The sequence below is a fragment of the Dermacentor variabilis genome, chromosome 7 (genome assembly GCF_050947875.1).
Source record: "Dermacentor variabilis isolate Ectoservices chromosome 7, ASM5094787v1, whole genome shotgun sequence".
NCBI lineage: Eukaryota > Metazoa > Arthropoda > Arachnida > Ixodida > Ixodidae > Dermacentor > Dermacentor variabilis.
In genome coordinates, this window is record NC_134574.1 from 68,030,247 (window position 1) to 68,301,642 (window position 271,396).

A 271,396-nucleotide genomic window follows, 5' to 3' on the forward strand; every position below is an offset into this window, starting at 1 on the left:
TCGAGTGCGAAAGCATTGTGACTTCTCTGAGTTACTCTGAGTTATCACCATTACCTACTTTTTTAAGTAGTACAACGTGTTTGCGTTCCGTTGTTCGATGTGTTTTCCGTACGTTCCTTAATCACCAGACCAGAACCATTCCGTACTCATCGCTAAGTGGCTACTTGTTGGTATTGGGATTGCTTCATTATATGCTGCATGACGTGACACGTTAAGTCATACATGAGCGTCTTGGAGCCAATTTCACTCCCACGTATCACGTGGCCGTGATGCGTGACGTTATTCATCGTCACGCGTCCTTAGCATTTCTACCTTAATCCACCTTAACCAACTTTAATCCACCCTGCTCTAATTTTTGCCAACCTTATTCAACCCTAATCGACTTTGATCAACTTTATTTCACCTTTATTCACTTCACCTTTATTCACTTTACCTTAAATCACCTTGCATTAACCTAAGTCACCTTCCTCTAATGTTGCATCCAAACGGCTGTGACGTGACATGCGCTGTGACGCACTCACTAGGCACGTCTTTATGGCAGGTCCACACTAGGGAATCCGGCGTCCACAGCGAAGGGAATTCTCCTGCCGCCGACATTCGCGCCTTGCAACTTCTGGCCCAGCGCGCCGCCGGATAGAGATACAGAGCCATCTGCCATGTAGGATTCTCACCCCCAAGCAAGTGCGGGATATTCCGGATGTTCTCGCGACACGAAACCATAGTCGGATGCAACTTCAGAAGAGAGGGTAGGCCCCGCCCAGATGACTGAAGTGCGACGTCCGATTGCCTCCGCGACCGAAATAATCCCGCTAAAAAAATCGTGCTTCTGAAACGCGCAATTCTCGGTATAAATAAAGACTTTTGTATTTTGATTACTGGTTTTGTAGAGCTGTCATGTGCAACAGCACATGACGGATATAACCCTGTGCCTTCCACAACGCTGCCGTCGTCTGCTCTTTGGTTGCAAGTGACAAAAGTAGAAGCTCTGCAGGCTTTTGCAAGTGACAAAAGCCTGAAGCCTTTTGTCATTGCAAGTTGCAAGTGACAAAAGCCATACAGCTCTGCATGGCTTTTGCGCTTGTTTACATGTACACGGCACATTTACTACTCCTGTTCCGAGCTTGAAGTAAATCAGTTGCTATTGAACAAGTATTTATATAAAACAATGCATTTATCGCAACCGTTACAAACTCAAGATGCTCGGTGTCAGCGAAAGCACAGTGTCCAAGGTGAGGAGGGAGGTCAAAGCTTCGCATATTTTGGGTGGCAAACTGTCGACGCCCTCGCGAAAGCGCCCACGAAATGCGGAGAAAAGAAGACGCAGCACGAAGGATTACACGTTGTGCGCGCCGAGGTCGTGTGCACGAGTTCTTTCGCCGCAACGAGATACCGATGGTCGAGAACATCACTAATGCGTTCTCCAAGCGTATATGGTGTTATGTTTGTGCCGTGGGATTTGCCTGAAGGAAGGCCAGTGCTATGGTGTGTCGACCGTGGAGGCAGCATTCATCCCCGCATGGTGCCTGCTTCGGGCACATGACTACGTGCACGGCTCGGGTTTCCTCGCGGCAGCGCGGCGTCCACGATGGAAGCGGTCACCGAATTACGGACTGCTATTCGGCCCCTCCCCGTGCCGGCACCAGTGCAACACCCCCTGCTTTGTCCGGCGCCCACCCACCCCCCCCACGAACGGCTCCTGTTGTGTTTGGGACGGTTTCCAAAGGAGGGCTGTGTTTCAACCCCGTGCCTTGCAGTTGGTTCCCTTTATCCTATGCGGGCCATAAAATTGCCCCGGCGCGCCATTCTGACCGACCGCCAGATCGGCCCGGTGGTCGGGCCGATCTGGCGGTAATTCCAGATCCAATTCCAGATCCCACCAGATCCGGTAATTCGGTCAGTCGAGATACGACCCCCGATCTCACCTTCCTCCGAGGTATCGAAGGCACGTGGGACAACCTCCAGGAGGGGCTAGGCAGTGACCATTACATACTTGAAATTCAGTTGCGTGTCAAACCCAGACCACCCGCGAGATATGAGTACGTGGACTGGGACCTTTTTCGAAAAATTAGAAATGAAACAGTCCCGCCAGACGAGACGTATGCAGATCTGCTAGAGAATCTGAACTCGACAGTTAAAGGAGCAACCAAAGAAATCATTACGGATCTTGAAGTTCCTAAAATGCACTCGAGACTCGCTCACCTTCTGGAGGCCAAACACGCCCTCTCAGTCAGGTGGAAGACCCAAAAGCTTAATCGTAGACTAAGATCCAAAATCGCGCTTCTTAACAAGGAGATTGAAACCTATTCGGCCCAGCTCGCCTGGCAGCAGTGGGATGAGACGTGTACCGAAACGGACGGGCGTATGCGAAGAGGTAGGAAATGGAGCTTATTGAAAAAGTCTCCTGAACGATAAACAGTCTAAGGACAGCCTTAACTTTGCAACGGATAGGCTCATTAAGAAGCAAACTGCAATCGGTCTCACCGACATGGAATTAGCCAACAACTTAGCTCATACTTATCTCCCCCTCGCTAAAGACACGGATCGCCCGGTAGAGCGTGTGAACTACATGGGATTCTCGGCACCTGATCAAGACGAATCTTTCACCGTGTCAGAGATCAGACACGTTGTCTTCAATCTAAACGGCAGGTCAGCCCCGAGACCTGATGGAATCACGAACAAACTCCTCAGGAACCTAGATGATAGGGCCATCGAGATAGTCACGGCCAAAATAAATGAGGTATGGAAAAGTGGACAGGTCCCGATAGAATGGCGTACCGCAAAAGTGGTACTCATACCCAAACCAGGAAAACCCCCACATATAATCTGCGGCCTATTTTCCTTACATCATGCGTGGCCAAATTTGCGGACTACGCGATACATAACAGGATAACTGAACATATTGAAAACAAGGAGCTCTTTAGACACAACCTGATTGGCTTTAGACAGGCGTTGTCCACACAGCACGCTATGCTTTTGCTTAAGAAAGCAATCTTTGATAGCCCTACTCGCGACGTGAGAGGGATCCTCGCACTGGACCTCTCCAAGGCCTTCGATAGGGTCGCGCATAAACACATACTGACGGAGATTTAGTCTCTCAACCTGGGCCAGCGGTTTCATGATTACACCAGGTCTTTCCTCGCGGATCGCAAGGCACACCTCCGATTAGGCACGGTCGCAGGAGGACCCTACGAACTAGGCACCCCGCAGGGCTCGGTCCTGTCCCCACTCTTATTTAATATAGCCATGCACAAGCTCTCCACTCGCCTCGCTGCAATCCCAAACGTTGGTCACGCCATTTATGCGGATGATATCAGGATCTGGGCACCGGGCGGATCGCTAGCCATGCTCGAACACTCGTTACAAAGTGCGTTGGAGGCTACTGAAGACTTTCTTTCAAACACGGGCCTTGAACTCTCCCCCGCTAAATCAGAGCTATTGTTATACCGCCAGTCCAGACGGGGGTCAGAAACCTTGCGCCTCTGGAAACTCTGCCGATAGAAATTCGAGCTACAAATGGGCATCCTATACCGAGGATGGACTCGGTCAAAATTCTAGGTCTCCTCATTGATGCCAAGGGCTGTAACTCGACGGCCCTCAACAGGCTCACTGGACAGGCTAGTAATGTCCTAAGACTTGTAGCCCGCGTCTCAAATCGAAGAGGCGGTCTCAAAGAGGACAATTTGCTCAGAGCTTATCAAGCATTTTTCCTGAGTCATGTTATCTACATCGCGCCGTACCCTAATTGGGGTTAAGCGGAAAAGGCCAAGCTCGACTCCCTAATCAGAACCGGCCTCAAGCGCGTGCTCGGCCATCCACAGTCCACAAGCATTGAGAAGCTGCTGGAACTAGGACTCCATAACACCATCGATGAGCTAATAGAAGCTCACACAGCGGGTCAAATAATGAGACTTTCATCCACTAAGCCCGGGATCAAGATTTTAGAAGAAGCGGGAATCCAACCAAGACATGAACCGGCGACCAAAGTTAGCTTGACCCGGGAAACCGGAACTCGCATCATGGTTGAGCCCGTTCGGCGTTACCCAGTGCATAACGAGGGTAGGAGATTAGCGAGAGCCAAGTCCACCCTTAAAAAGATAAATCAGCAGAAACTAGATGGCCACGTGATAGAATCCCGTTCACTACGGACGAACTTGGATGGGGGCGAAATTCGAATGTGTACTTAGATTTAGGTGCAGGTTAAGAAAGCCCAGGTAGTCAAAATTTCTGGAGTCCTCCACTGCGGCACGCCTGAAACTCAGATCGTGGTATGGGCTCGTAAAACCCCACAATTTTAAACAAATTTTCGTTCAATATCACGTCTTCTTCTTCTAAACTCCTTCGGCACATTGTTGCCACTTCTATAACCACCTTTCCAAACGACAGAGACATTCTATCTTCATTTCAACACGGATTTAGAAATGGACTTTCAACAGTCATACAACTAACATCTGTAGTTCATAGCTTCGCTGATAGCCTAAACAGATCCGGGCAGATTGACGTTATTTTTCTAGATTTTAAGAAAGCGTTTAACCTTGATCCATACGCAAAACCAATATGTAAGCTTGAATCTACTGGGCTTCCTTTCTTCATATTTAACTGGGCATCTGCTTACCTTTCTAAAAGCGCACAGTCCGTCAGTATTGATTCTCATTGTTCCAGCTACCTCCCAGTCACTTCTGGCGTACCGCATGGAAGTGTGCTAGGACCGTTAATTTTTTTATAAACATCAACGACATTGTTGATATGAGTAGTGAACCAGTGCCGATTAGGCTTCTTGTGGACGATTCTGCATTGTTTAATGAGATCAGCTTTTCTTCAGATCAAGTCATTCATAATTCTAACCTTCAGAACATTTATTCCCGGTGCAATCGATGGGACATGAAGATTAACAAACACAAAACAGTCTTCGTAAAATTTACCAAAAAAAAAGAGTAACCTATCATTTTCATATAAACTTGCATTTCATCCGCTCGAGGAAGTTAATGAATACAAATACCTAGATCTTACTATAACCAATAATCTTAGGCAGAATAAACCTACATTAAACATATGCACGACAGCGTTCAAGAAAGTTTGCTTCTTCATGCACAAATTAAAAGCTGCCCCTACTAGCGAAAAGCTCTTAGCCTACACCTCAATCATCAGACCTAAACTCGAGTGCGCATGCACTATCTGGGACCCTTAAAAAACATAGCATGGAAGGGTTTGAAATGGTCCAGCGAAAATCTGTTCAATATATCTTTAACCGATACCGCTCTACTAATTTCCCACCACCCTCATGGAGAATATAACATACAGACACTGGAAATACGAAGAAAAATTCAAAGATTGAAGTTACTTTTCTTAATTAAAAACTACTAACTCTCCGTGGGAACTGATGCATTCATTAAGTCCACCATAACACGCATAAGAAAATATCAAACGGAATCCCTAACACCGTTCAACGCTAGAATAAATGTTTTGAAATACTCTTTCTCTCTAGCACAGTAACTCAATGACATTTATTTGTGACTGAGCTACCAACAAGTATTGTGCCTCTCACAAAATTGCTTATTGACTATTGCAGAGTTATTTCCAGTTCCCGCTATATGTCATTATCCACATATTCTGTTTACTGCAACGTAATTTGCTGTGCTTTTTGTTGTTGCTACTGTTGTTGTCTTTCTGTTTTGCCCCTCCGGCCAGGACCCTTTAGGGTCTGCAGTATGCTGTAGATAGATAGATAGATAGATAGATAGACAGACAGACAGACAGATGAAAAATAAATAAATAAATAAATAAATAAATAAATAAATGCACTGCTGGCAATTACCGTTGTTGGCAGTCGCCCTTATTTATCTGGCATGTGAGAATGACTCGTTAAAATGACCAGTGGTCGGCTAGCCCGCATGCTTTGTGTCGTGGATAAAGTGGATGCGTGTCCGGAAATTAGAGAAAGGTTCGCGAAACTGAAAAGTGTCACGAAAAGCTTACCAAAGGGAACTGCACATGCTAGAAAAGCCCATCCGGACCCTATGTGTGGTGATGCCTCTGCCACCTTAGCTAACCATCGCCAAAGCGCAGCCGAATTAATCGGTAAATTCAAGCACTGTGACAAATGATATGACAAGCATTAAAAGTTCGGGCTTCCGCGGAACTGACTTACAGAACGCGAAAGATTCCAGGTAATATAGTTAAGAACTAGATTTAGTCAACACAAATCGGACGCCGCAACTGCGGCATTTTGAATAGTCCTGTCATAGCTTTGCGATGTGGAATACATTCCATTGTGTTTGGTCATATAACGGCAAGCAACGCTAGCGAGGAATAGGAGACATGAGCGTTCAAGATCAGTGGCATTGAGAGCTTCAAGCTCGAGAAACAATTTGTTGAAGATCATATACTCATTGGTGTCTATAGCCATACTAATCATAAAGAGCCATATTTATGTTGAATTTGTGACCCTAGTGGCCCGTGTGGAAGCACGTCTCTTGGGATGCTAGAAAAAATCTAACACTAGGTAGTAAAAGTGGGGAGCAAAGGCAATCACAGTAACAAAACATAATTGAGGGAGAGGCCCTTTAATTTGCCCGATAAGCTGTCGCCACACAACAGTGATTGTACGGAAGTGTTCGCTTCCGTACAATCACCACTCTTCAATCGACCAAGGCCACTTGCCCGCAAGGGGGGCCCATCTGTGGCTAACTTTTCTTCTTATGGCGCGTCGCTGGTTTTAGACCTTAGCGAGTTGTGGGGCACGACTGAAGGGAGGAAAAAGAGGAGTTAGAAACGACGGAGTAGATCAAATGACGCGACGTACAAATAAACACCTGTGATCTTAAGTGTGCCTGGTGGTTCCACAGCAGTACGAAATTTTAGCAACGCCGAAGGCAATAGCGTTCTTTATCACTAAGAACAAGATTCAGGCAATCTCTGCCAGAAACTTGCATGGTTAATGGTCTGTTAGGCGTCAGTGAGTTGCCGCTTCACTGCAGTACTGAAGTCCATGAATGCATAAAACAAGAACGAACGAGAAAGCGCGAAAAGATGTAGCAGCTGAGGGATCGCTGTAGAAATTCAGCAGTTATTGTGATGTTAAAAATTGAAGGTGTGCTTAGTTATCCCTACGTGGATGAATGCGAAAGCACCTGCCGTGGTTGCTTAGTGGCTATGGTATTTGGCTGTTAAACACGAGGTCGGCGGTCACGGCGGCTGCGGCGGCCGCGGTCACGGCGGCCGCAGGTCGTTGGGGGCGAAATGCGAAAACATCCGTGTACTTAGATTTAGGCGCAGGTTAACAGCCCCATGTGGTCGAAATTTCCGGAGTACTCCACGACGACGTGACTCATATTCAGAAAGCGGTTCTGGTACGTAAAACAAGATCATTTAATTTAATTAATGAGCAAGCATGCGACCACCGTGCAATGATTATGCCACAACGCAATTTCACGGGTTCGACTACTGCCAGAGGTCGCGGCTTGGAGAGCCTTAACTAACTCGATCTTACTTAACTGTGCCTTCATTAAGTTCGCCTTGAATATAGCACCAAAAGTTGAGGTTTCATCTCCCACTAATGGCAGCGTGCTTCAGGGCCCCAGTGAATTCTATCTATTAACTCCGCCATAATTCATAAAAAGGTTCATGGGTTTGACTCCCACCAATGGTTCAAGGTTCATAGCCTTTTTACAGCATCGTGTGGTCACGCCGCCATCGCACGATTTTCCCCATCATGAGGCATTAATGCTTTAGCGTTAATAAGGACTGTCATTTAATCAGGTAGGCGATTCGGTCCTAATGACACTTTGAGCAAATCTTGAAGCGCTAATTGTTAAGCTAACTTCTTTGTTGTTAGCGTGCACAACTTCTTCAAGAATAACCCTAGAAAGTTTGCACGTATATAATAGGCTGGAACGACCCTGTCAACGACATACAGTTGAATGATGCCAAAGTTATCGAACGACAAAGTATCGCGGCAGCGGCTAACACGTTTTCTTTGTTGTTTGGTGGAGACACTGAATTTCATCCTATTGTTTACGTCATATCCACTCCTTTGTTATCAGATGAAGGCATTTTGGCTTTAGTGCTAAATGTGGAATAAAAAATATCCGGGTCCTCACGACATCTCAATAGCCGTCTTTTAAAAAAAATTAAATGGTGCTTGAACTATGTGTTCATTGTATTTAGGCAAAGTATGGAAAACGGGGTTTACCTCATGAGTGGAATGCAGCCGAAGTATTTCTTATCCATGGAGACGAAGGAGGAGGAGAAGTATCGATCTAGCAATGGGCGCTCCTAGAGAGAGAGAGAGAGAGAGAGAGAAAACATTTATTCGAACCATCGAGGTGGTTGCTCTTGAGGTCGAGTGGGTGGTGTCCTCATTCCAGGACTCCACTGGCCATGGCTGCTCGACGTACTTGCTGAACGAGAGCTTCTTGTCCCGCTAGGGTATCGCCGGTCAGCTGTACCTCCCACCGCTCAAATGACGTACTAGGCCTCTTTAAGTGTTGAGGTTTGCCTCCGCAGCCCCACGAGATGAGAAAGAGTGTAGGGCGTGTGTCGCGGAACCAGGGGCAGATGCCGCGATATGTATGTAGGAACATTTTACTGTATCTCTGTAGGTTTGGAAATGTGTTGGTCTGAATAAGTCGGAGAGCTACGGCATCTTCAGTGCTGAGCTTTCTGTGAGGCGGAGGATAAATCCTGCGGTTGAGTCACTGGATCTCGAGTCGGTCGCAGTAATTGGATGGCAGGGGCATGAAGGTAAAGAGGGTGGATTGATGAGACGATTCGCCTTGCCCCGCCCGGTTGATTAGCGCTCGCGCTAAGGCGTTCGCCCTTTCGTTCCCTTCCAGACGTGCATGCCCCAGCGTCCACGTGATTTGATGGTATTCTTGCAGCCTCGGGCTCAGAAGCTGAGCCGCCAGCAGCGGTGTTCGTCCGTTGGTAAAGTTACGGCAGGCCTGTTGCGAGTCGGTAACACTCCTAGAATTGCATGTATGCATGTATGAATTGCAGAAGGCATGTATGCATGGATGAATGAATACTATGAGCGTACCCTTTGAAACCGGACAATTGGTAACGCTACCAAACTATTCGTTTTTATTTTGTCTGCTGTCTCATTTATATATTATTTTTAGAGAGACAAAAAGTTTTCAGCAGAAAATAGCGCTTATTCCTCTTCACAACCACTCTCTCTCTCTCTCTCTCTCTCTCTCTCTCGAAGTTTCGGAACTACCACTGAGACCTTCGGCTTCCGCTGTTTGTGGACTCCCAACATTTCTGCCATCAAACCGCCAATCGCCTTTATTAATGTCTTCTGCGGGCATGTTTATTTTCCTCCTGCTATCCCTTAGACCGAGGACAATAAGGAGGCCACCGGCGCCTAAAGAGGCAGCTCAGCAGATATCTTCGCATTTTGGTACAACAGGTTCCTTCACTGACCTAGCTTTATCACAGCAAGGGAATTGCTCCGCCCGAGCGCCAGCTATCGAATGCGGTAGGTTCTGAAACACGGTGCAACTCACATGCTAACTTAACCCGCAGTAAAGCCAAGGACTTAACACGGAACGCATCAGCATGTACTTCAACCAATGGAAGTTTATCCGGCTCACCATACATACTACAACCTCGTGTCACGCAAATGAAACTTTTGGAGGAGCCGAATCACATCTCCTCACACTATCCAGTGTTTACGCTGGAAACAAAAAATTCCGAGCCGGAATCACGATGTGAGGCATGCTGTCGTGTGAGACGGCGGATTAATTGTGCCCACCTGGAATTTCTTTAACGTGCTTCCAATGCACGGTACGTAGGCGTTGGCCCGTTTTGCGCAATCGAAATGCAGCCGCTGCGACCACGAGTTGATCCCGCGGCCTGGGGCTTAGGAACAGAATCTAAGAACGTAACTAAGGACAGGTCTGTCTAAGGAGAGAGCAGTTGAGTTCCGTTTTATAAAACAATCATTTTTTTTAAAGATAGAGCCAGCACAGCTTTACATCTGGTCTATCGACCATTACACAGCTACTCATCAATTAATGAAAATTTGACAACCTTGGAGTTATGTGGGCAAGTCAATGTAAATTTTCTGGACTTCGATAAAGCCTTGGATCGGGAGCACAAAAAAAAAATGCTTATGAATCTCAATAGCATTTACTCAAGGACAAAATCTGGAGTTGCCTCAACTCATACCTGTCGCATCGGAAACAGTTCATGTGCATATGTACTTTGAATTCTTGATCCGTTCCAGTGTTTTCTGGGGTTCCACAAGGCTGCCTGCTTGGGCCACTTCTTTTTCATAATTACATTGCGAAATGTCTTGTAGCTCATACGTACAGTGTCGCTTTCGCGCTCATGACCGTATTGTGTATTCGAACGTCCAGATCATGGATAGCAAATCAATTTTATGCCAGTGTTTCGTAGAAATCATCTGCTAGTGCCGCTCGTGACAAGTGACTATAAACATTGCCATACGTGAGCACATGGTAATTACGGATTCGATAATTACGTAAAGTCTGGTGAGACTGCGCGCTGTTGCGATTTTGAGGTGGTCCCGCAGCGCTCGTCAACCGTTTCGTGACAGAGCGTTGCCAGCTCTCTGGTTGGTAGCGAAGTCTCCGAGTTAGGCGTCGGTGAGAATAACCAAAGGGGGTTTACATACTATATACAGGTCATTATACAGGACAAGATCGGATCGGCACGCGGGCCTAGAGCTAACAGCAAACGCGACTGTTCCTACACGGCGACGTCCGGCGAGACTCCAACGCGTAATACATCTCACTCCACTCGAGAGCGGCACTTGGCTGACGGTGGTTCGGTGCATCCGCTTCTCCAGGCGGCGGCGCTGGGCCTTATAAAGCCCCGAGAAACGATTGTCACTCAAACGGCCCAGTACAAAGCCAGCAGTCGACGGTCGTCCGACAGGTACAACCAGCGACAGCGCGGGCCACCCGTTGCAAGTTTGCCGCGCGCGATAACCTCCAGGGGAAAGGAAATGCGGCGCCAGGAGGAGCCTGCACGTTTGGACATGTCGCCCGCCGATACTCGTCCACAGGACGCCTCTGCCTGGCGATGCAGCCTTGACATGTCAAGGGAGCGTTAGGGCGTTCGCAGGTTAAATCCTGCATCTTGTAGATTCGCAATCCGGGCTGGTTGTACGGGGACAACAGAGCTCACGAGACATTCATTACATTACTTGACATTTTTAATCGAACGCGCGATTACTTCCTATTACGGTCGAACACCTCTACAACGCACGCTTCTATAACGAAATGACCTGCATAACGAAGGAATAATTCTGTCCCGATTCTATTGTGAGTGGTGCGGTGGGCGACCTTTATAACGAGTGACCCGTATAAAGAAGGATTTAGAACGCCCCAAGAACTTCGTTATAAAGGCGTTTGACTTTACTTTTTTTCTGCCACCAAAGGTCCTGGGTTTAACACTATCGACCTTCACGATGTCAAGTGGAATCCAGGGGCGCTATAAAGTAAAGCAACTCCAAACTTTTCTGTTCCAATTCCGCAATGAGCTCTCGACGATTGCTCAAAAAATTCTCGGGCCACCCCCATTTCGCCTGTATGTCACGTGACGTCACGAAAACCGCAATAGCTACCTGTCTGATATGGTGCGAACACCATGATTGCGCATGATTACAGCAAAAAAAGAGAATAATGATCATTTCTGATTTTACGCCTTTTCGCCATTAGCCTTCTGCTATTGATCAAATGATCTCGCGCTGCTCCGACTTCGCCTGTCTGTCACGCGACGTCACAAAATCTCTGAAGATGCATTAATATGCCGAACAAAATTGATTTTTTTTACTAAATAGCCGGAGAATTCCCCGTACTGAAAGGAATAGAAGATGCCTGCCTATCGCTTAGATACTGGTTACTCGCAGCCGCCGGCGAGCGTGGATTTATTTGCGTATAATAAAATATTTTGCCTTCCAATATAATATTATCCAGACCTTTCGGCACGTATGTGACATCGCTCTGGAAACTCTACTTTGCCGAGGATCCGCTTTAGACGCATTTTTAGTCTTCCTTTGCATGTCGCCGCGATTTTCGACCAGGCATCGAAAGCTAAGCAAGGGGAAGCTGACAAATCGCAGGCGCCGGCACCACCTTCTTCATCCGGTTAGCTATATTCAGTGTGCTAACTCTGTCCCATCGAAACCCTCTCCACTTGGCCATGCTCCTCGCCTCCTGGCAGCCAACTATACAAGAAGACCTGCGCATTGTAGGTGATGCTATTGGCTTTGAAATCAAAAGAAAGGGACATTCTATGAACGAGAAGCGCGTTTAGTTGGCTTTTCAAACAGAACCGCGAGTTGCATGCGTCGGCAGTTGCGTAAGCTTGACGTCAAAAGATTGGAATAAATATAGATTGGAATAGCTTTACTTTATAGGGCACCAGCTTGAAGACGTGGCCGGTTCGCCTACATCTACACTTTGGTTCGCCTGAATTTTTCGGCCATGACGCCGGATAAGAGAATTTTCGACCTATGAGCCATCTGAGGCTTTCGCAAGAACTTATGTGCTAGGGAACTCAAGACATGTAAATATCCAGTATTAACTCTTGACTCCAAAAAGTGAGATATTTCACATAACGATTACGTTTCCTGAGCGGCAATGGAGAATTTTAGTTACTAAATCGGCGCTTCAGCCTCTGCAGAAAGGGCTGCGGAGTTATAGGCGCACTAGAAGGTTTCATCAATTGCCACAGTACGCGGACTCTGTCTGTCACCTTAATATAGATTTAAATGTTCTACAATGCGTACAAAGCAAAGCAGGTAGGTTTAGTTATGTCGAATGCGGTAGGCGCTTCTCAGTCGGGTATCATTAAATTACGGTCTGAGCTCGAGGCAGCAGAAGCTCAATATAAATAACGGCAGTCACAGGTGTCGTTTGGCGTCGCTAGCGACTACACTAGAATGAGATTTGACATTTACGCGTAAGTAATTTTATTGCGACAGACAAGAGGTATTCAGAAGAAAACAAAAATTAAGCCACAGACAACAATAAAGGCATAGGGCTTATTGGCCTTTCCTAAACGAATGAACGAATGGAGCACTCTCCAGTGAAACGTTCTCACGTCATCATCATCATCATCATCAGCATCATCATCAGCCTTGTTATGCCTACTGCAGGGCAAAGGCCTCTCCAATACTTCTCAAGTCAACCACTCTTGAGTGCGGTTTATCTGCATTGCCGCCGGACTTGCAATGTCATGAGTTGGTGTTGTATTTCTGTTTATGTTTAGGGGTTATGTATAGACCATTATTTTTGACAGAAAATGCAGCCGTATAAACGTAATCCTATGAACTGCAGTTGAGAATATGGGTGCTCGAAAATGTTTCCTTTCTTTATGCATTTTTCTCACAATACTTAAGGCTGGCACATCATGAGGGGAGGTGGGTGGACTTTGGCCGTCCCTGAGAATGCGCGCTTTTCAGTGCTAACAGCACTAAGCGTGCACAATGTCCCCCGCCTTCTTTACTGCATATATAAGAACTCCTGCGTGGGTTTCCAAAAGGCGGCCGGCAGTAGTGTCGAACAAAAAAAAAACAGTAAGAGTTGCGAAGCAATATAAAAAGGAAATTTGAATACGAGGTGAAACAGACACAGAAGTAGAACTACATTCTGAAGTGATAATCGCAAGGCTCTGATCTTATTGCGACTTAGAATACTGCTGCGCATGTTGGCTATTTGCAAACGTAGTGAAGAGGAGGACGAAGAAGACCGCTCTTGTGCTGCTGTGCGCGCGATCAGCGTTCTTGTGCTGCCGGTGCAACTAGACTGTGCCTAGTGTCCGCGAATAAATCCACATATTACATTTGGTGGAAGGTGCTGCACTCCCCGACCTCATCCTGGAACTTCGCAGCCGAACTTTGACAACTGCTCCAACCACTACCATGAACGCGGCTCCCAACAATCGGCTTGGAGCATCCGCCGCTCCTATCATGTGCGGCGCCGTCCAGCGGCAGCGGGGCCCTCCTGTTTTTAGCGGATCAGGTGAGACTGACGTCGAAGATTGGCTCTCTACCTACGAGCGCGTCAGTGACCACACGTAGGATGACCCGATTAAGCTACGTACCCTCATCTTCTATCTTGCTGACGTAGTGAACCTCTGGTTCCACAATCATGAAAGGGAACTTCAAACCTGGTCCGCTTTCAGAACAGCATTCGCGGAAGTCTTCGGCCACCCAGCCTTGCGAAAACTACGGGCTGAACAGCGTCTACGCCAGCGCGCTCAACAGCCCGGTGAGACTTACACCAGCTACGCAGAGGATGTCGCGGATATTTGCGCCCGCGTTGATTCCACCATGAGGGAAGAAGACATGGTGAAGCACATCCTCAAGGGCATCGAGGACGACGCATTTCAAATGCTCTTTGCGCGAAACCCTACTTCTGTCGCTATTGTAGTCACTCTTTGCCAGAGCTTCGATGAGCTGCGTCGACAAAGGGTCCTTGCGCACAGCGCTGTTACACCTGGCTACTCTGTCTCGGGCCTCGCGCTTGGCTCCAACTCCACGCCAGCAGCATCGCTCTCTGTTGATATTAAAGATTTCGTTCGTGAGGAGGTGGCGCGCCAACTGTCTATGCTGCCTCTCAACGATCGACCTCCCCAACCTGACACATCTCTGGCTGCTCCCATTAGGCGGGCCATTCCCGAGGAACTTGCTGGGTCTTTACCTTTAGTTCAACCCTGGCCGCCCTTGGCTGCACCTCTGACCTATGCCGAAGTCACCGCGCGACCTGCGCCGCCGGCGTTCACGTTTCCTGCGCCAATGCGACAGCAAGCTGCACCTCCTCCCGCGTCGCCCTCAATTCCGTCTCGACGCCCAGTTCAGACGCCTTGGCGTACACGCGACAACCGGCCCATATGCTTCGCGTGCGGTATCGCCGGCCATATCGCGCGCTTCTGCCATCGTCGTATGCCGCCTGCTAACGCGGCTGTCGCAACGCCTGGATATGGCTATTCCGACGATACTACCGGGCATGTGATGCTTCTCAACCCAGAGTTCTCGCCGCCTCCACGACGCCCTGTTAGCACCCATCGGTCACCACCACCGCGTCGTCGCTCGCTTTCCCCCTTACGTCGCCGCGAGTCACCTAGCGAGGGAAACTAGTTGCTGGAGTTCCGCGGGCATGAACTGCAAGCTTCGCGACTTCTACAAGGCCTGCACAGTCACCACGCAATTTATTGGACGTCTTGGCCGAAGGAACCGCCGCAATTGCGCTTATTGATATGGGGGCTGCAGTTTCTGTTATCGACGAAAAGCTTTGTCGTAACCTCCACAAGGTCACAACGCCGTTGTCTGGTATGTTTCTACGCACCGCGTCTGCGCAGCATATAGGCCCGCTTGCTCAATGTACCGCAAGGGTGGCCATAGAGGGCATTGTCTAATTTGTAGAATTTTTCGTGCTGTCTTCATGTTCACCTGACATAATTCTCGGCTGGGACTTCTTGTCTCACCATCGTGCCATCATCGACTGTGCCCGGGCCGAAGTGGCGGTTTTCCCGCTTGCCGATTCCCCGCTGCCTGACCATTCTGAAGACAAAGCCTCCAAGCTCACCATTGTATCCGATACGGACATACCACTCGAAGTGTTTGTGCTTGTGCCCGTCTCTTGCTCTACCACACCAAACGCTACGGTACTTTTTACACCATCGCCTATTTTTCTACGTCGCAAGGCCCTACCTCTCCCGTTTGCTGTCCTCACCACTGTATCTGGAATAACCTCTATGCTGGTGTGTAACCCGCCTCACTACCCTGTGACCTTACTGCGCGGCGAATCACTAGGTCGTGTTCAGCCCTTTGAACCGCTTCACATTCTCGACGCTTCCGACGACACGGCCTGTTATGAGCTCGACGCCCTCACTTCTCCCGTGCTGTGCATGTCATCATCATCATTGTCGTCGTCGTCGGCAGACGTTCTTGAATCTGTCGTAGACGCCGATCTGCCACCTCCGTATCGTCAGCAAGTCCTCACGCTTCTTCAGAATTTTCGCTCGTCGTTTGATTGTGAAAAACCATCTCTGGGGCGTACGGCAACCGACACTCACAGTGTCCACACTGGTTCCCATCCTCCTTTACACCAGCGACCATACCACGTGTCGGTAGCCGAGCGACAGATAATTAACAGGCAAGTCGACGATATGCTGCACCGTGACGTCATTCGCCCTTCCCACAGTCCTTGGGCCTCTCCTGTAGTATTAGTGCGCAAGAAGGACGGGTCAATACGCTTCTTTGTGGATTACCGTCGACTCAATAAGATCACTCGTAAACATGTCTATCTGCTGCCTTGAATAGATGACGCCCTCGACTCCTTACAAGGTGTGGAGTACTTCTCATGTTTGGATCTTCGCTCTGGCTATTGGCAAGTGCCGATGGCAGAAGATGACTGTGAGAAGACAGCTTTCATCACGCCCGATGGCTTGTACGAATTTACCGTAATGCCATTCGGGCTCTGCAACGCGCCCGCTACTTTCGAGCGTATGATGGACGCCATCCTTCGTAACTACAACCGGAAAACATGTCTGTGCTACCTTGACGATATCGTGCTGATTTCGCCAGGTTTCCCGACGCACCTCGTTCGCTTGCGTAAGACTACTCTTAAGGCACTCCGCAGCTTTATAGGGCTCTGCTCTTACTTTCGGCGTTTGTGCGCAATTTTGCAACTATCATCGCACCACTGACCAATGTGCTTACCGCTACCAACGGCATCTCCGCGTGGTCAACTTCCTGGGACGACGCCTTCAAGCAACTACTTCGACTACTCACTTCACCACCGATTCTTCGACACTACGATCCCACAGCGCCTACGGAGGTACACACGGACGCCAGCGGCATCGGACTTGGCGCAGTCCTCGCACAACGGAAAGACGGCTATGACGAGTACGTCGTGGCGTATGCGAGCCGCACTTTAAAGAAGGCAGAAGCCAACTACACTGTAACAGAAAAGGAGTGCTTGGCCATTATTTGGGCACTCGTCAAATTTCGTCCATACCTATATGGTCGCCCTTTTGACATTGTCACCGACCACCATTCCCTTTGCTGGCTGTCCTCATTCAAGGATCAGTCAGGTTGCCGAGGCCGATGGGCACTTCGCTTACAAGACTATGACATCCGCGTTGTCTACCGATCGGGCACAAAGCACTCTAACGCCAATGCGCTTTCCCGATAACCGCTACCTTCTGATGTGGCTTCAGTGTCTCACCTCTTCACATCCATGTCAGCCTTCAACGTCGCCGATATGCCGGACGAGCAGCGTAAGGATCAGCTGCTTTCAACTATGCTGAATTTCCTCGACGATCCATCTGCCACACCCTCTTCTCGAACACTTCGTCGCCAAGCCGCTCACTTTGGGGTACGCGAGAACGTCTTTTACCGCAGAAATTATTTGCCTGATGGTCGCAAATGGCTCCTTGTGATACCACGACACATGTGTTCTGACATATGCGCTAATTTTCACGCTGCTTCTCATAGTGGTCACGCCGGCGTTCTGAAAACGTATACTCGGCTAAGGCAGCGTTTCTACTGGCACGGCATGTGTCACTTCGTCCGCCAGTACGTACGCGCTTGCACGCCTTCGACAGTGCCCTCCTGGTGAGCTACAGCCGCTGCCCTGCACGTCTCGGCCCTTCGACCGCGTCGGCATAGCCCTATAAGAGCCACTTCACTGCAGCTCTTCGGGTAACCTTTGGATAATTGTAGATGTTGAGCACTTGACGCGCTACGCCGAGACTGCCGTACTCCCGGCAGCCTCTGCGCGCGAATTCGCGTTCTTCATCTTGCGGAACTTCGTTCTGCGACATGGCGCGCCACGCGAATTGCTCAGCGACAGGGGACGTGTCTTCTTGTCCGAAGTAATCCAAGCCCTTCTCGCTGCATGCAGCATCGTTCACCGCAAGTCTACAGCCTACCACCCGCAAACGAACGGCTTGACAGAGAGATTCGACCGCACACTCGGTGACGTGTTGACTATGTACGTCGCCTCGGACCACAGTAACTCGGACACTGTTTTGCCGTTCGTCACGTATGCCTATAATACGGCCACACAAGCTACCACTGGCATTTCGCCCTTTTTTCTGCTGTATGAACGAGAGCCCTCGTGTACTATGGACACACTGCTACCATACCGACCCCATGCTTCCGAATACACGCCTGTGTCTGAAGCCACCAAATACGCCGAGGACTGTAGGCAGCCCGCGCGTACCCTTACGACCGCTGCTCAAGGTCATCAAAAGCAGCGGCATGACAGTGGCGCGCTTACACCACTTTTTCTGACTGGTTCCCATGTTTGGTTGTGGGTTTCACCTCATAGCCCTGGCCTTTCAACTAAACTCCTTGCATGCTATGAAGGCCCCTACCGCGTCATAGACCGTGCCTCCGCTTTCACCTACGTTGTAGAACCTGTGACACCATCACCCGGCCTCAAACATCGCGGGCGTGACACGGTTCATGTCAACCGACTTAAGCCGTACTATGACCCCCTCATCCTACCTACGCGGTAAGTCGCCAGGATGGCTCCTCTTCCCTCCTGGGGGCCATTGTAGCGAAGAGGAGGACGAAGGAGACGGCTCTTATGCTGCTGTGAGCGCGATCAGCGTTCGTGTGCTGCCGGTGCAACTAGACTGTGCCTAGTGTCTCGTAATAAATCCACATTTTACAGCAAACAATGAAGGCAGAAATAAACATGATGAATAACGCTTTCTGCTTGCGCACTGCGCTGTTGTGCAGCATGCAAAAGATCGCTTACGAAAAGCACATTTGTACCGACAGAAACAGGAGATACTTGCAGAAAGCAGCATTCCGATGGTCGGATTCCTAATCCTTAAGGACATATTAGGCAAGATTGACGAATTTTACAGCATTAATGAGAGGGTAGCAGCAGTCGTAATCAAACTTAATAAGAGGCACAGATTATAGGTAGTACAAGACTACGCTCCAACAACTAGTCATGATGATGATGAAGTAGATCAGTTTTATGAAGATGTTGAATTATCGATGAGAAAAGTGCAAACTCAGTAAACTTTAGTAATGGGGGACAACAATGCAAAAGTGGGGAAAAAGAAGGCTGGTGAACAATCAATTGTCAAGCAAAGCCTGTCTGTGTAAGAGACTTTTCGCGTGCCAGGGACGAAAGCGTGCTTGATTACCTTGATCTGTGCCTGAGCGATTTATAAGGAAATGATGTGCATATACTATGGCATAAGTTAAAAAAAATCTGCGCGTGCTGCATAAAACATTTTATTCCCAATAGAATAAAGAAAACGCACAAAAGAAATATCTGGATCACGCGTAGGGTCTTGCATGTAAAACTAAAACTAAAGCGATTAAAGCGTACACGTGTCTGCCGAAACGCTATGGCAACTGCACGACTTGCACTGCGTCAAGCTGTGAGCCAATCAAAACGTCATTACTTTGAACACACGCTGCCGAGGTTTATTCAAAACGCTCCGCACAAGTTTTAGAGACACTTGTCCAAAAAAAACAAGCCTATAGACCAAACTATGCACAATGACATTCTTGTCATCAATAAAGCAAGCATTGCTGAACATTTTAATACATATTTTTACAGTATTCTTTTTCAAAATCCAACTCCCAAATACAACAAACAGCTCCATCATGTCCTCCCGAACCAAGCATCGTATCTTCTGCAGGCGTGTTATCCATGTTGTTAAATTTGAAAACAAAAGTGTCTCCTAGTCCTGAAGGGATCCCAAATATGTTCTTGCAGCCTTATAGCAAATTTATTGTCATAATTTTCCGTGCAAGCCTATTAACTAGCAGCGTTCGTTCGAATTGGAGAGTTGCGCGGATTGGTGCCAATACTTAAGAAAGGTACCGCACAATCAGTTACAAATTTTCGCCCGATATTGCTTACATCTTTTTCTTGTAAACTTCTTGAGCACATTGTAGCCACTTATATAACTACCTTTCTAAGTGACAGAGACATTCTATCTTCATTTCAACACGGATTTAGAAAGGGACTTTCAACAGTCACCCAACTGACATATGTAGTTTATAGCTTTGCTGATACACTAAACGGGTCCGGGCAGATTGACGCTATTTTTCTAGATTTTAAGAAAGCGTTTGACCTTGTTCCACATGACAAACTAATATGTAAGCTTGAATCTACGGGGATTCCTTCTTTCATAATTAACTTGGTGTCTGCTTACCTTTCTAACCGCACACAGTTCGTCAGTATTGATTCTCATTTTTCCCACCACCTCCCAGTCACTTCTGGCGTACCGCAGGGAAGTGTGCTGGGACCGTTAATTTTTTTATAAACATCAACGACATTGTTGATATGAGTAGTGAACCAGGGCCGATTAGGCTTTTTCTGGACGATTCTGCATTGTTTAATGAGATCAGCTCTTCTTCAGATCAAGTCATTCATAATTCTAACCTTCAGAACATTTATTCCCGGTGCAATCGATGGGACATGAAGATTACCAGACACAAAACAGTCTTCATGAAAGTTAGCCATAAAAAGAGTAGGCTATCATTTTCATATAACCTTCCATCTCACCTGCTCGAGGAAGTTAACGAATACACTTACCTAGGTGTTACTATAACCAATTCTCTTAATTGGAATAAACATATATGAAACATATGCACGTCAGCTTTTAAGAAACTTCGCCTCCTCAGGCACAAATTAAAAGCTGCCCCTACTAACGCAAAACTCTTAGCCTACACCTCAATCATCAGACCTAAACTCGAGTACGCATGCACCGTCTGGGACCCTTACACAAAACGTAACATTAAGGCGTTGGAAATGATCCATAGAAAATCTGTTCGATTTATCTTTAACAAATACCGCTCTACTGACTCTCCTACCACTCTCATGGCACAACAAAACATACAGACACTGGAAATACGAAGAAAAATTCAAAGATTGAAGTTACTTTTCTTAATCAGGAATAACAAACTCTCCATGAGTCCTGGTCCATTTATTAAATCCACCACAACACGCCCAACAAGAAATCATCACGCGGAATCCCTAACACCGTACAACGCTAGAGTCAATTTCTTTAAATACTCTTTCTTTCCGCGCACAATAACTCTATGGAATTTATTCCCAACTGATCTACTAACCACTATTGATACCTTTGACAAAATTACTTATTGACAGTGGCAGAGATACTGTTTTCTGTTCCTGCTATGTGCCATTGTTTATATATTCTTTACTGCAATGATTTTGCTGTGCTTTTTACAGTTGTTACTTTCATTGTCTTTATATTTTGCCCCTGCTTCTAGGACCCATTTAGGGTCTGCAGTATGCTGTAAATATACAAAAATAAATAAACAATAACAAGAAGGCTGGTCAACAAGCAATTGGCAACTACGGCGTCGATTCTACGAAAGACAGAGGAGAGATGTTGATAGAATTCGCAGAAATAAATAAGCTTTAATAGTGACTACCTTTTTCAGGAAAGGTAGCAACCGCAAGTGGACCTGGAAAAGCTCTAATGGTGAAACAAGAAATGAAATTTATTTCATAGTTTCTGACAATCCCAGCTTAGTGCAGGGTGTAGAAGTGATAGGTAGGGTAAAGTGCAGCGATTATAGATTAGTGAGGGCTAGGATTCACCTCAATTTGAAGAGAGAAAGAGCAAAATTGGTTAAGAAGAAACAGGTCAACCTAGAGGCAGTAAGGTTAAATGCAGACAAATTCAGGCCTTGCCAACAAATATGCATCTTTTAACCAGAGAGATGATGATGACATAGAGTTAATGAATGGAACCATAATTAGGTTGGCTTCTGGGGCAGCAATTGAAGTGGGTGGCAAGGCAGCCAGCAGGCAAGCTCTCCAATGTATCAACGGACCTAATAAAGATACGACAAAGAATTAAAATGTCCAACTCACGCGATAAAATAGAATTCGCGGAACTGTCAAAACTGATCAACAATGCGAAAATGAGTGATATTCGAAACTGTAACGTGAGAAAGACTGAAGAAGCCGTGAAATATGGACGCAGCCTGAAATGAGTGAGAAGGAAACTTGGAGTAGGACAAACAAAGTAATATCATCAGCAATGTCGCAGGTACAGTAAAAGCAGCGGAAGAATTCTATACTGACCTGTACAGTACCCAGAGGAGCCACGATTGCTCCATTCGAAGCAGTAATGAACATGTTCCAGATGCTCCTCCTATAACTAGCGATGAGGTCAGAAGGGCCTTAGAAAACATGAAACGGGGAAAATTGGCAGGAGAACTTGGAATAGCAGTAGATTTAATCAAAGATGCAGGAGACATAATGCTTGGAAAACTGGCAGCTCTCTATACGATGTGTCTATCGACTGCAATGGTTCCAGAAAACTTCAAGAATGCTAGCAATTTATTAATCCACAAAAAGGGAGGCGTTAAAGAATTGAAAAACTTTCGGTGCATTAACTTACTCCCAGTATTGTATAAAATATTTACCAAAATAATGTCTAATTAAATAAGGGCAACATTGCACTTTAGTCAACCAAGGGAAGAAGAAGTCCCTCCGAGCGGCCGCTGCTTCTTCGGTGAGATATTGTTTTCTGTTTTCTTCAAGAATCAGTGCTGTGTTGAGACTTCGCTGTTGTCCAGAGAGAACGGACATACCGTGGGATACCTGTGTGCTGTAGATCGTGCACAGTATCGCGTGGTTTTGCTGCGCTCCGCAGCGCATCTACGCCTGCCACGGCGGTGGGAAGGAATGAAAACCGGCACGAGCCATATATCCGACAGCGCGTTCCTAGGCTCATGAGGGCCGCAGAATCGTCGCCGCACTCGGAATTGCCACAACATGCGCCTAATGTCATCAAGCCGGCGACGCTAGTTTTCAACGCTGCCTTCCAGCGCACCTTCAGTGAATATGGTTGAGACAAGCGAAAGTGAAGCCAAGAAACCACGGGTTGACGACGACAGGACATCTACCTATGAGCTAAGTGAAGTTGAAGACATAGACTGCGCTGAAACGCCGTTCTCCTTGGTAACGTATAAAAAGAAGCGGCCTGAGGGAATTCCAATTGTTTTTCTACCCTCACAGGAAGGATGTAGCTTCTGGCAAGTGAATCCAAACCGCGCTGCGTTGGAAATTGTCTTCGCGGCAAAGGAAAAAGTACAGCCATTCCGCGTGAATACAGGTGGAAGTTTCTCCGTCAACGTTACTTCAGTCTCATCTGCAAGACATCTCTGTCGATGAGCGAAGTGGCTGGTTTGGGAGTCAAACCATTCATTCCGGCATCTCATACCAAGAATGTTGGCAAGATACGCCATGTGCCAGTTGAGTATACATAAGAACAACTGGTTGACTTCCTGACGGACTTTGGCGTGACATCTGCCCGTCGTCAGGCACGCTACCATCGAAGAGAAGACGGAGCGGTAGAGTCACGCCCTCTGAGAACTGTCATTCTCCATTTCAGAGAAGACAAACCAATGCCGCAACGAGTGCATTTAGGTTTAACGAGTCATACCGTAGAAGACTATCACGGCCCTGCTCTGAGATGCTACAACTGTCAGAGATTTGGACATTTATCGAAGAACTGCCGCAGTCCACGTCGCTGTAAGATATGCTCAGAAGACCACAACCATTCAGAGTGCAAGTCTGTGTGTCAGCCAAAGTGTGCCAACTGTGGCGGAAACCATACAGTTTTCTTCTCCGGGTGCCCTCAGAGCAGAGCTGCCTCAAGGTTGCGCAGACATGAGTTGAAATACGGAAGGCTGCCTCCTCGTAATGCACCCCCACCCAACCTTCATGCTGTAAGATGTGCGCCTCCAACTGCCAACAAAGAAAAAGAGCAAGTGGTCAATATGAACTATCTTGCAGCTCTAAAGCACTCAGGTCGACAACGTTCTGACAGCGAGCGACACGATCCACCTCTAGAGAACACTACTCATCTTTCCCAGGCTTCGAGTGAACTTCGCCGACCTTCTAAACAACGCCCTCTGCCATTGACACAGCAACCTCACCTAACATCTGAGCGACTACCTCAACATTCGCCTCAACCACACCAGTCATCCCAGCGACCATGTCAGTCAGCTTTTCAGTGACCTGCTTCGAGCACACATGGAGCTTCAGCGTCGTTTGGTGATTACGCGTCTTTACCCGTGGCACAGATGATCCTGCCCATGCTATTCACAGCTCTGCATGCAATTTCGAGTGCCATTCCACATGCAAACAACCTTCCAGGGGTAAAAGAATTGCTTTCTATGGAATCGTTGGTGCTTCAACAACCACCAACAGCTCCACTGCAGGCTTACAATGAATAATCGTTATAACAATGTTTTCATATTTCAGTGGAATGCTAATAGCCTTCGAAATAAGTCAGCTGATTTTCGCAAACTACTAGCTCAACATAACTTTCCTGTGTTATGTATACAGGAGGCAGGCGTAAGAGATGACTTTCGTCTTTCAAACTATGTTATATAAAAATCATTGCGCATTGCTGGAAATAGCAGAGCGATATTGTGCATGAGAAAAGACCTGCCGTTCCATTTAATACAGTGGATCGATTTAAGTATACCGGAGTTCGTTGCATGCAAGATATCTTTTAGAAATGCAAGCGTCACAGTGATCAGTCTTTATCTACAATGTTATAGCAAAATATCAATAGACAGCTTGGTGAATGTGTTTGGTATCGCAAACTCACATGTGCTGGTTTGTGGGGACTTCAACGTACATAACATCCATCTGGGGTAGTGACTATAATGATTCCCGTGGAAGCATTATAGAGACTGCCGCAGAAAAATTAATCTGATCGCGTTAAATGACAGCTCTCCAACGTTCTTGCAGTGGTTCTGTTACTCAAGCTGTATAGATGTTACGCTCTGCTCACAAGACCTTCTTGATGGCGTTGATAGGTCAACGGACATAGAAACGCACAGTAGTGTTCATTTTCCGATCCTGGTAAAGCATCGCCTCATACGGAGTGAGGGGACCCGACGCTAGTCAAAATATACTAATTGGCAAAGTTTTCGGCACCATTTAAGTAACTCATTGGGCGAAAATCCTAACTTTCAAAGTTTGGAAATATATTGTGTGAGTCTTACGAGATCTGCACAAAGCGAGTCATTATTCCAAATGAATACGCTGCAGTCGACGGCGAATATGAATGCCTAAGAGCAATTAGAAGACGCGCAGAACGAGCTTACCGCCGCAGTGGAAAGCTCGGTGACTACAAGATGGCACAGAAAGTTCAGCCAACTTCGCGCAATTACAAAAATTAGGTACGAGAAGATGGCGATAATACTGCGCGTCGTTGTGTCTATTTACTCCAGTTCCCAGAATACGGTCCGTTGTCCGATCTTTTAGTGGTCCAGTTAGCCAGAGCCATCCCTTCCGAGCCCTTGCCGTAGCTCGAAGCACTCCGGAAACATCTCTTGCTGACGAATTCTGTCAACTTATATCTAGACCAGGAATTCCGTTTACTTGCGTGCAATTTGCAAGTTCCACAACACTAGCAGAACAGAAGGTTCGTGCGTGCTTTATGTCACAACACTCTCAGCTTGACTGTGAGTTTACTTTAAATGAATTGAAAAGTGCTCTTTCATTATGCCGTACAAAGAGAACCGCAGGCCCAGATGGTATTATGTATGTGATGTTAAAGAACCTAGGTCCAGTAGGAAAAATGACTCTTTGGGAGATATTTAATGATATCTGGATAAGAGAGACTCTTCCGGATTCGTGGAAATTAGCTCGGGTATTTCCAGTGCTAAAACCAGGAAAGACTCCACTTTGTCTTGACTCCTATGGACCCGTCAGTCTCACAAGCTGTTTTTCCAAACTTATGGAGAAGATGATAGACAGTCGACTGCAATGGTGGTGTGAACACACAAATGTGTTTTCCGACCACATGACCGGTTTTCGAGAAAATCGGTGTACAATGGATGCAGTATTAGACATTGCCACATGCGTCGAACATGAACGAATTGGCGGGAATATGACAGTAGTAGTATTCTTAGACATTTAAAGAGCATTCGACACTGTAAATCACATACACGTCCTTGCCAGTATGTTAGAGCTTGGCCTATAGGGTCGAACGCTGCGATGGGTATCAAATTTCTTGAAAGATACAAAAATATTTATGGAAACAATCGAAGCAGAAAGTAATTATCACAACATCACGCAGGGCGTTCCGAAGGGCACTGTTCTCGGTCCGTTTTTATTCAACTGTGTCATGGCAGCCTTGCCACAAGAACTCCCGTCTGGTCTAGAGTATTCTCTGTACGCAGATGACATCTGCATATGGGCCTCTGGATCTCATATACAAGACATTCAAACAACGCTGCAAGAAGGGGTTGATAGTATCGACACCTGCTTAAAAGAGACAGGTATGAGTCTTTCACACGCAAAGACAGCCGTACTTCCTTTGACTAGATGACAGTTGATTAATTTCCAGCTTAGGCTTAACGGGTAAACTTTGATGTTTTTGAAAGGGCATAAATTTCTTGATGTTATTCTTGACCGCCTGCTAACATGGGCTTCACACATCCGCGCAATTGAAAAGTAGACCAATGCAGTAATAAACGTGCTTTGGCGACTCGCAGGCACAACGTGGGGGGGGGGGGATCAGTCTCTTCGCTACTACAAGTTCATAACGCACTCATAGAACAAAAAATTGCTTCCTCGGCACCCATTCTCCATGGTTTATCGCAAACTTCTGAGGAACGGCTTCAACGTTTACTAGCAAGGGGGCTACGAGTGTGTCTTGAGGTTCCGCAACCTGACTCGAGTTCTTTAGTAAGTGCAGAAGGTCGTCACCCACCGTTTCCAGTCATACGAATGGTTGAAACATGCCGACATATTTATCACATCTTAACCCAACACAAGTAGCATCCATTAAACCTCGCGCGCACCGAAAGAAACAAAAACAGAATTTACGATGTTGTTCGAGAACATAAAGCATTATTACCAAGATTTGAATTATGCAAAGTGGAAGTTAGCTACCCTCCCTGGATGTTAGCAAGCCCTAAAATAGAATTATCGGTTGACGGGATTATATCTAAGAGAGACATGTTCATAGTAGCCGCACAGCAGCTGGCATTCTTCCATATTTACTCATTATATCCCAAGTACATCCACGTTTATACAGATGGTCCGTGTCATAAAAATTCCACGACTTAAGCATTCGTCATTCTACATTTAGCGCTAGAGCAAACATTTAAATTATCCCGGGAGACATCTTCCACCATAGCAGAACTATTTGCAATCCTGTGTGCTGTGCGTTTCATAACATCATAAAAACATTTGCAAAAATGGGTTATCTTTAGCGATTCGCAAGCCGCTCTCACATTACTTCACAGCAATAAGAAAAATTCTTTGAACACTTCGCTATTGTACGAGCAAAACCAAGCGCAATGAACCACGTAACTGCCTTTCAGTGGATACCTGGGCACTGCAATATTCCTGGTAATACTGCAGCGTACGCAGCTGTGAACGGAGCGCACAATAACGCCGAGACAACCAATCTTCCCCTATTGCGTAGTGAGGTCCTTCTGATCCTGAGACAGATTTCTTGTCGCCTCAGCAAAACTACCTGGTTTGACCAGCAAACTAAAATCTCGGAGTGATACTCTATAGACCCACGTATAAACTTATCAATGCCGGAAACTCTAAGAGACAACAGAAAACTTGAAACATTGATACACCGGCTGCGTCTTGGTACAGCATTTACGAAACACTTCTTGTACAGGATAAAACGTGTCTCTATTCCGCAGTGTTCCTGTAGCCATTCAGACGAAGATGTGCATCATCTTCTTTTCGAGTGCACGAAATACGATACACAAAAGACGGTACTGCAAGCTAATTTGTTTATATTAGACACAAGACCATTCACTCTAAAAAAGATACTTGGCCCATGGCCAACTGCGGGCCTTCAAAAAAGAGCACTTCTTGCTCTGAGAAAGTTTTTAGAGGACACCAACATTTTGAGAAAATATTAAGTATCGGATGATCCGAATACGCTAAATGAGTTACATAAACGTTGTTCGTGGTTCATAATTGGTTTATGTGGTGATCGCAACTTTTACGCAATATGTATAGTTCTGTTGTGTACTTGCAGTGTATTAAATGTGTTGGGTGTTTTGGGTGTTCAAAACATCTGACTTAATATATGCGTACATGGACTGAACTAATGCACGGAACGTTGCGGCTCATGTACTGTTGGACTGTATATTTTTTTATTGATCCGGTGTTCTACTGAGTGTTATATTTTGTGTCGCTATTCTCCCTTTTCAAGCAAATTTGTTTCGCTTGCCAAGTGACAAGGCGTATCCGGTGCCACCATAAAGGCGAAAACCTCTCCTAACATAAACTTCCATAAAAAAAGGAATACTCTACAATGGATCACATCCATATCATTAATCAGGTAATCTAGAAATCCGCAGAATATAATAAGCCTCTGTATATAGCTTTCAGAGAATACGAAAAGGCATTTGATTTAGTAGAGATACCAGCAGTCATAGAGGCATTACGTAATCAAGGATTACAGGCCTCTTACATAAATACCTTGGTAAATATCTACGGAGATGCCACAGCCACCTTAATTCTACACAAGAAAAGTAGGAAGATACCTATAAAGAAAGGGGTAGGACAGGGAGAGACAATCTCTCGAATGCTATTCACTGCGTGCCTGGAAGAGGTATTCAAGCTAATAAACTGGGAAGGCTTAGGAGTAAGGATCGACGGCGAATGGCAACCGTCGATTGGCTGATGACATTGTTCTATTCGGCAACACTGCAGACAAGTTGATACAAAGGATAGAATACCTTAACAGAGACAGCGTTAGAGTGGGGTTGAAGATTAATATGCAGAATACAGAGGTAAAGATGAATAGCCGGGCAAGAGAACAAGAATTAAGGATCGCCAGTCAGCCTCTAGAGTCGGTCAAGGAGTACGTTTACCTAGGTCAATTAATCACAGGAAACCATGATCACGAGAAGTAAATTCATCGAAGCGTAAAAATGGGTTGAATCGCATGCGGCAGACCTTGTTAGCTCCTGACTGGAAGCTTGTCATTATCATTGAAAAGGAGGGTATACAATCAGTGCCTTTTACCAGTTCTGACATATGGGGCAGAGAGTTTTAGACTGACAAAGAAGCCTGAGAACAAGTTAGGGACCGCGCAAAGAGTGATGGAACGAAGAATGATAGACATAGCGTTAAGAGACAGAAAGAGAGCGGCTTGGGTCAGAGAGAATACGGGTATAGCCGATATTCTAATTGGCATCAAGAGAAAAAAAATGAAGCTGCGCAGGTAATGTGCAGGCTAGACAAACGTTTCACCATTAGGGTTACAGAATAGGCACCAAGAGAAGGGAAACGCAGTCGTGGACAGCAGCAGACTTGGTGGAGTGATGAAATTAGGAACTTCGCGGGTGCTTGTTCGAATCGGTTGGAGCAAAAGAGGGCTAATTGTAGATCGCAGGGAGAGGCCTTCATTCTGCAATGAACATAATATAGGCGGGTGATGATGATGATGACTCTGCTGCCGTCAGTGAGTAAAACGTTACCCAACAGACGGCGGCACCGAGCGAAGACTGAGTGGTGGATTCGCCGCTGCAGCTGCTATTTGGTCAAGTGGCGTAGATCGTTTACGCATCCCGCGAAATGACATGGAAGGGGAATTTTCTGCTACTTGCAGTTTGTGCTAGCTTGGCGAGCCAGCAAAACTGGCGCAGCACTATGCGATAACGAAACTGCTGAAACCCGACAGCATGGGTGGCGCAGAGTCGAGCGAAAACCTTTTGACCGCCCGCGTCATTGTGAAGGGTAATTTCAATTAGTCCTTTTTTCTAAAGATAAAAGAGAACTGCATAGGTAGTAGCATTTCATTTCGTCTTATAATACACTATAACGGCGTTTTTTTGCAATAACTGGTTGAGTACTAGGGAGATAATTTAATTGAGGAGTGCTTTCGTCATCGGCCAAGTGCTTGAGAGTCCCGGGGGAGTCTCTAATCATGTCCTGCGCTTACCTCAGTTTCTCTATTATTAAGGCCTGTTAGCGATGCGTCTCTAGTCTACGTCTCTAACCACATTGAACTTTAGCTGGTGCACGCCACTTATCCTAGGCGTCATGACTCTAGACCACATTTCTTATATCGATGAGTGTGCCGTTTCTCTATTCGTCACCGACGCTTCTATGTCCCCGGCCCCTTCCCATTCCTCGCACAATCTCGTCGACGGTGACATTGACATGATGGTAGCGTCTTACCTCCTTTCTGCTCAGACAGCCGATGTGCGGAGCATATTGAAGTCCTAGCGTGACATCTCTCACTTCAATGACCGTCCTTTGGGACATGCATCTGTGGTGACTCATAGGATCAATACTGGGGACGCCAGCCCAATCAGACGACGTCCTTATCGCGTGTCCTATGCCGAGCGAGAAGTGATACAGCGTGAAGTCGACAAGATGCTCGCCAAGGACGTCATTGAGCCTTCATGTAGTCCATGGTCATCACCGGTAGTCCTAAACAAATTAACGCAGAAGTACGTCTATCCTTTGCCGCGGGTCGATGAAACTCTCGACTGTCTACATGAGTCTGCCTACTTGTCTTCTATAGACGTGAGGTCAGGATACTGGCAGATATCCGCCGTTGATCAAGACTGTGAAGAGACCGCATTTGTTACGCCCGATGGACTATACCATTTTAAAGTAATGCTCTTTGGACTGTGTAATGCCCCAGCCAGATTTGAAAGGATGATGGACTCCCTCCTTCGTGGATACAAATTGTCAGCATGCCTCTGTTACCTTGACGATGACACCGTCTTTTCGCCAACATTTGAAACTCACCTTCGCCGCTTGTCGGCGGTTCTTGAACTTTTCCGGCAAGCATGCCTTCAGCTGAACTCTGCCAAATGCAGTTTTGGCCGCCGCGAAATCACTGTGCTTGGCCACCTTGTGAGTACTGAAGGCGTGCAACCTGACCCAGAAAAAATTAGCGTTATGAAAGACTTCCCAATGCCATGTCCCAATAAAGACGTACGGAGCTTTGTCGCCTTGTGCTCCTATTTTCAACGTTTTGTCAAGAACTTCGCCGACGTTGCCCGTCCAGTCATGCAACTCTTGAAGAAGGACACGTTCTTCTCTTGGGTCCCTGAACAGGCCACTGCTCATGATTCTGCTCAACAACACACGCTCATGATTTTACTTACTTCGCCACCCATCTTGGCCCATTCTAACCCGTCAGCCCCCACTGACCTTTGAACCGACGCCAGTTGAGATGATATAGGCGCTGTTCTCGCCCAACACTAACAAGGGCGAGAGCGCGTCATCGCCCATGCCAGTCACCCTTGCCAGTCGCCTTCTTTTCTCTTCAGAGTGGAAATTTTCAATCACCGAGCGCGCGCGTGCCTCGCACTAGTTTGGGCTGTCAGCAAATTTCGACCCTACTTGTTCGGCCGCACCTTTTCGGTCACCACAGACAACCATGCGCTTTGCTGTTTGTCTTGCCTCAAAGATCCGACTGGACGACTTGGTCGCTGGGCACTGAAACTGCAAGAACAAAACTTTGACGCCACTTACAAGTCTGGCAGACTGCAGCAGGATGCGCACTGCCTATCCCGTCATCCAGTGGATCCTCTAGACCTGTCGGCGCACGATGCGGACGCCTGTGCCTTCGCGATATTCGCGTGCCTTCGCGATATTCGATCTAACTGACATACGCTGCGAACAGGTCCTCGATGCGAATCAGTGATCAATTATCCATCGTCTACGACATCATCACTCTGCCCCGTCCCTACAATTATTCGTGCTTCATGACGGAACCTTATACCGACGCAACACCAGCTCCGATGGCGCAGTGCTTCTCCTGATTGTTCCCGAAACACTCCGTTCCACTGTTCTCGAACAGTTTCCTGACGCCCCAACCGCCGGACATCTCGGAGCAACTCGCACGTACGATTGCGTTCGGCGCCGGTTCTTCTGGCCAGGGCTTTACCACTCTGTGCGCCGGTACGTTGATGCTTGTGAGTCCTCCCAGCGCCACAAGTATCCGTCCTTGTCGCCAGTCGGCCTTCTTCAGCCCATAGACATTCCCTGTCTCCCGTTTTACCGCGTGGAGCTTGATTTCATCGGGCCATTCATAACATCTCTGACTGGGAACAAGCGACACCATACGCTATCACGCGGGCGCTACAGACAAGCTGTGCCACTAAAGTTTTCTCCTTTACGACGTTATTCTTCACCGCGGCGCTCCTCGACAGCCGCTGACCAAACGTAGTTGCTCGTTTCTGTCGCAAGTCTTCGACGACATCCTTCGTTAGTGTTCCATACGTCACAAGCTAACCACTGCCTACCATCTGCAAACCAATGGGCTTACCGAGCGCCTCAACCGCACGCTGACCACAACGTTCTCCATGTACGTTTTCTCAGACAACCGTGATTGAGACAGCACCTTGCCTTGTGTGACATTTAGCTACAACTCGTCATGCGATGACACCGCTGGCTTTTCCCGCTTTTATCTCTTGTTTGGCCGCCATCCCACATTGCCGTTCGAGACTCTTTTACCATCATCTGTGCACCCTGTTACAGACTACGCCAGCGATGCAGCTTGTCGGGCTGCAACGGCTCGCCACATGGCAAGGGATCGTCTTTATGCCTGCCAGCTAGCCCAGAAGGCCCGCTACGATCGCCATCACAGATTCGTTAAATACTCTCAGGGCTCTTTGGCCCTTCTCTGCACGAATTTACGCTACGTTGGCTTTTCATTCAACCTTCTTTCCCGCTACTCCGGGCCTTACAAGGTCCTACACCAGATCAGTGACGTCACGTACAAGATCGCTCCCTTAGATAGGCGATCATCTTCCGCGTCCGCCGCTAATATCGTGCACGTCTCGCGGCGGAGGCCTTATGTTGCCGGACACGATCCTACTGATTCTTAAGCGCAGAAACAGCGCCCTCGCCGGCGCGGCTTCACTGCATCAAGCATCCTGCCGAGCGTGGGAGAATGCGTCAGAAAGACGGTGAAGACGACGATCAGAGATGCGCTCGTGTTGTTGTCCAGCCATCTAGCCTGCAGCCGTCTCTCTCTGTTCATATTTTGTAAATACAATTTCCTATCCCATTTGGCTACTTTCATCCCCGTGGCAATATTGACGCCTTAGAGCTTATCAAGCACTAATATATCACTTAAGCTTCACTTAATATTTGCCTTTAGTGTCCCTTTAAAAACTTTGAGCTTGGCGCAAAGGCTGACTCTGCATATGTTATCAACTGCAGCGATGCAGCTGCATCCGGCCACAGCTTCCCACGCATCCGCAGGATGTCCTTCCTTTTAACTTCTCAGCGTTGATAACAACGTTGCCACTCTCCTTGTTGTCTCAACCGAATGGGCATTCGCGTTAAGGGCTGTTTATTGGGCGGACGCTGCTGTGTCTCTTTAGTGCCCAGCAAGAAAAAGCCTGCGACGTCCTCGAAGATTTCACTCGTAGTATGTGATTGGGAGCTCGGCATGTTGGAAAGAACGAAGTGCCACGTCTGTGTGCTTCTGAAGCCACCGAATAGCTCAGTTCCTTATGGCGAGGTGCATTTTCTGCGCTTTTCGGGAAATGTAAAAGAAGAATTGCGCCACGCCCGTGACACTGAAGACTTCAGCAAGGGGCATTAGTGCCGTAACACGAAGGCTTCATCTAAAGGACCAGGTGACGTTAGTAAATTGATGAGGTTTATTTTCGTACAAGTACCGAAAATGGGGCAGGTTTATTTTGGTAGGCTGGCGGCGTCATTAGTGATGCTGTTTTCCAAGAAATATAATCGCTGTGTACAACTGGTGCTCTGTTCGGCGCTGTGCAGGAATTAGCTGTGCCGAAACCATATCCACCTACTATGCCACGAACAAGCGGTGATTCCTATTCATTATCATGTGAAGCGTATTCTGCGATTAGTTGAACGGAAAGTGTTATGGAAATGTATCCGGGGTCCGCAACAGACTCATGCAATGAGCGAAAGCTGTGCTTAGTATTTATATTGGCATTCGCAATATATTTATCAGAGGCCTTTAGTCAAAAGGAAGCTAACACCCCATGCCCTGCCCTAACCCGCTGTTCGTGCTCGGTGTTTAAACGCGGTCCCAAAGTCAAATGTAAGGCCAGATTCGTAGGGAACGAATTAAATGACGACATGCAAAAGCTACAGGGCGTCTACATCAACAAGCTCTCCTTGGAGAACTTCAATATCACTGAGTTGCAAGCCTCGTGGTTTGCCACCAGCGTGATTTTGTCGCTACGCGTAATTAATTGCAGTTTACGCGACATCGGGGAAGCAGCCGCACGTGCTATGACGACCTTGTCATCTATGCGGCTGATTAAAAGTGAACTGCAAAGTGTTCCCCTTGGTTTGACTGCTGCAAAGCTTCTTCAAAAGCTCATCATATAGAGGAACCCCATCAAGCATCTTCAAGGAATGCTTACTTTTTCAAAACTGTGGTTACTGGATCTCAGCTTCAACGAAATACAGACAATCGACGAGGAATATCTGTACGGCTTACCCGAACTCCGCTATGTGACGTTGTCGTACAATAATATACACAAGCTACCGCCAAACCTTTTCATGAAAACAAGATTGCTGAAGAAAGTGGAACTTCAAGTTAACCGCATTTCTTCTATGGAAGGAGTGTTCAATGACCTGCCCCAATTAGAGGTGAGCCACTAGTCTCATATAAGGTTTTTTAGTTCATAAATGATTCGTGCTCTAGCAACATGCAGGTTTTAAAATATTATTGTAGCTGAACAATAAGAAATTCGTGTACAGTGGACAAAAAGATTTTAGAAAGCACAGGATGCGATAAAAAGCTTAATATGTCCCGAGCTACACAATGCCGCACCGTATTCGCACTTCCTGATTCTCCTAGTAAATGCAGTTCTGTGGGATTCCATACAATGCTGCTCCGACATTCTACTTTTTATTGGATCCCGTGGGCTGGAAGCTTTTGTTGTTAACCACGTCAAGCATTCGTGCATGAGTGCGGCCACACGCACGACGTTATAGACGAGTTTCAAAATTTTTCTTCATAACCTAGGCCTCACTGTTTGTACCACAAAATTTCGCATGAATATTTCCCTGGGACACACGCTAAGTCCATGCCGCGTGTCGATTAACATACTTCATGCATGACACGTAAAATGATAAGGCGAAAACCGTTTCAAAACTTGTGCCTGCAGAAAGCTAACAGTATGAGCTAATTCATGTCAAGAATATATATTAGTGGCCTGTAATCTTAAGGCGAACGAAGAAAGTGTTCAAATGCAGAAAATCATGGGTGGAATAGAAAAAATATCACGGCAGAATCCATCTCACTATGACTCTCGATGGTAATGCAATTAGCATTCAAGCAATGTAGTCATGCGCAATGCTGCTTAGGCCACATTTATTTAATTTCTGTATTATTTATTCTGAGACTTTCCTTGCTTCTGATATACACAGTCACATTACAATATATATGACTAAAGCTATTAAGTTTTGATACCGTAACTGAGAGTGCGTCTTGGTCATCGTAGACCTCACCTTCTGCAGAAGCGGCAAACTCACTACACAGCCAAATGTTACGGTGTTGTCATTACCCCTTTCCAGAAAGCATTGTCTCGATGATTCACGTGCGAAACAGAGGAAAAAAAAGAACAAAGCACTTACACGGCAACACTCATAAAGTTTGTGGAGAGGAAACTGTCACACAAGCGGGATGAAAGCGAGTGGAAGTGAGAATGGCTTCGCCAGCGTGAGTGATACGGTTTCTATCATGGAAACATGGATAATATCCATAGGTTGCGCGCGACGGAATCTCCACCTCGTGCCTTCAGGGAGAACTTCGTTCTCGCTGAGGTGACGGAGGACACTGTAGCGGCCGAAGTAGCGGCGCAGTAGCATTACCGACCGGCCGGATTAGTGAATAAGGGTCCATATCCAAATTTGATCACAGGGTTCGTAGAGTACTTAGCGACGGCAAGCGTTGTACCTCTGGGAGTCTATGGGTTGCCGATTGTGGATTCGCTCGCGTGCAAGCTTGCGAGCTTGCTCTGCGAGCCGGGTAAATTCCTCCGGGTAAATGGTAATGTCGTATTGTTCGCGGAAGACCATTATTTCCACCATGGTTGTTGACTCGCGGTCGTGGAGCAAACGGGAAGGAGTTAACCCAGTAGTTTCTTGAGCAGCAGTGTTGTATGCGAGTGTAACGCAAGGCAAAACATCGTCCCAGTCGTTGTATTCTCTGTCGACATACATGGAAACATGCCAGCGATTGTCTTATTTACCGTCTCTGTAAGGCCGTTGGTCTCAGGACGGTACGCAGTGCCGCGGCGATGAGCTGTACCACTAAGCTTCATGACATATTGCATCATCTGAGTTGTGAAATCTGTGCCACGATTTGTAATGACTACATCTGAAGCACCATACGAGAGGACTATATTGTAGATGGAAAAATGCGGAACGTCACTGGTAGTGGCTCACTGGAAGGCTCCAGTTTCGCAGTATCGCGTCAGGTAATCAGTAGCAACCACGATACGGCGGTTGCCAGCAAAAGACTTAAGGAATGACCCGAGCAAGACCATGCCGATTTGTACAAATTTGCGTGTGCGGTGAAACAGGCTTTAGAAAACCTACTGGGCACTGAACTGCAGTATTTCAGCGCAGGCAGTCGCGGCAAGTTTTCACGTAATGCTTGGCTCCCTCAGGAAGCTTAGGCCGTAGTAGCGTTGTCGAACTCGGTCCAAGGTACGTGCGAATCCCAAATAACCTGAAGAGGGCTCATCGTGGCAGGCGGACAGAATATCGGCAACCAGCACGGATGTAACGACAAGGAGATGTCCCATTCTTATTATACAAGACATTGTTGGGGGAAGAGAAGGAAGATGGTGAACGTGTAAATGTCCGTGGAGGATGCGAACTTTGGCCTTCAACATAGTCGATAAGTTGCCCGAGTTCTAAATCACGCCGCTGTGGCCAAGCAAAGTCAGGTATATTAACAGTGCAAAGGAAACGACCGTCATCATCAGTATCACTTGACACCGTTGCAAGTGGAGCATATGAAAGACAGTCAGCGTAAGTGTGCCTCTGGCCACACTTGTAGACGATTGTTGCATCAAATTTTTGAGGACAAAGGCTCCACCTGGCAAGACGTCCTGAAGGGTCTTTGAAATTCACTAGCCAACAAAGCGCATTATGGTCGGTAACCACTCTGAACGGACGAGGATATAAATATGGCCGAAACTTAGCTATCACACAGACAGCTAAGCATTCCTTTTCAGTGGTAGAGTAGTTAGTTTCTGCACAGATGAAAGTGCGGCTAGCGTAAGTGATACCACGTTCAACGCCATCTTGTTGCAGCATGAGGACTGCACCGAGGCCGATGTTGCAAGCATCAGTGTGCGGTTTAGTGTCGGCATCTGCATCAAAGTGTGCAAGTAAGGGCGTTGTCTGGGGGCACCGCTGAAGCACGGAGAAGGCCGCTCTCTGTTCCGGGCCGCAACCAAACGGGATTTCCTCCATTGCAAAAAGTGTGACGGGTTCTGTGATCTTGGAAATATTCTCCACAAAGCGTCTGTAGTATGAGCAGCGGCCCAAGAAGCGACGCACGTCACTTTTTTTGGCTGGTGGTGTAAATTCGGCAACACACATACTCTTTTCTGGGTCTGGCCAAACACCTTCATTAGTAACAACGTGGCCGAGGAACTTCAGTTCTGAATAACCAAAATCGCATTTCTGAGGCTGTAATGACAGGTCTGCAGATCTAATTGCAAAGAACACGAACTGAAATCACTGCAAGTGTTGTTCAAACTTCTGGGAAAAAACAATGACGTCGTCTTAGTGGGCGAGATGATTTCCACTTGAGACCTGAAAGCACGGTGTCCATCATCCTTTGAAAGATCGCGCGGGAGCTGATCATAATTCGAAAGGCAGCACCTTAAATTCGTACAGGCCATCAGGAGTTACGAAAGCAGTCTTTTCGCGATCTCGTCCATCAACTTCTAGCTGCCACTATCTGCTGCGTCAATCCATTGTGGACAAGTATCGGGCATGTCGAAGACGGTCTGGGGAGTCATCTATGCGAGGAAGACGGTATCCACCTTTTTTGTCACCCTGTTCAGTTCACGGTAATCCACACAAAACCGAAGAGTGCTGTCCTTCTTGAGAAGTACAACGAGAGACACCCATGGGCTGGTTGAGGGCTGAATTATGTCATCGTCTACCATTTGCTTCATTTGACAACGAATCGCGTCTTGCTCCTTTTGTGACTCGCAGTAGGCCTGCTTACGTACGGGACGTTCGGTCTGGTCTGTATAGGGTGCTTCGCGATGGGGGTCTGTGTTACTTTTGACGTGGATACGAAACAATCGTTTAACACGCATAAAATACTTTGTATTCGCTTTTTCTGTGGGGTTGAGAGCTCAGGATTTACATTGACTGCACTGACAGCCGCGGTGTCACTCTTGGCGGGTGCAGAAAGCTCGGTAAGCGCAAAACCTATTGCATCTGTAATATCTTCAAAGGGAGCAATGGCCGTTCGCTTTGCCACGTGTTGGTACGCGCCCCTGAAGTTCCTCACTAAAAGCTCAAACATTCGGCGGTTCTGTTGAATAATGCCGCGGGCGACACAGAATTGCCGAGCCAAGAACACCGACAGGTTTGCTTCAGCTATGCTGCTGTTATGGCCGTAGTCGCTTTCAATAGTTACGAACATACTAATTCACGACGGGAGTGTCACAGTGTCATAAACAACACGCAGTTCTGTCTTGCGCGAGTTACTATTTTGCAGCACCGCGGCACATTTATGGTAATCGTTATAATCAGCTCCATAAGATAACAGCATCGTGCTCGCGAAGGAAATATGTCCCAAGGGTCACTTTCAGCAATCACTCGCACAACACGGTAAACTAAGCAACTTACGTTGACTCGCGGATTTTGAGCCTGTCGGTGCATTTCGAAATCAGCGTCAAGAGATGACCACCTGCTGTCCGAAGGCTTGGTCCGTGCCATGGCATTGTGACCTTTCTCAGTTCAGCAGCTAGTTCGGCACTCAAAACCGAATAATCGGTGTCGGGGTCCATGAGAGCAGTGACCGGGTAAATGTAGACTTGAATGGAGATGTCTGCCAAAACATTTTTGTGGTCGACGGCATGCGGCGGTGAAAGAGAATCGTTGGTGGTCGGCTCCCGTATCGGGGTAGGAGGATGTTTTATTGATCCATCAAAAGCGGCCCCACCCCCCGAAGTTGCTGCTCCTAGTTTCCTCAGCGCGGGCTTGGAGACCTAACGAATCTGCGCCCAGTGCCATGAGCAACGCCAAATGTTGCCTAGGTAACGTAGAACGTCTAGGAGATGGAGAGCGGGACTCACGACGCGGAAGAGGTGGGGACTGGTGGCTCGCGAAGTACACTACAATAGCTCGGGGACACTCACCGTCACGGTGTCGACGAGCGTCTGGCGAAACCCAGGAAGGCCCACCTGGCGGTATGTGCTTCGCGGTATTCTCGATTGTAGTGGTCCTGCCAATCCTCAACATCCTCGAACGCGTCACCGCGAAAATCCACGGAGCAGACGGAGTGGTGGTCTCTCCACTCTGGCTGCTCGTTGAGCTGGTTGTCACGGTAGTACACTTTACTGAGAGAGGGTCCAATTCTGGTGGTAGCCCTAGCTTTCGCTGTCTGCGCCGAAGGTCAGCGTCGAAGGTGTTGCGACCTAAGTTGGGAGCTTCCTATCGGTCACAGTGCATGGAAGAGCTTATCCAGCGTCTCCAACAGTCTCGTTAGTATATATACGACAAGAACTATGAAGTTTATTCTGATGGAAAGAGACACTTCCTGTTCCCGTACCTTTGCTGAGAGTGCGTCGTCGTCGTTGTCGGCCTCAGCTTCCGCAGAAGCGGCAAACCCACTACACAAACAACTGTTATGCTCGTGGTAATATGATATACTTTGTTTCCGATATCAGTGAACCTTGCTATAGTACTCTCTTGCCAAAGTCGCCAATGGGCATGACGGCGTGACACTCGGACGATGCTCCGCCGACGGGGAAGAGATGAAGACCGCTTAGTTAAGATGGCGAGACGGCCATGGTGTAACAAGGACGGAATGACGATGCCGGAGTGAATACAATGGGATGAAGACGTATGTGGCGACGCTGCCGTGAGAGCGACGGTATGATGACAACCGGATCGCAAAACTGCAATGAAGGCAATGGCACAAGCACGACGGAGTGACGTCAACGCTACGACAACCGGTGCTTAAGGGCGATGGTCTTATGACGGTGCAATGACTACGATGGCGTGGAAACAGCGGCATATTGACGAATAAAGGACGACAACATGAATATTGTTACGCGCGCGTAACAATATTGAAGAAGCACGTAGACGGAACGATGACAGCGGGAGCACTTTAATGACGACGGCATTTCTGAATTCATGAGGTTCATAAAACGAAAGTGTGACGACGACTGCACGATGATAACGGTATGACGACGACTGTGTGACGAAGATGGAGTTATGACGACGGCATGCCGAGAGTCGGATGACGAAGTTAGAATGAGGATGACAGAACGACCACGACAGCATGACGACGACGGTGACTGCGAATCGTGACGATAACTGTTTGACGACGACACATTGAGAAATGGCTCGAGAAATGTATAACGACAACTGCGTGACGAGGTCCGTAGAAGGAAGCTCGTTTATGACGATGGCGTGATGACGAAGGCCGAACGGGAGGTTGATGGCGAAGCTGGAAGGATGAGGATGGTACGACCACGACGCCATGACGATGACGCTATAGTAACGGATGCACAGTAGCACCTGTCTGACGAAGACGCATTGCCCACGATGGCATGACAAGGGCGGTATATTCAGATCGAATTAGGGCAGGTTGATTACGATACAATGATAAAAAAATGATTGTCGTGGATTGAAAATCGAAGGCGGTGTGACGAAGACGGCAAGATGATAATGCTATCACGACGACAGCGAGAGAAGGATCGCATGGCGAGGATGAATTGAAAAAAGGCGGACGATGCTTTTGCAATGACGGCGACGGAACGACTGTGACAGCATCACGACGATTGGGTGACAACAAATGCAAGACGAATGCGTGCGACGACGGCGGCATGACAAGAATCAGTTCACAAAGCTGCGTTGACGATGATGCAGCTACCACGATAGTATCACGCCCATGAGCACCTAACTAGTGGGCCGTGCTAATACACAGATTGGAACACATGGTCGCCGTAAGAGCGTAACGACGACGGCACGATGACAGTCAGATCACAAAGATAGAGTGATCAATAAATATTAATGTGCACTAAAATATTGTCTGTCCCTATTCGCTGTCTAAATCACACCGTTCTCTGCCTGTCTCTGAACGTTACGCCAAAGATATTTAGTTCCACTGTCGTTTCGCGGTTCTCAGCTTCTTGTGAGGCTTCTTTGTTAACCTCGAAGTCCCTGCTCCGTTGTTAGTACGATTGGATAAATTGACTGCAAATAATTATTAGGTGCCTGTTGCGTTGGGCTGGTTAGTACTATACTGAACTTGAAAGCTAAAACTGAGATAAAAGGCACGGTGATGACGAGAGCAGACTAATCAGGTGCTGACTTACCAATTTTTGTTGCGTATCAATGTCAACGTATAGTAAATGTACAATGAGTACAAGGAGACAGCTCCCAGAAACTCCTCTGACAGTTGGCTAAATATGCGTCAGCATTGTTCTACTTGCTCACATCCATGGAGCCCGGTGTCATTATTAATGTTGCGAAACTTGATCCGACTAATACAAACGACAGCGCTGCGGCGACACCAAGGGCTGGCGACGGCGGCGCAAGGTGAATTGATGACTCAAGGAAACTGCTATAGGTGGTGGCGCCAGGCGCGCTATTGACGTTCCGATCATTGTAAGGCGTTATCACTCTTTAGCGCCTTATCCATCCGCGTTGAACCATTATGAACAGTGATCAACCGCACTCCGACAGTGGCTGCGTCTGGCACGGCTGCGAGAGCCGTATCTTGAGTATTGTCTGCGATGGCGACAGAGCGCGCCGACTTCTGACAGCCTCGTGTGCGGTGTGTTCCAGCCATTGAGTCCGTGTTTAAGGGAGACGTGCGGGCGCAAATCGTGAAAGCGATCTGCGAGGGGGGCTCATTGCAGCGAGTGCTGACAACTTCGTGCGCTCTGTGTTCTCGCCGCGTAGCTTGCGTTGAAGCGATAGGCAGCCCGAAGTCGAATTTATTCGATGCTTTGGGCGCTATCTTGAAAGCGATCGTCTTATGGCACGGACTCGTGTCTTTTTTTCGTTGGGTAAGCATAAAAGTCGTTACGCATTTAAAGCTAACAAACAGGTACATAGCATGACACCGTCAGCAGTGCTATGGCACGCACTATAGATGTCGTTGCGGTGTAGCGGTTTCGAAGGCATGCTCGCACATATTTCGTCACATTTATGGACGCTGAAGGCTTCAAAAGATTTGCGGTATGGTATTTGCCTAAAACTGCGAAATGAAAAAAAAACACACATTTACAGCTATATTTCTTGCTGAGTGAACAGTATGTTAAATGTAGGTTTACTAACTGCCCCACGTAAATAAAACATTATTCTAACGCATCCTTCTTTTCTAACTCGCCCGCACGAGGTGTAGGCCATGTGGCCATTGCCATATATTTGAAAATTTTTGTTGCCCTTGAGCAGTCCATGAAGGCTAAGAAAAAAGACCATCCGTCCAGTCACTGCACCCCCCCCCCCCCCAAACCTACCACTTTCGGGGCGCACCCATCATGTAAATTGATTCTTGGCAGTTTTGATGTAGTATGAATAAATAATTTTACAATCGGTTTCAGCTTGGAAGATCTCCGTCACACAAAGCATAGTGACCCAACCCGAAAGTAACCACCACCGAATGCAGCCGAGCGTGCATCTGGGATTCCGCGCAAAGCATTCACGAAAGACGGCATGCGGGTGAATTCAGAGAAAAAGCAAATCTATAAACCTGACAATATTTTCCAACGATATTTCATTCTTGTGACTGCACTTAGAAAACCCTGCTTGGGTTGGTCGAATGCTTACCGGGCTTTTGATGATCTGATAAATTGCAATGTCTGCCTCGGCAGAAATATAATCGAGACCTGCTTATATACGTATTGTGAGTGGCGGTACGGCAAGTAAACATTCAAATGCTGCTGGGACAGCTGTATTTGAATACTGATGGCTGAATACTGAATACTGATGGCCGGGACATATGAATGCTCCAAGCACGTGCACACGCAGACACACACATACGCACTCAAGCGCGGGCACACGCACACACTTTCAAAGACTGCGTATCGCAGAGAATTTTCCCAGTTTAATGCGATTAACATACGTTGCCTAGTTCAGGCGTTTTGAACCTATCTATCTATCTATCTATCTATCTATCTATCTATCTATCTATCTATCTATCTATCTATCTATCTATCTATCTATCTATCTATCTATCTATCTATCTATCTATCTATCTATCTATCTATCTATCTATCTATCTATCTATCTATCTATCTATCCTGACACACCTACCCCGAAGCCAAGTTGTCTACCAGCTTGCACCATTATAGTTATGTCCACGAGGTCGTGAGGCTGTCGTGGCCGTTCGATCTTCGTCATTCTTGCTTCGTATCCTCTCTCTCGTCACTATGTTGTCGTCACGCCTTCTACGACGACCTAGTGACCCAAGTTTTGCAATAGATTGGGCCACTAGGCATGTGACCGGGGTCCTGATGCCATCGTGGTCGCGCATTCTCGCTTTACAGTTTTTTCGCGCGACTCTCGTTATGTCCCCATCGTTGCAACAATTCTCGACGCCAGACATTCGCTGCCATACCGTCGTCGTGATACTGTTGTGTCCATTCTGTCCATCACTGCAGCTTCGTCATCCTAATCTCTTGAAGCGATTGTCGTTAGAGTCGTCATGATACAATAGTCGTAATGCCATCGTGGTCGTACGCTCGTTGTCATCCCATTATCCGCAAATCTCTGTCATTTCATCGTCAACTTTGTGTCGCCACCATACAGTCGTCGTGCTATATGCGTTGTTATGTTGTTGTCATGACGTGGTCCTGGTCGTTCCATGTTCGTCATTCTAGCGTCGTCATGTGACTCTTGTCACGCTATCGTCATCACACGGTCATCGTCATGCAATGCTTTCCTTGTGAAACTGCGTTTTTACCATCATGATTACTTCAGAAATGTAATCTCATTGTTGTCATGTAGTCGTCATGATAACGCCTTCGTAATTTTCTTGACGTCATTCTAGCGTATTCAAGCTTTCGTTATTCAATCATTATTATGTCGCCGTTGTTATGCCGACGTCTTGCTGCATCGTCGTCATGCAATTGTCTTCATGGCTGTGATCGTCACGCTGTCGTTTCGTCATCGTAATCACTGGAGAAACGTCATTGTATTGTTCTCGCGCCGTCGTCGTCCCACGGCCTTCGTCGTTTCATCGTCGTCATTCTTTTCATTCTGTTAATCACGAGGTCGGGGAATGGAATCCCGGCCACGGCGGCCGCATTTCTATGCGGGCGATTGGCGAAAACACCGGTGTACTTAGTTTAAGGTGAACGTCAAAGAAACCTAGGTGGTCCAAATTTCCGGAGTGCGCCACTACGGCGCACCTCACAATCAGATCGTGGCTTTGGAACATGAAACCCCATAGTTAATTTTAATTGTAATTCTAATTATTCTGGCGTATTCATGCTATCGTCATTCAGTTGTGGTTGTGCCTTGCTTCTAATGCCTTCGTCGTAAGACAGTCGCTGTGAGGCATTCGTCGTGCCGTTGCCGTCGTGGTCTCGCCCTCATTGGCATTGCAGCTTCGTCACCTCGTTGTCGCCATACTCTCGTCGCCATCCTATTTACCTCCTGCCGTCGTTGTCATGCTGTAGCCGTGAAATTATCGTCATCATTTCAGGATCGCTATCCCATGGACATCGCGATGCTGTCATCGCGTCGCTCTTTCTCTTTCCATTGACGTTATTCCGTTTTCGTTATTCAACAGTTGTCACTGCTTGGTCGTCGTACAGTCATATTTATGCCTTCATTCTCATGAGCTACCTTAGCAAGTCAGTTCTATGCCAAAGGCCGGTACTGAGGACAGTGTATGTCTCATATAGACGATACAACGGCAGCCTCAGAATGAACAATGCAGATTTTATATAAACATGACTTCCGCAATAAAGTTGTTGCTACATTGCATGAATGCTAGCCGCTTTACCGTTGACATTCATCATTAAATGGGATCTACCTTGATTTTTACGTTCACAAACCTATATTCTCTATTTACAGGTCCTTCTCCTCAACGAGAATAACATCAGTAATACGGAGAGCATAGCACGATCCATGTTGCCATATTTGAAAGAACTCATGCTTGGACAGAATTGTATAAATGTCATTACCAAGTTTTCATTCCGTATCTCTAAAATTCAACGTGTCGTCTTGAGCAATAACGTCGTGGCCGACATAATGCCTGGAGCTTTCAAGCTTCTCGACATGCTGACAAAGCTAGACCTAAAAAATAATAGTATTTCTTTCTTAAACGAATCCTATTTTCCACATGATTCGATTCTAGAACACATAGACTTCTCTATGAATAGGCTAACGACGCTTTCGAACGCATTCAATAGGACGCGAATGATTCAGGTAATGAAACTATCGTTCAACCAGATTCCAGACATCAGCTTTGCCTTCAGCGGTCTGAAAGAGCTCCGTGAGCTCTACCTGAGGGGCAATTTAATTTCTAGCATTCAGCACCGCACGTTTCAAGACAACATTCGCCTAATACACATAGACTTGGATTCAAACAATATCAGGTGGATTGCAAAGAACGCATTTGAAGGCCTTTTGTCTTTAAGAAGAGTGTACCTGAACAGAAACCTACTGCTTTCTCTCAACGGTTCAGTAAGAAATCTGCCGCAATTGCAATATCTGGGTGCTTCTTTCAACAAGATATCGAGCTTGGAAAAATGGGAGTTTGGCAATACCAGCGCTTTGACTGCCATTTATCTCGAGGCGAACAACATCACCAACGTGGAACGGGCTTTCATCGGTGTGACCGGCCTGCTTTCCTTGAACCTAGGCGATAATCAAGTGCAGCTCCTCCGAAGAAGTGACTTTGCGCTGGAAATTTCGGGCCCAGTGGCGGTGACTATTTACAGTTACGTACCTCCTTTGATTTCTTGGATCCTTTCCCTGAATATAGCCCACATTGTTCCACTAAATGATGCTTAGCTCTGATGATGCCGTCAAATCATTCCGGTACTGTTCCTCATAGCATTTATTCTGTGGTCCGAGCGCTGCTGCGCCTTCATTATCACACGGATCTGTACGCCTCGAGTAAATCGCGCATGGTGAAAACGTTATCAAACCTAGCGATTGCAATCCGTGCATTTAAGTGTGCACGCTGATACAGAGAGGTTGCAACTTCACGACAGACTACTACAGCCCGCCTAGTTCTTCGCGAAACTATTTTACAAGAAATGCGAAGCACTTTGTTTACCTATTTCTGCTGATAAGTTTGTAACCGCGGAGCCGTCGCTTACGAAGCGACGTTTGAAAGTTAGAACTCCTCACTTGTTTCTGATTCTTTCCTGATTTCTCTTTTCTAGACAACCCTTTGATCTGCGACTGTAGGTTGGCTTGGCTTATGAAAGCGGACAGTGAGATTTGGGCAAGAAGAACGGCAACCTGCGTGCAACCATGGTGGCTAAAAGGAAAGCAACTGCGCGAATTAGCGCAGGAAGATTTCATCAGGTGGGAGGATGGATGCGAGCCTGGATGTCATTGCAAATGCAATGGTGAATCTCTGGATAGGCGAGAAATTGATGTGAACTGCTCGTCGGCGACTATCGGCAGGATTCCGAAAGTGTTGCCGGAAGGCACGACACGACTGGACCTAAGCGGAAACCAACTGCGACACTTGGACGGCGCTGTCAAAAAAGCAGCTCCTCATCTCGAAGTGCTATTGCTGAACAACAATGCCTTGTCTGGTCTAAATGTGACCTCCATTCCAGAGAAAGTGCATTCCCTCGACTTACGCGGCAATAAGCTGAAACGTTTACCGTACTCGCTGGTGACACAACTGAACTTCACTTCCATCTGGCTGTCTGGGAACCGCTATGCCTGCGAGTGCGTGGACTACAGCTTCAGACAGTGGATTCAAGCTCATGGCGACGTGGTGAGAACTTTGACTTAGTGACTACTGCTACTTGGCATCAGCCATATGAGGTTTTTACTAGGTTTCTGAAAAGTCTCTCCAGTGGCATAATTATTATTCTATAAAGTGGGGATCCGGCTTTGGGTTTGATTTGTAGAACAAATTGTTCTACTTGTACACCTCTTTCTGCAGGCTGTGCTCATCATTTCCGCTATTTCTTGGAGTTTGAGCAGTTCTTCGTGCAAATTCATCGAATATTCTTAAGTAAGGATATGAGAGAAAATAGGTTTTGCAATATGCCACGTCACATATTGAGCAATATATTTTTTTTCGAAGCGATGCAGTGGATTCTGATGCGGTTGTAATATTGCGCTCATATTCGATAGGTTCGGGATGCGAGAAACATCGTTTGCGCAAGAAACTCCAACCTTCTCGTGTCTCAAAAAAAATTCGTTACATTGGGACAGAAAGACCTCTGCCCGGTCGCGATACCAAGAGGAGTGGTGTACCTCCTGCTGGTTTTCGGTAAGTGAGCTATGAGCTCCCAGAATGTTTCGACCTTTGTGTAGTCGCGTTGTGTGGTGAGCGAAGTGATCTTAAAAATCCCAGAAACATGGTGAAACAGAGGTAGTTCAATCATTGCGTTTGTTTTGTAATAGCTAGGTTGGAAACTGAACGTGAGTATTTCAATGCCCGATTGTGGCCGTACGACGTTAGCGCGTATTGCACCCTTGCGGGAGCAGTTGTTCGTAGGGGGCTTGAAAACGCGGCAGGATTTTCATAGTGTACCGGAACACGAAAGTGGATTGATTCAAAGAAGGGGGTTCGTCGGTTGGGCACATACTTTTCTGGGCCAAAGGCGCTGAGCGCGGGCTCTCTACAGAACAGTGAAAATGTAGTTCGTTGACTTAAAATGAACGTCAATTTATTATCTAAGGTAAAATTATAGAATATGCTGTCAAAGCACCAGAGCTAGAATTCAGCAGGCAAAAACGTAAACTTCCAGGAGGCATCGACTGGATATTGGGTAAACAAGAGGATGCACGGGCCAAAGCGCTTACTGGAGAGGCCGCTCAAATCTGTAGACTGCTCTGCGGTGAATACGTGAATGCCGAGGGTTGACAGCAAATGCGAAATAAGACACTAGAATCAACTCGGTTTCGCAAGTACGTGGCGGGAACTTGCGGATGCATTCTGAGGACGAAATTTACATTCTCTGATCAACGATTTCCGGTGATCGTTTGTTTAGCTGAGCTCTCATTACATGTGAGTTGCCTGCGACTGGATGAGGGTTGTCTACACCTTGGTTAAAGCAGCTTCACATTGCCACTCACGGGAGTCGAGAAGTGACGCGTCAACGTAGGTGCTCGGCGTATAACATGCACCAGGGAAAGGCCGTGTATAGGGTAGCGCTGTGGGTGAACTGGAAGAGAGCAACGGCGTCGTTGTCGCAATGAGGCAAAATGAGCGAAAAACTTTCATCAAGTAATGTCATTTTATCTTTCAATCGCAGAAATATTCAGACAGGCGTCGATGTTTGTTGACATAAGGACAGGACATCTCCATTCATGGCCCTGAACTGATACGCGGCATTGGCTGGTGCACAGGTCTCCTGGCGATCATATTGGCGCTGTTGGCCGGTTATCTACGCTACAAGCGGGCGCTGAAGATGTGGCTACATGGTCGTGGCATGTGTGGTTTGGCGTGGGCCTTCGCGGAGGACGAGCTGGACACGGATAAGCTGTTTGATGTGTTCGTGTCGTTCAGCAGCAAAGACGCGGACTGGATACACGAAGAAATCATTCCGGGACTGGAGGCCAATGGCTTCTCCTGCTGCACTTACGAGCGCAATTTCAAGGGCGGCTTCCTTCTGCAGGACATCATTCACGATGCTGTGGCGTGCTCACGGCGGACACTTCTTGTTCTCACCCAGTAAGTGGTTACTCGTTCACGTGCTTCTGACAACAGAGGATGTTAAAGTAAACCTGTGCTGATTGTCTGGGACGGAAGTTTTTTTTTGGTTGTGATAGAAGTGAATGTACTTGGTAGACACACTTGTGCTCTAAAGCTCGTGTACACGAGCTTTAGCGTACGACGAAGCATGTGTGCTGTCAGTGTGGACACGGTTTTTGTATAATTTAGCAAACACTTATTTTAATAGAAATAATTCAAGATAGCTGGCCATCCGTATTTTCGTGCCCGATTGTTCGCTTATCGCACACACGATAATGTGGGAGCTTGAGCGTTAAACTATGTACCACGATTAAGCATCGTATGCCTAAATTTTAGCATTTGCTGTCGTTCTGCCTTTGCTACCGGGGGTAACTTGACATACACCAGCACTACGCTACCTCGCGCAATTTGAAATATCATTTCAAATTCCTATATCTGATCGACTGTCTTGTTTATTCAGTATATAATTGCATAACAGACAAAACTGCGCCAGGTAGCAGGCCTTAGCCAGTGTAGCGGCCAAAAGAGCAAGTGACAGCAATGAGATGATATCCAGACTCTAAAACTACCTTGACTAGATACGTGTAGACGCGTAGCGTAGCTGTACACTTGCCATCTGCGCCAGCTAACATGCACCATGCTAAAGAAGTATAGTTTGATCGGCCTTCTGTTCTGATTAAACTAAATACATTGTTACCGACGTCCTGAAGAGGGCAAGAATAGTGTTTGCGTCGTTGTTAATATACAGGTAGTAATGGCTATTTCCGAAAGTCTTCCTAATTTATTCACAGTCGCAATGTCGATGCAAGGTTATGCTTAACACACATGTAGACTTGAGTTTCCGTAGTACTCGACGCGTAACCATTTGCGTAGGACTTTTTTCTCCTGCTAATGCAAAGCCTCAGAGAAAGGGCAAGCAGGTCCCCTGGACTTTGTTCATTGGTACCGTACATGTTGGAAGCAGATGTAACATTTAAACACAGGGAGAGAGTAAAGACAGGAGCGTAGGTCAATCGCACGCACTATGCAAGGTCGGGCACTCATGTCTGTTACCTTCAAGTACTGTGAAAGGGCTCATATGGCTTTCTGGGCTTAAGAACCGTAGGGGCCAGGTTTCCAGGACCTTCGCTTAGAGTAACGATGAAGAAGTTGTCGCAGTCAATTGTTTTCGTTCCACGGCGGCTTTCCTTTAGCCCTGAAAACAGAGCTGTGCTAAAGGAGTAGCCAGTCGTAAACAACTGATAGCGATCATTTCAAACGCGCTGCACAAACCTTCCATTGACATAGTAGCCACGAAGTTAACAGTCACAACGCGCCTTATTATTCATTACTTACTACTTTATTAATTAGACCAAGACATATAGGAAGTCCTTAAAGTCGTAGAGATGGTTTCATCGTCACAGAAGGCTTTATCTTCACAGAGCCCAGCAATGGACGTCAGCGTTCATAGGCAAACACAGATAGCGGAAAGTGACGACAAGCTGTGTGGCACGTACTCCAGGATGCGATAAGGAGTGTAGTGAGTCAAAAACTTGCTGCCGAAATTACTGTGAAATGTACGGTCTAGTACGACCCGTGGAAATGTCGCGTATCACTGGGACATTGCAGCCGGCCAGTAAGATATGTTCTAAGCGCAGAGAATCGTTTGCAATCCGGAGTATTTAAAGTTCACGGTCTGTGGCGTTGAGCGGTAGCGTGGTGGTCGAAGTCAATCCCGGGATGATTTCCTTGGCTTGCATTTACATGGATCCATGACAGAGCGTAAGCAAGAGATTATCGGCAACATTGATATGCCGAATATTGGTAGGGAAATCAGAGGTATATGCAAGCTAGCGAATTTCGCGGGGAGTGTGCGAGGAACTGTTAGAGGTAATAGTACAAACAAGTGGTTTGGGGTCAATGAGAATAAAGAACTGACGTCTTTGGATATCGTGACGAAAGCGGCAGACTACGAGGTACAGTGCTAGCAATTCGTGGTCTAATGGGCTGTAGCGGGTTTCTTGCCACGTCAGCTTCTTTGAATAGAATGACATAGGCTGCTATGTCTTGCCAACCAGCCGTCCAAACGTGGCGCCAACGGCTATGTCAGAGACGTCTACCAAAGCGGACATTGGAGCATGTGGTTGCCAGTGTGCCAGTAGAGTAGTAGTATCAAGGGCGTTCTCAGCAGAGATAAAATGAGATTCAGCAGCATTAGTTCATGATGTAGGCGTGCTGGCACGTGGTGTGCCAGAGAGTAGACTATGCAAAGGCTGGAAAATTGAAGCACAACCAGGAGTGAAACGGCGATAGTAACTGATGAGGCCGTGAAATGCCCGTAAGTGCTTGGCGGAAGATGGACGTGGAGAATCTTTAATGGCTCGAACACAGGATGGGACGGGCTGGATGCCATGCTCGTCTACTCGATGGCCCGCGATATCGATAAAAGCAACGCCAAACTCACTGTTCGAGATGTTTACGACCAGGCCATATTGATGGAGGTGTTCAAACAACTTACGTAGGTCAGATTCGTGTTCCGCAGCAGAGCGACTGAATACAAGAATGTCGTCTAAGCAGACGAATCAAGAAGTCAGGCCACGGAGTACATGATCGACGAATCGCTGAAATGTTTGAGAGACATTACGGAGGCCGATTGGCATGTGCAGGAATACGAACATGTCAAAAGGGGTAATCATTGTGGTTTTAGGAATGTCGGAAGGCTCGACAGGAATCTGGTGGTAGGCGTTTACTTGAGCCACCTATACTAAAGAAGTAGCAACCATGAAGCGATGTGGTGAAATCGTAGATTTGGGCTATAAAGTGCCTTCAAGGATCGTCACATTATTTGGGCTGCGTTGATCGCCACATGGCCGCCAACCACCCGTCTTCTCGGGCACCATATGTAAAGCAGATGACCAAAGGCTAGCCAAAGGACGAGTGAAAGCCAACTCGAGCATGTACTCGAATTCTTGCTTTGTAATTTTCAGACGGTCTGGTGAGGTCGGGCGTACACTGGTGGTACATTAGTCAGAATGTGGTGCGTGACGTTGTGCACTATTAGATAATCTGGCGAGAGTGGTTCGAACAGCCCTAGAAATTCCATAAGCATGGTGGACCACGGTTTCGGTACGCGGGTGTGTGCTTGTACGAGACGCAAAGGTGGTGCAGACTAGTGATACCTTGCACGCACAAGTTTGTTAAAGAGTCAAGAAGGCAGCAGTTGGGAAGGTCGACGAGAAGGTTGAACTTGCGCAGAAAGTGAGCACCGATCATCGGCCGGCAGATGTCGGCGATGGTTTATAGCCATCGAAAAGGGCGTCACAGAAAAAGCTTAAGAGTAATAGATTTCTGGCCACAAAATTTATTGGTGGAACAGTTTACGGCAGTGAGAAAAGACGTGTCATGGCGATGTCTCCTGCAGTCTTGAAAAGTAGAAGGAATGACACAAATTTCCGCACCAGTATCTACAAGCCAGCGAACTTTCGTGAAACGCTCAGTGACGTAGAAAAACGGCTTGATGTGGGGCCAGTAGCGCTAGTCGTCATCTGTGACTGGCCCGACCGTTTCCCTGAAAGCTACAAGGCTGACGGCGTTGCTGTGCGCGAGCGCCATATCTGTCTTGATTCCAACAAATAAAGAGAAACGGAGGGCGTTCATGTTTTTGTGATGCGAGCGATACCACTGCTGATGTTATTTGCAGGAAAGCGTAAGGCAGCCAACTGGTTAGTTAGTTCCTCTACTTGCGCAACAAGGTGCGTGCTTTAACTTTCGGGCTCGTCAAAGTGCTACTGTAACTAGGGTTGTGTCGCAACTGGTGCATTACAACTGTCAACAGCGGATATCACAGGATTGAAAGCATTCATAATCTGGTTTACCATCGTCGCTAAGGCCTCGCCAGACGTGGTAGTAGGTGAGGCACATCAAATCATGAGTACATGGTTCGGTAGACGCTGCAAGAAGAGCGCCTGAAGGATTTTCGAGTTTGCTGGTGTCGGGCTGGTTCCTAGGAGCTGTGTCATGCGGTCAAGCAGCTCAGTCAGTTTTCTGTCACCAAGTTCCTCCGAGGAGAGGAGCTGTTGAATCCGTCGCTATTCAGAGTCGGTCGTGCGCCATAGTAACTCCCGCTTAAGGGTGGCGTAGTGATCATCGGGCGGAGGAGCTTGCGAAATGTCACGGACTGCCGTGGTCGGATTAAGCGCGCTCACGAAGTTGTCCTACTTGGCCGACTGAGATGTGACTCGGTGACGGCGAAACTGCGCCTCGATGTGGACGAACCAGCGTTCACAGTCCGAGGGCCAGAAATCGGGAAGTTTCAGTGTGGCGACGGAAGACATTCCATTTTCTTCGAGACGTCATTGCTCGGATAGTGGTTCCATCGCGTCGAGAAGAATCTTGGTAGACGTATACAGTGTGATGTGGTATCACGTCCGGGTCACCAACTTGTAAGAACAAGAGGCCCACAAGGAATCTCCCTTTATATATCAGGTGACTTCGTTGATCTGCGGCTACCACCTTCGAGCCTATGTGCCTTATGACGCTAGTTCAGTCTCTTGCTTCTTCCATCGCGGGTATCTATGAGTACTGTCCACAACACTTTATCAACATGGCTCATTTTAGCTGGGACACCATGTATGACAGACGGCGAGCGAGGATAATAGGGTAAGGCAAGGATCTCGATTCTCAGCTGACACCACGCGATGCAAAATGACAATGAATATAAGGAAAGGCCAGGAGAAATGAACGGTTTCCGAAAATTAAAATGTAGAAATGATGAGATAAAAGGAAATAGCATGTGAAAAGGCAACTTGACGCATGTGGGACGCAAACTCACATTGCTTGCATTATGTATTTGATCCTCGAGCAACCACGGCGGCCATCTTGCTATCCTGAATTCAGGGGCGTCTGTTTGTACATACTAGACTTATCCAGGAAATCTGAGCGGCATAGTTACGGCGAGGGTAGCGTATGCGGAAGGTCCTCTGAACAGCAGGCGCCCCGTAATACTTGTCCTGAAGCGCAGGCGACTGGCCAATATAACTTCTTATGCTATTTTTGGCATAAATGCTGCCGAAACCAAGAACCTCGCCTTTCAATGAACCATAAGAATAGGAGATATCGAGAGGTGCAATGTTTTAGTTAGTATCAATCACAAGAATTGCGCAAGATATCAAGGGAAGGAAAACACCGGCATACAGTGCGATTCTTCAGGTGCACTGGCCTGAGTGACAGTTTCTGCTTCTAGTGTGCAGCAAGGTTCATTCACTCTTTCCCTTTTGGTGGGTAGCAACAGGAAGGCTTGTCTTTCTGACCCGAAAGCCTTTCCTCCAATTTCTTTCTCTTTTCCTTAACTCATTTAGGCAAAGTTACTTGCGCTTATCAGGTTGACTGGAATTCTGCCAAATGAAATACATAATAAATTCCATCAGACTCCATTCCACTGGTTTTATTCCAATGCACAGGGAATCATTGCTCCATTATCGCTGTTTGCCAGTGGTCTCATAACAAAGCCACAGCCCATAAATATCAGTTCCTGTTTCCACAGATATTCCTTCGCCTTACTCAATGGCCGATATTAGGGTTTTGGTGACTTGCGATAGAGATTGCGTTACGTATTTTTGCTCATCTGCCATTTGGACTTGTATAAAGATGTACATGTGACATCGTGTCGTCCAGATGAGCGACGCTTTCTAGATGTGTTTGCGCCTGCTTGCTGCTGGTCAGTTTAACGCTAGAGTGCAATAAATAGTGAAAACGAATTTGAGAAACTAATGGTTTGCGTCCGGTGTCGCAGGAACTTCTTGGCGAGTGACTGGTGCCGCTTGGAGTTGCGGTTGGCACACCAGCGTGCTCTGCAGGACAACGTCAATCGGCTTGTCATTGTCCTTGTGGACGCGCTGGTGCCTGGTGCACTTGATGAAGACCTGCGGCTGTACGTGCGTGCAGCGAACTACCTGCGTTGGGGTGAGCCGAACTTCTGGGACAGGCTGCTGCACTCGCTTCCAACGAAAGAAGCTGAAAGAAAGCTCATCATCGAGGGAGTGCCATCGCAGCTTCCCGCAAACGGCACTGGCGACATCGAGCTTGAATAGCTTTTTAGATGCAACCATAGAATTAAGAAAGAGAATAGAAGGAAACCCCACACAGTACAAATTAATGCAGCATCACTTTTACCATCGCGAATACTCATGAGCCAAAATCATCAGGGCCGCGCATCTGCATGTCACGCTATCCATGACGCACGCGCTCTCGTTCTGGATTCGGCTTGCCGCAGCCGCCGCTAAGTATTCAGCCTTAGCCCTTTTTCATATACAAATTTAGGGATTATGGTACATTGCTTGAGCCGCCGTAACGAATTCCTACTATGGTGCTCAAGTATACGGCGCCGTTCGCCGAGGAGGCCGCTGCCATGAATCCTCGGCAGTTCCACCCGCCGCTTCCATTGTTTCCGCATAGAGGGCTGCTCGAACAGCTCTGCATCATCGTGGAGCTAAGTGGGGTGAGTGCATAAACGGTGAAACACGCCATCCTTGTGAACACACGCGCGTGCAAAATTCATCTAGTTTTCGTCGTCCCATCCGGGCCCTACGACGATCTGTGCCTTGTGGTGCTGGACTATTACGGATCCCGGTACCTCCCACTTCCAGAGATCGACCATAGGGTACCACATCTGCCGCCACCAACTCCTTCGCCGTCCATCGCCTCAGGTCTAGAACCGACCGCCTCTCGTCTTGAGCCGTGGCGCTACGTTGAGCCGCAGTGGTTTCCTTTGGCTAATGCCGTATTGATGGAGGCATGCGCTACTCCGCAGGCCTTCGCCCCTGCCTCTCGCGCACCGAGTGTGTAGTAAAAGCCCGCGCACCCTTTTTACGTCCGGGGTGCTCCTAATCACAGGTGCTTTCCATGTATACTGCTTTCTAGCCACCACCGATAGTCAGCGACAGCAGTGAGACCGCAGACCCAGAGTGAGCTCCTGCGCCGCCGTTGCTTATGCCTACTGCCGTGCTTATGCCTGCACACCACCCGAGATCCAAAGCTACTGGAAGTTGTGGCTCGGACTAAGGTAGTGCTGGTGCCACCAATGCGACCCTCGCGTCAACCTTCTATCCATTCCATGGTCTGGCACCACTCCATCAAAAAGAAAGCTTTGCGCTACTGTATAGTAGTGTCTTGCGTGCAACCGCAGGCACGCATAGATTGTGCCTGTGCTTGTGTCGCCTTACTTCTGCTGTCCGTATATGTACGGCTCGGTCCGTTTCAGAACAACATGTCGGCTTCGCCAGATCGCGCACAGAGTCGTCATAGTCGCTCGCATGCTGTGTCTTTAAACTTTGAAACCCACGTACAAGCTCAATTGAATGTGAAAGGAACAAAAACAAGAAGCAAAGCTTTCAGTTTATTTTCCTTATAATTAATTACCACAAGAAAGAATAGTACAAGCAATCACACATTTGCCTGAAACCACCCCAAAAATTGCGTTTTTCTATGAGATTTCCTTGGGATCTTCCGTACGAGAATTTCCCTAGTTGCTTGGTAACTTCCAATATGTCGTGGTAATTCACTTTTCTAATTTGCAACGCTCACATCACTATCAGTTATATACGAAATAAATAAATGCCCGCTTTGCCAGTAGAAGCTGTCAGCCTAAAGCTATTTATCTCCATAGAAGATTCCGATTGTCACGTGATTTGTGGGACGTGTTGATAGCTTTATCTTATTTGATGCCTTTTAATGAGTACTCGTGCACATGTCTCATGCTGCTGTTTGGTGTGGCTGTTCTCGTGCTTCGAACAATTTCAAGTCGCTTTTCGTGGCTTTTCGGTCGGATGCCCCTGTGCAAGTATTGTCACGAGAATAAATAAACTTCATTCCTGCACCTCCTATGTGACTGGTGTTGTTACTTGTCATAGATACAATCTCTGGAGGGTGCACTGCACTTGCAGCCTGATTCGAGTTTACAGCTGGGGAGCATCGTTGGCTCGTGGACGCGCTTGACCCATATTGCATGGTGCCAAAATGCTGCGGATATTTAAGGTAAGTTTGCAAGTCGGCGTGCACAGTAAGCGCTGGCGACCAGTGCACGGGCATAATGCCAGTTAATGCCATGGTGAATAAAAGCGTATTGCCGGGAGCGTCGGTTCTAGACGATAACTCTGGTGGAACGGGGAATAGCCAGCAGCTTCAAGACGGGAAGCGCAGTAAATAAAATAATGCAATATAGACAAAACTCATATTGATGGTGGTTGGTTGAAAACGTACTTTGATAGCATGCCTGTAAGGCTTCTGCTCAAGCGATCACTAAAGTCGTTCGTTCGTAGATAGTAGGAAGTGTTAAGTGTATGCTGTGTAGAGCGGACATGCATGATGCCATCAATGAATTTTGACAAAAAGCGTACGCCCATGCTCTGCGAGTGTTTGACATTAACAGATACCAATGTGGGAGAAGTCCGCTAAATCAGTTGTGCAACTGGTAGGAATGGCGCGTGCTATAGCGTTGTGAGCCTCAAAATCTGCAGTGACAGCACCGGACTAGTTCTCCGATGAATATTATGTATGTGTAGTACGATGTGTATTATGTATTATATGTTCTCCGAGGTCTAAGCCGACATAACAAAGGTTTCGCCGTGATGCTGACTGGCTGCAGGCAACCATCCTGGAGCCGGGATGGCTTCTTGCGAAGTTAATTAACGTAGCTCGCAAGCAGTGATACGAAGTGGTATAACGCGTATGACACGAGTAGAAAAGCAGTGCCGTACTATAAGTTCGAAAGACGCCGAGGTGTCCCGGTCCCGCAGCTGGTGTGTTCGTTAGTTCTCTTGGAACGGCTTTAATAAAGCAGATCGCTCTCTTATTTAATAAAGCAAATAGCTCTCCAGAAGCGTTTCGCTATTATGTAACACGACAATAATAGTAGATGGTTTCTACACAAATTTTAATGCTACTAGCATTCTTAGGATACTTCAGGTACCCTTCGGTGTCTGTCTGTCTGTCTGTCTGTCTGTCTGTCTGTCTGTCTGTCTGTCTGTCTGTCTGTCTGTCTGTCTGTCTGTCTGTCTGTCTGTCTGTCTGTCTGTCTGTCTGTCTGTCTGTCTGTCTGTCTGTCTGTCTGTCTGTCTGTCTGTCTGTCTGTCTGTCTGTCTGTCTGTCTGTCTGTCTGTCTGTCTGTCTGTCTGTCTGTCTGTCTGTCTGTCTGTCTGTCTGTCTGTCTGTCTGTCTGTCTGTCTGTCTGTCTGTCTGTCTGTCTGTCTGTCTGTCTGTCTGTCTGTCTGTCTGTCTGTCTGTCTGTCTGTCTGTCTGTCTGTCTGTCTGTCTGTCTGTCTGTCTGTCTGTCTGTCTGTCTGTCTGTCTGTCTGTCTGTCTGTCTGTCTGTCTGTCTGTCTGTCTGTCTGTCTGTCTGTCTGTCTGTCTGTCTGTCTGTCTGTCTGTCTGTCTGTCTGTCTGTCTGTCTGTCTGTCTGTCTGTCTGTCTGTCTGTCTGTCTGTCTGTCTGTCTGTCTGTCTGTCTGTCTGTCTGTCTGTCTGTCTGTCTGTCTGTCTGTCTGTCTGTCTGTCTGTCTGTCTGTCTGTCTGTCTGTCTGTCTGTCTGTCTGTCTGTCTGTCTGTCTGTCTGTCTGTCTGTCTGTCTGTCTGTCTGTCTGTCTGTCTGTCTGTCTGTCTGTCTGTCTGTCTGTCTGTCTGTCTGTCTGTCTGTCTGTCTGTCTGTCTGTCTGTCTGTCTGTCTGTCTGTCTGTCTGTCTGTCTGTCTGTCTGTCTGTCTGTCTGTCTGTCTGTCTGTCTGTCTGTCTGTCTGTCTGTCTGTCTGTCTGTCTGTCTGTCTGTCTGTCTGTCTGTCTGTCTGTCGGTCTGTGCATCTTAACATTTCCCACCAAATTCGAACACTGGGTAGGCTACGGTCGACTAAGCAAAGCACTGAGTTGCTGTGCTCAAGGCACCTGGTTCGATAGGAACCACCGAAACAAGTTACGTCGCTTGGGGATACAGGACACGTTCTGCTGTTCAATGAAGCTCTTTTATACCAACTTGCGTCACTTTGTATATGCCACTGCGTATGTGCCACACTTCAATGAACCTCTTTCGAGTCAACTTGAATGACTGGATGTATGCCCCCTGGGTAAGTGCGTTTGTTCTCTGACAAAAAATAATTTAGAATGGCTTTGGTGCTGGATGTAATTGAACCCACGCCATATATACTCAATCTCGTCTCAACATATAATCACACGCGCGCCACGCATGGGTTTCGCGGTGGCGACACTAGATGGGGCAGCGTGTCCAGAGGAAAATTCGAAAGGCGAGCCTGGCTGCATGCATGACTCGTTCATGACGTCTCCCTGGGATGGCAATACGACGTGTCGCTACGTTACTTGAATGCTTATCGTGTTAACGTCGTTATTCACCAGGAAGCTGATTATGCCATAATTATTTGAAAGGGGTCTTCCTTTGCCCACTTCCCATGCATATGGCACATCGTCGTCATATTACTCTCACCGAATACTGCAAGTCAATCCTAAGTATAATTTAATAGTAAAACGTCCTGATCCCACAATCAGACATGACAAATTGGAGGGCCAATTCTGACCCCAGTACACGATGTCTACGTTTGCAAGAAGTTTACTAAGGTGACTGTTTGAGCATGTTGATAGGACATGAATGGCAGCTTTTTTGCGCGTGGGACGTACATGTGTCTGTCAGCCTCTTCTTTGTCCTTGTCTTGTGCGCAAAAAGCTGCGTTATTTGCAAGAACTTTAATGTGGTTTGTAATGCAGGCGAATTCTGGGAGCAGTGAATAAAACATGCACGTGGGTCGAACGATCGTGGATATGGGGCGCGATGGGAGCTCATCGGTCCGAACGCGTGTTCGGTTACGCCGCGCTCGCTATTGACTTAGTGCGCACCGAACTCTCAGCCACGGGGCGCGCTACGTTTCTGGTGACGTCAAAGAGGCGACATGCTCCTGTCACACTTTTGGTGACGACACTCGGCCACGTTTTCGGTGACGTCAAAAATAAGACATGCTCCTGTGAATCACTTTCAAATCGAGCACGTCGTCTGCTAGGAGCTGAACGCGACGAGAGCTGTGAAGTTCGAGTGCTCATGCGCTCGTTAGAGACCGGCTTTGCATGGCACGTCTGGTGGATTGGATTAGACCCAAACGGCGACTGCGGCTACTGACTGGCATGTCGGATCCAATCCATAGTCTAATTCATGAAAATGGCGCTTGCAAGGGCAGCTTCGGTTTTTGCGTTGGCGTCGCTCGAGAACGAAGCAGAGCGCTTGCATACCCAAAATGCATTTAAAGAGAGAGTAGAAAGCGAATTCCAGCGCCACTTTTGTTGCTAGAAACAAACAGTGCGTTGGCTTTGCGGCGAACTCGCCCCCATCATTGGGTGCCAATGAGCCAGTGGAATGTTGTTGCCTCTTGAAAATTATGCCACTTTTCTCGTCGCTTCTTTTTTTTAACGCGATGGCATTAAGGGCCCCGCGTTGCAGAAAATCCGGCTTCGGCGTCCTGAATCCAGCCTCGACCATAGTTCTGTCAAAAATCAGTGCAAACCATGCAAAGCCACCCACGCACTCTCAAACACATTCCACGCATTCAGGACCACGCATTCAAGCACACCATCAGGCTCCTGAAGTTAACGTAAATCGGTGGATACCTTTAGGCAAGATGGGCCAGCATTTTTGCGACTTTTATTCCCTCTTTTCTTTGCATCGCGCGTGGATGCCCCACTGGGACTAACGCCACGTAGGTCTAGCGAGCCCGCCAAGCCAGTATGGCTGATACACGTATGGACGACGAACTCTCCTCGGAGGCGGAAGACGGCGAGGAAAAAATGGGTTCCCAGGTGGTCTCCAACCGAAAATCGGGATCTGCAAAAAAAGACTTGAAGAGCTGGTGGAACCGCCAGTTTGACCCAAGAATCACAAGGAAATGAGATCGCCAGCAAATGTGCCGCCATGGCCGACAAGTTGTAGTGCCGGAATGTGAAGGCGTCGAGGATGCCGCAACTACCGGAGGAGCACAGGAAAACCATTGTTAGGCCTCGGGGGGACCTCAACCTAAACAAAGTCAGCACTACAGCTATTGGAGAAGCGATCATCGAGGCGGCCGGACTTATAGGAGACCAAGCGAAGGGAAACATCGTCTGCCCCAAATTCACACAGAATATCGTGGTGGTTGGTACATCGGATTCTGATCATTGCGAAAGGTATGTGGAAATCAAGAGTATTATGGTCATGGAAACGAAATATGAAGTGAGCGCTTATGACACGTCCCCCACACTACGTCCTAGGTTTATTAGAAGAGTACTTTTAATGGGGACGATAGTTGCATGATCAAGACATTTTAATCCAGCTGACAAATTTTTTCCAGGTAAGAGAATTAAGGTACATGATTGAGCATTGGTTCCTTGCTGGCAGATCGCGTTTACTAAGCTGGTGTGCAGCTAAAGCACTAAATTATGTTGTTTTGAATGGTTGCCTCCATCACTGCGGTTATAAATATGCATCAATTTACCTTTCAACAGGGCGGTGGCGGTGGCGTAGAGGTAGAACACCCGCCTCGCGTGCAAGAGGTCCGTGGTTCGAATCCCGGTGCCGGCAATTTTCCACCGGATTAAAAAAAAATCCGCGTGTTGATAAAATTGCACAAACAGGCCTGGAGTGTGGCCTGATCCCGGTGACCAGAACCGGTAACGCATTCCCTCACCAGAGCAGGATTGGCCACCCTGGTGCAGTACTTGGCCACAACCTCCTATATGAACACAACAACCAAACCCCGGCCCTCAGTTCCCAGCAGCTGCGAAGCAACTGACCACGGCGGCGGTCAGACCTGCGACGCAGCAGAGGGTGCTAAGAATCACTGCCTCCGGACAGGCCGTCATTGGAATATGAACCTGGCAACGTTTAACGCTAGAGCGTTACCTAGTAAGGCGAGTGTAGCAGTGCTATTGGAGGAATTAGAGGGCAGTGAATGGGATATAATAGGGCTCAGTGAAGTTAGGAGGCCAAAAGAAGCCTCTACAGTGCTAAAAAGCGGGCACGTCCTGCGCTACCGGGGCTTAGCGGAGAGGAGAAAACTAGGAGTCCGATTCCTGATTAATAAGAATATAGCTGGTAACATACAGGAATTCTATAGCATTAACGAGAGGGTGGCAGGTCTTGTTGTGAAACTTAATAAGAAGTACAAAATTAAGATTGTACAGGTCTACGCCCCTACATCCAGTCCTGATGACCAGGAAGTCGAAAGCATCTATGAAGACTTGGAATCGGCGATGGGTAGAGTGAAAACCAAATACACTATACTACTGGGCGACTTTAATGCCAAGGTAGGCAAGAAGCAGGCTGGAGACAAGGCAGTGGGGGAATATGGCATAGGCACTAGGAATAGCAGGGGAGAGTTATTAGTAGAGTTTGCGGAACAGAATAATATGAGGATAATGAATACCTTCTTCCGCAAGCGGGATAGCCGAAAGTGGACCTGGAGGAGCCCGAACGGCGAGACTAGAAATTAAATAGACCTCATACTCTGCGCGAACCCTGGCATCATACAAGATGTGGACGTGCTCGGCAAGGTGCGCTGCAGTGACCACAGGATGGTAAGAACTCGGATTAGCCTAGACCTGAGGAAGGAACGAAAGAGACTGGCACATAAGAAGCCGATTAATGAGTTAGCGGTAAGAGGGAAAATAGACGAATTCCAGATCAAGCTACAGAACAGGTATTCGGAACTCCGGAAGAGGACCTTAGTGTTGAAGCAATGAACGACAATCTTGTGGGCATCATTAAGGAGTGTCCAATAGAAGCCGGTGGTAACTCCGTTAGGCAGGATACCAGCAAACTATCGCAGGAGACGAAAGATCTGATCAAGAAACACCAATGTATGAAAGCATCTAACCCTACAGCTAGAATAGAACTGGCAGAACTTTCGAAGTTAATCAACAAGCGTAAGACAGCTCACATAAGGAACTATAATATGGATAGAATTGAACATGCTCTCAGGAACGGAGGAAGCCTAAAAACAGTGAAGAAGAAACTAGGAATTGGCAATAATCAGACGTATGCGTTAAGAGACAAAGCCGGCAATATCATTACTAATATGGATGAGATAGTTCAAGTGGCTGAGGAGTTCTATAGAGATTTATACAGTACCAGTGGCACCCACGACGATAATGGAAGAGAAAATATTCCAGAGGAATTCGAAATCCCAAAGGTAACGCCGGAAGAAGTAAGGAAAGCCTTGGGAGATATGCAAAGGGGGAAGGCAGCTGAGGAGCATCAGGTAACAACAGATTTGTTGAAGGATGGTGGACAGATTGTTCTAGAGAAACTGGCCACCCTGTATACGCAATGCCTCATGACCTCGAGCGTACCGGAATCTTGGAAGAACGCTAACATAATCCTAATCCATAAGAAAGGGGAAGCCAAAGATTTGAAAAATTATAGACCGATCAGCTTACTGTCCGTTGCCTACAAGCTATTTACTAAGGTAATCGCAAATAGAATCAGGAACAACTTAGACTTCTGTCAACCAAAGGACCAAGCAGGATTCCGTAAAGGCTACTAAACAATAGACCATATTCACACTATCAATCAGGTGATAGAGAAATGTGGGGAATATAACCAACCCTTATATATAGCTTTCATTGATTACGAGAAAGCATTTGATTCTGTCGAAACCTCAGCAGTCATGGAGGCATTACGGAATCAGGGTGTAGATGAGCCATATGTAAATATACTGAAAGATATCTATAGCGGCTCCACAGCCACCGTAGTCCTCCATAAAGAAACCAAAATCCCAATAAAGAAAGGCGTCAGGCAGGGAGATACCATCTCTCCTATGCTATTCACAGCGTGTTTACAGGAGGTATTCAGAGACCTGGATTGGGAAGAATTGGGGATAAAAGTTAATGGAGAATACCTTAGTAACTTGCGATTCGCTGATGATATTGCCTTGCTTAGTAACTCAGGGGACCAATTGCAATGCATGCTCACTGACCTGGAGAGGCAAAGCAGAAGAGTGGGTCTAAAAATTAATCTGCAGAAAACTAAAGTAATGCTTAACAGTCTCGGAAGAGAACAGCAATTTACAATAGGCAGCGAGGCACTGGAAGTCGTAAGGGAATACATCTACTTAGGGCAGGTAGTGACGTCGGATCCGGATCATGAGACGGAAATAATCAGAAGAATAAGAGTGGGCTGGGGTGCGTTTGGCAGGCATTCTCAGATCATGAACAGCAGGTTGCCATTATCCCTCAAGAGAAAAGTATATAATAGCTGTGTCTTACCAGTACTCACCTACGGGGCAGAAACCTGGAGGCTTACGAAAAGGGGTCTACTCAAATTGAGGACGACGCAACGAGCTATGGAAAGAAGAATGATAGGTGTAACGTTAAGGGATAAGAAAAGAGCAGATTGGGCGAGGGAACAAACGCGAGTTAATGACATCTTAGTTGAAATCAAGGAAAAGAAATGGGCATGGGCAGGACATGTAATGAGGAGGGAAGATAACCGATGGTCATTAAGGGTTACGGACTGGATCCCAAGGGAATGGAAGCGTAGGAGGGGGCGGTAGAAAGTTAGGTGGGCGGATGAGATTAAGAAGTTTGCAGGCATGGCATGGCCACAATTAGTGCATGACCGGGGTTGTTGGAGAAGTATGGGAGAGGCCTTTGCCCTGCAGTGGGCGTAACCAAGCTGATGATGATGATGATGGATCACTAGCAGATATGGTTTGGGCTACCTATGCTCTCGTAGTGCTATGATATGCAAGTTATAATGGTATCAGCCGTGGCGTTCAGCATTTGACTGACTCAGATGATCCGGGTCATATTGAATAGCCGATGTTCACAATGCTTCGTGCCATTGTGTGCAAATGAACTCACCTCATTCAACCTCAAAGGCAGAAATGATGCAACGATCGTGGAACTGAATTGTTTCCTTGGCGCTTTCCTTCTCTGCGATGCAACCGACAGTGCGAGAATTATTTAGGAAAACTCAAGACATCCTCATTCCCAAAGTGTGCTTATCAGGGCTGTCTAATACATGGCACTCTGTGTATGAGATTTCCAAACGCGGATGTTTGGAAATGGTTCTGCGATCACAAATCCTCGATTATATGAGAGCGTTACACGAATGTATACCATGCTTCCTTAAACATTCGTCAGTTTGTTTTTCACGTTCTTGGTCACAATGAAGGCGAACCTCGCTAACTGCATGCATCTTGTCGACGATCGCATACACAGAGTGCCATGTATTAGACAGCCCTGATAAGCACACTTTGGGAATGAGGATGTCTTGAGTTTTCCTAAATAATTCTCGCACTGTCGGTTGCATCGCAGAGAAGGAAAGCGCCAAGGAAACAATTCAGTTCCACGATCGTTGCATCATTTCTGCCTTTGAGGTTGAATGAGGTGAGTTCATTTGCACACAATGGCACGAAGCATTGTGAACATCGGCTATTCAATATGACCCGACAACATATTTAAGCTGTCAAGAAACCATAAAGTAACATACATAATTACTCGTTTCGCACTTGCAGCCTAGGACATGAAGAATCACCGGCAGCGGGATCGTAGCAGCTGTCGATAGAAAGTACCCATGTATTAGCAGACGGCCGTTCGGCGCTTTCTGTAAGCACGTATATGTCTGATCTTCGTAACAAGAGCTCCAAGACAATACATTGCAAGCAATCACTGTTTTTGTATTGTTAGCGCGTGTAATGCACCGCTCGTGTAGATTTGTGGTCATTGTGGTGAGTAGTATCAGTTAACTATTTCCTGTATTTCCGAGAAATGAGAAATTTAAGCATTTATATCTTGCTGCAGTATATCGCGTACCTGTGACTTGTTTGAATTGCTCTATTTTTCCACTGTGCAGGGACGTTCAGGGTCACTCGCACTTATTTCACTACACACATCACGGAAATTCACCGAGACCGTGTGCACTTGCACGGCAGATTTTTCAGGAATAAGCCGACGACTTCCATGACCTCGTCTTGTTTTTATGCTACGAAACACAATTTGCTTAGCCAGCACAACATATTAGCCTTAAACTGAAGACCGCTGTAGAATATCCTATTCGAGGAAGCACGTGATAGCGCTGAAGCTGAGCATTAATAAAGTCACGGTTGCAGCCGCCATCTTTGCTCAACCGTGGCGCCCCCTCTATATCGTGAAAGCCCTTAAGAGGACATTCACCAATGCGTCGACTGCGGTCCTAAGTTGGTCGTGTCTTTGGAAGGGCTGTCGACGCGTTTAGCGTCAAACGTTATGTTCAGTGATTCCCAGTACATACAACCGTATCGGTATATACCACCTACCCAGGAAGACGAAGAGCATATCGGTTTTAAGAGGGCGACGGAAGGATACGATAAACTTCACGTTCATCGATTCCGACAATTCGTGGGACCTGCATAATTTTTTTCACGATGACGGTACGTGGTGGCGTTGCCACGTGTCAACCTGTTACGGTTTCTCATCGGCGTATGGCCTGATGCTGTAATTCGCTTGTAAGCGACGCCACCCGCCGAGGCCACTGGTTGTGTTTTCCTTGCAGGGGCTGTGGGACCGCCTGCTCCGAATAGCCGCGGGGTGGGAACGACGATGGGAGAAAAACACTGGGAGGCCGGCTATGGCGCATAAAAAGGTCCGCTGATACGCTTTCTGTCTACTGAAGAAGCGACGAGATTTAACGGGATTCACTTCACCGAGGACGTGGGGCGTTAATTAGGTTACAATTTGGCAGTGGTAGCAAAGCTGCGCACAACAGAATACTGTCTGCTAGGAATAAATAATTTTATTTCTTTGGTGCATTCGATCGTTCGCCCGCGAGACAACTCATGACGACCGGGCTTTATCTTCGACTACCTTGGTCGCTGTGTATCTCAGCGCTACGCTTGCGCATTGCTTCACATTTTGGCAGCAGCAGTAGGCCAGCGCGAAACATACTTAGCTACTTTTCCAGCATTTTATTCGTTCAGGGAAATTTGAATGAATGTTTGGTTTTTATTGGCGCAAGGGCCAGGTATGGCCAAAGAGCGCCAAGCCAGTGTTGATGAATTCGCAATGTAGTTATGAGTTCAATGAGGTAGATGTGACGGGGCTGTAAAGGGGCCTTAAAATAGTCGCTCTAGAGTGCGTAAAATCTATCTGTTATAAGATTATGTTGATGATAATGGCATGTTCTATGAGCAATAAAATCCATCGTGAGAGAATGATGCATTATAAAAGGTATGTGAGATGGTAAAATTACCTGGAGCACTACTGCCTCACCAGAGCCCTTGAAACACAAGGGCCTGGAGGCATGTGCTATACAGTATGACTGTCACAGCGGCATCCTCTCAAGAGAGGAAGTGCTACGAATGTATCGGACTAATAACGTGTAGGACAAAATCTCTGAGGAAACCTAGGACAGTCTTTGTGTTAAAAAGCGGTTCTGGACCGAGAAACATTACAGGATGAAGAGGAATGTGTTGACGGTATGCTAAGGAAAAATGTCTCCTTCTCTCAGATTCGGCTTTCCGACACTCCAGGAGGACGTGGAGCACGGTCAGCCTCTTCCCGCATCTGCCACAGGTTGGAGGGTGATTTCCGGTGAGTAAAAAGTTATGGGTGCCAAATGTGTGTCCTATTCTAAGACGACAGAATAGGACATCTGTCCGGCGTGATTTTATTGCAGAAGGCCAGAACCCTAATTGTGGCTTTAGTACGTGCAGCTTATTATTTGTTTCCCTGTCCTACAAGCGTTGCCAGTAGTTTCGCAGTTTCCTGCGCAAGAAGGGCCTCAGATCTGTAACAGGGACTGCTGCGGTAGGATGAACAGAATACGATGCAATTGATGTGGCCATCTGGTCCGCCAGAACGTTACCTTCGATGCCCCTATGACCCGGCACCCAGCATATGATGACATGCTGGCTACATATATACGCTTTACATAGGACGGAATATAGTTCATTGATTACTGGATTTTTGTGCTTACAAAATGACATCAAAGCCTTCACAGCGCTTAGGGAGTCTGTATATATAACAGATTTCTTTAGTTTTGTTTTCCTTATATGCTTTACAGCCGACAGTAGTGCGTAGGCCTCAGCCGTAAAGATGCTTGTTTCCGGATGCACTACATCGGATTCCGAGAAGGATGGGCCGACGGCTGCATTTGACACCCCCTCGCGTGACTTCAATGCGTCTGCGTAGAACTCCATGCAGGAGTGTTTGTATTGAAGTTCCCGGAAATGCATTTGCATTTCAATCTCTGGAGCGTGTTTTGTAACTTGCATGAAAGATATATCGCATTGTATCATCTTCCACTCCCAAGGAGGTAGCAGCTTAGCTGGAGGCATTAGGCAGTGTTTGAGGATTGGGACATCCATTTCAACACTAAGCTCCCTCACACGAAGTGAGAAGGGCTGTCTTACAAAGGTACGATTACGAAAGAGTGTATCATATGCCATATTGTTAAGGGTATTAAAACACGGATGTTCAGGATTAGAATGGACTTTCAGGAAATATGTTTGGCTGATGTATGTTCTCTGGAGATCGAGTGACCACTCATTTGATTCGACATACAAACTTTCAATGGGACTTGTTGTGAAAGCGCCAGTGGCCAGTCGAATTCCTAAATGGTGAACCGGATCTAGCATCTTCAGCGCGCTCGGGGCTGCAGAATGATAAATCACGGCACCATAGTCCAATCGTGATCGAATGAGGCTTTTGTGAAGATTCATCAAACATTTTCTGTCGCTGCCCCATGTTGTATGGGATAAAATTTTGAGTAAGTTCATTGTTTTAAGCATTTCACCTTGAGATACTTTATGTGTGGCATAAATGTTAGTTTAGAGTCAAGTATGATACCTAAGAACTTGTGCTCTTTGTTCACAGGGATTTTCTGGCCATACATTTCGATATTGGGATCTGCAACGAGGCCTTTCTTTCTTGTGAAAAGCACACAAGAACTATTGTTCGGGTTCACTTTAAATCCGTTTTCGTCTGCCCATTTAGATACTTTGTTCAAGCACTGTTGTACTTGCCTCTCACACACTGCAAGGTTGCAGGATTTGAAGCCTATTTGTATATCATCTACGTAAACAGAATAAAAAATGGCTGGCGGTAATGAAGCATTAAGGGTGTTCATTTTCACGATAAAGAGTGTGCAGCTAAGCACACGTCCTTGAGGTACACCATTTTCTTGTATAAAAGATAAAAGGTCGCGACAATGCGTTGCCTATTTTCACGCGGAAAGTACGTTTGGACAGGTAGCTTTCTATTATGTTTAGCATATTTCCACGGATGCCCATCCCCGACAAGTCTCGCAAGATCCCGTATCGCCACGTTGTGTCGTACGCCTTCTCCATATCGAGGAATATCGATAAGAAGAACTGTTTACGTAAAAATGCATCGCGGATATTTGCTTCAATGCGTACAAGATGATCAGTTGTGGACCGCCCTTCTCTGAAGCCACACTGATAGGGCTCAAGCATATTGTTCAGTTTAAGGAAATGTATCAGTCTACGATTATTCATTTTTTCGAATAGCTTACAAACACAACTTGTAAGAGCTATCGGGCGATAACTTGCTGCCAAGGAAGGGTCTTTACCCAGCCTCAAGACGGGAATAGCAATAGCTTCCTTCCATGTGGATGGGAGGTATCCGGCAGCCCAGATAGAGTTGAAAAGTGCCAGAAGTGTCATTTGTGTGTCTTCGTGTAAGTTCTTAATCATGTCATAGATGATTCTATCAGCCCCTGGTGCAGAGCTCCTACATGTGCTGAATGCAGCTTTAAGCTCGGCAATGTTAAAAGGACGGTTATATGGTTCATCCGGACGGCATTTTCGATCAAGTGTCTTAAGTTCAGCTAAGTGTTTGTATTTGAGGAATGATTTTGTGTAATGTGTGCAGCTTATTACATGTTCGAAGTGTTCGCCCAGAGCATTTGCCTGGTCCTCCAAGGTAGTCCCTTGGTCGTCCACTAAGGGCAGAGGGTGAATTTGTTGCCCCTTTATCTTTCTTACACCATTCCAAACTTTAGATTCTTGAGTGTAGGATGTGATGCCCGAGAGAACCCTCTCCCAGCTAGCTCTCCTTGCCTGTCTCCGCGTGCGCCTCCCTTGTTACTTTGTCAGTTTAAATTCTTTGAGGTTTTCTGCAGTCGGGGAGCGACGCAGCAAACCCCATGCTTTGTTTTGTTTCTTTCGTGCCAGTCTGCACTGTTCATTCCGCCAGGGTACCCGTCTTTTACAAGAGAGACCTTGTGTTTGGGGAATGAACTTTTCAGCTGCGTCGATTGTAAAACCAGCAAAATATGCTACTGCATTGTCTATGTTAAAATCAGTGATAAGATCTCGTGATAAGTAAGTTGCTTCCTTAAAATCATTCCATTCGGTGGAGGCTAGCTTCCACCGGGGTGTATGTAGGGGGCATTCATGTTGAGGCATTGAATTTAACATTACAGGAAGTGGTCACTTCCATAGGGATTTTTTAATACATGCCATTGCACGTCCGGGAAAATTGAAGCCGAGCCAATAGACAGGTCTGTTGATGAATATGAATTATTATGGGTATTGTAATAAGTTGGCTCCTTCTTGTTGAAGAGGCATACACCGGAGTTCACAAGAAAGTTTTGAATGAAACGGCCTCTAGCGTCACATCGCGAGTCCCCTCACATGGTGTGGTGGGCATTAAAATCACCTGCGAGTATGTAAGGGTCCGGAAGCTGGTCAATTAGGTTATAAAAATCACTTTTTTCCAGATGAAAATTAGGGGGTATCTATAAGCAACATACAGTGATCAATTTATTGAAAAGAATTGCCCGAATTGACACTGCCTCAAGGGGCGTTTGAAGCGCGACCTGGTGACAAGCTACGGACTTGTCTACAACTATTGCTACAGCGCCAGACGAGGTATTCGCCTCGTTGCGGTCTTTACGGTAGATGGCGTACTGACAAAGAAAGTTTGTTTGTGTGCATTTAATATGTGTCTCCTGAACACACAGCACCTTTGGGCTATGTTTGTGTAAGAGTTCTTTAATGTCATAGAGGTTGTGGATAAGACCTCTAACGTTCCAGTGCATTATTTGTGTAGCCATATTGTTCGTGTTTTTATGCTGTGTGTCAAGAGGAGTCAAGTCAGAGGAATGACTTACGGAGACATTTCAGGCCCCGTGATTATGGTGCGAGTTTTGTCTTTTTTAGAGCGGTCACGAGACTCGCGCCGCTCCCGAGGCGCTAGATGCGCCTTCTGGCTCGGGGTTGTGTCCATCGACTCTTGGGAGCCGCTGGACTTCCGCTCACACGAGCGGGGTGTTTTCACCTTAGGCCTTGCCTCGAAAAGTAGGGCCTTGGAGGCCACCAACCCAGAGGTCGATGGGCCCTCCTTCGGGGACGGCGCAGCAACGCTGGCTGCTGACGCCAGGGGGGCTGGTGGCAGGGCCGCAACCACGCGCGTTGTGGGCTGGGCTGGAACCGGAGTCTGCTGCGACGCTGCCCCCTTGCGCGCCGCACCAGCATACCCTGAGGTATGGAAAAAGGAAACACGTTTCCGCGCTTCTTGAAAAGGGATGTTTTCTTTGATTTTCATTGTTATTATGTCTTTTTCTTTTTTCCATGTGGGGCAGGTTCGAGAGTATGCTGCGTGTCCACCGTCACAGTTGGGACAGTGGGGTGTGCCATTACAGTCGTTGGATTCGTGTTCGTGTTCGCCACACTTTGCACAGGTCAGTCGGCCACGGCAGCTTTGCGAACCATGGTCATATCTCTGACACTTGAAGCATCTTCGGGGGTTTGGGATGTAAGGCCGGACTCGAAGTTTGGTATATCCTGTTTCTAAGGTTTCTGGTAGAACGCTGGACGCAAAGGTGAGGATGAGAGGTTTAGTTGGGATATCTTGGTTGTCTCGCGTGATATTTATTCTTTGCACCTGAATCACATTGTGTTCTTTCCAGCCCTCCAGGAGCTCTTCCTCGCTTAGGCTCAACAGATCTTCATAAGAGATGTCTCCTTTAGACGTGTTTAGTGATCGGTGGGGGTAACAGTGATTTTCACATTACGGAACGTTAAGAGACTGGAGAGTTTGCCATGCTGTAGAGTCTCGCGGACCTCAAGAAGAAGGTCGCCACTGCTCAGTTTCGTTACTTTGTAGCCAGCACCTAGTGTTTCGGTAAGGCATTTAGCTACGATGAAAGGTGAGATAGTTCTGACGGTCTTGTCAGGATCTTGGCTGTGTAATACATGGTAGCGGGGGAAAGTTTCTTTGTGCTGGCTGAATAGTTGAAAAGTTTCTTCGGTGCGCCCTCTTGTTCAAAGAGGACGATCGGAAAGGGGGGGGGGAGAATGACGTGTTAGCCATGCAGAATTCATTTATTTCGGTAGCTACGCCAGCCGCCCACCACCGAGCCCAACAAAGGGACGACACGAGTCCGGGAGGAAACGCAGACGCCAGCTGTACGTAGCCACTATAACCTAATATAACATACCCCAGGTTGGATACATACACCAGGTTAACCCTTGCCGCCTAGAAATTCGGAAGTGAGAAGAACTGATAAGAAGACAGGAAAGAAGAGATAGCGAGAGGGAAAGCAAAAGATTGAATAGAGGGACAGAAAAAGGCGACTGCCGATTTCCTCCAGGTGGGTCAGCCTGGAGGTGCCGTCTATGTGAAGCAGAGGCCAAAGAGGTGTGTTGCCTCCGCCGGGGGGCCTTAAAGGTCCAGACACCTAGCATCGGCTCAACCTCCAGGATTTATGGATATTTTAATACAAGTGCAACTGTAGGTCACATTTGTGTGGTTTGGACTATGTCTGCATTTGTTGTGCCCTACTTTTCTTCACATACATATGGACAACAGAGCGCGATACAAGAAGTTCTGATCTTCCTTGTATTTCTTTTTTCTGGGGTGGGGGGTGAGAGGGGGGAGTCTGCCAATGCTACGGCGAAGATGAGAGTAATGTTCTCTGAATCCTGCAAGACTTAGCATCAGCCTACTATCTGAACACGGAAATCTAGGGCCAAACTTTCAAGGAAACTCCACACAGAAAACTTGATCGAGTTTGCGTTTTCTACCGGACTACATCATAAACCTCGAGAACGCTGCCTGCTAGCTATGGCTTGCACGTCGAATACATCGTTTGTGTGCCCCTTCCTTTTTATACGGTTGCGTCTTCCTTCAGAGCAGAGAAGGCAACCAGAACTACGTCTCTTTAACTTTTTTGCTTTTCTCTATATATGGGATGATTTGGCTCGGGGAGCCTTAACGCTTTATGTCACAAATACTACTGAAAGTAACAATGAAAAACGGTGGCTTCGCACAGAAACATTATAATGACGTAATAAAATCCAACCAGATTAAACTCCACTTTGCAGTTACACAAGTGTTCTTTGTTGCTGTGATACCCATTGAACCAGGTTGCCGTGGAAGAGGTTCATTAAAGAGCGACGGATACCTAGCAGCAGGTACCTAGCGGCCCGTGTGGCACATGTTTTCTGACTTCGATATTTTCGGCATTCGCCCGCGAGAACAGCCAGATTCATAACAAAAATCTGCGGATTCCACTCACCATGGGAATCGACGTAAGCGGAGCTTTGTATGCTGTTTGCTTTGTTTGGCGATAATTAGCGGTGATGTTCGCGGCGAATGTGGAATTTTTTTCCGCGTTTATTCCGATACGAGAGTGGTGAGTTGATGTTTAACGTTACCTTGCGTGCACCACTGCTCTTTGTCTGCGTGGTCCACAGAACACACATGAAAAGGTGTTTGCTGGAGACGTTGTTGTGCGCCTTTGTTCATTATTCCTGAGAGGGCTGACAATTATCATTGCTTCCCATGGCACATCACATTGTGGCAGCCGCGGTCTGCACCACGTTTCGTTGTGTATATAGTGAAGACGCTCGCGTTCCGCGCGATGCTTCTTTCGGGCCTGGCTGTCCTCGACGCTGAGTGCACGCTTCGGAGCCATTTTACTGGCATGTGTTTACGTGATCCTTCTGCATACGTGCCCAGCTCGCTGTTGAGACGCCAACTCCAAGCGGTCTCTTCAGGCTATGGACGATTCTAGTGTTTCAAAGGGCACGCAACCTCCACAGCTCACCACGTGTATTTTTCTCGGATTGCGATGCACGCACAGAAAGTGCCATACGCAAAAACTGTGAAACGCTTCCATCGCGGCACCGGCCGGGAGGGATGGATGGATGTTATGAGCGGCCCCTTTGGAACTGGGCGGTTGGTTGCGCCACCAAGCTCTTGCTATTATACTGCCTAATGTCCTACCTAGGTTAAACAGTGAAAAAAAAACCCTATGAACTACCACGCCCAAATTTTTTGATCCGCTATTGCGATCTGTGCTTTTGTACGCCTCCGTCTTATGTCGTTTCCCTACTTTCCTTCCAACAATCCTCCAATCGCCTCTTACTAATGCCTATTACGGACATGTTTGCTTTACCACTGCTCCCGCTGAACCCAAGGGCTTCAAGGAGGCCAGTGGTGCCTAAATCGACCGCTGGGTAGACGTCTTCACATTCTATTAAAATATGCTCCGTCGTTTCCCTAGCTTTACCGCAGCAAGCACATGCTTCTTCTTCCTTCTTATATCTCGCTTTATAGGTGCGTTTGCTAAGGCATCCCGATCTCGCTTCGAAAAGTAATGAGCTTCCCTTTGAGTTATCATAAATGGTTTCTTTCCTGATTTCGTTTTTTCCTCTTAAGTAGTTACTCATGGCAGGTTTCTTTTTCATTGCCGCCACCCATGAGATTATTTCAACCTCTCTGACTTTCCGCTTGACCTTCTTTGTTGCTGTGTTGCCCACCATGCAGGCAGCACACTTGCTGGTAAGCTTCCTAGTTCTTTTCCTCCACTGTGAATCAATGTTTTTCCTGTACAGATACCTGAACACCATCCCAATCCATTTACTTTGTTCCAAATTTCTCAGCCGTTCTTCATGCTCAATTTTACTGCTAGCTTCCCTCACTTCAAAACTAGTCCAGCCCATATCACCCTGCACAGCTTGATTTGTAGTCTTCCCGTGAGCGCCCAATGCGAGGCGACCCACTGACCTTTGATTCACGTCGAGTCCTGATTGTACCCCTGATTTAAAGCAAACAACTGCATTTCCAAAAGTAAGCCCTGGAACCATTACACCTTTCCACATACCTCGGAGGACCTCGTACCTGTTGTATCCCCATAGCGCTCTGTGCTTCATTATGGCTGCATTTCTTTTCCCCTTTACTGTTAGGGTTTTTTGCTGTGTTTCCATAAATCTACTGCCCTCGTTTATCCATATACCAAGATATCTATATTCTGTCACCGGCGGTATTTCTAGGCCCTGCATCTCCACAGTCTGTTCACTGTTTTCATTGAATACCATAACACCTGATTTTCAAACACTAAATTTCAAACCTAAATTGTTGCCTTCCTTGCCACAGATATTAGCCAGACGTCGCAAATCACTTTGCTTATTAGCTAGCAACACAATGTCGCCCGCATAAAATAAACCTGGGAGTTGCTACTGTACTACTGTACCCGCCTGTTTGTATGAGACATTAAACCCGATATTACTCACCACGAACATCATAAACAGCAGCGGGGATAAAGTGCACCCCTGCCTCAGTCCCTTATTGATATGAACTTTCTCCTCGCTCCTCATCCCTTCCCATTCAACGCAAACGGTATTTTCTAGGTAAATCTCTCTAAAAAGCTGTAGACAATCGTTACCTAAACCTTCCCCTTCCAGAATATCCTACAAAATGTTGCGGTCTACGTTGTCGTAGGCTCCTGTAATGTCTGAAAAAACCACATACAATGGTCTGCTTTCTGCTTTTTATATTTCAATACACCGAGTAAAAACAAATAAGTTATCATCCAAACGCCTAACTATTCTGAAGCCATTCTGAAGCTCTCCCAAAATGCCATTATTCTCTGTCCATGCTTGAAGCTTTAATTTGATTGCCTGCATTGCTAGCCTGTATATTGCCGATCGTATCACCAATCGTAGTCAACGATCTATACGAGCGAATTCTGTCTTTCTCCCTCTTACCTTTATAAATTAAATTCATTCTACTTTGTCGCCAACTCTCTGGTATTCGTCCATCTTTTAGAGTTTGTTCCACTGCTTTCACTAGAGCTTCCTTACTTTTTGGTCCTAGTTCATTTATCAGCCTAACGGGAACCTCGTCTAGCCCTGTGGCTGTGCGCTAAGGAAATTTCTTTTCCGCTTTCTTCCAGTTTAAATTTGTCATCACCAGCTCCTTTTCCACTTGGGTCTCTTTCATGCTCTTTTTTCTTCAAATGCGACCTCGTCATTGCCTTGGAAAGAGTCGGCTGTTACTTTTCGGATGCAACTTATTGCCGCTTCTCCTTCCAGTCTGTTTTCATCTTCGTCTAGGATATGTTGTTGTATTGTTGTCGACTTCCTGCCTAATAATTTTATGTGGTTCCAAAATATTCTAGGTGCGGCCTTCTTTTTCTCACGTATTTCTGACAACGAACGTTCCCTTTCACCTTTTAATTTTGCTTGCACCAGTATTTGAACCATAGACTTTTTCTCTCGGTATATTTCCCATTTACTGGTTACTTCATCTTGCGGCAATTGCGCCTTCATTGCCTGCCTGTGTTCTCGAGATGCTTTCAGTCGTTCGGCGATCGTTTCTCGTATCTCCTTCTTCCACAAGCTTTTCGGTTTCTTTTTTTTCCTTTCCAACGAACATGTCGTTTCTCTTTCCGTATTTCTGTCGTTATTACACTTGGAACCTCACCATATTCCCACTCTTTGCATGGCCATTTGCGAAGTTCTTCCTCAACTCTAGTGACTATATTTGCTGTTTGTTCAGCGTTCAAATTTGGACTGGTCATTTTGCTCTCCTTGCTCTCTTTCCCAACTACATATCCCATTTTTAAATTGAGGCATTTATGGCCACTCCCTATGCTGCTATGCCCTTCCTCATCAATAACCATTTCTCTCAACTTCTCATGAATTCCTTCTGTCATCAGACAGTAATCAATGGTTGATTGCCGGTTTCCCACTTCCCACGTGATCTTCCCTGCACACTTGAGCCCTGTGTTCACGATAACGAGGTTATGTTGCTCACAAAGGTCTAGCATTGACTTCCCTTTATTGCCGGTATAGCCATCTAAATCCTGTATGTGGGCATTCATGTCATCTAATAGGATAATTTCAGCACCATTCCCGAAACCCTTAATATCAGCGCTTATGCATTCCACTAACTCTTTATTCTTCTCTGTGCAATTTTTTACGGTCCACAAATACGTAACGCCCAGCCAAGTTTCTTTCCCACTCATTGTACCTGATAACCAAAGATGCTCTTGACATTGTGAATTTACTCTTTTCCATTTGGCTCCCTGATGGATGAGCATTGCAACTCCCCCTCCCTTTCTTTCCGACTTAGTTCTGTTGGACCCCCCCCCCCCCCTTCCCAAACATAATTCTGAATAACTGGCGGCTGTTCTGAGTCTCTAAGGTGCGTTTCTGTAACCGCATAGACCCCTATTTGTTCTCTATATAACTGCTCCTCAATCTCTGCGCACTTTTCCTTTCTTCTGTCGCCCTGCATGTTTATGCAGCCTATTGAATGGCGAGTTCTTTTTCTTGCTTTCCTCCTTTTTCTGTTTTCGTCGGCTATGCTCTTCTGATGTTTCCCTAGGGGACCTTTTTCATTACGATCTACTCTGATCCCCTGAGCGCCCGCGGGCCCTATAAAAAAGCATTAACGCGACCACTAAGTCGCCAGCCCACTTCTTTTACCAGCCTGTAATTGAAGTGGATCCCGTCTCGTTTAAAACCTCCGCACCTTCTCGCTTCCCTGTATACTTCGGCAATCTCGAAGCCTTTCTCTCAGCTCATTTTTGATATCGCCTCATTAGCAGCCACTACGGCTCTTTGTGCGTGACTGTCACGTACAGGCACCTCCGGCACCGTGCACACCACGATCTCCACCTGAGGGGATAGCTCGCGCAAGTCGGCCACCCCCTTCGCCAAGCGCTGAGCTAGCCCTGGCCCTCTCCGGTTTAGGACGTCATTTAGCCCACCTGCTACTACGATAAGGTTGCGCACGTGGGCATTTTCCGCGAACTTTTCTTTTGCTCGCTCCATGACAGAACCCAGTGTCCGCCCTGGAAATGTCCCAACCGCCACTCTTTTGTCGCCTTTCACCCTCTTCACGATTGCTTTAGAGCACCCAGCCAGGTTTGAGTCGCCAGCGATCATCACCATTTCACTCTCTCTTACCTCGCCCTGCTTCCCTTTGTACTTTTCCTCGCGACTCGGAATCGACAAGGGCATTGTCCCCTGGGCTACTGGTTTTTCCACGTGGCGGCCTCAAGGTAGAAGCCGCTCTTTCCAGCGAACCCTTCATCACCCTGCATGCGTTCCACGTATTTCGCGGCCCCTCCCCCTCGCCTGTCGCGTCGGGGTCTGCGTTCCATTGCCACGCACATTTTCGTTCACAATGGCGGCCCTGTTCAGCTTTTCCTCCGCTGCTTCAAGACTCTTTTCGACTACCTTCCGTGCATCACGCTCCCTGTTTAGCTCATTTTTGAGCTCTTACACCTGTTTGAGAAGCTCTTTCTGGAAAACCTCCATTTTCTGCAGCCTAGTGCCGAGATCACATTGTGTGCCGGTTGATTCGATGCCCTCTCCAATCTTATCCGTCTCCTCATCTGCTTTGAGGGACCCCCCGCGCACTGCTTGCTTTAGCGTCTTTCTCGCCATGTATTGCACGGCTTTTTGCAAGTACTACAGTACTATAATAATGCGACTACTGATGCAAATACTATAACACTATAGCAATGCAGAGCGCGTGCCTTTTAGCAAAGACCGATACGCACAGGATCCAAATCCTCAAAACGTCGCAAAGCAACTCTCAGCACTGTCTGCAAAACAATCAATGCCGCGGAGACCGAAGGTATGACATGCTTTCGCACGCGCTCAACCACGCCGCCACGCTCTCACTTTCCTACGAAAACACGCACAGTAAAGCCACTAATAGCTATTTGTCTTGCCCCTTCCAAGCTACCATTTAAAGAGTAAAAACTCTCAACGTCCCACCCGGCTGCACGTGTTGGAGCACGTGGCACGAAAGGACTCTCTAACCATCCTGCAAAAACAAATGTACACGAAGCACAACCGCGCACCCGAAATACGAGACAAGTAAAGAAAAAGAAAACCACCCAATTACTACTTAAAGGCAAAAAATCAGCAAATAAAAACAGAAGCAAGCTCAAAGCATGCAGCAAAACTTATGATTTCGTCGCCGCCACGGAGCCCCGAAAAGGACGTCCATTCGCCACAATATCCAAACAAGACCGCTGCCGGGATGCGCGGATACGAGTGCCATCTGGTGGTGTCGCAAGAAACCCAGCGACGTGCGCAAGCAGGACCACAGCAGCAGTATCCGGGAGGTCGGGAGAATAGGCAAAGAAAGCATCGCTTTAAAGACTCGGTTGACTGGAACAAGAATGCCTGACATTCCAACTGAAAGTGCTACAATAACACACGGCATGTGTGCAATAACACAGCGCTGCCGTGTGCCACAATAACACACTGCAACAGGAGAGTAACTGGAACACCCGTCTATTTGCTCCCACAATTTGGGAAATAATGTCTGGAGACTGGTGCCCTCCTCAAGATTCATTTGAATTGGATACGTCTCACAAACGCATCGGCTACAATTAGTAATTTGCAATATGTGCCGTAAAGTAGTTATTTAAGAAAATAATTACTGAGTTTTTGTTTCAGTGGTCGTGCATGTGTTTCTATTTCTCGTGACGGTTATGACCGCCTTTTGGAATAGTCTATCCGAAGGACAAGTTTTTACACTCCGCGGCAGATAACATTTAAAAATGTTTTGGATGGGAAACTGATCGCACCGAAAAGCAGGCAAATCACTGAGGAGCATGGGTTGGGTCTAGCAGAACATATAGAAGTTTGGAATATACCGAATAGCTTGCCTAAATGTGGTGAAGAAGCTCGGATGTAGTGAATACTTTAAAACGAGCAGGGTACAGCGAAAAGGTTGTGCCGATGCGTTTGCAAAGTCCTTCGTGGATTACCTGCAGTGGCGAAGCAGATGGCTAGGATTTTGAAACGCTGTTAGAAACTCCCTTATACGGCAACTCGGCGTTTTCAGATTACGAGTTGCTCAGGTCTTTAAACACTTGCGAAATCATTTTTTTCTCTTTACTTTTTGCGAGGGAGGAGGGGTGAGAGAAGTACAATAGTGGTTTCTTCTTTAAAATAATACAGACAAGATTAAAGATTCAAGAGTGCCAGAGAGGATTACGATAGAGAACGAAGTAATATGGTATGATTTCATCTCGCGGCGCGTGCAGCGCTCTGGCAGAAATCGAAAAAACTAACGAAGCGCACACGACAAGTCTGAAAGTGGATTTCGCTCGCTGCGTGCGTAGCTGAAGAAATAAATATGTAGGTACCATCGGCCGACAGTTCGGCGCGACATCCATAGAGTACATCCTTCGGCGTTGATTTCCTGCGCCCCTCGCTAGCCTTGACAGAGGGTTGGTCTTCCGCCAATTTCGTCATGGCTAGAAATAACAAAGCGGTCGACTGTTTCCGGCCATGCCGGACGTAAACGAATCCAATAAGAATAAAATAAAGAAAAACACATTCAGAGGAACTCGTTGGTGGCGCCGATGTACCGTTTCATTTTCTCCTCACGTTCAGTTGTGGAGAGTACGTAGAACGCGCGAATTTGCTTCATCCATGTCCCGAATTCTTGAAAACATGTCGGGCTCAGGAGATTAGACGACGAAGTGGTGGTTGTGCTTAGCGCTTGCAGCTCTCGCCAAATTAGCAAGGTAGGGAAGTACGGCTCACAGACCGTGTGCTTGTTGACGTTCTCATAGAAAGTACACCGAGAGTGCCTATGGACAGCGTGTTGCGAAGGACAACTCAGCCAAACTTTCGTGTGAACAATCTCCGTACTACCCCTAATCTGCTCTTCGAAGAACAGTTTACATGGACGAGAAAGTGCCGGTCCATCGAATTAGCTGTCTCCGAGACCCTTTGCTCTGTGCTGCTGTGAACAGATGCAAAGTCCAAATAAACAACGTAGTGCTGGAGGTTCAGTCTAGGGGGCAGCCTGCGCTGTGGCGGAAGAAAGTGGATTCGAACGTGGCCCAGTCAACACCAATGTATCGTCGTCGTGTTGCTAAGATCTTATTAGTGCTCATGTTGACATGTACGGTGTGCTTATGCTCCAATGATAAATGGCCCAGACCAAAGACAAAATGTCCGCTGCTTGCACGCTGTTCCTGCAAGTTTAAGAGGCAAGGTGCCGTCACTTGGTGCACAAATATCTCCAACGCGAGCGAAGTCGATTCTGACATGGCAAAGCTGCAGGGCGTCATGTTGAGAAGACTGTCGTTATTGAACATCGACATAGCCGATCTTCCAGTCACCTGGTTTCAAAACCACTCGATGATGTTTCTGGATATCCTCCACTGCGGTCTGCGCGACATCAAGGAAACAGCGATTAGTGGCATAACATACCTACTACACTTACGACTGGACAAGAACCTGCTAGAGAGTGTTCCCACTAGCTTGACCACCGCAAAGCGTTTACTTTGGCTCAAGGTCAGATGGAACCGGATTAAGCACCTCGAAGGCACACTGAGACTGCGGGAATTGAAGGAGCTTGACCTTAGCTACAACGAAATTGAGACGATCAGCGAAGATTACCTCCGGGGTTTACCAAGCCTCGAGCGCTTTCTCTTGACCTCCAACAAGATCAAGCACCTGCCGCGGAATCTTTTCAGAAACACAACGCGGTTGAAAACGGTGAAGCTTAGTAATAACCAACTTTCCTCGATAGACGGCTTGTTTGATCGACTGCCCCACTTGGAGGTAAGACTATCTTTCTAAGTAATCAGGGAATCTGACGTCACATTTTATAATCTCAGTGACTGTGTTGTGATACCGGCTTTACACGAGACGCACAATTAAACAATTTGTGGGGTTCAGACGAAAGGGTACCCGCCGTGGTGGCTTAGCGGCTATGGTGCTGCGGTATAAAGCGCGAGGTCGCGCGATCGAATCCCAGCAGTGGCGGCCGCACTTCGATGGGGGCGAAATGCAAAAACACCCGTGTCTGGTGCATTGGGGGCACGTAAAAGATTTCCAGGGGCCCAAAAATTATGCGTAGTCCTTTACTACCGCGTCTTTCAAAATGAAATTGTGGTTTTGGCCCGTAAAACCCCAGGTAGAACAAACGATATACATAACGTTTCTATAGCGTTTGTCTGAGACGATAAAAACAGTTTAAAGAACAGACAACTTCAATGGTAAAACGTCGTATGTTTGCAAACGCCCAGTTTAATTCTTTTTCTGAGTCGATATAGAACGAGTCTTCGAAGCGTACTCGAAAAGCTGTTCTGGAAATAGGATTGGGAAAGACACAAATGACACGTTTGCCAGAGCTACTTATAAATGATTTCTAACCGCTTTTAGGACCTTATCAAGAAGTTAGTGTGGAAGTCGTCTTCAATGGTTTACGGCAACCTGAAGCTCGTTTTCGTTGGTTCCAGATGAGTCAAAGTGCAGCAGAGCTCCTGGTGCTGTGCCAAGCACTGTTGCCTGTAGAGGCCGACGCATTTTTATTTTTATTTAATTGATTTATTTGGTTAACAATACATGATTGTCACAATGCCTGGGGCAAAAGGTGTCGCTACATAGTTACCTAACTAGTCTTCTAGGACCATATTAGCATTCATTCTGCAATATACTCCCGTACAAGAGTGAAATTAACGAATCAAGTCAATGTTAATGAACACGCCCACAAAAATGAATTCCGGATACCACTTTTGGTATGGAGCAACGATGCTAAGAATCAAATTGGGAATGAAATCCCGCAAATAAGGAATGCGAGCGCCTTCACAAGCGGCGAGGACAGGGCATTTGTGCGAAGAGCGCGCGAAACGAGAAGGTGATGCCAAAGCAACGCTTCATTGAAAAAGAAATGCCTATGCAAGGTTTGAGCAAAATGTATGACAAATGCAAAGTAACTCGAAATAAAGCCACATGAACAATTGCTAAAATTCTCAAAAACAATCATTAATAGAGTAGCAACTGTTGAACAGTGACTAGTACTTACGTAAACAAAATTCGTAAACACATATAAAATGACGAACAGCATAAACACGGAGTGCGCTAGAGTTTCTTATGTAGCGCAGTAAAGACCAGATGCTTCCAGACGAAGAGAGTAATGGGATATTTAGAAATTCATATCACAGCAGCTGCAGGAAGTCGACTGAAGACTGCGAGATTGAATCGTATGGTAGCTGCCTCCAAGGAATGTTATCAATTATCTAGAAGCTTGAAAACAACACACAAACGAATAACGCCGCATATAATCAAATAGCTATCCTGTGCGTGACTAAAGTAAAACAAAAGAAACATGTCAGAACTGAAAATATTGCATTTAGGATACATGGACCTATACAATGGTGTGAGAATGAAAACAACCATGAAATCGAAAGGCAATAGTCATGCGAATATTGTATAGAATAATCAAACGGCGAAATCAGTGTAACAAGTGAGTACAACTGTAATGTGGTGTACGATGAGACTGAGTAAAGCTAGATAAATACAATAATCTTAGCACTCTAGTGCACGAAAAATTATTGTGTGGGCCCCATATTAGAAACTTACACAAATCTATATATGAACTAGAATGTACTGGCAGCTGCACTTGTAAATCAAGGAGGCAATGTATGAATTTTGTGGGAGTTTATTGTGGACTTGATTATGCTTTATGGACTTTATTGTGGTCCTTTAGGGCGCGTGTGGGCACAGAGAGGCCTAGCCTCGCTTACAATAAATACGAATTGGGTTATCTGAAACACAATGTGAAAGGGGCACATACGCACCACTCTGACAAAAAAAGGCATAAGGTAGCAACGAATCATTTGCAAGCCAGTGCATACATACGGCAATATCATTACTAATATGGATGAGATAGTTCAAGTGGCTGAGGAGTTCTAAAGAGATTTATGCAGTACCAGTAACACACACGACGATAATGTGAGTGAGAATAGTCTAGAGGGATTTGAAATCGCACAAGTAACGCCGGAAGAAGTAAAGAACGCCTCTGGAGCTATGCAAAGGGGGAAGGCAGCGGGGAAGGATCAGGTAACAGCAGATTTGTTGAAGGATGGTGGGCACATTGTTCTACAAAAACTGCCCACCCTGCATACACAATGCCTCATGACCTCGAGCGTACCAGAATCTTGGAAGAACGCTAACAAAATCCTAATCCATAAGAAAGGGGACGCCAAAGACTTGAAAAATTATAGACCGATCAGCTTACTGTCCGTTGCCTACAAAGTATTTACTAAGGTAATCGCAAATAGAATCAGAACACCTTAGACTTCTGTCAACCAAAGGACCAAGCAGGATTCTGTAAAGGCTACTAAACAATAGACCATATTCACACTATCAATCAGGTGATAGAGAAATGTGCTGAATATAAACAACCCTTATATATAGCTTTCATTGATTACGAAAAAGCGTTTGATTCGGCAGAAACCTCAGCAGTCATGGAGGCACTACGGAATCAAGGTGTAGATGAGCCATATGTAAACATACTGAAAGATATCTATAGCGGCTCCACAACCACCGTAGTCCTCCATAAAGAAAGCAAAAAAAAATCCCAATGAAGAAAGGCGTCATGCAGGGAGATACGATCTCTCTAATGCTATTCACAGCGTGTTTACGGAGGTATTCAGAGACCTGGAGTGGGAAGAACTGGGGATAAGAGTTAATGGAGAATAGCTTTGTAACTTGAGATTCGCTGATGTGATTACCTTGCTTAGTAACTCAGGGGACCAATTGCAATGCATGCTCACTGACCTGGAGAGGCAAAGCAAAAGGGTGGATCTAAAAATTAATCTGCAGAAAACAAAAGTAACGTTTAACAGTCTCGGAAGATAACAGCAGTTTATGATAGGTAGCGAGGCACTGGAAGTGGTAAGGGAATACATCTACTTAGGGCAGGTAGTGACCATGGATCCGGATCATGAGACTGAAATAATCAAAAGAATAAGAATTGGCTGGTGTGCGTTTGGCAGCCATTTTCAAATCATGAACAGCAGGTTGCCACTATCCCTCAGGAGAAAAGTACATAACAGTTGTGTCTTACCAGTACTCACGTATGGGGCAAAAACCTGGAGGCTTACGAAAAGGGTTCTGTTTAAATTGAGGCCCATGCAACAAGCTTTGGAAAGAAGAATGATGGGTGCAACTTTAAGGGATAGGAAAAGAGCAGATTGGATGAGGGAACAAACGCGAGTTAATGACATCTTAGTTGAAATCAAAAAAAAGAAATGGGCAAGTTCAGGACATGTAATGAGGAGGGAAGATAACCGATGCGCATTAAGGGTTACGGACTGGATTACAAGGGAAGGGAAGTGTAGCAGGGGGCGGAAGAAAGTTAGGGGGGGATGAGATTAAGAAGTTTACAGCGACAACATGGCCACAATTAATGCATGACTGAGGTAGTTGGAGAAGTATGGGAGAGGCCTTTGCCCTGCAGTGGGTGTAACCAGGCTGATGATGACGATGATGATAATGACATACGTTAGTACACTGTTATGTCACACTATGCACACATCTCTAGTCTCCTAATGTCAACAAAAAAACTGAACGTCAAAATTCATCAGACATGTAGGCCTGAGCAAGTACATTACCAGTTCACCCCCACTTATACATCTAAAAATATTTCGCACACAGTTTAGCCGCAGGTCCAATGATCAACAGTTGGAAGCACACCCTTTAACATTCTGCAGCCCCGCTGGCAATGACACTGCCCTACATGCTAGTACTTGAAATCTTTTCAACGTAGACACACTGGCGGCCCTGGACCCTGGACAGGGATGCCGAGATACTTTCACTGGCGCTCCATTTCGTGGAAGTTGGCACGTATTGTGCACCACTCTGGTAGCTGAAATGTTTCGAATAAAGATGTAGTGGCTTCACCAAAAAGATTTGGCCACATAACAACATAAGGAATATATATATATATATATATATATAATATGATGTTACGGTGAAGGGAACGAAGAAGTTGGATTGGACTAGACGAAGACGAAGTCTGGCAGTTGCCTGAACGCCATATACGCCAGTTGTAAATATACGTTATTTTAGACTCGTGTGCCAGGTAATCGTACTTTCTCGCCCTATGCGCCGACTAGGAACATCAATGCCGACAGTGCTCCGCCAAGATCCAGCCGCTCCCCGTCTCCGCAAGGTCGTAGGTCCCGTTCGCCTCTCGTTCACCGCTCTTCGTCCCCTTCTGCAACCGGTCGCTTCGCTTCGGGAAACTATGCGGTGCAGCTCCCGGCAGTGTCGTCCCGTCACGACACTGCCGGATTTTCACCATTTTACCTGTTGTATGGCCGCGACCCCACCTTGTCCTTTGACACGTTGCTACCTTCCGCAGTACAATCACCCAGCACTGGTTACCCTCGCGATGATATTGACTTAGCCGCCCAGGCCCGAGATGTCGCCCGTCATCGCCTCACCGTCTCGCAAGCTTCTCAAAAGCGACGCTACGACCTTCGGCATCGAGACTACCATTTTTCACCTGGTTCCCTTGTCCTTCTCTGGACGGCTTCACGTCGCGTCGGCTTGTCGGAAAAACTACTTTCCCGGTATTATGGTCTGCACCAGATCTCACGCCAACTGTCCGACCTGACATACGAGATCGCCCCAGTCGGCCAGCTTTCAGTGCATCGCAACGTCACCAGCGATGTTGCTCACGTCGCTGGGCTTAAGCCCTATGTCCTCCCATTAAGTCAGGCTCTATAATTTGCACCGGGACGGAGCTACTCCACCGGGAGGGTGATGTTACGGGGAAGGGCACGAAGAAGTTGAATTGGACTAGACGAAGACGAAGTCTGGCAGTTGTCTGAACGCCATATACGCCATTTGTAAATATACGTTATTTTACACTCGTGGGCCTGCTTTCTTCTTGCAATAATATATATATATATATATATGCACTTGCTCTTCACTTGGTGTGTGTGTGAAAAAGTTTTCGTAATGAGGTCCGGAGGCTCGACTTCGTAAGCCTTGCTTCCTTCTTCACTTGGTACCACTGAACATTAAGCGCTTGTTAGATAAGTCGGCAGGCCTACACATTCTTTCAAAATTTTGCAGTATGTAATGAAACACATAGCACCACAATTAAGCGACAATGTGAAAGACAACAAATTTTATTATGGCTTATGAAAGTGGTACGTGCACAAGATATGCAACTACAACACTGTATCAAGATCATAAAAATAAGATTAAGCAATACTGACTATAAAATATTATTTCGGATTTTGTTTTGAATAGGCTGTCCAATGAAATGAGCATATCATATGTAGATTCTACGTTAAGTATAGCAAGAATTGAAGTGAAATTAGTGACAGATTATGTAATGACAAAGTACATTGTGTTCACTTGCCCTTCTTGTGCTAGCAATTTGGGTTCTTGCATTTCTCAAACGATTTGAAGAACGTCCTTTAAAGCAGATGAGGGAATATGCCTCAATTTCACCAGGGGCCACTATGTTGATGCCAGTGGACTGAATGAGAAGGATCAGTTGGAACTTTGAAGGCAGCACGAATATTTAAAGGTACTATGCACTTAAGACATTGCCACGTTTTAAGTCACCTGTCAACCGCTGGCTACTATTCAAGACACCATGCTAAGTTACCATGCATTAGTCCGATATTGCTGCATTTATTGGCACACTGTCGTCTTGTGATCAAATTTTTTAGTTAGAACCTCCAGTAACGAACCCATCTATGCAGTTAAATATGCACGAATAATTTCCGCACTACCTTGGCTAAAATTGTTGTGTATATAAACCATATGCTACGTATGCTATGCTATGCATAGCATATTGTGTATGCACTGTGCTATGCATATCATACTTTGTATGCTATGTATTTTACCCGTCCACTTACGTAGTGCACTGGCATGCCTAAATAGATGTTCCCCTGTCTGATGTATGCCAGAAAATTTTAGACAGACAGACAGACAGACAGACAGACAGACAGACAGACAGACAGACAGACAGACAGACAGACAGACAGACAGACAGACAGACAGACAGACAGACAGACAGACAGACAGACAGACAGACAGACAGACAGACAGACAGACAGACAGACAGACAGACAGACAGACAGACAGACAGACAGACAGACAGACAGACAGACAGACAGACAGACAGACAGACAGACAGACAGACAGACAGACAGACAGACAGACAGACAGACAGACAGACAGACAGACAGACAGACAGACAGACAGACAGACAGACAGACAGACAGACAGACAGACAGACAGACAGACAGACAGACAGACAGACAGACAGACAGACAGACAGACAGACAGACAGACAGACAGACAGACAGACAGACAGACAGACAGACAGACAGACAGACAGACAGACAGACAGACAGACAGACAGACAGACAGACAGACAGACAGACAGACAGACAGACAGACAGACAGACAGACAGACAGACAGACAGACAGACAGACAGACAGACAGACAGACAGACAGACAGACAGACAGACAGACAGACAGACAGACAGACAGACAGACAGACAGACAGACAGACAGACAGACAGACAGACAGACAGACAGACAGACAGACAGACAGACAGACAGACAGACAGACAGACAGACAGACAGACAGACAGACAGACAGACAGACAGACAGACAGACAGACAGACAGACAGACAGACAGACAGACAGACAGACAGACAGACAGACAGACAGACAGACAGACAGACAGACAGACAGACAGACAGACAGACAGACAGACAGACAGACAGACAGACAGACAGACAGACAGACAGACAGACAGACAGACAGACAGACAGACAGACAGACAGACAGACAGACAGACAGACAGACAGACAGACAGACAGACAGACAGACAGACAGACAGACAGACAGACAGACAGACAGACAGACAGACAGACAGACAGACAGACAGACAGACAGACAGACAGACAGACAGACAGACAGACAGACAGACAGACAGACAGACAGACAGACAGACAGACAGACAGACAGACAGACAGACAGACAGACAGACAGACAGACAGACAGACAGACAGACAGACAGACAGACAGACAGACAGACAGACAGATGTTTTATATTGAGTTTGCCTCAACAACCATTGGCCTAAACGAGCCCAGACTAGGTCAGATACAAACAGAATGACAGGAACCACACGCATTATAGAAAAAAGAAGAGAGAGAGAGACAAACTGGAAGGAAAGACAAGGAAGTTAGCCAGTGTAAATACCGGCTGGCTAGCCTGTGCTGGGGAAAGGGGTAAAAGGAATAAAACGAGAAGGAAGAGAGAAAAAAAACAAGACAAATGCACAGAGTAACGCGATGTTACGCGCAACAATAGTCGAAGGCGGTCGCACAATTCACATGTCCTTAAGAACTTGAGGAAAACCCTTTTGGCCTTGAGTGCCGAAACACATCTGGACCAGTGTCCTAGAACCTTCTCTTCCGTGAAGGGGGACTGCCAAGTTTTTCGAGCGCGGTCACGGGCACTTTTCTTTCCATATTGTGACGTTGACAGTCACAGAGGAGGTGCGCGATCGTCTCTTCGCAGCCGCAGCTGTCGCTAGCGGGGCTGTCGGCCATTCTGATGCGGAAGGAAAAGGAGTTCGTGAATGCCACGCTGAGCCATAGGCGGCCGAGAAGTGTTGCTTCCATTCGTGGCAACCCTGGTGGAAATCGGAATTGCAAACTTGGATCCAGTCTGTGAAGACGTGTGTTCACGTATTCACTGGTTTTCCACAGATTTAGCGTAAGCTCCCGTGCGAGGGAGCGAAGACTTGTGGCTGCATCTGTTCTTGACCGCGGTATGGGTATAATCTGGGCACCATCATGGGCCGACCGGGCAGCGTCATCCGCACTGTCATTTTCAGAAATTCCGCAGTGACCTGGTATCCAATGGTAGATGATGTTGTGACCCTTGTCGATTGCGTAATGGTGGAGTAGTCGGATGCTTGCGACTAATTGCACATTTGGTCCGTGGTTGAAAGGGGACAGCACACACTGGAGAGCTGCCTTTGAATCACAAAAGATGGACCATGAATGGGGTGATTTGGGACCAATAAACTCCAGAGTAGCATGGATAGCTACGAGTTCTGCAGCCATCGATGATGTAACGTGAGACGTCTTGAATTTGATAGTGACAGACTGAGCGGGAAGAACCACTGCTCCAGCTGAACTTTTGGAGGCGGCAGAACCGTCCGTGTAAACGTGGGTGCGTTCGTTGTGTTTCTCATGTAGGAATGAAACAACGGTTTGTTTGAGGGCGAAAGATGACATCTCGGTTTTCTTTTTGATGCCGGGTATAACAAGAAGGGCCTGGAGTGGATGCAGGCACCACAGCGGTAGAGATGGTCGTGCTGCAGGTGAGAAGTTTGACTGTAAACTTCCGTGGTTGGCGGCAATAATTCTGCTAAACGCTGAACGAGGTCGAGCGGCAGGAAGGGAGGCGAGATGATGCGATGGAAGTCGGGCGAAGTGCCTGATGTGCACGCTTAAGGAGTCGACATGAATACACGTTTTTACAGGGTGGTCACGATAGGGCTTCAGCTTGTACAGACTGGAGGGCTCGGAGGTTGGTCTTACCGGTTCCACCTTGTACAGGTAAGCTGTAGCGTAGGAGACCCAGGAACAGTGCGTTATAGAGTTGGAGCATTACACTCACAGACGCACCCCATGATTTTCCCGCAAGAAATCTGAGCACGTCTGCTATCATCACTAGTTTCCTTTTTAGGTAAGAGGCGTGAGGACTCCAGGAGAGGTCTCGATCTATTATCACTGCTTGAAAACGGTGCGTCTTCTCGTAGGCAATAGGTTGTCCATTAATTCTAACAACGTATTGTCTCATTGCTTTGCGCGTGAAAGCGACCATAGAGCACTTCCGGGAAGACACGTACAGACCTCGTCCTCCAAGATAGCTGGCTGTTAGTGTGGCCGCTTTTTGCAGTCTGTCGCACAGCTGTGGACGCGTCGCTCCTGATGACCAAATGCATATATCGTCTGCATATATCAACACATGGACGGATTGTAGAAGTGTGTGAACCAGGTCGATGAGCACGAGGTTTAATAGAATGAGGCTCAGGACTCCGCCTTGTGGTACTCCACGGTAGGTGTTGTGTTGTGATGATGCACCATCCTCTGTTTGCACAAAGAATTACCTGTCCGTCAAGTAACTGAATATCCATGAGAACACAAGTCCACCTAGGCCGACATCGCCCAAGGTGTCCAGGATGGCGCGATGTGTTACGTTGTCGTAAGCGTCTCTAACGTCCAGGAACATCGCCGCTGACAGTCTCCTTAGGCTTTTTTTCGTGTTGAACAGACGAGACAAGATCTATGACGTTGTCTACTGAAGAACGTCTGCGTCGGAAGCCTGTCATAGCGTCAGGATAATCTTGTAGTGTTCTAGATACCACTCTAGACGTGTGAGCACCATCCTCTCCATGCGTTTTCCTAGACAACTGGCCAGAGCAATGGGACGATGAGACGCCACATGTAGGAGTGATTTACCTGGTTTGAGCAGAGGCACAAGGCGGCTAGACTTCCATGCAGCTAGAACCACTCCTTCCCGCCATGAATTGTTGTACACCTCTAGAAGAGCATGCCACGCTGTTTGACCGAGGTTGCCAAGAGCTCCGTAAGTCACCCCGTCAGGTCCAGGCGATGAGGAATGTCTACACGCTGCCAACGCCGCTTGTAACTCCTCGATGGAAAACAGATCGTCCATACGAGAATCCCGCGAGATTGGAACGTCAAGGGGGTCATGTATGGGGAACGAAGATGGTAGACCAGCAATCCTTAAACAGAAATCCTCCGCTACGTCGATCTCTCGGTGACCTTGACAGAGAGCCAGGCATTGAAGGGGTGGCGTTGTTCTGGTAATGTTCGAAGACCGCGCACCGTTCTCCATATATGTGATAGGGGTTTATGTGGATCAAGGGAATCACAAAAAGTGCTCCATCTTAGAAACTGCAGGGAGTTGATCCGACGCTGCATCTTCTTCTGTATGCGGCTCGCCTCCCTTAGGTCGTAGATGGAATTGGTGTGCCTGTACCTTCGTTCCGCGCGAGGACGAATTGCTCGAAGCCGCTCTAATTCTGCTTCGAATTCAGAAAACTTAGGAATAAGCCTAATAACTCTTGTGGCTTCTCGAGCAGCGTCGTTAATGAGCTCCTCGATGTTGCCAGGTGGACATTGTTGTATCCTTTCGCCATTCTTCTGCATGAGCAAACGTGTATTTAGGCCAGTCGACGCCTTCAAGAACTGTGGTAGAGTGTGACTTGCGTATTTCCTCGATTTAACGTACGTTGGAACGTGGTTACTACCATGTGTTTCGTTGTCCTGAAACCATTTCACAATGGCACTGAGGCCTCTTGAAACAAAAGTTAAGTCCAGGCAGCTGCTGTATGTCAGTTTCCTGAGAAAAGTGAAACTGTCATCATTTAGGCAGCAGAGTTCATGGTCCGACGCGAAGGATAGTACATGTCTTCATCTACAATCCATCTTCAAACTTCCCAATAGCAGGTGATGCACATTGAAATCGCCGGTAAAAATACATGGTCCAAGTGTCGCTGTAAAAATTGTACTTAGTCTTGTGTTGTCAAATCGACTTGAAGGTGAGATGTAGGCTCCTACCAGCGTGAGTGAAAGGTTCTTGCATTTTATGGTCAAACATACGTACTGATTGTCGTCAATCAGGTGCCACTGGGTGTAAAAAATAAGTGAAATCGCATCTGAAGTCGACGATGACTTTGCTGCGGTCGGTACAGGTGGCAGACATGAAAGGTTCATATCCTGATAGGCGGATGGCGCTCTCAATCTTTGGCTCACAAATAACAATGATTGGAAATTTGTGCTTGAAAACAAACGAACGAAAGTCCGAAATGCGGGATTTAAGGCCTCTGGCATTCCACTGGAAGATAAGCGCTTGCTTGACTTCTTTAAAGAAGGAGTGCTGAGGAGCAGCCATGGTGCTTCTCAAGACCGGACATATTCAAGTGCACCTCGAACCGCTGGAGTATGTATAGCAGTCAGTAATACTCGTAGCGTGTTCATAAGGGCCCGTATCATGGTGACGACTTGTTTGTCGTCACCAATAAAAGGATAATCCAAAAAGAGCGAAGAAAAACAACAGTTCAGGGAAATATGTCTGTGCTATGAAAGGATGAATTATAGGTGATCTGCAAACGAGCCATCGGACAAACGGCACGCATCGCAGGATAAGGTATAGCACAACATTGGGCGGCATTTGCTTAGGGCACGCAAAATTGCCGTGACGTCAATACCTGGTCACTCTCAATGGAGAAACGCACAATTTTATAAAGGACGTCCATGTCACGCACAAGTCGCCCTTCATGAAGAGTAGACATACTAAAGTCGGGTAGGAGAGAATCAAATTTATAAAAACCACGGCGACCAATATATCTGTGATACAGTATGCGTACAAAGTTACGCTGAACATTGTTGTTTCGAATGGAATAGCTAACGGAGACGACATTCCAGGCTACTGACGCGAACTCAATGCGTAGTGTCACGAGAGAACAGTAAAGAGTGTGCCGACACTCTTATCGATGACGTTTTCTTGTCCCCCTAGAAATAATACCAATATGTATCAATGCGCAGAAAACAATTGAAGATACATGCAATCGGAAATCAAGCTTTCAGTCAACAATAACACCAAGGTCTCGCACATGGGCACCACGAGATACTTTTCCGCCAAGAACAGTAAAATTAAACAAAATTGTCGCGGGTTTTCTAGTAAGAGACAAAACATGTTTTCTTAATGTTCAATTTCAGCCTATTCTTCACGCACCATTTCTCGACGTTGCCAATGTCACCTTGCAAACTAGGGCAGTCATCTAAATTCTCAATCTTAAAGATATATCATAAGAAGCCAACAAACACTGACACCGAGGACAACATAGGGGAAATTACTTGTGCTTAATAAATTAAATAAAAAAACGGTAGATTAAGGGAAATGAAAGTGGATGAAAAAACAACTTGCCGCAGGGGGGGAACGATCCCACAAACTTCACAGATCGCATGCGATGCTCTACCAATTGAGCTACCGCGGCGCGGTTTCCCCATCCAATTTCTTGGGTATTTATGTTTCCTATAGGAGTACCCTGGGAGGGTTAGCCAGCGCCACCACTCACATGCCTTGGCGGAGGATGGGGAACATCCTTTCTGCCGCAGGCGTCACGAGAACGCGATCTTTTTGGGTGAAGGCAACCGGTCAATAAACCCACACATGCTACCTGAAGGCATCAATGTTGACGGATTCGAGACCCTCGTTATGTAATAAACGAGAAGTAAGGAGGTTAACAGAGGGACCCGAATTTTATTAGTCGTATCAGAAGAAGCCAACCAGCGCTGACACCAAGGACAACATAGGGGAAATTACTTGTGCTTAATAAATGTAATAAAGAAACGATAAATTAAGGGAAATGAAAGAGGATGAAAAATGAACTTGCCGCAGGTGGGGAACGATCCCGCAATCTTCGCATTACAGAATAAGTTTAAATAATTTGCAAGGAAAAACCCTCGAGTTTGTAACATGTAGCGGCAAATGATTGATAAAAACTAGAAAGAACAACGATCAAAGATTGGAGCCTTCAGGCACTCCCGATGATGATACAACTTTGTCGGACTCACAGGCAGAAAATATGACCTGATTTAGGCGGATGGCATGGCAGCTTTTAAACCATTTGCAATGCATGGGGCAAAGCCCGCATTTCTTATCCTTCATTAGAAGTACCTTATGTGAAATCGTGTCGAAAGCCTTAGGCATGTCAAAGTAAATTGTGTCTACCTGACCGCGAAGAAAATGTGAGACTCACAGTATCCAAAAAAGGCGCTGATGTTTGATTCAACGGATCGTTCCTTTAAAAAACCGTGTTGGAAAGACGAGACTTTTTGTTTGAAATATGAACTCATGCGTTGGTACATTACCATTTCAAAAACTTTTGCAAAAAAATGAATAAGTGACACTGGTTTACTCACATCACAAGTATTGCCGGATTTAAATACAGGAATAACTACTGACAGCTTCCAACTGCAAGGAAAAACACAAGTGCGCAAATCTAAGTTGAACAAATACGTCAAAGCAGGACTAAGAATGTCATCGCCACCTTTGATTATGAAACTGGGCATTTCATCGACACCTGTTGAAAGTTTTGGCTTAAGGTTCTGAATAGCCGACAATACCTCATGCTCATCGACACTTTCATACGCTAAACAGTTAGTGCTGTCATCAAGGGTGATAACGGCGGTTGCGCTGTCAGGGCGCTCAAAGCAACAACTGAAGCTTGGCCTACATTTTGCTGTTTGAAAAAAATGCTGTCACGCATCCTCAGAAGAATAGCACTGATCTTATGTTTACTTTTCTTTCACACGAAAGCTCAAAGAGAGTTAGGTTCTTTCATGAAATTCTCTTCAACAAATTTGTGGCAATCAGCTCCATCGCGTACCATAAGCTTTTTCCCCATTAGTCTACATGATGAATATCTTTGGTGCCAATATTCACTTTCAGATTCTACGTACAGTTTGTAATACCCCAGTTTTTTCTTCAAATAGTGTTTGAAATCGCAAGAAAACCAGCAAGGGAGTCTACCTCCTCGAATGACATCGCGGTATATATTGTTTCATTAATTATTGTACAACTTATATTAGTACCTCAACGCACGAGTCAACATTCCCGATGTCAAAGAATCGAGACCAAGCATAGTTGTGAAGCCCAGTGTACAGCCGAAAGTAATCACCGTAAGCGTACATAGATTTGTCTGGTTTGAGTTCGGGCATTGCACGAAACGACAACGAAGGCAATGAAACTTATCTGCAAAAACAAGAGGATCGCGCACCACTTGAGCCTCAAAAGCAGGCACGTTAAATATAATTACATTTAGAAGTTACCAGCGCAGTTTTTATCTCGTTATATGGACGTAACCCACGAAAGTTAATAAAATCAAATAGACATCCAGCTTTTTCTCCTACGGCTGCGCAGTCACTCCTTACCAAAACAGGCGCCCATTCGACTTTAGGAAGATTAAAGTCCCCGTGAATGCTAACCTTGTACTTTGTAGAGTCAATTATATCCTAAATTAAAAAAAATGATTCGTGCAAATGAGACAGTGTGATTTGTCACGTGGTTCGTCCCACGCGTTTCAATTTCTAACCACAGACATTCATCGTACGTCTCCAGGTATTGCCTTCTAAATGCAGCTAATATACAACAGCACGCTATCAGAACTCTGCCACCGTGCTTAACCTGTGCAGAATAAACTCTGTCGGCCCTGAAAACGGCATACGTAGGTGTGAAATAAGAGGCACTTGTGCACAATGAGTTTCGCCACGTTTCTGTCAGGCATATAATATAATGCCCACACTGGTGTGCATTCGCGAAGAACGCCTCACTTTTGTTTCGAAGCCCCTCTTGCGTATAGATAATACAACTTCCTGTGCCATTTTCGGACGAGGTTGGAGCCCTGTTAGAATAACCAAAATGTCGCGAGGACCACAGGCTTCCACATAAGGGGCGAAATGAGCAATAATCAGGCCACACTTCAGCTTTGTTGACAAATTCTAACAAATTCTTATCCAGAAAAACATGAAAGGAACAATACGTATCGCATTTTGTTTTCAGTCTTCCACACATAAGGACCTTCACCCTCTGTATCCGCCGAAAGCTTCTGTATGTCCAACGCTGTTGTAGTGGGGTCGAGGCAATAAACGAATAGGCCTATCCTCGTCGGTAGTTTGGATGCTACATTAGGCATCGACTGCTTAGCCTAATTAGCCTGCTGTGCCTAATGTCGCTCGAGGCCGTGGTAGCTGGCTCATCGCTTTAGATGAGCGTTGGAAAAGAGTACGCTGGTGCTGAGCAGGAGGCTTCAGTGGGGCGCCAGAATTCATCGCAATCGAGGTTTTTCGCCAGAGCAGACGCATAGTTGCGACATTCCGAAGAGTCAGAGAGCGAGCGCTCATCCTGGTGGGTGAGTCGCACCTGAACAGATGCACTCAAGGCACTGACAGTCTCACGCAGGAGAACATTTTCCTCTCGAAGCTATAGCACCTCAGCAGCCAACGCATTCATTCGATTAGGAATTGTTTGCATCATCTGAACAACACAAGATGAAGGGCTGATGGAAGCCGTGTCTTGAAGATCGAGAGAAAACAGGTTCCTCGTGTGGCTTGTCTATGCAGCCGGTTTTGCACATAATTTCTCTCGACAAAGGATCGGGCCGCGTCACACACTGAACACATTTGCGCCTGCTGGTCCCAGATTCTATGAGGATATTGTATTCCTGGGCCCGTATGTTGAGGCATTTGCAATGAAAACGCTGCTGGCAAGACGCGCATGGCAAGAATTGCTGTCTGTCACGAATTGGCTGGGAGCACTGCGCAAATCCATCTGCCTTGGGCCCCATCATCCGGATTAAAGACCAAGAACCATGGCAGGCCCTATGCGCTAAGTGCGAGAACAGCGCACCAATCGAAAAAACCACACGAGCACTTCTCAAACTGCGCGCGTACACAAGCATATGCACGAATCGACAGGCGGCAGGCTAAGTGCTGCAAAGGCTACGCAGCGTAGATTTGTACACCAGTCACAAACGGCAAGCAAAGAATCGTGACTACCTGAGGTAACAGGATATTTTACGCCAAGGGGATTCACGAATGGCGTATGCAGTATCCACTAACGAGTTACGACGCGTATATGTGGTGTCCATTCGCGAACTAGAAAAACTATAACAAGAACAAAGCTACAAGCAGCGCAATATATTGCTACCACTCCAAGCACCAACAAATATAAAATTTGGCCTTCTCATAATTGGACGTGAAGTTCCTCTTAAAACCATCAAATACCTAGCACGTGACACAACTGAGAACCTTAAATCAAATGATAACAGCACGGTGTGCTGCACGCAATAATTTAGGAGTGCGCTGCAGCACAAGGCATGGAAATAGGACGAACACTTGATTTCATATCTTTCGCTACCGTACTCGTAATGAATCATTAACAAAGAGCAGTATATCAGTTCACCTGTATTCAACATCCTCGCTAAATGGGAGATTGAAACACCATGATGACGGTTGTTTTAAGGGATATAGGTAAATTGCGCAAGGACAGCAATTGTCGCATTTTTTCGCAGCATCCAAAGCTTGCTTATTTCAGGCATGACAGGCGATGCCAGGCACACAAAAGCAACATTTCGTCCCTCTAACATTCTTCCTAATTCTGATCTTTACGTCTTAATTACAACCTCACTGAAATGATGCCTCAGATAGCGAAATGACAATGAGTTTGAGGAAATTAGTGCTATCCACTCGGCGCTCTGCAAGTAAAAACTTCGCGGCTTTCCAAATAAAAGGCAAACAAATCGCTTCACACGCAGCGCCAAGTAAAACAACAAAATACTGCAATACTTGCATGACAAAGGACAGCACAACCGAAAACAGGCGCAAACACACGACAGCCCACAGCGAGCGCAGTTACCGAACTATGCGCAGTCAGCTTTCACGTGGCAGCCTCGACAACATGCATGGTCATGTCACCAATGTGACAACGGTGTCGCTGCCTTATGTAAGATTGGAGTGTATTGATCAGTCGTTGAAGCATACTATAGGTGTTCTATGTTTAAGCGCCGCCGTATGCACGTCGCGCGTTTCCGTTTATCGACTATGACTCATGTTGTGCAGAGCCTGACGCCACCCTATCTTTCGCACGCTGGGTCGCTTGCTCGATGCCAGTCCGTCTCAAGCAAGAGCAGTGAGCTGGGAGTTGCGACTGCCTTTCGCAGGTCTTTAATCTCCGCCCGCTCATTCCGGACGCAGCCAGCGCCGCATCATTGTAGTTACAGCGCGTTAACAGGCGATCGGCACTTATGAGCAGGCGCGATCACACCACGCTATGCGCCCAAGCGTGGCGTGCCCATACCATTGAGTTCCAGGAATATTAAAGCGAATAGCTTTCTGTTTCCGGCTGTATTTATGGTTGATTAGGGGGCGGTGGTCAGACGCTTGACTGTTCATCTTCAAGAACATTTGATGGCTCATTCGCACTCTGTCTTGGTGCTTCGCTCGCTCTTTAATTTTCTCTCGCGCTCTTGCTCGATCGCCCGCTCGGTCTATTCGCTTGTACTCGCAATCATCGCCGAGGACTTCTGGACATTTTTAAGCATGAAATGCGTTTAGCTCCGGTTGTCGGCGACCTTCTAGTTGCCTTGAGCCAAATGCCAGAGCCGTTATCCGGGCGCTCGGACGATTGCGAGAGCAAAACGAGATAATGAGGGCAACAAATCAAAGCATTAAAGAACGCATATGATGAACCGACAGTGGCCGAATCGGTTAGCGTGGTGGTCTCGCGACCAGACTAGTAATTTTTATTTTCATGCAGGATGGGTTTTTTTGTACGTCAACACCGACAGGAGCGAGGCAACACGAGCTTAGATTGAAACGCGTAAAAGGGTAACACAAATTATAAGGTCATGCAGTCTGATCAGACAGCGTGTTTAGTGTGTAGCCGCCTCTAGACGTTTTCTCCGTTTCCTTTAGCAGCGGTGAGCGATAGTAATGGCTCCATTCGACGATAGTGAGTGGTATGAACGACTTTGCAGAACGATGACAATGACATATTGGTCGTTTAACTTTGGTCTGATGATCGCAGCGTGAAAAAATGAATGCGCAAGACTGAGACATATCGTGAGAAAGAAATTAGTCATGATGAAGGTTATGAAAAAGCAAAAGCTATTGATGTAGCCTATGCGTTGTCAGAATCAGTACTAATGCCAGTACGGTCTACTGACTGGCAGCGTTCCTTCTATTTCCATTGGAACTGGCCGTTGTCCGTGACACAAAGAGTGACTTCAATGTTACTGCATGGGCGCTCCATTTTTTTCGTCGCCTCACCGTTGCGGTGTCAACTTCATTTGTTATCCTTCGTCTTTTCTGACGTGAGGTCAACACTACAAAAGGCTTCTTTTTCTTGGTCGAACTCATGCTAATGCAGAGTGATTACAGCAGCAAACTGACGCGAGGAGTGCCGCTTGACAAATGAAGGCTTCTCCTGCCAAGAATGGCGTCGTCGAAAACCCGCTTCCCTAGGTGATTGAACAGGTACGGCTAGTCTTATGAAAACGTTTTCAAAACGTATTCACCGCTGGTTTTGAAACTGTCCTGCTTTCGACGTTTTTAATTTGTCGAGTTTGGTCAAAAATCTGTTTTAGACGTTGAATCCATTATTACGACGTTTTGAACACTTTGTGCACTACGTGGGACTCCAGAATTCAGTTCAGACGAAACTGTGCCTTCCGCATAGGTGCATTCAATATTATCTGATAAGCTAATCAACTGCCTTTAATTGAAGTTGCCGAACTATATTGTGCTGATGGATGTATTCATGGGGCAAAGCAACCATCCAAAAAACGCGCAGCTTACTAACACCTCTCCTTCCTGCTCTATTTGTTCTCATCTCACGCTATGACTGAACTAATCTCACAATCACTGTAGGCGGTAATGCAAATATCAATAAAGAATTGTAGCGACAGCCGATATCACAAAGTCACGTTTATTTACCACGTGTGGTGGTAATCTTCATACCTTCTTTTGGCTTTATGCCACATACTTACATACTGTCCCGCTTTGCTATGGCGCTCACTTGCCAATGTCTCCGATACAGGCGTCGTGACGACGTGATGACGAAGGAAAAATTATAGCGATCGAACGACAAAGGCGTATAACGTCGATGGCATGACGAGAATGAGATGTCGATGGCAGATGATGACTATGTTATAACGAACACAACATGAAGGCGTTGACACGAAGGCAATGGGATGGCGACAGTGATGTGACGATGGCGGTATGACGACAACCGGAAGAAGGGGAAATGATAGCATGACTAGACTGCATGATAACATATGATAGTGTCTGATTGATAGTGATAGAATGACGACAGCGGCATAGCCGCGAATGAACGATGACAGCGTGAATACGATAGAATGACGAACAAGGAATGACGTAGATGGAATGAAGAAGGTGGTAGGACGGCACGACGGCACAACGACGATGGAATGATGATACTAAAGTGATGACAATGGTGAAACAACAACGTGATAACAATGGCATCAAGACAAAGGTAGGACGACCATGGCATGCGAGATTCGGGTGTCCAAGTTACAACGATGATGATGAAACGACCTTGATGACATCCCGATGATGGTATGACAATGCATGCATGATGAAGACTGTATGACGATGGTGCAGTGCGATGATGGCATGACAACGGCAAGACAACGGGGTGGCGAGTGTATGATGACAATGGCGTGACGATAACTCCATTACGAAATGTGTATGATGACACTGGCGTCACTATAATGGCATGACGATAATCGAATCACAATGCTAGAGTGACGATGACGGTACGACCACGATGGCGTTACGACCACGGGCTGACAGCGAAGGCCCGAAAGCGGCTGTCTTACGATGATGGCATGTCAAGATCTATTCACGATTGAATGATGACATTGTGGTCACAGCGATGCAGAAACATTGACGTCGATCGAACGACAAATGCGTTATGACAACGATGGCGCGATAAGCGTTGGTTGGCGTTACTTGGAGCGATGACAATCATAAAAGGACCGTGTTACGACGACGGCATGATGAGAGTGAGATGCCAAAGGTGGAATGACGACAATGTAATGACCACAATGGCAACACGACCCGCAACCCCTAATTAGCGGCCCGAGAAATTAGACAACTTGAATAATGGAGTAGAAGACGTCACGACGGCAGCACGACGAAGCTGGAACCACGACGAAGGCTTGGGTATGCCTCTCTTTTTCTGCCCTAATCAATGCACGCTATTTCTGGACCTTTTCTGACGAACATGTGGGCGCCATCAACGAGCGACCGTCGGGAAACTTCTGCGAAAAAAAAATGCAAACTGGTATGCCTTATACGTCGCCGCGAGCACAGGTTTGAGTTTGATGTATTATACCTGTAATAGCTGAATGAGCTCTCTCAAACGCGGCCACTCCAACTTGTATAGGCAAGAGAGAGATAAAGAGATAAAGAGAGATTGTCTTGCTACACCAGCCGCTACCGTGCCTCTCTGGGAGACCGGAGCTTTGTCAAGCCGAAGGATTTTCGGCTTTTTTTCCGGCTCTCCCTTTTTCACCTTGTATCGAGTGGTGAAAATAAAAATCATGATGATGATCATGATGATGATGAAAGGAAATAGACAAAAGGCACTGAGGTCTACCGTGCAACCGTCCAATCTTACGCTCTACACTAGGCGTCAGGATAAGGAAGAACGAGAGTACTGCCGAGCTATGCGTCATCCGCGTCATCATATGCGTCATCTGTGCACGTGACAAATTCATGATCGAGTAATGGCATTTTTTTATTGCGATAGCAATTATATGGACAATCCAGGCGGATTTTTGCCGTTCCAAATAAAGTCGAAGGGCGCTAGCGCCGTCGCCTCGCGCTGTATGCTGTATGCGCGGGCCAAAGCGCGCTGGGCGAGCCAGCGGTCGCGGCTCAATCTGGCGCACGAGCGCTTAAAGCTGAGACGAAGCGTGGAATTTTCAGTCGCGTGAAGGACCTGTGGGTGAACGGGGGGAGGGGGCGGCGTTGTTCGCCGACAGCAATTGCGTATTTCGCGACTGCGCGCAAGGGTGACCGGCAATTGCGGCTCAATCTCTCACGCGAGGTAGGAAAGAGGGGAGGCAGCGCGAGTAGGAGGCGGGGGACGGTGGCGTTCTACTCCGGCAGACTGCGTAGTTTGCAGGGTCGGGCATGCCCTGTATTGAAAGCGATCTGCACGTGGCTGATAGCTTTGTGCGTGCTGTCTTCTCTCAGATACAAGATTTCTCACGTCGCAACATCGACCGGTTCGGAGCTTCTTGCGCTCGGAGGTCGCGTTCATTACATTAACCAAACAGCTAATCGATTGGCGATATTCTGCTACTCGAAAGCGGCCCTAAAATGTCTTTTGTCAGCTCTTCGTCGCGGGTCGTGTGAACAGCTCGTTTCGGAGATACGAGAAACACTCCTTCGTATGATCGCACGACACGACGTCGTGTTTCAGTGGCGGCCGGGACATTGCGGTATCTTCGCCAATGACCTCGCCGACGAAGCTGCTAGGATAGCACAGGAGGAAACTTTGTTTCTGTACTTTTATCGAGGACCGCAGCAGCGCAACACTTAAGCACGATAGTGCACCATATGACATTGGAGAAGTGGCACACACCTGAATTCACCCAGCATCGATTGCATTTCCTCGACCCATCTATACAACTGCAGCGGTTACCTGGGCTTGCGCGAATTTAGGAAACAATGCCGTTCAGCTTACGCTCGGGCGTCGCATTCACCAATGCATATACGTGTTTGATTGGAATGCTTTATAGCGCCCAGTGCGATGCCTGCGGTGTCGAGGAGACTATCGAACATCTACTGTGCTGCTGCCCATCTTTGGATAATGAAAGACATGACCTCTGCACAGCTCTAAATCAGTTAGATACAAAACCGTTCACCTAGAACAAGATCTCGGCACCATGGCCTCGCATATCGCAGCTACAAGAGGCCAGAAAAGCGCTGTTGCGGTATTTGAAATCTACCTGATTGAGCAACCGTCTGTGATCCGGACTGAGTGAACGTCAGTGGATATAGAGCAGAAGAATGTTACCACGTCGACTATATGCACAGTGAACTTTCTGTTCCTTCAATCTTTCCTTTCCATGTCCCCTTTCCCCAAAGTAGGGTAGCCAACCGGGCTCAGTCCTGGCTAACCTCCCTGCCTTTCATTCATGGTTTTTCTTCTCTCTCTCTCCCTCTGCTATCGTAATCAATGCATTGCCTTTCTCTTGAAACTGCGACTTTTTTCTGTACAAGATACCATACAAAGATGCGTGGGTAGTATTGTTGCAATGGGATAAGCGATAGTATTATAACATGTTTTTGTTATAGCAATAGACTCCTTCCAACCAATTTTAATGACGTTTGATTAAGAAAATACAGTGAACGCTGGTCGTCTACCATTTCTATATTTGGAAACATTTTGAGTGACAGCTTGCTTTGGATATTTCTGACAAGACCCCTAAATAATCGTATGGTCACATGACTAATCTTAAATGGACCCTTACTAAATTATTACTACAGATTGGCTATCAGAATATTCGTAAGAAATGACCTGGTAACCCTTCACACTCCTCACAAAACCTAAAAATGAAGTTTTGTGTTAAATATGGCTAATAAACTACTGCTTATACCCGCATGATTTTTAGACATTATGGACATTATTATTTTTAATTTAGGATCATAGTATTAATTTCGCGGAATTGTAAGCGGCAAATGGTTTTTTGATGAAGAACCAATAAATTTAATATGACCTTGCGTAACCTTCCTGAAACCACCCTATACACGTTATGCTTCGCATCAAGGGTGGGCGCACACATCACCTAGCTGACGTTAAAGAAAGAATTTACGGGACACGTTCATCCCCCAAAATTTGCTGCACGTCTCTTATCGTACTGAAACGGCGTGGCGCATGATAACCATAAAAGATTTTTGCAAGCTTTGAAGAAAGGCCACAAAACACGGAAAAGTATCGTACGGCTACAGGCGCGCCACTTATCGTGGGCTTTTCCGGGCTGCTTATCAAGCCTGGAAAAGCGTTATCTATCTAGCACGTATAGAGCGAGAGAAAGATGTACCGGGTGTTTTTCAAAAGCGCCTACAATTTCTGGATTGACAGTTTGACATGTTTAGTTTCACGTACGTAGAAGCGATACGTGCGTGAATATCTTGCGGGATCTATATGCGTATGCGCCGAACGCAGGGAGACCCTTCGCGTCTCACGTACGCACGTGAAATCTGTACCCCTGCGTCACGCGTCCCACGTGTATGCGACGGGCTTAGCGAGCTAACAGGCAGAGAACGCAGCACAAGCTATCACGGTCGCGCAGTTCACGAAGGGCGAGAAACACGTGATTGCTCCGATTACGGCTCGTCTTGAAAGAGCTTGGCGGGGGTAGCTTTCCCGCATGCCGGCTTGAAGGCGCCAGCAGACTCTTGCGTACGCGAACCGATGGATGCGACGCGCAGCGCACGTAGCACTCTCGCGTTTACGTGCGCAAAGCTTTCGCGTACGTGAAACTAAAACTGTCTAATATTGCTCTGATTACAGTATTTGTGAAGTTAAATAATACCTACTGTCATTCACTTAAGTATGCTACGCGATTTGAGTGTGAAAGCATTGTGACTTCTCTAGGTTGTCGCCATTAGCTACTTCCTAAGTATTACGACGTGTATGCGGGCTTCGTTCTTCGCTTTGCTTTCTCTGCGTTCGTTAATCACCGAACCGCAACCATTCAGTACTCATCGCCAAGTAGCTACGCGTTCATATTAGGATTGTTTCATTACATGCTTCATGACGTGGCACCTGACGCGACGTCATAGATTAGTATCTCGGAGCCAATCTCAATCCAAATCATCACGTGACCCTGATACCTGACATCTTTTATCGTGACGCGTCCTTAGCATCTCTACCTTATTCAACCCTGAGCCACTTTACCTCACTTTCATTCACTGTACTTCACCTTTATTCACTTTACCTTAAGTCACCTTGCACTAACATTAGCCGCCTTTCTCTAAAGTCCCAGCCAAACGGCTCCGACGTGACTAGTGCAGGGACGCGTTCGAGCGGGCACCCATGTGGCTGTAGGTTCATCTTTCAACGGCAGGAAAGGCTAAAGATTAAAACAGGGCACTGTTACCTAATCGAAACTCTGGTTTGTATTGCACATCACAAGCATGCTCTTCCTCGCTATCCGATGTCAAAATATTGTGGGTCCGTTGAAGGTGTGCTGTGTGGTGTGCAGGTTGATTTATACTGTTGTTGACGGTTCTTGAATTTAGCCCATAAGAATCAAAGTTGTGGTTACTTGTTGACACGTTCTTATTTCCATTTCAGGTTCTTCACCTCATGCGCAATTTGATACGTGACGCCGACAGCCTTGTCAAATCAAAATTGCCCAACTTGAAGAAAGTTCGTCTCGACGAGAACAACTTAATTGTCATTACCAAATTCGCACCATCAAACTTTCGAATGAGAGAGCTCATTTTGCACCACAACTCTGTCACAGTGATAGAGTCCAGAGCTTTTATGCCCCTTACAGACTTAGTCATTCTAAATCTAGCTCACAACAGCCTTTCATTTGTGAACGAATCGATTTTCTCATTCAGATCAAAGCTGGAATTTCTAAACATGTCTAGAAACAAGCTAACTACTCTAACGGGAGCGTTCAATCGTGTGCGTCAAATCAGGGGCTTACAAGTATCGTTCAACCTTATAGATAACATCACTGGTGTCTTGAATGGGCTTAGTTGGCTGCGAAAGCTCTCATTTAGAAACAACCTGCTCAGTTGCGTTCCGGATGGAACGTTCAGCGACAACGGCCTCTTGCTGACCATTGATTTGGCTTCAAACAACATCCGGTGGCTGGGAAGGGATGCGTTCAAGGGGCTCTTAACACTGCGCAACCTCCGCCTGCAGAGTAACCAAATACTTTCTCTGAACGGGTCAGTGAGAGGTTTGCCTAAACTGGAATACCTGGGCCTGTCTCTCAACGAGCTACAGGTGGTGGAAAGTGGGGAGTTTGAAAATGACGCCGCTTTGACCACCATCTCTTTCGCAAAGAACAACATCAGCAATGTCGAAGGCGCATTCACCGGTGCCACGGTCTTGCGGTCCTTGAGCCTCGCCGACAACCGAGTGGAACGACTGCTAAGAAGAGACTTCTCGCCCGAAATGTCAAGCGAGATGATCGTCACACTCGACAGTAACGTACTGCTTTGCGATTGCTTTTCTCCAATTCATGCTTGTTGCTTATACTCGTTGTGTAAAAACACTGCTTCTTGAGCTGTGTTTTGAATAATTGTATCGCCTTCTTTTTTTTTTCATAACTGTATATCCACGGAGTTGTTGGTGCTTCTTAGACAGCGCCGGCTACTCCTTTTCTGTTGATTCATTACGTGGTAGAATAAAGTAATCAACAAAGTATGAAGAAAAAAAATCTTCAGAGACAGCAGCTGTGAATTACACATACACTCAACAAAAAAATATTGTTTCGAGGAGCGCTGCATAAGAGCTGGCACTGTCGCTCTCTCTCTCTCTCTCTCTCTCTCTCTCTCTCTCTCTCTCTCTATATATATATATATATATATATATATATATATATATATATATATATATATATATATATATATATATACGGCGGGAAAGTAGGAAAGCAGTGCTTGTTTTTAAGGTGGCTTCTTTTTCCATCATGAATTATTCTTTAGGCTCAACTGACCCTTCCAAAACCAGTAAGGTCGTGTGCGGTGAGATAATGGGTCAAAAAAGTTAGGTGCACGTTCAGTCCTTTCAATGTTAATTTATCTTAAGGTCACAAAAAATAATTTAAATAAATAATGTCTAAATCCCGGTACGACTGCTGCATCTCAATAATTGTTGTAGTTGAGCATTTTAGAACATGCGCAGCGTCTGACATAAAGTAGAAAAAAAATATATACGCATTCAGAGAAGGGGCGGTCAAGTGCTCTAACTTTTGAATGTGTCATTGCTGACAGCAGTGGAAAACGATTTTCTCATTACACTACGTTTCTAATTCATTTTTGTTAAATAGTAGTGGGGAACCGAGGCCTTTAGAATCCGAGCAAGGTTCGCAAGTGGCATGAGCAAGGGCACAACGCCTTTCTTGCTTGCATAGACCAAGTGGAACAGGACGGGGACGCGATCAAAGGGAGGCAGAAACCAGTACAGTGGACAGAGGAGAGAGGAATAGACCCTTTGTATAAACGCTGTGGGTTCCAGCCACCATCGCGAAGGGTAGATATCGCCAGAGAGCGTATAGGGCACGCGAAGGAGGTATGTGGGTGGCGCAGGCTCTATACAGGGCGCGTTGAACGTTCGCGCGTGTTTTGCACTGTTAGTAAGAGTGAAGGGCCGCTTAAAGGACTTCATACAGCGCACACATGGTTGTAGTTAATCGTTTTTCACACTCGTGAGCTACAGCGCCGCCACCACCTGTAGGCCACTCGCCTAAGGCTGTGTCGGCGGCCACGGTGACATTTTATTATTGACTCAAGGTTGATACGCCGCGTGGTCGCGACGTGCTCACTTGATCACATGGTCGAATGCGCTACGCCGTTTGTGAAGCCTCTTCGGCAGTGCTAGAACCGTCATCGCTCAGGGTTGCTGCATCAGCACGCAAGATATCGCACCGTGATGCGCTTCCCGATTTGCTTTCCTACTCTTCGCGTAGTTTGGTCCGATGAAATCTGGAATGACGCAAGACTCGGCGTGTCTATGAATCAAGACATATTCTACCTTTCCCGTTGTGCGGAGCCAAGCTTGCGTCGGCGGAGCAATATTGCGCAGCGAATACTTTACCTTCGTGGCAGAACACTGTATCAAACTCAGTGAGGACAGTAGCTGAACCGACGATATTTAAATTCAATATTGAAAAGATCCAATAGCGATATACAGTAAACTCTCAGTTGTACGAACGTCGGTTTATCGAATATTTCAGGATAACGAACTTTTTAAATATACCCGGCAATTTTCTTATAGATTCTATGCAAAAATGTTTCACTTAAACGAATTTCGGGACTGTGAATGTTTCAGTTTAACGAAGTCAGAGGACCAAGGCTTGCACTGCACTGCAGGCGCAACCGATGCCCGCACTCATCAAACCGCCGCTCCAGCGGCAATGCAACGTCGCTGGAGCTAAAGCGCCCCTCGGGCAAAGCGGCTGCGCGGAAAACGAACGGCAACGAGAAATAGCCTCCAAGATTGCTCGCACAAAATGAGCAAGCATGCGATCTCGGAGGCCATGAACAAAGTAACATCGCTGGCGCTTACAACGCCGCCAGAGCCACACACCGTACTTGAGAACCGTACCAGAGAACCATACCAACCGATGCCCGCCCATTGATTATGCTACACTATGTGGATTATGTGGATTATGCAACCTGTAGTGCATCCAGAGAAGCGGGAAGTTTTGCACGAAACAACAGAAAATGCCACGCACGCTACGCTGCCACTAAAGTTACATCAGTATTATGTTCCTTAACGAGTTAGTCAAATAACGGAGCGCAATTTGAACATGCAGATTGAGAGAGACATATGATTGCTTGCGACATTGCTACCTGCTTTTACATGACGACTTTTGGCTGACGTAATTGTGATGTAACCGTACGGCCCCTCGCGCGCTTTGCAAAAAAAAAAAAAGAAAAGAAAGGAAACAGACAGCTTCACACTTTTTGCCCCCTTGATGCGATCTTTCCTCTCTGCTTTCTCCTGCAGACAATCCCTTGATATGCGACTGCAGACTGGCGTGGCTCTTGCCCGAGAGCAGCGAAGTTCGAGTGGTCGAGTATCCTATCTGCGACGGACCATGGTGGCTTAGAGGAGAGCCACTCCTGAAGCTAACACAACAAGATTTGCTCAGGCGGGAAGAAGGCTGCGACTCGGGCTGTCGCTGCGAGTGCCACAAGGATTCGCTCGGACAAGGATCGATTGGTGTCAACTGCTCGTCGCTGACAATGGGCCGCATTCCCAAGGCGTTTCCCCGAGGCACGACTGAATTGGATTTGAGCGGAAACCAGCTCAAACACCTCGAAGACTTCGGCAAAAAGGCAGCGCTACATTTGCGAGTCCTGTCGATGAAAAACAATCTGCTTGAGAGCATCAACGTGACAGACATTCCCGAAGGCGTGATCTCTCTCGACTTGAGTGGCAACATCCTGCGCCACCTACCGTACGACCTCGTAACACGGAGCAGGCTCACTTCCTTATGGCTGTCTGGAAATCATTTTACTTGTGACTGTGCTGACTACAAGTTGAAGAGGTGGATTCAAGCTCACCAAAACGTGGTAAGCTCCCCAATAAGAACATTGGGGTACTGGTTCGTATGTGCGTATTCAATATATTGTGGGGGGAAGGGTCACTTCTGGCTCGATGTCCTGCATTTGCTACTTCGCGGTAACAGGCCCTTGTTTCATTGCATACGCGAAGCATAACGAGAAAGCAGGCCACTGTTGAAAGGTTTCTGAGAGGGTACTTGTCAATGTTTGGCATATCGCCAAATGCGGTACCAATACGGAACTACAGTGGCTGAAATTGAAAGAACATTGAAAGAGCAATGCACTTGGCTTGTCTAATTGTGCCTGCTTCATACCGACGCTCCTTTAAATCAGTTTCTCCGGATGAAGTTTCTTCAGGCGGAGTTCATTCTGTCATACCAAGATTATTTGAATATGCAATGCGGGAACTTTTCAACTGAAAATTGATGCCACTTTTCGGCCACAAGACGCAGCGAGCATCAATATGTAATATTTTGAGTCCAACCAATAAATTTCCTTTCAGCCTCAAACACAAGGCAGGAACGTCGACGCGTCTAATCGCATCGGGATTTAACCCGGACGCCAAGAAGGAAGTTTTTCTTGCTGCTACTGCCGGTAGCCGACAGATCAACGCTGCTGTCTCCTTTGCTTTTTTGTTGGTTGTCCGCTGGGCGCAATTTTTGTACACAACGAGACTATCCGGCTTTTCCTAATGACCCGGCCCCGCATTCACAAAAAGTTCTTACCATAGAAGTGATCGTAAGGGAGAATTCCATTCGATCGCGATGCTGGACATAGGATTAGTGATGATGTCTGTAAGTGGGAAATAACAATTGCGGAATACTGTTTATAGAATTCGGCCCTAGTATATTGTATACTATTCGCCGCAAGTCAGAGCTGTAGATGGAAGCACCGTCGCCACTTCAACGTGCACATGCGGCCACCATTGAAGTGTACACTGCAGTCACGTGCCTCACTGCTGACAATTTATGTCGTCTGTGTGCAAATAAAACACGCTCACTGCATGCACATAGGAGCGAAGTCCCACATTTTTGCCTCAAACGCGCCGAGTATTTTTAAAAATGTATTATGGGGGTTTACGTGCCAAAACTCCGTTCAAATTATGAGGCACACCATAGCGGGGGACTCGGGAAATTTGGACCACCTGAGGTTGTTTATCGAGCACCTAAAACAAAGCATACGGGTGTTTTCGCATCGCGCCACCACCGAAAAGCGGCCTCCGAGGACGGGATTCCAGCACAGTATCTCTATTTTGCAGCTACTGATCTTCCGTAGCGCAAAGACCACAGCGCAAGCCCAAATATTTATTTACATCGTCGAGAAAACTGAAACCATCGTTTACCACTTCAGTTCAATGAGACAAAGAGTCTTTAGAGAATACGCATTGCGAACGAGTACATGTAAACACGCAGTGGCCAGCAGACAATCCGATGCGCCATACACAGTATGGTTCAGTATTTGTCCACCAGGCGGCGACTCCGCTCGATGTTGTGCCAGGACTTACTTTTGGAAATGTGGTTGTTTGCTTTAAATCAGGGGTACAATCAGGACTCGACGGGAACCAAAGGTCAGTGGGTCGCCTAGCATTGGGCGTTCACAGGAAGAGTACAAATTAAGCTGTGCAGGATGATATGGGCTGGACTAGTTTTGAAGTGAGGGAAGCTGCCAGCAAGTACGCAGCCTGTAGGGTGGGCAACACAGCAGCAAAGAAGGTCAAGCGGAAAGTCAGAGAGGCTGAAATAATCTCTTGGGTGGCAGCAATGGAAAAGAAACCTGCCATGAGTAACTACTTAAGAGGAAAAAACGAAATGAGGAAAGAAACAATTTATGATAACTCAAAGGGAAGCTCATTATTTTTCGAAGCCAGATCGGTATGCCTTAGAACACGCACCTATAAAGCGAGATGCAAGACGGACGAAGAAACATGTGCTTGCTGCGGTAAAGCTAGGGAGACTATGGAGAATGTTTTATCAGAATGTGAAGACGTCTACCCAGCGGTCGATTTAGGCGCCACTGGCCTCCTTGAAGCACTTGGGTTCAGCGGGAGCAGTGGAAAAGTAAATACTTCCGCAATATGCATTAGTAAGAGGCGATTAGAAGATTGGTGGAAGAAAAGTAGGGAAACTACAAAAAACGGAGACGTCCAAAAGCACAGTTCGAAAAGGGGATCAGGAAATTTGGGTGGGGCAGTTCATAGGGTTTTTTTTTCATTGTTTAACCTAGGTAGGACATTAGGCAGTATAATTGCAAGAGCTTGGTGGCGCCACCCACCACCCCTTTCCAAAGGGGACGCTCATAACATCCATCCATCCGTCCGTGACAAATGGCCACCGCCGCACTTGCCAAGAGCGCACCGACGGCGCAGAGCTGTGCGCTCAGACGTGCGTTGGCGCCATCCAGCGCCCGCCGCTGCTGTTGCTTTCAGAATGTTCAGACCTGTTGCTCTCAGGATGCGCAGCCATAGGAAGTGGCCACCCCTTTTCACGCTTGTCGCTGTGAAATGGCCTTTGAAGCTCCCTTTTTGACAACAGTGTTAACTTGTCCAACAGCATAACTTGTCCCCCACAAGTTATGCTGCAGACGTTCAGGAGATGCAAGGCGTAGACGTGCCTTATCGTCTCGCCAAGCTTTTCACTCGCCATGGTTTCTAACTAAATTCACTAAAGAGAACTCCAGCGCTCGAGCCAACGGGTGCTCCTGGTATGCCGGTTCGATCAGCCGGTACGAGAATGATGGGTAATGCATAGATTTGCGTGGACTTCGTCTTTCTGACTTCAAATGCTAATAGGTCTTTGCAATTTCACCATATTCAAGAAAACTTTGGGTTGTAAATACGCCAATTCACAGTTAATACGCTTGCGCGTTAATATTTTTTCCGCTCAAGCGTTCCGAATAATGTGATTAGTTCTAAATTAGAAAGAGAAAGCGTAATAAATACCACAACCTGATCGTCTCAGGCCACAATCACGACTACACAAGTCCTTCTGGCGCCGATCTTTTCCGTCATATGTGAACTTTCCCGGCTCCGGGGTTCCCGCTAGTAACTATAGCAGCGAATATAATTCGTGGCTATGTCACAGCAGTTTTCTTTCCGGCTTTCTAGCTAAATACCTAGAAAAATTTGTTGTTTTTACTTGCGATCGGTAAGATTTGTAGGAAGGGGACCACGCATAAATTATCGGCTAATTGTAAGAGATGCCTTCGACGTCATGAACTGCTAAGCAGATCCAAAACTACTTTCAAAAAAGAATATAAGAACCTGTGGCTCTCAAATCAAAGCGGCCGATCGTCCTTTGCTAACAGTGATGTTGCGCACCGGCTACTTGAGCCGTCATTACTTCGCATGTATTTCAGCTTGCCGGCGAGCATTCCTCAATATTTGGAAATGTTACCAGTCTCCGGCATTTCACCGAAGTTGATGACGCCGACGTCGCAACGCAGCCTTAGCAACCATGACAGGTGGTGGTTTTGACCTTTCGGGACTGCGACAACTCATGGCAGCAATAATCATGGTGATCGTCATTAGGCCTCCGAACTTATTTGTGCCGTTCTTTAAGAAATTATCACAGTATTCCCCGCCAACGCTCCGCAGTTCGTTTATTTTCTCTTCTCCGTCTAGTGAGTATTGGCTTTAAGGGGTACACTGACTTCAATAACACGCAGTGCTTACTGGGACGTAATAAAATATGCGTCATGCGTGTCGTTGAGTTATCGACACGAATATTCAAGGTGTTACGATAGTATTTGGATTTATATTTCTTTTTCAAAAATAAGGCGTAAGAACGCAATAGCATAAAATTGGGCCCCTTTATAGCCACGATGCCGTTTATCATCGAGCATCAGTAGCACTCGTACTACATCGAAGTATTGAAACACATTCCCACATAACTGACGTTCGTTTCCTTGAAAAGAATCTTGAAAGGAATTCTTTTTTTAAAGAGAATAACAAAACGCATAAGTGCGCGTACTAGATCAACAGCGGCATTATAATAAAGCGGGTCATAATATTTCAGTTTTGGACGCTGTTGTAATAGAGGACTTGCATAAGGCCGACAACTCTGTGCTGCCGTCAGGCGACGCTGGTGTTTGGCCGGCATTGTGAAAGATGGACACGGGAGGCTCTAGTAGACAGTACGTTATCGGCACCGGCGCATGCATGCATGTATTGCGCTTTTTCACTGAAATCCGACTTGCCCAGATTCAGCAGGCTATCGCTATGCAAACACTGTTTCTATGTGTACAGTTGCGGCCAGGTACGCACGTAATTGCGGAAAATTCAATACGTCATTCAGTACGCCGATTTCAGCTATGACCTCGACCGCTTCGTGGCCGTGCCGATAGTTCGTCCGTACTTCGCACTAGTTGCAATAGTTATGTGCAGCGTAAAGAAATATGCACAGCGCACACATGGCTCGGTATCAGTTTTTTTACCCTCGTAAGCTGCTTTTCACTCGTCTAAAGCCATGCGGGCGGTCACGTTTGTTGAGCCAAGGATGATGACCGGACGTTGTGGCCGAATTGTACATGCGAGGACACTTCGGCCGTGCTAGAGTGCCACGTCAGTACGTAAGATATCGCAGGATACCGCGCTTCGTTGTTTGCTCCCATCGTTTTCGTTTAATCTTCTCTGATTGAATCGAAAATGGTTCAAGACTGCACAAAAGTTGTAGCACCTGCAGTCGAGGCCTCTTATCGTCGCCTCTTTCGCTTTGTACGAGCCAACGAAGAAAACGCGGTGACATGCTAAGTAATTCTACTCATCCCGTTGTGGGCTATCAAGCTGGAATTCGCAAGCCCATGTTATGTGGCGTGTTATGTGGCCATGTGTATGTCAGGACGCCTCAGTGAGACCTGTAGCACAGCAGAGCCCGCACGTCTATCCTTATAGATGGCGCTTGGAAACTAATGTGCGCACAGGTCTAATATGATGGCGAAGGAACAGCACTCTATATTACCGTTTCTGCATCGTGGCATCGACTTTCCAAGCTGGTGATTATGAAAGCACAAGTGGTGTTCGAAACGTGGGATTTATGACGGTTTCACGGTTGCTGCAGTAGGTGGTGTCTAGAGCCCAGCTAGTGGGTAACAAAAGCGGGGCTAGAAGGCAGGAAATTTGTGAGTAAAATGTGCCGGAAGAAACTGCAGAGCCGGCCACTTGTCGCAGCCGCCATATTATGGACACTACTTACTGTTTTCGGCGTTTACAGCCCGAAAAAATTTAACCTTCGAGATTGGTGTTTCTTACACAGTGGGTTGGATTTAGACACAACCCATAAGTGTAAGGGTCAACCTGGACTACCTCAGCAATCAGTGGTTTTACTGTGCTACTATTCTATTGAGAAAAGTCGTAAATGACCTAAACCGAATATTAGGGATTTGAACCGGAAAAACTGGATGGTTAATTTTAGGATTATTAGGTTGAACATTAATGTTCAAGACTCTGGCAAGAGAACAACAGTTCGTCGTTGGTTTTGAGTCTTTCCTAGACTCACAAGGCTTACTTTTATCCAGGCAAAGTAGTCGCAGCAGATTTCATATATGAGAAGGAAATTTACGACTGAATGAACACACTCTCGCGCGCGCGCGCGCGCGCACACACACACACACACACACACACACACACACACACACACACACACACACACACACACACACACACACACACACACACACACACACACACACACACACACACACACACACACACACACACACACGCACACGCACACGCACACGCACACGCACACGCACACGCACACGCACACGCACACACACACACACACACACACACACACACACACACACACACACACACACACACACACACACACACACACACACACACACACGTGTGTGTTTGTGTCTGTCGACAGGCTGCCATTGGAATCTGAACCTGGCAACGTTTAACGTTAGAACGTTATCGATTGAGGCGAGTCTAGCAGTATTGTTGGAGGAATTAGAGGGTAGTAAATGGGATATAATAGGGCTCAGTGAGGTTAGGAGGACAAACGAAGCATTTACAGTACTAAAAAGCGGGCACGTACTCAGCTACCGGGGTTTAGCAGGGCGACGAGAACTAGGAGTCGGATTCCTGATTAATAAGGATATAGCTGGTAACATACAGGAATTCTATAGCATTAACGAAAGGGTGGCAAGTCTTGTTGTGAAACTTATTAAGAGGTGCAAATTGAAGGTAGTACAGATGTACGCCCCTGCATGTAGTCACGATGACCAGGAAGACGAAAGCTTTTATGAAGACGTGGAATCGTCGAAGGGTAAAGTCAAAACAATATACATTATACTTATGGGCGACATCAATGCCAACGTAGGCAACAGGCAGGCTGGAGACAAGTCAGTGGGGGAATATGGCATAGGTTCCAGGAATAGCAGGGGAGAGTTATTAGTAGAGTTTGCAGAACAGAATAATATGTGGATAATGAATACCGTTTTCCGCAAGCGGGTTAGCCGAAAGTGGACGTGGAGGAGCCCGAATGGCGAGGCTAGAAATGAAATCGACTTCATACTGTGCGCGAACCCTGGCATCCTACAAGATGTGGGCGTGCTCGGCAAGGTGCGCTGCAGTGACCATAGAATGGTAAGAAGTCGAATTATCCTAGACTTGAGGAGGGAACGGAAGAAACTGGTACATAAGAAACCAATCAATGAGTTAGCGGTAAGAGGGAAACTAGAGGAATTCCGGATCAAGCTACAAAACAGGTATTCGGCTTTAACTCAGGAAGAGGACCTTAGTGTTGAGGCACTCAACGACAATCTTATGGGCATCATTAGGGAGCGTGCAATATAAGTCGGCGGTAACTTCTCTAGACAGGAAACCAGTAAGCAATCGCAGGAGAAGAAAGATCTGCACAAGAAACGTCAATGTATAAAAACCTCTAACCCTACAGCTAGAATAGAACTGGCAGAACTTTCGAAGTTAATCAAGAAGCGTAAGACAGCTGACATAAGGAACTATAATATGGATAGAATTGAACATGCTCTCAGGAACGGAGGAAGGCTAAAAGCAGTCAAGAAGAAACTAGGAATAGGCAAGAATCAGATGTATGCGTTAAGAGACAAAGGCGGCAATATCGTTACTAATATAGATGAGATAGTTCAAGTGGCTGAGGAGTTCTATGGAGACTTATACAGTACCAGTAGCACCCACGACGATAATCTGAGAGAGAATAGTATAGATGAATTTGAAATCCCACAAGTAACGCCGGAAGAAGTAGAGAACGCCTTGGGAGTTATGCAAAGGGGGAATGCAACTGGGGAGGATCACGTAACAGCAGATTTGAAGAAGGATGGTGAGCAGATTGTTCTAGAAAAACTGGCCACCCTGTATGCGCAATGCCTCATGACCTCGAGCGTACCGGAATCTTGGAAGAACGCTACAATAATCCAAATCAATAAGAAACGGGACGCCAAAAACTTGAAAAATTATAGGCCGATCAACGTACTGTCCGTTGCCTGCAAAGTATTCACTAAGGTATTCGCAAATAGAATCAGGAGCACCTAAGACTTCTGTCAACCAAACGACCAGGCAGGATTCTGTAAAGGCTACTCAACAATAGACCATATTCACACTATCAATCAGGTGATAGAGAAATGTGCGGAATTTAACCAACCCTTTTATAAAGCTTGCATTGATTACGAGAAAGCGTTTGATTCAGTCGAAACCTCAGCAGTCATGGAGGCATTACAGAATCAGGGTGTAGATGAGTCATATGTAAATATACTGAAAGATATCTATAGCGGCTCCGCAGCCACCGTAGTCCTCCATAAAGAAAGCAACAAAATCCCAATGAAAGGAAGGCGTCAGACAGGGAGATACGATCTCTCCAATGCTATTCACAGCGTGCTTATAGGAGGTATTCAGAGACCTGGAGTGGGAATAATTGTGGATAAAAGTTAATGGAGAATACCTTAGCAACTTGCGATTCGCCGATGATATTGCCTTGCTTAGTAACTCAGGAGACCAATTGCAATGCATGCTCACTGACCTGGAGAGGCAAAGTAGAACGGTGGGTCTCAAAATTAATCTGCAGAAAACTAAAGTCATGTTTAACAGTCTCGGAATTGAACAGCAGTTTACGATAGGTAGCGAGGCACTGGAAGTGGTAAGGGAATACATCTACTTAGGGCAGGTAGTGACCCCGGATCCGGATCATGAGACTGAACTAACTAGAAGAATAAGAATGGGCTGGGGTGCGTTTGGCAGGCATTCCCAAATCATGAACAGCAGGTTGCTACTATCCCTCAAGAGATAAGTCTATAACAGCTGTGTCTTACCAGTACTCACGTATGGGGCAGAAACCTGGAGGCTTACGAAAAGGGTTCTGCTTAAATTGAGGACGACGCAACGAGCTATGGAAAGAAGAATTATGGGTGTAACGTTAAGGGATAAGAAAAGAGCAGATTGGGTGTGGGAACAAACGCGGGTTAATTACATCTTAGTTGAAATCAAGAAAAAGAAATGGGGTGCATGGGCAGGACATGTAATGAGGAGGGAGATAACCGATGATCATTAACGGTTACGGACTGGATTCCAAGGGAAGGGAAGCGTAGCGGGAGGCGGCAGAAAGTTAGGTGGGTGGATGACATTAAGAAGTTTGCAGGGACAACATGGCCATAATTAGTGCATGACCGGCGTAGTTGGAGAAGTATGGTAGAGGCCTTGGTCCTGCAGTGGGCGTAACCAGGCTGATGATATATATATATATATATATATATATATATATATATATATATATATATATATATATATATATAGGTCACTCAAAGAAAATTTATGTGACCTCGAAGAATTGTTCGCTTAAGTGATGGCCTAATTTATTTATTTATTTATTTATTTCAAAATACTGCTGGCAGCAATGCTGCCCTAGCAGGAGAGGGTTACATCAAGTGCAATGAGAAAGATTTCACAAAGGAATCTACATTTGCACAATCAACAACAGGCGCTCGCAGACAATTCCACTCTTCAATTGTGAGCGGAAAAAAAGACTTCTGAAACATTTTCGTCCTCGCAAAGTACGGGAGGATAACATTCGAGTGAATAATTCTAGAAGACCTGTGTTGTGAACGGGAAAGATAAGTTTCGCGCGGGAGACCGATATTGTTTTGATATATCAAATAAAGCATTTTTAGTCTCGCAATCTTTCGGCGTACACGGAGGGGTTCCAGATTCAGTCGCTGCAACATCTCAGTAACAGATGAAGAAGATCGATAGTCAGATGCAATAAATCGGGCAGTGAGGCGCTGAATTCGTTCTACTTGTGCGATATCTTTAACGTAGTATGGGTCCCATACTGCGGAAGCGTACTCAAGGACTGGTCGAACCAAAGTGCGGTATGCCTCAAGTTTAACACTTGACGGCGAGTCTTTTAGTTTCCTGCGCAAAAAGCAAAGTTTATTGAACGCTGCTGTACAAACGTTCGTCATATGTTTGTCCCATTTTAAGTTGCTTGTGATAGTTAGTCCTAGGTATTTGACAGACGTTACCGATTGAATAGCTTTATTAGCAATGTGGTACGTACGAGGCAGTGGCTTTTTCTTTGTGGTTATTGTCATGGCAACTGTTTTATCAAAATTTATTTGCATACCGTTTCGTTCGCACCAGTCTGCGAGTGTACAGAGGCTATTGTTCAGTAGTGTTTGGCAAGAGGATCTATTGACAACACTATACATCACGCAGTCATCAGCGAACAATCTTATTGTAACAGAATTATCGATGTTAGAAGCAATGCCGTTTATATGAATTAAAAACAACAGAGGACCAAGCACTGAACCTTGTGGAACCCCAGACAATACCGGCAGATCAGCAGACCTAGCACCCGCACACTCCACAAACTGTGAGCGATTACTCAGATAAGCCTGCAACCATAATATCAATCTCTCAGGAAGCCCGGCATCCCTTAATCTGTCAATGAGTAAAGTGTGTGGCACACGATCGAAAGCTTTTGACATGTCAAGAAAAACCGCATCTATCTGCCTACAATTATCTAGAGCTGAAGCAAAATCATGTATAACCGAAATTAATTGTGTTGTTGTTGAGACAGTTCTCCGGAAACCATGCTGATACTCAGCGAAGAATATTTTTGATTCAAGGTACTGAGATATATGGTGAGCTATTACATGCTCCAGCAATTTACAGCATGTGCTTATTAGAGAAATTGGTCTGTAGTTACGAGCTTCTTGCCTGTTTCCCGATTTAAATATGGGAGCTACTCTTGCCGTGTGCCAATCTGCGGGTAAGGAGCATTGGTTCAGTGATGCGTTAAACAGAACATAAAGGTAATGGGACACAATCCTGAGTATCGTACAGGGAAGGCATTCGGTATGCTGTCAGCGCCACTTGACTTTTTCATTTTTATATTTAAAAGAAGAGAAAGTATTCCTTCGCGACCAAGAACTAGGTCAGGCATTGAGTTTGGAACGGGCGGTGGTTCAGAGTATTGCGTTCGTAAATATTGAACATTTGGTCTCGTAAACGCTTGGTGAAAAGTGGTGTTAAATTCATTTACAACAAGAGTAAGGTTTTTACACATGTTACCATTAATCTTTAGATAATTCACGCACGGTTGGGAACCTGACAAGTAGCGCCAGAATTTCTCAGGAGATTCCTTCAAGAAAGCTGTAAGAGTTTGGCCATAAAATTTACTACGCGCAAGCTTCAATTTAGTAACCAGCTGTTCTTGAAGGGCGGTTATGGCTGACGTAGTTTTACCCTTCCTTTTTCGTTTATAACGCCGCTTTAGATGGTTTATGTCCCGACTAATCCATGGGTTCCGACGCTTTGTAATCTTTCTACGCAAGGGAACAAACCTGTCAATGCATGATGACACTAATTTCTTGAACTCGTTCCAAAGATGAGAAACATCGCCACCATGCTCAAAATCAAAAAGTGAGAAATTCATTGCATCTAGAACAGATTCATCATCTGCAGCAGAAAAGTCATGAAAAGTTGCTACCGAGGGAGGTGCTTTTGTGCTATTGATTTTTAGAGTAACGTGAACAATCTTGTGGTCCGAGATGCCATCAGAAGTAATAACTGAGTGGTCTTAAGGAAAATTTTTCAGAAAAACAAGGTCGACAATCGATTGCACAGTTGCAGTGGTGCGAGTCGGAATAGTGACTACACAATGCTCGCAAACCTATATCAAGCTTCGGTAGAAACACTTCTTAAATTTTTCAACAGGATATGGGAATCTGGAGTAATGCCTACAGACTAGAAAAATGCAGTAGTAGTGCCTTTTTTGAAATCAGGTAAACCCGCAACATGCCCAAGCAGCTACAGACCCATTGAATTAACACGTTGTCTAGCCAAATCCTACGAGAGTATCACAAACATAAGGCTCACATTCATCCTTGAATCACGGAGCCTAATAGACATGCACCAGTGCGAATACAGAAAGGGCTGCTCGACAACTAACCACCTCGTACGACTAGAACACGATATACGTGAAACACGTGAACATGAAATACACAAACAACACTGCCTCGCAGTTTTCTTCGACGTAGAAGAAGCGTATGATACCACGTGGTGGTATGGAATTTGAAGAGGCTGACTGGGGAGTGCGTGGCAGAATGCTAAACAGTCTATATGATTTCATGGCAAAGCGAACTTTCCAGGTGCGTCTCGGCACAATACTTTCACGCGCATTTCCTAAGGAATATGGCGTTCCATAGCGTTGCATTCTGAGCACGACACTTTTGATAGTCAAAATGAACTCTGTTAATAGGATCATCCCACCATCTGTTATGCACTCAGTATATGTCGACGATTTGCAAGTGGCTCGCCGCCCCTCAAATATACATACTTGTGAAAGACAACGCAAGTAACGATAAATAATCTCACACAATGGGCCGACAAAAATGGATTCCGTTTTTCAACAAACAAAACTCTTACAATTCTCTTCTCCCAGAAGAGAGGGTTACACTGCAATCCAGTTCTCACATTGGATGGTACAACGTTGCCGGTCAAAGACCACCACAAATTTTTAGGCGTAACAATTGACACAAAGCTGAACTCCCTGGCGCACATTAACACAACTAAAGTTAAAGCGAATAAAGCATTAAATATCCTCAAGGTGTTATCGCACAAGCACTGGGTATCCGACCGAACTTGTCTACTACGTATATACCGGTCCCTTGTACGTACTATCTTCGACAACAGTAGCGTAGCTTATGGTGCTGCTAGGCAGTCATACATCAAGCGACTTGATCCAGTTCATAGTCTCGGCCTACAACTGGCGAGCGGTGCCTACAGAACATCACCTGTAAAAAGTTTATATGTTGACTGCAATGAGCCTTCCTTACAGCACCGTAGAGCTCTACTTACACTTTCCTACGTACAGAAAATTCGGTCATCACCACAACATATATACTACGTACAGCAACCTAACACAGTGCAAATCACGGGTACACTACACAAACAAACTGAACATGATTCGGCCACTTATCGCACGACATGAAGAATACTGTCAGACTTACGATGTTCCTCATGTGGCCCTGCAGGTTGCTGAAAGGCCACCAACATTGCCCCTATGGTGCAACTTTTGACAGATTTTTCACTGGACACTAACACATATTAAAAAAAAAAGATATTCTACAAGAACAAATAATACAAGAGTTCCGAGATATTCAAGAAAACTATAAAATCTACACGGACTTTTACACTGACCGCTCTAAAACGCCAGAATACGTAGGTATCCGGATCATAACGAAAAACTGGGAACATAGCTTTCGGATAAATATTTTTTCTTCAGTCTTTACCGCCAAAGTCTATGCGATATGGACGCAGTAAAGAAATGCTACCGACGAACAGATGAATTCTATCATATATACCTATTCGTAGAGCGCACTAAGAGCTCTAATCCGTAACGCCGCGTCTGAACCCCTGCTTGGCGATATCATAAACATGATGGCTTTTAATAAATACGGAAGAACCATACGATTATGCTGGGTCCCAAGCCATGGTGGTATAGCAGGGAGTGACGCAGCAGATAGATGCGCGTTCATGGCAGCGCACGAAGGCATAACGCAAACAACACTTCCATACAGAGACAGCATCCGAGTGATTCGTAAGGGTCTGGCACCAAAGTGGCAGCTAGAATGGGACTCTTGCATAAAGAATGTGTTACACACAATACAACCCCTGCTTAGCGAGTGGAAGTCGTGCAGTCACCAACAACGCTTTTATGAGGTTATCTTATATTTACTACGAATGGGGCATACACACCTTACACACAATTTTCTACCTCGAAACGATAACCCGCCAACTTGCGAGAGGTGTCATGAACCACTGACAGTAATGCACATTATTGCGACATGTCCACATATTGAAACACAGAGACGGAAGCTTTTACAGAATTTCCACAGCTTACACATAACTTTACACCCCGCCTCAATCCTCGGAGATGAACCGCTAGTGCCGTTCACTGGATTGTTGAGCTTATTAGAAGAAACTGGTTTTTTCCACAGACTATAAAGTAACGCAGCGTTCGGTGCTTTAACATTTGATTTCTTAATATGTTGTGGCTGGCGCAGGATGACATTAGTCGCTTTTGCGCCATTACACCCGACTGAACTAACTTCTCAAGCATGTGTAAGGCCATTGCTTTCAGTCATTTCCGGCGGCCGAATAGAGGATTACAGGGTAATAGATTATCAGGCGGATAAATAAATAAATAAATAAATAAATAAATAAATAAATAAATAAATAAATAAATAACACACAGCGATATCTCAAAAGCGCGAAAGGACACGAGAGGAAGCAGAAACAGTGTCGATTTCTTTATTGAGCAGCCTAAACAGCATATGACGAAGAAAAGATTAGCACGCAAAATGTATAGCACAGACTAGACAGTTTTACGACTAGCGCAACCAGGCGTCTTTGCGTACCCAAAAGTCCTTAACCCTGCTCGCGCTGTTATGGACTCCATTTTCCTTCCCTTGAATAACTTTTTTTTTCTAAGCCAGGTGGCTTTCTTTGACTTGTAAGAGGGCGCCTTTTTCTTTCGTATTGGAGACACCAGTTCGTTGACTGATGCGATTGTTTCCCGATCAGCGAAAAAGTGTTCCTTCCGGCACGTGATCTGGTAATGAACTCGTCGGCAATCTTATTGAAATTGACTTTGCGGGAGAGTTCTTTGAGAGCGCGCAAAATTGCCAGATGGCTCAAACTGGTTGGTCTAGTCGTCGACCGCAAGTACGTTTTCAGCCACCGAAGACAACAAGAAAAATATCTCTCGGATGTGTGCTTGTGTGCCCCGTCACCACTGCCTACTGGAAAGAGAAGCAATCCTAGGAAGTAGTAAGGTGGCGTTATCACGTGACAACCCCGGCAAATTTCGCCGCCTCCCTTTCGAATAAATGTACAAACATGTTGCAAGCAGCTTTCAAACAGCAAACTTGATCAAAAGCATCTTGCAAAACTGTACCACATAAATGTCTAATACAAACCAACGCTAGAAATTGAGATACCTGCGCTAATTATCCTTAATTATGCAGAAGGGAGGGCCGCTTTAAATGTCCTCTTTATTTTAACCGGTTCGTTTTGAAGACAGGCTAAACTTCTGTAACAAAGCCCCAACATTCTAACTTCATCTTTAACTCACATATAATCTTTCTTTTTATTCCTGCGGATTTTTTCCCCACATTTCTTCCACAGATACGGGATGCAAAAGATATCATATGTGCTGAAAGCCCCAGCCCAGGCGTGTCTGGAAAGGCGCTTCTTACGTTAGGAGAGAAGGACCTTTGCCCAACCGTGGTGCCAAGAGGGACAACGTACCTCCTCCTGTCCATGGGTGAGTAATTGGTGCGCACTGTTCTACTAATAATTAAGTGCAGTTCTGGCTCACTAAAAGTGAGCCTAGTGCGTGTCTGATTGCACGCGTCACGTGGTCGCGGAGACGCGTTTGTGCCACTGCTCGCGCGTTCGTCGTCGTGTTCTTCCACAGGCTCTATCTTGAGAGTGATCTTACGCGAAGGAGGGACGGACGCTCGGACAGCGTTTTCATTGGGTAAACATAGAAATGTTTACGCGTTTAAAAATCCGAGCACACCAAAACGCTTCCTATAAGTTGTGTGTGCGAAATCATTAAAGTCCGACTTAAGACCACTGGGCGGTCCTTCGCGTAATGAACTCCTTTCGTGCAAGCGAGCGCGTTGAGACGCTTGGCGCGTTTTTATCTTGCGTAACTTAGGTGCAATGAATGCGTGCTCTCGCGCAACCGGGTTGCGGAGCGCGAAATTAGCTGAGCGCCTACTATTATGCTTCTTTGAGAGGCAGTGCTGTAGTGAGATAGTTCTGGGTCAGCTGAAGGTTTGCTCCTGGCGACAACTTTCTGTGGTAGCAAGACTAAGGGTACGGAGCCGAAGACCACTTGTTAACTGCGCCCCCACATGTGGTCCCCTAATGAAAACATCTATGGACTATTGAGACTAAATTAAAATATACCATTGACTGTTCTTTTATCGAGATTAATAAATAAACAGTCAATAAATATGCTGCGGAGTAGTAGCAGCAGTAGTAGAAAACTTAATTTGTTATTTTGTCATGAAGTCCCAGAGGACAGCCGGCGTCCGATCGTAAACAAACTTGACCCCACTCCGCAATGCCGGCACGCCGAGGAACAAACGCATACAAGCATACAACGCATGCGCAAACGCATACAACGTGCGCTAAGAAGCCCCCTCCTTAGTGCCTAGGTAGAGTCATATATTCGAAAAGTAAAACTCCCCAGATTTTCTCTCTCGTCCCCACTCTTACTCGCGCCTGCGCACAAAGTCGGGCGATCGCTCAAATGAACCACTCGTCCTATTTACCATAGAGTTTCCTACAAAAATCTATGTTCTTTACCTGCCTTCCCTCTCCTCCAGTGGCAGCTGCAGGAGAGGATAGCCGCCGCCTGCCGTGCTGATGTTCTCTTCGCCGCAGACAACACGTATTACGAATGCGCGTATCAATAAACCCACCTGTACTACGGTACAGACGTAATGGTTAACTGCTGTCTTCAGTACGGAATCGCTCGATTAAACTAACAAACGCTACCTGAATATATCATTGCATCCAAAATACGCCTGTAATACGTGAAGTGCCGTGACAAATTTCAATAGAACTTTTTTTCGACTGCTGGATTTTGCTAAACCTGCATATTTTACGCCACAGTTTCCTAAACAAACATGACACCAGTTTAAGCTATTGCATTTTGCTGGTGTCGTAGAAAAAAGAAACATTGCAAAGGTAATTGTGTACTGCTTGTTGGTGAACAGTACAAGAAACTTTCCATATACACATGTGCAAAAGGTGCGGAAGGTTCGCGACTAGTCAACTCGTCATCGGCACCAGTATGCGCTCGTTGTGATGATTGTTGTCTCGTCATTTGCAACTAACGGGTTAAGCGAATAATTTCTTTGATAACGGTAATTAAGCCTTCTACAGGCGTAGCACTGTTCGTCTCCTTACTTCGAATGGAATGTGACACGACGATTACCTGAAAATCACACGCTTGGCAATAAGAGATACCTCGCTCACGATCTAAGGCGACGATTGCAATATGATGTAGTTGGCACGACGGTGCAACAGTTAGGTACCATTTTTTAGATTATATATTAGGCTTTTGTTTGTGCCCTTGGTGCTCGGCGACAAATAACTGCATCGCGAATTTTCCCTTCAGGGATTTGAACATCACAGTAGTGCTATATGTTTTGGTAGGCAACCTGAACCGCCAATTGAACGCTTCCTTCTAATGCATACTGTACCTCGGTGGATTGTTGCTTATTCTAATGTAAGAACTTTATCACCAGTAACTTAATCAAAACAACACAGCCGTCGAGTCACGCCAGTGAGGAGTGTCGCTACCGCACACGCACTACGTATTTATTTATTTACTTTTTTACCCTTTGGCTTTGCACGTTACTGAGGCGAAGGGCATATTACAGAACATAATTGAAGAAAGAACAATTGGTACAACAACAATATGGAGCAGGATCAATCTACAAAAAATTACAAAATATGTTCAGTTGCAACTAAGAAAGAGTAGAGTAACTTCAACATCTAAATATAAAAAAGAAAACAGGCTAAACAGAAAGAACAAACTGGGTGCAAATAGTTACCCAATGTTAGGCACGTTATTAAAGAAAGTCTTAAAGCGTCGTGTATCCGTAATAGCAGTAGCTGCTTCTGGCAGGTTATTCCATTCAGAGGTGGTCCGAGGTAAAAATGCATTTCGATTCTCCACACACACAGAGATGCATGACCCAGACGACACTTTTCGGTTGAGTTGGCGCGTGGTCATTCGGTTTTCTGAGCCAGTAGTTTTTTTGCGTGGTTAAGTCGCAGGCAAGCTCAGGCATCTTTACCTTCTCCAAGCGGGCTGTCTGAACCCAGAGGGCGCATTCATGCCTATTAAAAGTGTACTTCTTTAAAAGAATACAGAAAAAAAGCGTTATAGGGTGTTTGCTGCTTAACCGAAATAGAAAATGTGTTTAATGTAAGCGCTGCTGGATGACGTTGTTGAACAACCGACGCAGTGGCTTAGCAGCTATGGTGTGGTGCTACTAAGCACGAGGTGGCGCGATGGAATCGCGGCTATGGCGGCCGCATATCGATGGGAGCGAAATGCGAGAACACCCGCGTTCTGTGCATTGGAGGCACGTTAAAGATCCCCTGGTGATAAAAATTAATCCGGAGTCCACCAGTACGACGTTCCTCGTAATCAAATCGCGGGTTTTGCACGCAGAACGCCAGAATTCATGGTATTGAATACCTGTCCTCTGAAAGTGTTCCAGATTAAAATCTTGTCAAATTCGGTTTCACTGTGTTGTGAATTGCCATTGCTGCTGACTGTGGAATGCTACGCCTTTGTGTTGGGGGATGAACTTTGCCCTTTGTCCTGCTTGTGAAAGGTAGCTGTGTTCATACAGTTTGAATAAACTTCACTACACGGTATACTGTTGTAACATAGAATATGGATAGTCACGAAAACTTCAAGTTTCCACCAGTCGGTTTTCCGTTGGCTTTTGTGAACAGGGCTCCTGGCGATCCTTCTGGCTCTAGCGGCAACCTACCTGCACAAGAAGCGGAAGCTCAACGCTTGGCTTCGCGACTGCAGCTTCTGCGGATTGTCACGGTGCATCTCCGAGGACACGGACAAGCTTTTCGATGTGTTCGTCTCCTTCAGCAGCAGGGACTTCGGCTTGGTGCATGACCAGATCCTTCCGCTACTGGCAGCTCACGGGTTCACGTACTGCACGTACGAGCGGAACTTCAAGGGCGGCTTTCTCCTGCAAGACATCATTCGCGATGCCGTCGCCTGCTCCAGGAGGACACTGCTCGTCTTGACCAAGTGAGAACAAACCCTTTTTTGTGCGTACCTCCAGGATAAGTGTTGGTAACTAAGCGAGACCATTACTGTGGCGCCTCCGGTTGGAGGCGGCTCTCCCGAAAGCCTACTCATTCCTTATCGGAACGAGAGACACACCCATCCGTGACTCATGTAACATTGAAGAGACGATCGAGCAAGTGCTGTGCTTGGTGGTGGTGGTGGGGCAGCAGGGGTGGTTAATCTGGCATACATAAGCGGCAATTGTTTCACTAGAGTCTCCTGTGAGTTAAGACCAGGGGTGCATCACCAAGTGTCGAAGAGCCCCGTGTCGCGCATGAAGGCAATGAGCAGTCGTTTCCCTTTGGACTGTGTTCAGCATAGATATCGCTATGCCGGCTAGATCATGCACCATTTTTGCACGCAAAGATTCTTGGACAATGACGCCACGCGTTTGCACTGCGCGCGTTTGCATATGCAATTGCGCCCACGTGTTTGCACTACTGATGTCAACCTCTGTCTCTGGTTCTTCTTTTAATCTTTTATCCCCAACCTCCCTGCTTAAGGCACCAAACTTTACGTGCCATCTACTTTGTCTCCCTACAGTTCATTCCCCTGCATCCTCTTCTCCGATAGGGAATGTTGTTAATTTTAGTCATATCATAACAATAGCTTTTCTGTTTTTTGTTTGAAAAGATTATCCGCAGCGCCTTTGTTGGCTATATTGCGGGGGCATTAAAAAAAAGATTTCATAGTGTTGCAGCCAGCCAAATGTGCTGATAACAAGTTCCATGCAAAACTCGTGTTTGGGAAATACGAGTGCTTAAATAGATTGGTCCTGGAGTCGTATGGTCGAACTGGAGGAGTGATACTGCACTGGTTGAATACAATCTGAAGCATTAATTGTCGTTTTCATTATTTTAAATTATTTAAAGATGCTTGGACCTTAGAATAATCTTTCGATCCCCTAAAGAATCGTTTGGGTCCTTAGCGACCATATGGTTACTTTAACTTGACGGAAATAGCAAGACACCTGTCCCGCTGAAATAATCAAGGGATTTCAACGAGCTTCGATGCTTCACGTCCATTCTATTCCAAAGGGGAGATATGCTTCTACAGTTATCACTACGATTGAAGACGCACGAAAGCATTAAATGTTTAGCCAACTAGGTGAATTAAAGTTGATTTTGTAGGAGAGACGCAATCTGAAGGCCTGATGCCGTTTACCGGTGAGTTAATTTTTCGTTTTTTACCTGCAGTTTTTCTCATACGAACGCTGACTCGTCACTGTGGGAAACAATTTGAAGCTATGACTCATAAAATTGTGTAAGGTACAGTGACAATTAAATCATAATTAGACAAAACCTTGAAAAATTCAGTATCTTCATCATCATAATCAAATAGTGACTTTTCTTTACCGATTAAGTGGTTCTGGCTTGATTGCCGAAACAAAGGCAAGTTACCAGCACTGGTCTAAGTTCCGGCTCAGCAACTGCACTCTGCTGATAAGGCCACTGAGCACCACCACTGATCGGCTATTCTTATATGCACTCTTTGCATGATTTACGGATAATGTAATGTTGAGCTGTTGCCATCAGTGAGCGTTCAGCTGTACACTCAGTGCAGGCGCACTTCTGTATCCTGCTTGCTGGCTGCGGAAGCTATTATAAGGGCATTGCCCTCAGAACTCATAGGGCAGCGATGACACAGCAGAAAATCCCACACAGTGTAAGTTTACCGAAGAATTGGGGAATGAGCGACGGAGTCCTTTTACAGCGATCGAAGATTACCCAACTGGGGTCAAGCTTGAGTGCATCTGCTATGTGCTTTTACTTAAGGTTCTGGGAATGTCACTCTTCAGTCAGAATTTCACAGCGTTTCTGCATATTGTTCTACTTGGCTCATGAAACAATGCCAACAAAAGTAAATTAAGGAGAATCTCGCGGCATTTTAGAGTAATCTTTCACCACGTAACTACTTTCTTATTAACCATCCATTGTCTCAATTCCCTCGTCCTAGGCGTCCACATTACCAAGGACTTGTTCATGGCACGTACACAAAGAAGACGTCATTATTCAACAATCACTTTGTTAATGGAGGCGTAATTTCTCCCTCCCACCTAGCAGTATGACCCTCTTATTCACAAAACATTAGTGCTTCCTAAATTTGAATGTGCGTCTTCTATTTCGAATCGTCTTGTTAATTCCATCGTCCTTTGTATCGAAGTTATCCAAATAGCTCTTATGTCCAATAGTCGATCGTTCTATTCACGCACAGCTAGAGTCAGCAAAAGAAGTCACCTCCAAGTTCGCCCGTTCCTTGTCAATTCTTTCCACGAAGTCGCCCTGCTCTTTGAAATTAGCTGCATGACGCGCCTTTTTGTAGCAACAAATAAAATCTAGCCCACGAGTCTGTGGTTTGAATGAAGCGACGTGTTCTAAAAAATTAACCATGAAATACAACCATGAAAAATAAGGCGAACGCAGATATGAAACAAGAAAACTATGAAGCGTTTAGAAATAATTGTAAAGGTTCGTGCCAGTCCTAAGCACCAACATGCGATTGTGGTTTGAAAGGGGCGCTTTCTTTGCATACCATCCCGGTTTTGACACGGCTGCTAAGTCGGTCAGCGTTATGGCTGATATATTTATAGCTCTGTATGCGAAAGTGGTGTAGGCATGGAATTGTAAACCATTGATCTTACCGACTCAACAAGCTTCGCTTCCCGTGTGTTCCATCATTTACATATTGATCTGCACATATATTTAACCCATCTTTACTTGGAGAAGCAGAACTATTGCTTCCTGCCATGACATTCAATCCGCCTATTCGCATGTGTGTTTTGAAATTTCTTTTTCAATGTCACGGCAAACGAAAATCTCATCTGGCGGCATGTTTCGCAGAGACTGCGCATGTCGTGTGTGTTGCCCGTAGTTGTCGGCATACTTAGTTATTTGTTGTTAAATTACGATATTGCTAGTAAATCCACGTCGGCTGCATTTAGATATAATATGTCACGTTGTAAGGAATGTTGTATAGTGTAAATAAAATGAAAGTCAACGTACTAATGTTTATATCTGACTTGTGAAGCAGCAATTATCGTCGGCGTTTTCACAGAATGATACAGAGAGAAAATAGCGATGGTTACTTTTACTTGTTGCAGATTTTTCATGAGGAACAAGTGAAGAAATCATTCTTTGCTTGCAAACCCATAGCAATGATGGGGAAATATTTTTTCTACTCGGCTCGCCATGACGTCACCCTGCTCTTTGGAATTAACTGTATCCCAAGGCTTTTTGAAGCAAGAAATGAAATCCGGTCTTCAAGTAGGCGGTGTGCATGAGCTGACGAGTTCTAGAAAACTTAACCACGAAATCTCTAAGCCCCCTCTTCCACTCTTCCCTCTCTCCCTAGAAATAAATAAACAACAATGAATACAACTTTCCAGGAAGAGTTTGGAAGTCCACAGAGTTGGGAAGAACAACGTCTAAAACGACTGCATTCTGGGTATAGCCACAAAGGATATGTGTTCGAATTTCGTGGTCCCTATGAACGCATCTTGTGTATTAGATGTGCTCAAGCAGTGCAATATCCGTAGTTACCTTGGCTAGGTTTTTGTTTCCGCTGCGGGCACCACAGTTTAGAGATATTAAGCAAGTTGCGTAGGAGCAACGATTGGTGTTGTGACCGCTGACGTCATGCTTGGACGTAATAGTGTGAGCCAGTCGGCGCGTGTATCTTTTGATGCCATAATATGCAACTCAATATCGCATTCAATGCTCAAGCACCGTTTTCAGAATCCCTTAGCGCGTCTGCGTGATTGTAATGGCGCTTGAGGTGTTCGTGTCGTAGTGTGCAGGAAACGCCAAGAAGTGAACTGTCTAATGGCACAGCTTTTGATTGCGCTTAAGCGTAGGCAATATTCACGTTGCCATCGGCCTCTGAAAGTAGCAGTCCCGCAAGGGTCGCCTGCTTTTAGACGCATGCAAATCAAACCTGTTCTAGAGCAGCAACATGAGGGAGGTGTTGCTAACGAACTGTTGAAAAGGATGAGAACCGCGTTGTTGTAAAATTTTGGAAATGCGTTTTCGGGTCGCATATATTCACTTTTGACGCCATGTTCCCCTTTATAATAGGAAGCTTTAGCTCAAGGCGAACTGCACTTTCCCTACTCGAACGCATTTCAAACAAAGAAGTGCTCTTATTAAAGAACGGTTGGGCTAACATGAATCGAGTGGGTTGCATTCAACAGAAACAATAGAAGCAGTACGTAGAGGCTATAGAAAGTCATAATTTACTTTTTGTGATTATTGTTGCAAATTTCTGCAATCTTTGTAAAATTAAACGGTAATCTAAATAAAACATTCATTTGCAAGCGTCCCTATAGTCTGCATTCTAGCTTTAAGCAGAACAAGCTTCATGAAAATCGGTATTGTGATTGCCCAAGAGACCAATTTCTTCCTTTCCTAATCATTTAGTTAGATGTGGCTAAGTTAACAGAGCTCGAGGGAGATTTACGCAGAAAGCAACGAAATCTCGTTTTACATTTCGCAGGAACTTCGCGTTGAGCGAATGGTGTCGCTGGGAGTTCCGGTTCGCCCAACAGCGCGCCCTACAGGACCATGTCAACCTGCTGGTCATTGTCTTGGTGGACGAGGAGGCACTGGACGCCTTGGACGTACACCTGCGCCGGTACGTGCGCGGAGCCAACCATCTGCGCTGGGGCGAACCCAACTTCCAGAAGAGGCTGCTGCACTCACTGCCAAGGAGGAACGCGAAGAGGAAGCTCATAGGCGACAGCCAGGGATTTGCGCCGAACACCGCGATCGACGTTGGTACCACCCAAGATGCGGAGCCGTTCTCTCAGAGGACGTATTTCAGTCTCGGCCCGCAAGGACAGTGTTTGAATGTCAACTCCGAGGAAATATCACTTTGACTACATTGAATAAAAAAACATATGTTCCGTATAATAAGGGGGAACCAATCCTGCCAAGTCTTCAGGGCTGGTAACTGTGACATTTCTTTTTGTTATAGGAGCCTTCAAATAGAAGCTGAGCAGACGACGTGTGCACCTTGGCCTGTATTATTGAAAAAATCTAACGCTGTAATTGTCCGTAGGGAAAAAAGTGATAGCGAATAGTGTACTGGATTATTCATTAGCGACGGCGGTCGGATATTAGTAAAAAGCTTTGTGAATACAGGGCCCTATGCTGCTTTGCGCATATGATGAAAGTTCCAGGAAGTCGTCTCCGCTATCTTTCAGGGTGCCACGGACAGCCGCGGAAGCTCCCTAAACTCGGAGATAGTGCCCACGTGCGCGCGCTCTGAGTCATATGCGTCGCTTCCGGTGAGCACTTATCGCTTGTGTTCTGCGTCAGTAACGTCTGCTTTTGCGGGATTTTTGTGACGTATCTTCTAGTAAATAAAACGTAAAATTTTTCACGAAGGCCGCCGCAAACTGATACTAGCAGAAACTAGGTCTTTTAGGCCAACCAGAATTTTTTTGTGGAAGGTCTTGAAGGTAATAAAGTGGGCCTGCATTGTTCAGTTCAGTAACAAAAATTAACACAACATGATATATACCACTTGAGCACTCATGCTGGGCTGCCTCCTTATAAGCAAGAAAACATCGCCGCAAGATGAATGAACGAATGACGCATGCCTGGCAGCCTCATCCATATCAGCGACGCATTGTTACTGTTCTCCTGTACCTCGTGTCATCACCAGCTTAGCACCGTCTACCAGGGGCATTACGTCATCCAATGCCCCTATAAAAGACTGTTCACATGCTTTCGAGTTCGGTGGGCACGACGGACCGAGCAAAGGCGTGAGCCCTAACACGCGCTTCCTCTGCTTCACGCAGGTCGGTGATTATTGCTCCACAATTATGAGCGATTCTCGCTGTCACTTGGTTCTGCCGTGCCCACAACAGGGCATTTTTATTGTTTGTGAAGTGTTTAGTGGTGTGCAGGCTCAAGCTCTGCGTGGATGTTGAGTTCAATCTCGGTCCATGTACGGGAGACACCAGTACAAAAGATTTATTGCTGCAACGCACAATCAATGGGTGGTGCTGTTGCTGTGTCGGTGAAGCAGGGTATCCAAGCTTTTTGTTTTGCCGCTGCTTATTGATAACGGGAGCGTCTCCTTAAGACTGTTCTGCTGGGGCCGGTATTTGCTTTTATTTCCGGTTTACCAACTATCTGATTGACCACAAACGTTTTTCCCGACTTGGCTGAACACATGGCTAAATTCATTCACGATAAAACTTCTTGTTGGCGATTTTAATCTGCCTAGATTGGATTGGAATTGTACTGTTTCTGGTTCTGGCCCGGGCATGCACTGCATTCTTGATATTATGTTGCAACATAACCTGCAGCAGGCAGTTACAAAACCCAGGTGTGTCTAGGGCACTTGTGCTTGCATACTTGACCTGGTGTTTATCACCCTTTTGACGGAAAATTTTCGTGTCTTGGTGGAAAACGACATCTCCAATCACAATGGGGTGTATTTTTCATGCAGCATCCAAAAACGCAACAACTACCCACCTAGAAAGCCTGTCTGTGTAAAATAATATTCACGTGCCAAGGACGAAAGCATGCGGGATTACCTTGACCTATGCCTGAGCGATTTTAAAGAAAAGGATGTGTATCTAATATGGAATAACTTAAAAAAAATCTGAACGTACGGCATAAAACATTTTATTGCCAATACGATGAAGAAAACGCGCAAAAGAAATTGCTGGATCATGCGTAAGGTCTTGAATATAAAACGAACACTAAAGCAATTAAAACGAATACGTGTCTGCCGAAACGCTATAGCCGCTGCACAACTTGCACTTCGTCACGCTGAGAGCCATTCAGAATGTCACTACTTTGAACACACGCTGCCGAGCTTTATTCGAAATGCTCCGCAGAAGTTTTTGTCACACTTGTGCAGGAAAAACAAGTCTGTGCACCAAATTTTACACAATGGCGTTTTTGTCATCGGTAAAGCAAGCATTGCTGAGCATTTTAATACATATTTCTCCAGTGTTTTCTTTTTCGAAATCAAACTACCAAATACGGCAAACAGCTGCATCGTGTCCTCCCAAACCAAGCATTGTGTCTTCACCATGCGTGTTATTCATGTTGTCGAATTTGAAAAGTGTGTCTAGCTGTGCTCCTCCGCATTCGCGAGACGCGCGGATTGTGCCAATGCTTAAGAAAGGTACCGCATCATCCGTTACAAATTTTCGTACTATTCGCCGTGGTTGCTTAGCGGCTATGGCGTTCGGCTTCTGAGCACGAGGTCGCGGGATCGAATCCCGGCCATGGCGGCCGCATTTCGATGTGGACGAAATGCGAAAACACCTGTGTATTTAGATTTAGGTGCACGTTAAAGGAGCCCAGGTGGTCCGAAGCCCCCACTACGACGCGCCTCATAATCAGATCGTGGTTTTGGCACGTAAAATCTCATATTTTCAAACAAATTTTCTACTGTAACCACCTTTCTAAACGACAGAGACATTCTATCTTCATTTAAACATGAATTTAGACATGGTCTTTCTACAGTCACACAACTTACATCTGTAGTTCATCGCTTCGCTGATATTCCAAACAGGTTCGGGCAGATTGACGTTATTTTTCAAGATTTTAAGATAGCGGTTGACCTTGTTCTATATGCAAAACAAATATGTAAGCTTGAATCTACTGGGCTTCGTTCTTTTGTATTTAACTGAGTGTCTGTTTACCTTTCTAACTGCGCACAGTTCATTAGTATTGATTCTGATTGTTCCAGTTACCTCCCAGTCACTTCTGGCGTATCGCATAGAAATGTGCTGGGACCATTACTTTTTTTGAGAAACATTAATGACATTGTTGATATGAGTATTGAACCAGTGCCGATTAGGCTTTTTGCTGACGATTGTGCGTCGTTCAATGAGATCATGTGTTCTGAAGATCAAGTCGTTCTTAATTTAAGCTTCAGAACATTCATTCCTGGTACAATCAATGGGACATGAAACTTAGCAATAACACAACTTTCTTCATGTAAGTTACCAATAAAAAGAGTGGCCTATCGTTTCCATATTGGGGGGGGGGGGACCTTCCATCTCACCCGCTCGAGGAAGTTAATGAATACACATACTTAGATGTTACTATAACCAATAATCTCAGCTAGAATAACCACACATCAAACATACGCACGTCAGCGTTTAAGAAACTTTGCTTTTTCAGGCACAAAATAAAAGCTGCCCCTACTCGCGCAAAGCTCTTAGCCTACACCACAATCATCACACCTAAACTCTAGTACGCATGCACCGTCTGGAACCCTTTACAAAACATAACTTCGAAGGAATGGAAATGATCCAGCGGAAATTTGTTCACCTTATCTTTAACAAATGCCGCTGTACTGACTCTCCCATCACGCTCATGACTAACCTAACACACATACACTGGAAATACGAAGAAAAATTCAAAGATTGAGGTTACTTTTCTTAATCAAAGATAAGCTCTCCATGGGAACTGATACAGTTATTAAGACCACCATAACACGCCTAATAAGAAATCATGAAGCGGAATCCCTAACACCGTACTACGCTAGAGTCAATGTTTCGAAATACTATTTCTTCCCGCGTATGGGAAGAAAAGTATATTCTATTGAGTTACCGCGTACGGTAACTCAATAGAATACACTTCCGACTGATCTACTAACAGGTATTGGTGCCTTTGACAAAATTGCTTATTGACAATTGCAGAGTTATTTCCTGTTCCTGCTATGTGTCATTCTCTACATGTTCTGTTTACTGCAACGGAATTTGCTGTGCTTTTTGTTGTCGTTGCTTTTGTTGTGTTTCTCTTCTGCCCCTCCTACCAGGACCCATTTAGAGACTGCAGTATGCTGTAGATAAATAAATAAACAAACAAACAAACAAACAAACAAACAAACAAATAAATAAATAAATAAATGCACAGCCGACGATTACGGTTCTTGGGAGTCACCCTTATTTATGTGGCATGTGAGAATGACTCGTTAAAATCACCAGTGGTTGGCTAGCCCGCATAGTTGGTGTCGTGGATAAAGTGGATGCGTGTCCAGAAATTAGAGAAACGTTCACGAAACGGAAAGGTGTCACGAAAAGCTTATTAAAGGTAAATGCACATGTTACGAAAGCCCATCCGGACCTTTAGTGTGGTGATCCCTCTGCCACCTTAGCTAACCGATGGCCCGAGCTTGAAGCCAGAGCTAAACCGAATTATTAAGTAAATTCAAGCACCGTGACAAATGATATGATAAACATTGAAAGTTCGGGCTTCCGCGGAGCTAACTTACGGGAACACGAAATATTCCAGATAATATATGAGAGAACTAGATTTAGTTAACACAAATCGGACGCCGCAACTGCGGTATTTTGAATAGTCCTGTCAAAGCTTTACGATGTGGCGTACTTTCCAATGTGTTTGGTCATATAAAGCAAGCAACGCTACCGAGGGCAAGGAGCCACGAGCGTTCAAGACGAATGGCATTGAGAGCTTTAAGCCCAAGAAATGATTTGTTGAAGACCATATGCTCATCGGCATTTATAGCCGTACGAATCATAGAATCATAAAGAGACATATCGAAGTTCAATTTGTCACCCTAGTGGCCCGTTTGGGAGCACATCTCTAGGGACGCTAGAAAAATGTAACGTTAGGTTGTAAAAGTGCGGAGCAAAGGCAGTCGCCGCAAAAAACCCTAAGTTAGTGACATGCAGTTCAAGTTGCCTAAAAAGCTGTCGGCACACAACAGTGATTGTACTGAAGTGTTCGCTTCATATGGCGTACTCCTTCAAACTTGCTCAGCTTGTGCAAGACCAAGACGTGTCACTTTAAATTTTTGCTCCAGGGTTGAAGTGGCACTTTGTTCTTAAACTATAGGCGAAAATGTCCTTACGGTAGATGCTTTACACGGAATATGCCGTCGCAAAATGGACACATAGTAAAATACAGACAAACACAGGTCGGGAGGTCTGACGAAGGAATTCTGGCAAACTTTTCTTCTTCTGGCGCTTCGCTGGTTTGAGACACGGGCGAGTAGTGGGTACGGCTTAATGTAGAAAAAAGAGTACATAATAACAATGGAGTAAATAAAGTGAAGGGAGGTACAAATAAAACCACGGTCAAACTTCGGTCAACACTCGGACCAGAACTAGCCTGCTCTGTAGCTGACATGGTTTACGGCTGCACCCTTCGTTTTCCCGGTGACCTCGTGAACCGACTATCTGCGCCGAATGTTTCGGATCCGTTTGCTTTCGTCCAGCGGCTACCCATTTTTATGTGCAACTTGCGTCATAACAAGCCTCTGCTTACACGAAGAAGCACGCCATTTTCCTACTCTCTAGCCTGCAAGCATCCTCGAATGTTATTGTCCGTTTTGACACGCCTCGTCGTTCTCTTGAGCCCCAGTACGAAGATCCTTCCCCCGTCATGAAACGTTCTGAACACCATTTCTCAATCCTGCGTGATCAGCGGGAAGACACAGTTTCTATGGCAAGGATGAACCCGGCTGTCGTTATGGACCCCTACGTCTGACCACCTCTTCAACTGACCACGCCCACTTGCCCGCAAGGGGGCCCCATCTGTGGCTAACATTTCTTCTTCTGGCGCGTCGCTGGTTTTAGACATTAGCGAGTAGGGGTGTACGGCTGAAAGAAGAAAAAAGAGGAGTTAGAAACGACGGAGTAGATCAAATGACGCGACGTACAAATAAACCCCTGTGATCTTAAGTGTGCCTGGTGGCTCCACAGCAGTACGAAATTTTAGCAACGCCGAAGGCAATAGCGTTCTTTATCACTAAGAACAAGATTCAGGCAATCTCTGCCAGAAACATGCATAGTTAATGGTCTGTCAGGCGTCAGTGACCTGCCGCTTCACTGCAGTACTGCAGTCCTTGAATGCATAAAAGAAGAATGAACGAGAAAGCGCGAGAAGATGTAGCAGCTGAGGGATCGCTGTAGAAATTCAGCAGTTATTGTGATGTTAAAAATTGAAGGCGTGCTTAGTTATCGCTACGTGGATGAATGCGAAAGCACCCGCCGTGGTTGCTTAGTGGCTATGGTATTTGGCTGTTAAACACGAGGTCGGCGGTCACGGCGGCCGCAGGTCGTTGGGGGCGAAATGCGAAAACACCCGTGTACTTAGATTTAGGCACAGGTTAACAGCCCGATGTGGTCGAAATTTCCGGAGTACTCCACGACGACGTGACTCATATTCAGAAAGCGGTTTTGGTACGTAAAACAAGATCATTTAATTTAATTAATGCGCAAGCATGGGACCACCGTGCAATGATTATGCCACAACGCAATTTCATGGGTTCGACTACTGCTAGAGGTCGCGGCTTGGAGAGCCTTAACTAACTCGATTTTACTTAACTGTGCCTTCATTAAGATCGCCTTCAATATAACACCAAAAGTTGAGGTAGGCGATTCGGTCCTAAGGACACTTCGAGCAAATCTTGAAGCGCTAATTGTTAAGCTAACTTCTTTGTTGTTAGCGTGCACAACTTCTTCAAGAATAACCCTAGAAAGTTTGCACGTATATAACAGGGTGGAACGACCCTGTCAAGGAGATACAGTTGAATGATGCCGAAGTTATTGAACGACAGTGTATCGCGGCAGCGGCTAACACGTTTTCTTTGTTGTTTGGTGGAGACTCTGAATTTCATCCTATTGTTTACGTCATATCCACTCCTTTATTATCAGATGAAGGCATTTTGGCTTTAGTGCTCAATGTGGAATAAAAATATCCGGCTCCTCAGCACATCTCAATAGCCGTCTTTTAAGAAAAAATACAATGGTGCGTGAACTATGTGTTCATTGTATTTAGGCAAAGTATGGATAACGGGGTTTACCTCGTGAGCGGAGTGCAGCCGAAGTAGTTCGTATCCATGGAGACGAAGGAGGAGGAGAAGGAGTATCGATCTAGCAATGGGCGGACCTAGAATTGCATGTATACATGTATGAATTACAAATGGCATGTATGCATGGATGGATGAATGCTATGAGCGTACCCTTTGAAACGGGACAATTGGTAACGGCACCAAGCTCTTCCTTTTTATTTTGTCTAATGTCTCATCTATATATTATTTTTAATGAGACAAAATGCTTTCAGCAGAAAATAGCGCTTATTCCGCTTCACAATCACACTCTCTCTCTCGAAGTTTCGGAACTACCGCTGAGACCTTCCGCTTCCGTTGTTTGTGGACTCCCAACATTTCTGCCACCAAACCTCCAATCGCTTTTATTAATGTTTTCTGCGGGAATGTTTGCTTTCCTCCTGCTATCCGTGAACCCAAGGACATCAAGGAGGCCACCGGCGCATAAAGAGGCAGCTCGGCAGATATCTTCGCATTTTGATACAACAGGTTCCTTCAGTGACCTAGCTTTATCGCAGCTAGGGAATTGTTCCGCCCGAGCGCCAGCTATCGAATGCGGTAGGGTCTGAAACCCTGTGCAACTCACCTGCTAACTTAACCCCCAGTAAAGCCAAGGACTTAACACGGAACGCATTCGCCTGTACTTTACCCAATCGAAGTTTACCCGGCTCACAATCATACTCCAACCCCGTGGGTCGGAAATGAAACTTTAGGAGGAGTCGAATCATCTCTCGTCGAAATATGCAGTGCTTACGCGTTGAAAAAAATTTGCGCGCCGAAACTACAATATGATGCATGCTGCCGTGGTAGACGGCAGATCTATTATGAGCACCTGGAATTTTTTTAACGTGCATCGAATGCACGGTACATAGGCGTTGGCCCGTTTTGCGCAATCGAAATGCAGCCGCTGCGACCACGAGTTGATTGCGCGGCCTCGGGCTTAGGAACGCAAAGAAGGTAACTAAGAGCAGGTCTGTCTAAGAAGAGGGCAGTTGAGTTCTGTTTTATAAAAGTAACATTTTATTTAAATAGAGCCAGCACAGCTTTACATCTGGTCTATCGATCATGACACAGTTATTTATCAATTTATGAAATATTGACAACTCAGGAGTGATGTGGGCAAGTCGATGTAAATTTTCTGGAGTTCAATAAGCCTTGGACAGCACAATAAAACATGCTGATAAATCTTCACAGCATTTACTCAAGGACCAAATCTGGTTTTGCCTTGAGTCGTAGTTGTCGCTTCGGAAGCAGTTCATATGCATATGCGTTTTAAATTCTTCATTCATTCCAGTTTTTTCTGGGGTTTCACAAGGCTGCCTGTTTGGGCCACTTCATTTCTATAATTACTCTGCAAAATTTCCGATGGCTGTTACGTACAGCCTCGCTTATGTCTCATGGCTGTATTGTGCACTCATACGTTCAGTTCATGGATAGCCAATCAATTTTACGCCAGTATTTGGTAGCAATAAACTGCTAGTGCCGCTCGTGAAAAGTAACTTTAAACATTGCGATACGTGAGCAAATGGTAATTACGGAGTAGAAAAGTACAAGAAGGCGCCTGAGAAGAAGTATTGCCGGATAAACAAAAAGTTGACAGTTTACCACAATGCTCTCCATGTAGGCTTCCTCAAACCGCCGTGATTGGGACAGCACCCTGCCTTACGTGACATTTGCCTACAACTCGTCACGCCATGACACCGCCCGCTTTTCCCTCTTTTATCTCTTGTTTGGCCGCCATCCCACATTGCCGTACGAGACTCTTTTACCATCATCTGTGCACCCTGTTACACACTACGCCCGCAATGCAGCTTCCCGGGCTGCAATGGCTCGCCAGATGGCAAGGGATCGTCTTTATGCCTGCCAGCTGTCCCAGAAGGTCCGCTGCGATCGCCATCACACAGTTGTTAATTACTCTCCGGGCTCTTTGTCCTTCTCTGGGCGCCTTGCCGCCACGTTGGCTTGTCGGTCAACCTTCTTTCCCGCTACTCCGGGCATTACAGGGTTCCACACCAGATCACTGAGGTGACGTACAAGATCGCTCGCTTAGATAGGCGATCATCTTCCGCGTCCGCCACTGATATCGCGCACGTCTTCCGGCTGAAGCCTTATGTTGCCGGACACGATCCTCCTGCTCCTTAAGCGTCGAGACGGCGCCCTCGCCGGCGGGGCTTCTATGTTACGCGTTATTCCCGCGCACTGCATCATGCATCCCGCCGAGCGTGGGAGAATGCGTCAGAAAGACGGTGAAGACGACGATCAGATATGCGCTCGTGTTGTTTTCCTGCCATCTAGCCTGCAGCCGTCTCTCTCTTTATATACTATGTAAATACAATTTCCTGTCCCTGGAAGAAGAAGAAGTCGACCTGTGCGGATGTGGAATTTTCGGCTCCCGCTTCTGTACACGTTTTAGGACTGATTTGTGTGATTCCTAGCAACGAAATGTGCACTATTCGACGCACTTTCTTCTAAGGAACACGCCGATGTCCGATTTTTCTTCCGGTCAGTGAACTCTTTTCAATTTCCGAGACTTTTTCGTTCAGACCACGCTGCGGCTCAGCTAGCCCTACCCGACTAGGCCTATCGCCGGGGGCGAGGAGCGAGCAGGCCCAGGCCTCGCTCGGACGTGTGCGCGGCAGGATGCCCGCTATGGAGACCGTCGTGGAGGGAGAGGACATCTCCCAAGAGGAAGCGAATCGCCCAGGCTGGACGACGGCCATGGGCAGAGACAAGAAGGCCAGAGCGGGACCGACAGTTCCGGACCCAGGCAACGAGGGACGAGCAGAGACGAAGGGCGGCCGCCGCACGGCTGGCCCGCAGAGCGCGATCAAGCGCCTCGTCGCCGCATCGAGGCTCCCCCGGCTACCGAGGGACCACATTCGCATCATAGTGAGGCCGAGAGGCGGCCTCGACGTGAAAAAAGTGAGTCAGATTCGCCTGGCGCAAGCGCTAGCAATGGCGGCCTCGCTCCCGCCGAACGAGACCGAGGAAGACATCGTTTGTCCGAACGCAACCCAGAACATTCTCGTCGTGTCCACGCCGACTGAGAAGAACGCCAACGCATACGCAGGAATTCACAAGCTTCACCTAAGAGAAGGCGCATACAATGTGGCCGCATACATTGCGGCGCCGGACAACACGTGCAAGGGGGTCATCAGAGGAGTGGACCCCGAAATCAACGAGGCCCAGCTTCAGGCCATGATCGTGAACCAAAGAAATCCCAAGGCCTTGGAAGCCAAGCGGATCAAAAACGGCTCGACGGTGGTAGTGCTCTTCGACGGCATGAAAGTGCCGAACTATATCATGTGTGGCCTAAGCCTAATACGTTGCACGCTATACAAGCGACAAAACGATGTGTGCTACGGGTGCGGTGACTTGTGCCACAGAGTCGACGTGTGCCCAAATCCTCACAAGAAGAGGTGCCGCGGCTGCAGAGTCAACGACCCGGCTGAAGACCACCAGTGCTCGCCCAAGTGCGCCCTCTGCGGGGGCCAACACCCGACGGCGGACAACAAGTGCAAGCAACGATACCAAATCCCTTACGTCGTGCGGCGCAGGAGGCGCCAACGCAGAAATGCCAAGAAATCGCGGCTGCAAAGCCAGCCGCAACAGGTTGAAGGTAGATCACGCGATTCCAGCGTGGCAAGCGCCCCCAGACGGGGACGTTCGACGACGCCGACACTACGACAGCGCAGCCGATCGAGAGGCCGTTCCCTCTCCAGGGGGCGCTCCCGCTCCCAAGTGCGCATTCAAGAGGGGCCGACCTGGGCGGACCGGGCCAGGCCAAAGCCGCAACCGAAATCACAATCAAAGGTAACGCAGGTAGCATTGCCAAAGCATAACATGGAAGACCCTAGAATAGCTCAGCTAGCGGAAGACAACGCGCGCCTCAAAGAGGAGATGAAGAAATGAGGGCGGATTTCGAATTGTTTCGGAAACAAGGTTCCACTTCTCAGCTAGCCGAACAACAGCAGCAGCAGGTGGCGCAAAGTACACCGACCCCGCAAGAGGAGCAGTCGGTTCGCTCGGTCAAACGCAGGGCCCCTCCCCTGACGGAGGAGGGAAACCTGGCGGAACACGAGTCCAGCAGCATCCTATTGGGAATTAAGCAGTCGATTAGCTCTTTGCAGCTAATGGTCCAGCAACTAGCGGAAGGCATAGTAGCGCTCGCGGCAAGAGTGACGCGCATCGAAGCACACATGGCGCCTGCAGGTGCTACACAACTCCAATGTATCAATCATGGCGAACAACCCAACTAGAGAGCTGGTCGTGTGGCAGTGGAATTGCGCTAGCATGAAAAAGCGCAAGGCTCCGCTGCTACAGTTCGTTGCCTCACAGGCGGACAAACCGCACGTCATAATCTTACAAGAAACCTTGGGTAGCGAGGCGACCTTGCCCGGCTACCAGGTCGCCTCGTCGAAATTCGAACAGGGTAAGCGCGGAGTGGCAACGCTCGTCGCGAACAAATGCTCTTTCCAGGAACGAGATCTCAAATTAGGCAACGTGAAAGCGGAGGTAACCGCGATCGAAATCATACCGAACAGTTGGCTGAAAAACAGCGTATTCGTAGTGAACGTGTACAGCCCGCCGTCTGACCGCAGACAATCGTTCACGTCGATAATAACGAAGGCGGCCTCAATGGCCAGGGGGGCACCGCTAATAGTGGCAGGAGATTTTAACGTGCCCCACGGAGCCTGGGGTTATGCAAAGCCAATGCCTAAGGGAGAACGGCTATTGGAGGCGGTCACCATGTGCTCGCTAGAGCTGGTGACCGACCCCTGCTATCCAACTCGACTAGGCACGTCGGTGGCGCGGGACACGACGCCCGACCTGACCTTCGTAAAGAACGTGCGAGGGGCCGAGTGGCGCAACCTGCACGAGAACCTCGGCAGCGAGCACTGCATACTGGCGGTGACGATCCCCGTCCAGGCAACACCACCGAGAGAATTTAAGGTCACCGACTAGGACGCCTTCCGCAAAATAAGGAAGGAAGACAAAAGCGAATATGCGGACCTAGACAGCCTTTTTAGAAGGCTCAAAGAGGACGTTAGCACCGCGACGAGGGTTGTCCAAACTGAATTGAACGTGGAAAGGATCTACGCGAGATTGGCCCACCTATCAGAGGCAAAGCATTCCCTCACGGCCAGGTGGAAAACGCGAAGACTAAATCGCAGACTGCGAAAGAAAGTAGCGGCACTAAACCGGGAAATCGAAGCGCACTCGATTGAGCTTTCCAAGCAAGAGTGGAACGAGGTGTGCGCGTCGGTAGACGGACAAATGAGAACCGGGCGCAAATGGAACCTCCTAAAGAAACTGTTAGACGACAAGCAATCCAAAGGCAATCAGAGATTGGCAATTGACAGGATTTTACACAAACAAAAGGAGCAGGGCAAAACGGAGAGCGAGTTCCTAAAGGAGCTGGCGGAGACGTATCTGCCACTCGGCCCGTCAGGCGATGGCGACTATCCGCAATACGCCGGCACAGAGGTCGAAGAACTCGACGCGCCCTTCACGGAATCGGAAATTTGGGATGCCTTACAAGGCCTCAACGGACGCTCCGCGACGGGCCCTGACGGGGTCTCGAATAAACTGTTAAGAAACCTAGACGGAAAGTCGGTCAAGAAGCTCACCGAAGAAATCAACAGAGCGTGGGAAACGGGACAAGTACCAGAGGTCTGGAAAGAGGCCTCGGTCATACTAATACCGAAACCCGGTAAACCACTTGCGGCGGAAAACATGCGGCCAATATCGCTGACCTCGTGCGTAGGCAAGACGGCGGAACATGCCATACACAACCGAGTATCGCGGTACATAGAGAGAGAGGGCCTCTTCCCACATAACATGGTGGGCTTCAGACCGGGCCTCTCCACACAGGACGTAATGTTACAACTCAAAAAGCACATAATCGACGGAATAACCAGAGACACCAGGGGCATACTGGCCCTGGACCTAACGAAAGCGTTCGACACGGTGAAACACAGATTTCTAATGGAAACGATCTCGGTGATGGGGCTCGGCCGGAAATTCCACTCTTACATAGGCTCCTTCCTCAGAGACAGGAAAGCCACGATCAAAATAGGACAGGCCACGTCCGATTGGTACACGCTGGGCGCGAGGGGCACCCCACAAGGGGCGGTGCTCTCCCCGCTATTATTCAATCTAGCATTGAAAGGGCTCTCGGACCGGCTGACGAGAGTGACCAACGTCAATCACGCCCTGTACGCAGACGATATTACGGTGTGGTGCCCGGGAGGGTCCGACGCAGAAGTCGAGCGGGCTCTTCAAGAAGCGCTGGACACAACGGAAGAGTACCTGAAGGAAACGGGACTCCGTCTGTCACCCAGCAAATCGGAACTGTTGCTCTACAGGCCCTCGAAACAAGGCATGAGGAATTTGACGCCGATAGATCAAATACCAATCAAATTACACACGAGTGACGGCCAGCCGATCCCCAGAGTGGACACTATAAGAATCCTGGGGCTGCTAATTGAGGCTAAAGGCGGTAACACCCAAACGGTCATGAGACTCACGTCCAAAACGGAGAACATGCTCCGGCTGATCCTAAGGGTGACCAACCGCAGGGGAGGGCTCAGCGAGAGCAATCTCATCAGACTTTACCACGCCTTCCTCATGAGTCACGTAAATTACGTAGCCTCGGCGCTAAAATGGACCAAGAGAGACGCGGCCAAGATAGACACACTGTTGCGCAAGAGCATCAAGAGGGTGCTAGGTCTTCCGATCAGTACACGCACGGAGCGGCTCGATCGGCTAGGGGTCCACAATTCGCTAGCAGAAATAATCGAAGCACAGACCAAGGCATAGGTCGTGCGGCTGTCGACTACCAGGGCCGGCAGACGCATCCTAGAAGAAGCAGGGATAAATGCCGAGGCAGAGTGCACCGCACGCAGCGTCGCGCTCAGCGCAGCGGTAAGGGGCACTTTCAAGGTAGAACCGCTTCCGAGAAACGTCCACCCGCAATTCAACGAGGGGCGCCGAAGGGCGAGGGCCCGAGCACTGCTGAAATCAACCGCCAGCTGTCCGGGACTGGCGGCATTTGTAGACGCGGCCCAGTACGGGCGCAGCGACCGGTACGCGGCCGTCTCGATACGCTGGGATGGCACGATCATCAACGCAGCATCGGTCAAGGGTGTAACGTCCGAGGTGGCCGAGCAGGTGGCAATAGCCATGGCAATGAGGGACCCCGAACGTCCTTACGTATACACAGATTCGCGATCGGCGGCCAGAGCATTCGCCTCGGGCTCGATATCGCGGAAAGCGGCGGCCATCCTCGGCAGCGCGGGAGCCGCGGGTCATCACATCCTCAAATGGTTCCCAGCCCACATGGGGGCCTACGTGCACCCCGACTTTCCCAAAGCCAACGAGCTGGCACACGGACGCGCGCGAGGACTCACGCACCGCGGCGATCGTGGCGAGCGAAGTGGCGGGGAGGGAGGGGAGCACCGAGACCCGCTGCTCACCTTCAACGAAATAACGCATTATCAGCTGTCGAGGAGGACCTTCCCGCTCCCCCACGCTAAACTTACTAGACCACAGTCATCTATATTCAGAATGTTGCAAACAAGGTCGTTCCCCTCGAGAGGCAGAATGAGCCTTTATTCATCGGACGTAGAGCCGCAATGTCCGGATTGCGGCGAATCGTACTGCTCGCTATCGCACATGCTTTGGCAATGCTCCGCGTTAAGCGGCACCGTGTTCAGCAAAGAAGAAGGCTGGATGGACGCCCTGCGAAGCGACGACCACCAGACCCAGCTCCGGGCCGTCCAGAGGGCTCACGAAAGGGCGGAGGCTCACGGGCTTCCCGTCCCAACGTGGGTGCGGCCCGCGACCCCTGCCGACCACTAAACCAAGAGTGGGTGGGAAAGGGTTCCTCAGGACCCAATAAAGTTCTTTCCTCCTCCTCCTGTCCCTTTCGGCTACTCTCATCCCTGTGGCAATATTGTCACCTTAGAGATTCTCAAGCACTAATACATCACTATTGCTTCACCTAATATTTGCGTTTAGTGTCCCTTTAGGAACTTGAAGATTGGCGCAAGGGCTGACTCTGGATATGTTATCAACAGCAGCGATGCAGCTGTATCCGGCAACAACTTCCCAGGCATCCGGCGGATGTCCTTCCTTCTAACTTGTCCGCGTTGATAACAACGTTGCCACTCTCGTTGTTGTCTCAACGGAATGGGCATTCGCGTTCAGGGCTGTTTCTTCGGCGCACGCTGCTGTGTCTTTTTAGTGCCAGCTAGCAGAACCCATCCAACAAGAAAAACCCTGCGACCTCCTCGAAGGTTTCATTTGTAATATCGTATTGGGAGCTCGGCATGTTCAAACCAACGAAGTGCCACGTCTGTGTGCTTCTGAAGTCATGGAATAGCTCAGTTCCTTTATGGCGAGGTGCAATTTTTGCGCTTTCGTAAAATGTAAAATAAGCGTTGCGCCACGCCCGTGACACTGAAGACTTCAGCAAGGAACATTAGTGCCGCAACACGAGGGCTTCATCAAAAGGACCAGGCTATTTTAGTAAATCGATCAGATTTATTTTTGTACAAGTCGCGAAAACTGGGCAGATTTATGTCGGTAAGCTGGCGGCGCCATTAGTGATGCTGTTTTCCAAGAAATATAATCGATGTGTACAACTGGTGCTCTGTTCGGCGCTTTGCTGGAGTTAGCTGTGCCGAAACCATGTCCACCTACTATGCCACGAACAAGCGGTGAGCCCTATTCATTATCATGTGAAGCGTATTCTGCGACGAGTTAAACGGAAAGTGTTATGGAAATGCATTCGTGGTCCACAACAGATTCATGCCATGAGCGAAAGCTGTGCTTAGTATTTACACTGGCAGTCGCAATATATTTATCAGAGGCCTTTAGTGAAGAGGAAGCTAACACCCCATGCCCTGCCCTAACCCGCTGTGCGTGCTCGTGGAGTAAACACGGCCCCAAAGTCACATGTAACGCCAGAGTCGTAGGTAGCGAATTAAATGCCGACATGCAAAAGCTACAGGGGGTCTACATCAACAGGCTCACCTTGGCGAACTTCAATATCACGGAATTGCAAGCCTGGTGGTTTGCCAACAGCTCAATTTTAGCGCTACGCATAAATAATTGCAGTCTACACGACATCGGGGAAGCAGCCGCACGTGCTATGACGACCTTGTCATATATGCGGCTGTATAAAAATGAACTGCAAGGTGTTCCCCTTGGTTTGACCGCTGCAAAGCGTCTTCAAAGGCTCAGAATACAGAGGAATCCCATCAAGCATCTTCAAGGAATGCTTACTTTTTCAAAACTGTGGTTACTGGATCTCAGCTTCAACGAAATACAGACAATCGACGAGGAATATCTGTACGGCTTACCCGAACTCCGCTATGTGACGTTGTCGTACAATAATATACACAAGTTACCTACAAACCTTTTCATAAAAACAAGATTGCTGAAGGAAGTGGAACTTCAATTTAACCGCATTTCTTCAATGGAAGGAGCATTCAATGACCTGCCCCAATTAGAGGTGAGCCACTGGTCTCGTATCAGCTTTCATAGTTCATAAATGATTCGCGCGCTAACAACAGGCAGGTTTTAAAGTATTATTGTAGCTGAACAATAAGGAAGTCATGTACAGTGGACAAAAAGATCTTACAAAGCACGGGATCCGATAAAAAGCTTAATATGTCCCGAACCCCACAGTTCCGCACCGTATTCTCACTTCTAGATTTTACTAGTAAGTGCGGTTCTGTGGGATTCCATAAAATGCTGCTCCGACATTCAACGTTTTATGGGATTCCGTGGCACGTAAGCTTTCGTTGTTGACCACGCCAAGCATTCGTGCATGAGTGCGGGCACATGCACGACGTTATAGAAGAGTTTCAAAATTATTTCTTCATAACTTAGGCCTCACTGTTTGTACCACAAAATTTCGCAGGAATATTTCCGTTGGGCACACGCTAAGTCCATGCCGCGTGTCGATAACCCTCCTTCATGCATGAAACATAATATGATAAGTTATCATAGTATGTTATCATATTATCATATAATATGATAATATGATAAAGCTAACAGCAAGAGCTAATTCGCGCCAAGGAATATATATTAGTGGCCTGTAACTTTAAGGTGAACGAAGAATGGGTTCGGGTGCAGAATATCATGTGCGGAATAGAAAAATATTACGGCAGAATCCATCTCACGATGACTCTCGATGGTAATGCAATTAGCATTCAAGCAATGTAGTCATGCGCAATGCTGCTTAAGCCACATTTATTTAATATCTGTATTATTTATTCTGAGACTTTCCTTGCTTCGGATATACACAGTCACATTACTATATATATAACTAAAGCTATTAAGTTTGGATACCCTAACTGAGAGTGCGTCTTGGTCATCGTAGGCCTCACCTTCTGCAGAAGCGGCAAGCTCACTACACAGCCAAGTGTTGCGGTCATGTCATTACCCCCTTCCAGAAAGCATCGTCTCGATGATTCACGTGCGAAACAGAGGAAAAAAAGAACAAAGCACTTACACGGCAACACTGATAAAGCTTGTCGAGAGGAAACTCACACAAGCGGGATGAAAGCGCGTGGAATTGAGAATGGCCTCGTCAGCGTGAGTGATACGGTTTCTATCATGGAAACATCGATAATATCCATAGGCTGCGCGCGACGGAATCGCCAACTCGTGCCTTCAGGGAGAACTTCGTAGTTCAGCTCGCTGAGGTGACGGAGGTCACTGTAGCGGCCGAAGTAGCGGCGCAGTAGCATTACCGACCGGCCGGTTTAGCGAATCAGGGTCCATATCCAAATTTGATCACCGGGTTCGTAGAGTACCTCGCGACGGCGAGCGTTATACATCTGGGAGTCTATGGATTGCCGATTCAGCATTCGCTCGCGTGCAAGCTTGCGAGCTTGCTCTGCGAGCCGGGTAAATTCCTCCGGGTAAATGGTAATGTCGTATTGTTTGGGGAGGAGCATTATGTCCACCATGGCTGTTGACTCGCGGTCGTGGAGCAAACTGGAAGTAGTGAACCCAGTAGTTTCTTGAGCAGCAGCGTTGTATGCGAGTGTAAGGCAAGGCAAAACATCATCCCAGTTCTTGTATTCTCTGTCGACATACATGGAAGCATGTCAGCGATTGTCTTATTTAACGTCTCTGTAAGACTATTGGTCTCAGAATGGTTCACAGTGGCGCGGCGATGAGCTGTACCACTAAGCATCATAACATAATGCATTATCTGAGTTGTGAAAGCTGTACCACGATCTGTAATGACCACTTCTGGTGCACCATACCAGAGGACTATGTTGTGGATGAAGAAGGGCGCAACGTCACTGGTAGTGGCTTGCTGGAAGGCTCCAGTTTCGCAGCATCGCGTCAGGTAATCAGTAGCAACCACGATATGGCGGTTGCCAGCAAAAGACTTAACGAATGACCCGAGCAAGACCATGATGATTTGTAGAAATCCTTGTGTCGGCGGTGAAACAGGCTTTAGAATACCTACTGGGCACTGAACTGCAGTCTTTCAGCGCAGGCAGTCGCGGCAAGGTTTCACGTAATGCTTGACTTCCTCAGGAAGTTTAGGCCATAGTAGCGTTGTCGAATTCGGCCCAAGGTACGCGCGAATCCCAAATAGCCTGAATAGGGCTCATTGTGGCAGGCGGACGGAGAGAGAGAGAGAGAGAGAAAATATTTATTTGGGACCATCGAGGTCGTTGCTCTTGAGGTCTAGTGGGTGGTGTCCTCATTCCAGGACTCCATTGGCCATGACTGTTCGACGTACTTGCTGGACGAGAGCTTCTTGTCCCGTCAGGGTATCGCCAGTCAGCTGTACCTCCCACCGCTCAAATGACGTGCTAGGCGTCTTTAAGTGTTGAGGTTTGCCCCCGCACCCCGACGAGATGGGAAAGAGTGTATGGCGTGTGTCGCCGCACCAGGGGCAGCTGCCGCGTTTTGTTTGTGGGAGCATTTTGCTGTATATTTGTAGGCTTGAGAATTTGAGAATCTGTTTGTCTGAGTAAGTCTGAGAGCTACTTCCTCTTCAGTGCTGAGCTTTCTGTGAGGGGGAGGATAAATCCTGCGGTTGAGTGGCTGGATCTCGAGTCGGTCGCAGTAATTGGATGGCAGGGGCATGAAGGTAAAGGGTGGGGATTGATGAGACGATAGGTTTGGCCCCGCTCGGCTGATTAGCGCTCGAGCTAAGGCGTTCGCCCTTTGGTTCCCCTCCAGGCCTGCGTGCCCCAGCGTCCACGTGATCTTATAGGATTCTTGCAGCCTCGAGGCTAAAATCCGAGTCGCCACCAGCGGTGTTTGTCTGTTGGTAAAGTTACGGCAGGTCTGTTGCGAGTCGGTAACGACATGAACTTCCCTGCCTACTCTGTCTTCTTGCTTTATTACTAGCGCCACGGCTATGGTCTCAGCCAGAGCTGAGGTCTCTGCCCTGACGGAGGTTTCGAGGGTCAAGTAGTTCTCTCTCCCGTTCACGGCGGCTACCGCGAAGAGGCCTCCTACAGGGTACGCTGCCACGTCCACGTACGTTACGTGAGGGTCACCCTTCAATTGTCAGCGTTGTGGCAGAGGGCTCATCATGGCAGGCAGACAGAATATCGGCAACGAGCGCGGATGGAACGACAAGGAGATGTCCAATTCTTTTTATACAAGACATTGTTGGGGCGACAGAAGGAAGATGGTGAACGTGTGAATGCCCGTAGTGGATGCGAACTTTGGCCTTCAAGATAGTCGATAAGTTGCCCGAGTTCTAAATCGTCCCGCTGTTGCCGATGCAAGTCAGATATAATAACAACGCAAGGGAAACGACCATCATTATCAGCATCACGTGACACCGTTGCAAGTGGAGCGCGTGAAAGATAGTCAGCGTCAGTGTGCCTTGGGCCAAACTTGTAGACGATTTTTACATCAAATTCTTGAGCACGAAGGCTCCACCTGCCAAGAAGTCCTGAAGGGTCCTTGAAATTCGCTAGCCAACAAAGCGCATGCTGGACGGTAACCACTCTGAACGGACGAGCGTATAAATATGGCCGAAACTTAGCTAACACACAGACAGCTAAGCGTTCCTTTTCAGTGGTAGAGTAGTTCGTTTCTGCATAGATTAAAGTGCGGCTACCGTAAGTGATATCACGTTCAACGCCATCTTGCCACGGCATGAGGGCTGCATCGAGGCCAATGTTGCTATCATCAGTGTGCAGTTCAGTATCGGCATCTGCGTCAAAGTGTGTAAGTAAGCGCGGTGTCTGGAGGCACTGCTGAAGCACGGAGAAGGCCGCTATATGCTCCGGACCCCAAACAAACGGGAATTCCTCCTTCGCAAGAAGTGCGAGGGGTTCTGCGATCTTGGAAAATTCTCCACAAAGCGTCTGTAGTATGAGGAGCGGCCCAAGAAGCGACGCCCGTCACGTTTGTTGGCTTTTGGTGTAAATACGGCAACATGCATACTCTTTTCTTGGTCTGGCCAAACACCTTCATTACTAACAACGTAGCTGAGGACTTCAGTTTCGGATAACCAAAATCGCATTTTTGAAGTTTCAACGACAGGCCTGCAGATCGAATTGCAAGGACTCAGGCTGATGTCGCTGCAAGTGTTGTTCAAACTTCCGAGAGAAAATAACGACGCCGTATGAATAGGCGAGATGATTCCCACTTAAGACCTGAAATTACGGTGTCCATCATCCTTTGAAAGATCGCGCAGAAGATGATCATAATCCAAAGGGCAGCACCTTAAATTAGTACAGGCCATCAGGAGTTACGAAAGCAGTCTTTTCGCGATCTCGTCCATCAACTTCTATCTGCCAGTATTCGCTGCGTAAATCCATTGAGGAGAAGTATCGGGCATGTCGAAGACGGTGTGGAGAGTCATTTTCGAGGGGAAGAGGGTATACATGTTTTTTCGTCACGCTGTTCAGTTTGCGCTAATCCAAACGAAACCGAAGAGTGCCGTCCTTCTTCTTGAGAAGTGCAACGAGGGACATGTATGGGCTGGTTGAGGGCTGAATTACGTCATTGTCTACAATTTGCTTCACTGGAAAACGAATCGCCTCTTGCTGCTTTTGTGACTCGCAGTAGGCGTGCTTACGCATGGGACGTTCGGTTTGGCCTGTGTAAGGTGCTTCGTGATGGGGGTCTGTGTTACTTTTGACGTGGATACGAAACAATCGTTTAACATGCATAAACTACTTTGTATTCGCTTTTTCTGTGGGGTTAAGAGCTCAGGATTTACATTGACTGCACTGACAGCCGCGGTGTCACTCTTGGCGGTTGCAGAAAGCTTGGCAAGCGTAACACCTATTGCATCCCTAATATATTCAAAGTGAGCAATGGCTGTTCGCTTTGCCAGGTGTTGGTACTCGCCGCTGAAGTTCATAACCTAAAGCTCAGTCATTCGGCGGTTCTGTTGAATAATGCCGCTAACGACACACACTTGCCGAGCCAAGAGCACCGACAAATTTGCATCAGCTATGCTTTTGTTATGGCCGCCGTCGTATTCGACAGTTACGAACATACTAGCTCGCGGCGGGAGTGTGTCAGTGTTATTAAAAAGAAGCAGTGCTGTCTTGCGCGTGGTACTATCTTGCAATACCGGGGCGTAGTTGTCGGTAAACGTTATAATCAGCTCCAGAAGATCGATAACAGCACCGTGCTAGCGAAAAAAATACATCCCAAGGATCACTTTCAGCGAGCACTCGCGCAACAATATACAGTAAGCAACCTACGTTGACTGACGGATTTGGAGCTTGTCGGCGCATCTCCCAATCGGCGTCAAGAGATGACCAGCTGCTGTCCGATGGCTTGGTCTGTGCCATGGCATCGTGACCTTTCTCAATTCAGCAGGTAGTTCGGGAATCAAAACCGAATAATCGGCGTCGGTGTCCACGAGAGCAGGGACTGCGTAGTTGTAGACTCGAATGGAGATGTCTGCGGAAACACTTTTCTAGTCGACGGGGAGGAAGAAGAAATCGAGGGACTCTGGCTGCTGCTTCACATGCGCTCCGTAGTTTTCAGGATTTTTGACCCGTCTAACCCAATTGGACCGTCCAAATTTTGGTCGGAACCGACGCCGGAAGCGGAACGGACCACGAGGACACCATTTTCGAGCCGGTGGGTCCACTATTTTTGGATTTACTCGAGCTTGAAGATTTCCTACGTGGCCGGCAGAAGCTAGGCCCATTAGGCCTAGTACGGTAGCGGGGCTCCGCGACCCTCCCAGCCTCGGCCAGCGGCAGAGGAGCCTGGAGCGATGTCCCGAGCCATCAACCCCAACCTAGCACACCTACCACCCCAAGTTTCGACAAGTTTCGTGGCGGAAACCCATGAAATTATGGATGAAGATTTCAGCGACGCCGCCGGGGTGACCCTCGCCCACGTAGCAGCGGTAACTACTCAAGCCCTCAAAGGCAGCACCCCAGCGACACCAATGTCATAAGCAAATCAAGGCAAGGACACAGACGCGGATTGGGAGATCGCCATATCCAAGCGGCAAAGAAATCGACAACGTAGCGGACAAGCAGAACTTTTGGCGGGAAAGAAGCTAGGGAATGAAAATTCCCTATTGTCGACGAAGAGCGCAGATGGCGCACCAGCTGTGGCCAAGCAAGGAGAGGGAGAGAGAGCGCCGAGGAGGAGACTGCCTCTGCTCCTCAGAGATGATTTAAAGATAGTCCTCCGGCCGAAGGGACTCGCAGTGAAAAACCTGCAGACACACCAAGTGGCGCGAGCGGTGGTTGCGGCCACCGGACACGGATGCAGGGCTGAAGACCTCATCATCCGGCTCCGCATGGGCTCAAAGATCATCATAATTAGTACAGACAACGTAAGTGCTGCTCAGCAAGTCAGGCGCATCACGCAAGTGAAGGTCGGTGAGCACAGCTACGAAGTCAACGCGCACGTGGCGGCGCCGGAGGGAACGCTGCGTGGGATCATTCACGGGGTGGACCTGGGGACCCCCGCCGAAGAACTCAAGACAAACTTACGAACACGCACGCAAGGGGTGAAGATTTTAGCGGCGAGAATGCTAGGCCGATCTAGCACAGCTGTTATCACCTTTGATGGCCTCATCCTCCCCAAGCAAGTTTTGTACTACGGGGGAGAGATGTGGTGTTATCCATACAGACCAACGCGGCCAGTTTGCTATATTTGTTGCCAGCGAGGTCACCGGTCGGACGTCTGCCCGACCCCCGGGATCAGAGCTTGCAAGCAATGTGGCCAGAAAGATCCGGAAGAACATCATCAATGTACACCCAAGTGTCTGCTGTGTGGGGGCTCCCACGCGGCGGGCACGAAGGACTGCAAACAATGCCTAAAGTCGACAAACGAACTACGATGGGGACCCCAGGGCCAGCAGCGGCGGGGACGCAGCAGGAGCAGAAGCGGATCAAGGCGACCGCGCTGGTTCCGGAATGAAGATCAAGAGCGACGGAGCGACTACCGGAGTGAATCGAGGAGCCGCAGCCGAGGGCGCAGCCGCAGTCAAGGCCAGGGCGGAAGCCGGGAGAGGGACGAGTCCTAGCCACCCCTGGGCGGTGCGGGCCAGCAGACCTGGGCGAAGCCAAACCAGCAGAAGAAAAGCGGCGGAGTTAAGGTGAGCTGGGGAGCCGGCCCTCCCAAAACGCTTTTTGCTCCGCCCAACATAACCAATAACATCAGCATGCAGACAGAAAACGAGAAGAGGCTTTGTGCCGAAAACAGTAATCTTAAAAAGGAGCTTGAGCTCTGTCGCGAAGAAACCCGGCAGCTGAGGAAAAGAATAGACGACCTAATTCAGGAAATACAAGAGATGAGAAAGGCAGGTTTCTCACCAGTTAGGGCGCCATCACCGCAGCAGCAACATATAGAGAGCCCGCAAACTAGCGAGGGGAACACCTCAATTGAAGACCTCAAAGCTTTCATGCCGCAAATACAGCAGCAAATGCAGCAGGAAATGCAGCAGCTAAATCAAAAGATAGCCCTGCAAGACCAGAGCTTCCGCAACTACGTAAAGAATCAAACTACACAGAGAACAGTAAACGACGCCAGAGACCGCCTCTACAACGAGCGCAGGTTCGGATCAGAATCCCAGGGAACAAATAACAACACCAATACATCAACATGGCCGGACCAAACCAATTAGAGATTTGGCAGTGGAACTGCAGGAGCTACAAGCGCAAGCAAGGGCTCCTGCAACAGTTCATTAACACTAGAGGAAATCCACCAGATTTAATACTAGTACAGGAAACAAATTGCATCCCAACCCTAAAAGGATATACGTGTCAGGAAAATGGACGAACAGCAACTTTAATAAGCAACAAAATAACAACCATAGCACATAAGGAACTAGAAGACACACAGCTAGAACATATAGTAACCGAAGTGATTCCAAAACGGAAAAAGAAAGCTAAGAGCACTCTCGTAATCAATCTATATAGCCCACCTAAAACAGAGGAAACTTCATTAAGTTTTTTGCGGAAGCGAAGAAGCTTGCAGGGCAAAACACCCTAACAATAGCAGGAGACTTCAATGCAAAGAGTCCGCAGTGGGGCAGTAGAATCGAAGACAAGAACGGGCGCAGTATCTGCACAGCTGCAGAAAACATAGGCTGCGAGCTACTCGCAGATGAAAGCCAACCCACCAGACAGGACAATAGCGTAAGCGTGGACACGTGTCCCGAACTAACCTTTGTCAGGGGCGCTAAGCGAGCCGAATGGGAGAACTTGCAGGAAAACCTCGGCAGCGACCACTACATCATCAGGGTCAGCACAGAGGCAGAAATCATCGGGAGGAAGATTGGCAAGGCAAGTCTGACAGACTGGGATGCCTTTCGAGTCCACTGTAAACAGCTGAAAGGGGACATAACCTCGGTCGAGGATTGGGGCCAACAGCTCAGACAAATAAGAGATCTCTGCACAGAAGAAGTGGAACGAACAGAACAAGCACCAGTACTGGACAAACGACTCCTCAGGCTATGGAAGGCACGACGAGGCCTAACCAAGCGGTGGAAGCGTCAGAAGCTAAATAGAACGCTTAAGAAGAAAATTGCCGAAATAACTCAGCAAGCAGAGGAGTATGCAACGCAGCTGGCAAGGCCGGGGTGGCAGCAGTTTAGTACCTCACTGAATGGCACCCTAAGCACAGCCAGAACATGGCATATCCTCAGAACACTCATGGATCCGAGCAACAGCAAGGCGGAAAGCAGCAAATTCATTCAGAGGTTAATCCACCAGCATGAAGGAACAGAAGAACAAGTGCTCCAAGCAGTACGGGAAAATGCTACGGAAAGATCTGGGTAGAAGGCTACCGAGGCGACTACCAGGGTGAAGAAAATTCAACTACAGACCGACCCATCACAAGAGATGAGGTCGTCGAGACTGTAAGGGCTACAACAAAGAACACAGCAGCAGGGGCGGACAAAACTCGCCAATTCGAAACCTCAGCGACGAAGCAATTGATCAGCTCACCCTCTACCTCAACAAACTATGGGAGGAAGGCAAAGTACCAGCGGAGTGGAAACACGCCGTAGTGGTGATGATTCCCAAACCCGGCAAAAAACTCCAAATTGAAAATCTCAGACCAATTTCGCTTACATCATGCCTAGGCAAGCTGTACGAAAGAATAGTGGCCCGAAGAATCCAAACGCATCTTGAAGACGGAGGATGGTACCCCAACACCATGTTCGGCTTCAGGGCAAACTTTTCTACCCAAGATATCTTGCTACAGCTAACGGAACAGGTACTCGAGACAATGCCGAAAAACGGGGAAAACGTGGTCATGGCCATCGACATCAAGGGAGCCTTTGCAACGTGTCCCACGCCGCCATTATGGAGGGGATTAACACCACTAATTGCGGGAAGAAAGTCAATGACTATATCAGAAGCTTCCTAACCCACAGAACAGCGACAGTAGGCCTGGGAGACCTATGGAGTGACGCCTTTCAAACGCCATGCAAGGGCACTCCGCAGGGCTCAGTAATCTCGCCAGTACTCTTCAACATAGCAATGGTCAACCTTACCAAGAAACTTAGCAAGATCCAAGGAATCAGTCACGCAATGTACGCGGACGACATAACGATCTGGACTACTCAAGGCTCACTAGGGGATAAACAAGAGGCACTAGAAGAAGCTGCCACCTGCATCGAAGAATACACAAAGCAAAGAGGCCTCAGATGCTCCACGGAGAAATCTGAACTCCTCAGGGTGGGCAGACACCCCACTGATGCCCCGCTCGAAGTAAGGCTAGAAGGACAGAACATCCCGGAACAAAAGATGATTAGAGTCCTTGGCATGTGGCAGCAAGGAAGCCGGAAATGCAGCCACGCAATCTGCCTGCTAAACAAAGCAGCAGGACAGGTGGGCCGAATGATTAGCAGAGTGGCACACAAGATATATGGCATGAAAGAGGAGGACGCACTCAGGTTGGTCAACAGCCTGATAGTCAGCCGGGTCACATACTCACTGCCGTACCATGCAATCACCAAAACCGAAAGAGAGCAAGTGGAGACCATCCTCCGGAAAGCGTATAAAACAGCTCTCCACGTCCCAAGGAATACATCCAACGACGAACTCATGCAACCTGGAATCAGCAACACTTTTGAAGAACTAAGGGAATGCCAGCTCAAGGCACAAGTACGAAGACTCAGCAATACAACAACGTGAAGGGCGCTCCTGACAAAGCTAGGTCGGGAAGTAGAAAAACCACAAAGTAGCAGGGCCACAATACCAGACCCACTAAGAAAGAAACTACGCATACAACCTATCCCTCGCAACATGGACCCAAACCTCCATGCGAGTAGGAGACAGGCTAGGGCAGAGTATTACGAAAAGAAGATGGGACGTCGGGACAATACAGTCTATACCGATGCGTCCCTATACTCACAAGCACACAAAAACAACGCGGTAGCGGTAGTAGTAAATAATCAAGGAGAATTAATCACAGGACTCACGGCCGAGGTGGCTAACATAACCGAGGCAAAGGAAATTGCTGTCGCACTGGCAGCGGAAGAAGGTTATAGAACAGGAATATCCCTCAATATTCTTACAGATTCACAAGAGGCGTGTCGGAGCTATATAAGAGGCAGAATTAGTAACACGGCGTTCAAGATCCTCAGCAGAGTTCCAATCGCTGCGGGACAACCCACACATAACATTATCTGGATACCAAGCCACGCAGGGATCAGGGGCAACGAAGGGGCAGACAGCCTAGCTCGAGGGATGACCAGCCGAGCAGGAACGTCAACTGCCCCAGAGGGGCCACAGATCAACTGCGGGAACAGCTATTCAGAGCTATTAAACCTCTATAAGGGGCTAAGATATCAATATCCCCCACCACATAAAGCATTAATAAAGGAGTAGGCCGCAGGATGGCGGAGACTGCAAACGGGCTCCTTCCCAAACTTACACATACTAAGTAGGATGTTCCCCACGCAGTATAGCGCAACCTGTCCGTGGTGTGGAGCTAAACCAACATTATACCACATTACATGGGAGTGTACAAGAAACCAGGCATTCCACAAACACAGAACACCAAGTGCGGAGCAATGGGAGAGCTGGCTCACCAGCCGCGAGCTAGAGGCTCAAAGAGCTCTAATAGCGCACGCGTGTGAGGCGGCCCGGCTCAGTGGAGCCCAGGACTAGGGGCCCATCCATGGCTGAAGAGGACCCAAGCTTCAAGAATGAAGACTTCGGCCTCGACCCGCTAAAACCTTAAAAAAGTCAATAAAGTTTTCCATTCCATTCCATTCTAGTCGACGGCATGCGGCGGTGAGAGAGAATCCTTAGCGGTCATCTTTCTTATCCGGGGAGGATAAGAAAGATGTTTTATAGATCCGTGAACCGCGGCCGCACCCGCGCAAATTGCTTCTCCTAGTTTCCCAGGCGTGGGGTGGGGACCTAATGAATCTGCCCCCCAGTGCCATGAGCAACGGCAAGTGTTGGCGAGGTAACCTTACCTGGTGGCTAGCGCACTAGACCTGCGAACAACGAATGTTTCACGCGCCGCATCAATAAGCGTACTTTCTTCTGCCATGCCTGCTTCAGCGCTCCGGAATGGCCGTGACATGTCCTCAACGAACATGGCGACACTATCATTTGGTCTTTGATTCCTGGAATTGAGAGCACGGTCTGCTTGCTACTTCCGGTCTGAACTTCCGTAGGTATTGCGCAGCTGGCTACAAAATTCTTGCCAAGTTGTTAAATTAGTTTCATGGTTTTCGAACCAGATGCGCGCGAACTCGATTTCGCGAGGGCGAATTCGACTTACTGAAAGTTCTGGTGGTCGTCCCAGTAATCGACGCTGGCGACACGATCGTAGTGGTCCAGCCAGTCCTCAACATCCTCGAACGCGTTATCGTAAAAATCCATGGAGCAAGCGGAGTGGTGGTCTCTCCTATATGGCTGCTCATTGAACTGGCTTTACTGAGAGTGAGTCAAGTTCTGGTGGTTGTCCTAGCTTTCGCCGTCCGTGCCGAAGGTTAGCGTCGAAGGTGTTGCGATCTAAGTTGGGAGCTTCCTGGCGGTTACAGTGCATGGAACAGTTTACCCAGAATGTCCACCAGTCACGTTACCATATATGTGACAAAGCTATCATGTTTGTTCTAATGCAAGCAGAGAATTCCTTTTCGGGAATCTTCGCTGAGAGTGCGTCTTCATTGTTGTCGGCCTCAGCTTCTGCAGAAGTGGCAAACCCACTGCACATCCAACTGTCATGCTCGTGGCAACGTGATATACTTTGTCTTCGGTATCAGTGCACATTACTGTGGTACTCGCTTGCCAAAGTCACCAATAGGCATGGCGGCGTGAGGACGCCATTCGGACGATGCCACGACTACGAGGAAGAGATGAAGACGGCTTAGTGACGATGGCGAGACGGCGATGGTGTAACAAGGACAGAATGGCGATGCCGGCTTGAATACAATGTGATGATGACATGTGCATGGCGACGTTGTTGTGACGGCGACGGTATGACGACAACCGGATCATAAAACTGGAATGAAGGTAATGGCACTACCACGACGGACTGACGGCAACGGTATAACCCGTGCATAAGGTCGATTGTCTTATGACGGTGCAATGACTACGATGGCGTGGCAACAGCGGCATATTGACGAATAAAGGACAACCTCATTATTAAGGAAGCACGTAGATGGAACGATTAACATGGCAGTACTATAATGGCGACGCCCTTTCTACAGTAAGCTTACGTTTCTGAATTGATGAGGTTCGTGAAACGAAAGTGTGACGATGACTGCACAATGATAACGGTATGACGACGACTGTGTGACAAAGACGGGGTTATGACCACGGTACGCCGAGAGTCCGATGACGAAGTTAGAATGAGGATGATGGATCTACCACGACAGCATGACGACGACGGTGACAGCGAATCGTGACAATAACTGTTTGACGACGACACAGTGAGGATGTTTGTTCGAGAAATGTATAACGACAACTTCGTGACGACGTCCATAAAACGAAGCTCGTGTATGACGATAGCGTGATGACCAAGGCCTAACGGGAGGTTAATGGTGAAGCTAGAAGGATGACGATGGTACGACTATGACGTCATGACGTTGACGCTATAATAACGGATACACAATAGCACCTGTCTGACGAAGACACATTGAACACGATGGCATGACGACGTTGGTATATCCAGATCGAATTACGGTAACTTGATTAAAATACAATGATGAAAATGATCATCGTCGATTGAACATCGAAGGCGGTGTGACGTCGACGGCAGGAAGATAATGCTATCACGACGATAGTAGGAGAGAGCGATTGCGTGGCGAGGATGAAATGACAAAAGGCGGACGATGCTATTTCAATGATGGCGACGGAACGACTGCGATAGCATCACGACGGTTGGGTGACAACTGCAAGACGACTGCATGCGACGACGGCGTCGTTACAAGAATCAGTTCACAAATCTGCATTGCCGTCTGCCTGTCTCTTAACGTTATGCGTAAGATAAATCTCCAATGTAGTTTCGCGGTTCTTAGCTTTTTGTGAGGCTTCTTTGTTAAACTCGAAGTCTTTGCTCCGCATACTAGTTCGATAGAATGGAATGTGTACAGATAATTCGTAATTCTCTATTGTGTTCGGCTGGTTAGTATTATACTGAAAATGAAAGCTAAAACTGAGCTAAAGGGCAGGACCATGATGAGAGCAGACTAACCAGGCGCTAACCAATTTTTGTCGCGTATCAATCTCAACTTATAGTAAAAGTACAATCAGTAGAAGGAGACAGCTCCCAGAAACTCATCTACGGGTTGCCTAAGTATACGTCAGGCTTTTTCTACTTGCTCACATCTACGCAGCACGGTGTCATTGTTAATGTTATGAAACTTGATCCGACTAATACAAACGACGGCGCTGCGGCGACATCAAGCGCTGCCGACGGCGGCGCAAGGTGAATGGATGACTCAAGGAAACTGCTATAGGTGGTGGCGCAAGGCGCGCTGATGACGTTCCGATCATTATGAGGCGTTATCGCTCTTGAGCGCCTTATCCATTCGTGTTGAACCTATATTGAACAATGATGAACTGAACTGCGCCGGCGACTGCGTCTGGCGCCGCTGCGAGCGCCGTATCTTGAGAGAGGTCTACGATGGCGACAGAGCGCACCGACTTCTGATAGCCTCGTGTGCGATGTGTTCCAGCCATTGAGTCCGCGTTGAAGGGAGACATGCGGGCACCAATCTTGAAAGCGACCTGCCAGGGGGGCTCATTGCGGCGAGTGCTGACAGCTTCGTATGCTCGGTGTTCTCGCCGCGTAGCTTGCGCTGAAATGATAGTCAGCACGAAGTTGAATTTATTCGATGCTTTGGGCGCTATCTTGAAAGCGATCGTCTTACGGGATGGACGGATGGTTTTTTTCGTTGGGTAAGCAAGCATGTGCTTATGCATTTAAAGCTAACAAACAAGTACACAGCATGACACCGTCACCAATGCTATAATACGCACAATATAAGGGTACAATCTCGTTGCGGGTAGCGGTTCCGAAGGCATGCTCGCACAAAGTTCGTCGCAATTATGGACGCTGAAGGTTCCAAAAGATTTACGGTATGGTATTTGCCTAAAACTGCGAACTGAAAAATAAGATATGTACAGGTATATTTCTTGCTGAGTGAACAGTTTGTTAAATGTAGGTTTACCAACTGCCCCAGGTAAATAAAACATAATTCTAACGCATCCCTCTTCTCGTCGAACTCGCCCGCACGAGGTGTAGGCCATGTGCTAATTGCCATATATTTAAAATTTTTTGTTGCCCTTGAGCAGTCCATGAAGGCTATTAAAAAAGACCATCCGTCAAGTCACTCCACCCGACCAAACCTACCACTTTCGCTGCGCACCCATGATGTAATCCCGTGATTCTGGACAGGTGTGACGTAGTATGAATAAATAATTTTAGAATCGTTTTCAGCTTGGAAGATTCCGTCACACAAATCATAGCGATCCAACCCGAATATAACCACCTCCGACTGCAGCCGTGCGTGCTACTGGGATTCTGCGCCAAGCATTCACGAAAGACGGAATGCTGGCGAATTCAGAGAAAACGCAAAACTATAAACATGACAATATTTTGTAGTAATATTTAATTTTTTTAACTGCACCTAGAAAACCTTGCTTGGGTTAGTGGAATGCTTATCGAGCACTTGATGATCTGATAAATTGGAATGTCTGCCTCGGCACAAATATGATCGAGACCTACTTATATACATATTGTGAGTGACCGAACGGCAAGTAAACATTTAAATACTGCTGATGGTCGGGACATATCAATGCCCTAAGCAAGTGCTCACGCAGACACACACACACGCACTCAAACACACACACACACACGCACGCACACGCACGCACACACACACACACACGTACAAAGACTGCACATGGCGGAAAAATTTCCCAGTTTAATCGCTATTAACATTCTTTGCCTAGTTCAGGCGTTTTGAATCTATCTATCTATCTATCTATCTATCTATCTATCTATCTATCTATCTATCTATCTATCTATCTATCTATCTATCTATCTATCTATCTATCTATCTATCTATCTATCTATCTATCTATCTATCTATCCTCATACACCTACCTCGAAGCCAAAGTTGTCTACCAGCTTGCGCAATTATGTCCACGAGGTCGTGAAGCTGTCGTGGTCTTTCCATCTTCACCATTCCTGCTTCGTATCCTCTCTCTCGTCGTCATGTTGTCGTCACGCCTTCTACGACGACCTAGTGACTCACGTTTTGCAATAGCTGGGACCACTAGCATGTGGTAGGTTTCCTGATGCCATCGTGGTCGCTCATTGTCGCCATTACAGCTTTTTCACCTGACTCTCCTTGGTTCCCCGCCATTGCAAAAATTGTCGACAATAGACATTCGTTACCATACCGTCGTCGTGATACTGTTGTGCCCATTCTGTCCATCACTGCAGTTTGGTCACACGTATCTCTGGAAGTAATTGTCGTTATGGTCTTCATGCTACAGTAGTCGTAACGCCATCGTGGTCGTACGCTCATTGTGATCCCATTACCTGCAAATCTGTGTCATTTCATCGTCATCTTTGCGTCGCCATTATACAGTCGACGTGCTATATTCGTTGTTATGTTGTTGTCATGACATGGTCCTGGTCGTTCCATCTTCGTCATTTTAGCGTCGTCATATAGCTCTCGTCACGCCATCGTCATCATACGGTCGTCGTCATACAGTAGTTGCTATGCTTTCTTTCTAAAACTGTTTTTACCATCTCCATTACTTCACAAATGTAATTTCATTGTCGACAAGCCTTCGTCGTTTCCTCGACGTCATTCTGGCGTATTCAAGCTTTCATCAGTCAATCGTTATTATGCCGCCGTTGTTATGCCGACGTCTTTCTACATCGTCGTCATGCAATTGTCTTCATGGCTGTCATCGTCACGCTGTTGTTTCATCATCGTCATCGCTGGAGAAACGTCATTCCATTGCCGTCATGCCGTCTTCGTCACACGGCCTTCGTCGTTGCATCGTCGTCATTCTTGTCATTCTGCTAAGCAAGAGGTCGGGGGATGGAATCCCGGCCACGGCGGTCGCATTTCTATGCGGGCGAAATGCGAAAATACCGGTGTACTTCGGTTAAGGTGCGCGTCAAAGCAACCCAGGTGGCCCCAATTTGCTGAGTCCCCCGTTACGGGTACTTCACAATCAGATCGTGGTTTTGGAATGTAAAACCCCATAGATAAATTTAATGCTAATTCTTATTATCCAAGCGTAATCGTGCTAACGTCAGTAAGTTGTGGTTGTGCCTTGGTTGTAATGCCGTCGTCGTCATTGCGTGGTGGTAAGAGAATGGCTGTCACGCATTCGTCCTCATGCCGTTGCCGTCGTGACATCGCCATCATATGCATTGCAGCTTCGTCAGCTGGTGGTCCTCATACTGTCATCGCCATCACGTTAACCTCATGTTGTCGTTGTCTTGTTGTCGCCGTTACACCATAGTCATCATTTCGGAATCGTTATGTCATTGTCATCATGCTGCCATCATCATGCCGCTCTTTCTCTTTCCATCGACGTTATTCCATTTTCGTTATTCATAGTTGTCACTGCGTCGACGTATGCTGCCATGCTCATCAGCTACTTTGGCAAGCCAGTTCCATAAAAAAGTCGGCCGCTACTGGAGACAGTGTGTGTCACATATAGACGAAGCAATGGCAGCGTCAGAATGACCACCACGGAATTTGTATGAACAAGACTTCTTCAAAACGGGCTGCTGTTAAATTGGTTGAATCTTAATCGCACTACTGTCGACAGTGATCGTGAAATGAGTTCTGCCTTAATTTTTAACCTCACAAACGTATATTCCTTATTTCCAGGTTCTTCTTCTCACCCAGAACAACATCAGTGATATGGACACCATAGCAAGATCCACGTTGCCAAATTTGAAGGAACTCGCCCTCGGACAGAATTGCATAAAAGTTATTACCAAGTTTTCATCCCGTAAATCTCGGATTCGACGTGTCGACTTGAGCAATAACGCCGTGACCGACATAATGCCGGGAGCTTTCAAGCAACTCGACCAGCTGACCAAGCTAGACCTAAAAAATAATAGCATTTCGTTCTTAAACGACTCCTATTTTGCACATGATTCGATTCTGGAACACATAGATATTTCTATGAACAGGCTAACGACGCTTTCGAAGGCGTTCAATTGGACGCGAAAGATTGAGGTAATGAAACTATCGTTCAACCAGATTCTGGACATCAGCGTTGCCTTCAGCGAACTGAAAGAGCTCCGTGAGCTCTACCTGAGGGGCAATTTAATTTCTAGCATTCAGCAGCGTACTTTTCAAGACAACATTCGCCTAATACACATAGACTTGGATTCAAATAATATCAGGTGGATTGCAAAGAACGCATTTGAAGGCCTTTTGTCTTTAAGAAGATTACACCTGGACAGAAACCTACTGCTTTCTCTCAACGGTTCAGTAAGAAATCTGCCGCAATTGCGATATCTGGGTGCTTCTTTCAACAAGATATCGAGCTTGGAAAAATGGGAGTTTGGCAATACCAGCGCTTTGACGGCCATTTATCTCGAGGGGAACAACATCACCAACGTGGAAGGGGCTTTCATCGGTGTGACTGGCCTACTTTCCTTGAACCTAGGCGATAATCAAGTGGAGCTCCTCCGAAGAAGTGACTTTGCGATGAAAATCTCGGGCCCTCTGGTTGTGACTATATACAGTTACGTACCTCCTTTGATTTCTTGGATCTTTTCCTTTAATATAGCCCACATTGTTCCACTAAATGGTGCTTGGTTCTGATGACGCCGTCAAACAATTCCTGTACTGTTCCTCATGGCACTTATTCGGTGGTCCGAGCGCTGCTGCGCCTTCGTTATCACCCGAATCTTTGCTCCTCGAGTAATGGGCGAGATAATGGGCGGTGAATCAGACGATCAAGGAGCGATTGACCATTCGATGCGCGGTGCAGACGCTCAATATGATACAGAGCTCTCTGATCTGCTTGCAGCCTCAGGGGTAACTGATGCGCTTCAGTAAGTAATGCAATAGATTGCGCCTCACGAGGTAATTCAAGCATTAGACGAAGGGCAACGCGATGATCTCGCTCCAGTTGGGCCATCAAACTAGGTGGTGTGTTCAAAATTGGTAATGCGTACAGCATGTCGGAGAGTACAGATGACTGGTACACCTGAAGAGCCGTTGTTTGGTTGCAACCTCGAGCAGTCAAGAGGGCCACATACTTAAGAAGGGAGTGCGATTTGCGTCGTATAGATTTAACGACGGGACGCGAAGAGATGCGATCATCCATAATTAACCGCAAATAACGGTGTTGTCGCACCCAGTTTATCGGCGTTTCGTCAAGATACAGTTGGCTCGTTGTTCGACGAGCGCGTTGTTTAGGGTGATATGCTATTGCAGCCGACTTAGCAGGTGATATGAGCAGGCCAACTTCACCCAAGTACTCCGAAGTAGCGTTGAGAGCTCTATGCAAGCTTGCACGAAGCCGCGGACCAAGGTGCGACGGGCCGCTTATCCACAGAGCAATGTCATCTGCGTAGACAGCTATGCTCACAGGGAAGTCAGTGTCTCGAAGGAAACGACTTGGAAGCGCGGCGAGTACCGCGTTAAACACAAGCAGCGATAATATGCTGCCCTGTGGAACACCGCACTTCACATTTCGGTATTCACTAGTTACTCCTCCGACACGCACTTTCATCCGGCGCTACGATAGAAAATTATGCACAAGCTGAAGCAGACGACCCGAAATTCCCGTGGTTGCAAGAGCGAAAATAATCGCCTTATGCGGAACTGAATCGACAGCTTGCTGTATGTCTAGGAAGAGCACGTAGGCGTAATGCTTGTTTTCTTTAGCAAATTTGAAGGCTGAGACAAGGTCTGATATGCTGTCGAGAGCCGAACGGCGGCGACGAAAGCCACTCATGACATCAGGGAAAAAATTCAGCTCCTCTAGCCTGACATCTAAACGAAACAAGACCATTCGCTCCATTAACTTGATGACGTTTGAAGTTAGGGATATTGGTCGCTAGTACTTGAGGTGCCTTGCCGGACGCCCGTGACAGAACCCAAAAGCGTGCTCGGACAGATGGTCATCGCGGCTCGACTCTTTCAGACAATACACATGACATATAGCCTAATGTGAATGTTAAACACAGGAGTTCAATGGCTTACAATCACTCAAGTGTGCACGCTGATATAGAGAGATTGCAACTTCACGACAGACTACTACAGCCTGCGTAGTTCCTCGCGAAACTATTACAGGAAATGCGAAGCACTTTGTTTATCTGCGTCTGCTGATAAGTTTGTAACCACGTAGCATTCGCTTATGAAGCGAAGTTTAAAAGTTAGAACTGCTCACTTGTTTCTGATTCTCTCCTGATTTTATCTTCTCTAGAGAACCCTTTGATCTGCGACTGTAGGCTGGCTTGGCTTATGAAAGCGGACAGTGAGGTTCGGGCAACAGGGATGGCAACGTGCGTGCAACCATGGTGGCTTAAAGGAAAGCAACTGCGCGAATTAGCGCAGGAAGATTTCTTCAGGTGGGAGGATGGATGCGAGCCTGGATGTCATTGCAAATGCAATGGTGAGTCTCTGGATAGGCGAGAAATTGATGCGAACTGCTCGTCGGCAACTATCGGCAGGATTCCGAAAGTGTTGCCGGAAGGCACGACACGACTGGACCTAAGCGGAAACCAACTGCGACACTTGGACGGCACTATCAAAAAAGCAGCTCCTCATCTGGAAGTGCTATTGCTGAACAACAATGCCTTGTCTGGACTAAATGTGACCTCCATTCCAGAGAAAGTGCATTCCCTCGACTTACGCGGCAATAAGCTGAACCGTTTACCGTACTCGCTGGTGACACAACTGAACTTCACTTCCATCTGGCTGTCTGGGAACCGCTATGCCTGCGAGTGCGTGGACTACAAGTTTAGACAGTGGATTCAAGCTCATGGCAACGTGGTGAGAACTTTGACTTAGTCAACAGTGCTACTTGATATCAGTCATATGAGGTTTTTACTAGGTTGCTGAAAAGTGTCTCCAAGAGCATAAATATTATTCTATAATGTGAGGATCGGCTTTGGATTTGATTTGTAGACTAAATTGTTCTACTTGTACACCTCTTTCTACGGGCTGTGCTCATCATTTTCGCTACTTCTTAGAGTTTTAGCAGTTCCGCGTGCGAATTAATCGAATATTCTTAAGTAAGGATAAGAGAGAAAATAGGTTTTGCAATATGCCACCTCAAATATTGAGCAATATATGTATTTTTTTAACTGATGCAGTGGATTCTGATGCGGCTGAAATCTTTCTCTCATCTTCGATAGGTTCGGGATGCCAGAAACATCATTTGTGCAAGAAACTCCAACCTTCTCGTGTCTCAAAAAAAATTCATTACTTTGGGACAGAAAGACCTCTGCCCGCCCGCGATACCAAGAGGAGTGGTGTACCTCCTGCTGGTTTTCGGTAAGTGAGCTATGAGCTCCTAGAATGTTTCGAGCTTTGTGTAGTCGGGTTGTGTGGTGAGCGAAGTGATCTTAAAGATCCCATCAACTTGGTGAAATGGATGTAATTTATTCGTTATGCTTGTTTTGTAATAGCTATGTTGGAAATTGAACGTGAGTATCTCAATGCCCGATGGTGGCCGCACGACGTTAGCGTCAATTGCACCCTTGCGGGAGCAGTTGTGTGGGAGGCTTTAAAGCGCAGCAGGATCTTTTCAATAGATCAGAACACGAAAGTGGACGGATGCGAAGAAGGGGGTTCGCCGATTTGGCAGATACTGCCGAAGGTGCTGAGCGCGGGCTCTCACTAGAACAGTGAAAACGTAGTTCGCTGACTTAAAGTGAACGTTCATTTTATTATCTAAGGTAAAATTATACAATATGCTCTCAAAGCACCAGAACTATGAATCAGCAGGCAAGAGGCCTAAACTCCTTTAAAGCATCGACTGGATTTTGGGTAAACAAGAGGATACACGTGCCCAAGCGCTTACTGAAGAGGTCTCTCAAAGTTGTAGGTAGCTCCGCGGTGAATACGTGAATACCGAGCGTTGACAGCAAATACAAAATAAGAGAATGGAATCTACTCGGTTTCGCAAGTACGTGGCGGTAACTTGCGGATGCATTCTGAGGGCGAACTTCACATTCTCTGATCAATGATTTTCGATGGTTTTTTCAGTTGAGCTTTCAATACATGTGAGTTGCCTGCGACTGGATCAGGATTTTCTACACTTTGGTTAAAGCAGCTTCACATTGTCGCTCACGGGAGTCGAGAAGCGGCGCGTCAACTTAAGCGCTCTGCGTATAACATGCAGCAGGGAAAGAGCATGTATAGGGCAGCGCTGTTGGTGCACTGCAGGAGAGCAACTGCGTCATTGTCGCAATGAGGCAAAATAAGCGAAAAACTTTCATCAGGTTACGTCATTGTATGTTTCAATCGGAGAAATATTCAGACTGGCGTCGATGTGTGTTGACGTAAGAAGCGGACAGCATGTACACTCATGGCCCTGAACTGATACGTGTCTTTTGCTGGCGAACAGGTCTCCTGGCGATCATATTAGCGCTGTTGGCCGCTTATCTACGCTACAAGCAGGCGCTGAAGATGTGGCTACGTGGTCATGACTTGTGTGGTTTTGCGTGGGGCACTGCGGAGGACGAGCTGGACACGGATAAGCTGTTTGATGTGTTCGTGTCGTTCAGCAGCAAAGACGCCGACTGGATACACGAAGAAATCATTCCGGGACTGGAGGCCAATGGCTTCTCCTGCTGCACTTATGAGCGCAATTTCAAGGGCGGCTTCCTTCTGCAGGACATCATTCACGATGCTGTGGCGTGCTCACGGCGGACACTTCTTGTTCTCACGCAGTAAGTAGTTGCTCTTTCATGTGCACCTGACTACGGAGGATATTCGAGTAGACCGTTGCTGATTGTCTGGGAGGGAAGTCTCCTTTAATTATGATAGAGGTGAATGTACTTGGTAGACACACTTGTGCCATGTTGGTAACGAGCTCTAGCGTTCAACGAAGCATGTATGCTGTCAGCATGGACAAGGTTTTTGTATAGTTTAGCAAACACTTAGTTTATTATAATTATTTCAAGAGAGCTGGGCATCCCCATTTTCGTGCTCTATTGTTCGCTTCTGGCATTCCTGATAATGTGGGAGTTTGATAGTTAAACCTCGCACCACGATTAGGCATCGTACGCCTAAATTTTAGAATTTTGTGTCATTCTGCCTTTGCTACCGGGGGGTAATTTCACATACACCAGCACTAGGCCAGCTCGCGAAATTCGAAATCTCAGTTCAAATTTCTATATCTGATCGACTGTCTTGTTAATTCTGTATATAATTGCATAACAGACAAAACAGCGCCAGGTAGCAGGCCTTAGCCAGGGTAGCGGTCAAACAGCAAGTGACGATAATGAGATAATATCCCGACTCAAAATCTACCTTGACTAGATACGTGCAGACGCGTAGCGCAGCGGTACACTTACCATGTGCACCAGCTAGCATGGACCATGCTAACCAAGTGTAGTTTGATCGGCCGTCTGCTCCGATGAAATTAAATACATTGTTACCCAAGCCCTGGAGAGGCCAACAATAGTGTTTGCGATGTTGTTAATAAAATAGGTACTACTGACTATATGCGAAAGTTTTCCTTTATTTATTCACAGTCGCAATATCGGTGCAAGGTTATGTCTAGCCCATATGCAGACATGAGTTTCCGTAGTACTCGACGCGTAACCATTTGCGTAAGTCTTTTTTATCCTGCTTAAGCAAAGCCTGAGAGAAAGGGCAAGCAGGTCACCGGGGGTACTATGCAGGATGTGCTGAGTTTGGTGAAACTCGGGATATTCACGAGCTCTGGCGACACTCCAAGATGAAAGCACAAATGGTACCGATACGCAGTTTATGTTTCGACAAGCCTCCAGTTTCATTGGTTTATCTAGATTCATTCTGGGTGGCTATCATTCCTTGGGCGTTGCCTTCTGGGCGGTCGACAAACTGGGGCTCACGTGATCATACCGTCGGTGCATGGTCGTGCCTTCTTTCACTTGTTTGTCGTTCCACCGAGTGCATTACATGCACAAGCGAGTTATAAAACAAATGCATTTAGTACAATACTATTAGTTAACTTAACATGGTTTAGAAACATATTGAAGCTTAGAAGATGTACACTGAATGCGTATTAGGCTAATTTGTAATTTAGTACGCTTCGCATTATACCACGAGGGAACCCTGCTGTGGCGTCATCACATCCATTCACCGGGCGAGAATGGTGGCTAAACATCGAAGAGGCCCAGTGTAAACAAACTCGTACAACGAGCTTGCAGTGCGCGACGTAGTGATCAGGCTCGACGACGACGACTATTTCTTGGATAGTGCTGCTCCTCCGTGAGCCATCTTTCCGTGCACCCCGCAAGACTGCCAATAGCTTGGGCAATTTTACAGATCGCAACGCGCACCTACTGTTCATGGCGCAATTCTGAAGAAATAACTTGTCCGGTGCTGCTTCTGCGAGTGCGCTTAGTTCCTCCACTCTTCGTGACTGCGAGCGTCACCAATATTACATAATGTGTGCAAAAGGAAGACAGCCTATATAGCTACGATGCGACAAGGAGGTGGTGTCGACGATGGATCTTGCTACCAACACAGTGAAGGAGGCATTGACAAACTGCAGATAAGTATATTTGTACTGTCTCTTATTTAGCATAATAATAGTGCATGGATTAAGTCACTTTCGTAGTAATGAACTGAATGTCCAGGAGTTTAAAAAAGGCATTGAGAACCAATGAGTGTTTGTGGTTTTACATGCATGTGGGCCCGCGAAAATATGGAAAATATGAAGGTAACCTTCACTAACTTGGTGAGATAACAGAAATTCATTAGTGACATTAAGCCCTCAGAATCTGTGGAAGAGTATCTTTATCCAGGTTTAGTATCAATAGCAGGTACTGATATAAAGCAGGAAACTTATAAAAAAATTTGATCGGTTGAACAGCACATGGAAGGCATTACCGAATCGTAATCGCCACCCTACCGATATCCTTAAAAAAAGTTTAGAATCATTGCATTGTACCGGTTACGGAATATGGGACACAAACCTGGAAGTTAACAAAGAAACTTCGGCAGACAGACCATGCACCTCTTGAATCACTTGTTGCCAATTCATAACAGGTGATTACATAAGCGTGACAGAATTCATGTCAAAGAGAGAGAACTCCAGCCGAGGATGGTATAAAATGGCGTAATGGGACAAAAATATGATGTTTGTAGGCATAGGATGCAATCAGCTCGTATAAGACGGGAATGTAGGGAGAGGCATTTGTTTTGCAGTGAACAAAAATAGGTTTGTGGGGCTGAAAATAGAGACTCGTGAAGGTGCGGGGACACCTAAGCTGCTGGCACACTAATAAACATGACAATTGGCTCTGAAAAAGACAACCCCAGTTAGGAAAAATAAAGCAACGTTGTCCCAACACATTGTTTTATTATGCATACTACACTAAATGCTTCCACAGTTAAGGGCACTTAGTACCTATAGCACAATACGCATTTTTCTTTGTAAGTAATGGTTTATATGCGGTTGATTCATTCCAATAATCCACTTTTTTTGCAGCATAACATTCTGCTGCTGGAGGCACTCCACAGCCTGGTGGCAGTAGGCGAGCGCCACGCACGTGCTCTTGAGAGTGTGACAGAGGTCCAGAGGGCTGCCCTGCAACAGTAGCATCGGTGCTCTTACTGCTCTCCAGTCGAGCCCCCAGAAGACACCTTATATAGGAGCTTTCAGTTTATTATTTTGTTTATTATTCAAGAAAATTAATAAAATTATTGCAGTAAACATTGTCTGTGCACATTAGGACACTTGTAACATGCACTTGGTGTCTCTTCAAGATAGGCAAAAACGTAAGACAACCTGTGCTACTCTTGGACCATGTAAATGAAAAATACACTAATGCAGAATACACGTCATTGTGCTGTTTGTTCTTTCTATGTGCAAGAATACAGTGCGTGTTGATTAGCCACAAGATGAACGGTGTATGTAATTCACAATGAAAAGACAGGAAACAGCAGAAGCTTAATAATGCTATCACCTATAGACTGCATATTACTGCAACACTCCCCGATTGAAACGTGCCATGCATGTATGTTCGATACCACATATTCTTTAACAATGTCATATATTTGCTTGTACTAATTTTCACACAGCCTAAGCCCTTGCATAGCTCACTTCTGATGTATCCATTTGATGGGCCAAATAATTGCACACTTTGTCCTTTTGTGTTGTATGAAAAGCGGCATCCTCTAGTCAGACACAACTTCAGAAGACTGGAGAGGCCACGCCCAGATGACCAAAGCGCAGCATCCGATTGCCTCTATGTCTAAAGAAATAGTCCCCCTCCAACGACGGGGTACTAGTGCGTCCGACAGCACGTCAGTCTAGAGGGCGTGCCCATTGGTGCAGGCTTGTGTTCACCTGCCTTTAAAGTGCAGATTCCGCGGCCTCCTAAAGTTGTATCAGACTACAGAACCACGTAATACCTTGCATCAGTTGCATAGACTTTAGCAACTTGAAAGCACACAACGATCAGGAACAGAAATCTATAGAGGTATCCAAGCAAAGCTGGCTGGCCACACTTTCATTATGAGGGGCTGTAAAAAGGTCTCGCCAAATATTCCCATGACATCCTTGAAAAAGAGGTGGTGTTTGGCACTTCTTTAGAATCAAAGACAGATTGCAGTGAACGTTGTGTACCTCGTTAAAACAAACTGAGCTTGGTTATCTGCACAGCATGTAATGGAAGCCTGTGTTTCGCATAGGAAACAAACTGCTCTGTTCAGTCCAATATTGAGGCTCGTATGACACCTATTATTTCAGCAGTGTCAATATGCAAATTACACTTTTCACAGGCCATGGATTTCCCCATTATTTTTGTATGACGGTTCTTTCAATCAGTGCTTGTATAACATGAGCAGGTGGATTTGAAAGCAAAGTTTTGTTTGCAAACCTTCAGACTTCCATAATTGTGTGGCAAGGCACTGGCATGTTGTAGAATAGCTCACATATCCTCGGTGCTCCACCAAAGAAGCCCAACGCTCTATTTGAAGTTGGATCGCACAATTCGACGGCGCACAAAGAAGAGTAACACACACAGCAGAGCGTTCTGCTGAATTTATATCTCTTCTTTGTGTCCCGTCGAATTTTTGTGCAATTCAACCTCAAGGTTCTATATCAATACACCCAGTCTTCAACCTCACCAATGCGCTAGTTATTAGGCCACAATGGCGCACATCTTTGAAATGTCCGAACACAAATTAGCTCTCCAAAAAATCACCAGAAGCTTCAAATTTTGCAGCACAGGTGTATGCACGTGCCATATTCTTTACAACTAAACTCACATGAATCAAAGGAGCAAACATTAACCAGCTTTACTGCTGCCGTTACCATCACTATCATGACACCATTGGGAAGAAAGTGCCACGTTTCAGTGAAGGGAGTGCGGGAGGTAAAGGCGTCACAGCGAGGCTTAAAATAAAAAAACAGCAGTTACAAGACATGTTCAATGCCAATATGCTGCATGTCGCTCATCCTACTCAGGCAATGCAGCAAGCTTTTACACGTTTGAGAATATCACGTTTTGTGTAATCACTGCTCGAAAGCTGTAAAAAAGGTGTATTTGCTCTGCAATTTTTATTTTTATCATGGCGGATTATTCATCCACTTTTCATTGGCATCTGCCCCACATTTCTCCGATATCTAATGTTGCCTTGGCGGTTCATGATATCTTCATGCACACCGAGTTCTGCAGAGCATTGGATCTGCATTGTTCTACTGCTTAAGAATTAGGGCCCCATTATGAGACGAAAATATGATTTATTCATCCAGATTAACGCTGCCCCCCCCCCCCCCAATAAAAAGATACACTGAGCCTCTGGCACATGCATCAACAGTGAACAGAGCAAACAATCTGAAGTATTTTCTTCATGCAAGCCAGCACCCTAAGATTCTTAATGCATTTTCATTTCGCCACAAATGCATAGGCACAGCCGGCTTGGCGCAACATCCACGTCTCGCACTGCAAAAAACTGTGCAATGCCTCGTTGTTTTATAGTGTGGCCGATAGATTACGCATGACATAAAATCAGCATTATGCATACTAAGTAACTTCACCAATGAAGAACCCAAAGTTCTTTAGGAGATTGGCATTCATAGGTTACTTCATACAATTTGTGATATCCATTTATCTATATATACTTAACCTCTTTCCCAAGAAAGTGAGCCACTTGGAAGGCACCCTGACAGACTAGTAGAACAATCGGCAAAAAGTCAGCAACCAGCGAAAAAGTCAGTATCATAGGCAGCCGCATGTGAGATGTCGGTAACAAAAAATTTAAGTCGGCTACACAAAAGTGACAAATTTGGCAATATTGCGTGTCTGGACATTGCTTCAATGCTAATCACAGTAACGCTGACATTGAAGGCGCCTTAATTCCTACGTACTTTCCGCCGACACACCCGACTACGTTCGTAATGTTCCCGCGAAGTAGGAAGCCTTCTTTTATATATGCCCGCTCAGCCGCAGTCTTCGGGAAAACTAGCCACCGCTTACGCACTGCCGCATCGATAAACGCGTCAGACACATCTCTGACACAGCGGCTAACAGTAGTTTGATGACGTCCAACGTAACGCTCGGCGCCGACGCTTCCCTGAACACTCGCAGTCCCGTAGAAACGAAGGGCGCAGAGGACTTGTTCTACGACGGTGAGCGAATGAAGCCCGCCACGCTATCTCCGAAGACGAGTCTTCGCCTAGCTCGTACCACAGCCAGCGCGCTGATGTCTTCGATAGGCGAAAATGACGCTGAAACTCCACGTCGGTCATGTAGGTGAACGGGTCCAGACCCTCATACTGACGCTTGCTGCCGCTGGATTCAGTGACAGGCAGCTGCTGCCGCCGCCATGTTCCCGAATTGAACTCGGAGGGCGTTTCGCGATTTACGAGTTTAGCACGAGTTCGCCTGTCAATCAAAACCAGAGGTCACGCCTGGCGCGAGGCATGCAACTTTTGTGCGCGCACCCACTACAGTTGGGCCACGCCCAGCTTATCTTTCGGCAACAGCGGACGCGGTGTCGAGCTGAGAGGCATCAACAACCTTGACCGCCGTCATAAAACACGGGCAACGCACTGTCATCGGTGATCATGGAGGAAGGAAACTAAGGAAAGGCCCTGATGTCACTCTTTGTGACGCTAAAGTGAAGCCAGAAGTTGGCGTTGCTCATGGCGTTGCTCCGCCTATCGGGCCAGCTCTCCTCTCTTGTTTGCATTTCTCCCGAAATTACGCCGCGCTGCGCGCAACCCTGTTGCTCGGACCCGCGCGCTCCGCAGCAATACTAAGCAATCGTTAGCACGTTAGCATGATTCCGCGAAAGAGGGCAAAGTTTCCCGCGCATATTCCTTCGTCTGTAGCCATTGCCGTGGGGCGGAACATTGCGTACAGCGTTGCGTGCGCGTTCATTTCACGAACTTTAATGCCGCCTGTCCCACCTTGCCACAGCTACATCCGGTAGAGCACGGTCCAGATAACGCAGCGCAACAAAACACGGAGACTAACGCAAACCTGCCCGCACGGCGCCTTTGACACGGTACGAAACCTACGGAGCAACACGTGAGAGCGCACAGAACAATAACAAAGCCGCCATTGTCGCCCGAAAGACGTGGCCGCTACAGGAAAGAAATAAAAAAAACAGCAAAAAAGAGGGGAACCTATTACCTCATTTCCTCCACACTTTTCTCCTAGCGCGCGGAGGGGGTAGGGCCTCTCCTCAACTTCCTTCCTCCATGTCGGTGATGTACTGAGCACCACTATCGAAAACAAAGCGTTGACTGTCGCTGGCTTGTGCATACATCTTCTCGGGCTGAGATGGCCCCAAAACGCGGTTTCATTGCCTGATATATGGCGACGTAGCGCTCAGTAAATAATTATCGGCATGTCACTGTAGCTGCTTGCAAGGCGTCGATGCGCCGAGGGGGACGACGATGCTGAGGAGTGCGTATTGCAGCAGTCGTTTGAGATGGCTGCTCTGTCACCGGTGATGTATCGGAGCCACAGCGTCGTAAACACGATCAGCGTCCGAGAATCGCTCGCTCTTCTAGACCCAGTGCAATGGCATTTCTTCATCACAAGCACTGCGCACTCAACAGTTCCAACACCTTTCTCCGTTCGAAGTCTCATTTCATAACTACACACAAGAGCCCTCACCTGCCAAAGTGCGATTGCTGCGGTGTCGTTACGATATCCATCTGCGATCACCGCTGGCTCCAGCAGAGGTAATCTGGAAGCACCTTGGACTGCACAACAAACTCAAATACTGCGTACGTACGCTCAGAGGCACCTTCACTGCGCAAGCGATGACAAGCGATGAATTGTGTCGCTGGGAAGCACGTACTTCTTCGTAATGCATCGCAGAGGCTTCGCGCACAAAGATAAACTGGTAAATTTTCACTGAACTGCGTCACTACGGACCATGGAGGAAGGAAACTGAGGAGAGGCCCTACCCCCTCAGCGCGCTAGTAGATAAGTGTGGAGGAAATTACGTAGTAGGTTCTGCTTTGTTTCGCTGTTTTTTATTTGTCGGCTGTAGCAGCCCCGCCTTTCGGGCCACAATGGCGGCTTTGTTATTGTTCTGTGCGCTCACACGTGTTGCTCCGTAGGTTTCGTACCGTGGCAAAGGCGCCGTGCGGGCAGGTTTGCGTTGGTCTCCGTGTTTTGTTGTGCTGCGTTATCTGGACCGTGCTCTACCGGATGTTGCTGTGGCCAGGTGGGACAGGAGGAACTAAAGTTCGTGAAATGAACGCGCATGCAGCGCTGTACGCAATATACCGCGCCATGGCAATGACAACGGACGAAGGAATATCCGCGGGAAATTTTGCCCTCTTTGGCGAAATCATGCCAACGTACTAACGATTGTTTAGTATTGCTCCGCAGCGCGCGGGTCCGAGCAGCACGGTTGCTCGCAGGGCGGCGTGGTTTCGCGAGAAATGTAAACAAGAGAGGAGAGCTGGCCCGATAGGCGGAGCAACGCCATTAGAAACGCCAACTTCCGGCTTCACTTTCGCTTCACAAAGAGTGCCGTCAGGGCCTCACCTGAGTTTCCTTCCTCCGTGCTACGGACCTTAAAATAACGTACCTCCATTTTGCAGCGACAGCCGTTGTTCCCGTATCTTTGACTAATGTGTCCTTTTTAGTTGGTAAAGCGGGGGCCTTAATAGCCTGCGATGATCAGCCGTACCGCGGCGCTGCGCTTCTATTCCCCTAAGAGAGAACGAGTGATCGTGATCCTCCTTAGGTCATGACTGACTTTATTGAGGATAGCACTGCAGCGCCCCTAGGCGACGTCTCACTGTATGAACTCCCTCGTGCGTGCGACCCGCTTCAATGCATCCGCTTCTAAGCTTTCGCCTCACGGTCGCCATTCGCGGCAGGGAGTGCAAAATTTAATAATTTGCTCAACCTCCGTTTGTCATCAGAAATTGTTAGCATTCAAAACGATAAACAGATACTTAAAGAAATAAGAATGTTTGTTATTTTTTCTGTTGTATTTTAACGTGTTCGTTTGCGTGAAAGTGTAGGTGCAAGAATGCGCCTCATGTACCCTGTTCGCATTCGGTGGAGGATAGAAAGATAGTGCCCGAAAAAGGAAGCACGCCCTTGACGCGCCCGGGAAGGGCGCGGCAAGCGGCTCACGGCAAGTGTGCAGGCAGACAGCGGTACAGTCACGTTATTGATAAGTTGCGATAATCCGTTGATAACAATACGCGGCGCTGGCGCGTTTCGTTGTGCAGCCTTCTGCGCTTGAAACGTGGAAGCAGCGTAACGCGCAGGGTGCCCTCATGTTGTCATACGCGGCTTTGTCTACATAATTTTTTGGCTGTAGCTTTTGCGCGTTCCGTGCTGTCTCCGCTCACTGACTGCCGTCGAGCAAACTCGGGTAAAACTCAAGTGAACGAGAAACTCGGCGCATCCTGCATAGCACCCCTGGACTATAGTCATTGCTATTCTACACGTTGGAAGGTTGGGCACTCACGTCTGTTGCCTTCAAGTACTATAAAAGACCACATATGGCTTTCTGGGCTGAAGGGCCCTCAGGTCAGGTACCCAGGACCTTCGCTTCGAGTAACCATGAAGAAGTTGTCGCGGGCAATCGCTTTCGTGCAACGGCGGCTTTCCTTTAAGCCCTGAAAACAGAGCTGCACTTAAGGAGTAGCAAGTCGCAAATAACTGAAACCGATCATTGCACACGCGCTCCACAAACCTTCCATTGACATTGTAGCCACGAAGTTAAGAGTTACAAGGTGCTTTATTATTTAGTACTTACTACATTATTAATAATACCAAGACATACAGGAAGCCCGTAAAGCCGTACAGATGGTTTCATCGTCACAGAAGGCTTTATCGTCACAGAGCCTAGCAAAGGACGTCAGCGTTCATAGGAGGACACAGATAGCGGAAACTGTAGAGACGCTTTGTGGCCCGTATTCCAGGGTGCGATAAGGAGTGTAGTGAGTCAAAAACTTGCTGCCGAAATTACTGTGGAAAGTACTGTCGAGGATAACCCGTAAATATGTCGCGTATCACTGGGAAGTTGCAGCCGGCCAGTAAGATATCTTATAAGCGCAGAGAATCGTGGGCAGTCCGCAGTATATGACGTTCACGGTCTGTGCGTTGAGCGGTAATGCGGGAGTCGAAGTCAATGCCGGGACGATTTACTTCGCTCGCGTTTATACGGATCCGGGACAGAGCGTCAGCAAGGGATTATCGGCACCATTGATATTTCGAATATTAGCAGTGAATTCGGAGATTTATGCAGGCTGGCGAATTTTGCGGGGACTATGCGAGGAAATGCTAAACGTGATATAATAAAGGCGAGGTTTGTGGTCGGTGAGACTAAAGAACTGACGCCCTTCGATGTTGTGACGGAAGTGGCGGACTACGAGGTACAGTGCTAGCAATTCGCGACCTAATGTGCTATAACGGGTTTCTTGCCGCGTCAGCTTCTTTGAAAAGAAAGATATAGCCTGCCATGTTTTGCAAACCAGCCGTTGAAACATGGCGCCAACAGCTATGTCAGAGGCGTTTACTATAACGGACATTGGAGCGTCTGGTTGTGGGTGGGTCAGTAGAGTAGTAGTATCAAGGGCGTTCCTGGCAGAGATAAAATGTGATTCAGCAGCATTAGTCCATAATATAGGCGTGCTAGCTCGTGGTGTGCCAGAGAGTAGACTGCGCAAAGGCTTGAAAATTGAAGCATAACGAGGAGTAAAAAGGCGATAGTAATTGATGAGGCCGTGAAATTCCCGTGGTTGCTTGGTGGAAGACGGACGTGGAGAACCTTAAGTTTTTCCAACACGGGATGGGACAGGTAGGTTGCCATGCTTGTCTACTCGATAGCCCAGGAAATCAAGAGAATCAACGCTAAAATTACTGTTCGAGATGTTTACAACCAGGCAATATTGATGGAGGTGTTCAAACAACTTACGTAGGTCACGTTCATGTACCTCAGCAGAGCAACTGAATACAAAAATGTCTTCTAAATAGACGAAGCAACAAGTTAGGCCACGGAGTACTTGATCGGCGGACCGCTGAAATGTTTGAGTGACATTACGGAGGCCGAAGGGTCGGTCTAAAAATTAATCTGCAGAAAACTAAAGAAATGTTTAACAGTCTCGGAAAAGAAAGCAGTTGACGATAGGTAGCCAGGCACTGGAAGTGGTAATAGAATACACCTACTTAGGATAGGTAGTCCCCGCGGTTCCGGATCATGAGACTGAAATAATCGGAAGAATAAGAATTGGCTGGGGTGCGTTTGGCAGGCATTCTCAGATCATGGTTCAACAGATGGAAACAGCAGGTTGCCATTATCCCTCAAGAGAAAATTGTATAACAGCTGTGTCTTACCAGTGCTCACGTACGGTGTAGAAACCTGGAGGCTTACTAAAAGGGTTCTACTTAAATTGAGGACGAGGCAACGAGCTATGGAACGAAGAATGATGGCTGTAACTTAGAGGGATAAGGAAAGAGCAGATTAGGTGCGGGAACAAACCAGAGTTAATGACATCTTAGTTGAAATCAATAAAAAGAAATGGGGGCATGGGCAGGACATGTAATGAGGAGGGAAGGTAACCGATGGTCATTAAGGGTTACGGACTGGATTCCAAGGGAAGGGAAGCGTATACAGGGGTGGCAGAAAGTGAGGTGGGCGCATGAGATTAAGAACTTTGCATAGACAACATGGCCACAATTAGTACATGACTGGGGTAGTTGGAGAGGCCTTTGTCCTGCAGTGGGCGTAACCAGGCTGATGATGATGATGATGATGATGACAGAGGCTGAATGGCATGTGCAGGTATTCGAATATGTCAAAACGAGTAATGATTGCGGTTTTAGGCATGTCCCAAGGCGCAAAAGGAATCTGGTGGGAGGCTTTTACTTGATTCACCTTACTAAAGAAGTAGCAGCCATGAAGTGATGTGGTGGAATCATCGATGTGGGTTATTTTGTACCTACCAGGATCGTCTCTTTGTTTAAAGCGCGCTAATCGCCATACGGCAGCCAATCACACGTCTTCTCGGGCCCCATGTGTAAAGCAGATGACCAAGGGCTAGCGGAAGGATGAGCGATACCGAACTCCAGCATACACTCGAATTCTTGCTTTGCAATTTTCAGACGGTCTGGTGCTAAGCGGTACTTTAGTCACACTGTGGTGCGTGAAGTTGTGCACTATTGGATGATCTGGCGAGGGCGGTTCGAACAGCTCTGGAAATTCCAGATGGATGGTGGGCCATGGCTTCGGTACCTGGGTGTGTGCTTGTACCAGAGGCAAAGGTGGTGCAGACGTGGTGATACCTTGCACTCAAAATGTCAAGAGTGATAGATTTCTGGCCATAAAATTTAATGGGGGAACTATTTGCGGCAGTGAGAAAAGACGTGTCGTGGCGACTTCTTCTGCGGTCTTGAAAAGTAGAGGGAAGGACACAAATTTCCGCACCAGTATCTACAATATAGCGAGCTTTCGTAAAACGCTCAGTGACGTAGCCGAGATGGCTTGATGTAGGGCCAGAAGCGCTAGTCGTCGGCAGTGACTGGCCTGACCGTTTCCCGGAATGCTGAAAGGCGGATGGCGTTGCCGTGCGCGAGGGCCATATCCGCCGCGATTCCAACAAATAAAGAGTGGTGGAGGAAGTGGCACGTGTTGGTCATTCGAGCGATGCCACCGCAAATGTTATTTGCACGAAAGCGTAAGACAGCCAAATGGTTAGTTAGGTCCTCTAGTTGCACAACAAGGTGCGTGCTTGAACTGTCGGGTTCGTCAAAGTGCTACTGTAACAAGGGTTGTGTCGCAACGGGTACATTTCAACTGTCAACAGTGGATATCACAGGATGTAACAAATCCATAATCTGGTCTACCATCGTCGCTAAGGCTTCGCCAGACGTGGTAGTAGGGGATGCACATAAAATCATGCGTACCTGATTCGGTACACGTTGGAAGAAGAGCTCCTGAAGGATTTTCGAGTCTGCTGATGTCGGGCTGGTACCCAGGAGTTGTGACATGCGGCGAAGCAGCTCAGTCAGTTTTCTGTCACCAAGTTTCTCCGATGAGAGGAGCTGTTGAATCTGTTGCTATTTAGAGTCGGTCTGCGCCATAGTACCGCCCGCTTAAGGGTGGCGTAGTGATCATCGGGCGGAAGAGCTAGCGAAATGTCGCTGACTCCAGTGTTTGGGTTGAGCGCATTCACGACATTTTCATACATGACCCCCGGAGATGGGACTCGGTGACGGCGAAACTGCGCCTCAATGTGGACGAACCAGCGTTCAGAGTCCGAGGGCCAGAAATCAGGAATTTTCAGTGTGGCGACGGAAGACATATCGTTTTCCTCGAGACGTCGTTGTTCAGTGGCCGGTTCCATCGCGTCGAGAAGAATCTTGGTAGACGTATACAGTGTGATCTGGTATCACATCCGGGTCACAAACTTGTAGGAACAGAAGGCCCACAAAGAATATCCCTTTATTTATGAGGTAAGTACGTTGATGTGCGGCTACCATCTTCGAGCCCATATGCCTGATGGCGCTAGTCCAGTCTCTTCCTTCTTCCATCTCGGGGCTCTGTGAGTACTGTCCACAACACTTTCTTTATGAACATGGCTTATTTTACCTTGGACTCGCTGTATGACAGACTGCGAGCGAGGATAATAGAAAAAGGCAAGGATCTCAATTGTCAGCTTAGACCACGCGATGCAAAATGACAATGAATAGAAGAAAAGCCAGGAGAAATGAACAGTTTACGAAAACTGAAATGTAGAAATGACAGGATAAAAGGAAACGGCATACGAAAAGGCAATATGACGCATGTGGGACGCAAACCCGCACTGTTCGCATTATGTATTGGATCCTCTACCTCGAGCAACCACGGCGGCCATCCTGCCATACCGAATTCAGTGGCATTTATTTGCACATACTAGACTTATCCTGGAAATGTGAGTCACGGCGAGGGTAGCGTATGTGGCACATCCTCTGAACATCAGGCGCCGCGTAATACTTGTCCCGATCGAAGCACAGGCGACTGGCGAATATAACTTATTACGCTATTTCTTGGCATAAATTCTATCGAAATCGAGAACCTCGCCTTTCAATGAACCATAAGAATAGAAGATATCGAGAGGTGCAATCTTTTAATAGTATCAATCAAAAGAATTGCGCACATTTTCATGCGAAGGAAACCACCGGCATACAGTGCGGTTCTTTAGGTGCACTGGCCTGAGTGACAGTTTCTAGTCCTACTGTGCAGCAAGGTTCATTCACGGTTTCCCTTTTTCCCAATGGTGAGTAGCAACGGAAAGGCTTGTCTTTCTGACCCGAAAGGCTTTCCTCCAATTGCTTTCTCTGTTCCTTAACTCATTTAGGCAAAGTTACTTGCGCTGATTAGATTGACTGGAATTCTGCGAAATGAAATACATATTGCATTCCATCAGACTCCATTCCACTAGCTTGATTCCAATGCATAGGGAATCATTGCCCTATCTTCGCTGTTTGCCACTGGTCTCGTAACAAAGCCGGAGCCTGTAAATATCAGGTCCTGTTTTCACAGATACTCCTCCGCCTTACACATTGGCCGATATTATGTTTTCGATGACTTGCGATAGAGATTGTGTTATGTGTTCTTGCCTACCTGCCATTGGGACTTGTATAAATATGTACATGTGACATCGTGTCGTCCAGGTGAGCGATGCTTTCTAGATGGGTTTGCGCCTGCTTGCTGCTATCACTTTGTTGTTAGAGCGCAATAAATAGTGAAAACGAATTTGAGAAACTAATCGTTTGCGTCTGGTGTCGCAGGAACTTCTTGGCGAGTGAATGGTGCCGCTTGGAGTTCCGGTTGGCACACCAGCGTGCTCTGCAGGACAACGTGAATCGGCTTGTAATTGTCCTTGTGGACGAGCTGGCGCCTGATGCACTTGATGAAGACCTGCGGCTGTACGTGCGTGCAGCGAACTACCTGCGTTGGGGTGAGCCGAACTTCTGGGATAGGCTGCTGCACTCGCTTCCCACGAAAGAAGCTGAAAGAAAGCTCATCATCGAGGGAGTGCCACCACAGCTTCCCGCAAACGACACTGGCGACATCGAGCTTGAATAGCTTTTTAGATGCAACCATAGAATTAAGAAAGAGGATAGATGGAAACCCCGCACAGAACAAAGAGACAGCGTCATTTTTATCATCGCGAATACTCATCAGCCAAAATAATCAGCGCCGCACATCTGCAAGTCACACTGGCCATGACGCACGCGTTCTCGTTCTGGATCCGGCTTGCCGCAGACACTGCTAAGTATTCAGCCTTCGGCCTTTTCAGATACAAACTTACAGATTGTGGCAAGTCGCTTCAGCCGATGTCACAGATTCGTTCTATGGTGACCAAATATAAGGCGCTGTTCGCCGAGCTGACCGCTGCCATGAATCCTCTGCGGTTGTACCCACCACTTCCACTTTTTCGGCTTAGATGGCTGCTCGAACAGATCGACGTCATCGTGGAGCGGAATGAGATCAGTGCATACATGGTGGAACAGGCCATCCTTGCGAACGCCCTTGCGTGCAAAAGGCATCAGGTATTCGTTGTCCGGTCCGCCAGCCCACGGCCCTACGACGATATGCGCCCTGCGGTGCTGGAATATTACGGATCCCGGTACCTCCCGCTTCCAGAGCTCGACCATGCGGCACCACATCTGCCGCCACCAACTCCTCCGGCGTCCATCGCCTCATGTCTAGCACCGACCACCTCTCTTCTTGCGCCCTGGCACCACGTCGAGCCGCACCAGCTTCCGTCGGGTAATGCCATATTGATGGAGACATGCGCTACTCCGGAGACCTTCGTCCCTGCCTTTCACGCACCGAGTGCGTAGTAAAAGCCTGCGCACCATTTTTACGTCCGGGGTACTTCTAATCACATGTGTCTGCCATCTATACTGTTTTCTTGCCACTGCCGATTGTCCGCGACAGCGGTGAGACCGCAGACCCAGAGTCAACTACTGCGCCGCCATACTTATGCCTACAGCCGTTCTTCTGCCTACACACCATCCGAGATCCAAAACTACTGGACCTTGTGGCACCGACTAAGGTTGCCCTGGGGACACCGATGCGGCACTCGCGTCGCCGTTCTAGCCATACCATGGTCTGGTACCACTCCATCAGATAGACAGCTGCACCCAACTGTGTAGTAGTGTCATGCATGCAACCAGTATTGTGCCTGTTCTTTTGCCGCTTTAGTTCTGGTGCCCGTATGTACAGCTATGTCCGCTTCAGACCAACATGTCGGATTCGCCAGATAGTGCACAAAGCGTGCCTATGTCGCTGCCCTCGTCCACTACGCGGATTTCACATCCGTCTCCCATAGGATTCACAACCTGAACCGTGGCCAACACGTTGACGACTCAGGTTGACAGCCAACCTTGTACATCTGCGATTTCAGCTTTATTTAGACTTCAGCTCTGTGGGGGAAGCCATCTGTAGCGTCATCTGCATCATCGCGAAAGCTCATCTGCCACAATCACAAGCGCAACAGACCCGCCATTTTTATTTGGGTGTTATCGCTATTAAGCACGAGGCCGCGTGATCTAATGTCGGCGGCAGCGGCTACGTTTCGATGGCGGCGGAATGGAAAAGCGCTCGTGCGCCGTCATAGGCTGCGCGTTAAAGACCCCAGTGGACAAGCAGTCCCTCACTTCGGCGTGCCTCATAATCAGAATGTAGGATTAGCGCGTAAAAGCCTGAATTTTATTAGTCTGCACCGCGTGTCGGCATGTGGTACGAGAAACGTGAAACGCGCTCTCGTTCTGGACCGGGCCGATTGCCGCAGCCGCTCCTGCGCTCTCGGCCTTCAACTTTGTTCCAACAAAAGTGCTGGGACGGCCACACGCCTCCTCGGCCACCATCGACGGCCCGCGACAGTGGTTACAGTGCAGAACCAGTGCCCGTTTCTGCGCCGCAGCTCAACGCGTCAGCTTCCAACATGTCGCCTGGCGTTCGCCCAGCCATCGATCATCCACGCCATCTGTCCGCACCATTTGGTGGGCGTCGAGTATGCGCCATGCCAAAATATTTCACTGGAATGCCTACATGTCAGCCATGTTATCAGCGCCATTAGGTTGTCCACGTTCTCTCTTTATTATAATTTTCTGCAGTCGCTCGTAAAATCAACAAGCTGCCTGTCCTCGCTCTGTTGGTCTTTTGGGGTTGCAGCTCTCTACACAGGAAATGAGGAGTCGTATTTATGTCCACCCGATCACAATTTTTTTAGGTGGACAAATTATTATGCACCCGACGGATTACGTACTCCTTTAGATGTGGAGATCGTGTCCCAAGTAAAAGGAGGAATCGAGAAGTTGTCGTCGTGAATGCTTAGAGCAAGTTTGTATGGGCCAGTCTAATCAACGACCCGCATTCTGATATTTCTAGGTCTGAAGACCTCAGTAGGCGCAAGAAGCACATTTTCGCCGAATCAGGCTCAGCAGCACCGACGCGAACTGTTTAGGTGCGTAATTAAGTCCCCATACTCGTTCGTATGCCGAGTCTTTAAACTTTGAGAGCGACGTGCAGACTCAATTGAATGTGAAAGGAACAAAAAAGGAAGCAAAGCTACCAGTTTATTTCGCCTATAATTAATAACCGGAGAAAAAATAGTTCAAGAATTGCACTCGTACATTCTCCCGAAAGCACCTTAAAAATTGCGTTTTTGTCTGTGTAATTCTAATGTTGCTATACTTTAGGATATTGGGTACGAATATTTGCCTAGTTGCTTGGTAATTTTCAATGCGTTGTGGTAATTCACTTTTCTAATTTGTAACATTTATATCACTGTGAGTTACCTATGAAATAAATAAATACCAGCTGTGACTGTATAAGCTGTCAGCCTAAAGCTATTTATCACCACATAAGACTCCGATTGTCACATGATTTGTGTGAAGTGTGGATAGATGTCTCTTATTTGATGATTTTTAATGATTACTCGTGCATATGTCCTGTGCTGCTATTCGGTGTGGCTTTTCTCGTGCTTCGAACAATTTCAAGGCGCTTATCGTGGCTTTTCGTTCTGATACACCTGTACATGTATTGTCACGAGAATAAATAAACTTCTAGCTTACACCTCTTATGAGGCTGGTGCGGTTACTTTTCATATATGTAATCTCTCGAGGCTGCACTGCACTTGCAGCGCGATTTGTGTTTGCCGCTGCGGAGCATCGTTGGCGCGTGGAAGCACTTGACCCTTGTTGCACGGTGCTAAAATGCTGCCGATTATTAAAGTGCGCTTGCAAGTTGGCGAGCATAGTAAGCACCGGCTACCAGTTCACGGGCATAATCGCTAGTTAATGCCATGGTCGATAAAAGCATATTGCCGGTAGTGTCGGATCTAGTCTATACAACTGGTAGAAGGGGGAATAGCCAGTAGGTTCTGGACGGGAGGTGCTGTAAGTAAAGGTGCTGTTATGTAGACAAAAGTCACAGTCATGGTGGTTGGCTGAAAAAGAATTTTGATAGCATGTCTATAAGGGTTCGACTCAAGCGCTTAGTGAAGTCTTTCGTTTGTAGATAGTAGGAAGTTGTAAGTCTACGGTGTATGAGCAGTCACGTATGATGCAATAAATTAATTTAGACGAAAATGCAAGCCCATGCCCTGTGAGTGTTTTACATGGAGCACCTTGCATCCAGATAACATAATGTGAGAGAAAGCCGGCATCATAAATTGTGCAACTGGTAGGAAGGGCGCGTATTATCGCGTTGTGGGAAGCAAAATCTTCAGTGAGAGCAACGGACTTGTTCTCTAGTGTATAATATACATGTGTAGTACAATGTGCATTATGTATTATGTATATTCTCCGAGGTGTAAGCCAACATAATCACCGGGTTCCGCCGGGATGCCGAGTGGCTGCAGGCAGCCATCGGGGAGCAGGGATGGCTTCTTGTGAAGGTAATTAACACAGGTCACAAGCAGCGACATAACGTGGTATAGAACGCGTAAGACACGGGTAGAAAAAACAGCGCCCTACTATAGGTTTGAAAGACGCCGAAGTGTCCCGGTCCCGCAGCTGGTGCGTCGTGTAGTTCTCTTAGAACAGCTGAGCGGAGGTGCTTAAGAATGACACGTACAAGGGCAGAACCTTGGAAAGAAGCTGAAGACAATACAACGTACCGTCGCGGAAGTTCAAGAGGCGTAGAATAGGATCGGCCGGAGAGCGTTCGAACCATTGTTGAGTAATTCGATGGAGGCGCCAAGACGTTACTCCTCGGTGCTACAAAGGAGATGGGACACAGAAAAACTGCAAGCAGCACTCTGAGTATTAGAGGGCTAACAGTCATCAACCGAGTAACGCGACAAACTGTCATCGTTTCACGGTCATGGTCAAACTGCCATCGTCTTAAAAGTCTGACTTTACAAGTCGGGCTTGTAAACCATCGACTTGGAGCTTTAAAGCACATCGACCAAGCCGGCCCATAGAGTTCTTTAGTGATTAAATCTGTTAGAGCGTAATGGTCAATGACGACGGAGAAAGGTCAACCGTAGAGGTAGGATCGGAACTTCGCAACCGCACAGGCTACAATAAGGCATTCCCGTTCCATAATTAAATAGATGTGCTCCAATTCGAATAGGAAGCGGGTGGCATAAGCAATTACCCAATTCTGGCGACGCTGAAGCATATCTGTAGAGGCATCATTCGAAGCAGGCGAGAGTGGGCGGTGAGGTGAGAAGTGTGATAGGAGAAAGGAGGCGGCACCTTCTGAAGTACCTAAGGAGAACGATACACCTTGTGACTAAATCGACAATTCGCTTCTCACCTAGTAGATACTTTGGGTGAACGGGTATGGGGCCACTAGTTATGGGCCTTAACGGACAACTGCGTAACTGAGTATATCACCGTCAGTACCCGTCATTACCATATAACCGTCACTACCCCGCACCTCCACCAGATGTCACATGGTAGTGACAGTTGAGGACACAGCAAGAAAACTGTGAATGGCGAAACTAACTTTTTGGGCGAACCCGTGGCCAGACAAACAGGCTACACTCAATGCTCAACGAAAACGGCGAACACACTCGGCGATCCTCGAAAATCCGATGAGCAAATCAAGCGCGTCCGCTTTTATCGATCAGTCGTCGAATATTCCGGAGTAATCGCTGAGACCCGCGTGCCTTCCACAAAGTTCTACGCCAACGCGTCGCGCATGCATGCAATCAGATTACACAAGGTTCGGCGACGACAGCGGAGATAAAAGCATCGATACCATTCTAGAAACTTCCGTTACATGTAGGCGCGTCCTGCGCTGAGCGATAACATTTCTTAGACGGTAAAAGCACTCACCGGTAAAAGATAAACGAGTTCCCGTGCCAATTCCCCCATCTCAAAAGGCATCGTCCCGATGCTGCAAACATAATAGGAGAGTGAGACACAAAAGGAGACTTATTAACCACAGTAACAAAACAACAAAGAAACGAATTCCATGGTGACGCAGTTCAAGAAAAGTCAAAAGTTCAGCTATGCGAAGACTCCAATGTTCATTAGCGCTGATGGAACGGCTTAAGTTGCACAACATGAACTACTTCAGGTCGTGAGCGACGCCGCTGTGATAGCAAAATGCCGTCTGGCACGACCTCATAGTCGAGTGGGCCAATGCGTCGGATGATCTTGTATGGTCGGAAAATGCAATGTAAAAGCTTCCCGCTAAGTCATCTGCGGCGTATAGGGGTCCAAACCCAAACACGGTCGCCAGGATGGCACTGGACGTAGCATCGTCGGAGGTTGTAGTGTTGGCTGTTGGTACGCTGCTGGTTCTTGATCCGTAGGCGGGCGAGCTATCGGGCTTCTTGGGCGCGCTAGAGATAGGTGGCGACGTCGAGATTCTCTTCGCCGGTGACGTGCGGCAGCATGGCTTTGAGAGTGGTCGTTGGGTTCCTGCCGTATAGCAGCTTGATTGACGTGGTCTGTGTTGTCTCTTGCACCGCTGTGTTGTAAGCAAAGGTTACGTACGGCAGGACCGCGTGCCACGTATCCTGCTCGACGTCGACGTACATTGCTAGCATGTCGGCGAGGATTTGTTGAAGCGCTCTGTGAGACCATTCGTCTGCGGGTGGTAGGCAGTTGTCCTCCTGTGGCTTGTCTGGCTGTACTGCAGAATGGCTTGGGTTAGCTCTTCTGTAAAGGCCGTTCCTCTGTCGGTGATGAGGACTTCAGGGGCACTATGTCACAGCAGGATGTTCAACGAAAAGTTTCGCCACCTCGGCTGCGCTACATTTCGGCATAGTTTTAGTTTCAGCGAAGCGGCTGAGGTAGTCCGTCGCCACAACGATCCACATATTTCCGGATGTTGAAGTCTGAAACGGTCCCAACAAATCCATCCCGATCTGCTGAACAGATTGGTAAGGAGGCTTGATCGGCTGTAGTAATACCGTCGGCCTTGACAGTGGTGTCTTGCGTCGCTGACAGTCTCGGCATGTCTTGACGTAAGGGGCGACATCGGTGGTCAGGTGCGGCTAGTAATACCTTTCCTGTATCCTCTATAACGTCCGGGGGAAACCGAGGTGCCCAGCGGTCGGATCGTCGTGTAAGGCGTGCAATACTTTTGGACGGAGCGACGATGGAAAAACAAAAAAGTACTTACGCGGACTGGTGAGAAGTTCTTCTTCACGAGTAGGTTCTTTTTAATCGTGAACGAAGACATTCCGCGCTTAAATGACCTAAGAACGACGTGGGTATTCCCTTCTAAATACTCGAAGAGGCCTTTTAGCTCTGGGTCTGCTCGTTGTTGTTCAGCGAAGTCTTCCGCGCTTAATATTCCAAGGAAAGCATCGTCGGCCTCGTCGTCTTGCGACGCCGTCTTGATAGGCAATCGGCATCAAAGTGTTACAAAGGTTAGAGTGATGTAAAATTCTTTCAGCCTGAGGCTCCACCGCGCCAGCCGTCCTGAAGGGTCCTTTAAATTAGCTAGCCAGCACAACTCGTGATGACCACTGCCAGCTTTGAGTGGCCTGACACATAGGTAAGGCCGGAATTTTGCTGTAGCCCAAATGATGGCGAGGCATTCCTTTTCAGTAGTAGAATAATTGCCTTCCGCTTTTGACAGCGACCGGCTAGCGTAAGATATCACCCGTTCAAGTCCATCTTTCCTCTGGACTAGGACGGCACCACGGCCTAGGCTAGTGGCGTCAGTGTGGATTTCGGTATTGGCGTCCTCATCGAAGTGTGCAAGTATAGGCTGTGACTGCACGCGCCGTTGGAGTTCTTGAAATGCGTCGGCCTGTGGCGTTTCCCACTTGAACACGACATCGCACTTGGTTAGATAGGTTAGTGGCTCCGCCATGCGTGAAAAGTCCTGTACGAAGCGCCTATACTAAGCATACATGCCAAGGAATCTACGTAGTGCCTTCTTGTCGATGGGCTGCGGGAAGATTGTGATGGCAGCTGTCTTCTGCGGGTCGGGGCGGACTCCAGATGTGCTGATGACGTGGCCTAGGAACACAAGCTCATCGTAAGCGAAGCGGCCCTTTTCCGGCTTCAGAGTGAGGCCTGATGATTGATGGCCTCTAATAGTGTAGCAAGCCGCCAAAGGTGATCGTCGAAATTTCCGGCGAAGACAACGACTTCATCCAAATAAACAAGACACGTCTGCCACTTCAATCCTGCTAACACCGTGTCCATGACGCGCTGAAACGTTGCAGGCGCAGAGCACAGTCCGAACGGCATGACCTTAGACTCGTAGAGGTCGTCTGGTATGATGAAGGTGGTCTCTCTCGTCGACTTCTATTTGCCAGTAGCCAGACTTGAGGTCCATCGATGACAGGTATTTAGCGTTGCAGAGCCGATCCAATGCGTCGTCTACCGTGGAAGGGGGTATACGTCCTTCTTCGTGATCTTCTTAAGTCGACGATAATCGACGCAGAAACGTAGGGTTCCGTCCTTTTTCTTTACCAAGACTACAGGTGATGCCCGCGGGCTTTTCAACGTCTAGATTATGTCACCGCGCAGCGTTTCGTCGACTCGTTGCCTAATAGCATCACGTTCTCGCGTCGACACGCGCAAAAGCTCGGGCGGAGTGGTCGAGCGCACTGTTATGTTATGCCATGCTTTGCAAATGGTGTTTGTCGAATCCTTGATGATGTCGAAAAACCCTCTTTGTATCGTCGGAGAAGACTTCTGAGCTTTTGCTGCTTACTCATGGGGAGACTTGAATTTATGTAGAAGTCAAGTTCGGTAACTATGGTCGTCAGGGTAGATGCGGCAGAATCCGAGAGGACAAACGCTTTGCGGGTTTCCACAATTTCCTGGGTGTACGCGGTTGTCGTGCCTTTCCTGACGAGCTTGAACTCCTGGCTGAACTTTGTCAGCAACACCTTCTTTTTTCCTCCGTGCAGTCCAGCGATCCCTCTTGCGACACAAATTTCACGGTCGACTAGTGGACGTTGGTCATCCTCGATGACGCCTTCTAAGTCAGCTGGTGTTTCGGTGCCGACGGAAATAATAATGCTGGAGCGCGGTGGGATGCTCACTTGATCTTCGAGCACACTCAAGGCGTGGTGACTACAAGAGCTCTGCGGCGGTAACGCTTAACCTTCCGACATCGCTATCGATTTCGACTTCAGGGCGATGACTGCGCCGTGTTGGTTCAGGAAGTCCATGCCGAGAATAATGTCTCGTGAGCACTGTTGGAGGATAACGAAGGTAGCAGGGTTGGTCCGGTCATTAACGGTAATTATTGCGTGCAGATTACAGTCGCCGTAATGAGGTGTCCTCCAGTGGTACGGATTTGAGGGCCTTCCCATGCAGTCTTAACCTTCTTCAAGTGGGCGGCGATGGGTCCACTTATGACGGAGTAGTCGGCTCTTGTATCTACTAAGGCAGTGACTGTGTGGCCATCGAGAAGCTCGTCGAGGTCGGTGGTTCTTGGAAACTCTGGAAACTTGGAAACGATGCAGCCGTCTAATCACGGCTGCATCGTGTTGAACTGAAGCTGGAACGTCGTGTCGTCAGGTCATCTTTCGTCGGCGTATTCTCTGTTTCTATACTTCGTCGGGATGGCTGCCTGTCGTTGTTATGTCGTCGAGATAGTACCTTCGGTGTCCTCGTCGGCGGCGGAGGATCTTCGTCAGTTCGACGAACAGCAATCACACATCTATCGGTTGCGGCTTTTAGTTTTCTGGATATGGGCTCACAGGGCGGCCCCGGGCTGGGCCAGTGTATCGACGGCGCTGCGGCTACAGGTAGCGGCCTGGTGAGGGCGAACGGGATGATCGGCGAGAGCTCCACTGAGTAGCGGCGAGGTAGTCGGCGATATCGCGAGGGCGTTCACCTTGCTGCGGGCGCGGAGCGTTGACGGCGAACCCTCGTAGTCCCATTTCGCGGTATTGGATTCGGCGGTAGATATGTCCGGCTTCCCCGCAGTGATAGGACAGCGGGCGATGGTCTGGGGCGCGCCAAATGTCCGTCTTGCATGCGTAGCGCTGGGCGATGGGTGGGCGTTCTGGCGGCGGCGTGGTGGACGACGGAATTGTGGCGTTATAGATCCCTGGCGCGGATGCGGTGGGGGATCTTGACGACGCGCGACGGCGGTGTAGGTCATGACTTCCGGCATGGTAAGCGACGATTCGGGCTGCACTTCGGTAACGTCCAGTGACGGGCGAAGTTCGTCCTTGACGATGTCAGTAACTTAGGTTGCGACGAAGCAAACAACTTGCACAGTTCTCCCCGCACAATGGCCCTGATGGTCTCTTGGAGATCACTGTAGCCCAGTGCTTGGGTGGCTCACTGCGGCGTGAGCACTTGGCGGTTATATTGCATAATGCGCATTTCTAGTGTTTTCTCAATTGTCGTTGCCTTTGTCAGGAACTCAGCTACGCTCTTCGGCGGGTTTCGGGTCAGTTCGGCGAAAAGTTGTGAATGAATGAATGAATGAATGAATGAATGAATGAATGAATGAATGAATGTTTGATTTTTAATGGCGCAAGGGCCAAGTATGGCAAAAGAGCGCCATGTCCTTGGTAATGAGTTCGCAGTATACTTAATGAGTTCTATGAAGTTGGAGTAATGTGGCTGTAAAGGGGCCTTAAAAAATAGTCGCTCTAAAGTACGTAAAATCTCTATTATAAGATTATGGCGATGGCGTATGACGTGCGCTATGAACGTTAAGATGCATTTAAAAAGAATGATACGATGTGGAAAAACATATCAGGTTATAAGATTGGCTAGAGCACTACTGCCTCGTCAGAACCCTTGAAACGCAAGGGTCTGGAGGCATGTGCTATGCAACACAATTATCGCAGTGGCATCCTCTGGAACGAGGACGCTCTACGAGTTTAATGGGCTTATTACATGTAGGACAACATAATTTAAGAAATTGAGGACTGCCTTGATGTTAAAAAGCGGTTCTCTACCAAGAAACATAGCCGGGTGAAGAGGAATGCAGTAACGGTATGTAAGAGCAAAATAGTTCTTTCTCTCCGCTTCGGCTTTCCGGCATTCCAGGAGGACGTGGAGGACGGTAAGCCTCTCGCCGCATCTACTACAGGTTGGATGGTCATTTCCGGTGAGGAGAAAATTATGGGTGCCAAATGTGTGTCCTATTCTGAGAGGACAGAATAGGACATCTGTTCGGCGTGATTTTGTTACAGAGGGCCAGAATCCTAACCGTGGATTTATCACGTGGAGCTTATTATTTGTTTCAGCGTCCCACAGGCGTTGCCAGTGGTTCCATAGTTTTCTTCGTAAGAGAGGCTTCAGGTCAGTAGCAGGGACCGCAGCGGTAAGAGTAGCTTGTGATGTAATTGATCTGGCCATTTGGTTCCCTCAATGCCTCTATGGCCAGGTAACCAGCATATAATGATATGGTGGTTAGATATGTATGCTCTACATAGAACGGAGTAGAGCTCAACAAGTACAGGGTTCTTGTGTTTAGAGATTGAATTCAGGGCTTTTACGACGCTTAGAAAGTCTGTATATATGACTTTTTCGAAGTTTTGATTTCATTATAGGCTTCGCTGTCGACAATAGTGCATGGGCTTCTGCCATAAATATACTAGTTTCCGGGTGCAGTGCGTCGGATTCTGAAAAAGATGGGCCGGTGGCTGCGTAAGAAACCCCTGCATCCGACATGGAAGCGTCCGTGCAAAACTCAGTACAAGAGCACTTATACTGGAGTTCTAAAATATGCATTTTAATATGTGCCTCTGGCGCATGTTTCCTGATATCTACAAATGACATATCACAGTCTATGATCTGCCACTGCCATGCGGTAACAGTTTCGCTTGAGTCATAGGACAATGTTCAAGAAGCCGAACACCCATTTCCTCAACTAAATTTCTTACACGCAAAGCAAACGGCTTCCTCACTGCAGGCTGGTTATGGAAGAGCGTAGCAGCAGCGATATCGTTTATGGTTGAATAACAAGGATGTTCAATGTTCGCTTGAACTCTCAGAAAGTATGTGAAACTGCTATATCACCGTTGCAGATGAAGTGACCACTGATTTGACTCTACGTAGAGGCTCTGGATTGGACTTGTCCTGAAAGCACCGGTCGCGAGACGGATACCCAGATGCTGGACGGGGTCTAGGATTTTTAATGCACTTGGTGTTGCAGAATTATAAATTATTGTTCCCTAATCAAGGCGGGAGCGGACAGGACTGTCATATAAGTTCAAAAGACACTTTCGATCACTACCCCATGTAGTGCGTGACAGAAGCTTGAAACGGTTCATTGTTTTCAAACATTTTATGTTCAGATTTTGAATATGGGGAATAAACGCGAGCTTTGAATCTAAAGTGATCCCCAGGAATTTATGTTGGCTGCTCACAGAGAGGTGGTCTCCCTTGGCTGTAATACTAGGCAGTGGTGCTACCCCTCTCTTGTTTGAGAAGAGTACGCAGGTACTTTTTTGGGTGTTTATTTTGAAGCCGTTCTTATCCGCCTATTTAGACAATTTGTTCACCCCAAGCTGCACTTATCGTTCGCAGACAGCAATATTGCAAGATTTGAAGCCTACTTGTACATCGTCAACATAAACGGCATAAAACATTGCGCGTGGAACGACTGTATGTAGGCTGTTAATTTTTACAACAAACAGTGCGCAACTAAGTACGCCCCCTTGCGGAACACCAGTTTCTTGGGTGGATGATTTAGATAAGACATTACCAACCTTTGCGCGAAAACAGCGGTTAGACAGATCGCTTTCAATTGTGTTTAACATGTTCCCACGGACGCCCATCGCGGAAAGATCGCCGAGGATCCCGTATCGCCACGTCGCGTCGTACGCTTTCTCTAGGTCCAGAAACACTGAAAGTAAAAACTGCTTATGAATGAACGCATCTCTAATGTTTGCCTCAATGCGAACAAGGTGGTCTATTGTCGACCTTCCCTCTCGGAAACCGCATTGAAGGGGGTCTAGTTTATTGTTGCTTTCTAGGAAGTTGATTAAGCGCCGGTTTACCATTTTTTCAGAAGCTTTGCACAGACAGCTTGTTAGCGCTATTGGCCTGTAGCTGCTGGCTAAGGCCGGATCTTTCCCTTGTTTAAGTATGGGAATGACTATAGCTTCTTTCCAGGATGATGGAATATACCCCGCCGCCCACATGGCATTGAAAAGAGATAGAAGTGTTTCCACTGCTTCAGGGTGTAGGTGCCTAATCATTTCCCGACGTTGAGGAGGATATTGAGATTGGCGAAGCCGAAGTGGATATTGAGATTGGCTTTGCCGAAGAGGCGCTGCCCCCTGACGCGCCACTTCGGCAAAGCTGCTCTTAGGCAGGTATGACACCCGCCTACATGCCTCCTTGATCGATATATTTCCTTTAGCTTTGATCTTGACAATTTCCTTTTCTTTTTTCCAAGACGGGCTCGACCGCGAGTACGCGGCGTGCTCCAAACAGACAGAAAACAGCCCGCAAACAGAACACCAACTATGTTGGTGTTCTGTTTGCGGACCGGGCTTGGCTCACGGCTTGTCAGGGACGTCCGGTACATGAACGAAAAGCACCTCCACCAGGTGTCACATGGTAGTGACATATAAAGTACACAGTAGCAATACTGTGGAAGACGAAACTAACTTTTATTGGGCGAACCTGTACCCACAAAAGCAGGCTGCACTTAAAGAACAGCGACAGCGGCGAACACTGTTGGCGATTGTCGAAATATGATCAGCGGGTCAAGCGCGTGAGCTTTTAAACATCAGTCGTAGAACGTTCTAGTGTAATCACTGGGACCCGCGTGCCTTCCATAAAATTCTATACCATTCGCGTCGCGCATACATACAGTCAGATTACACAAGGTGCGGTGACAACAGACAGCAGATAGAAGCATCAATGACATTCTAGAAACTTCCGATACATGTAGGCGCGTCCTGCGCAGAGCGATGACATTTCTTAGACGGTAAAAGCGCTCCCTCGTAAAAGATAAACGAGTTTCCTTGTCAATACTGCAGGCCATATTAATTTTGTTGTTCACTGTGCTTAATTCATGATCACCTGTAGATTATAGCCGATTTGTCAACGAATGGGGTTATTCTCAATGCTTGCTCTTTTAGAGAACAAATCAAGATACAGAGGATATACCACAGCCTGTAATGCTTACCTAGACGGGGTGCTGAGTTGGAAAGCGCTGGGAATGTTTGGCGACGCCTAGGATCTACAGCGTAGCCTATTATTCAAACAGGAGATTCCTTGGAGAAGAAGCACTGGTGGAACTATTTATTGGCATGCTAGACACTACTCTCAGCATTCTTTTAAAGTAGGCCACAGTCACACTTGATTATTCCTCAGCCCATCGGAACAAGGTAATGTCGGAAACGTGTTTTAAAGGACGTTCCACGCTGGAGTGGAAGGACTAGGATCGAAACATATCCCACTCGACATCAAGACAGCCCCGTCGTGTGGCTAAGCTTTTATTAGTGCTCACGATGGCAAGGATGGTGTACTTATCCTGCAGGTTAAATGGATTTCGCCACAGACGAAATGTTCGATGCTTGAACCCTGTCGCTGCCACTTGAAAAAAGGAGCATGCCTTACTTGGTGTGAATCCCGGCCACGGCCGCCGCATTTCGATGGTGGCTAAATGCGAAAACGGCCATGTACCTAGATTTAGGCGCACGTTTAAGAACCCCAGTTGGTCGAAATTTCCGGAGTCTCCCACAACGGCGTGCCCCATAATCAGAAAGTGGTTTTGGCACGTAAAACCACATAATTTGATTTCAACTTGGTGTAGGTACATTTCCAACGCCAGTGAACTCGATGCGTACATAGGGAAGCGGCAGGGAATCATTATTAGGAAGCGTCTCTGGAAAGACATCAACATCAACGAGCGTCCGGTCACCTGGCTTAGAAAGCACATGATTATCTTGCCCGACACCACTCAGTCCTCTCTGCATGACGCTACGCAAACAGCGATTAGAGGCAACAAGCAGCTAGTGTCCTTACGATTTAACGAGAACCAGCTGGCTTGACCGCCGCGATCGGTAGGCGATGGCTTGCGATCGAAGGGAATCCCATCAGGCCCCTCAAAGTCACGCTGCGACTGCCGGAATTAACCGAGCTCAATCTCAGCCACAATGAAAGTAACACGGTCGGCGAAGATTTTCTCTCGGGCTTACCTAGCCTCGAGCATTTTTTGTTGTCCTCCATCAAACTGAAGTACCTGCCACGGAATGTTTAAAGAAAAACAACGCGGCTGAGAACGGTCAAGCTTTATGATAGCCGCCTTTCGTTGACAGCCGGTTTGTTTTATCAACTGGACACCTTGGAGGTGAGATCACCTTTTCTAGTCATTAAGTATTTTGAGTGAGCATTTAAAACTTCAAAACCCCGGTCACTGTCCCGCTGCGCGCTGGCGCGCGTCCTGCAGTCCCTTTAAAGAAGTTTATCCAATCCAACCCCGGTCACTGTTCGTAATGTTGTACGTGTTTTGTAACAACACACACATGCAAACATATTTGTTAATAGATGCAATGAAGGGGGCCGTTTGCACAAGCGAACGCAGTGAATTACCTAAAAAACACATATTGACTGCCTTGATAGAGAAGATTCTCATCCAACTTGTGCCGACTAGTGGGTTAATAGTTATATCCAACCATTCACAAAAGCTTACATCAAGGATGTAAAGAACGAAATACTTCACTTTCATTTTTCGCCATCTCATTGTCCTTATATCTGTTACGTGAGAAGGAAAAGTAATTGTGATTGGGTACATGAGAAAAGCAGGTTGTGGACTTTGTAGGAATTTTGGTGCATTTTATTTTTTTTGTTATGAGATGCCTTATTTAGCGTCAAGGCAAGGGTATGGAATTCACCAGTGTTAAAACAATATCAATATTGATTCTACAGAGATTTCGTGAAACGCTTCATTGTCGAACAAGTATCTGCCACACCACTAGCGTTAACAGTGTGGAACAAACACGCGCGAGAAAGGATCCCACCAAATGAGCGCTTGTGCGTTCTAGCAACCGGGCTTTTCGAGACATAGGACTTTAGTACTCCTTAGTGGATCGTGGGCCTTGGCTTGAAATACAGGGCGTTTTAAATCAAAACATTTAAGTTTAAATGATGCACAGGAACTTAGGAATGATGACCAGAAGTTCATTATGAGTAGAAGCTGTCAATCTTTTCTCGTCTAATCGTCTAATATCGCTAATCGTCTAATCGTCTATATTTTCTCGTCTAATATCGCTTGTGTTTTCCTGGTAGCTTCAGCTTCCTCCAGTCAGATGCTAGGAGACAAGTGACATCACCTTCGGACCAATTAGAGGCTAGTTAGTCAGGTAATGCCATTTTCAGCCAATCCAGAATTCCGAAGTATTCCTCAATGGTAGAGAATTTCTACCAAAACACACCGTCGTCACATCCCACAAACCACGCCCATGTCTCTGAAACGTGTGTTGCAGTTTAGGTCCGTTGATAGCATTCCATACGGACGCCTGTGTCCATTTTGCACTTTTCTTAGTCGTCTCAGGGATGGTAAGCAAAAAGGCAGTGACACACACGCGTCATCGAGTGCTGAGCATGCACCTCTCTCTGTTGACTCGCGTTGACTGTTCATTGGCTTCGCAATCAGCTGGGCCTTCTTCACTTCTGTTGGGTTTGCTTGTTGTTGCTGTATTATGTACCCGTGAGATTCCCTTTGCTAGGAGCCCCTTTCGGTTTTAAGGAAGAATGTCATGAATGAACCGACGAATATTCGGGCCCTCCCGTGATGTGGTTTAGTAACTGGAGCCGGAGTCGGAACGCACAATTACAGCGGCGTACGTTTAAAATGCAGCCCAAATAAAAGAAAAAAAAAAAACATTGGTTCCGATTCTACATCTTTTCCAGCATTAGCCCAACGCTATTGGTGAAAAGCTTTAGAGCTATCTGTCCAGATGCCTTATGAACTGTGGCCTTAAAAACGCGGATGAAGAAACATGACCAGGCTAGCCACTTCGCCAAAGTCGCACTCCGCGAAGCGAGTCCGCATACATTTTGCGAGACTGTTGCAAACCCTGAGTTGTTTCCGAACTTGCGAGGCGATGCAGCATTCCAAAATTTATTGGAATTGGACGTGACAATGAGGAATACTTTTCAGCACTTAAGATGTCAGTTGCGTTACGAAAGGACTTCAATGCTTCCGCAACTTCCACTGCATCTCTCCACTGTGCAGTGTTAAAAGTATTTGTGATGGCGTCCTAAGCGGTGAGCTCAAGTGTGACGGACCCTTTAAGTTTAAGGAGTCTTGAGAGCACGAGGTACTGATTTTCATTTTATGTCAACATCCTGTACAACATCGAGCACGTCTTTTTCAGCTTGCTCTGCAGGTCGTTCAGTCTTTTCCGCGAACTAGGGCTATGCTTGTAATGTATACTATATTCGATGTCGCCTTCTTGCAGAGTCTGTTGATTGCCACAATGCGCGACATCGCATCGCTAATCGCCAGCTGCAGAGTGTGTACCAACCAGGCTCACTGTAGCCCCGGCAGTCTCCTGGCAGCCGCTCGGACATAATTAAACTTCTTCCGGCTTTCTTGCTTTCTCAGTGGCGCGTCACCCGCAGCTGATGACATTCTTGGAGAACACGCTTCAACGAGCGCTGTATAAGCATTGAGATAGTTGCAAACAGCGCTGTGGCGAAATAGCGTGCTTTGCGTTTGCCTCACAAAGCAGCAGCACATAGCAAAGGGCCGACGATCATCTTAGAAAAGCGGTAAAACCAGGCAGTAGTTGTCGATGACGATGCAATGCTCTGCTCGGACATATATGTTTACAGCGCAGCTGTATATAGCTAGGTTTCCCGGCATCTTTTTCTCTTTGAACAAAAACTACCATCATAAATGGTTCATACCCCCGTGAACATTCATGCTCCCTTAAGCAAGGAAAAAATGCGAAGGCTCATAGACCCGTAAGGCAGAGGCTACAAGCACTCAGCAAAGTGAAGCACACAGTGCTTAAATTTTTGCTAATCACGCTTACAAAATACAGAACAGCATGTCGGAAACTGTCATCATCACTGGTTTAAAACCCAGTTAGCAATGGCTCATAAGCACAGGACCGATGTGCCCAAATCCGCAACAAAACATCCAGGTCATCAGTACTTCGAGCCAAGAGAATTCCAAGCGCTACATTAACGTTGAAGCTATCACGGTGGCTGGTCAGGACGATGAAGTTACTGCATACGTGGCGGCCCCACATGCCACCTGCAAGGCAGTCATTCGCGGAATAACGCTCAGTGATGGCTCAGAAGCCATGGATTGCAACAGCGTTAACACAAGAAATCGACTGGCTCTCGGAGCGAAAAAACCAAGAATACCGGCACGCTCATAGTGCTATTCGATGGGTACAAAGTTCCCGACTACGTTTCTTGCGGCAGAATCCTGATCAAGTGCACTGTATACAGGAAGCAAGTGGATGTCTGCTGCGCCTGCGGCACTTGGACATTGCTCCGACGTCTGCATGGGCGGCAGAGAACCAATCCAGCAGGTAGAAGATCACGCTTGCGAACCTGAATGCTCACGCTTGTGAACCGAAAACAAAACTAAAGAATGCTAATTGCGATACATAGCGATACCAGACGTGAAACAAGCAACACGCCGGTACCAGCCCCTGCTGGGGAAGGGGCAGCAAGGAGCATTCATTCATTCATCTCTTTCGAGCTTCTTGCCATGGGCCGCAGCGTCCGAGTTGCTGCCGGCCCGTAATGACTTTATGACTGGTAATTTCTTTGTACTCTCACTGTAAATAATGTAAATAAACCTCCAGTTTTTCATCTCAAAGTCCTCCTCAACCTCGGCCAACTCCCGCACCCAACGGCAAGGTCCAAATATCTCGGGGACAGCAATTGGGATTGTCCTCCAGATCGAACACCTTGTACTGGGGGAGGGCCAAGGGGATGCGATAGCTGAGAGAGAGAGAAGGAGAGAGAGAAGAGGAGAAGGACCAGTGACATCATAACATCAACACGCACCGATTGCTCACCGCCTCCTTCCACACCTCGGGTTCGTCTGAGCACTAGGCAACGCCGTCCGGTGCTTCGGTTTTTCTCCTTGAACTGTAACTGCTTGTATGCTGTTAACCTGTTGTGTTAAGGGGGAAGGAAGTGTGTTAACTGACACCACAAAGGGGCGCGCGATGTACAATAAAAAGCAGAGCACCCTGACCTGTGTGGTCAGGGTGCCCACGCCCCTCACAGCGGCTACTGTGTCTTGATTACCGTGCGCTATCGCCGCGGGTCTGGTCACTACAAGTCCGGTCATTACACGTTTCGCTTCCTCTAAATTAACCTGAAGCGTTAGTTATGAGCGCATACGGCGTGCGATTTCTGAGATCGATCGTTCGGCGTTTCCGGCCACCGTAGTCATCACGAGACGCGTCCGCATATCCACAACAGGATGGTTGCTAATGGATTGTGTTGGTTTGAGTACGTTTCGCTCGAGGCACCAGATGGTGCCCTGCTCTTTACCGTATTCCTTATGCTTGAGCTCTCGTACGTTAAACTGAAATTCTTGACGGCACACGCACCATAACGTACGGTAAAGATGCTTGCGTTTAACGTACGTAAGGCGACAAGTGCTATCTAAAACTCTCTATTGCCATGTTGTATTGACGGCGAACCACCGTGGTGGCCCAACGCAAGTCACGTAAATAACTATTTATTGGGCGAACCTATGTTTTGCAAACCAAGTGTATCTCATCACAGTGATAGCGATGAGCACACGCGACATTCATTAAAAATCTGATCGGTGGATCAGGCGGACCGGCTATGTAAACATGACTCCCTCAACCTTCCAGCATATTCTCTGGTTCTCGCGCGAGTTCTAGAACGTAGTACAAAAGTAATTCGCCTCGCACATGCACTCTGATTAAACAGGGCTTGGTGACAACATAGGCAATCGATAGAACCTGCGGCAATATTATAGAGACCTCAGGTACAAAAAAATCAAAAGGCGCATGTAGAGCTGCGTTCTTCGGCGCGTTCGTTCGGTTACTGGCGCGCGCAAGTGGCCTGCCCCACGCCGACGTCGCCCGCTGCGGGGCGCGGCCATGTTTTTGGTGACGTCAACATGACGACACGCTCATGTCAATCACCTTGCAAGCGAGCACGTCGTCTGCTAGGCGCCGAGCTGGACGGGAGTTGGAAAGTTTGGAGCGATCGTATGCTCGTTACGAGACTGGCTTCGTATGGCGCGTCTGGTGGATTAGATCGGATCCAAACAGCGGCTTCGGCAGCAGAATGGCACGTCCATAGTTTAATTAGAGAACATGGCGCTTGCGATGGGAACTTCGGTTGTTGCATTGGCGTTGCTTTAGGAGGAACGACAGCAGTGGAGCTGCGAAACACCTTTGAAGAAATGGCAGAAGGCGAATTCCGGCGTCACTTTCGTTTTTCGAAAGAGATAGTGCGTTGGGTGTGCGGTGAACTCCAGCCCATCATCGGGTGCCAGTGAGCCACTGGTCTATGCAAAAAGACAAACAAGTAGGGGTGTCCATTCCCTCCGTCTTGAAAAGCATCGTCGCGATGCCAGAAAAACACAGAGCGGAAAAGAAAAGCACACGGTGGCTAAGAAGATTGATGCATTTACACCCACACAAAAAGAAAATTAAGTCACAGGGATAGCGCTGGTAGAACGGCTTAAGGCGCACAACATAGAATACCGCAGGTCATGAGCGGCGCAGCCGCGGTCACCTAACACCGTGTGGCCCGACCTCATATTCCAGTAGCGTCCTTGTAGCCTCGGCAGTAATTTTTCGCGTCGGCAGTAGGTCCTTTGCTCGTTTTTAATACGTAGGTGGCCGATCTGTCGGGCTTTTTCGGCGCATTAGATGTTTGCGAAGACGTCAGGGTCATGTGCCGCAGCGTGACGGCGGTATCATCGCGGGTTTCCTTTCTTATTCTAGCTTAAACGGCGTCATTTGCGTTGTTTCTTGCACTGCCGTGTTGTAAGCGAACGTTACGTAAAGAAGGACGGCATTCTACGTCTTGTGGTCGACGTGAACGTACATAGCAAACATGTAGCGAGAGTTGATGTATATGTGGGTTAGAGCCGCCGCGTCAGCACTCTGCCCTTTTATTCCTTTTGCCAGCGCGTGATGTTGGTCACGCGCACTTCTGTTAACCTGTTACTGTGTCGCTTCCATGCGCCGCTGTGTGTAGCAGACGACGCAAGTTGACTTCAAACAAGCGTTTCATCAATGTTCGTGTTTCAATATCTACTGTTCTGTTTAGGTTGTGACATGTGTCGCAACAGACCAGAAATGATGTGTTCCCGTTTGCATCTCATTCATTAGGCGTGGCTGTACTTGGCGTTCATGTAAGTACTACATGAATGTCTTTAAACACACTTTTGCATGTCAGGTTGCAACTTATTTTAATGCAGGGACTCTAAAAAGTTCGTCAATTAGATATTTAAATCATCGTAGAAATTGTTCATTCATCTATACCTGGGGTGACACGTGTCAATTTTTTTAAAACTTATTGCACAAGCGCTTTGGACAATTTTCTGGATATAGTACTAGCGCTGCTTCTAAACTGAAACAGCTATTGCATATCGGATTCTCTGACGTCAACAACAGCCTCCAGACTTACACATAATAGCTGCAGCTTGTACAGCTTGTACTGCGTAACTTAGCTTTCCTCAAAGCTTTAGCGTTAAAATCTGCGGGAAATAATTACATACAATGCACGCTATGGCTCTGATCGAGTTTATGCGAACAATTGACCAATACGTAAACAATATGCGTGGCCACAATATTATATTATGCAGCTTCTCGCGCAACACCCAGCTCAGGAAATTGGAGGGTGGCTGAGGAATTAACCGTGGCCAGGGGCTAACTTCTGCAGCACGCAAGTTTTGCCGATGACTAGTGCTTAAGCACACCACACAAGCGTCCTTGGCCGTGCGTTCATGATGCCGGGCCGCCTCGTTATGCTTAAATTATGGCGCTACGATGACCTTCCGGTATCGGGACATATAGGCGTCGCCCGCGGGGAGGCGGATGGTCGAGCCAATCAGAACGTGTAGAATGCCGGCAGGAGACGCGCCTGCAGGTCCTCCCAGTTGATGTCGTCGTGCGGGCCGGCCATGTGCTTGCACTTCCTCGTGCCTTTCGCCATTCGTCCGAAAGTGTACAAGCTGTCGTCCTGCGCCGAGATTCCTTTGTCCTCGATGTTAACCACGACCGACGGTAAGTTGGCATAGCGCGAGTCGTCGAATCGCGCCGCGCCTGATGACTCGCCGGTCGCAGCGGTGCCGCCCACGCCGGGACCGGCCTCGCCGCCAAGCAACATCGCAGACACGGCTCGGTCGACCATGATGGCCGACGGCCCCGTGTACACGCCGCGCCTCTTCCGCAGTTGGCCCACCCGCTGCAGCGTGATCAGGTGCTCTTGCTTGAGCTCGGAGTTGAGCCACTGCAGCTGCCTGTTGCGCACGGTGAGCAGTGCGTTCTCATACATCAGGCGCAGCGCATGCATTTCTGGAAGCTGGTTGATGCCTTCCATGCCCCTGTCGACACCCATCACCTGGTCTCGGCCGTCGCCCTGCTGTTGCTGGCTTCCGTCGCGTTGGCTGCCGCCGCTGCCTTCCTTCGGGGTGCCGCCGCTTTTGTGACTTTTGTCGCCGCTCTTGTCCTGTGACTTCTCCTGGGACTTCTCTTGGGACTTGTCCCCTTCCTTCACGCTGCCTTTGCTCTTTTGGCTCTCCTTGCTTTTCTCCTGGCTCGTGCTCTTGCTCTTGCTGGTCTTCTCACCAGTTTTTTCATCACTCTTGCTTACTGACTTGCTGCCGCTTTTTTCTCCGCTCTTGGTTCCGCTCCTCTCTGTCTTACTCCCGGACTTCTCATGACTGTGGTCGCCGCTTTTGCTCTTCTCGGTCTTGCTTCCGGACTTTTCGTGACTCTGATCGCCGCTTTTGCTTTTCTCCGTCTTGCTTCCGCTTTTCTCGTGGCTCCTTTCCCCACTCTTGCTTCCACTCTTGCTTCCGCTTTTCTCCGTCTTGCTTCCGGACTTTTCGTGACTGTGCTCACCACTTTTGCTCCTCTCTGTCTTGCTACCGGATTTCTCATGGCTTTGCTCGCCCGATTTGTCGGTCTTGCTCCCCGACTTCTCATGGCTTTGGTCGCCAGACTTGTCAGCAGTCTTGTCACTCGTCTTGCTAGTCTTGCTGGTCTTGCTGGCTTTGCTAGACTTGCTCTTACTGCTCCCCGACTTCTCGTGGCTCTTCTCGCCGGATTTGTCAGGAGTCTTGCTCGCCTTGCTCTTACTATCCTTACTTTTACTGTCCTTGTTTTTGCTGTCCTTGCTTTTGCTCTCCTTACTTTTGCTGTCCTTGTGCTTGCTGTCCTTGCTCTTGGAGCTCTTCTCTTCGCTCTTGTCGTGGCTGCCCGACTTTTCCGTCTCCGAAGATTTCCTGCGGCTTTCCTTGCTGGAACTGTCATGAGACTTGGGCGACTTGCGTGGCTTCTCGCCTTCCGCGGCAGGTTTGCTCGCCGCCGGCGCCGACATCCTCCTCGGCGGCGGTGGTCCCTTGCCCCGGGAAGGCCAGGCGGGAGCCCCGATCGGCGGCGCGGCCCGGCGAAAAGGCGGCGGTCACGGTAGCCCTGCGCGACCCGACACCTCTTCCTTCTCTTCTTTTGTTGATCAAGCCGAATCGGGCAAGAAAGTGAATAAGATCTGCCGATGCTACTGAGATATGGTAATCGGTCATAGGCGAAGTTTTTTTTACAGTGAAGTTGTCTACGGTTAGAATTTCGGGATTTATTCGTGGGGTAACGTCGAGAGATACTTATCATCATCTGTGACGCACACCCCAAAATGCAATGGCTCATACACTCGCAAAGCAGAGGGTACAAGCACTCGCAGAGTAAAGCTAACAGTGCATACATTCCTTGAAATCATGCATACAACCTACAGAACAGCATGCGTTTCAATAAAGGACAAGTTCTAAAGAAGCATCCAAATCACATAATTGATGATTAGGTGCTCCGGCGCCTGCATGCAATGCGAAGCACGTAGCGCTTCCCACCTACGTTTCGCGCTAAAATTCACTGTTGCACAAGCTGCCACGGCTACGGCAGCTTGACTCTTGCTTGCGCAAGAGTGAGTGACGCAACTACGCCTTCGTATGTAAAAGAAGAACCCGCCTAGCTACTGATTTGTGCTGTGACAGTACTGACAGTGCTGCGACTGCCAAAGGGCACCCATTGGCTGTCGCAATCCCAGATGCTGCCTGTAGACGGCTTTGCGATGCAGTTTGCCGTTGCTCCGGCTCCCGCTGCGTGGAGTATACCACTTCTGTCGGCGCATGTACATGTGAATGTCACCACGTGAATAAATTCAACCTACCTCGCAATGGGTAGGCGTTCAAGTCGCGTCATTTACAGCTTCGCTGCGCAACCACATTCGCAACATAGGTAAGGGACAATTTTTGTATCTTTACGGAAACATTTAGGCAGCTGGTATGCGAACATAACGCTAATCACGCAAATGTGGACTACTTCTTCTTCTTCACTGTCTGTATCTCAGTACTCCTATTTTCTTCGATTCTCTACTGCCGTCGTCTTCTTGAAGTTTGTGTTAAATTTTGTCCCTCCTTCCCTCTCAGTCAACTGTCCATCCTGGCACATACCCGATGACGGAAATCGTGGCGTATTTGGCAGCCAATAACCAGCACGTAGAAAATCAGAGTAAAAGGCAAACAATGTGCAAGTTTAAAATTAAACTCTAGGTGGGTATTCGATCACGTCTATTCTAAGTAACACCAAATAGGATTCGCTTCAAGGTTTTATCTTCGAGGTATAACCAATATGTGTCAATACTGACGCGATCAATATTACCAGAGCTATCTTGGAAGCTGTATATGGACAATGAGAACAAAGTTCGGTGAAGCGGCTAGTTGTTTCTGGCGTGACGTTTTTGGGCACGAATTTCAACATTCGGCGATGTTCGTGCTGTCTCGCTCTACGAAGAACATATTCGCTCGCTTCCGCCTCGCAAGCATTAATTGCCGGGTACTATGAGCCTATCGTGCACATTTTTACATCAGCTTTTTTTTCTGCTTTGCAATCTGTGCCAAATTTTTCTCAAGCAGACAATGAAAACATAAGAAATCGAAGTCGCTGCGTTAGTTCCATGGCGCCTGGTGTATAGCGCAGATAATTGTTCTGCAAAAAGCCCTGAGCCAGCCAAAAAGACTCGGGTAGAGGTCTAAGCTTTGTGTAGACTAATAAATATTTTTATGGACGGTTCAAATAATAGAAAGGAAGAAGAAGATTGCGAGACGCTGGATGCTACGTGTTGTTACTGGTCAGCAATCTTAACCACATAAGCCGATGCTGGTTTCTTGGCGCCAATTGCAGCTCACAGCTCTGGTTCCTTAACGGATGGCATCGCAAAGATGATTGCACCTTACCTCACCTCTGCACAGGCCAAGGACATATGTCCCCTGCTCGCACCGTACCGTTACATTTTTTTATTTCGGCGAGAGGCCTTTAGGCCAAACATCTGTTGTTCACCACTCTATAAACACTGGAGACACGAATCCTATTCGTCGGCGTCTTTATCATGTGTCGCCCGTTGAACCTAGAGTCATCCAATCAGAAATGAACAAAATGCTCCGCAAATGGGTCATCGAATCATGAGCCAGCCCTTGGGCTTCGCCTGTCGTCCTGGTGAAAAAGAAAGATAATACCTGGCGTTTTTGCGTCGATTATGGCCATTTAAACACGATCACGCGCAAAGACGTCTACCCACTACCACGCATCGTTGACGCCTTGGACTGCTGGCACGGAGCTAAATACTTCTCGTCCATTGATCTACGATCCGGCTACTGGCAGATTTGAGTTGATGAAATGGACGGCGAGAAAACGGCCTTCATTATTCCTGATCGTTTATATCAGTTCGAAGTCACGCCCTTTCGCGCATGCAATGCTCCTTTGACATTTGAACGTATGATGGACTCTCTTCTGCGAGGCTACAAATAGACCACCTGTCTTTGTTATCTTGACGACCATTATTGGTTTTTCTTCCACATTCGACTGCCACCTTACACGACTCGCTGCAATTCTTGCGGTCTTCCGAAAAGCTGGTATCCGACTGGATTCTACGAAATGTCAATTCGGGCGCCTTCAGATTAACGTGTTGAGACACCTCGGTGACACATCCGGTGTACAACTAAAAGCGGAAAAAGTTCGCACCGTTCGCAGTTTCCCTGTGCCAGGTTCTGCTTCTGACGTGCGCAACTTCGTCGGCCTGTGTTCTTCCTTTCGCCGTTTCGTCAAAAACTTCGCCGACATTGCTCGGCCTTTGACAGATCTTCTAAAGAGGAACACGCCGTTCTCATGGGGCACTGAGCAGGCTCATGCGTTCGCCGCTCTTATCGGGTTTCTGACCACCCCTCCCATACTTGGCCACTTTGGTTCATCTGCACCCACCGAGGTCTACATTTGACACAAGCGGCCACAGCATCGGAACTCCTCTCGCCCAACAGCGAAATGGTACCGAGTGCGTGCCTGCTTATGCCAGTCACCTGCTGTCACCTCCTGCAAGAAATTATTCGATCACTGAGCGGGAGGGCTTGGCTTCAGTTTAGGCTGTCGCCAAGTTCCGGCCATATTTGTACAGCCGCACGCTTTCGGTCGTTACAGAGCACCACGCCCTCTATTGGCAGTCTTCTCTCCGGGAACAACCAGGACGGCTTGGTCGCTGGGCTTTGCGACTCCAGGAATTTTCATTTATGTCAACTACAAGTCTGGACGAAGTCTGGACGTCTGCACAAGGACGCTTACTGCCTCTCTCGTCACCCCGTGGATCCCCCGGATCCTGCTGCGCATGATCCGTTGACCTGCGTGATGGCTTTTAGTGAGATGACCGACATGCGCGCTGAACAGCAACGCAATGAATCCTTGCAGCCCATCTTCTACGGAGTGAAATCTGCAAGCACCGACGGAACGTGCCGCATGTTCGTGCTGCACGACGGCATCTTCTACCCCCGCAATATCAAGTTTGACGGCCCTGAGTTGCTCCTTGTCCTTCATCGTCATCTGCGATCCGTCGTTCTCGAAAAACTTCACGACGCACCGACGGTGGGACACCTTGCAGTTTTGCGTACATACGACCGCGTGCGAAGCCAGTTCTTCCGGCCGGGTCTCTACCGCTCTGTGCGTAGTTATGTCGCGACTTGCAAATTGTGTCAGCGCCGGAAGAAACCTCCCCTGCCACCTGTTGAACGACTCCATCCAACTGAAGTTCCCTCTGAACCTTTCTTTCGCGTAAGCCTTGACCTGCTCTGCCATTTTCCGACGACAACTAGCGGGAATAAGTGGATCGCCGTCGCTACTGATTGCGCGACACACTACGCGGTAACAAATGCGTTGCCGACTAGTTCCGCAAATGATATCGGCGATTTTCTCCTCCACGACATCATTCTCCACCGTGGTGCATCTCGACAGTTACACACAGACCGCGGCTGCCCGTTCTTATCTCGATTTGTCGACGACTTCCTCCGCTCTTGTGCCGCTGAGCACAAGCTGTCCACCGCCTACCACCCACAAACGAACGGTCTTACGGAATGTCTCAACCGAACACTCAAAGAGATTCTGTCGACGTTTGCCTACGTGACATTCGCGTATAACTCATCCCGACATGACCCCGCAGGACATTCACCCTTCTATCTTTTGTATGGTCGTGACCCCACATTGCCGTTTGACACTATCCTACCTTCTGTGCCTCGTGTTGCAACTCAGAACGCTCATGAACTCATTGATTGCGCTCACATGTGGCGTGAAGTCATTTGATCTCGTTTATTAGCCTCGCGGCATATGCACGACCGGTACCATCGCGATGTCAAGTTCGCCCCATATGCACGTGTGCTCCTTCGGTCTCCTTGTCACCAAGTCGGCCTCTCCCGGAAGCTTCTCTCTCGCTGTACAGGGCCTTATGAAATGCTAATGGGAACTTGTGGCAGATTCGGCACGGCAATTTGTTGTTGGTTTCGCTTTCTTAAAGAAAAATATAGAAGGTACAGATCGGCGCCTGCATCCAACGGTCATTCCAGTATCGCGTATGAAATCTTTCTGTAGAGGAGAAGCAGTTACACTATGCGCGTGGCAGAATGCGTATATGGGTGAGTGCGTAGCTCCGGAAGGCTGAAAAAAAAAGACAAGCGCTTTTTGAGTCCTGTACTTTGTTTTAGAAGCCGTGGTGGTCAGTCGGTTCGCTCAACTTGTAGCACATATGGTCAAAGAACCAGCACTCGTGCCTGCATTTCCAGTGCTTCCTCACTACACATATACGCTACGCAATGTTTTAATCTTCTGAAAATTCATTTTTCAATAGTTCATCACCGGCACTTGTTTTTTCGTCTTAACTTTTTCAGTGTGCTGTGTGGTAGCAACTGATGCACGTTCCATAAACTGCTTTCAAGTTCACGCAATGTCCAAATTTTTTTGGTTGTGCTACGTCTTTTCATTTCGTTACCTAGGTATACTGAATTTACTTAGCGCGCGAGCGCCCTGTCTACATACAAGTTTTGGCATTCTCGTGCAAGATGTGGGCCTTTGAAAGACCAGGTGATGAAAAAATCAACGCCTGTACTGCACAGTAAGGCTTCTGGCAGACCTGAAAGCATCGATAGATATGGTGCCTGCCTGTTGGAATTGCACCAGCTCGCTTCCCTGAAAGAACCTAGGTGCTGAAGAACTACTTGACTAACTTATCCGGTAATTAGTCTGTGCCTGTTTTCATAAACTTTGTAAAAATATTCATGTTACGTGTCCCCACATTCACAAAATGGCGAAATGGACACCGTGTTATTTCGAACCAGAAACGTCAAACAGCCATGCCATAATGAAATCAAATTAATATTTTATAACTCTTCAGCTGTCATATAATTTTTGTTTTGAATAGCATGAATATGATGGGCGAAGTCATCAGTTGCCCGTGGTGCGTTGCAGTTGCGACGGGAGCTTTTTGCTGCCCACAATTTGTGATGCAACCCTTTCGTAGCATTTCTAGCCAGCACTTCAGTATTTAGTAGCATGCTGAAGCTACTTTAGCGTGAGCAAGTATAGATTAAAATTATGCGATGGTTTTTATGGTTGACCTCAGCTTTTCTGAAATAACGGTAGTAATGCGCTCTATACTGTATCTTTCAGCATTGTCATTGTGACAGTCTGCATCACCATTTGGCCTGTTTTGGAATCCCACAAGTTACGCTGTTATCCTGTGTTTTGTACCTCGGTCAATAGCTGAAGTTCTGCAAGCCCCATTGAAGCCAACTGTCATTAGCCTCCAATAGAAGAAACTCATTGTTCCGGCGGTCATAATTTATCTTAAGGTGAAGCTAGAAGCAGGGTAGAAACAGTATATATTCTACAAGGATTTAACACTGCATGCCGTCGGGTGGCTACACCCGACAGGCTACTTGAACAGATATGTTGTTTTATTCTAGAATATATTTGTCAGCAGTACTACTCCTTCTGTTTATATCCTTGGAAACAACCAAGCGAAGACACGAAAGACAGCATAGGAGAAATTACTTGTGCTTAGTAATTGAACTAAAGAAATGACAAATTAATGGCAATGAAAGTAGTTGAAAAAACTTGGAATAGGCGTGCGATGCTCTAACCAATTGAGCTACCGCAGCGCCGTTCTCCCATCCACTTTCTTCTGTATTTATACTCTACTACTAGAACTAACTACTACTACTACTACTACTAGAACTAGATCATTTGCCGCCTGCGGCAAGTTATTTTTTCATCCACTTTCATTGCTATTAATTTATAATTTAATTCAATTAGTAAGTACAAGTAATGTTCCCTATGTTGTCTTTGGCGACCTTGCTTGTTGGCTTCTCATGATATGATTATTAAAAATCGCGCCCCTCGGTTAACCCCCTTTCTCATCCTTCATCACTGCTTCTGTTTGTAGGATAAGAGTTCACGCTGTATTGCATACTATCAAAGTACAAGGCGAGAATAATGTTAATATATTGTTTTAAAAAATTGGCACCTCAATTTACCAGAAATTATTAAGGGGTGCATACTGTCCTAATAAATATGACTGAAGAAAGTCCATCTCGATGAAAAGTACAATGACTTCAGCTACAACGTGTCTATGAAGGCAAATCCATAGTTAAACTGCTTTTATTGGTGATGTTTGAGCTGGTAGGACGTCAGAAAACTGATAGATGTCTTAAGCAGAATATTTCGACGGCTATTATAGTGCAGTAGGACATTAACTGGCCCTCTCTTCCACTTGCACACCAATGCAAGCGCAGCACAAACAGCACTGTTGGAAAGGCAGTTGTTCTTCGTGCGTGTGTTGGCAACCTGGTTCCTGCATAAGAGAAGGGGTTGGTAATAAACATACAACGATGTTAAACAGATCCATGAAAACTAGCTTAGGTGCTGTATTCGATTTCTTTAGTTTACATTTCGTAATAATACATTCGTTTAAGTTCGTGTTCTAGAGCGCGATTTTTTTTACAATAATTACCTCATGCTGTTTTTATTTATTTTTATTTGCAAAGAAAAATTTTTTCAGCTGGTCTACCGCTTCCACAGCAAGACCGAGAACAGCGATCTAACACTCACATAATGCACCCTATAGAGAGCTGGGATGTTCGCAATAAAGGTGAGCGAGATATATCTGCTACCACTTGCTAGCACTGTCTGTATTAACAGCTTGCACTACACTGCTACACCTTTATTTATCGGAATAAAAAATAATGTGATGCACAAAACCTCTACCCTGTTGTATTGTTATTCTGACTCTTTTATTCAAACAAAACGTTGCATTAACCTGTCTATACGTGCAGGTATAATCCTGAATGCCATTTCATGGTTGGTGACTTCATCGTTGAGCTCGGATCTTCATAGGGATGATAAGCTAATTAAACTGAATGATTTGAAGCAAGGATTACATAATTATTGCTTATGACTTTAAATTGCACCAACTGCACATGGTCCGCACGAAATTACAATACATTTATTGTTTTCCTTAGCGCAACTACCTGCATAAAATTAAAGCAAATTGTAAAAATAAAAGTGGACGCACCTGCTCGTTTATAGAGATGCTCGCTTTGCTGCGGTGTGCTTCGCCGTCCTTGGATTAGCGTAGCCAGTGATGATCTACCCGAGCGGAAACAGCGCCGACGGGGTGGCTGCCGGCGCTCGCGCAAGCAATACACGCACTAATGACAGGAATCTTCGTAGTTGTTTTCTTTTTATAAGATCGAAGTCCGCCGCAGGTATGTATCGCGCCGTGTTTGAACTGATGCGGCTTTGTACGATCAGCCGCGAGAAACACGTGAATGCACTGACGCCGATAGTAGTTTTGGAGCTCTGGCGCGAAGAATACCCGTATGCAGGTCATCGACTCGCTCATGCACGGAGGAAGACGACAGTCACTGCACTAGCTCGCAGTCTTCTTGACAGGACGGCCGATCTGTCTCGGCGCCGCAGTGGAATAATTCCGGTGCCGAAGCACTCCAGCGGACTGCACCGGTGCCGAAAACGAAGCCCTTGAAAATGCGTAGCATGGTTAACCCAAGACAAGCTGCGGAGGCAACTGGCGTCCATCGGAAAAGGCTGACGAGGCGAGCGAGAGATCACAAGGCAGCCATGTTTACGCACTAGCTTCACTCGAGGAGCGATTCAAGGTAGCTGCGAGGCTACCTTGAGATTCTCGAGTAAAGCGCTCGAGCTTTCCTTCACTCATGGCGCTTTTCAAGTGGAGGGCGATTTGTGAAAGGAAAAACCGCCCTCCAGGAGCATTTCGAGTGGAGGGTCAAGTGGTGGTGCGTTTGTGAATACGGGGGTAAGGACTCATCGAAGCACCGGGCGCTTTTGTTAGCATCGCTCATTGACAGCGTAGTTCGACTTCTTCAGGGACGATGCCCGTCAACGCCCGTGATCAGCTTAAAGTACGACGAAGTTGTGAACGTGTTAGAAGAGCACTACAGCACGCAAGCGAAGGAGACGGCGGCAAGTCACGCATTTTTCATACGGAAGCAAGAAGATGGCGAGACAGTTAAAGACTTTGTGACCAACTTACGATGTCTTGCGAAAGATTGCAACTTCGGCAGTTTTCTGTACAGAATGTCACGAGACCGGCTGGTCTCTGGTATCCGGGACGACGACACCAGGCGGTTCCTGCTGACGCAAAGGAAGCTGACTCAACAGGAAGCTGAGGAATTCGCTATGTCTTCAGAAACGGCTGACCATAACGTCCGTTCCATGAGGAATGCAGGTGGCGGGAAAGACGTTAGCAGTGTGCTCTTCGTTCAACGGCGTCGTGGCAGCGGACGAAATACTGACAGCGGGTACGATAGACGGGACCCACGCGCTTCGTGCTGGAGATGCGGCTCAAGTCACTCGACACACGAATGCCAACATGTCGGGAAGGTGTGCCGCAACTGCGGCACTAGTGGACACTTGGCGTGAATGTGCCAACGCCGGCGCACCAACCTACAGGGATCATACGCGCTCAACGAACTGTCCGATAAGGAAGACAGCGGGGAAGAAGTGCTTTTCGCCCTATCCACCCAGAACAATGCTGACCAGAGGACGTGACCAATGGAACGAAATTTGGTCTGGGGTGGCAGGACACTGCGGATGCTGATTAACACAGGTTCATCCGTCAGTGTTATTCCAAAAACACGACTTTAAGAGGCACCGTAAGTAGTGGCCTGGGCTAGAAAAAACGCCGCTTCGATTGGCCTGCTTCTTCAGGCCTTTTCCAGTGCTCGGCCGAGTCACCATGAGGGTGGAGGATGGCAAGACGCAAGTGGACAGTTCTCTCGTGGTAGTCGACCGTGAAGGACCACTACTGTGCGGTAGAATCGCAATTCAAGCTTTCCACGAATCCGGCTGCAGATGCTGCTGATTCTTGGCAAGATGTGATGGCCAGCCACGCTCGATCCATTCCCGGACTTACCAAGAGTGCGCGTATACTTGGACGACATCCTAATCGCCGAGAAACAGCATGACGCGTCGACGCTTCGATAAGTGTTGCAGAGACTGCGGGACAGTGGGCTCCTGCTGAACAAACCCAAATGTCGGTTCTGAGACAAAAAGTGCAGTTTCTGGGGCACAAGATTAATTCAACCGGCCTTCACCTGCTGCATGACAACCTCGAAGCCATAACAGCTGCACCAAAACCAGAGTCGATAAGCCAACTTAGGTCGTTTCTGGGGCTAATAACGTATTACTCAAAGTTTTTGCCTAATTTGGGCTACGACCGTGGCTCCACTCTATCGGTTGCTGGCGAAAGGCCAACGCTGGAAATGGAAAGAAGAGCAGGAAATAACTTTTGATGAAGCAAAGCGTGCGTTGTTAAAGGCGAATTTTCTGGTTCACTACGATCCGCAGAGGGAATTGCGACTAGAGTCCGACGCTTAATCAGACGGTTTAGGCGCTGTATTATCTCGCCGCATTGTGGGCGTGGACCATCCGATAGCATTTCGTTCAAGAACGCTGACGTCAGCAGAACGCAATTATTCACAAATAGAGAAAGAAGCGCTGGCCTCGGTGTTTCGAATTTCGAAGTTTCGCGATTTCCTGTTAGGCAACCGTTTCACGTTAGTAACGGATCACAAGCCACTCGCCGGGCTCTTCCATACAGACAAACTAATTTCGCAATTGTGGCGGCCGCTCGAATTCAGCGTTGGGCGCTCCTTCTATCAGCATACCAATACAATCTGGAATACCGAAAGGGACTGCACAATGGTAACGCGGACGCTCTTAGTCGCATGCCTTTGCCAGGGGATCGTGAACGCGGAAGTCAAGTGGTAATGGAATGTGTGCTCTACACGCAGGGTTTATATGGAAGTGCCCTTCCATCTGTAGAAATAATTGCTCTGAGCAGGCGTACGGCACACTTCGGCAAGTCCGGGAATGGATCGAGCGTGGCTGGCCATCGCATCTTGCCAAGGAGCAGTAGCATCTGCTTCCGTACTTCACCCGCCGACGCGAACTCGTCGTGAGCCATAGCCTCATTTACTGGGGTCATCGCGTGGTCGTGCCGGAGACAGCCCGACAGTGATTATTGAATGAGCTGCACGATACGCACCCAGGAATCGTTGGCATGAAGATGCTTGCGCGTACGTTACTGTGGTACCCCGGATTAGACAATCACATTGGAATGTTGGTGAACGGCTGCCCCCAGTGCGTGCAGTGTTGGCCGATGCATGTGGTGCAAGTTCCTTCCCCGTGGCTCAAGACAGGAAAACGGCGGTACCGATTGCATTTGGATTTTGCTGGCCCTGTTGATGGTTACCTAATCTTCATCCTAGTTGACGCGGAAACAAAGGGGATAGAAGCAACGCCTGTGAAAACAGCGATGACAGACACAACTGTTCAGCTGCTCAGAGAAAGTTTCGCCCGTTTTGGTATTCCGCAGTGTGTGGTGTCGGACAACGGTCCCCAGTACTCGAGCGTGGCAATGGCAAAGTTCATGCAGGAAAACTGCATACGCCACGTCAGGACGGCACCGTACCATCCACAATCAAATAGATTACTGGAACGGGCTGTGCGAACAATAAAAGAGGGTCTCGGGAAAAAACGAACGCGTCCAATTACAGGAACAGCTGTCCCATTTTCTGTTCCGTTACAGATCGACGCCTCTCGAAAATGGTAAATCACCCGCACAACTACTCATTGGATTCCAGCCCCTGACAAGGCTGTTCGCCCACTTCCCAGAAGGCGAGCCTGACGCGATCCAGAAACAGTTTCCGTCGGCCAATACACAACCACTGTTACCACCTGGAAAGCGCATCTGGTGCCGCCAATTTCAGCGAGGGCGAAAATGGCTTCCAGGAGCTGTGATAGCAATGGAGGGTAATCGCATGGTAAGGCTGGAGACACCCCTGGGAATACAGCGCCGTCATGTGGATCAGTTGCAGACACGGCTAGCGGAAGCGACAACGCAAAGGAAGAATGCAACAACGCTCAGCCGCAGTTCAGCGGAAACACAGCCGGCCGCGGAGACTCGAGACGCAAGTGCAACGGCGCACAACAGTCCAGCGACTCCCCAGCCGGCCGCAGAGACTCGCAAACGAGTGCATCAGAAGTGGACCCAGTGCAACTTCGCCGCTCAACACGACCAAGACAACCGCCGGAGCGACTGGGCTTTTGAAGGGGGAAGCGATACAGCGTCGATAAAGTACACTTGTGCGCCCAATTCTTTATCAGCTACCAGCAAGAGACTTTGCTTCGCGGCAGCGGTTGTCGCTACTCACGTGGTTTCTTTTCAGTAACTTGAAAGCTGAAGTTCTGAGCAATAAACAGTATTCTGCAGCTGCTGTGTTGCGTCACTTCAGGCCGCACCTAGAATATTTTGAAACCACATAAAATTATTAGGCAGGAAGTCAACAACCGGGGCGCTATAACGTAAAACTATTCCAAACTTTTCTATTCCAATTCTGCTATCAGCCCTCCACGATTGGTCAAAAACTTTTTTCGACCACCCCACTTCACCAGTCAGTCACGCGACGTCAAGAAAACCGCAATGCCTCCCAATCTGATATGACGTGTACACACTGATTATGCATGATTTGACAGAAAAAAGAAAAACAGTTATTTATGATTCGACCCCTTTTCGCCATTAGCCCTCGGCTATTGGTAAAAAGTTTTCGGGCTGCACCCACTTCATCTTTCTGTCACGCGACGTCACAAAACCGCAAGACCTCACCGCGTCAAAGTGACGTGTACGCGATAAAGATGCATTAATATGGCGAACAAAACTGAATTTTCAACGTAATAGCCGCAGGCTGCCCCGTTCCGAAAGGAATAAAAGATGGCTGCCGCCGATCGCTCAGACGCTGGTTACTCGCACCTGCCGGAGAGCATGGGTGCATTTGCGCATAATAGAGCTTCTTGCGCGGCCGTGTAACGTTTTCGAGCACTTTCGGCACGTTTACCCCCCTTATTCTGCCAACTCTTCTTTTCTGAGGGTCAGTTTTAGCGTCATTCTTGAGCTTCCGTTGCATGCCGCCGCGATTTTCGACCAGCCACCGCAAGCTAAGTAAGAGAAAGCCGACCAATCTTAGACGCCGGCACCACCCTCTTAATCCGGTTATCCATTTTCAGTGCACAGGCTCTGCCCCAGTGAATCCCTCTCCACTTGAGCGTTCTCCTCGCCTCTTGTCCACCAGTTAGATACGGCAAGCCGCTCAGTGTAGGCAATGTTATTTGTTTTTCAAGCAAACAAAAGTGACCTCCTATGAACGAGGAGAGCGTTTGATTGGTCTGTTCAGACAACCCTGCGGGTGACCGCCCGGTGCTTGCGTTGGTGGTTACGCAAATTTGACGTCAGGAGATTGGAATAGAAACATATTGGAATAGTTTTACGTTATAAGGCCCCAGTACAACATATCCTAGACGAAGATGAAAGCAGACTGCAAGGAGAAGCGGCAATAAGTTACATCCAAAAAATAACAGCTGAATCTTTCCAAGGCAATGACTTGGTTGTATTTGAAGACAAAAAAAACATGAAGGAGACCCAATAGGAAAAGGAGCTGGTGCTGACAAATTTCAACTGGAGGAAAGCGGAAGAGAAAATTCGAAGCGCAGAGCCACAGCGCTAGACGAGGTTCCCGTTAGGCTGATTAATGAACTAGGACCAAAAAGTAAGGAAGCTCTGGTGAAAGCAGAGGAAAAAACTCTAAAAGACAGGCGAATACCAGACAGTTGACGACGAAGTATAATGAATTTAATTTATAAAAGTAAGGAGGAGAAAGATCGAATTCACTCGTATAGACTGTTGACCATTACATCGGTAATATACAAGCTAGCAATGCAGGCAATTAAAATAAACATTCAAGCAAGGGCAGATAATCATGGCATTTTGGGAGAGCTTCAGAATGGCTTCAGAATAGGTAGGCGCTTGGATGATAACTTGTTTGTTCTTACTCAGTGTATTGAAATATCAAAAGTAGAAAGCAGACCGTTGTATGTGGCCTTTTTAGACATTACAGGAGCCTATGACAACGTAGACTGCGACAGTTTGTGGGATATTATGGAAGGGGAAGGCTTAGATGACGATTGTCTACAGCTTTTGAGAGAGATTTATCAATCAATCAATCTTTTATTTTCATTCTGTCAATGATACAGAAAGAAGGACTGTGACAAAAAGCTGGTTTTAAGAACAGCTTGACTAGGCCACAGCCCCATGGAAAAATTTCGGAGCGGTAAGAGCACTACTGTAAAATAAATCTAAAACTGAAACTTAACAGACAGCGTAGCACTATAGGGGACACACTAAGCAAAGGAAATGCTAGGGTAATACAGAAGGCAGTTTTTACAGTCGTCAAAAAATAAATACAAAATAGTTTATTAGAAAAATGAATATCTGAAATGCTATCAAATTACAGATGTCTGGAATAAGTACACTGAATGTACAGGAAAAAACAATAATAATAATATTTGGAGTTTTACGTGCCAAAACCACTTTCTGATTATGAGGCACGCCGTAGTGGAGGACGTTCCCGCGACCTCGTGCTCAGCAGCCCAACACCATAGCCACTGAGCAACCACGGCGGGTGAGGAAAAAACAATATAGCAATCAATTTGTTACAAATAGTTACATACAACCAGATGAAACAATTCGATACGGTTATGAATTTGATAAACGAGACAAAGTTTGTAGTATAACTAGTGTTAAGTAGTAGAAATATCAGAGCTATATATCACTGTGTATAACTTGCGGATATCCTGATATGAACAATGAAATAAGTCAGAATTGTTAAGGTCATAGTGATTGATATGGATTTACTTAGAAAATACTGTTTGCGTTGAATGGGAAGGGATGAGGAGCGAGGAGAAAATTCATATCAACAAGGAAATGAGGCAGGGATGCCCTTTATCCCCGCTGCTGTTTATGATGTACATGGTGAGGATGGAGAGGGCGCTAGCAGGAAGTAATCTCTGGTTTAATCTCTCAAACAAACAGGTGGGTACAATAGTAGAGCAGCAGCTCCAAGGTTTATTTTATGCGGACGACATTATGTTGCTAGCTAACAAGCAAAGTGATTTGCAGCGTCTGGCTAATATCTGTGGACAGGAAGGCAACAATTTAGGTTTGACATGTTGTGTTAGCGAATCAGGTGTCATGGTATTCAATGAAGATAGTGAACAGAGAGTGGAGATACAGGGCCATGAAATACCTCGGGTAACAGAATAAAATACCTGGGTATATGGATAAAGGAAGGTAACATATATATTGAAACACAGGAAAAAACAATAATAGTGAAGGGGAAGAGAAATTCAGCCATAATGAAGCACAGAGCGCTATGGGGATAAACTAGATACGAGGTCTTCCGAGGTAGGCGGAAAGATGTGATGGTTCGAGGACTTACTTTTGGAAATGTGGTTGTTTGCTTTAAATCATGGGTACAATCAGGACTCGACGGGGGCCAAAGGTCAGTGGGTCGCCTCGCATTGGGCGCTCACGGGAAGACTACAAATGAACCTGTGCAAGGTGATATGGGCTGGACTAGTTTTGAACTGAGGGAAGAACACAGTAAAATTGAATATGAAGAACGGATGAGCAACATGGAAGAAAGTAAATAGGCTGGGAGAGTGTTCAGGTATCTGTACAGGAAAAACATTGATCCACAGTGGTGGAAAAGAACTAGGAAGCTTACCAGCAAGTATGCGGCTTGTAGGGTGGACAACACAGCAACAAAGAAGGTCAGGCGGAAAGTCAGAGAGGCTGAAATAATCTCATGGGTGGCGGCAATGGAAAAGAAACCTGCCATGAGTAACTACTTAAGAGGAAAAGACGAAATCACGAAAGAAGTCATTTATGATAACTCAAAGAGAAGCTCATTACTTTTCGAAGCGAGATCGTGATGCCTTAGAACACGCACCTATAAAGCGAGATATAAGAAGGAAGAAGAAGCATGTGCTTGCTGCGGTAAAGCTAGGGAAACTATGGAGCATGTTTTATTAGAATGTGAAGACGTCTACCCAGCGGTCGATTTAGGCACCACTGGCCTCCTTGAAGCCGTCGGGTTCAGCGGGAGCAGTGGGAAAGTAAACATGTCCACAATAGGCATTAGTAAGAGGCGATTGGAGGATTGGTGGAAGGAAAGTAGGCAAACGACAAAAGACGGAGACGTACAAAACAACAGTTCGCAATAGGGGTCAGAAATTTTGGGTGTGGTAGTTCATAGTCTTTTCCTTTTTTTATTGCTTAAACTAGGCAGGACATTAGGCAGTATAATAGCAAGAGCTTGGTGGCGCAACCCACCGCCCCGTTCCAGAGGGGACGCTCATAACATCTATCCATCCCATCCATCCTCGCTCTCCCTCGCATATTCTACCAGGGGAAAGACGTTCTGTCGTTTAACCTAAAGAACACCAACGCCGAGGTGCGAGTGCCACTAAGAGACCTAAGTCAAAGATTAGTGTCGCCTACCATTTTCCTTTTGCTAGAACAGGCTGTGGTTTATCGTTACTATATTCACCGCTCATCTTGAGGCTCAAGTGTCCAGCGTCTGACCTGACCGGGAATCAGTGTGTTTGAAGATAGGTACACATGCGCTTCTTATCCTAGACGTTAGCCCAGTGGCCAGACGCTGCGTTGCTGCGCTGCACGTAGCACTCCGATGGGTGCGGAATGCTTAGGCACTACAAAGACCAAAGGCTAGAATAGCAGCTTGGGCTTGTCTCTTGTCTACATTTTGCGCTGTAGCAGGAAAGACCAAAGGCAGCGTGCAAGTTTAGAAGCGTACGCAATTCACCGGAGAGGCCCCATGATTGCAAGCGCGCCATCGGTTGACCTTCTTGTCAAGGAATTGAAGCATGTAAACAGTTTGGTCATCCGAACATGTGACAGAATTGTGTGCTCCTGGCCGTGTTCTCTGTGTCGAGTTTCGTTGTGTATTGCAATTCATCGGCTATATTGAATATGCCTCCCAGTCTTGTCCACACCGAAAAAAAAAACGCACAAAGAATTCCATGTAAATTGTTGGCTTGTAATACCGCTTAAGCGGTCGCAGACCAATGAACAATGACGGGATCTTTCATTTCACGTGTTAATGACACGTTGATTTATTGCAAAATATTTATTGGCGGTTGTACAAAAGTACATGTTCAGGACTGGACGGAGCATACTAAGAGGGGGCCCAGGTGGCACGTACTGTAAAGATCGCCTTGCGCATTACCCGATTACCATGGAAATAAGAAGGCTCAGAAATAAGTCAGTGAAAGCTATCTTTATCGTTGACAGATCTGGTTTTCAGTCACACATGATGAACCATTACAGTAGAACGTTGCCGAAATTTTCGGAAGCGTATCGTTGAATTGAGACAACAAAGTCACTAGAATTCGCGTTAGAATCTTCAAGTGGATTTTAGGAACATCGATGCTTTAGATCACTCTAATATAAGCTAACATTATGTAATTCTTTAACCTAGACGTTTCATGTTTGTCTAATCTCCGCACAGGTGAAGGAAAACAGTAAATTTACCAGCAGGGTATAGTGGACTTTTAGATTACAGATTTATTCACTATTAGCTGGGCGAATATTCGAAGTTCCGAACACAAATAGTTCGTGCGTAATATTTTATCCATATTCGAAAGTGACCTTTTTGGTATCTTCAAGTATGAAAACTAAACCAAATATTTCGCAATAACCGACTATTAAAGTCAGGTTACTGTTCTCCTTCTGCTGAAATAAGTATAGCGAATTATCGGAACTAAGAGAAGGACAACGTGTTTTTGGAGCAACGCAGAAAGAAAATCGGTAATGCAAGCTTCGTTTTCGATGTCGCGGTGAAAGTGTCGCGCTGGTTAGCACCCCTTGGGTGAGATCTTGTGCATGTACAAAGATATCGAAGAATGTAAACTGCCATCTCACAACTGGCAGTGCAACGCGCGCGTAATGTGGATGCTTTGGATTCGGCTCTCACCGCCAGCCTCCAAGTTATTTTTTCCGCCATTTCCCTTTAGCTTATAATCTTTACATTTGAGTAAAAAAAATACAAGTATTTTCTTCTATGCATTCTTTTTCTTCATTATTTGCTCGCTTTATATGGTTGTGACTAACAATAAATCGGGTCCCTTGGTTCCCGTTATTCTCGTCCATTACCCAAGAACCGGTTATTATGGCTGCTGGCTTGCCAATTAGTCTTTCAGTCTAGTCAAGTAGCGGGCATATCCTCTTCCTTATAACCAGTTATGATTTTCTTGTAACAGATCCTCTATTGTGTCTACCGCACACAAATACTCCAGTAATTGTTTTCTTTTCTTTTTCCGTATGTTCTGATGTTTCTTTAACAACTGTTTATTTAGTGCTTTTTAAAAGCTAGTGATACAGCGGCATGTCAATCTTGTAAAGCTTGTTGGCGACCAGGCTGTAAAAGTGTCAAGTTGCTATTCGTGCAGTTATTTTCATGTCACTTGGACTGATCTTGTGCTTAAAACGATCCCATTTGTCCGTGGTGTTTGACTGTCTATTCAATACAAGCGTGTTGCCTAACTATACCGAAATAAATATTCCTGCTGAAAAAAAGTGCGTCTCCGTTTGTCTATCTGATATTCGATTCTGTATTCGATACTTAATATTCGTATTCGATTCGTATTCGAAGAAGTCAATATTCGCCCACCTCTAATATTTACTTTAGGAATGACGACAGGTTAAACTTTTCGTTACGATCAGGTATACAGGTTGCAAATGCGGCGCGATAACAAAAAGAAAAAAGAGAAGTAAAGTAGTTTTCTTAGCATGTAACTGGACTTAGTCTACATGATCCCTAATTCTCTTGTGCTTCTAGACGTCCGTTGTATAGAACTAAATTCTGCGGAACACGCTTGGCCTCATGTTGTCAACACGGCGATGACAATTACCAGCGCTTTGTCGAGGACAAGTGCCACATTTTCGCCCTTGATGTACCTGAAATCCGACGTGAAGTACTGAAAACCATGAGAAACAGAAGCGCTTTGTTCAGACGGGTGTAAACGGGCTCGTGGCTTCCTCAAATTTAATTCCAAGTGGACGCGTGATTCAATGTAGTGAGCTACGATTAATGAATTGCAATGCGGTCATATTTATTTAAATAGTGCGTTCGTTGGCAAAATTGTTCTAATCATTGAAATATTCAATTTGATTTCTAAAGCAAATAATGTCGGCTCCTGAGAGTATTTTATCTCAGAAGCAGTATTTTGTTACCTGCGATGGGTGATTTGTAAGAATTCCAGTAAAGTAAAAAGAAAACCGTATACGCGACTTTTATAAACCTATTTCAGCGCCTGTCACACACGAATAGTATTTGAGGGCTGAATAATACGCAGCTTTATATTAAATTACGTTGCTGGTTTTCGCGCTTTTTCGAGAAACGACTGCGTTTGCTGGCGTCTGCTTCATCGCCCCCAGCGCGCCCGTCGAATGATCCCCGATCGCGCCCTCAAATTTCACCCGCGCTTTTATGGAGCGATGGGCACTTCGGATGGCGATGGCAGGGTACGACCAATGGGCGACGTTTCAGTTTTTAAGTGGACCTAACGGGAGCGCCTTCGACAATCTTGAGAAGAAGGCGTTCGCGCCTTACAACGCCACCCTGCTTTTCAGTGCGCGCATTTCCTGAGTGTTTAGTGTCACTACAGAGGTCATTAGAAGAAGGTTATCGAAGAAAAATTGAAAGAAAAAAATAACTATTCTTAGTGAAGATAGACATCATGTGAAGGGCAGCAGATTACGTATTGAGAGAGCCAAGCCAGCTCGCTTACATACTGCAATCGTGCGGCGCTATTAAAATGGGAGGAAATTAACGTCAAATTTGTCGATTACATTTCTCGTTGCTCCAGTTACATTCTTCGGGTAATAATTGCTAATCGAAATAACAACATTTTCGAAAGACGTAGTTGTAATTGTAACAGGTTACTCTTTTTCTGTAGCGCGTACAAATCTAGTGTAAAGGACATTCGTCTTTTCCCGCTCTTCCAATGCATTCTCGTAGGTCAACAAACGTTCGCCTATAATTCGCTAAAATGCTTAGAAAACAAAGTTTCGCGAATGCGGCCTCGAAAGTACGCGCTGTGTGCCGAGTTCTACGTGCGCGCCTTCCCAGGCCAGCGTGTATCGCGATTCGTCACGCTTCCCTTTATCGGCGACTGCAGATCTCTAACCGCATTTCCGAAATAAGTTCAAGGCGCGAGCCACTAATCCTGTGGCGACGCGTAATTTGCGCTCGCAAGCGCGCGAGTAGCCTCGACTGCCTCCGATATCCGGCCTCCATCTCGGCGGTTGTCCTCGACACTCGCTCGCTGGTTGTGCGTTGACAGTTTGATTGATCTCCGGTGAGATAACTGGCACGCAACTGGCTGCGCTAGAGGTGAAGAAGAAGGTGCGTGTACTGCGCATTTCCACAACTTGCGCCGGCTTATTCATCAAGCTTTTTGCTCGCATAAGCTCGTCCTAACTATGTCAGGCCGCATTGGAGAGCATCGTGGAGAATGTCATATCCGCTATCGGTATCGGACTGTACCAGTTCTACGTTTTCATTTATTTAGGCAATACGTACTGCAGGCCTCACTGCGGTGCAAGCAGGACAAGCACGCGTAACGAAAGGCAAATAAATGTAAAGCGCGATTGTGAGGATGGCAAACGGAATTTTTATAGAGTTGAAAACATAATTTTAACAAGATCGCAACATAATCGTAAGAAACGACACAAATGAAAATATGACGCGAATGCAATGTACACGACAAAATAAAAAAACAAACCAGATCATCATACATTCCCTCAGCCTCGGTTAGGTGTTTCTAGGCGGATGTTGTATGGCGAAAAAAAAAACTGAACCGCGTTAGACAAGGCGGCAGCACGCAAACGACACAGACCGAGACGAGACGACAAGGACTAGCGCTCGTCCTTGTCTCGTCTCGGTGTGTGTCTTTTATGCGCGGCCGTCTTTTCAAATATGCACGAATACGCCCGATTCAGCAGACTGAAATTCGCTACTTTGAGAGCAAAATATTGATTTAGAGAATACGCACGGTGATGTCTTGCATGTCTCGTGGAGACGGGAGATAAGTAAATTATGAGTTCAAAGGCAAACTTACGCTTTAGAAGTGAATGAAGAAAGCTTAGGCGGTTCTTCGTCCGCCGTATTTCGAGTTCTTTCTTTAATATAGTTGGCTGTCATAAGCTCACTTGGCGAACATGTGAGTTTGAATTTAAATTTATTAAACCTTACAGACGTTCTTTGGATAGCTTTTAATTTATCGATGTTAAGTTTAATAGAGGGATCCCATACGACGCAAGAATATTCTAGTTCGGGTCTTATATACGTGAAACAAACTATGGGAGCACATAAGCAATTGTTATGATGCGTAAATGCGACAGAAGTACTTGTCACCGAGTGTGTCGATGAGTTATGTCGCCGAGTTTAGGGTTGCGGCAAAATGTCGCGGAGCTCAGTGCTACCAAGTTATGGTTACGAGCGTAATGTTGCTGCTTAGGAGGTCGCAACAACGCAAGTCGTGAAACCGGCCATATTGCGATTTCACAGCTGAGTTTTATTTGAGGAGTTCTCATTAGTGTTCCACGCAGGTTCCGTTTACGGTACTTCCTCGATGACACCTATTTCAGAACGATGGCACTACTTTGCCGAGCGACGACAGTATTTTTCGGGACGGTACCATGGTATTGACACTACATTTTTCCTTGGGTTCGTAGGTGTACTCCACCTCATATTCTGGGGGGATGTCGTAGTCATAGTATGATGGATGCCTGAAGCAGTTTGAATCTTATTCATCGTCGTCGCCATGGGCTTCGGCGACGGCGTTTCACGGTTCCAAGTTGATCGACACTAACTGGCCTTGTGATCGGAGTGGTATCGTTGCATTGCGTTGGTCTCATGCTTGGCTGGCAGTTAGCTAGCGCCTCCAGCCACGCCTTGCTGTCTCGTCCGATGATGTAGATGCGAGCGTTTCAGCATCGGACGATGAAGAGTCCATAGCGCCCACAGTGATGCCACTCCTATCATGCGCCACCTAATCGATGGCCCACAGGCAGACTTCAACGACGTGCATAGCTTCGAAAATATTCGTCACTGTCGCCTCTTGAAACGGGTGGCTATGGAGCGGTAACCCTCGGCTCCGGAGCGGTAGCAGTAGCGGTGGAGCAGATGATGGAAACCTCACTGTGGCCATCTTTTAACGCGAAGACATTAAAGGTCGCGTGTCCCAGCAAATCCGGTGTCGTCGTCGGCGGAGTTGTCCGTCAGCGACAATAGCCGTGCATATTTAGGTATACGTATGTGACGAGCCTTCCTATATGACACGTGGCGTATGCGGGTTATGTTGCAACACCATTGTTGCTCATAACTTGTCTTGCATTCTTGACAAAGTTGGTTCTCGGAATTTTGAGAATGACAGCCCAAGAACAAATGTCAGGAAACAAAACACCGACCGCGCTTGCCATGTAGGTTAAATCTTCTGAAACTCATATATTAAAAGTTCGAAACAATAACGGAAACCTGAAAATGATGCAATTCTTTCGGCGAGGCTGTGAACCACCTCCGGTATCGGCCCACGCAAGAGGCCACGTTTCTACCAGAAAGTCGGCCTTCGTGCATAGTGTTCACCGCGATCGTTTCCCGGTAACCACTACGGTGACATATGCTGCAGTTGCCGGGAAGCGGGCGAAGCCGTCAGGCATTTTCGACTGCTGTCGCGTTCCACTTGTAAAGGCAAAGCTTAAGCGTCCTCCAAGTATTTCTTTTGGTTAGATGAAGATGACATAATTTGTGTGCTATTGTCTGCCACGGCTTCCAGATGAGAGCGGGGTCGCACAAACAGCCAAATAATGCTCGCGCATGAATAGGTGAGAAATCTAATGCTCGAAGAAGAATTCCTAAGCGTATGCTTTAAAAAGGAACTTGTGATAGGAGGAAGAACAAATGTGGCCTATATACATGTTCCAGAAACGAAGGCTAGTTAACGGCGCGGTACATGTAGTTGCAGACCTGTTTCGTGAAGATGAGCCCCTTTTTTACGTACAATTAAATGTTGTTATTTTGTGACTTTTACAAAGATAGACAGATTTTTGAGTATTTGCAGCCATGCCAAATGCCTTACAGCATTTCAACACGTCATCGAGACTAAATTAAAATTGTTCTGATCATCAACATGAGTAATATCAAGAAAAAGCACACAATCATCAGCGAACAGCCTGATTTGTGGTCTTGCTGTTGCTATGTTAACAAAGTCGTCCACATAAATAAATAACAAAAAAGACCCTAGAACACTGCTCCGGGGCACACCTGATGCTACAGGAAGACAGCTCGAATCGTTTGCTTCCACTAAAACAAATACATTCCGTTCGGTCAAATATTCTCCACTCCATGCATCTGTTATATCAGGCAGATTAATACATTGCCGTTTTAATTTTTGTTTTTAATAAGGTACCGTGTCGAATGCCTTACTAATATCTAAGAATATGGCATTAATTTGGCCATTCTTCTCTCGAGAGTCTGCAAATGTATGAACAACTGCAATTACCTGCGTTATAGTCGAATAACTTTTCCTAAACCAGTGGTGAAACTTTTTACAGTCAATTTTTGTTGAAGGAATTCAACGATGCTTTAAATTGATGTTAATAATGTGTTAATATGTGTTAATAATATGTTAATAGGATTGATGTTCATTGATGTTAATTGATGTTAATAATATAGTAAAAAATGGAATAGTTAACGATGAAGACTGGTTAAGACATTCCATAAGATATTGGGAGCATTTAAGCTATGCTGAGACCGTGGGTCCCGTCGATGTCATTCACTTTGGGACACGTGTCTGCGTTCTACCTGCACCCAATCAATCCTTGTAGAGTGGATAATAAATTGAAACTGGAACCTCCCTGGTGTAGTCTGCAGCTAAGGAGCTTCGGAGAATGGGCGCAACCATCTCCGGCAGTCCGGGAACAGTACACATTCCAAGTCTGAGCAGCGCAGTACATGCTTGTCGAATAAGCAGAAGAAGTGGTACCTGCGGTTCGAAGAAGTAAATAGCGTGACATTCTTGCAAGTCGTCGCCAATGTGACTGAAGCCACAGCTAGCATACATTTTTAGTCCTGATGATCCTTGGCCTAATGATGAATGTTTAAACCGAACGAACATGCCCTGGCGTGCGATGTATTCTTTTCTGGTAGTTTTTTTTTTACTCGTGGTCAAGTAATGCGTACACTGCCATGCGACTTTATGTCCCTATCGCTACGTGGCTTTTTTATCTCATTTCTGCTGTAGCGCGGGAACGCGCTGGCGATATCAGATCATGCATGATTCTAGAAATTCTTTCCAGAAGGACGGGCACATACTGCATCAGTTCATAGAAGCGTAAATTGGATGACTGTGGCACATTCTAGAATTTACCTCGTCGTCTTGATTGCATCTGAAAGATTCCATGACGGAGGCGTGAAAGCGGCCAGGCGCTAGCGGCCGTAAATCCTTTCCACGATCGCCAACTCCACGTGTTGCTAGAGCCGCTGCGGAGCTGTGTCGTTGTTTATAAAGCACAGTTCCTGCATAAAAACTTGGTACAGTTTGTTCAGCCTCCATCCCCATGCGAACCTGTGTGTGCACCGTCACGCTGTGTGACAATATTCTAAGTCAGGGGCGTTGCTTTATGTTTGGGTTTCAAATAAGCGGCCTTCTGATTCTAATATGGAAATCGCATTGCACTTATCACGTATGTTTAAATGTTCATTGTTCTCGTAATTTTCTCCAGGCGCCTGGAAAATGGAGACCGTGTCATCTGCTTCTGCACCTGTACTGGATTCGTTCTGAAGTCAGATAGTCTTGTATTTCGTCCCCTACTATAACACATTTGCACTGTTACTCGAAGGTTACTCGAAGGGAAGGTTACTCGAAGGGCAGCCTTGAGTGCCTGTACAAATAGTCGTAGCTGCCTGGCCGGTAGGAGTAACAACAATGTCTGGACGTCGGTGTCAGTGAATAGGTCGAAGGCGAGATGATTACGATGGCGCTGCCATGATAGCACAATGGCTCACTCGAAGCATATCCGGAATGATATAGCCTGTGAGGATCGAGAAAAGTTGATTTTATTTTCATTTTGTGGCATTTATTCTTAGGCTGCGGCTGATTTCACTTACGGCTTAGACTTTATTATGTGTGACGCCTTACTGGGGGCGGTGGAATAATTTTGACAAGCTGGGGTTCAATAACATTCACGTTAATGCATTTGTTCACCCAAAGCGTTTTTTTTTTTGCGTTTCGGCCCCATCGAAATGCAGGCACCACGGGAGTGGTCAAACACGTCACCTGAAGGTTAGCAGCCCCTCGCCATAGGAACTAAGCTACCGTGGCGGCTTAAATAGACGCACCAGATTCCATTGCCCCGCAAATGAAACTAGCACATGAAGACACACAAAATGCACACCAGAAGGGTCCATTTCCAATAGAGTTCGTTCTGGAAACGGCGTACATATATATTTTAAAACAATAGTGAGCAGTTGTCATCTTTATTTCATTGGCGATGATCCTTTCCGCGTGACCTGCTAAGATTTGTAGTAAATACCGGTGAAGATCGATTCGAAACATATTATTGTGGCTAGTTAAGTTTGCTTTGCGAGAAATTATTTTCTGGTATGCTTACACACATTTGTTTCACTTCCTTCTTTCTTAACCTTTTCCAATCACTAGAACGCTGAGTAGCTACCTAAAACACAATGATCAATGTCTTTTGTCTCCCTTTAAAGCATTGACGTCATTTTCACTTAAGAAAGGGTGTGTAAGAGTCAATTTTTAAAAGAAGACTGCGGCAAATCGCAGACGCGCACTTATGGCATCGAGGATAACGTCGCCTCCTGGTGTCTTTTTTTCCTCTTCTTTTTTTAATGGAAAGCATTCTTTGCATCATTCTTGTCAATTTCGGGCAATGTAGGCGGGTAACTTCCTGCCCCGTCTTGCTTTAGCAAAAATAGCATGTCAGCGACATGGGAATCGAAACTCTGCCGTCGAACACAGTATCCGGATGCTTTAGCAATTGGGCCATAACCGCATTTTTTTGTTATTACATGGCAATAAGACATAGAGGTCTGCAAACACATTGCACCATACTCAATTCGTTTTCCACCATATAAAGACCCTCATGGCGCTCCTCATGGCATGTTGATTCTGTTTCGACTACGCAGAAATTCGGCAAAGTCGGATGTTGGACAGGCACGCCAAAATTGTACGCGGTCATTTTTATTCGCGAAAGTAGCTCGTATTTGCCTGGTGTATATGCGGCGCAAGAACAGCCACCAGAGCCGATGTCGTTAATGAATGCACGCGTTTGTGTGCCCCAATGTAAGGCTACACCACTAACTTCTGTCGTTCCAATGCGTGCCGATCCTTTGAGGCGCTCGGTGCTTCCTCCGTGTGCCACTTTGGCGTGTTCTTCCCGTGTGACAGCTCGCGTTTTGGGCGCGTTGTTAAACTGCTCTGCCTCCCGGACCGGCCCATTTTGTCTAGCATTTCCCTCGTACCAGTTTACGCTAAACGTAGGAACTCTGTGATGTTGAGACTTCACGGTCGCTCAAGTTAATCAAGCTTTAATGCTTCTCCACCTAAGTACAAGTGCCATCGTCGTTTTATCATGCACTGCATGAAAGAGCCACATGTACGTACGACTTTATAACGCGTGACCATTGATGACGTCACAATCCGTCACTAACATATGCATAACCCAACAATCTCAATATTGTACGCTGGCGTCGAACGACTGGCGGAGAAATCGTGCCGTTGCCGTCACACACACTGGTGTCGGCACACGCACGTACGCTCACGACCCCTTCCCCCCCTCCCCCCCCACACACAACTACTCAATTTGCAGGAACACGTTATTCAATCTGGCATAGTTATGCGGAACCCAATACCAATGATTTTTATAACCACGCTCCTTCAAAATGCTTGGCATAGCATGCATTCCCACAGTCCGTGGGGATCTGGGCATTTTTTTTCCTATTTTACCGATTGCGCAATGTATTCAACCCAATAACGCGTGATACAACTCGGCGTGCGCTGCGCACAGCGCACGCGGAAGCCGATCAAGCGGAGGCTGTTCCACTTTCGCCCCGGCGCACAAGGCGAAGGAAAAGGAAAGAAAAAGTTTCCACACGTGCGTGCACGTGAGCACGCTGATGCAGGCACTCTCGGGTCGCCGTGCAATCAACAGTCGCGTTGGTCGTCTCCTTCTAGGCCATTGCCACTCGAGCGCAATCAGAGCGTGCGTTGGAATATCTACGCAAACGAAGTGCGACCTTAGGGCACGCAAAGGAAAGCAGGCAAGGTGCATGTGTGCGTTTATCTCTCTGTTTCCTTTTTGTCTTTTGATGCCTTTCTTTATCCTTAAGGCAGTTTGTTTATCTGCATCTGTTACTCCTCAACGTAACCGAAGACAGCTGGCATTGAGACCAAAAGGATGAAAGCTTCTGGCCAGCCGCACTCACCCTCGGCGGTAGCTTAGTGGCTATGGCGTTGAGCTTTCTATGCCTGAGGTTGCGGGATGGGATCGTGGGCACAGCGACCGCATATCGGTAAGGGCAAAAATCTAAAGATGCTCTTGTATATATAAAAAAAAACATTATGGGGTTTTACGGGCCAAAACCACGATATGATTATAAGGCAAGCCGTAGTGGGGGACTCCGGACTAACTTCGGCCACCTGGGGTTCCTTAACGAGCACCTCAATCTAAGTACGCGGGTGTGTTCAGCTCCATCGAAATGCGGCCGCTGTGGCAGGGATTCGATCCCGCGACCTCATGCTCAGTAGCTCAACTGCATAGCCACTAAGCAACCACGGCGGGTTACCTGTAATGAGGTACCCGTTAAAGAACACCTGGTGGTTACAAGCAACCCGGAGACGGTGCACAATTGGCGCGGTCTTTAAACGCACAGACGGCGCCGTAAATATACGGCTTCGACCATTTTCGGACTTGTTCGCTGCGCCGTATATTTACGTCATTGACCGTCAAAGGGTTAAATAAATACCTGATTGATTGATTGATTGATTGATTGATTGATTGATTGATTGATTGATTGATTGATTGATTGAGTAACTTTTATTTTACACTCCTGCAGAACGCGTATTAGCACGTCGCGGGCCGCTCCCACGTCGGGACCGACAGGCCTAGCCTGCCAGCCGCATCGTGGGCCTGCTGGACAGCCCAACGTTGCTCAGCCAGGAGTGGGTTGCGGAGGGCCGCCTCCCACCTAGCTGAGCTGAGGTCAGGGCTTGCTATAGAGATACATCCCCAGAGCATGTGCGAAAGTGTTGATCTATCTCCGCAAGCAAGGCACGCGTCATCAGTGTAAATCTCCGGATATATCGCATGTAACGTGAACAGGTTGGGATAGGTTTCTGTCTGCAACAGTCTGAATGTCAGTGCCTGAGGCCTAGTGAGCTTGGGGTGAGGAGGAGGGTATTGTCGCCGCGAGAGATAGAAGTGTTTAAGAAGTTGATTATAAGTGGCAGGCGCGTCCCTACCATGCGTAACTCTGGTGCGTAAAATACCCGATGGGTATTGAAAAATTTCGATAAGAAATGATTGCTGTCTTAAATGATGCATTTTCATGCTCCTGAACTAGGTGGCGCCACCAACTATGGGAGGCCGATCGCGTTGGACGGGCGTCTAGTCTGAAGCCTGTTTGACACGGTGCGACTTTCGTCGAACCGGAAGTGCGATTTCCGTCGTTTACGCCGGAAATCGCAATCACAGTGCCGACCCCCCGAATTTCGGCTGCGACCAACCGGTTGGTCGCACAGACGCACATTCGCGGCGTTCGCTGCGATTTTCTGTCGAAATTGCGGGGAGAACTATTTCGCCGGTTTCTTTTGGGAAATGGCATCTCACTCATCAAGTGCAATGCGCGGAGACGTGGATTACCGAATTCGCTACGTACGCAAAGGGAGAATAAAAAACTTGTACCGCAGATTTAATTCTCCCATTTCTACGCACTCGGTGACACGCTATGCAGCAAATGAAGTGCATTTTCACGTTTGGTTCGTACACCTTTGCGAGTTGCCACGAGACGACATGGCCTTTTGCGGTCTTCACAATTTTCTTTTGTAGAATAGCATGCAAAAATCGCGCGTACGGAGCAGCTTAAATAATGTTAACCTCGTCAAGGGCAATTGACAAAACAGCAAAGTACCCGAAGTCTCCACGTTGTGCTGAACGCGGCATCATTCCGTTGCATTTTCTCGTCGGTTTCAAGCGTGAATTTTGCGGTGCATCTTGAAAGGCTATCTTACCTCACTTATTAAATTTGACAGAGCAAAAGTGTACACTATCGTAATGAATTTTGACGATAGCATTAAATCCGTGGTTTGAATAAACTACAACTACAAATTACATTGGCAATTTGTAATTTGCTTTTGTATATTACATGCTCGTTAAGTAGCACCTCTTCTCTGGAGAATTTTTTTTCTTGCACAGAAACCAATAAACATTGAATAGGTTGCGGACTTTGTATCCTTACTGCACCTGTATCAACATTTGTTTTAAAAGGTAACTAACTCTACAGCTAGTAAATAAGTAAATTATTAGCTTGCTATTGTGGAACAGGGACAACGCATTCACCTGCACCGTCATGTAAAACTCGTGCAACAATGCCAAAAGCAGGCAAACAGCCTGTTCTTGTGGGGATAAAACAGTAGAAAACGACACGTTAAAGAAAAGTAAATAAAAACTGTGCAGTGAAGTCAGCCAGTTGCATCCCTTCCTGTGAAACTTTGAATCATTTAAGTACAAGGAGTTCTTGCACGTTCACAGCTGATCAAGTGTGCAGACACATTCATGCCTTTCACGTTTCTAAGTTTGTGATCACATATATTAGTGTGTAAACCAATATAACGATATCAGCTGTGATTACTATCTTTATAAGTAATGAAATACCATGCTACTTGCAAGAACATATCACCCGGAGATATTAGAACAAATTCCTTGGTTTATTCAATAAAAGACCATGAACTGCGTCTTTGCAATAACACACTTATTGCAAGTTTTACCTACATGCAGGCAAAGAAAAAACAACCGCAGACAAATTTGTCGACCAGCATTTACTCGGCATGTTCAATAAACTTTCATTTGTTAATACACCTCATGATCGTCTTGGTCTCTAGGCTAAAGGTGTTCATTCTTTTTACAGTGAAGCTGTATATGCCTAGGTGAAACACTCGTGGTCCGATCACAAAAACCCTAGTGTAGGGGTATGAGCCATTGTTTAAGGGGGTGTGAGCCATTGCATTTGTCTTACATGATGCACGTAGAAATTTCTTGTTGGGTAGACATAGAAATGCTTATGCATTTAAAACATATACATTTATCTACGTATTATTGCAGGGAAGGGACACAGAGGGGGACTGGGTTAAGACAAGATCTTGATGTCATAATTATCTCGCAGCAAAGGTCTGGTGGGCCACTGGCCACACAAATAGTGACGTCGCTTCTCTCTTGCAGCAGAGTGCGCGTGCAGCAGTCTCTCTCCGACATCCCAATAGGTATAAAAATGTGTCCCTGTATTTAATTAAATGATATGTGCAGCCCCAGTGTGTCCCTTTGTAGCTACAGTGCGTAACCGATTCATAAATACTATGATTAACGCATTACAAAACACAAATGCATAACATAATGCAGAAAAACTTTGATGGACCCGCTGGACTAACACAATGAACCACTCATTGCCCTTTCCATGATGGTGACTGTACGAAGCACGATGTGTGGCATTTTAAATTAACAATGTAATAAACCCAAGCCAACGTGTGCGTAACCTCATTAAGAAACACAGACATAACCAACAATATAGCAAGACATGAATAAACCGTCCGAATTAGCCCTGTGATGAACACCGGGGCCGCACATTTCAGCTTGTTATTGTTTGCTAAGTATTGTATAGGGCTCTGCCAGTAAAACACGTTGGGTGCTGTCTTTTTGCTGGTTGTTTCTTAATGTTGCGCCCTTCTTCCTTTTGTAAATACTTTTTATTCCCCCTCACCTAATACTCCAACCTTGCAGCCTGCGAGGTTTAAAAATAAATAAGTACATAAGAACATGTCATTAATTCATCACTGCATACACCTCGCACCATTCCATGCTCAACAAATGTCACTGTCTTGATGTCTCGCAGTGTGCATCTACATTAACTGCCGTTTGCATTTCGGTGTAGTTTGTGAACAGGGTAGTGCCTAAACATTACATGACATTAAGGTTATGGCCAATTCGCTGCATAAACAAACGTTGCAAAAGGTGACATGTTGGATTGTTCAAAATAAGACCAATTGTATAAATAGCAGTTACTTTAACGGCATTTAATTTATCCCTTGACAAAAACATCACTTCCCATAGATTCCAACACGTGCACTGAATCTACAGCCTTTTTTGCTTATTAATGTGGTCGTTAGTGCATGGCCACATTGTAGATTTGAAAACAAACTTCAATAAATTCGTTTGTTGCAATATAAGAACATGCGTAGATCACTGCGATTGCAACACCAGAACTTGATACAAACATGCACACTATAGGATGCAGACAAATGCTCAGGACAAACTCCTGAATGTTTGCATCCTGATACTTATGAAAGTGAACAGTTTCATTGCATGACTGTAAATGAGAGGAAGAAAGAAAAGCTAATCGTGTTCGTGGAAGAAAAACGCATTCATAAGCTTAGAGATATTAGAGATATCACCATTGCTTAACACTTTCGAATTGAATAATTATAGTTTGCTATCGACATTGAAGCAGCCTTTCGACAGCAAGGAAAGGAATCAGTTTTTCCAGCTATGCACATTGAATTGCAGGAAATGCAAGCAGAATTAAAATTCTGCCAATATAATCTGCTTAGGAATACCAAATTGGAATAAACATTGACACTTCGATTTGCACTTTCTCTGGCTGAGCAATCTAGTTTGAAATGACTCACGTAAACATATCGTAACAACGTTGATGTAATACAGGTTAAATGCATGATTAGCTTAAGAAATATGGATGATTGCTATAAATTAGAGTGAAGAAACCATAATATCTAATAACATTAGTAATATAATAATCATATCTATTTCCACAAAACAGGCTAACCGTGAGCGGAGTGCGAGGCTGAGCAGAAAGCTGAAAAACCCTACGGCAAGTGCGCGTGCCATGGGCCTACGATCCTGCATTAAGGATAGCGCGTATTGATATGGTTTCCTAGTTAGAAGTTCACAGCATACTACCAGCGCGAGACACAGGACAACAAGGTGGACGAGAAGCGTGTCATTTAGAATGCTATGTTACCAAGTACAGTTTTCTACAAAAGTGACGGCAACTGCTCAAAACGTTTGATGCGTCGGCTTTTACGCCTTTAGAAATATTTTGAGAGGACTCCCATATAACTATTCACAGCGCACGCACGGCGATTGACGAACCAGGCTAGCGCTAAGGTTGAATTTCACAACACAATTTTCAATCCACGTCCAGTAATCACACAGATGATTTGTGGTTTCGTTCAGGGACACACGCGGGCTTTCGGGTTGGTGCTTGTTGTTGCGTTCGGCGCAAGAACATGGCTAAGAGCAGGCACTGCATATGCGCGATTACGAGCAATGTACACACATCATTTCTCTGGAAGGTGACGCCGAGCACGGGTAGCGCGAGCAGTGGCGTAGCTAGGTCGTCTGGCACCCGGGGCCCATAGGTCTTCTGTCACCCCCCCCCCCCGGGTGTAGCCGGTGGAAAGAGGGGTGTCTTCAGACGATATGACACCCCCCCCCACCCTACTGGCCACTTGCACCCGGGGCCCACGGCCCCCCGGCCCCCCCTGTTGCTACGCCACTGAGCGCGAGGATCTTGTTGGGCTGGACACGACTTCGTGGCAGCCGAATTCCGAATACTGCATACGCGGTGATGGTAGCTATATGAACTTCTGGATAGGTCATCTTGTAGATTGTTGTAGCGCAAGCAGAACGAAACGGTCATAGAAGGCTGATGAGACAGCACACAGCGCTGAACCGCCTGCGAATAGCTGTTTACGTGCGCTATGTCGCACTGAACTTCAGAAACCACCGTGGCGTACTCCAAAACAAATCTTAACTAACATGTTTTGAAATTACTAAGCGTGCATATTATTTGCTCCTAATCAAGAAAAGTCTATAATATTATAATATAAACGTTTTATTCATTGCAATGAAATAATTATGTCGCGTGTGCCACGAAACCTGGCAGTAAGCAACCCTGGACGTCGCACCAGTCGAATGTTGAAATCGTAATCATGTGAAATGGGCCCTCTAAATATCGCGGGCAAAGCGTGCGACTGCACCGATTTTCGTGGTTCCAGTCGGAGCACGTGAAAGGGCCTTGAGTCGCATCGTGTCGACGGTGCCTGCGAACAGCAACGTGGCGGCGCCCTAGTGGTTACCGATTTCAATGCATGGGTGCTATGAGGTTTATAGTTTCTTACAATCATTACCAGAGGCAATTCGGGCGCTAGTGTCTACGGGAGCGGCAAGCTGGGCGCTTCAGGAAGCGTGGAAATGATGGCTAGTAAATGGATTTGCCTAAACGTCGTCCTCCTGTCTTCAAACGGCTTCGTGAGTTTGCAGGCTCATAACTTTTAACAGATTAGTGTGCAGGAAATTTTTAAACAAACAGTAATAAAGTTGTCGAACGAGAGGGCTCGAACACAGGACCTCAATGCGCGGAAGCCCGCTATGCAAACCATCACGCCACAGACGCGTATTTGCACAAGTGTTGCAACACTTCGCGCACACCAATTCGGCCCTCTCAATCGGCGGCACCTCTGCGATTAGTAGTGACTAATCATGTTTGGAGAGCCTTATGCTTTTCGCACTTGCCTATTGCACTTACAATTATTGCACTTACTTGTACTTACTTACAATTATTGCACTTACTTACTTGCCTATTGCACTTACTTGCCTATCGCACTTGCAGATGCCTATTGCACTTAGTGGTACACTGCCGAAGAAACTAATCAAGGAACCTAAAAGAAGTGGACGCATGTGGTGCAAACTACCAACTCATTTCATATTGCTAGAGAACACGCTTATATAAAGGGTAATGTGGGGAGAAGGGGGCGGATGTGGTGAGATATAAGATATGAGAAGGTCATGACATCTGATGATGCGGTGAGACGGAACGGCGGGGTTCACAAGTCTTGCACCCGTGGCCCTAAAAAAACTCGATCCCAGCCTCGATGAGCGGGATTGATGGAGTGCTTCCGAGCTTTTCTTTTTTCTTTTGCTGTCACAAGTGCTCCTCATATTTCTCACTATGTTTTCGTTTCTTTTTTTTTTTTGCTGTGCCAATTACTCCGGTGCTGTCCAGTTGTGGAAAGCATTTGCAGTGTTTGCGGCGCGCAGCTAAATTGCTAGGCCCTTTCTGAAGCTGCCACGTGTGTTTGTGCCTCCGTAATCTATCGCTAAGGCAGCGTCCAGTTTTGCGTGAAAAAAATAGAATGTAAAGAAAAGATTGTGAATAGGCGCATGCAGATCACTATAACCGACCCAAAACAGAAAAGCAATTTTGCAACACTTTAGAATTGCACCAGCCCCATAAACTACGACTACAGAAGGAAACAGGCATGGCCGCAGGAATAAATTTATCGATTTTTACTATTTCTTTCACTTCATAGGTATGAAAGGGCACGTACTATTATTTACAAGCGACGCCTGAAACATTACACCAGTTGACTTAAAATTATTGACCTCCGTAGCGTCAAAACGCAACACATTATTGTTCCAATATATTATTTGTATACTTATATGGTTACTTCGTTTTTCCTTCTTTGCAATTTTAAAGTGGAATTGTACATGCCATTACAAAGGCAACAACGTACACCAGTGTTTTATCAGTATCTATGGCAGTTTTCAGCAATAGGTGTATTTCAATTAGATAAGCAGTTCGAAGTTATAATATTGTCGGCTATAATTACCAATGGCACAGTTATCCTAAAATAGGGAGTGTTTTCCTTATTTCAGAGGCTTCAGAAACGTTGTTTCGTCAAGGACCACATACATAATGGCCTCGGATAACGCATTTCAACGCTCATATTTGTCGAGTTGTTTTGTTCTGAAGCATTTGTGAAATAGTCTATTGAATCGAACTGGCTTTGCCGAACAATGCGGTACATTGTTCCGCGTAGTTTGCACACAGATAGTGCGCAACGAGCTTCAATCTAATAAGTCAGGCGACAGACATAACCCCCGTAATTATCGCCTTATTTCCCTTACGTCTGTTCCTTGTAAAGTAATGGAGCATGTTATTTACAGCCAGATGTTAATTTCTTGCACTCAAATAACCTCCTCCACCGCTCCCAACATGTCTTCCGTAAGTTCTTTTTGTGCAAGACGCAACTACACATACACACTAATGATTTGCATGTTGCCCTTGACACGGGTGTGGCGATGACTGCATCTACCTCGACTTTGCGAAAGCATCCGATAAGGTTAACCGTCAGCTGATTCTATCAAAGCTACACAGCTTACGTATTGACCAGCTAATGCTACAGTGGATAGAAGAATTTCTTTCTAACCGCACACTGTTTGTTTACACTAATGATACCGATTATCGTGAGGTACTCGTGAGTTCCGGCATACCCTAGGCTTCTGTTCTAGGCTTACTGCTTTGATTTATACAGGGTGTTTCAGCGAACACTTTAATTTTTTAGAGGTTGCCAGTGGTAGATAGCTCAACTCTAGTTTATGAGCCGGTCTACTCGAAGTGGCAGGAACTACTTGCACAAGAAATTGGAATGTGAAATTGTCTAATTAATAAGACTTCACTAATTAACTATTCAGCTAATTTTCTGATGACCCACAGTACAATTTACAAATTCTAGCAGTGGACTTCGCCAGGTGGGTCTACTTGGAACGAATTCTCCGGACGACACCAGTTTCGAGATATAAATCCCCGAACTTTGCGAAGGAATGCATTAGCGTTCCAGTTACTTGTGTGCTTCACTGCATGAATCGACGCTTTTTCAACAAATTAACGGGAACGCCAATGCATTTCTCCGCAAAGTTCCGGAATTCATATCTCGAAACTGGTGTGATCTTGAAAATTCGTTGCAATTGGATCCGCCTTGCGAACCCCACGGCTATAAATTGTAAGTCTCGATGTGGCCCATATTGTAATTAGTTATTAACCTAATTAAAAATGTTGATTAATTAGTTCATTTAGCGTAGTTTTTTTTTTCCTAGTGCGCCGCTTCGAGTAGAACAGCTCATGAACTGGAATTGTGATATCTGCCACTGGCAGATATCAAAACGGGACGCTTATACCATCCATCAGTCCACCGGGGTCTCGCCGGCATGGAAGCAGACCAATCAGAGTGCGCGCCGGGGGAGGGGGGGGGGGGACAAGAGTATATCGCAGGTGTTTCGCCGGCTCGTGCCTTTCGCGCAAAGGATTCTGCTCTGCCCGAGCGGCCGCGGCGACGTCGCGGAAAGGCCGAGCTTCGTGAGCGAGACGCGCAAGCAAAGCGCAAGCGGAGGGAAGGCCGCTCGCATCCATTTATTTATTTATTCCTGTTACACCTAAATGCCCTCACGGGGAGGGTTACATAGGGGGGGGGGGATCATACAATCATTAATTACGCGGTAAATAATAGAAAAAGACAACGCCAAACATAGAGCAATAATACAAAAATAGCAATGAAAACATAAAACATAATACGAAAGCAATGTATGAACAAAAGAACAATGAACAAACTATTATTACACATTTCCATCACAGTGAAGTAAATCTTGAAATTTTTTGGTGTCGGTTCTTGTGGCGATGTGCGATGGCAAATTTTCCCCCTGAATGATCGTACGAGCAATGAATGAGTTGGCATGAGTGGGTGTATGGCAGTGTACGCATTTAACTTTGAAATAATAATCGCGTCGTTGAAAGATGGCATGGGATGACTGAAAGAAATCTTTGGAAAGGGATGCATGGTGATAAAACTTATGGAGAAGTGTTAAACGAGCAAGTTTACGACGATAGGATAGGTCTTCCAGTTCGGCACGCTTTTTTAGTGATGAGACACTTGAATTGGTGGAGTAGTCTGAAAAATAAACTAAAACGAACAGCACAGCTATGCAGCGATTCGATGTTAGAGATAGCGTAGGCCTGATCGGGGTCCCAAATCGACGTAGCACATTCAGTTTTAGGGCGTGTTAGAGTAGCATGAGCAAACTTTCTTACGTGGGTAGGAGCATGTTTGAGGTTAGCATGTAGGTTAGCAGACGCAAGGGTGAGGTCGGCATGGTGACGTCATGTTAAGTCACACTGAACGTGCATCCCAAAGTACTTCTAAGTTGTTGTTAGTTCTACAGTATAGCTGTTAAGGATGTAAGTGGTTGCAATACCAGATGCACGGGGAGTGCAACACATATGTTTTGTTTTAGAAATGTTAAAGGTCATTAACCAGGATGAGCACCGCGTCTATGATGGATAACGGGAAGCGCAAGCCAAGTGCCGGTGGAGGCAAGCCAACCCTCACTTTCCAGAGAAGGAAAGCCAAGCCTAATTGCAGCAGAGGCAAGCTAACCCCTAACTTCAAGATTAGGAGGCCGAGCAGAGACGTCGACGCAGAGGGATTCCTCCCACGGAGGTTGCCGACGGACTGTTCAAGAGAAGATTCCTCGTCTGCGAGTGCGGCCACAGCTGCAAGGTGTGTGACAGACTCCGGTTTGATCACAACCTCACGCAACTCAAGAGTGTGCGCAATCGGGAACCGAAGCTCGAATCTAGCAAAACGACAACAAGAAGAAACTCTTTCATAAAAATCGTGCTACACACGAGTTCAAAACTGAGAAAACGACCACCAGCTTCGTTTTTTGACAGCTTTCACTTCGTGGAACTGGTTTTACTTTTTTTTTGCTTTTACCATTTTTTTTCTTTCTGTAGGTAAAGCGCTCCTCTTCTAATTTATGAATGTTCTTCTATGCCCATCTCCTCTACATTGCTGTGAAGCCGTCAGGGTACAATGAATAAATAAAAAGTCGCAGTTTCGCCCGAAAGACGAAGTATCGATTGCGACAGCAAATTAGTGGTCAGCTATAGGAAGTAAGTGTAGTAGTTTTACCGACCGTACGAACGTGTAAATATAGGCGTACCATATTAGCAAGTATGGTGTCAAGTGTCCAAGTAAACATGAAGACATCCCACTCGGTGACCGCAGAAACTCGTTGTCAAAACGCTGTAGTCAGGGGGCGGGAAGGCAGCACCAGCGAGAGAATTAGCCTTCATGCTGCGTCTCTCATCTACGCGAACTAAGCCGCGAGACCACACCGGGCGGTGGACTCTATCCTCATCCCAGATGGCTTTCAAAATACGGTGGCCTGGGCGCGCGGGCGCGGCTGCCCGGAGTAGAACAACCAACGACCACCTTTAACACCCTCTAGGGAACTAGGAGGTGTTGCCACCTCCCCTCCTTCCCTCCCCCTGGAACTTCGTGCGCAACGGAAAACGCCGCGCTTCCTCGCCGCTTTCTTCGCTTGCGTGCGCGAGATTGAGCTGCGATCGCCGGCTCACCCTCGCACGCTTTCACTCGCACTTACAGCATGCAGCCCGCGGCGACGATCTTATCGCACTAAATTAGACGCCGGCGGCAGAAATGCGCTAGGAGTGTCCATATAATTGCTATCGCCATAACCAATAAATAAATTCAGTGGTACAGCCCGCCCCAGTCGTTCGCGGACTATAGCGCTGACCTTCCCAGCGTACGCTCCCCGGTTTAAATTAATGAGCTGCAGGTAGTAAAAGAAAGTTAACTTGAAGCCCTGCACATTTGTGTCCGTCGTATACAGCGTCGGTACGGTAAACCCGACAGTACCTTTTAATGTAACGTTTCTTCACTAGATGGTATCAAGCGAAGCATGATGTGAAATGAGGCAGCAGACCTTCCAGTACCTACTGTTCGCCCTCCGCTTGGAAAGTTTTTCGTTTAGAAAGGGTTATTTGTGCGCAGTCAGCCAATCGGCATTGTTTTTGCCAACGGATGTGCGTAGACGGCAGTGTTCAGCAAGAGAAAGCGGCATTCTAAGGTGTTCGCATTTCCCGCGCCGCAGCAAGAAGCCTACTGGCACGCGCTATTATAGTGGGGTGACTGGGGTGCCTCGATGTCAGCGCCGCCTCACGCCGTAGCGCGGATCGAGGCACCCTAGGGGTGACAGCCTTCGTAAGTGCATTTGCCGCCGCCATCTAAACTAGCGGGTTAAACTTTCCGACAAATTATAATATGTGGGACACAAAATGGCGAAAGAGCAGCCCACAGACCACGTTGCCCGCAACCCTTGGGGACATGAAACTAATTAACTATCTTTTAAAATAAATTTTGGCCTCAGGTGCCACGGACATATACCGTGTGTGAGCGCAGTACACGACACGTCTACGTTTTAGTTGAACAGGCTAGTAAGCAGAGTCTTTATTAAAGCTCAATTCGAAAAACACCCTTTTCATGTAACGCACAAGTGGAAGGCAACGGCAATGCTTAATGCAGTTCACATTCTTGGCGTGAGATGATACTACAACGAGCACACCACACAGTCATATAACTTGTTGTTTTGTACTTGTCGCACGACACGCAATAAAAGATAATTTTGATGCGTTAAAATAAAACGAAAAGGCAATTAGTATATTAGAGATACACGCAGGTGTCATGCGCGCACTGGTATAAAACTAAAAAAAAAAAATTATAGATCGCGTGCCAAAATGGCTACATGAGAACATGACCACGAAAGGAAAAGAAAAGCAGGATTGCGCTGCGAATTTCAGCAAGGTTGGGTATTAAAATTCCTACTCACTAAATTTGGTGGTAAATAACTGTCAAAATTTTGGCGGTGTCACCACCCAAAAAGGGCGCTCGCATGTACGCTCCCGCCGCCGCAGTCGTCACGAGCTCCATCTCGTGACGGCGGCGCCAACGTCGAGATGCGCGTTGCAGACGTTGAATGCTAGAGGGCGCCTGGGAGTTTTCAGAAGGTGCTGACAATTGATTCGTAAAAATACTGTGCTGATCACTAGGCCTTGATGATTCAAATGTCAGTATTCAAATTCTCTCTTGAGAGCAGGAGCCGTGCCTTTGGTACTTCAGGTTGTAAGACAGTTAAAGCAAGTAATGGTGTCATTCGAAAAAAAAATGCAAGGAAAGCTTGAGAATTGGCAAAGTACCAGGGTAAAAGAAAGGATATTTTGCCCACTTTACAGTTATTTATGTGAGCTTAAGGGAATGTTCATAAAGTTCCATCGTGTCGTAGTTATAAAGTAACATCCTTGAGCAGAATTCATAAGATGAAGCAAGTTTTGACATTGCTTGTCTATTTAAAGGATTGCATCAAATATGTGGCGCTGCAGCTTTTGGCTTTGCTGTATTTTAAACCTCATACTTTATTCAGACTCTTAATATGTAAAGCAGCATTTATGTGCTTGATACGTATCCGAATAATTAGGTACCAAGATGAACCTTTGTCTCTACAGGAAGAGAGCAAGATTTATAAAACTTGAGCTGAGCTGCTATTAGAATGACTGCACACTACAATAGTTGAATACTTCGTCAATATACCTCTAGAACTTATATATACTACCGAAAATGCACACAATAAAAAAATATCTGCAACGGTAAGATTACAGATCAGTAACGTTTTAACAAATAAGATGCCCCACTTCCGTAAAAAGTAATGATTACTAGGCGAAAACAAGGAACCGCATACTCTCGATATACGCCATGGCATTCCTAAAGATATGATTGTCACGTCTCGACTGGTCTTTTATTAAAGCGACGTTTGCATAGCTCCTAACCTTTACGAATTGCGATTTCGTTCGGACTACGCCGTGCTCGACTGTAGAAGTTTTCTGTTGGATACATCGAAAGAGGGGGAAGTTCACCTGCCATGCTATGAGGAAAACGCGCCACGGATGGTAGGAACGAACCTCAGTCTTTCGGCGCAACAGCAGAGTTCCCTAACCATTAGGCCGCTATAGCAAGCATGCTTACCTCGTGCAAAGTGGCCGTTTAGAACATGTGGCGCGTGCGTCACGAGCCAATTTCTTGCATTTCAGACGCTGTGTTTGGCTGCACTGCCTTTGGGATCGGAGCAGTGGGTATGTCCTGCCTATAACGCTGTCGCACGCGAATAAAGGGCTGCTGCGCTTTTTTCACGGTAAGCACTTACGTTTATCTCTTTGCTGCAGGTCGTGAATCGTCACCTGCAGTCCGAGCCCCACATTCTGTAGTTTCATAATTGTTAGAAAAACCTGGGAACCCGCTTCTCCAGTCCTGCAACGAGGAGCAAGTTTTGTGCAGTGGAAAAATTGTCCTCCACGCTAGAGACGCTTGCGCCGCGGTTGCTCAGTGGCTATGGTGTTGGGCTGCTGAGCACGAGGTCGCGGGATCGAATCCCGGCCACGGCGGCCGCATTTCGATGGGGCGAAATACGGAAACAGCCGTGTGCTTACATTTAAGTGCACGTTAAGGAACCCCAGGATGTCGAAATTTCCGGAGTCCCCCACTACGGCGTCCCTCATAATCAGAAAGTGGTTTTGGCACGTAAAGTCCCATAATTAAATTTTTTAGAGAGCATGACGCAACAGCTGAAACCGTAAGCCTTTTGTCAGAAGGAAAGCTCCGCAGTTAAAATTTGGAGGATGCATAAGCTTTACCTTTAAGAGTGGAATGTTCAAAGCGTTCAAAAATCCTTGACTGCTTTTCACGCTTCCTGGCAACTGCAGCATACGTAACCGCGATTTTTACCGGGAAACGTTGGCGGTGAACACGAGCGCTATCTGGAGGTGTTTCAAGCAACCAGGCGCGCTGTTTCATGGCCTTTGTGATTGGCGCGCGTAAATCGGGGGGGGGAGGGATCATGCCGCTCTAGGAATGGTAGAAACGGTGGAAAAGGAGTTTGTGTTTTTCTTTTATTTTTTGCGTAACCGAATTATGATTTCTCGTATATTCAAATTACAATCTGACGCGATTACGTATGTAGGTTGTGTGTAAGTCGTACTTTACGATTGTTCTACGTATTTTACTATGAGAAATTCAATCAGCTCAGTAACTTCCTTGCACCACATGGACGGGCCTGCGTGGCTGGGTATGCATGGTTAAAAATTCAGTTTGCTGAAACGGCGTGCGGCGCTGGACGCGGGACACCAACGCCGGATTTTCTTTAACATGGGTCTCTCCAGGCTGCCGCGTTAAAATGGCCCTAATCCGTGCATCAAACTCGAAATCAACACTTTTTCATGGAAGCTACTCTATCATCTCAGCTAATGAGCGAGGTAGCAAGTCGCCTAAAGAGGGCGAATTAATAGACAACTTGAAGCTCAGGGATGTTGAACTTGGTTTATCAGATGTGGTGGAAGTGTGTATAAAAAGGTGAATAAAGTTTCATAAAACGGGCCAAAAAAAACTATCATTCGTCTGAGAACTGTACGCCGCTAGAAAGAAAACCCGCAGGGTACACAGTCACTAACGTAAAGCCAAAGAACTAGTCCGAAAAAGTTTAATTATGGTGACCGGATTCGAATATTACTTTGTCAAACCTTCATATTAAGGCGTTTTCTTTTTTCGTTCTCACCGCCACTCGTCTTTTCCTTGCATGGAGCAACAAATCCTTCGTTCAAGTTACAAATAATTCATTGTGGTAAGCAGTAAGAAAAGAATAGAATTGAAGAATAATTCACGTAAAATGCAGCGGAGTACGCTTGAACGGAATCAGGTAGGAGCAAGAGTATACAAGTTATTAGAAGTTTCTTTTTTGTGATGGTAACACAAAAGTGGTCACGTATCTCTCTTTTTAAATATTGAATGCTAGCATTTAGAGCTGTAAGAACTCTAATGTCCTTTCATTTCTGTCGTTTCCTTTTACTTCTTTTTTGGAGCAAAATACGTTCGGAAGAGACATAGGGGGCGCTATAACATAAAGCTATTCCGAACTTTTCTATTCAAGTTCGGCAATCAGCGCTCCGCGATTGGTCAAAATTTTTTTCAAGCATCCCCACTTCACATTTCTGTCCCGCGACGTCACGAAAACCGCGATATCTCCTCATCTGACATGACGTGTACACGGACCGAACATTGGACCGAACAAAAGAAAAATAGCCATTCCTGATTCGACGCCTTTTCGCAATTAGACCTCGGCTTTTGGTCAAAAATTTTAGGGCGGCACCCACTCCACCTGCCTGTCACGCGGCGTCACCAAACAGCGAAAACTCACCACGTCAAAGTGATGTGTACATATTAATGATGTAATAATATACCGAACAAAACTGAATTTTTTTCTGAATAGCCGCAGCCTGCCCAGTTCCGAAAGGAATACAGGATGGCTGCCGCTGATGGGTTCATTTTCGTTCAATAAATCTTTTTGCGCCCCCGTGTAAAGTTTTCTAGCATTTTCAATGCGTTTACGACCTGGCTCTGCGAACGCTTCTTTGCTGAGGATTCGTTTTAGCAGCTTTCTAAAACTTCCGTTGCATGCCGCCGCGATTTTCGACCAGCCAGCGTAAGCTAACTCCTCTTCAACCTCTTCATCCGGTTATCGATTTTCAGTCCACTGGCTCGGCCCCGTCGAATCCCTCTCGAATTGAGCGGGCTCCTCGCCTCTCATCAGCGAATTAGATAAGACAAGCCGCTAAGTGTAGGTGATGTTATTCGTTTTTATACACAAACTCCCTAAGTGTCGTTAAGGCTTTGATGTTAATCTGGAAGCATGAAAATTCTACACTTATTCAGCTCTATTCCGAGCTGTGTACAGCTTATCTAGATAGCCATCCTATCATTCTATGCTGGGTACCTGGCCATAAGGGAATCGAGGGTAACGTTCTGGGGGACTAGATGGCCACGTCAACTGTATCACATCTGTTAATCCTACCGCTGCTTTCCCTGTCACAGGTCTGAAGCCTTTCTTACGAAAGAAACTGCAAAACTACTGGCAACGCATGTGGAACGCAGAAACAAATAATAAACTGCCCGTGATAATGCCATAGTTAGGTTTCTGGCCTTCCGCAACAAAATCACGGCGAACAAATGTCCTATTCTGTCGTCTCGGAATAGGACACACATTTTGGGACCGATAATTTTTTAGTTTCTGAAAATGAACCTCCAACCTGTGTTAGATGCGGGGAGAGGCTGACAGTCCTCCACGTCCTACTGGAGTGTCGGGAAGCCGAAGCTGAGAGAAAAAAGAAAACATTTTTCTCTGGCATACCGTTATTGCATCCCCCATCACCCGACTATGTTTCTTGGCAAAGAACCTCTTTTTAACGCCAAAGCAGTTCTCGATTTCTTGAATGATGTTGCCCTACAGGTTATTAGTCTCACACATTCGTAGCGCTACCTCTCTTCAGAGGATGCCGCTGGGATAGAAGTATTGTATAGCCCATTCCTCCGGGCCCTTGTGTCTCAAGGGCTCTGGTGAGGCCGTAGTGCTGTGACCACTCTTTGCATCTGACATGTTTTGTATATCATATCATTTCTCGCAATGTACTTTAAGTCTCATAGTGCACATCATTAGCCATCGCCATTTTCTTATTACACGTAGATTCTACGCACTCTACAGCGAGGATTTTTAGGCCCTTTTACAACCACGTCAAATCACCTTCATAGAATCATAGAATCCATCACTCCACTGCGACGTCATTAACACTGGCATGGCGCCCTTTGGCCATACCTGGCCCTCGCTCCAAAGAAAGAAACCGCACATTCATTCATTATTGGTTTTTAAAGCAAAGAAAAGTGACCTCCTATAGATGAGGAGAGCATTTGATTGGTCTAGGCAGACAACCCTGCGGGAGACCGCCCGATGCTTGCGTAGGCGATTACGCAAATTTGACGTCAGGAGATTGGAATAAAAACATATTGGAATAGTTTTACGTTATAGGTGCCAGGGTACGCATATCACCGCAAACGTGACTCTGCACATCGTATTCGCGACTCCAAGTAAATTCCCATTACCTAGCGGCGCCGAGAAACAGCCGATCAAGGTTCACGTTAGAAGCGAAAGAAGGTGTCCTATGCCGGCACGCGCTGAAGGCCTCGTAGTTCTCAAACTGTCGGGATGACACCACACACAAACCCAAAAATAAAATAACGCGAATGCCGAAAGTCTTTCTTTGTGTGTTCTATTACACATGTCAACTCAGTGGAAAGACAGCAATGTATGATTTCATCGTTTCTAGAACGAAGCAGACGAGAAACACCGGAGAGCGACTTGGATAAGCCACTTCCATAATGGGAGAAAGTGCCTGATACTATGCAGGTATCGAAACACTACACTAGAATCGACTTTTTTATTCTCGGCTGGTGCACCATTGCTTTCTTTTTGTTTGTATTAAATATCCTGCTGGCGTTTGAAATCGTGGGGTGTACTTTGTTCAGGCAATTTCTTTGATAAATTTAGTGATGTACACGTAAGCTTCTTGTGGTTAGTGTTGGTTTATAGCTTTCTGCTCCAGCATTAGTGTTACCAATCCTTTAAGCAGCATAAATATTCTCGTTCATATACTTTTATCTGCAGACAAGGTAGCAGGAATGATAACTGCCTAGGAAGTTCTGAAGTTAATGTTATGTTATGCCGCGAAGCGACATATCTTTTTCATAGCATGCTTTAGCATAGCGGTACAAGTAGAAGAGGCTTTTTTCTCATTCAGTGTGGGGTGAGTTGGCGGTTGATTTGCTTGCAAGAAAATTAGAGGCAGCTGCCAAATGGGCTCGTTCCAGCTTTGGAGTGCAGTGCGACGCAAATTTGTTTGCGACTCTGTGCATACAGTTAAGTGTCATTACCACTGGTTCTATTTGTTTCGAAGTTATGCGTTTGTACTAATACAACTTCTTTTGCCAAAGGAAATCTCTCGCTAAATTTTGGAAACCTGTTAGAAGAAACTCAACTTGGTCTGATTGGTTGTTATTCAGTTTTCATGTTTCATTGTGTTTGAGAATTTCTTCGGGTGGCAGGTGTCTGCTGTGTTCCCAATCCCGGGCCCTACCTAGACCACTGCGCACTGCGAGCACAAACAAGCTGCAGGTATCGGACGAAGACGACCTTATCATACGTATCAGCTGAGTGTAAGTGTAAAAAGAAGGTGCACCCAAACTCAAAAAGAGAACTCTCATTTGTTTTTATACGAAGACACACTGATCAAGTAGCATTATAGTGCCTAGCCTAGTTGTATTAGTGCAGAAGATGCGTACGTAGCTTTTGAAAGCACGGCAGACGTCATTGTCTTTATATTGGGAGATGCTATATGTGATATACAACGTGAGTCGCTATGAAGGTCGAAAGCAGTCAAGTATCGTACCTGTAGCAGTGGAGCAAAGGTGCGAACAAGCGATTGCACCTTTGGGAGAGGCCCGCCACTCACAGACACCTTCTTTTTTAACCACCGTCTATTTGGAAGGCTCGTTGTCCTTAAAAAAAAATCTTATGCGGCTCTCTGGACAAGCTGGACGTTTGCACGCACAGCGCGTTTATTTCCGCGATTTCATAGCTCAGATCTTTGATATTGATCACAAAAATGTGGTCGGCAGCAAGGACGCTTTCGGCTTAAACGAAACACGTCGATTCGAAGGCAAAACAGCAAAACGTCCCCACAGCACCTAGCGAAAGAGCCGCCGTGAACCTGGATGTCGTAGCCATCTTCGTTTATTTGGATAGTGTTGCTAGCTCATGTAGCGGGTTATGGAGCTGCCAATAACTCGACGAGCGAGGCAGCAATGATCGGCCGATTTACCCTAAACAGGGCGATTTCGTACTATGTTCTGCAGCTATACACTCTAAAAACAGTTGCACCCTTTGGGGTGTATTTTTGCCACACAACAATGATCGTCATCTGTCTTGTCCGCATTTCCTTTCTTTAACACGGTGAGCCCGGTTCTTTCTAGTTACGAACGGCATCCGCGTTATCAGCATGACACAGCATTCGCGACAGGAAAGTAACGAGCGCAGTGTTTTCAAGAAAGGAAATGCGGGCAAGATAGATGGCGATTATTGTTGTGTAGCAAATACACACTCCAAAGGGTGTAAACTTTTCTTAGAGTGTACAGGGCAATATACGTTACCGGACTGCGGATAAACACAACATAAAATAGTGACCTAATCCTGCTGGCCGAGTACGCCTAGAACACGGCGTGAAAAAATTGACAGGGTCATTTATGTTACTCCTCAAACCACTTGAAGACGAAAGCCCCAGTGCCGATGCAATAAATGGATACTAAAGGCAAATACTAAGTCGAGCTCGACTGTTTAAATACCATTCTAGAAACCTCGCAACGCTTGGTTTGCGCAAAGACTTAGTTTACGAGGAAATTGCATCTGAAGCGTCTGAATTCCTTTTTCGTAATTCCAATCTGCCGCAGCCCAACCAAGGCTGTGGTGATGTTGCATACGTAATCTCTACCCTTTGCTGCCGCCGTCGGTGTGTAAAACGGCGCGCGACAGACGACGGTACCGAGCAAAGGCAAGAGTGGTGGATTCGCCGCTGCAGCTGCTTTTTTAAACAAATGTAGACTGTTTGGGCGTCCCACGACACCACATAGAAGTTGAATTCTATGCTACTTGCAGTTTCTGCGAGTTTCGCAAGCGGGCAAAACCAGCGCAGCACTTGGCAATAACGAAACTGCAGAAACGCGAAAGCGTGAGCGGCGCCAATTCGAGAGAGAACAAAACCTTCCGAACGCAGGCGTCGTTGCCAAGGGTAAATTCAATGAGTTCTTTTTTTTCTGAAGATGTTATACAACTGGACAAGTACCATTTTATTTCATCTTTTAACATAATAGAAGGATGTTTTCTTGCAACGAGTAGTTTAGTACTAGCGACAGAATTTAACTGAGAAAAGCTTTCGCCATCGGGCAAGAGCTTGAGTGTCCCGTGGGAGTCTCTATTCATGTCCTTCATTTACCTCATTTTCTCGATAATTAAGGCTCTGTTCGTGATAATGTTGACACCTTAGAGATTCTCGGGCACTAATCTATCACTTTAGCTTGACTTAGTATTTGCTTTTAGTGTCTCTTTAAAGACGGGCACATTACGTACAAATCCCCCTTAACCCACTCAGGTACATAAGCCAATGTGCCGCGAAATTATCGACATACTGTACTTTATTCTTTATTTGGACCTTCAGAACTATAATGAAACACTTCTCAAAAATATGTTTCTAATAGGTTTTATGTTATACTTTGGGACATATGTGTCCCTATGCACATAAGGGAGTCGAACATTTACGTGGGTTTCTTAGGTGCTTGAACCGTAAAACTCCATGAAGCTATTTCTCGCGGTAGGGAAACCCAAGTGAACATTGCAAATGTTGCAGCAACCAAATGTCCAATTTTCAAGCTTTCAGTTGGAACAATCTGTGCACCTCTTTCGAGCGGGAGCTCTTGCAATTTCATGTGGGGGACCTTCTTGCGCGCATTCTTGTGCGCCCGCGTATCTTCTCAAGACTTATGCTCCGCTCTCCGGGGAAAAAAAAATTCGATAAGAACCTGTGCGACTGCTTGGCAGAACTGCGGTGATGTTATAGCAGGAAATTGTTATAGCAGGAGTGATGTTATAGCAGGCACAGTTCAGTTTGTAGTTTGACGTACATGATCAAGACAATGTTTGCTCCAATGTCCAGGAGTTAAAAAGCACTCCAAGGTAGTGTTTTATTTTTCACTTTGAGTCCACATCGTAACTTACCCTTGAGCTGACTGGTTACAGCTCATCAAGGGGTTGATAACTTGAAAGGCCCTAATTTCTACTGTGGATATTGTCAGGCGTTGCCATTTTGCTCAGCATACAAATTCTTTTTTTAAAAGCATTTTTAGGAAGCTCTCCAACTTCATAAAAACAGTGAATATTATCAGTTTTATAAGATGCGTCGGGTGTTTGCACTGGGGAATACATTTTATTTCCTTGCGTCAGATGCGGGAATGAGTTTTCATTCACTGTTTTGTACTTGTTCGATTCGTTGACCCTTTAATGGCACAGGTAGTTTTGGGGGGCAGTTTTTGCGAGATTTTTGGCGAACAAAACTTCTCTCTTCCACTTTTTCGGTGGCTTTCAATATTCTGGCTTCTGTGGGTGTTCTACGTCAGTTTATTTACCACCGTTGTCCATATCTTCTTCGTCAAGCTGTAAAGCAGACTCATGGTCGTTGTCATCAAACAAAATAATATAGAATCGTTCATGCCGATACGAGCAATTTGTGTTGTTTTGCTGCCATATTTTTGAACATGAAAGCTGTTGTCTAAATTAGGTCCGGTCACAGGTGAAGGCGAAAGCTACACAAATGTATTCATTTCAAGTGGTTTTGAGATAATAAAAGCGCCACTCTCAAGCAAACGCTGCAAACTGACATCCAGCATTCCGTTACGGTACATTGGGACACATATGTCCCAATGCCTATTTCTTTGTAAAAAAGTGTTTTGTACTGGTTTAAGTTCAGATATCTTGGTTTGTTAAAAATCTCGATCAGTGCGCCTTATATGTCACACACTATCTTCCTTCATTGATTATAAAAATTTGCAAAACAAGTACTTCATTGTACGACGGCAAAGTACCCAAAGCACTCCACCAACAATTCATCAGTGTTTTGTCATATAAGTTATCAACAGAAATAAAATATTTCGGTCGCGGAAGCTAAGTAGCTCCGTAAATTGCCCTGAGTAGGTCTGTATGGGCCAAACACGTCTATTGCGATCCATTGAGAAAATTTTGCTGGTTCAGTCAAAGTTCACGCCGGAAAAGCGGTTCTTGAAATAAGATAACCCTTTATACCGCAGCGATTTTCTTTCATATAAGGTTCCTTTATTGGCCCTGAGCTATAGCTTCACTTATTCCAGCACTCACCTTTCTTTGTGCAGGGGCCCTCTAACGTAAAGCTATTCCAATATGGTTTTATTCCAATCTCCTGACGTCAAATTTGCGTAACCGCCGACGCAAGCATCGGGCGTTCACCCGCAGTGTTGTCTGAACAGACCAATCAAACGCTCTCCTTGTTCATAGGAGGTAACTTTTGTTTCCTTGAAAAACGAATAACATTGCCTACACTGAGTGGCTTGTCTTATCTAATTGGCTCACAAGAGGCGAGGAGCACGCTCAACTGGAGAGGGATTCGATAGGGCCGAGCCACTGCACTGAAAATCGATAACCGGACGAAGAGGGCGGTGCCAGCGTCTGCGATTGGTCCGCTTTCCCTTACTTAGCTTGCGGTGGCTCTTCGACAATCGCGGTGGCATGTAACGGACCATTATAAATGCCGTTAAATCGGATCCCCAGCAAAGAAAAATAGACATAGTGATGTCGTATACGTGGCGAAAGAGCTCGATTACGTTACAAGAGCACGCAGAAAGTTTTGTTATACGCAAATAAACCCATGCTCTTTGACAGGTGCAAGTAGCCAGTGCGTGAGCGGTCGGCGGCAGCCATCTTTTATTCCTTTCGGTACGGGGCAGCCTGCGGCTATTCAGAAGAAAATTCAGTTTTGTTCGGCATATTAATGCATCTTTATCGCGTACACGTCACTTCGACGCGGTGAGTCTTTGCGGTTTTGTGACGTCGCGTGTGAGGCAGGTGAAGTGGGCGCAGTACGAAAGCTTTTGGCCAATAGCCGAGGCCTAATGGCAAAGAGGAGTCGAATGAGAAATAACTATTTTTCGTTTGTTCGGTCAAATCATGCATAATCCGTCTGCACACGTTATATCAGATGGGGAGCTACTGCCGTTTTACTGACGTCGCGTGACAGACAGGTAAAATGGAGGTGGTCCGAAAAAGTTTGACCAAACGCGGAGGGCTGATTGCAGAATTGGAATAGAAAAGTTTGGAATAGTTTTACGTTATAGCGCCCCAGGACACAAATACGAGAGGGACTGCACGAACATATCCTAAATGCATTTATTGTGTAAGTAAACGCAATCAAGTTCTTATTTGGTAGCTATTGGTATGATGAATATTGCTGCTACAATAACCGCGCTTTAGATTGACATAATTGGCTAAATATTATGGAATACGTATAGCTCAGATACTTAAGTTTGTATATCCAAGGGAGAAAGAAGGCGACACGACCGAGCGCACTGTCCTGTCGCTGCCTTCTTTCCTTCCCTGTTTTGCGCTCTAGAAACGATGCCGCCTTGTCTGAAGTAATGCTTCACCAACCAGACCCAAGCAGCCTCCCTTTTGCACAGAAAAAAGCATTGCTAGGGTGCGCGAACACATAGCTCTCTTCAAAAATTGTTACGTCTTCCAAGTGGCTACGCATGTCAAGTGGTGCGGTTTCGCGCGAGAGGCGAAGCATCGATTGCGACAGCAAATTACTAGGCAGCTATGCGAAGTACGGATACTGGTTTCATCGGGTGTATAAACGCGTAAACGTTCGCTTCCTAACTAAGCTCACAATCATGGGTCCAAGCGCGCATACTCAAGCGTAAACACGTCTCACTCGATGAGCGCGGATACTCGCTGTCAAACGATGGCGCGAGGAAGAGCGGCCGCAGCAACGAGCGAATTGACCTTTCTTTTATACGCCTTTATTTCTGCGTTTAATAGGCGAAGCCTTGCAGCAGAAAGGGGGTGCTCTATGGGGTGTGCTGCCTTCGAGCAGCACACCCCACAGCGCACACGAATCTATGAGCCCTTGACCCACTTAGGCTGAGTACTCATTGGAGACCGCTTTTAACCCTTTCAGACGTAACTTGATACCGCTGATTGAAAACTTGCTTTCACCACCATCTCTTGCATCTTCAGAATCATAGAAATTGTACAGCTGAAGTAAATATTAAGAATTTTCAATTGTTTAGCGAGTATTCTCAGGTTTGCAATATTTCACTTAAGTGCAAAAACTCACTGCGGGAACATCAAATATGAGAACACACCCTATTGCAAAACCCAGTGCGCCGGATTCTGGGCCCAGTGCCGAGCGCTGGATGCTGGGGCGCTGGGCAGGCGCGGCGTACTGGGAGGCGCTGGCTACTCGTGCGAAAAACAGCTCTAGCGCGCTAAATATGCATTGCATGGACACCGTATACATTTTTGGGATACGGAAACCAACAAAGAGCGTTGTAGTGCAATAAAATATAAGCGTAAAAATACAACTGCTCCGACCAGGATTCCATCGTCCGACCCACAGATCCCAAGCCCGACACTTTAACACTACGCCACGCCAGCAGACGAACATAAACGGATAATTTGCCATGTCAAAACCGAGAAGCAGTTTTAGTTTCGCAGATGGCGCATGTATCATGTCTATGCTCGCATAGACATGATACATGCGCTATCGCCCAGCAACTAAAACTCACGCCTGTACTAGAAAGAAAAAAATTGTTGTCCGTATTCAGTAGCATGCTCGGAAGTGCCATACCATCGATTTTCACTTGCGATTGGTACTTTAACTTCGAAAAAGTCCTAAATAAACCACCGACCCGGGACGCTGTATGGGCAGTTACTGCCGATTTCGATAGCCGTTTCTTGTTCTTCAGGCAATGGATATGCAACGTTTTCTTAGTTCAGTGATGCATTTTAGTCAACACGTCTGTTTAGTCATATATCTTCGTCAGCGAAGCACAGGCTAGTGCTGGGAGCCTTCGGCGATAGCACATATACCTGTGTTTATGACGCGTCACATCGTCGGTCATCGCTTCTTGTGCTGGCACTGTAGACATGAAAAAATTGTTTATTTAAGAACACCGATGCGAAAGCTGAAATATAGAGTCATTTATCCTTCCTATACTTCTTGATTCCTGAACCTAGACGCGCCGATAGCGTGAAGACGAACTCGGCGGATACGCTAGGTCTAAGCTTCGGTGGGGACCGATCTCGGCGCGGGTAGCTGGCGAAAATAAAATGTGTGTATTTCAGCCTCAGAACTTTTTTTAGTACAATAGGGAAAGTGCATGGCAGCGCACAAATCACCTCAGTTTTGTTATCGGTGCGATAATATCAGTCAGCGATAGGCTTCAAACTCGGGGTCCGTTTGCGCGCGTCTGCACGACTTCTGCAGTTCATGTCCACTCCACAACACTGCGACAACGGTGACAACTCCCAGTCATATGTTACGTGCGAACTACTAGAAAACGCGGCGTCCTCTGCGTTTGCGTGGTTTCGTTCAAGAATTTAGCTATCCGCCCAGTCAAAAGGGAAAGCGAAAAAGCAAACCAAAATGATCTTCAGTTTCAAATGTCCATGAATAAACAGGGCAGCTCACGCACCTCTATTTCAAGCTGCGACACTAAATATGGTTTGATGACCGCAAGATATAGCGTTATTTAGGACAAGAGACTAGTATCAAGCGATGAAATTTTATAAAGCATTTAATATTCAGCAACGCTTGTCCTTGCGTACTGGAACCAGCGCGGCACAAACACAACCAGCGCAGTTTCCAGTGCGAACCAGCGAACTGCAGCGAGAACCAGTGCCTGTACAGCACAAACCAGTGCGCCCCAGCATCATGGCAGCGTACCGATGCAGCATCTCTTCCAGTGCGACCCAGCTCTTATCCAGCGTTCGGCCTGGTGTCCCAGTGAGTCCCAGCGAGCGCCAGGGTACCCAGTGCTACCCAGCGCCAGAAAACGCGGTGGTTTCACACTGTAAGACGCTGGTTTTTGCAATAGGAATACTATTTCGTGTTTTGAGAAGCTTGAAAAGCACTCATCCATCCACGTGAAAATTATGCCTGGTGCATGACACCGTGAAAAACAATGAAAGAAGTGAATCCGCTACATACAGCATACTGACAGAGAGTAAGAACACCCAGCCATTTACATCCCCACTCATTTTGCTGAAACATTCTGCAAGTTATTCAAAATTGCAGCACAGTTCCTATAATAAGTGTTTTAAGATGTATGAAACACATTTTGGGTACCATTATTTTCATCAGTGCTTTTGCTATTGATGAACTCTCCTGCTGTGCACAATTGTGTAGACAGCGTCTCAAAGGCTTAATATAAGGCCAGCGCGGCAGCACTCCGCCGCGCCATACGTGGCCGCCGCCGAACTATTACCCACTTTTCTACCGTGTCTCTTGCGTGTGCCCTAAGAACCCGCGCGTGGTCGCCGCCTTCCTCCCTTTGGCGCACGAGATCAAGCCACCATCCAGGGGTGACTGTCTAAAGCTTTCGCTCGCACCTCCAGACGACGGCGCGCGGCCACGGTGTTATCACACGTGAGAGTTTATACGGAACAACACTGCCCACGGCGAAAGCGCGCCTGAAGTGTCCATATAATTGAGATCGCAATAAAAGACAACGGGCCACACGAAGCGCACCACGTGTCCGTTTCGCATTTTTGTGTGTCCTTGTCTGTTTTCGCTAGAACAGTATGAAGTTCACCAAGAATTACGAACTTGCCCTAGTTACCATGTTCTTTAGTACACTCTTTCGCTCACTGAGAATGCAATATCGGCCATGTCTACCAATGGAATAATAACTATAAGCCCGAACAGCATTGGAAATCCACGACATCAAGGAGAGCTCGTGCAGGGAATCCAAGGCTGTGTGGCCACCCGTCTTTTATTTATTTTGCGTTTGCCGGCTTGTCAAGCCACCTTTCACGGTAAGAGTGCCATTTTCGGTATTGTATAAGCGTAACTTACTAATAAAGGTCAGCTTCTTTTTCTGTTTACACAATCGTTAATATGAATTCTTTTCTGTATCTCTCTATGCTAGACTATTTAGAGCCATTATTCGCTCATATGCAGCACGTAGGTCTTCGGAATTTTATGATACACTTACGTCGACAACCGCGGATACAGAAAATTCCCCAAACTATTCGCCCAGAAAATGGCGCCCCGTAAACGCCTAAGAACTTCAGGGGTACTAAAAATAGAACTAAATTGCGCTTGCAGAACTAAATTGTTTTTCTGCAGTCCCCCTTCAAAAAAGAAAGAAAAATTCATGGACAATTACGATACTCAGTAGTGCGAAATTTGAGCTCAACTCTATACGCGTTTTCATTTCGCGATATTGGCGGCGAGGAGTTACGGAGTCGCCATCTATCGGAAACGCCTCGCTGGCGTAGTATGAGGGATCACGCGGCGCGCTCCTCATAGGTTTTGCTGTCAGCGCTCAATGAAAACACCACGCGCGAACTCTCCCGGACATTTCTGTAAGTACTTTCGAAACGAGAGAAGTTCTTTACTGTCCAAATAATAATCTTGGGCAAACTGAAAGCACAGAATCGTTTACAGACGCTATCTCTTTACCGAATACGTACAGTGAACGCAACTGCGCGCGGTCGCCGCGCTGGAGTCTCCCGAACCGGCTTCTTGCGTGAAAGGCAAGTAAACGCTGAGAGCAAACTATGAGAAATAAGTTCTTATAGTGTTTGTGTGTTTGTATGACTAAATGGAGCGTAATAGAATGAAGCCTCAATGCAGCGATCGCACAGATTCGCAGCGACCGACTGCGCGTCTGCATGCTTGTTCGCGCACTGTTTCCATTTCGCCGCGTGCGCGTTTTCGCACCGTGCCATGAGCTTTGGGCCGCAGAATATGAGCATTTGACAGTATACAAGAAGCCATTGTTGCGTGGGCGCTATCAGAGCTGCTCGAAAATAATTTCATTGCAGAGACTTCGACGCCTACGGGGACTGTGATGTGCCGTCGCGACGCTTTAATCTTTTTTTTTCTAAATTCTTGGACGTTTTAATATTATTTTTCGAGTTGCGTCGCACTGTATGTTTATCGGTGTTCTCAGCGTGCTATTTCCCGCTGCTTCTTTTTATAATCCAGTGCATTCATTCATAACACAAACATGACCATATGCCATGCTTTCTTTTAATGTGCTTCTTACCACTCCCTTTCCACTCCAGTGAACTTGCCAGTATCTATAGCATCGACAAGTTCATAGACCAAACCGTCATGACATTAGTCGGGCAGCGGACTCGGGCGAGCGTCTCAGTGCGCGTTTTCCGAACATCGCAGACCCAGCGCCCTAGCAGAAATCTTCCTCCCGTCTATGCTTGCGGAATACCCGAGTTGTAGCCGATGGCTGTATGTCGGTTTTATGCTTCGCGAGCCAAGCTTCACGCAGCTTCCTGTCCTGCAGCTACGTGTGAATAAGGCTGACACCGGGCTCCGTTACGTGCGTCCGGCACTGCGGCACCGAGCAGTAGCCTACCATGTTGCGCGCCTTCAAAGGCAGCCACTACCTATTGTAGCGCTTTCAAGCGTTGTAAAGGAGACACTGGAAGCGGGGAAATCTCGCCACTAAATGAGGACCGCAGCGTACGAGGGAATTTAAACTCTCGTTTTCAGCTCGCTTCGGAGCTCCCGAAGTAGCCAACGCGGCCGCTATGTCCACGTGATCCTTAATAGCACGTCACGCCGACGGTCGCGTCAGCTTTTCCAGTGGTGGAGCTCGAGGCCAATATTGGCTGGCGCGAACAATCTCCGTCGCGCGGAGCGTTGCAAACTGAGTGGCTTGTCCTCCGATTGCCGCGCTATTCTGGAGATCGCGGGAGGCAGCGAGTGGGTGACCCGTGGGCGCGATTCACAGCCGCTGCCGTCACAGCCAGACTTCTCAGACGACGCGTGCTACTCTGGCACCGTCTCGCGGCAATCGTCGCAGCGCTACGCTTTTCCTCTCACGTTTTCGTCATGCCCTCCTTCGCCGCTTTCCGCCTCATGCTTCCGCCGCACCCTTCCTGCTGGCGTGTTTCATCCCCCGCTGCACTCCACGTTCGCACTTTCACTCATCCCTGTGCTCGTTCGCTCTGTTAGACTGACGCTCGCCACACAAACGGGAGTCCAAGAGCTGCACTCTGAACACACTCATGCAGTGGCAACGTGTTTAGTAAACCAAAATAATATCGCAAGAAACGAAATGTCAGTGACAACCCTGCCCTGAATTTGCCGCAATGTCTCACCGCGACGTAGTAAATTTTTATGGCGTCTGGTCTGGCGCCATCAGTTTTTATATGCGTAAGCATTTTAGGGCTTCTTCCCTCAGAAATCATTCCGTCCGTCCCTCTGTAACGCATGACACGATGCGCTTCATTGGTATACACATGGGGTCCCATGCAGGTGTAGATGAGAATAGCTTGTCACTAGGTACAGGCTACTGAGATTTATGATCGTGACTGTATATAACGAGCACTGAAGAGGTATTAAAAGTAATTATTGTTAATAAAAGACTAATAAGCTTAGTTACGATTAAATATACTAGGCATAAGTCAGACTCCTTAAGACTAATGAAGGGTAAGAAAGCCTAGGAGGACATTAATTACGATGAAATCACATAAGCGAAATGACGAATAATTCAGGGTAAATAATATTCATTTAAGTTTACTATAGTTAGTCTAATCAAGAGTAATTTAGGGCAAAATTTTTTAGGATTTCCTAATCCTTATTTCTATTAATTAATATTCAATTTATTAAGTTCAATTACGATCACTAGAGGGTAAGTAAAGGGACTTCAACCTAAAGAAGATTATAAACGAATAGATTACTTAAGTCCAAACCAAGAATATTAAGCATAAAAAAAGGATAAGTTGTATTACATTAGAGAACCCTAACTCAGTATAATTACGAGCAAGGAAATTGAAAAGGAAACGTTGCCATCCTTCCACCAGACGCGTTTGCATACGTCAGAGGCATGTGTGTGCAAGATGAGAGCACGCAAAAAGTGCTTACGCGCTATCTGAGAAGTTCTACTAGGGAGTTTATGGAGCAATTCTGTCTCTCCGGAGTCGAATCGGAACCGAACCATTTTGGCAGTACCGGAAAGAAGCACGTTTCGCTTCGATGCTCGGCTGCCTAAAATAACTGAGGTGGTCCGACTGTCTCCAGTTTATTCATGTGTTTTGTGGTAGGGTAAGGCGCGCGAGGAGTAATAGGAGAGAAGTCTGCGACTCGGTTTCTGGCGCACCGTTCAGGAGCTGGCTTGCTTCTTTGCGCGTGGCTGGCGTTCCTCACGAGCTAAAGGTAGTGAGACCGCCACACTTTATTTCTGCACATTCTGTGTTGTGAGTTTTGTGTAGGTTATCTATCGCATAACCGAATGTCATCATTTCATATGTTATCGCATTCACAGCAGGCCTGCCGCCAGGTCTCTAAATTGCAGTCATGTAGGTAAGCAAAGCAGCTAAGAGAGCAAAAGAACCAAGCATTGGCAGGTAGGTTAACCAGACGCACGTCGGCTTCGCAACCCTGCAATGAAGAAACGGGATTAAAGAGTAAAAGAAGGGAAGAGAAAGAGAACTAGTCGCGCGCACATTTGAAAGAGCTCACCAAGTATATAAACAGGTCTGTGAAACCTGCCGACTTGAAATGATGTAACATTGCGTTCGTCTCTTTCTGCGCCAGCGACGCGCTTGGCAATTGTCCAAGAATCCGGGCTTCTGGAAACTATCGTGAGTCCAGCCGGTTTATGCTCTCCATAGAAGACGGCGCTGGACGTCACAACGAAAACACAAATACACAATATGTTAAGCAGATTTTTTTTCGATCCCACAGGAGTCGTACGTATGTGTGCCGAAAATTCCAACCTGAGACGAGTATTTTTTTCGTATAAGCCACCCCGATCATGAAACTCTGAAGGGCTGTCTTACAGTCGTGTAATACGACCCATTTGAGCGGTCGCTCTTCTAGGGCATGTTGTAAAGCTGCACGCAGGGCAGCAGACTCAGCCGCCTTAGATGTTGTTGCGCGCGAGAATTTAAACTTTATTGTGACTAGCGCAGACGGAATGACAGTCACTTCACTGGCGAACGAGGCTAACCCGTCAATGCTATAGATGTGCATTAGATGCCGAAATTCGCAATGGCGTTTCCATGACAGGCTCCATTCGATTACGATACATAAATATGGATGAGCTCTTTCGTAGTTCACAGTATGTTCAACGTAAGTCCCCATGCATTAGCAGCTCCTAGCAGACGATTGGCGTTAACTGTGCCACAAGGAACATCCACAAGGAACTAAGCCACTTCGGCGGCGAGACGGTGAACGATGCTTTGAAGCCAGCAATATGGAAAACGGAGTGGGACATCAGAGCTGCATGTACGTTTAACATTGCCTGGGCACACTTTTCTGACGTTTACCGTTTGAACATACTGTATGACCGTTTCAACATACTAACAGAACTCGGAATATACTATACGGTCAAATCTGCCTATCATTCGTCAGCACAAATCTTCACTGAGAGCAAAGTTTATTTCAAAGGTATGCTATTAGTACCACGTCAATAAGCCATAAGTTGAAAGCAGGTGTGTAAGGTGACCAGTCGAGAAGGAGACTAGGAGAAGAGAAATAAAACAGAGCCTCTAAATTGAAAGTCGTACGTTCGAATCCTCGTCCAGGCCACTAGATTTTTCAGGCTCGTGGTAGCGCCTGACCCCGATAGAAGATGCTGAGAGCCAGCGGGCCTCTACCAGTTCAGATTCAACGAGATAAGGAAATGCCTGTAAGCTTGAACAAAGACGTGCCCTCAGCAGAAAAAGAAATGGCCTCCCTACTGCCCTATTCGTCCCCTGCCTCTTTCGTGACTTTTGCAATTAGCCCACGACCCCAACTACCCGCGGTTGCGTAGCACTTGGCGAAGGCAGCGGTCAGACCTGTGACGTGGCAAAAGGTACTAAGAATCTCCGGATCCACGCTTTCCGCGACTGGAAACTGTAACTCGCCATGATTAAGAGGCAAACACTCTCTAGTGAGGCCAGCTTAGCAGGGATCTTTGAAGAACTATCAGGCATTGCCTCAGATACCATGGGCCTTAACCAGCTTAGAAGAATGGTTGAGGCTCTTACAGTGCTGACTAACGGCCACATCCTCTGCTACAGAGATCTTCCGGATAAAAAAAACCACCGTAAGATTTCTAATTCAATCGGACATAGTGGGCAGTGATGATGAATTGTACATCGTCATTGAAAGATTAGCGATCGTCGTAGTAAAACTAAGTAGCAGACAAACTGAAGGCACTACAAGCGTACGCTCCAGCCTGCAGTCATGATGGTGCATAAATAGAACAGTTTATGAAGATTTTGAATTAGCATTGAGAAAGGTGTAAATTCACTATAGTCATGGGTAATTACAATGCAAAGCGGGGAAAAACACAGGCTTGAAAACAAGCACTAGACAAGAAGACAAAGAAGCTCAATAGCATGGCTTCTTGGAACACTAGAGGAGAGATGTTGGCAGAATTCGCGCAAATTAATAGACTATGAATAACTAATACGGCCTTCAGAAAGCCCAGTAACCGGAAGCAGACTTGGGAAACCCCTAATGGAGAAAGAAGGAATGAAATAGATGACAGGCTTTCTGGAGATCCGAGCACAGTGCGGGAGTTAACAATGCTAGGTAGGGTAAGAGGCAGAGATCATAGGTCATTGAGGTTTATGCTTGCCCACAATTTGAAGAGAGAAAGAGCAAAATTAATAATAACTAGGCTCGCCTCGACGCAGTTAGGGTAGAAGCAGACGTATTCTGGTTTATGATTGTAAATAAATATGCAGCTTAAGAACAGGTTGATCAATTTAACATAGAGCTAATGAATGAAACAGTAAGTGGGATGACTTCAGCTTTATAGAAGTGGCATGTGAGGAACCAAGACAACCTGTGAGTGATCTGTTCTAAGTAAAAAAGGACCTGATAAAGAAATGACAAAGCACGACAGCGTTTACCTCGAAAGATGAAAAGGAATTCGGTGAACTATCAATGCTCATAAACTAGAAGAAAGTAAGCGATACTCAAAATTATAGCAGCCCAAAAAATCAGCAAGCAGTCAAATATGGCTGACGCATCAAATAACTGAGAAGAAAACATAGCGTAGGACTGGGTAACGTGCATGCCGTTAAATATAAGCCGTATAACGTCACCAGCAATTTTGATGGCACAGTGAAAGCCGCAAAAATATTTTATACTGACCATTACAGTACCGACATCTGCTCCGCTACCTTCGTTGGAAGTAGAGATCAACACAGTACATAGGCTCCCGATATAACTAAAGTGGAAGTTAGAAGTGCCCTGTAAGACATGTCGAGAGGAAAGGCTGCAGGAAATGAAATCACATTGTAGAATCTTGGGCAAGTTGGTGTAACATTCTTTTTCAACAGCGCAAAGGACAAGGACGAGGCTAGTGTACATACACAGCGCTGTGTATGTGCGCTCGCCTCGTTCTTCTCCTTTATGCTGTTGAAAAAGAATGAAATAATAGTCAATTTATTCACGGATGGAGGATATATCATCGTAAAAAAGCTTGCACCCTTTCATACGTTTGCGCAATGCCTAACGCCTTCACATGCGCCAGAAAGCTGGAAGAATGCCACCATTATGTTATTCCATAACAGCAGAGACGTTAAATTTTTCAAGAATTATATGCCATGAATTTTCATTCAGCATTCTGTGAAATATTCACCAAGGTAATTTCTCGCACAATCAGGGCAACACTTGACATCAATCAGCAAAGAGAACAGGCTTGCTTCAGGAAGACATATTTTCCAATGGATAGCGTCCATTTCCCCAACCATTCAATGAAGAAATTTGCAGAGTACAATCATCCTCTCTATTTGGCTTTTATAAATAATGAAAAAGGCATTTGATTCAGTACAGATACCAGCAGTCATAGAAGTTATCGGGAACTGCATAATCGAGGAGAGCATTTGGCATGCGTGAATACCTTTGGAAACATGTATAAAGATTCCGCGGCTACCTTGGTTCTGCACAAGAAAAGTAGAAAATTTCCTATCAAGAAAGGGGACAGGCAAGGAGACACAATCTCTTCAACGTTGAGTACTGCATGCTTAGAAGAATTCAAACTATTAGACAAGTAAGGTATAGCAGTGAGAATCAACGGGGAATATGTCAACAATCTTCTGTTTGCAGATGACCTTGGCCTGTACAGCAACACTGGGGATAAATTGCAACAAATGATCGAGGACCTTAGTTGAGATAGTGTAAGAGTAGGGCTGAAGATTTTTACACAGAAGACCAAGGTAATTTTCAATATTCTGACAAGGAAACAGGAATTCATGGTCGCCAGAATCTGTGCCGTATTACGTTTATCTAGGTGAAAACCAAAGGACCCTGATCATGAGAAGGCAATTTAGAGAAGAATAAAAATTGGTAGGAGTGCACACGGCAAGCATTACGAAATCCTGACTGGGAGCTTGGCACTGTCACAAAAGCAAAATTTACATTCC

The 271,396-nt window shown here is 46.8% G+C and overlaps 3 protein-coding genes across 8 annotated transcripts; 2 read left to right on the plus strand and 1 right to left on the minus strand.

Moving 5' to 3' along the window:
• The first annotated feature begins 33,316 nt into the window (after positions 1-33,316).
• Positions 33,317-56,928, plus strand: LOC142587499 (protein toll-like). 6 transcript variants are annotated; one of them, XM_075698557.1, is made up of 6 exons: positions 33,317-34,601; positions 45,252-46,119; positions 46,571-47,139; positions 47,505-47,643; positions 48,726-49,050; positions 54,842-56,928. In XM_075698557.1, the coding sequence occupies exons 1-6, from the start codon at positions 34,365-34,367 to the stop codon at positions 55,137-55,139; spliced, it is 2,436 nt and encodes an 811-aa protein (XP_075554672.1). In that variant the 5' UTR covers positions 33,317-34,364; the 3' UTR covers positions 55,140-56,928. The 6 variants fall into 6 exon arrangements, with proteins under 6 accessions (XP_075554672.1, XP_075554676.1, XP_075554677.1 ...); XM_075698561.1 differs by lacking the exon at positions 45,252-46,119 and having other exon boundaries at positions 33,317-33,670; positions 33,756-33,804; XM_075698562.1 differs by lacking the exon at positions 45,252-46,119.
• Positions 56,929-80,749: 23,821 nt separating this feature from the next.
• LOC142588684 (uncharacterized) lies at positions 80,750-189,978 on the plus strand. Its single transcript, XM_075700506.1, has 15 exons — positions 80,750-81,906; positions 106,114-106,981; positions 109,510-110,078; positions 124,741-124,879; positions 128,107-128,422; positions 132,953-133,330; positions 142,831-143,906; positions 145,086-145,216; positions 145,670-145,899; positions 149,066-149,807; positions 167,112-167,979; positions 169,672-170,240; positions 170,606-170,744; positions 171,820-172,144; positions 186,674-189,978. Exons 1-15 carry the CDS (start codon positions 81,019-81,021, stop codon positions 186,969-186,971), a joined length of 7,536 nt encoding a protein of 2,511 aa, XP_075556621.1. The 5' UTR covers positions 80,750-81,018; the 3' UTR covers positions 186,972-189,978.
• An 18,090-nt stretch (positions 189,979-208,068) lies between these two features.
• LOC142586831 (uncharacterized) lies at positions 208,069-209,913 on the minus strand. The gene has a single exon (XM_075697699.1). It carries the CDS (start codon positions 209,819-209,821, stop codon positions 208,328-208,330), a length of 1,494 nt encoding a protein of 497 aa, XP_075553814.1. The 5' UTR covers positions 209,822-209,913; the 3' UTR covers positions 208,069-208,327.
• Between the last annotated feature and the right edge of the window lie 61,483 nt (positions 209,914-271,396).

What these genes read in the sequence shown, in the direction of transcription:
- LOC142587499 (XM_075698557.1), top strand. Translation starts at nt 34,365, where the DNA reads ATGCTTACTTTTTCAAAACTGTGGTTACTGGATCTCAGCTTCAACGAA. An exon ending in ATGACCTGCCCCAATTAGAG is followed by an intron (nt 34,602 to 45,251) that starts GTGAGCCACTAG and finishes CTCTATTTACAG; the next exon opens with GTCCTTCTCCTCAACGAGAA. An exon ending in GTACCTCCTGCTGGTTTTCG is followed by an intron (nt 47,644 to 48,725) that starts GTAAGTGAGCTA and finishes GCTGGTGCACAG; the next exon opens with GTCTCCTGGCGATCATATTG.
- LOC142588684 (XM_075700506.1), top strand. Translation starts at nt 81,019, where the DNA reads ATGGACGAGAAAGTGCCGGTCCATCGAATTAGCTGTCTCCGAGACCCT. An exon ending in TTCAAGCTCACCAAAACGTG is followed by an intron (nt 110,079 to 124,740) that starts GTAAGCTCCCCA and finishes TTTCTTCCACAG; the next exon opens with ATACGGGATGCAAAAGATAT. An exon ending in ACACTGCTCGTCTTGACCAA is followed by an intron (nt 128,423 to 132,952) that starts GTGAGAACAAAC and finishes TACATTTCGCAG; the next exon opens with GAACTTCGCGTTGAGCGAAT.
- LOC142586831 (XM_075697699.1), bottom strand. Translation starts at nt 209,821, where the DNA reads ATGTCGGCGCCGGCGGCGAGCAAACCTGCCGCGGAAGGCGAGAAGCCA.